This window comes from Molossus molossus, unplaced genomic scaffold (genome assembly GCF_014108415.1).
Source record: "Molossus molossus isolate mMolMol1 unplaced genomic scaffold, mMolMol1.p scaffold_m16_p_13, whole genome shotgun sequence".
Lineage (NCBI taxonomy): Eukaryota > Metazoa > Chordata > Mammalia > Chiroptera > Molossidae > Molossus > Molossus molossus.
Window position 1 is genome coordinate 11,302,651 of NW_023425348.1, and position 279,583 is coordinate 11,582,233.

The window sequence follows — 279,583 nt, forward strand, 5'->3', positions numbered from 1 at the left end:
GAATGTATAACATACATGTGAACAGCTGAGGTCTGCATGATGGCATAGAACTCCACCCTGAATGTATAACATACATGTGAACAGCTGAGGTCTACATGATGGCATAGAACTCCACCCTGAATGTATAACATACATGTGAATAGCTAAGGTCTTCATGATGGCATAGAACTCCACCCTGAATGTATAACATACATGTGAACAGCTGAGGTCTGCATGATGGGATAGAACTCCACCCTGAATGTATAACATACATGTGAACAGCTAAGGTCTGCATGATGGCATAGAACTCCACCCTGAATGTATAACATACATGTGAACAGCTGAGGTCTGCATGATGGGATAGAACTTTACCCTGAATGTATAACATACATGTGAACAGCTGAGGGCTGCATGATGGCATAGAACTCCACCCTGAATGTATAACATACATGTGAACAGCGGAGGTCTGCATGATGGGATAGAACTCCACCCTGAATGTATAACATACATGTGAACAGCTGAGGTTTGCATGATGGCATAGAACTCCACCCTGAATGTATAACATACATGTGAACAGCTGAGGTTTGCATGATGGCATAGAACTCCACCCTGAATGTATAACATACATGTGAACAGCTGAGGTCTCCATGATGGCATAGAACTCCACCCTGAATGCATAACATACATGTGAATAGCTGAGGTTTGCATGATGGCATAGAACTCCACCCTGAATGCATAACATACATGTGAATAGGTGAGGTCTGCATGATGGCATAGAACTCCACCCTGAATGTATAACATACATGTGAACAGCTAAGGTCTGCATGATGGCATAGAACTCCACCCTGAATGTAGAACATACATGTGAACAGCTGAGGTCTGCATGATGGCATAGAACTCCACCCTGAATGTAGAACATACATGTGAACAGCTGAGGTCTGCATGATGGCATAGAACTCCACCCTGAATGTATAACATACATGTGAACAGCTGAGATCTTCATGATGGCATAGAACTCCACCCTGAATGTATAACATACATGTGAACAGCTGAGGTCTGCATGATGGCATAGAACTCCACCCTGAATGTAGAACATACATGTGAACAGCTGAGGTCTGCATGATGGCATAGAACTCCACCCTGAATGTAGAACATACATGTGAACAGCTGAGGTCTGCATGATGGCATAGAACTCCACCCTGAATGCATAACATACATGTGAATAGCTGAGGTCTGCATGATGGCATAGAACTCCACCCTGAATGTATAACATACATGTGAACAGCTGAGGTCTGCATGATGGCATAGAACTCCACCCTGAATGTATAACATACATGTGAACAGCTGAGGTCTGCATGATGGCATAGAACTCCACCCTGAATGTATAACATACATGTGAATAGCTGAGGTCTTCATGATGGCATAGAACTCCACCCTGAATGTATAACATACATGTGAACAGCTGAGGTCTGCATGATGGGATAGAACTCCACCCTGAATGTATAACATACATGTGAACAGCTGAGGTCTGCATGATGGCATAGAACTCCACCCTGAATGTATAACATACATGTAAACAGCTGAGGTCTACATGATGGCATAGAACTCCACCCTGAATGTATAACATACATGTGAATAGCTAAGGTCTTCATGATGGCATAGAACTCCACCCTGAATGTATAACATACATGTGAACAGCTGAGGTCTGCATGATGGGATAGAACTCCACCCTGAATGTATAACATACATGTGAACAGCTAAGGTCTGCATGATGGCATAGAACTCCACCCTGAATGTATAACATACATGTGAACAGCTGAGGTCTGCATGATGGGATAGAACTTTACCCTGAATGTATAACATACATGTGAACAGCTGAGGGCTGCATGATGGCATAGAACTCCACCCTGAATGTATAACATACATGTGAACAGCTGAGGTCTCCATGATGGCATAGAACTCCACCCTGAATGCATAACATACATGTGAATAGCTGAGGTTTGCATGATGGCATAGAACTCCACCCTGAATGCATAACATACATGTGAATAGGTGAGGTCTGCATGATGGCATAGAACTCCACCCTGAATGTATAACATACATGTGAACAGCTAAGGTCTGCATGATGGCATAGAACTCCACCCTGAATGTAGAACATACATGTGAACAACTGAGGTCTGCATGATGGCATAGAACTCCACCCTGAATGTATAACATACATGTGAATAGCTAAGGTCTTCATGATGGCATAGAACTCCACCCTGAATGTATAACATACATGTGAACAGCTGAGATCTTCATGATGGCATAGAACTCCACCCTGAATGTATAACATACATGTGAACAGCTGAGGTCTGCATGATGGCATAGAACTCCACACTGAATGTATAACATACATGTGAACAGCTGAGGTCTGCATGATGGCATAGAACTCCACCCTGAATGTAGAACATACATGTGAACAGCTGAGGTCTGCATGATGGCATAGAACTCCACCCTGAATGTATAACATACATGTGAACAGCTGAGGTCTGCATGATGGCATAGAACTCCACCCTGAATGCATAACATACATGTGAATAGCTGAGGTCTGCATGATGGCATAGAACTCCACCCTGAATGTATAACATACATGTGAACAGCTGAGGTCTGCATGATGGGATAGAACTCCACCCTGAATGTATAACATACATGTGAACAGCTGAGGTTTGCATGATGGCATAGAACTCCACCCTGAATGTAGAACATACATGTGAACAGCTGAGGTTTGCATGATGGCATAGAACTCCACCGTGAATGCATAACATACATGTGAATAGCTGAGGTCTGCATGATAGGATAGAACTCCACCCTGAATGTATAACATACATGTGAACAGCTGAGGTCTGCATGATGGCATAGAACTCCACACTGAATGTAGAACATACATGTGAACAGCTGAGGTCTGCATGATGGGATAGAACTCCACCCTGAATGTATAACATACATGTGAATAGCTGAGGTCTGCATGATGGCATAGAACTTTACCCTGAATGTATAACATACATGTGAACAGCTGAGGTCTGCATGATGGCATAGAACTCCACCCTGAATGTATAACATACATGTGAACAGCTGAGGTCTGCATGATGGGATAGAACTTTACCCTGAATGTATAACATACATGTGAACAGCTGAGGGCTGCATGATGGCATAGAACTCCACCCTGAATGTATAACATACATGTGAACAGCTGAGGTCTGCATGATGGGATAGAACTCCACCCTGAATGTATAACATACATGTGAACAGCTGAGGTCTCCATGATGGCATAGAACTCCACCCTGAATGCATAACATACATGTGAATAGCTGAGGTTTGCATGATGGCATAGAACTCCACCCTGAATGCATAACATACATGTGAATAGGTGAGGTCTGCATGATGGCATAGAACTCCACCCTGAATGTATAACAAACATGTGAACAGCTAAGGTCTGCATGATGGCATAGAACTCCACCCTGAATGTAGAACATACATGTGAACAGCTGAGGTCTGCATGATGGCATAGAACTCCACCCTGAATGTATAACATACATGTGAATAGCTAAGGTCTTCATGATGGCATAGAACTCCACCCTGAATGTATAACATACATGTGAACAGCTGAGATCTTCATGATGGCATAGAACTCCACCCTGAATGTATAACATACATGTGAACAGCTGAGGTCTGCATGATGGGATAGAACTCCACCCTGAATGTATAACATACATGTGAACAGCTGAGGTCTGCATGATGGCATAGAACTCCACCCTGAATGCATAACATACATGTGAACAGCTGAGGTCTGCATGATGGCATAGAACTCCACCCTGAATGTATAACATACATGTGAACAGCTGAGGTCTGCATGATGGCATAGAACTCCACCCTGAATGTATAACATACATGTGAATAGCTAAGGTTTGCATGATGGGCTGCAACACGCCCTGAATGTGTAGGTTGCATGAAAATAGCTAAGGTTTGCATGATGGGCTGGAACCCACCCTGAATGTGTAGGATGCATGAAAATAGCTGAGGTTTGCATGATGCGTTTGAAAAGCCACCCTGAATGCACCAAGGGGCTTAACGCCCAAGCGTGAATGTGTTTGCCATGTGTCTCCACTGAACACAGCGAGAGACGGCTGGAACAGGAAGTACGCTGGGCTTGGCTGTAAGGGCAGCACAGACGTGATCTCAAGGATTTAATTACAACACCTTGTAACCAAGGGAACCACTCTGCAAATAAATCAGGCTGCATCCAGAGATCTGAAGCATTTGCTTCCTTGCCATGCTCCCCATCACCCCAAGCCGCGTCTGCTTGTAGTTCATTGCATTGCGATGACCCCTGGCTGAGAGTCGGCAGCCCCAGAGGCTCCAGAGCTCCAAAGCGTGCAAGGAAGGGTCCCACCATGCCGCCAGGGGCACCCGCATGAGGCACAGCCCAGCACAGCCAGGTCTCTGCTCAGGGGGCCAGAAGGCATGCCAGCCAGGTGCGGTGGAGCACAGGCACCCAACCACCCGCCCCAACTATCAGCTTCTCCAGGCTCCTACAGCTGCTGAGGAGCGAGGGCAAGGAGGCTTTCGTTGTTCTTGTGCATCTCTGCCAGACCTCGGGGTGGTGCGGGAAGAGAGGAGACACGGACGGGCCGGTGGCAGCCGATGGTTCTGAGCCCCCAGGGGTCCTGCCTCACAGCATTCTCTTCACTTGAGCTTCCTCCAGCCACACCTCCTGCTTCCTGGCCACACGCACAGGCTATTCAGGCATGTTGCAGAAAACAGGGTAGACCAGGGCGTCTCTGTGTGGATGGTTCCAAGTTCGGAGAATCTGGATTTTCTGGACCTGGCCTTGAAGCCTCCAGAAACACCTGAGCACCTGGCTTGTTCCCACCTCCCTCCCCTCCTGTCAGCCCAGTCACTGGGCCGTGCACTGACCCGCAGACCAGACCTTGGGAGGAGCCGGCGTCCCCCACGTCCCCCTCCATTCCTGCCCACCTGCTTCCCCTGAGAACTTCTCGGGAAGCTGTGCCCGGGCTCACACCTCTCTACCATTGCTGGTCCTTGCCAGCTTGGGAAGGCAGGAGGGAAGGTTCTTCTCTGCACCTCCGTGGAGGTGTACGAGGGAGCAGAAGCTGGCTTGTCTGCGCCGGAGCCAGCGCCAAGAAAGAATCAGGGGCATCGAAGGGCGTCGCTCACTCCAGCTGGTGGCCCAAGTGGCAGAGGACGTATCCTTCCCAGTTTTGTACAGACTGGTAAGACTGTCACAGCTCTCTGCTGACATCCTGGGACACGGTTGCTCCTCCTTCTCCATGCCTCCCGGCCCCGTGGGAGACCGCGCAGATGGTGGAGGGAGCCACGGAGACAGCCAGGCTGATTCAGCTCCACCCCTGAGGGTTAGCACAGAGTCTAACTCGGGGATGCCCAGCGCTGCCTATTTGATTAAAGCTGCTGGGATTCGGGGCCACCCCTCTCCTCCCTCTGCCCTGGCTGAGGACCCTAAATTAAACACGGGCTTTGGACCCCAGTGGACCTTGCAAGCCAGAGCTGAGTCTCAGAGCCACTGCACAGGTGACAGCCTGGGATCGAGCTTGCGCCCAGAGGTGAGAGCTCCCAGCAGCCCAGGAGGGGCAAAGGTGAGAAGTCTCTGTCACCGCAGTACAGACAGCACAGACGCTGTCGGCTGCACCCGACCTGCGGTGCTCCTGCCACTGAAACGGCTGCAGGGCCCGGCCGGCGTGGCTCAGTGGATGGAGCGCCGACCCAGGGACTGAGAGGTCCCAGTTCGATTCCCGGCCAGGGCACGTGCCCGGGGTACAGGCTCGATTCCTGGTGGGGTGTGCAGGAGGCAGCCGATCGATGTTGCCCTCATCGTCCACGTTTCTCGCTTTCTTCTTTCCTCTCTCTCTGAAAATCCACAAGCTAGTCTTTAAAATGAGAATCATAAACTGTTGTAAATAAAGCCTTGCTATTTTTTTTTTTTTTTATCCTCACCCGAGGACATTTTTGCATTTATCTTGAGATACAGTGAAAGGGAGAGAGGGAGGAAGAGAGAGAGAGAAACATTGATGAGTGGCTGCCACTCACACGACCCCAACCAGGGCTGGGGCCAAACTGCAACCGAGGTACATGCCCTTAGCAGACACCGAACGCGGGACTCGCCAGTCCGCGGGCTGATGCTCTATCCGCTGAGCAAACTGGCCAGGGCTGAAGGCTTGCTGTTTCACAGAACACCAGCGACACTGCGGGACTCCGAACACAGAGGCCAGCCTCGTCACCGCCGTTTCACTCGGAGGGGTGCCCGAGGAGGGCGTGTCAGCACTGAGTGCCGGGCAAGCACAGGCACCAGCGGACGGCGGGAGAGGGCCGGGTGTGAGGTCCCCCCGAGGCTCCTGGCACCCGTATCCCGTGTCTGCAGAGGGACCTGTCTGCCGCCTGCTGGCACGTGGCGAGGGTGGGGCCGAGGTATGAAGGCGACAGGCAGGAGGGAGAACCTCCGCGGCGCGCCCTGCTGAACAGGCACGATGGGCGGATTCGCAGGCGTCCCTCGGGACAGCGGTGGGGCACCGTTTGCAGAGTCACTATGCAAAGTCATCCCCGCCACCTGCCACCCAGAGAGCCCCTGCGCCTCCCTCCCTCCGCAGAGACGGCAGCCTCCTCCGGAGAAGGGGGAGAGAGGCGGGAGAGCAGAGCCTCGCAGCCGTGGAGCCGCCGAGCTGGGCGACCTCAATGGGAGCAGGGGAGGTGGCCAAGATGTCCCACATGGAGGGGACGTCCGGGAGCCACAGGCCCTTCCAAGCCCCTCTTCCCAATTTTGCATTTATAATTCTTGTTCTCAGAAAGCCGTGAGACTTCAGGCTCCACAAAACCTGGGTCCGCCTGGCTCTGCTCAGAAATGAGCTGCCACTTCTACCCGACCCGATAGCCGGCACCCCCACTGCCTCCTCCCACGGGGCCCTCGCCCGGTCATCAAGCGCGGACAAGCCCCAGGCTGGTTGCCCGGCCCCGGGGCTGCATGTCCCCTAACCTGGCAGCCTGCTGCCGCCTGCTCACTGTTCCGAACCCACAGCAAATAGGACCGACGGCAGGGAGCCTTCCCAAGTCCAGGCAGGACCAACCCTTCCTCCCGGGTGCCCCACCACGCAGGACAATGCTCCACGTGGAGACTTCAGTTTTGAGGGTCTGCCTCCCTGTTCAGGCTTGTGCTCCTCCCAGGTTCCACGTGGGCTTATCTGATTTTGCGTCCCCAGAGCCACCAGCTCAAAGCGGGCCCCTCCTGGGGGCTGGGCACACGTTTCTCCAACTAGTGAATCAGTGAATGGCCCTAGTGCTGGGGACAATGACAGAGTGGTTTTGATAGGTCGGAGTTCAGTCCTGGAGACCTGCTGTCACTGCCGTCCCAGGCTGGCCGCCCATCCTGTGCACCACCTCCTGCTCCTCCGGCACAGCCTGAAAACATTCCTGGAGCTCGTGCGCCCCCCTGTGGCTGAAACGGCCACCAGCGCCTTACCCTGAGAGCTGCCCTCCACAGCGCGGTGCTTACAGGGTCTTGTTCACATGGCGCTCAAGTTCTACAGTTTCTGTCATTCCCTGGCCCGGAAGGAGCTATGAGGACTCTTCTCACCCATGATCCCACCGAAGACCCCAACCCGGACCCCGTTCCCCTGACTGTGGTCGCCACATCTGTCTCCGATGCCTCACAGAGGAAGAGAAGGCTCTCCGCTGCCTGTGTTTCTTGTCTGATGTCCCTGCTGTGACATCTAAGGTGGCTTGGCAGGCTCTGAGTGAGTCCCTCAAGTCCTAGGGCCTACAAGACACCTGGGAGTGGTCCATGACCAGGACAGGCTATGGAGAGCCAGGCCCCGGGGGAGTCAGGACAGCGGTCACCCTGCTGCGGTTCCTGAGGAGCCCACCGACCGCTTATTCCAAGGACTGAGTCTCACTGTGTCCCTCACAGAGCCACCACCACCCAAAGCCCTGCCCCTGGCATTGGGGGGAACCAACCATTGCGCTTTGTTTGGCCTGAGCATGTTGTCATCCTACTTCCCTTTTGGGGAAGTGTGCCTTCTGCTGATGCCCCCTGACCCCCTTAAACAAGTCTAGTCATTTTGCTCTTTTCCCTGAAGGAGCTGAGCCAGAAATTCCCCGCTCTATCCAGTTAACTCACAGTCTCCTTTTTACACCATCTTATGTTTGCCTACAAAATACCATGTAATGATCACCTCCTCCAGGAAGTCCTCCTTGATTATTTATTCAAAATTTTTTTTTTTATCCTCACCTGAGGATATTTTTACATTTATCTTCAGACAGAATGGGAGGGAGAGAGAGAGAAAGAAATATGGATGTAAGAGAGACACATCGATTGGTTGCCACCCACATGACCCCAACCGGGGGCCGGGGACAAACCAGAACCGAGGTACGTGCCCTTTGCTGGAATCGAACCCGGGACTCTCTGGTCTGCAGGCCAACACTCTAACCACTGAGCCAGACCAACCAGGGCCATATTCCATTTTTTTTACTTAACCAGCTAGGTATATGAACATGAGAGAGAGCCCCGACATCCAGTGAGGAAGACAGGAGTTGAGATAGTATCTCATGTCTATATAGGGCACTGGGGTTTAGGAGGTGAGCACAGGGACTTGAGAGCGCCGGGCCAGCAGAGAGCCCAGACTGGAGGGTGGTGTCAGGAAGCCTTCCTGGAGGAGGTGGCATTTTCAGAGTGTGAAGGATAGGCAGGCAGCTGCCGAGCAGAAGACGTGGTGAGGGGAGGAGCGCCAGGCTGCAGGAGAGACTGGGCACTGAGCCCTCCTGGTGCTTTGTCAGAGGCTTTGAGTGACAAGTGGCGGCCGAGGGCAGGTCGTGGGGACCGTTCTGTTCTATCAAGTAGAGGCCTGACTATGTCGGCTCCTTCGAAGGGTCGCTCCAGCCCCAGCGTGAGGACGTGCACTGGGCGTGAGGAGCCAGACTGGGGGAGGAGGCCCTTCAGACAGCCGTCCGCGTCTCCCGGAGAGACCGGGAGCCTGGGCGAGGACAGGGACCCCGGGGCGTCGTGAGTATGGTACCGAAGGGGGGCTTCGGTGATTCACTGGGTGCCTCGTGTTAGGAAGCGCGGGGAGGCTGCTGACCCCTAAGCGTCGGGGAGGCTGCAAGGCAGGGGCAGCGCCGCCCATCAGTGAGGACATGGAGCAGGCTGTTTGTTCAGCCCTGTTGGGTTCGAGGTGGCTTGGGACCCTCAGGACGTCCCTGGGCACTGGAGTGGAGGTGCACTGCTGAGGAGAGTTCTCTGGACTAGAAATTTAACTGGGGCAGTAGCAGCGCCCAGGGGATACGCGCAACCTGGGAAGTGGGTGCAAATCCCCAGGGAGAGAGACAGGGGGAGCCCTGGGGAACGCGGACACACTAGGCAGAGGACACAGACGAGGTCCAGCCAGAGAAGGACAACCGTGGTCCGGAAGGTTCCAGGAAGACGGGCCAACTGCCGATCACGGCTCACCACGGCAGGTCGCAAGGTACCGCATCGGGGCCTCAGCAAGGCGGTCCCAGCGATACAGGCCGGGGCCAGAGCACCGTGGGTGGCGGAGGGAAGTCAACGAAGGATGGTGGAGAAAGACCACCCGTTTCCATGAGAAGTGGGGTGATGGCTGACCACGCCCTCCCGGAGCTGAGCCAGGACGGGAAGGAACGCCATCGGGCGGCGCGGCTCCGGCAGGGCGGGGACTCCGGGCCAGGAGTTTGAGAGAAGAAGCTGCTCATAGACGCTCACTTTCTTTCTTTTTCTTTTTTTATCCTCGTGTGAGGACTTTTTTTTTTTTTTTTGCATTTATCTTCAGATAGAGCAGGAGGGAGAGAGAGAGAAAGAAACATCGATGTGAGAGAGACACATTGACTGGTTGCCACCCACACGACCAACCAGGGCCGGGACAAACTGCAACCAAGGTACGTGCCCTTAGCGGGAACCAAACCCGGGTCCCTCTGGTCTGCGGGCCGACGCTCTAACCACTGAGAAAACCCGCCACGGTGACGCTCACTTTCTTAAGGAGAAGGCTAGAGCGGGCTTCGGAAGGATTCAAGGGGATAAAGAACAAATCTCCCATTAAGACGGAGGATATCGGGGAAGGTTTGGGCACAGGGGTGTCTATGGCTGTGGGAGCCAGAACCGAAGGTCTCCCTGTCCCAGGGTCTCCACGTTCTCTCTGCTGTCCAAGGTCAGGCAATGCTGAGCCTGCTGGGGGAGGGACGACACGCTGGGGAATTGTGGGGGAGCTCCGTGGGGAGTCGGAGATGATGCAGTTGCTGTGGCTGCCTCTGTGCTGAGGATGTTCCCCGCACCCCGGGGGCAGGGTGCAGGGACCCCGGGTGCAGGGTGCTGACACCCCAGGTGCAGGGTGCAGGGTGCTGGCAGTGGACGGCAGGCTCGTCCCAGGGTTGAGCGCTGCTGGCCAGGCGTGGCAGAAGGACACAGTTTAGGGTGCTTGGAAGTGAGTGTGTGTGGCAGGCGGTTGCCTTGGGGGCGGGAGGGGCTCACTGCAGTGCCAAGACCGCAGCGGGTTGGATGTGAAGTCCCGGAGTATGGAGGGGGGAGGGCGGGCGAGCTCACTGGAGAAGGGACAACTGGAGACTGAGTCTTTCATGCCGAGAAGACACAGAGCCACAGGAAACCAAGGAGGCGGCTGGAGGGGCCTAAACCAAAGGTCGAGCTGTGGTCAAAGAACTTCGAAGGGAAGGTGCCCGTCTAGTCACCTGGGAGGGTGGCGGGGTCTGCAGAGGAGAGGAGGTCAGGGCCCGGCCTGGAGGGGACAGTGTGCCAGCCAGTGGGGGGGGCTGTGTGCATGGAAACCGTGGTCCGCCGAAGGGGTCAACCCACACACGGTGTCACGCGTGACCCAGGCCCCAAATCACAATCACCCCTTTCCCAGGCACCCCCAGAATGACTGCTCCACAGCGCATTGTTGTGTGAGGAACTAACCATGATCAGCTGAGATGCAAAGAATCTCACAGGAACCTGCCATCTGGCCACAAGGAGGGGTGAAGCGCAGGCGGGGATGAAACTCTGTTGACCGGCTGACCCCACTGGGTGGGAGTCGGGCCTCTCTAATTAGAACAGATCTCGTCGTTGTTTAACAACTATCTCAGGCGCTGGCCCTGGGCCCGGCCCCTGGCCTGGGGGCTCTGCTGGGGGCCAGGGGCACAGTGCCCCAGGCTGAGGGGTTGCACTCCCGGACTGGCTTTGGCGGCTCAGCCCCCCTTGGACACCCCGCAGCCCCCAGTGGGCCACAGCCCGCCTTTCCTGGGTCTGCCCCCCTTCAGTGAAGGCTTCTCTGCTCCACCCCACCTCGGGTTCAGAGAGCACCCACAAAAGCTTGTGGAGAAGGGCCAGAGCTAGACATGAGCCAAGAAGGGGGCGGTGCGGGCGCAGGGGGCAGCCGTGGGCGGTCCGGCAGGCAGCCGTGGCTTGGACACAGGCAAACGATGCACCTCAGGGCGGCTGCCCAGCGGTGGGTGAGAAGCAGGGCCTGAGCGCAGAATCATGGGACAGGGCTTGGAACAGGGACGACGCCAGAACCTCAGAACCCGAGGAAACTCCATGCTGGGTCCTGGGGGGTCTGCCCAAGACTCCGCGCTGAGGACTCGGTGCATCCTGCCTCCAGGCCGGACTGCTATGGAATTTGACCGAGAGCCCAGCTTTGGGGACCTGGGGAAGACGCGGGGTGAAAGTCCTCAGCAGAAGAGGAGGCGGTAGGGTCTGTTCCTAAACAGAGGCTGCGCTCCCCGAGTTTGGCTGGAAGCGGGAGAGAGGTCAAATAGGGCAAACGGGTCACCCCGCAGACCCAGAAGACCCCGCACAGCTGGGGTGAAGCTGGCCCTCCCGGCTCCCACCCTGGGCACCGCGGGCTCTGCACAGCCTCCGGCCCGCAGACCAGGCCCTCCGCGCCCCGGGCCCTGGGCTGGACTCGCAGTGTCCCGAGGGTGCCAGGGCCGTCCGGGAGCCCCCAGCCTGTAGCTGCTGTGACCCGGGAGGGCCCTGGGCCTTCCTCCCATCACCCAGAACCCACGCGAGCAACCGCGGGGACGGCCTGCTGCAGGGACCTCTGCTGCCCTCGACGGACACACAAAAGCAGGCCCTGGAAACGGTGCGGAAGGAGGCAAGCGGGGGCCTTTGGGTGCACTGGGCCCCGAGTCCCTCGGTGTCACCAGCCCTCTGGGCGAGGCCCGCCCTGCATCCCCTGGAAAGCAGGCGGATGCCCAACGCTCCGCCCCATGTGGAACCCTGGTGCGCAGGCCCCTCGGAGCGCCCAGCTCTGGGCACAGCGGGCGGCCTCCACCCCTGCGGACAGACTCCTGGGGAGCACGGTCCCCAAGGCGGCAGAGCCCTGCGAAGGCACAGTGACCACCGCGCCCTCGGTGGGAGGTCAGGCGGAGAGCTGTGGGCTGCGGCCAGCCAAGACCGCGGGCGGAGAAGGCCTGGGCAGCACCCGGTCTCCTGCCCTGGGCTGGGGGCCCGTCGGAGGGGTGGGGGTGCGCGGCCCTGGCCGCAAACCTGCAGACCCGCCCGTGTGGGACCAGGAAGAGAGGCTGCTGGCCCCGCGGGCTGCCTGGGCCCTGAACAACAGCGATTCCCACGCTCAGGGGCTCTCGGACCACGCCCCTCTCCGCCCCTCCCCGGGGCGGGTGCCACCTGGAGTCCCCACCCAGAGCCCAGACAAATTCTCCCTCCCACCCACCCTGGGGAGCAAGGGGGAGCGGGGAAGCCGAGGGCTTCCTCCGGGGGAGCTCCGGCCCCTCTCCACGCTCTGAGCGAGACCCTCCCCCACAGCCCTCCTGCACTGAACCCGGTGCCACCACGGAGCTGGATGTGGACCAAGTGGGATCTGCGGGCGGTGGGAGGCGGGAGTCAGGGCTTTCTGCAGCCGGTGCCCACACGTGGCTTTTCCGCAGGGGCAGTGGGGGGCACAGGGGCGGGCAGCCCTGGGAAGCAGTAGGGCTGAAGCCAGAGGCGGCGGCCTGGCTTCCAGAGGGGCTGTCCTCAGCCTCCGGTGCCTCTTGGTCCCCAGTGGGGAGACAGCAGCTGCCATTCGCTGTCCGGAGTCCTCTGCAGAACTGGCATCTAGAAGGGTCCCTCTGTGTCCCTTCTCTCCCTCTAGCTCCCTGCCAGCTCAGGACCCCGGGAGCACGGCCTCCACCTGGTGTCCAATCTCCCTTCAGGCAGCTCTGAGGACGGACAGGCCCTCCCCGCACCTCCCCCTCCCCCCGACTTCTGGGCAGACACCCGCACTGCCCAGATTTCCCCGACAGACCCCCGAGAGCACAGGGGAGGAAAACACCTCCCGCCCTGAGCCCCATCACAGGGTCCCAGTGGCAGAGGGGCGCCCCAGCAGGCGCCCCAGCACCTGGCTCCAGTCCTGCTTGTCCAGAGACGGGACTCCTTGACCCCATCTCAGGGACAGACTCCTGCCCACGTTTGGCGGGGTGACCGAGAGGCTGTAGAGGGGCCGGGGCTCCGATCATTCTGAGCCTCCCGCTGGCCGCTCCAAGAGGAGGGGCAGAGACCAGAACTGGGCCCTGGGGGCCGGCTGCAAGACGGGCTCTGGGCTGTCCCTCCTTCCAGCAGGGGGGACGACGCCCCGCTCACAGGGCTGGGGTCCACTGGTGCGACACTATTCACCTGGGCACGGAGCCAGCCTGATGCGCGCCCACTCCCTGCGCGGCATTTGGTGCCGCCCTTATGCCAATGGACTGATTTTTTATAGTAAATTATTCCAGGGACCGACCGGTATGGCGAGTCCCCACCGGGTTATCTTCTTCCTGGCACCGCTGTCCCAGGGAAGCTGTCCCAGCGACTCGGGACCCAGTGAGCAGTCAGAGCAAGGACGTGGGAGGGTGTGGGCGTTTCACCTGCACCCCGGGACGGCCCCACACAGCCCAGCCTCCTCCCCACTCCCAGGCGCCGGCTTCCGTCCTGGGGCGCCCCAGGATCTGTGGAACCGGCTCCTCCCCGGGGTCCCCCTTTTGATGACACTTTGCTAGGCCAGAGTCGGTGCCCTGGGCCCTGGGCCTCCAAGAAGGTGTTTCTCTTTCCGTTAGGAGTTGACTTCACAAACCAGCCCTCACGACCCGGGGCTTCCCGCCCGTCGGCCTGCTGTGGGTGTGCGGGTAACCGCCGCACTCGACATGCACGGTGACAGGTGCCCCCACGCACCGCCCGGCGGTCACCACTCAGCTTCCCCTCTGCACCCGAAGGTCCTCGCCACCTCAGTCCCATCACAAAGGCCAGCAGGTCAGGACACGCACCCCGAGCTCCTGCGCGAAGTCAGGCATCCTGTGTTCACAGGGACAGGCCCACAGGTCTCTGAGGGCTGCCCAGCAGAAGCCAAGGTGACAGTGGCCTCTGACCTCTCCCTGAGCCCAGCGGGGTGCTGGGAACGGGCCAGAGTTCAGGGGGAGCCAGGCAAGTGGGTGGGGAAGGGAGATGGAGGCAACGGAGCGGGTCTCCCTCCATCCCTCCCTCCACCTGCCCGGCCCCCTTCCGCTCCGTCTCCTCAGTGACCTCCACCTGCATCCCTGCCCTCCTCCCTCACCTTCTGTCCCTCACACTCCTCCCCCTGTTGCCCCCGGGGCTCACTGTCTATGCACCTTCCTCTGTCTCTCGTCTCCATTTCTGTCTTTATTTCTAAATCAACTTTACTCTCCTGATTACTCAGTCTTTTTGCCTACCTATCCCCCCCTTTCCATTCCAAAGGAAAATACTAACATGGGACGTAAGACAGCCACCAAATGTCCATTGATTTCACACACACCCCACCGCCTACACCAGACCCAGGACCCCGCCAGATGTTCTGGTGGGCGGTTCCGAGGGCCACCCTCAGAGTCAACCCTGAGGAAGCCGCTGACTTTCTCTGTGCCGAGCCCCAGGTGAACTCAGTCAGGGACACCCTTGGGAGCCCAAATAGTTGGGGTATTTGGGGGCCCAGATGTCCCAACTCAGAAATGACCAGATCGGGACAGAATAAAATTCTCCTGTTTCATGACCCCAGTGGTGCCCTCTGAGTGGCCCAAAGCCTGTCCCCGCCTTGGCAGCTGCAGGCCACCCCGATCCGTCCTACCCGCCCGGCCCCTGCCCTGCACATGGCCTAGCCTGGCAAGGACACGCCCAGGCCTTCCCAGGGACGGGCCGGAGGGACCAGGGGTAAGCAGCCTGGTCATATCCAAGCTGGCGCAGAGGAGGAAGAAAGTAAGGGGCCCTGTACATTAGGGGTTCCCCGCAGTGAACTATGGGAAATGGTCTGGGTCCGATCCCTGGAACCTGAGGCCCAGTGGCCTGACTGGAGTCCGGAAGCCTGGACGGAGACACATCACGCCCATTTGACTCGTGCTGCCTCCTTCAGCACCTACTCTCACCATCACGGAGCCCCCTGGGGAAGGGGGAGCAGGTCCCAGAGCTGCCGGAGCCCGGTCCTCCCTGGCTCCTCACTCACCGGCTCGGGTTAGACTCTTCCTTCTCCTCCCGAACCCACCTCTCACTCTGTTGGCACCTTGGTACTGGTCCTGCTCTTTGCCCAGTCATCAGAGAGCTGGGACTCCCCCTGGACTCCCCCTCCTCATTTTCCAAATCTAATGCATCACGGAGACCAATTCACACATGAAAGGTCTTTGTGCTCTGCTGGTGCCCGAGCCTGGGCCCAGGACCTCGTCGCTCTCACTGGGGCTTCTGCAAGGGTCCCCTCTCTTCTCTCTGTCCGTCTCACACTGCCCTGCTGCGGGGGGCGGGGTCTCCCCAAACCAACACAGCAGAAAATAAACACGTCATTCTCCCCAGACAATTTCCATTGCCGGGAGCTGTGATCTCCAAACCTCTTTGATAACAACAGATGTAGCCCCATCTCTAATGCAGGTGCTTTTATTTATGGATAAATGATGGTTACAGGTACAACTATCATCAGCCAGTAGCTGCAGGACAGTAAACCCTCAGAGAAAACGACTGACGTTGGGAGATTCGAATCTACATTTCGAACGACCTTGACAAGTTTGCATTTTTCGGGCCAGCTTCCATCAGTGACGACCGTCCATCGATACGTGAGTCTTTAATTGCTCACTCTTCGTTTAAAAATACACATCCGTAGAAGTTGCAATGTTTTTTTCTGCCTTGCATACTCAGAGGGTTCTGGAACCCACGTTTGGGAACCTCTAGTCCCTACAGGGCCTGCATCCAGGTTCCGCACTTAGTACAGCGTCATCCGTGAGTTCTCATTGCTTTTCTCTCCCAGCCCGAGGCTGGCATCCAGGAGGCGCTCGGCGACTGTGTGTGGGATTAACGGCAGGTTCCCTGAACACACAGCCTCCTGTCTCTGCAGCGATGCCCTTCTCCCCTGTGGGCCCCTGTTGTCCACGTGACTGAGTCCTGCTCGCCGTCACCAGCTCCCCGGCCCCCGGCTCTGCCCTCACCAGTCGGGGGACCTCCGGCTCTGCCCTCACCAGCTCCCCGGCCCCCGGCTCTGCCCTCACCAGCTCCCCGGCCCCCGGCTCTGCCCTCACCGGCTCCCCGGCCCCCGGCTCTGCCCTCACCGGCTCCCCGGCCCCCGGCTCTGCCCTCACCGGCTCCCCGGCCCCCGGCTCTGCCCTCACCGGCTCCCCGGCCCCCGGCTCTGCCCTCACCGGCTCCCCGGCCCCCGGCTCTGCCCTCACCGGCTCCCCGGCCCCCGGCTCTGCCCTCACCGGCTCCCCGGCCCCCGGCTCTGCCCTCACCGGCTCCCCGGCCCCTGGCTCTGCCCTCTTCAGTCGGGGGACCTCCGGCTCTGCCCTCATCAGTCGGGGGACCACCGGCTCTGCCCTCACCAGTCGGGGGACCTCCGGCTCTGCCCTCACCAGTCGGGGGACCTCCGGCTCTGCCCTCACCAGCTCCCCGACCCCCGGCTCTGCCCTCACCAGTCGGGGGACCTCCGGCTCTGCCCTCACCAGTCGGGGGACCTCCGGCTCTGCCCTCACCAGCTCCCCGACCCCCGGCTCTGCCCTCACCAGTCGGGGGACCTCTGGCTCTGCCCTCATCAGTCGGGGGACCTCTGGCTCTGCCCTCACCAGTCGGGGGACCTCTGGCTCTGCCCTCATCAGTCGGGGGACCTCTGGCTCTGCCCTCACCAGTCGGGGGACCTCCAGCTCTGCCCTCATCAGTCAGGGGACCTCTGGCTCTGCCCTCACCAGTCGGGGGGCCTCCGGCTCCCACACGGCACTGCCGGTGATTCACAGGCACGTCCGGGCCAGGTCGCTCCCACCTCGTGAAAGAGCTTCAGAGGCAAGAAAGACGCCTTACTCGCCTGTGGTCCCCAGTGCCCTGCACCCTGGAGGTGCCGATCCATGTCTAGGGGATGAGAGACTCTCACAGCGGGGGGCGGGCTCAAAAGACAGTCTGGCCCAGGGACTATCAAGTTCAAGAACTTCGGTTCTGGGTCAAGGGCAGGGAGCGGATGGGGACCAAGGGACAAATGTCGAGCCGTCCAGGACTGTGGAACCTCAGACAGCCCTGCTCACCGATGGCCTTTCAGGCTGGGTGAAGTCTGTTTGGAGGAAAAGGGGGACCCGGTGAGGGAGTGGGCTACTAGCACGTGGTGGCACTGTGGCCGAGTGGCCTCAAGGAGCCAAGCAGCCCTCCGTGGCCAAATGCACTCAGCCACGCCAGAGGCACCAGCATCATCAATAAATGATGGTCTGTGGGACTTGGCGAGGCCTGGACATGGAATCTAAAAGCATTCCCTCTTCCAACGGTCAACCCAGTGAGCTCATTTGTTAATGGCCCAGCATCAACTCCATCACCCCGTGGAAACCTGAGTCATCCCCCTCCCCCTCCCCCCTCCCCCCCAGGCTTTGGACTCTGCCTCGCAATGTCTCCAACCCAGCAGCCCAGCGCCCTGCGCCAAGCGTGTGCCACGGGCCAGCCTGCCAAGCACAGGCTGTGGGGCATCGGGCCCGTCCCCTCAGCTCCCTCATCTGTAAAACGGAAACGTTAAGACTGGTTTGCAAGCTCACTGGGACAAAACTAGACGTCTTATATAGAGCAGGTAAATGTCACTGTGTGGTGCGTCCTTCCTTCTCGGCATGGTCTTCACCCCTGTGGCTGGGACTTCACCCAGGCCTCGTCCATCTTTCCCTGAACGACCGCAACTGCCTCTCCTGCCCCCGGCCTCCGCCCTCCGCTGCCAGAGTTATCCCTCGGCCGCAGGGGTCATGTTTTCCACCATCTGTCCCTGTGCCCGGTGCGCAGAGGGACAGATCAATGAGACCCCCCTGGGAGCCCAGCGGGGTGGTGCTCAGACTGTTCCACCGGGGCAATGGGTGCATGAGACAGAGCAGCTGATGTTTCGTTGAGTTGCACACTTGAAACCTAGATGGTTTTATGAACCAATGTCATCCCAATAAATGCAATTGAAAAAAGAAATATTGCATGTGCACACACACGCACATGCACACGCGCGCACGCGCACACACACACGACTGTTTCAGCTAGAAAGGCCGCAAGCTGGAAATCCCATGGAACCGTGTTCTTTCCAGTCCACCACCTCATCTCCATCGCCCTCACCTGCCCTCCTCCTGTACCTCCCAGCCCACCGCAGCACAAGCGTCAGTGACAGGAAGTCTCGGAGTAAAGGGGCTGCCTGGGGACGGTGACAAACACGCCCACCTGGCTCAGTGGCTCTGGGGAGGACACAGGCTTTTCTGCGCAGGAAGTGCCGGGGCTCGCTTCTCTCCGGTGTCTCCCCTGCGGGCAGTCTGAGCACGGGGAGACCCTCGGAACCTTCCTCACTCCAGAGCGGAAACCCAGCACCTCTGCCTCCGGGAAGCACGCCCGTGGCCCCTGGCCGGTATCCAGCTTCCGGGCCGGCATTGGTCCCGCCTGCACCTGACGGTCACGGCCAAACTCCAGCGTGACCCTTTGGCCCCAAGCAGAGACCACCAGCCCCGGGCAGATGGACACAGGGACCCTCTCAGGCACCTGCCAGACAAAAGCCTGTTTTTGTTTTTGTTTTTATCCTCACCCGAGGACATTTTTGCGTTTTCCTTCAGATAGAGCAAGAGGGAGAGAGGGAGGAAGGGAGAGAGAGAGAAACATCGATGTGAGAGAGACACATCGACTGGTTGTCACCCGCATGACCCCAACTGGGGCCGGGGACGAACCACAACGAGGCACGTGCCCTGAGCGGGAACCGAACCCAGGACTCTGGTCCACGGGCCGACGCTCTCACCGCTGAGCCAAACTGGCCAGGGCCAAAAGCCTGTTCTTAAGGTGGTCACATCACTTTCTGCCTTCCCTCCCAGACATGGCCGCACCACAGAGCATCCTCTTGGTGTAGCTGAGGTGGTAGAAGTGACACTGGATGAAAGTGTCTAGACAGGGACTAGACAGGCAAATTTGCTGCAATAAACCTATACCAGGTCAAGGATCGAACCCTTGCCTGCCTAGGGCACAGGCGGCCCGGATGTCGCCGCTCTGTGTGCTTAACTGTCAAGGGGAGGGGGGAGGACATGGAAGGTCTAGAGGAGACATGAACACTCTCTCTGTTTCCTGGGGCTGGCAGAGAACCCGGGTGGCTTCAAGAACAGAAATCTGCAGTCACACAGGTCTGATGCCAGACGTCTGCAATCGAGGTGTCGGCAGGGCCCGGCTCCTGAAGGCCCTGGGGCAGGGTTTCCTTTACCCTGCTCGGCTCCTGGCAGACAGGGCCCTGGGCTCATGGCAGCGTCAGTCCCGTCCCTGCCTCCGTCCGCACAGGGTCCCTTCCTCCGCATCTCCACGTCTTCTCTCTGCACCTGTGTCTCTTCTCCCCAGCCATGTTGTATGAAGCGCCCACGGACCCCAGCATGACCGCATCTCAACAAATTACATCCACAAGGACCCTGTTTCCCAACAAGGCCACACGCTGAGGATCCGGGTGGACATGAATTCTTGGGGGACGCGTGCAACCCACTGCGGGTAGCTACGCTCCGGCAGAAGGGTGCTGAGGGAGGGCAGGCTGAGGAGCACGTGAACAGACGCGGGGCTGGTCACCTCCAGGCGGGCATCTTAGTAGCTGTGCCGCCCTGGGCAGGACGCTCAGCTTCTCTGAGCCTCCGTTTTCTGGTCAACTGCACAGCGTGGTTCTGAAGGGCACATGGGGGAAGTGCTGGTACTGTCCAGCTCTGTACAGAGACGCCTGACATGTGTCTTCAGCAATCGGTGCACTTTCCCCCCCGGGAGATGCCGGGTAAGACACTGACACTCCGGCGACCCCGTCTCTGCGAGAATGGCCCTCTGGACCTGCGACTTGGTTCCCTGACGAACTGGGGCTGCCCTGATCTCAGCAGAAAGCATTTGCCAATGAACCTCCGCAGGCAGTCGACACGGGATCACCTCAGGCGCCCAGATTCCCAGATGGCGCCCTAAAGCAGCTGGGCCAGGGGGCGCCGGAGTGTCTTGCTAAGCCCCCGACCAGCTTGCCCTCCCCTCCGGTCAGGCCCCTGCTGAACCTGGACGCTGCCCTCTCCTCCTCAGGGACGTGTTTGCAGTTACATCCTGGAGGGGTGCAGAAGCAGCCACGCACATGACGAACAAAACTCAGGGCAGTTCTGAGCCCCGAGGGGCCGTGGCTGCAGGCTGGTCCGGCCCTCACCAGGGCAGCCGGAGGAAGGACATCAGGAGCTTCTACATTCGCACAAGTCCAGACTGAGAAACCAACAGGCAGTGCTCTGCGCCTGGGCAAAGCCCCCTCCTTCCTCACGACCACATGGGGCGGCCGGTGCAGCCATGTAACCCGCACTAACTGAGGCCCGAAGGTTAGGGCTCTGCCCTCACCCACACAACTGGCAAAAGATGGGGCTGGGACCCGAACTGAGAAAACACCGAGATTTCCAGCCAAGACGACAAAGTAGGTGGATGGTGTGCTCGCCCCCTCCCACGACCACATCAAAAGGACAACTAAGGTGCAGGACAACCATGATGAGAATCACCTGAGGTCTCGCTGAGCAGAAGTCCTACACCTAAGGACACAGCAGAAGCCACGTGGAGACTGGTGGAGGGCAGAGACGCAGACAGGCTGGTCCCACACCCGCGTGTATGGATAATACCCAGGAGGGATATCTCGGCTAGGGAGGTACCTCCTGAGGACAAGAGGGTCCCGGCCCCACCCAGAGCTCCAGTAACTTCCGGCTGTGAACCCAGCAGGGACTGAGGCTGAGTGAGACAGAGGCCGCCGGAGCCTCAGGCAGCTCCTCTTAAAGGGCCCGCGTGATTGCTTGCTCACAGACACTCTCTCTGAGTTCCGGCACTGGGGCCACAATCTGAAAGTGCCAGGGACATCTGGAGAAACAGTGGCTTTCAGGCGATGGCTAGAGGGGCAGCTTCCTCTCGGACAAAGTGTTGGCAGAAGCCAGTGTTCCTTTGCTGAGCCCTCCCCACACCCAGCGGGAATGCACAGGCTGAACACACCAGTGGGAACACACCAGTGGGAACACACCGGCTGGAACGCACCAGCGGGAACACACCGGCTGGAACGCAGCAGCGGGAACACACAGACTGGAACACACCGGCTGGAACGCACAGGCTGGAACGCACCAGTGGGAACACACAGGCTGGAACACACCAGCTGGAATGCACAGGCTGGAACGCACAGGCTGGAACGCACCAGTGGGAACACACCGGCTGGAACACACCAGCTGGAATGCACAGGCTGGAACGCACAGGCTGGAACGCACCAGTGGGAACACACAGGCTGGAACACACCAGTGGGAACACACCGGCTGGAACGCACCGGCGGGAACACACAGGCTGGAACGCACCAGTGGGAACACACAGGCTGGAACGCACCAGTGGGAACACACCGGCTGGAACGCACCGGCTGGAACACACCGGCTGGAACGCACAGGCTGAACACACCAGTGGGAACACACCAGTGGGAACACACCGGCTGGAACACACCGGCTGGAATGCACAGGCTGGAACGCACCAGCGGGAACACACAGGCTGGAACACACAGGCTGGAACCCACCAGTTGGAACACACAGGCTGGAACACACCAGTGGGAACACACCGGCTGGAACGCAACAGCGGGAACGCACCAGCGGGAACGCACAGGCTGGAACGCACCAGTGGGAACGCACAGGCTGGAATGCACCAGTGGGAACACACAGGCTGGAACGCAACAGCGGGAACGCACCAGCGGGAACGCACAGGCTGGAACGCACCAGTGGGAACACACAGGCTGGAACACACCAGTGGGAACGCATCAGTGGGAACGCATCGGCGGGAACACACCGGCTGGAACCCACCAGTTGGAACACACAGGCTGGAACACACCGGCTGGAACGCACCAGTGGGAAACACAGGCTGGAACACACCAGTGGGAACACACTGGCTGGAACGCACCAGTGAGAACACACCGGCTGGAACGCACCAGTGGGAACACACAGGCTGGAACACACCAGTGGGAACACACAGGCTGGAACATACCAGTGGGAACACACCGGCTGGAACGCACCAGTGGGAACACACCGGCTGGAACACACTGGCTGGAATGCATCAGTGGGAACACACAGGCTGGAACACACCAGTGGGAACACACCGGCTGGAACGCACCAGTGGGAACACACCGGCTGGAACACACTGGCTGGAACGCACCAGTGGGAACACACAGGCTGGAACACACCAGTGGGAACACACCAGCTGGAACGCACCAGTGGGAACACACAGGCTGGAACACACCAGTGGGAACACACAGGCTGGAACACACCAGTGGGAACACACAGGCTGGAACGCACCAGCGGGAACACACCGGCTGGAACACACAGGCTGGAACGCATCGGCGGGAACACACCGGCTAGAACACACAGGCTGGAACACACCGGCTGGAACCCACCAGTTGGAACACACAGGCTGGAACGCACCAGTGGGAACACACCGGCTGGAACACACCAGCTGGAACGCACCAGCGGGAACACACCGGCTAGAACACACCGGCTGGAACGCACCAGTGGGAACACACAGGCTGGAACACACCAGTGGGAACACACAGGCTGGAACACACCAGTGGGAACACACAGGCTGGAACGCACCAGCGGGAACACACCAGCTGGAACGCACCAGCGGGAACACACAGGCTGGAACACACAGGCTGGAACACACTGGCTGGAACCCACCAGTTGGAACACACAGGCTGGAACGCACCAGTGGGAACGCACAGGCTGAAACACACAGGCTGGAACACACCAGCTGCAATGCACAGGCTGGAACTCACCATATCTGAGTCTCCATCAACCTGACTAACGCTCACCCCACCCTGATGACTCCCTGAAACCCCACCCTCCCCAACCAACCTGAGTGCCTGGCCCAGACACCTTCCAGCAACTCTTCCACACAGACAGCCTGTCTCGGCTCATGCTGTGAACTTTCCAAAAATCTCTCAAGGTTCAAAAACCCCAAACAGCAGCATCCAAACCCAGTGTGCTCTGTGCCTCCTGCTCAGCGGGCAAAGCCCGGCACTGTTGGCAGCGGCCCCCGTTCACAGCGTAGCCTGTCCCAGGTGCCTCCAAGCCCAACACAAGTGGCAACCATCTTCAGATCACTTTGCAGCTCCTACCAGCTGGCTCTGGGCAGGGCGAGGCAAAGGCTGACCTTGACCTGCACCAGAGCCCCTCCAGAGATGCTGGAACCAACACACCAGTGGCTGGCTTGAGCCCACACCAGAGTACCACCCAATTAGCACCACAAATGACACACCTAAGGGTGGACTCAGGGTGCACCAGAGCCCCGCAAAAGCAAATCCCACTCCGTGGGGTCAGGCCCTGCACGACAGCTTGTCCACTGTAGATGTGGCCAGTCCTCCCAGCCAGTCAGCCTGCGGGTCAATCCCTACCACTGACGTGCCGACAGAATCAAGGCTAAACCACAACAGGAGGGCACACACACCCACACAAAGGACACCCCTGGAGCACCTGGCTCAGGGGAACAGGGGGACTGTGCCACTGGGCCCCACTGGACACATGCTAACATATGGCCTTTCTGCCAAGACTGGGAGTCAAAGCATAGAAACAAACACAGGGAGGCAGTCCAAGTGAAGAGACAAAGAAACATGTTCCAAATGAAAGAACAGAACAAAGCTTCAGAAAAAGAACAAAACAAAATGGAAACAAGCAAGCTACCAGATGCAGAGTTCAAAACACTGGTTATACAGATGCACAAGGAACTTACGGGAAGAATGGATCATCTCAGTGAGAACCTCAGCAAAGAGATAGAACACATAAAGAACAGAAATTAAAAATAAACATAACCAGTCAGAAATGAAGAATACAGTAACTAAAATGAAAAATACATTTGAGGGAATCTAAAGCCAATTAGATGAAGCAGAGGATCAAATCAGAAATTGGGAATACAGGGTTGCAGAAAACACCCAACCAGAACAATAAAAGAAAAAAGAATCCAAGAAAATGGGACCGGTTTAAGGTCACCGGTTTAAGGTCACCAAGCACCACAATATTTGCATCAGGAGAGTGCCAGGAGAAGAGGGAGACCAGGAAATGACTGGAAACTCCCCTAACCTGGTGAAGAAAATAGACATACAAGCCCAGGAGAGTCCCAAACAAGATGAACCCAGAGAGGACCCCACCAAGATACACCGTAATTAAAATTCCAAATGTTAAGAGAGACAAAGAAAAACAAAAGGAATTTTTACTTTTCAAAACTTTTTTTCAATTACATTTTACATTCAATATTATTTTGTATTAGTTTCAAGTGTAGATAATCATATATTTCGCAAAGTGTTTCCCCCCATATTTTTAGTACCCATCTGGCACCATACCTAGTTACGGCAGTATCACTGACTACACTTCTTTTGCTGTACTTTACATCTCCGTGACTATTTTGTAACTACCAATCTCTACTTCTCGATCCGTTCTCCCTTTTTCACACAGTCCCCCCACAGCCCTCCCCTCTGGCACCTTCAGTCTGTTCTCTGTGTCTATGAGTCTATTTCTGTTTTGTTTGTCCATTTATATTGTTCTTTAGATTCCACATATAAGTGAAGTCATATGGTATTTGCCTTTCTCTGAATTATTTTTTTCACTTAGTACAATACCCTGTAGGTCCATGCGTGCTGTTGCAAATGGTAAGATATCATTCTTTCTATGGCTGAGTAATATTCCATTGTATATATGTACTACAGTTTTTTAATCCATTCACCTATTGATGGGCACTTGGGCTGTTTCGATATCTTAGTTATTATAAATAATGCAATGAACCTGGGGGTGGATATATTCTTCTGAATTAGTGTTTTGGGTTTCTTTAGCTATATATCCAGAAGTAGAACCACTGGATCACAAGGCAGTTCCATTTTTAAATTTTTGAGGAACCTCCATACTGTTTCCCATGGTGGCGGCACCAACCTGCGTTTCCATCAACAGTGCACAAGGGTTCCCTTTTCTCCACACCCTCAACAACACTTGTTTGTTGATGTATTGATGATAGTCATTCTGACAGGTCTGAGGTGATAGCTCATTGCAATTTTGATTTCCATTTCTCTGGTGATTAGTGACATTGAGAATGTCTTCATATGTCTTCATATGTCTATTGGCCATCTGTGTGTCTATTCAGGTCCTTGGCCCATTTTTTAAATTGGATTGTTTGGTTATTTTTTGTGTTGAGTTCTATGAGTTCTTTATAAATTTGGATATTAACCCCTTACTAGATATACCATGGGTGAATATTTTCTCCCATTCAGTGGGTTGCTTTTAGTTTTGTTGGTGGTTTTCTTGGCTGTGAAAAACTCTTTAGTTTGATGTAGTCCTATTAGTTTATTTTTTTTCTTTTGTTTCCCTTGCTTGAGGAGACATATTAGATAAAATATTGCTAAGAGAAATATCCAAGATTTTACTGCTTATGTTTTCTTCCAGGAATTTTATGGTTTTGAGTCTTACATTTAAGTCTTTATTTTGAGATTATTCTTATATATAATGTAAAAAGGTGGTCTAGTTTCATATCTATGTATGTATCTGTCCAATTTTCCCAACACAATCTATCTTTACCTCTTTCTATATTCTTGCCTCCTTTATCAAATATTAATTGACTATACAGATATGGGTTGGTTTCTGGGCTCTCTATTCTGTTCCATTGATCTAAGTGTCTGTTTTTATGCCAGTACCATGCTGTTTTGATTACCAAAGCCTTGTAGTATAGTTTGTTATCGGGTAGTGTGATACTCCAACTTTGTTCTTCTTTCTCAAGATTGCTTTGGCTATTTGGGTTCTTTTGTGGTTCCACATAACTTTTTGGATTATTAGGTTTAATTCTGTGAAATATGCCATTGGGCCCTGACTGGTTTGGCTCAGCTGTTGGAGCGTTGGCCTGCAGACCAGAGAGTCCTGGGTTCGGTTCCGCTAAGGGCACATACCAAAAAAAAAAAAAAAAAAAGAAAGAAATATGCCATTGGTGTTTTGATAGGAATTGCATTGAATCTATAGATTTGGGGGGGGTATGGACATTTTAACAATGTTAATTCTTCCTGTTCATGAGCACAGTACATGCTTCCATTTCTTTGGATCTTCTTCAGATCCTTTCTTTGGTGTCATAATTTTCTGAGCACAAGTCTTTTACATCCTCGGTTACATTTATTTTTAGGTGTGTGTTTTGTTTTGTTCTGTTTTTTTAATGCAATTTTAAATGAGACTGTTTTCTTAGTTTCCTTTGGTGATAGTTAATTATTGGTGTATGAAAATGCAATCACTCTGGCCGGTTTGGCTCAGCGGTTAGAGTGTCGGCCTGTGGACCAAAGAGTCTCAGGTATGATTCCAGTCAAGGGCACATACCTCGATTGCAGTTCGTCCCCAGCCCTGGTTGGCATGCTACGGAAGGCAACCAATCAATGTGTCTCTCTCCCATCAATGTTTCTCTCTCTCTCTTCCTCCCTCTACTCCATCTGAAGATAAATAGAAACATGTTCTTGGGTGAGGAACATTAAAAAAAACAATGCAATCTACTCCTGGATATTTATCTTGTATCTTGCAACTTTACTGAATTCATTCTAGAACAGTAATTCTCAAACTTGAAGGTGTATACAAATCACCCTGGGATCTTCTAGAGCAGATTCTGACTCAGGAGGTATGGAGGGAGCAGCTGAGATTCTGCATTTGTAACAAGCTCCCCGGTGATGCCAACGCTGCTGCCATAGACATGCCTTGAGCAGAAAGTGTCCAGAGAGCTGGCTGCCCCCCGCTTTAACCGGGAAGTGCAGTATGTGGCCGACTAGCTCTCCAAGGCAAGAGTTATTCTCTCCAACCACAGTGTCTAACCACAGGGCCTGATAACACCATAGAAAATATTGGTTGGATGGATGATGGATGGGTGGTGGATGGGTGGATGGGTGGGTGTGTGGATGGATGAGGAGGTGGATGGATGGATGGATGTGTGAGTGGATGGATGAATAAATGGATGGATGGGTGGGCAGGTGGATGGAAGAATGGGTGGATGGATGGGTGGGTGGGTGGATGGATGGGTGGATGTGTGGATGGATGGGTGGATGTGTGGATGGATGGGTGGGTGGATGGAGATGGGATGGTTGGATGGTGGATGGGGATGGGTGGTGGTGGTGATGGGTGGATGGATGGTGGGTGGTGTGGATGGATGGGTGGTGGATGGGTGGTGGTGGTGGTGGATGGTGGTGGGTGGTGGATGGTGGTGGGTGTGGGGGATGGATGGGTGGATGGTGGTGGGTGGTGTGGGTGGTGTGGAGGGTGGTGGTGGGTGGATGGGTGGGTGGTGGTGGTGGATGGGGGATGGGGGTGGGTGGGTGGATGGGTGGGTGTGGTGGATGGGTGGATGGATGGGTGGTGGATGGATGGGGGGTGGGTGGGTGGATGGGGGGTGGATGGTGGTGGGGATGGGTGGATGGATGGATGGATGGGGTGGAGGATGGGTGGGGGGATGGGTGGATGGGTGGGTGATGGATGAATGGGTGGTATGATGGGTGGGTGGGTGTGTGGATGGATGGGTGGGTGGGTGGATGGATGGGTGGATGGATGGGTGGGTGGGTGTGTGGATGGATGGGTGGGTGGGTGGATGGATGGGTGTGTGGATGAATGGGTGGGTGGGTGGATGGATGGGTGTGTGGATGGATGGGTGGGTGGGTGGATGGATGGGTGTGTGGATGGATGGGTGGGTGGATGGATGGGTGGGTGGATGGATGTGTGGGTGGGTGTGTGGATGGATGGGTGTGTGGGTGTGTGGATGGGTAGGTGGATGGGTGGATGGATGGGTGGGTGGGTGTGTGGATGGATGGGTGGGTGGGCAGGTGGATGGGTGGGTGGATGGGTGGGTGTGTGGATGGATGGGTGGGCAGGTGGATGGGTGGAGGGGCGGGCACATGTGGATGGCAGGTGGATGGCTGCTGATATTAAGATCAAATGTATACTCAGAAACAACTTGCAATTAATGTACTGCCCTATAAATTATGTATTTCAGTAAAAATGCCATCAGGGGAAATGAAGGAAGGAAGAAAAGAAAGAGAAGAGAGGGTACTGGAAGATGAGAAAGGGTCTCTGAACCCCCAAAGACTTTCTTTTTACCTCTCGTAATTTAGTGGCCGCATGGGTCCCTGCCCACAGACGGGGCGGTGTGGGTGCCAGGCTGTGTCTCCTTCCTAATCCCAGTGCCTGGCACAGAGCCGGCTCTGGCGGGAGCTCCCTAAAGACACATTTGGTGCAATGAATAGGGGTGACAGCTCCATCGGTAGAGGCTTTCAGGCGCCACTCACAGAGATTACTGCACTTAATCCTCATGACAGCCTTGTGAGGCCAGCACGGCTGTGACCCCGTCTTACAAAGAGGACCGCGTGGCTCCGGAGAATTCAATGAGACGCCCACAGTCACAGAAACGGCCGGTCTTGGGGTCAGGACACAAGCCTCAGGTTCTCACAGCCCGTGCTCCTCAACCAGACACATCCGGGGTTCGCGAGGCCTGGAGCTGTACATTTTGAGGGGCCCTTTGGAAAGAGAAAGTATACCCCCAAACTATACTGCAAAAACATATGTGAACATATCACGGGGCCTTCCTGGCGTCGGAGGCCAGTGCAGGAGGGGGCTGGTGGGTTTGTCAGCTGCACGGCCAGACCTCTGATCTGGTCCCCACGCTGGAGCAAGAGGAAGAGGAAGTGGATTGGAGGAAGGGGAAGAGATGAGACAGGCGTGGAAGGGAAGAGCCTCAGGAGAATGAAACCGAAGAGATGGGTGGGGGAGAAGAAGGCTCAGGCAGCGGGTGGCTGAGGCTGCCTCCGGGGGCTCCCCCTGGCCCTCCCCCTGGCCCCGGGAGGAGCAGCCCTCCACCCTCTCCAGCCCTCTACCTACAGACCTCGCACCCCCTCCAGCACCACAGGGCCCTGCCCGCACCCTCCCCAGGCCTCGGGCGCCAGACCCCTGGGAGCTGGGCCGGGGCTGGAGCCGGGAAGGCTGAGTAATCACCCTTCAGCTGGCCGCACCCAGCCTGGTCCTGCCCAGGCAGCACCTCTTTCCTGGTTCATCACCCGAGTGCCAAGCGAATAGATACAACCCTGGGGGGCGCTTGCCTGTCCCCTCAAGTCCCCTGATCTGAGATCACGGGCACTAGACTCTGCCCAAAACGTCCAGTTCCCAAAGCTGCCACCCCGGAGCGGGGAAGGGCCGGGGCCATGTTGGTTCAAGAGCCCCCAGACCCCAGATCGCTGCTGCTGAGACACCAAGGCCACTGTGCACTGAGCAGCTGAGACCTGGCCAGGTCCGTTCACTCTCCGGACAGTGATCCTGCTCAGATGTCACCCGGGTCTTCCACGGACGCCATCTCCCCAGACCACGAGGGGGACTGTCAAGCACTCGGTTATATTCAGCCTCTTCACACGGCTGACAGTTGTCCGAGAACCAGGTGCGGACCTCAGATGGAAACAAAATATCCCTCGTGGGATTGTTGTGACAACTGAGGGATGACACAGAAGCACATTTCAGTGGGAGGGTCAGTAGCAAGTCTACGCTGGGCTGATGGCCGGGAGGGTAGAGCTGGAGATACGGATACTAAGTAACTGTGATCTGGGTACCGGACTCTGCCTTTCCAGAATCTGGCTTCCTCACCCACAAAGGGAACAGAGGAAGTTGCCCAGGCTCCTCCAGCTCCATGCTTCTGGGGCCCCACGGTCTTGCCCCCACAGGCCTTGGGACGCAGCAGGATGCGTATCAGAAGTGACGCTGTGACGAGGGGAGACCTGGTCTGAGCCACGGCACTAGCTGGGATGTTGCAAATGTTCATGAACAGGTGAGGCGAGGGCCGGGCGCTCTCGGGGATGCTGGCCGGTGCGCTACGTAGGAACCTGCGAAGACCGCGTCGCACCTGGGGGCTAGGGTTTCTCATCCTATCGTCCCAGCCCCCAAACTCCTCCAATTTATCACAACCCCAAACAAAGTCACCACACAGGTGAGAACCCACGCAGCCAGGAGACAGCCTTGATCGCCGCTGTCCAACACCTGGCTGGGTAGCAGTCAGTGGGGAAGGCTTTTGCAACACCTAGGTGTGTCCCTGTCCTGAGGCAAAGGGCCCAGGAATGACTCCAGGTGCCGTTCCAGCCCCTGAGATGGTGTCAGGTTACGAGACTCAGAATCATTCCAGTTTGGCAACTTCACCTGTTATCGACCTGCCTCACAGTCCCCAAATCACCAGTCAACAGCGGTGGCGGCCAGCTCATAAGGGGAGAGGATGCTGGACACGAGGGACCAAGGCCCGCTCTCCACTTAGGCCCCTCCAGCCGATGCTGCCTGGGGGTCTCTGGCCCGCTGACCAGCCCGAGCCCCGGCAGGCCCTCCTCCCGATCTGGGTTGCCGACTTCATCTCCTGGCCATAAAGAAGCCAAGATCCTCCAGCCAGCATGGTGAGTGTGGGGGCCCCTGCTCCGAAGACTGGGGGTGGGGGTCTCCCTATAAAAAGCCTGTCAGGCAGCCTAAGAGGCCATTCACTAAGAATTTCGTAACACCCTCCAGGTTAAAAAGTGGTCACACCTGCCTGTCCCAGCTCCCAGCTCCCCTCTCTCCCCCTCCCTCCCGACAGCCCTCGCCAGGACGGAGGAAGCTGAGACAGGCCGCGGCCATGCTCTCTGACTTTCCCTTCCTAAACCCGCCGGCTCTGTTGCCGTGTCTCCTGGTCTGTGGGCTGGAGGCTGGCACATTTCCAGGAGTGAGGGGCTGCTTTGACACCACGGTGGCCTTTGCCACCTCCCTGGAGAAACAGAATCCTTTTCTCCTGAAAGGAGGCAGCGGGGAGCTGCCTGTGAACAGTGCAGGGTGTCCGGAGACCTCTGGTCCCTTTCTGGCCCTGTCCTCTCTCTCCTCCTCTGAACACCTGAGCTGACTCTCTGTGTTGAAGCAAAAAGAATGAACCCCAAAGCTGAGGATGCCAAGGGGAGAGAGGAGAGAGGGTGGGTCTGAGGGGGCCCAGGGAATCTTCCTTCTCCGATCGTTGGCCAAGGTGCAGCAGTTGTCCGACAACCATGGAAATGGGGACCGGAAGGGGTGGGGAAGCATTCTGTCCAGCAGGGAAGAGCTGACTTACTGGGGCCCCTCGAATGACTCCTGGCCCAAGCACATCCCATGGGGCTCCTCTGAAAAGTCTGGGGATGCTCTAATCAGTGTTGGGGTGGCAGAGGCTCAGAAACGGGGGGGGGGGGGCTTTGCCTGCTCCACTCCGCAAGCCAGCCAAGACTGAAGCGCCAGCTGCCCATGTCCCCATCCAAGGATGCTTCCAGAAGCCCAGCCCGTGTGCGGAGAAGCCACTCCCCCTGGGGGTCAGGAGACAGGAAGCAGCACCAGTCGCAGCTGTGAGCTGCCCTGAGGACACCCAGGTGCCTCTTGGGGGAGCAATGCGGGAGGGGTAGTTGTTAGGGCGGATACCAGAGCCCTGGCTACAGAATCCAAGGTCAAGTGCAGGCTCCCTGTAAGCGTGTCAGTCCGGAGACTTCCCGCTCTCTGGACTCACTTTCTCTGGGTGTGAAAGAGGGATCGTGGGCACAGCACCCATGCACGCCGTGTCCGTGGAAAGACCGACTGGGCTCACAGTGTGAGCACATAGCTCTGTGCGCCTCGGAGCGCTGTGCAAACTGAGGACACCTGGCGGAAGAGGGGCGCGCTCCGGATGACTGGCAGGCCAGGGCCGTGGCCACCCCGAGCCTTCGCCGCTCGGGGAGGGAGCTGGGCTTTGCTGTCTGACTGAGGGGGGCCAGGTAGGCGCACTGTGGTAGGGGGTCAGGCCTGGGCCCCCAAGGCAAGGCAGCAACATGGCCCGAATCCAGGAAGCCTCTGGCCCCTGAGTGAGGCATGAAACCACCTGTCATTAATTACCCTGTCATTTTTCTCTAATGAGGCGGGACAGGCATAGCTCCCAGCTGGGAAAAGATGGGACGACTCATGCCCAGGCCCAGCCCTCAGCCCCTCCTTCCCCGCCCTGCCTCCTCCCACACCCACAGGCCCCGCCTCGGACAGTCTGGCCTGGTTGCTGTTTCCTTACAATGGTCCTTCCTGGAGCCCATTCAACTGGGTGTGAAGTGAGAGCGGGAGATGGGGTGCGCCCGGGGCAGAGGTCTGGACACTCTCTGTCCCCAGGGGAATGTGGCCCCTGACACCTGGGCTGCCGCCGAGCCCTGGAGGGAAGGCAGGACCCTGTGACCAGCATCCTGGCCCTGACTCGCGTTGCAGGAGACCCCAGTGCACAAAAGCCACCAGAGTAGAGTGCTAGGTGCCCGAGGTCACTTCCAGCCTCCCCGCCCCCCCTCCCCGCCCTGCCGCTGATGCAGACCTCGGGCAGGGGCCACCTCAGATGGAGGCAGAGCCCAGGAGCCCACTCGGGCCTGCTGTCCTAGGCTCTTAGACAGCAGACCAAGGGCTGGGCGGTGAAAAGACCCAAGAGGGCGAGATAAGCAAGAAAACGGCCCTGCCTGTCCTCCAGGACCCTCACCTCCTGGAGGTCTGGGGGTGGGGGCTTGACGCTATGACCCCAAAGTAAATCCATCCCAGGTGGCTGGAGGGGCGAAGGCTGATGGGCAGGATCCGCCCTGGGGGGTGCTCAGAACTCAGAGGTAGGACACCTCCTCGAGCACAGGATGCTGAGACGGCGACAAGTCTAACACCGTAGGCGACACAAGGTGCCCACGCCGGAAAGGCAGGCATTTCTCCGGGGTGGCTGGCGAGTGTCCCAGGAGAGAAAACGCTTTCTCTGGACCTTGAAAGGTGAGGGCTGTGTCCAGGCCGGAAGGTGGGCAGGTGCTCCAGGCGGAGGGAGCCGCACGTGGGCAGGAAAGTAGGGCGTGGGGAGAGGGGATGCTGAGGCCGGGGCAGCAGGCCCGGAGGGGGCGGGCCACGGCTGAGGTCTGGGCCCGTGGGGTAGTCACGCAGCCCCCACATCGAGCTCCGGTCCAGGGTCTCCACCAGGCCTGGGTCTCAGTGGGGCGGCCCGGGAAAGGCCCCCCAGCCCCCAGCAGGCAGGGCGGCAGGCGCTGGCTCTGCTCACCCACTGCACCCCGTGGGCGGTGCGTCTCTTCGGGCCCTCTAGCCCCCCCTGCTGACGAGGGAAAACAGAAGGGGCCCCGCCCCAGGACCCCTCCGCGTCTAGAGGGGGTGAGAGTGGTCGGAGAGGGAGCTGGTTATCAAACAGGCGCGCAAACTCCTGTTTAACTAACTACGGGCGCAGGGCACTGTGAGGCCTCCACTGGGGGTGGCCCCGCCGAGGGCAGGGGGCTGGGGAGAGGGGCCATTTCGGGTGGAAGCACTCAGCCCCCGGGCCCCCTCTTCCCTCTGTGCCCTGAGAGCCAGCAGCCACCAGCAGCAAGTGTCCTTCACCCCCAGCCCGTGCCATGACCAAGCCGAGGGGATCCGAGGAGATGGGGGAAAAGAGGAAAAGAGACCAAACGCAGGGTTCAGGAACCCGGAACAAACCTTCCAAAGCCCCTGGGCCAACCCAGGACAGCAGGGGACACACAGGCCGCCAGGTTTCCCCGCTGGCCCGCCCCCGCCTTCCTTCCTGCTCCCGGGAAAGCACCCGCCTCTGCTGAGCACCCCACATTCCCAGGCAGTGCTTGTGCCCTGCTGCCGTCTGGTTCCCTGAGAAGGGGGGCCGTGTCTCCCCATCTCAGCCCCAGGCCCAGCACAGGCCTGGCACAGGACAGGCGACTGATAAACGTTTGGGAATGAAGGGCCAGCAGTGACCGAGGCTGAACCCCTGTGACCAGCTGCCTGGTGTATCGGACACTGAAAGGCAGCTGAGCCAAGTGTGATGGGGAAATGCCAGATTCTCCCCAAGGGTCACCTGGGTGTTTTCATCCCAGGCTGGCCTGAGCCCGCCCAGAAACCCCAGAGGGAGGGAGGGGGGCAGGGCCACCGGCGAGGCCCTGGGCCTGCCTCCCTCGCCTCCAGCCTGCCACTCCCTCCGATTGCAGAGAAATTGGTAAACAAGACTCCTCCCCCCCCACCCCAGCAGCTCCGGCTTCCTGGAGTAATCCACCCACAGCTTAGACAGACCTGTCGGGGGTGGGCACCTGTCCAGGGGTGGCAGCAATGTCTCTCATCACGAAATGTCCTGCTGGTAGGTAGGGCTGGGTTCTGCCCGCTGGTGTGGCCGAGCCCTCAAACGCTTCAGGCATTTCCTGCGTCTGTTCCCTCCTTTATAATCCGCGCGCATTCATTCAGCCTGCGTCCCCGGGCATCTACTACCGTTCCTACTGCTCCGTGCTCACGGGACCCTGTGGGAGTCAGGACAGCGACAGAATCCCAGCCCTCCGTTCTGCATAAGCCAGAGATGGAACAGGCGGGCGCCCCCGGGCACAGCGGGCACTTACTCACCCACAGACATCAAGGGGGCAGTGTAGCTGAGGTCACCCCGCCGCACCTTCACCCCATGCCTACCCTGAAACTGGGGGCTTCACAAAGGGTCTCATCTCCCGTTCCTGGACAGGAGGGTCCTGCCAGGTGTCTAGGGGAACGAAGACAGCAGCCCCCACAGTGCCCCTCCCCCGCGGCGCAGCACACACAGCTCTGTGCAGCCTGGGGGCACCGTCGCGGCCAGGGTTGCCCAGGGACTGGCACCAACTCTGAGACATCGTGCCCCTCGCTGTGCAGATGAGGAGACGGAGGCTCAAAGAACGTGCGTGAACTGGAAAGGCTCACCCAGCCAGGAAGAGTCCGGCTGGGTCTCCAAGCTCTGGGATCGCTTGTCCATTAGCCCACGTCTCCTCCAAGATGTATGAGGCCTGAACTTGAAACTAGAACTCGAACTTGAAAAGAACTAGGACTGGCCCTGGCCAGTTTGGCTCAGCGGTTAGAGCATCCGCCTGCGGTCCAGAGAGACCCGGGTTCGGTTCCCGCTAAGGGCACGTACTTCGGTTGCAGTTTGTCCCCGGCCCTGGTTGGTCGTGCGGGTGGCAGCCACTCGATGTGTCCCTTCACGTCGATGTTTCTCTCTCTCTCTCTCCCTTCCTCTCTCTCCCTCCCACTCTGCACAAAAAATGGAAAAAAAAATATCCTCGGGTGAGGAAAAAAAAAAAAAAGAACTAGGACTGAAGAACCAGGGGGCCTCGCTCCCCTCCCCTGGAAGCCGACGGGTCTTGTCATGAAGTGGTCACGGGGTCGAGACTGCCCCTGGAGGAAAGACAAGGTGGCATCTGCAAGGAGAGGGCATCCCCCCCTGCCCTGCAGAAGGTCACTAAGGAAGAGAAAGTCCCGGACGAAGAAAACCAACCGCCATGAACCAAGACTGTCCAGAAGACGAAGTTTCACGGCTGCTTAGGGAAAAAAAAGTCACCATGAGATCGTGAAGGGTAGAAGACTGATTTAAAAAGAGAAGATTGTAGCCCAGCCACTGTGGCTCAGTGGATTGAGTGTTGTCTCATCGACTGAGAGGCCCCAGTTCGATTCCCAGTCAGGGCACGTGCCCAGGTTGCCAGCTCGATCTCCAGTAGGGGGCGTGCAGGAGACAGCCGATTTTCTCTCTTACATTGTTGTGTGTGTGTGTGTGTGTGTGTGTGTGTGTTTTGATATGTGTCCCTAGCAGGAACCGAACCCAGGACTCTCTGGTCCACAGGCCAATGCTCCAACTGCTAAGCCAAACCGGCCAGGGCACTCACATTGATGTTTCTATCTCTCTCTCTCTCCCTAAAAAGAAAAAAAAATCAATTAAAAAGGGAGAAAATTATAAGTAAATCAGGCCTAAAACCAGTCGTATCGTGGGAGGAGACAGCAGGAGTCCCAGGCTAACGGCAAGGCCTTTGAGTCCTTCCAGATAAGTGGCTCCCCCACATTTGTCTCCGCCTTGAGCCCTTTGCCCCACGGGCCTCTAGTGTAGAACCAACATGTGGGAAACAGAAAAAACAGCCTCCCCCCCGCCAAGGAGATATGGGCCCCAGATCCGGCCTGGCCTTTGTCTGAGATCTTCACCACCAGCTTCTACTCACAGGCCTTCGGTTGCTTCTAATAATCCCCCCTATGCCAAGGGGGCAGTCCCTCTCCTGCTCCCCGCGGAGCCCAGCATCACCTTCCCTCTCTCGAGATGGTCTTCTCGCTCTAAAGGAACACATCTGTGCTGCTGGAGGTCTCCGCTGGACCCCACCCTCCACGCCAGGCTTCTCCTGGGCTCCTCCCATCCAAAACGAGTCATTGTTTGCGTAGCTACTATGTCTGAGCATTTGCCAGGTTCTGTGACTGTTATTAATTTTAATAACAATAATAGAGTAGATGCCCCCTGGGCACAAAGACTTGGCCACTTCTGTTCACTGCTATAGATTCAGTCCCCAGAACAGCCTGGTGGAAGGAACCAAGTATTATTACTAGTTTTTAATCCTCACCCGACGATATGTTGTTGTTGTTGTTATTTTTTTTTAAGAGCGAAAGAAGGGAGAGAGAGAAAAAAACATTGATGTGAGAGAGAAACATCAATTGGTTGCCTCCTGCACCTAATGGATTCGAACCCACATCCTAGGCATGTGCCCTGACCGGAAATCAAACCTGAAATATTTCGGTGCATGGATGGCACTCCACCCAACGGAGCCACCCCCAGGGCAAGCATTATTATTTTTATTATTAATTAATTTATTTATTGTTTTCGTGGTACATGCCCCTAGCGGGAACCGAACCTGGGGCTCTCTGGTGTGCAGGCCGACGCTCAACCGCTGAGCCAAACTGGCCAGGGCGCATCATTCCTTTTTAATTTGTAGTATTATTACTAACATGCATGGCGTTTCTACTATGTACCCGGCAGTGTGTTCTACGTTCTTGACAAGCACATGGGTCTCATTAAGAGGAGACGTCTTGAATCTTCCTCCACTTCTCTCTTTTTGGTGGAGGCTCCCAGGGGTTCAGTAAGTGCCTGAGGCCTGTGCTCCGTCCACTGTAGGGCAACCCCTCCCCCAATGCAGCCCCGGGACCTCACAGAGCGCTCAGCGTGGCGCAGGAGGGGTCAAGGCCTCGGGTTACGCACCTGCCACCTAATAGACACGGGGAAGCCACTGAACACCACTGAGGCACCACGTGGAGGGTCAGGGTCCAGTCCACGGGAGAGATCGGGTCACCGCAGACCTTCACCCGCCGGGAAAGGCGGCAGCTGCCAAACCACCGCCAGAGGGACCAGCGCGCATGGAGCCCGGCTGCCCCTGCACAGCCTCGTCCAGCGCCCTGAGGGCCTGCCCCCCCTGCCCCCCGCGCCTCCGGGCCCCTCAGGGCACCGCTTTGCACACGCTGCACCCCTCTGGGTGAGAAGCACGGAGCCCGACGCACTGCGGCATCTCCCAGCGAACCCCCACCCACAACCCTCGGAAGCAGATTGCCGTCCCCCGTTTTACAGATGAGGAGACTGAAACTCGGAAAAGTGGGCAGCTTGCCCCGGAGGCCACGTGGCTTGTCAGCGGCGTGGCTGGACTCAGGTCAGTGCTCCTGACTCCAAGCTTGGGTGCCGCTGACGCCCCTCCGACCGGAGCCCACCCGAGAGGGAGCAGTGAGCATGTCTGTCAGGACACGGGGACCGAACCGGGTCCCTGTGGGCTGGAGGGGGCGCATCTTAGGGAGCAGGCGCAGCACCCGGGGGAGGCCATCCCACTCTGCAGGGTGGCTTGTCGGTTCCTCAGACCCGCTTCCAAAGGCAGAAACGGGGCTCGGGGTGTTCAGGGACTTGCCCAAGGTTGACGCGCAGGTAAATAGCAGTCAGTCCGCATGACACCGAAGTCCCTTTGGCTCCCACACTCCCCTCCTCCGTAAAGTGCAAAAGACCGTTCAGGACACGGGAAGGGAAGTGACTCTTCCTAGGCTGTATAATGTGTGGGACCCCCTCATAAACATCCAGCTGCACGTGGGCGGCGTTCAGGCCCAACGCAATGCTCAGAGAGCCCTCCCGGCTCCAAGACCCATCGCCCCTTCCTAGACGCGAACCCCGAAAAGTGCCTGTCAGTCTCCGTGCCCCGCTCAGCCCCTGCCACGCACTGCCCGCCGCTGTGCCAAGCTGGGCACGGGCCTTCCCATCAGACCCTCCTGGGAAGGGCAGACAGAGCGCTCCACCGCCCTGGGACAGGAATAAAGCTGAGCGAGTAGAGTTGTTGGGACTCACAGGCTGAAGGGAATGGGCTGCCCGCCGGGGCCCTAGGACTGGGCGGGGCTTAGCAGGGTGGTGGCAGCATCACCCCCCACACACACACTGAGCAACTGGGTCTTCCTTCAGTTCCGCTCAACCCAACAGGCACGCAGCTCACTCCTGCCTTTCACGCCGCCCTGAGACGCGACTTGGCGATGGATAGCATGATGGCTCTGTGCCTCAGTTTCTCCACTTGTGAATGGGGGAGTTCCGCCTTCCCCCTCTCTCCTGGCCCTACCTGGAGTTAAGAGCTAGGCTGGCACCAGGCTGATTCTTCAGTGAAGGCAGCAGGCTGGTAGCAGGCTACCTGCCCCCCACCCCCCCCCACCCCCGTCTGCCCCACGCCCTGCCCTGCAGCCATGACGCTCTGGGACCTGGCCAAGGTACTGGCTCAGATTGCTGACAGGTCAGCACCAATGTGGTTAGGACGAGGGAAATGGTTTCTAACGACAGAGGTTAGGGCCGTGTGCTGCTCTAGGGCTCCTGAGCCCAGGCAGAGCCAGTGAGAACGTTCCTGAGGTCCCTCGGTGAGAGCCCAGGTGCCCACCTGTGCACGGCAGAGGCGGGATGGGCATCTGTCTAGACACAGGGCAACAGTTTAGAAGTTCCTAGAAATCTGGGGCGATGGCGCTGTATCACCACCAGGCTCATCTCGGGACACCGATGCCCTCCTCTCGGACTCCTGGTGGCCCCGCCCGCACAGCCCCTGTGCTCACCTTACCTGTCATGGCTGAGGCACCCAAGAGGGATGTCCTTGCTCCGGCCTGGCAAAGACACCAAACCGCTCTCTGCAAGCGGCAGGTGGGGAGGACTTGGCGCCTGCCGTCGGGTTGGGGGTGGGATGCAGGTCCAGGGGTCGGAGAGCAGGGTGAGGTCCCTTCACAGCCCCTGAACACCTGAGCCAGAGGCGGCCAGTGGCCAAGCTCTCTGCAAGCTGACTGTGAGCAGCCTCTGGGTCCCCTGGCTCACCCAAAATGTCCCGGTCCCCTCCCTCCCCTGGCTTCCCCCCTGCTGTGCCGCTGGCCTCAGCAGCCTCCCTGCCACCTGCAGAGCCCCAGAGGACCTGTTAATCCCATCACCTAGCAACCGCAGCATCCCTGGCTCCAGAGTTTCCCTGAGAGGCCATGGGAAGCCAGGGCTTTAGCCCCCTTGGGAGCCTGAATCCACCTCAGACCGCACCAGGGCCAGAGAGCCATTGCTATGCCCCTGCTTTTCTGCTTCCTCCAACACCCCAACATCCCAGCTCTGCCCCGGCCAGCTTCCTTCCAGAACAAGGACATGCAGAGTCAGCGTTCGGGTAGAAAGAGCGAGCTGCGGCCCCGGGGACAGGCGGCTTGTCGGGACAGCAGACCAGGAGCGGCCGGGCTCGCTGTTTCTTTGGCCTCGTGAACTCCTGCCTGTCTCCATCCCGTTTTTAACCCGGTGGGGCACGCCCGTTTTGTTGCCTGGCTTTTAACCCCTTTTCCTGCTTCACCCGCTCGGAAGGAGAGTTCCCAGTTATCCCAAGGGATCCCAAGGTTCAGAGAGGTTGAGGGCCACGCCCAAGGCCACACAGCAAGTCCAGAGACAAAGCAAGATGAAAAGCACACTCCCCAGGCTGGGTCTTTGTGGCTTCTCTGCAGGCACTTGATCCTCACCCCCCCACTTAAATAAGACCGGCTCCCCACCCCCACCCTCATGAGTCCTGGGTTCTGAGCTGAAGCAGGGAGCTGAGCCCAGCCCAACCAGAGCTACTCCGGGGTCTAGAACACCGGAGGCTGAGGGGAACTGGTAGAAAAAGAGGGAGAGCCCTGGCCGGTTTGGCTCAGTGGTTAGAACGTCGGCCTGTGGTCCCGAGAGACCCGGGTTCGGTTCCCGCTAAGGGCGCGTACCTCGGTTGCAGTTTGTCCCCGGCCCTGGTCGGTTGTGCGGGTGGCAGCCACTCGGTGTGTCCCTTTCACGTCGATGTTTCTCTCTCTCTCTGTTCCTCTCTCTCCCCCCCACTCTACCTGAACAAAAAATGGAAAAAATGTCCTCGAGTGAGGATAAAAAACAAACAAACAAACAAAAAAAGAAAAAGAGGGAGAAGCAGGGGAGAAAGGTGCAAACCCAGTGGAGGAGGGAAGAGAAGGGGCTGGTATCGATAAAGCCCGGACTTGGCGCCAAGCGGCGAGGAAACCCCTTCTGGATGCCCTCCGGCAGGGCGGTCTCCTTACACCACACACACACACACACACACACACACACACACACACCCGTCCCGAGTGACTCGGTGGAGCCAGAAACTGGGGAAGCCAGCGTCTTAGCTGCAGGGCCGGTGGTGTGCTCATTAAATGTGAATTAGATGCAGCCAGACTTCATGACAGGGAGGTAAAGATTCAAAGGCCCAGCACCAGCTAGCAACACTGACCCAAGTAGGTCCTGAAACTGGGGAAGTAAAAACAGTACACTGGGTCCAAAAGCCTGGCAGGGAGCTGGACCCAGTACCTCCTGGCTGAGGATGCAGAGTAGCCACTGCGGCCCCCGAGCCCTGCTTTCTCTTCGGTACACTGGGGCTAACTTCTCAGGCTTGCTCTGACAATGAACTGTGAGAGCAATTATGAAGACACCGTAACCGTAGAACAATACAGCAATTAATTGTCCTGCCTCCACAGCTGGGCTCTGGCTTGTCCTTCTGCCAGCAGCAACCAACGGAGACGCAGGGGGAGTGATTCTCTGAGCTACTCAGGCCATCAGCAGGGGTTCCTGGTGTCCCAGCACCTGCCCACCTCCCCGCCCTGCCGCCCTCCTCCTCCAGCCCCGGGCCGCTGGGTCCTGGGGTCTGGGCATCCAAACCCAGGAGCTTCCTTCCCAGAGGAGCCCCAAGTCGAGCACTGGTTGGGCTGGACCCGTGAGTCGGGGCTCTGCGGCAGACTGGTCAGCAGAGCGGACAGGCCTGACCCAGCCGGCAGCCAACACGAAGGAAAAAGCAGCTGGTGCCTTCCCCTGGGCTGGACCGGGACTGGCCAAGGCAGGTGTGGCCCGGGCCGAGTCAAGTTGGGGAAAAGCAGAGACGCCTCCAGCAAAGCAGGAGGGACACAGCTGGTCTCTGGTGGCCCCTCAGCCCCCTTCTCCCCATCAACTCCAAGGCAAGACATTTCCTCTGTCCGGCCTGTTTTCTCCTTGAAAACAGTGGCGTTTCCAGAGACCCCTTTGGCTGTGCGGCCTGGGATCAGGGCAGGGACACACTGCAGGGATGGGGTCTGGCCAGGTCCCTCAGGCGTGCCTGGTGCCCACATCCCTCAGGCCTGTTCTCTCCTCTGCCCCCGCTCAGGCTGATTCAGGGCCGAGAGGACATGCAGGTGCTGTGTCCATCTCTCTCCTGCTCCAGAAACCCGCGGGCACCGCTGCTCCCCAGCAGCACTCAGAGGCCTCAGGGGCACCCCCGTTCTCCTGCCCATCATCCCCAACACCCACGACCTTCAGCAGCTCCTCTTCCCAGAAATTTAGCACCCCATCACCTCTGACCTCCATGTCAGGAGGTTTGCCAGAGAGGTTTCAGGAAAAGGCGAAGGTGGACCACCAAACGGAGGCAGCCAGAGGGGGCAGCGGGAGCCGGAGCGGGACCACCAAACCCCTCGCGCAGTCGGCCAGGTGCTGGCGCGTTTCCGTCGCCCCTGGGGGCTCGGCACGGAACGAGTCATAACCCGTGGTTTCTCTCTGTTGGTTCATGCGGGGCCTCCTGTAACGCACCAGCTAGTTAGATGGATTCACAATGTGATAAGCCTCCATAAACCCACCCCCCAAAACAGAAGCCAGGGCTTAACAACGACCTACACCTGTTCATGAGACCCTTCTCCTGAGGCGGGAGGCAGGCCCCTTGTTGGATCAGGTGGCAGGTCCTGCCGGACCCCTCGGATGGGCCGGGGGCTGTGCCAGAGGCCCTGCCTGGTGGCATTGACTCCTCCGCGGGTCCCTGTGCTCCATGTGATCTCCGGGGCGTCCTTTGTCCTGAGCACTGAGTCCACGCGTTCTCCCTGCAGCTCCTGGTTGGGCCCCGCGGTCGGTGTCTTCGAGGCTGGCCTGGGCCGAGGCCGGAAGGGGCTGTTTCCCCTAATCCCTTCATTCAGCCAAGGCTGGTTCATGCCCACCGTGCGCCAGGCGCGGTGGAGAGCAGGGTGCAATGACCGCCACGGCAGCCGGCCCCCGAGTCCCGCAGCTTTGACTTGGTGATTTCTCTTTCTCTTTCCTTTCGAAGAGGTGTGACGTGTTTCTCATAACCTCTGCGCCGTGGGGAGCAGCCAAAAACATGAGTCAGGAGTGCCAGGGTCCCTTCCGCTCAAGACGAGGAACTCCAGGCCCCAGAAAAGGCAGGGTGGGAGTATGTTTTGTTCCCTCTGCAGCTCAGCTTCTAGCACATTCCAGGTCCATCAAAGGCGTACAGTCAATATTTGTTGAATTAATAATAAATTCAACAAAGGAGACTTGCCCTACCTACTTCAACGAATGCAGTGGAGGTAGACTCAGTGAAAAAGAATGGAGCCCGGCCGGTGTGGCTCAGTGGTTGAACTTTGACCCAGGCACCAAGAGGTCAATAGTTCAATTCCCGGTCAAGACACATGCCCAGGTTGTGGGCCCGGTCCCCAGTGGGAGGCATGCAGGAGGCGGCCAATCCATGTTCCTCTCATCCATGTTTCTCTCTCTCCTTCTTACTTCCTCTCTCTCTAAAATCAATATAAGAAAAAAATTAAAAAAAACAAAACAAAGAATGAATGGACGGAAGGACCCCTGCATGGATGTCCATGGTACCCCTCCAGCCTGCCCCTCCTGTAGCCTCCGAATCTCAGCAAATGCCCCTCTACCTGCTCACTAAAACCCGAGAGCATCCAATCCACCGGCGGGCTACGGTCTCTGTTCACGCGCCGAATCTTCACGCGGCCCCCCTCCTCCTCCCTCCTCTTCTCCTCCCCTCGTCCGGCCGCGTGGCTCCCCAGTCGGCTCCCCCAGCCCCAGGCTTGTAGCTGCTGCCTGCTGCCGCTTCCTGTCGCTCAGGCCTCTGCCCAGAGGCCCCCTCACCACCCGCCCCTCCCAGGCCTCCCACCCTCACTGTCCATCCAGCTTCCGCCTCCCACAACCTGCTTCCCCATCAGCACCGCGCCCACCGCTTCTGATGTCCTGCTCGACCTGCGTGTGGCCTGTCCTCCCCGTGCCCCTCACCCCACCCCCCCTCACCCGCGCTGAGGGACCTCGCCCGTCTTGTTCGGGCACTTTTCCATCTTGCTGCAATCATTTTGCATTTGTCTTTGAACCCGCAACTCCCGGAACGGTGCCCGATACGGTGCGACACACAGAGATGTTTGTTTGGGTTCGTGCCGGTGACTTAGGCCACACGCGCTGGTGTCAGGTGCCTGGTATCGGTCCTAGTGGCCCTCACACTGGACTTAGCTGGAGGCCTGCAGACTGCGAGGAGCCTATTGTGTGTGCGTCCTCACTGGTGCTGTCGTCATCTGACTGTAGCCAGAGGAGGGCGGAGTGGCCCCGTTCCTTCTCACATTTTTTTTTTTTTTTAATTTTGTTATTGATTTTTAGAAAGAGAGGAAGGGAGCCCTGGCCAGTTTGGCTCAGCGGTTAGAGCGTTGGCCTGCGGTCCGGAGAGACCCGGGTTCGGTTCCCGCTAAGGGCACGTACTTCGGTTGCAGTTTGTCCCCGGCCCTGGTTGGTCGTGCGGGTGGCAGCCACTCGATGTGTCCCTTCACGTCGATGTTTCTCTCTCTCTCTCCCTTCCTCTCTCTCCCTCCCACTCTATCTGTACAAAAAATGGAAAAATATCCTCGGGTGAGGATAAAAAAAAAAAAGAAAAGAGAGGAAGGGAGAGGGAGGAACAGAGAAACAAGAAATGTCAATCAGCAGACTCCTGCACGCCCCCTACCTGGGATCAAGCCCACAACCCGGGCCTGTGCCCTGAGCGGGAGTCGAACCAGAGACCTTTCGGTGCACGGTCGATGCCCAACCAGCTGAGCCACACGGGCCAGGGCTCAATCTCGTCTTTATTGTGGAAATCAGCCCCTCAGCCTGGGGGTGGTGGAGGGAAGGGGCTGGAAGAGAAGGGTGGGCACAGAGGGCTGCCCCCTTCACAGCCGTTCGAAGTCCTGCACCAAGTGCCAGCCCGGGGCCCAGCAGGAGAGTGATGGGACCCGGGGTGGGGGGCACAGGACGGGGGCACAGCCAGGGCTCCCGCGCCGAGCCGACACTGTGCACCAGACTCTCAGCTCACCCCCAAAAGGAGCACTCGGAAGCAGGTGGATTTCCCCACCTTACAGGTAACCCTAGAGCCCACGGGGGTTGAGTACCTTCCCCAAAGGCTCACAGTTCACAGGGGCAGAGCCTGTATGAGCCCGGCTCTCTCTGCGGCTACCCGGCTGCCACGGCCTGGTGTCACCAAAGGATAAGCAGCCCGTCCCTCCAGCCGGCTATGGAGACTGGGAGGGAAGAGTCACGCCCAATGACTGTACCTGCACGCTCAGCCATGGGAGCGGGCACCACGCAACACCCCCGTATCTAATGTGGGGCACCCGCCCAGGGCTAGGAGACACACTCTCCCTCCCAAGTGGGGCTGGAGAAAGTTGCAGCCAGAAATATCTAGGGTCCTCCGGTCTCCACCCAGCACTAGAGCGGCCGGAACCTCCACACCACAGCAGGCGGGTCCCTGGGCAGACCTGGGGTCCCCAGCCGGGGGGTTCCAGGTCCTGGGCCAGGCTGGGGAAAGGAAGAACGACAAGGGAGTTTCCGGGAGTCCCCAGTGAGAGGGTTTTCAGAGAGCGTGAATACTGCCAGCGCCCGTCCCCCAGCCCTGGCCTGCAGACAGGGGGTGCGTGTCGTCTGTGCAGGCGGCCCCTCTCTGCGTGCACCCGTGTGGCTGCGTGTACACAGCAGGTGGTGCGTCTGTGGGGCCACCGAGCGCGTTTGTGTGCGTGTGTCCGTGGCGCCCTAAGACCACACTCACAGAAATGCCCGGTGCTCGGGCTCTGTGCTTCCGCTGGTCTGCTTGTTTTATCAGGAGAAACACACACTCGGAAAAGTTTCAAACCCGAAATATACCTCTCAGTGGATTTTACACTCATCCACCCCCATGCAGATAGCACTTCGATCAAGATCTGGAAGTTCTCCAACATTCCAGGAGCCTCCATTAGGCTCCTTCCGGTAACTTGCCCTCCCTCCCCAGTGGTCCCCGCGACTCTGAATCCCATCACGGTACACCACCTTTCCCTTCGAAATTATATCAGCGAAATCCTACAGAGGGCGCTCTTCTGTGTCTGGTCCTTCGTTGTCAGGTCTGCGATCCATCCAGGGGTCGCTGCACCTAGGGTTAGTTTGTTCTTGTTCGTTGCTGAGTTATATTCCATCATACGCGTCTACCGTAGTAACTTATCTACGCCACCGGTGGTTGATGTCTGGGTTTCTCCGGCTCTGAGCTGTCAGGAATGACGCTCCCGCAGGCGTTCATACGCACACTGGGTTCCGACGGGTACGTGCACGTGTTCTCTTGGCTACAACTGCCGGGCCATGGAGCGATAGCCGCCACATGTTCCGCTTTAGTGGGTTCGGCCAAACTCTCTGGCAGAGTCTGTGTAGCCGTGTGCAGTCCCACCAACAATGTGTGGGAGCACCAGGGGCCCCCACCCTCGCCAGCACCTGGTACTGCCAGCCCTTCTGGGGTCTGTGGAAATATTTCACTGTGGTTTGAATTTGCATTGGCCTGGAGTGATGCTACCGAGCACCTGTGGGCACTTGCTGGCCAGGGGTGTACCCCCTGCAGAGTACCGTGCAGGTCTGTGAACATGGACAAAACAGACAGGGGAGCAGAGTCATCGCAAGAAACTCAGCAGCACCCGCAAGGCAGCAGCCAGACGTTTCCACGATGGCTAACTAGTCGCGACGATGGCTAACTAGTCGCTATAATGGCTATTTGCTACTATGGCTAACTATTTGCTACAATAGCTAACTAGTCACTACAATGGCTAACTAGTTGCTGCAATGGCTAACTATTTGCTACAATAGCTAACCAGTCGCCACAATGGCTAACTAGTTGCTGCAATGGCTAACTAGTTGCTACAATAGCTAACCAGTCACTACTATGGCTAACTAGTTGCTGCAATGGCTAACTATTCGCTACTATGGCTAACTAGTCGCTACTATGGCTCACTGGTCGCTCCAGTGAGTCAGCTGGTTGTACCAGGTCATGTCGATGTGTAACTGAGTCTCCGGTTTTGAACCAAGTATTTGGATGTCACAGAGACCCTCCACCTTAGATCAGCAGGGAGAAGGGAGCGTAGACAGGAACCGACAGCCTTCCTGGCCTGTCAGCCCCAACCTCCAGTGTCTCCCTCCACTCACTGAGTGTCCCCTTCCATTCCAGGACCCCGACAGCGACCAGCCCCTGAACAGCCTGGGTAAGCTCAGCTCTGCTTCCTTTGTCTGCCTCAGCCTCCGAGTTTCTTTCCGTCGGCTGCCAGGTAGATGCCAAAACCCACGCGGGGCCCTCACTACCACAGCAAGTGCCACGCTGTGGGACGCACCGTGCACCCCTCGTTCAACAAACTCTGAGAGGCGGGATTCATTCCAGAAGTAGGAGGCATGGTCTCTGGGGGGAAGGACCAACAACCCTGAAACCCAAGAGCAGTGATTCTTCAGTTCATTCCTTCAGTCACTGGTTCTGTCGTTCACCCAGCAACACGGGGGGCTCCCGCCATGCACCAGGCTCTGGCTGACCCGGGGCCGCAGCAGCAGCTGAGACAGCCCAAGTCCCTGTCTTGTGGGTTTACGCTCTGACCCAGCTGCCGGGGAAGGGGCTGGACAGAAGTACTTTCACCAGCAGAACGGAAAATGGCCATGTTTGCCTGACTTAGGAGAAAAATAAGTGAATAGACAAAGTGTTCCCAAATCTAAAGGTTTTTCCCCCCATTGCATTGTCGTAACAACCAGCACCTCCTCCCGAGAGCCTGCTGCACCGAGTGAGCAGAACACACGGGTCCAATCCATTAGGCAAGGGCCAACCTTGCTCTTTGACAGCTACTTCTTTCAAGGTTGTGAGTTAATAAGGACCCAAGTGGTGTCATCTTCGGCAAGTGTCGTACTTTGGAATTCCATAATAAATGACCACGGTGTCTCTAAGCACATCCGCCGCGCAAGGGCGCCCCCTGGCGTGAGTGTTCAGTTTGCCCCAGTGCCCGGGGGCGCCCAGGAGGGAGGGGGACCGGTCAGGGACAGCGTCATGGGTCAGATAGGCTTTGACGAAAGCCCTACAGGAGTCAGCTGTCGGAAATCAGAGGGAAGGGATGAGTGTGTCAGTGGTGGAGGGCAGAGCAGGAGCGAAGGCTCGGCGCTGTACAAGAACCGGGGGTGACCCCGTCCATGTGGGCCCGGGCTTGACGAGGACTTAGCTGGGTGAGGCAGACTCTGGAAGCCTGGGTAGAGGGGGTCCAGGCGTGGAAGGAAGTCCTGGGGAGCCCGGAAGGTTCTGGAGCAAGGGGCTGGGGGCGGAAACCGTGTCTGGCAGCCGTGGGCAGGGCTGGCTGACCAGTGTCAGGCAGGGAGGCTATTCAAACTCGGTGGGTTCGTTAACGTAAACCAGTAGGAGACAATAAACCAAGGAAATGCTCCCCTTCATGAGTGTTCTCCCTGAGAATACCAGAGAGGCAGAGACATCGGGCCCGGGCCACGGAGCCAATCAGGGAGCTCCCCGTCGGCCATTCATCTCAGGAAACAAGCCAGCCCCGTGTCCCCAGAGGCGGGTGCTCGAGAAACACATCGTGCATGAATGCATGAATAAGATGTCCCCACGTCCATGGCCACAGGAAGGAGGACAGTGCTGAACAGACCACTGGGACTGGATAAGCACTATCTGCTCACATCATTGATGACCTTCTTGTCATCAGGTGCCAGGGCCCAAGAACGGCGGGCAATGCCAGTCCGCGTCCTCAGGGCCTGAGCTGTGTGTCTGAGGGTGAAATTCTCCCTTCGGAGGCTACACAACGTTTCCTATGCGTCCCCTAGGAACAGAGTTCGTGGTGCCCACACGGATCGGGCACCGGGCCCTGGGAGGATGCCACTTCTGCTTTGACAGAAAGAGAATCTGACAAAAGGAGCCATCATGATTCAAGACAGAAGAAAGCGAGACCTGTAGAAGGATGAAGGATGCGCTGAAGGGAGCCAGCCAAGAGCAGCGCGTTTCTCCAGCCCACACGTCTGCCGAGCACCGACTGCAGACGCAGGGGGCGCAGGAGTGGACCAAGCCGACAGAAGTCCCTGTCTTTGCGGGGTCTCCATGTGAGGCAAGGCCGGGAGGATCCAGACACAGACTAGATCGAATAGGGAGTACATTAGGGTGATGAGGACTCTGGGGACCATCAGGGAAGGAGGCTGCCTTTTAAACAGGGAGGTGAAGCCCTGGCCGGTTTTCTCAGTGGTTAGAGCGTCGGCCCGCGGACCAGAGAGTCCCAGGTTCGGTTCCCGCTAAGGGCATGTACCTCGGTTGCAGTTTGTCCCCGGCGCTGGTTGGGGTCGTGTGGGTGGCAGCCACTCTATGTGTCTCTCTCACATCGATGTTTCTCTCTCTCTCTTCCTCCCTCTCTCCCTCCCTCCCTCCCTCTCTGTCTGAAGATAAATGCAAAAATGTCCTCAGGTGAGGATAAAAAAATAAATTTAATTAATTAAAAAATAAGTAAATAAATAAGCAGGGAGGTGAAGGAAGGCCTCCCGGAGAAGGTGACATCTGAAGAATGATTCGGAAGGAGTGAGGAGCAGGCCACCTGGAGGGGAGGAGAGCGGACCTATTGCCGTCTAGAGATTCTCATGGTCCTTATAACCCCTGCCTTCATTCTCCCTGAAGAGTCCCCTCCCCAGCCTATCACCTGCAAGATGGGGTCACAGACGAACCTCTGACACTTCCTGAGATAGTAACTGTGTACAGCCTTGCCCGTGCACCACCCGTGCACCACCCGTGCATGGGCCCCTGGATGGCGATGCCAAATGGACAATGTGGTTAATGCTTCCTCTGCCTTAAGCACCAAGCGGCTCCTTCCTGGACTCCTGAGTCCCTGCCTCTTGTTCCAGTTCATCTCCTCACTCCTCAAGGATACATCTGGCTACATGTTATCACGCTCGTGTAAAGGATACATCTGGCTACATGATAACACGCTCGTGTAAAGGATACATCTGGCTACATGTTAACACGCTCGTGTAAAGGATACATCTGGCTACATGTTATCACGCTCGTATAAAGGATACATCTGGCTACATGTTATCACACTCGTGTAAAGGATACATCTGGCTACATGTTAACACACACGTGTATCTCTGAAGCCCAACGCTTCCCATGGCTCCTCACTGCCTTCAGGCTAAAGTCCGGACTCCTAGCATTGTATTCAAGACTCTCCACCAACTGGCTTTACCTGTCCTGCATCCGTAACATCCTTCCCCTACCTGACAGCCCAGGCACAGCAGGAGCTCACGGTCCCCACCCCAGGCCTGTGTCAGCTGGTCCACCCCTGCCTCTCCCACCTCCACCGACAGAGCCCCACGAAGGTGCTTGGACGGTGTCCAGGGCGGTACTGGCAGCTGCATCTCTGTTTGCCCCTCCCCCAGACTGTAATCTCCCAGAAGACAAGGACCATTCCAGAGATGTGCTGTTTGGGGAACTGAGCTGGAGACGTATCCGTTCACAGGGATGGATCAAGCCTCTACGAAGGACACAGTGTGATAGAGGCCCTACCCTCCTCCAGCTTCTAGAGGAATCAGAAGCTAAGTCAGGAAAGGGGATGGACGATAGTGACATGGACGGCCGTGCTGTCCCGGGGCAGAGCAGGCTGGACAGGGTGCAGCGCCCTAAGGTGAGATGGGAAGTGTCCGGTCTGAAGGCTCGCTGAGAGGCCTGTGAACTGGATACGCCTGGGTACATGAAAGGTGGTGGGCGACCTTGGCAGATGAAGCTACGCCTGTTCTGAAGGAGTAACCCCAAGTGCCAACCAAAACTCTCCCAAAGCATTTCTGTGGCTCAGCGCCAAGGGGCAGAGGGCAGGGAGACAGCGGGCCTTGGCGGGGGAGGGCTCCAAGTGCTGACCGCAGGCTCTCCCCCCACTTCACAGATGTCAGCCCCCAGCGCAAACCCCGCACTCCCCTGGAGACCTTCAAAAAAGTGGGGGTCCCCATCATCGCAGCACTGCTCAGCCTGACAACCATTGTCATCATGGCTGTCCTCAGTAAGTGGAAGCCCACCCCACCCCCACCCGCACCCCCACAGTAAGTGAAAGCCCTCCCCCACCCGCACCCCCACAGTAAGTGGAAGCCCTCCCCACCCCACCCCCCACACCCCCACAGTAAGTGGAAAACCTCCCCACCCCCACCCCACCCACACCCCCACAGTAAGTGGAAGCCCTCCCCTCCCCTCCCCCCCCACACACACCCACAGTAAGTGGAAGCCCTCCCCACCCCCACACCACCCACACCCCCACAGTAAGTGGAAGCCCTCCCCACCCCCACCCCACCCACACCCCCACAGTAAGTGGAAGCCCTCCCCACCCACACCCCCACAGTAAGTGGAAGCCCTCCCCTCCCCTCCCCCCACCCACACCCCCACAGTAAGTGGAAGCCCTCCCCACCCACACCCCACAGTAAGTGGAAGCCCTCCCCACCCCCACACCACCCACACCCCCACAGTAAGTGGAAGCCCTCCCCACCCCCACCCCACCCACACCCCCACAGTAAGTGGAAGCCCTCCCCACCCCCACACCACCCACACCCCCACAGTAAGTGGAAGCCCTCCCCACCCACACCCCCACAGTAAGTGGAAGCCCTCCCCTCCCCTCCCCCCACCCACACTCCCACAGTAAGTGGAAGCCCTCCCCACCCACACCCCACAGTAAGTGGAAGCCCTCCCCCACTCCCAACCCCCCCGGCACCCCTACAGTAAGTGGAAGCCCTCCCCCACCCCACCCGCACCCCCACAGTAAGTGGCAGCTCCCACTCCCCCTTCCCCTGCCCTCACCTCAGAGTCACAGGTGTGTTCCTGGGTAATCTCCCTGTCCCCACTCCGCTCTGAAGGGCCCTCCTCGGAGAAAGGGGATGAACTCCGCCCCCTGTCCCAGTTGGCTGGTATACCAGATGGTTTCTTCCACAGTGAGGGCCCAGCTGCACACTCACAACCCTACACAGGCCGTGCGTGTGGCAGGCATGCCCCCTGCCCTGGTCCCACGTCTGCAGGCTGGGGGCTGAGACACCTGAGCAGCCCCGGCTGGAAGAGAAGGAGCATTCTGCTCATGAGGAGGGACAAAGGGAGGGGCCTCGGGCAGGGACCACCAGGCAGACCACCCCGCCCACCCGCAGCTCTGTCTTCATCACGCCAGTGCCTGAGACCCAGTGTGGTCTCGGCAGCCTCTCTACAGAAAAGAGCAAAGTCAGTGAACAGGGATGTCCACAGGCCCCCTGGTCAGCGCCCCAGGCCCCTGGTCAGCGCCCACAGGCCCCCTGGTCAGCGCCCACAGCCCCCTGGTCAGCGCCCACAGCCCCCTGGTCAGCGCCCACAGGCCCCCTAGCCAGCGCCCACAGGCCCCCTGGTCAGCGCCCACAGGCGCCCTGGTCAGCGCCCACAGCCCCCTGGTCAGCGCCCACAGGCCCCCTGGTCAGCGCCCACAGGCGCCCTGGTCAGCGCCCACAGCCCCCTGGTCAGCGCCCACAGGCGCCCTGGTCAGCGCCCACAGGCCGGGATGAAGTCCTCGCCTTCATCTGCCAGGTAGTCATAGCAGGCTGCCGACCACAGCCTCCGCACAGGGAGCAGGCAGGAGGGACCCGGCCGGGAGGCACCTGGGGCGGGCACTGGCACTGCCACCTGCCGCTCTATAACCTGGAGTGAGCTCTCCTCCTCTCTTACCCTCGGTCTTCCCATCTATGAAATGGCCGCCTCCTTCGGGGTCACCAGAGAGCCAACGGGACAGCATGTGCAGTGCCAGGACCTCTCGGCAGCCAGCCGAGCCGGGGTCCCCACCAGTAGTAGCCACCACCCCACTGCGGACACTCAGCTCATCTGGTCGAATCCGCATTCTCCTCTTGAGCACCGAGGCTCCCAAGGAGGCATGGCAGCAGGGACAGCGGAGACAGGCCCCAGGCCCCCCGCTGAGCAGGTCCCTTCCCCCTCTGGCCCCGCGAGCCCTGCGGATGCCCCCGGTCATTCCAGCTTGGTCTCGCCGGTGTTTGGCCAAAGCAGCGGTGGCTTTGCAGACCCGCCACCCTGAGCCTGTGTTCTTCAGACCAAGAGTCAAGTGAGCTTTCTGTCCCCGAGGGGGTGCCTACCACCGTGGAGAGCAGAGACCCACCTTCGCCCGGGGACGCCGGGCAGGCGTAGCGGTCGTTTGGAGTGGGCTCTCCCTGCGTGGCTTCCACGCCTGGGCCCCCCTGGGTGAGGCACCAGAGGAGGTACGAGCTTCCAGCTCGGGTTAGGCTCCCTCGACCTTTTGGTTTCTAGGGTCTCCGCTGGTTAGGGTTAGGGTTAGGGTCTCAACTGTGTCCTGGCTTTGTCCCAGGAGGCCAGAGTGACCCTGCCTTACCCTGGCTCCTGACCATGAACCACACTCTGGAGTCTAAGAAGAATCTGACCTGCTCCTTCTCGCTTGCTTCACTCGGGAGAATCCGAGTTGGCAGCACAGCCCGGGCCCCCGGGGAGGTGGGGAGACCCAGACAGCTCTGAGCGAGACAGACCCTCACTGAAACCCTGCCCCGCGCAGAGGTGGCCTCGGGAACAGACCCCAGCTCCCTAACCTCAGTGTCCTGGTTCCTGTGAGTTAGTGGCCGCCTCCTGAGGTCGTGGCGAGGGTGAGGGGAGGACCACAGGCAGCCCTGGGCCGGGATGAGCGGGGGCAGGCTGGCCGACAGAGGGTCTCTTCTTGCCTGGAGGGTTCAGGAAAGTGTCCCCTGAGGAGTTAGAAGCACAGACTCGTTGCTATCACCCGAGGCAGCAGAGGAGCGACAGAGTTGGGAGGCAGCAGGCGGGGACAACACAGAACATCACCCCGATAAAAACACCTAGTTCTCCGGCTGCACAGCCGCCGGCTCAGCCGAGGCTCTCCGTGCCCCGAGGGGTCGCCTCCCTGCAGATGAGGAAACCGAGCCCCACCCCGCAGCCGCTCGGGCGCCCAGACCCAGACCAGCGTGTCCTCCGCATCAGGGACCTGGGGTAGAGGCCGGGCAGCCGGATCTGAGTTCCCCCCACACGCTCGCTCTCTCTCCTCAGCCGTCCTTAGGCAGGCACAGGTTCTATTAGCCCAGTTTACAGAGAAGGGAACCGAGGCTCAGGACCAAGTGCCCCAGCCAGCAGGGGGCAGCGCTGGGCCCGGGACCAGCACCTGGCTGTGTCCCCAGCCCAGGGCACCTTCGGGAGAACAGCCGTCAGTCCCGGCAGCCTGTGTGTCCTCAGCCCCCTGTCCCCCGCCCTTGCCTTGCAGTCAAGGTGATCCTGGACAAACACTACTTCTTCTGCGAGCAGACCCTCCACGTCATCCCCAGGAGGCAGGTGTGTGACGGCCGGCAGGACTGTGCCTCGGGGGACGATGAGCATCAGTGCGTCAGGAACCTCCCGGATGGGCCCCCCGTGCCCGGTGAGTGCGGGGCTGAGGCCCCGGCGAGAGGGCTCGGCTTCCGCCAGCTGTCCGTCTCGTCCTGCTGTGACCTCCCGACCACAGGGCCGCATCTCGCCCACCAGCCCCGCTACTGCGTGTGTAGCAGGCACTCAGTCAGTATTTGGACCAGAACAGGGAACAGAAAAGTATAACCGAGCCGGCCCCGTGTCTGCTGGGCCTGGCGAAACGGAGGCAGGGGGCTGGGTTCGAGGGCCTTGGGGACTTTCCTCCGTCTGTTACCTCACGAGGACCAGACAAGACTGTGAGGACTCGCGAGCTGTTGGTCCCTCTGGGCATGAGATACGTGTTTATCGTCACGAGCTACGTAACAAGCGTGAGCTGGGCCCATACGGGGACACGAGACGTTTTGAACATAAAAGCCCAAGTTCTTTCCGGACCGGGCTCCGGAGAGAAAAACGGCCCAGGTGACGGAGACGGGAGCCCCTGAGGAGCAGGGCTGAGTGACTTCCTGCGTATTTGTACTTTTTTTTTTTTTTAATCCTCATCCGAGGACATTTTTCCATTTTTTGTACAGACAGAGTGGGAGGGAGAGAGAGGAAGGGAGAGAGGGAAACATCGATGTGAAAGGGACACATCGAGTGGCTGCCACCCGCACGACCGACCAGGGCCGGGGACAAACTGCAACCGAGGTACGTGCCCTTAGCGGGAACCGAACCCGGGTCTCTCTGGACCGCAGGCCGACGCTCTAACCGCTGAGCCAAACCGGCCAGGGTTATTTGTGCTTTTTTAAAATCAGAAGCCAGAAGCCTCCGGGCACCTGCCACTCTGTTGCCAGGGTGCTTCTGGGCCCCCCTCTGAGCCCCCCTCTGAGCTTCCCGGGAGGAGCTGGGTCCCCGCCAGGACGTCCCGCTGGGCGGGCTGTGTGAGCCGCAGGGTGAGGTGATGTCATCAGGACTACCTAGCAGAGCTAGAGGAGCTGCCACTGAGTACTCCAGGGTGAGGACAGAACGGGGATTTGCCCCAGGACATTCGGTCGCCCCAGCTACTGTCAGCATGGGGCTCATTCACGCAGAGCCAAAAGGGGGCGCTGCCCTTGGGGCTGCAGGGTTAGGCTTCTGTGCGGCTCCCATTCGGGGTGGGGGAGTCTGGCTGGTCTCATGACGCCTTCTTAGGGGAATGGGTCAGCCGGGCCCTTGAGCTGACCCGCTTCCTCCCCTCCCAGTGCGTCTGTCCAGGGACAGGTCCACCCTTCAGGTGCTGAACCCGGCCACCAGGACCTGGGCCTCCGTCTGCTTCGACAGCTTCACGGATGCTCTGGCCCAGACAGCCTGCGGGCAGATGGGCTTTGACAGGTACCCAGACCCGAGTTCTGTGACCCCCCCTTCGCTGTGCTCACCCCCCTTTCCCTCTGGTCGGGCCGCGCAGGAGGCAACCGATCGATGTGTCTCTCTCACGTGGATGTTTCCATCTCCGTCTCCCCCTACCCCCACTCTGTCTGAAGGAAAAAGGAAAAATGTCCTCGGGTGAGGATTAAAAAAAAAAATGTGGTTTGAAGAAAGCTGATTTCCTTGTTGTTCCCTCAGCAAGTTCAAAAGCAGTCCCAGACTTTCAGTGGTGAAGAAGTCTAGAACTGTAATAAGGGTGGTTCGAATTATACATTTATATTCAGCTGATCCTGGCCAAAACCCCAAAAGTTGTTCTGATACCTACTTTAGAAGTAGGTTTGGAGAAAGTAAGAACTCCCTTGGGCAGTAGCTGGGAGGGAGAGGGCTGGGGTTTGCGCCCAAGACCCCTAATTCCTGGGCAGAGAGTTCTAGAAGCGTCTGTTTCTAGGCTGGGTCGTTTTCTCTCCCCACGAGGTTTCATCCGCAAAGGGAGGGGGACGTGTTGATCACCAGATTGCCTAGCTGGAGAGGATGGGGTACCCTCTCCCTGGTAGGCCCCGAACCTCACGAGTCTAAGCAACTGCACGCAGTGACTAGGCAGCAATGATGGATGCTGGGCAGACAGCCTCAGTCGCAGAACCCTCTCCCATGCACCCCCGAAGCAGCCTCAAGGTTCTTCAGCAAACGCCCCAAGCAGCCATTACTGATCCATCAGACCTGTGTCCCCTCTCTCTGGTTGTCAGGCTTCTGCTGGTCCCTGCCCTCCGGGGGTACAACCCCCAGCACCCTCTGGAGAGGACCGCCTTTGTTTCCAAGGGCAGCTGGGAAGACTGGCCCAGCCCCTCCTCCAGCCGCCCCTCCTCCCCCTCCAGTCCAGCCAACTGCAGGGTCAGCTGTACCCAGCACCGCAGGCTGCGGCTGGACCTTGGAAATGGGGTCCCCAAGGGCTCTTGAGTTAATAGGCTCCTGGAAGTTTTCCTCCTGGAGCTCCAAGCCACCTGGCTGTTGGGCTCTGCACAGTCCAAGCTGGTCAGACTCACCCACCAGGATGTAATCAGTACAGGGAGGTCAACTTCCCTGGGGCTGTCGTTTTGACCGTTGTGGCTTCTTCCGGGCCTCAGAGATCTCTCCTTTTCTCCTCCCACCTGGGTACGAGGTCCTTCTTGTCCCAGCACCCCCAAACCCTAGATGGTTAGAAGGGAGCGGGACCCCAGGGATCATCTGGTCCACCCGCCATTTTACAGAGGAGGACAGTGAGTCTTTGGGAGACCCGGAGGAGTGTGACCTGCCAAGGTCATACATCGAGCTGGTGTCAGAGCGAGGCCAAGCACCTCGGCCGTCAGGGCTCTTGACCCAGAGCCGAGCTCTGCCAACCCCAGTCCTCCCAGGGGTGGCATCTGCGCCCCCCAAGTCGTGCCCAGTTCCTGGCTGGAAATATGACGCTGAGCCAGGCAGCCAGGGCTTTGGGGGGCTCTGAGCCCCCATCCGGAGACTGGCTGTCTGGATGGGGAGGAGGAGGAGAAGGAAGAGTGAAGAAACTCCGGGAAAGATGGAGGAGGGAAGACAGAAACCCAAACAGGGACTCGCACCCAGACAGAAGGGGAGGGGTGCAAGAGAGAGACGTGTTTGTCTGCACCCCCGTGAAGACGGATCCGTTCCGTCCTGTCTCCAAGGGGACTCAGTGTACCTCCACTACCAGGTGCACCAGATGGCAGAGAGAACCACACGCCCACATCCCAGTTCCCCCGAGAGAGGGGGCAGCCAACCTGGGCTCCTCTGTGAAACACAAGACATTTCTGGGACATTGGCAGTAAGGACAGAGCTGGGACTTGACCGTGCGTCCCTAACATGTCTCCAACACTCTGGGTTCTGGGCTAAGCTTCCCAAGAAGGCAAAGCCTTGGCAGCATCCTGCCAGAGCTGAGCCCTGGGGTGCCAAGGGAGTGCCCCTCATCATCCAGCAAAGCAGGCACCGCCCGCACTGACCGGCGCCCCTCCGTGCCCCTGCCGTGCCCCCGAGCCTTCTCTGCCACCGCTCCTGGGCGTGGACTGTTCCCACCGTCCCGTTCTAAACTCTGCCCTGACTCACACCTCTCTCTCCCTCCGGGCGTGAGCAGCAAACCCACCTTCCGAGCTGTGAAGACAGGTCCAGACCAAGTTCGAGATGTCGTGCAAATCACAGGCGACAGCCAGGAGCTTCAGGTGCAAAATTCAAGCGGGTAAGTGATGGGACACCGTCCGGCCCACGGAGGCTGCCAGCCAGGCTGCGCCAGCGCCCTGGGCAGCAGCAAGGGGGCTGTAAGCCAGACGGCAGGAGGAACCCGCGGCAGGTGCTCAGCGGGAGTGGAGAAGCACATTGCTCAGAGACTCCCTGGGTTGATTCTTCTTTATTTTATTTTATTTTATTTTATTTTATTTTATTTTATTTTATTTTATTTTTTTGTTCAGATAAGAGTGGGAGAGAGGGAGAGAGAGAGAGAGAGAGAAACATCGATGTGAAAGGGACACATCGAGTGGCTGCCACCCGCATGACCAACCAGGGCTGGGGACAAACTGCAACCGAAGTACGTGCCCTTAGCGGGAACCGAACCTGGGTCTCTCCGGACCACAGGCCGACGCTCTAACCGCCGAGCCAAACCGGCCAGGGCTGATTCTTCTTTAATACAACAGACAACTGGACAGAGTGCCGCCCATGCCTCGGGGGCCTGTCCATCAGTCGAACAGTAGAACCGTTCCTCTTCCTACCGCCGATGCCCCCTGCTAAGCCCAACAGGCAATACTCTCAAGGTCACTGCGTCCTTCCCTGCCACTCACCAGACCTGTCCACACTCCCAGCTCTCCAGATGCCCCCCCGCCCCAGATTAGAGCAGGACACCTGACCAAACTGCTGCCCAGCTGGTGTGGCTCTGGACTGAGTGTCCTCCCCTGGACTGAGAGGTCCCGGTTCGATCCCTGGTCAGGGCACATGCCCGGGTTGCAGGTTCCACCCCCAGTAGGGGGCGTGCAGGAGGCACCCCCTCAATGTTTCCCTCTCCCATCGATGTTTCTATCTCTCCCCGCTCCCTCTCTAAAAAAAAAAAAAAACCAATAAAAACGTTTTCAAGAAACAAAAGTCTCCGGCAGCACCGTAGCTTGCGGAGGGCGCATCTCCCTAGCACTCGGGGTGTTGCTGGTTCCTTTATTTGTCAACGAGAATGTTGAAAAGGACAGGGACAGGAGCAGGGACAGGGACAGGTCGATCCTTTGCCTGATTCCACTGTACCTGCTCTCCGGCTGCGGAGCGGCGGGCACAGGTCCCGGCTCTCCCTCTCGGGCTGCCCAGAGCCCGGCTTGGCCCAGCGCACGGGCAGGTGCTTCCCTGAGCCCACGTCCCAGCCACTCCGACCACACGGGCTGCGGGGCCACGCAGCTTCCATACCGCCCACTGGGAGGGGCCTTGGATCAATACTGCCAGAGACCTGAGTCCTGCCTCCCGGCCAAGGGAGAAGCGGAAAACACAGGGCCCCTGTGTCTCCCCTGCAGACCCTGTCCCTCAGGCTCCCTGGTTTCCCTGCACTGTCTGGGTGAGTACGCCCCGTCTCTGAGGGTTCGGGTCCCGGGCCAGCGGCGCGCATGGGGGAAGACCCTCACTCTCATTCCTGAGTTTCTCAGACTCCAAGTTTCACTCTGTTTTCACCCCAACCTTACACCTTCGGGCCTGGGGCTTGTGGGTCACCGCTCCTTCAAGCGATTGGCATTAAGGACTTCCTCCTGCCGCCCACACACAGCCCCACGCCTGAGCAGAGCCCCGGGAGAGGGAGCAGGGCACCTGGAGAGGGCAGCACCTGGGACGGCCTCTACCGTCCCGGTCAGGACCCCCAGAACTGTCTGTCACAGTCAGCTCCGTTTCTCAAGACCGGGTTACCCCTTCGGCGTAGCAGAGGCGTTGGGGTGTGTCTAGCCCTGTCAGGCGCTGGCGGGAGGTAGAAACGTGCGAAAGGAACTGGCCGACGTCCTCAGGAGCTCGCAAGTGAGCAGAGAGCGGGGCAAGGCCCTTCGTGGGAAGCACCAGGCTGAGTAGTAGTCACAGCTGACATGCTGCAGAGAGAGCTGCTGGAGGGTCAGGACACCTGAGCAGCGTCCTGCTGGCCTCCGGGGTGACCTTGCGGAATTCGCCTGGCCCCTCTGAGGTTCATCTTTACAAGAAGCCCTTTAGTGCCACTGCCCAAGAGGATCCCCGAGACGCCCCAGCCCTGACAGGGGGGTCACCCTGCCCACCTCCTGGGAGAAGACCTGAGCAGAGCCCAGAGGGTGGCAGAAGCTGAAGTCCCGAGAGGAAGAAGGTCACTGTCACTGACGTTGACGTTTAGCAGTATATATGCTTTCCTGTTGGCCAGTAAGACTTTTAGTCATTATCAGGTGACCCCCCGCAATACCTAGAGTGTGGGGCTGACACATGGTGACTGGCGCATGAATGAATGAATGAATGAATGGTCACCTCATCTGGTGTGCTGAGCTGATTAGCACTGAAGTCACAAAAGTAATAGTCACAGACAAGTGCCTTGAGGAGCCCCGGGTGTCCCCGAGAAGACGGAAGCACGTCAACAACGAAAGGCTGGCCGACACCCAGGGCGGCGGCAAGGTGGTGCCCAGGCTGAACAATGAAGAATGAACTGTAGGCCCAGGAGGGGAGGGACCACGTCCGTCTGTCTGCCTTGTCCAGCACGCTCTTCTTAGCATCCCTGAGACACGGTGGGCATCCGGACACGCCCGCTGAATGGATCGACGATGTAGATAAACCGAGGGGAGACCCCGTACACGGGCTTCCTGGAACAAAACCAAGTGACTCTCTGGGGACTGACAGATGGATTGGGCTGAATGGACGCTTTTATGCAGGGACAGCAGGAGGCTCTGGGGAGTTTAAACTCCACCCTACACTCAACGAGGGATGTAAGGGGCTTCGAATGAGCGAGTGAGGTGACGTGGAATTCAGTGGTGTTTGAAAAGTCCCCGGCGAGAGAGCCCAGAAGGTTGGAAGCCTTTGCCCTGTAGAGGCCACGAGGCAGGGACGGCCAGGACCAAAGAGGCTGGACGGGGCGGGAGCAGGACCAAAGGTTTTTATGAGTTCAAGAGTCAGACAGCCCTGGCCGGTTGGGCTCAGGGTTGGAGCGTCAGCCTGCGGTCCAGAGAGACCCGGGTTCGATTCCCGCTAAGGGCACGTACCTCGGTTACAGTTTGTCCCCGGCCCTGGTTGGGTGGTGCAGGTGGCGACCAGTCGATGTGTCCCTTTCACGTCGATGTTTCTCTCTCTCTCTCTCTCTCCCTCGCTCTCCCTCCTGCTCTATCTGAACAAAAAATGGAAAACTGTCCTCGGGTGAGGATAAAAAAAATAAGAGTCAGATACAAAAGCCGGGACAGTGGGATGGGAGAGAGAATAGGCTGGGACTTGGGAGACGCGCTCGGCAGAGGGGAAGGGGCTCAGCGAAAGGTGAGTTCAGGAGGGACCGGTTCCCCAAACCTCCTTCCCACTTCCGCTCCCAGGGCTGCCCGTGGGCGCTGCTGACTGTTGCCCGTGGGCGTCTCGGGGCACTGCGCCCGCAGGACTTCCCTAATTCCGCATCACTGCCTAGTTCATGCGCTCAGCACAGCGGACACACCTGTGTTCACAGCGTAACCTCCTAAGCACAGCCCAAGCCGAAAAGAGAGAGGGCGATGGGGGAAGCCTGGGGTCTGGGCCCTGGAGACGGAGCCTGACTCCCGCCTTCTCCCCTTCCTACCGAGCCCAGCCTGTGGGGAGGGCCTGAAGGCCCCCCGGGTGGTGGGCGGGGAGGTGGCCTCCGGGGACTCCTGGCCTTGGCAGGTCAGCATCCAGTACAACGACCAGCACATCTGTGGAGGGAGCATCCTGGACGCCCACTGGGTCCTCACGGCTGCCCACTGCTTCAGGTAAGGCCCCGCTGCGAGGAGGGGCCCGGGTGCCTGGCCCCCCGTCTCCTGGCCGTGTTCGGAAGCCCTCTCTCCCCTTTACCCTGCCCCTGAGGATGATGCCCTAGGGTGTGGCCACCCCGGTGAGATGCTTGTTAAACACTGAGGGTCTGAGCAGAGGCTGGTGGTCACCAAGCCTGACCTCTTGCAGGTTCGAAGCCCCTGTCCTCCATCCACCCCCTCTCACTCACTCCACAAAAGCGCCCCCCATCTGCCTGGCATCTGAGAACTCTCGCCCTCTCTGCCGGTCTTCTAGGAAGTGGTCTGGGGTCTCGTCACTGCCCCTCTCTCCCGGGTTCAGAAACTTAAACCACACCAAGGGTAGGTCTCCTCACAGGCCAGCAGAGAGGCCTGCCCTTCGGGGGACGGACGGCTCCCGGGCCCTCTTTGCTGCCATTCACCCGTCCATCCATCCCGCCTCTGATGAGTCCCCGGGGTACCGAGCCGGACGTCACGTGTCCGTGCGCATTCGGACCCCTTCCTGCCTCGCGGCACCGACAGCCAGGCCGGCGATCCTCAGCCTCTTTAGAGAACCTGACAATGGCCCCTAAGTGGTGTCTGGTGTCAGGAGGAAGGACGGTGATTACGTGACGTGACCGCACACAGGGCGAGTATCCACGAGCAATAACGAAAGTGAAGACCCTCGGAGGAGACGGCGCCAGGGCCCCGAGCTCAGAGAGAAGCCCCCTCCAGCCCTCCAGTTAGACGTCTTCTTGGGCAGGGTTCACTGGGAAAAGGGGTCAAATCCCCCTTTAGAATTTGGCCTGTGAGAGGTGACTTCTCAGACCGCCCCTTGTCCGTCATTACCTCCCAAGGCAGGGATATCCAGCTCCCCAATCCCCAGCGCCCTGGGGACCCAGCCTCCTCACCGTGGCTCAGGCCAGCCCCCCGTCTCTGCCCCCAGGAAGTACCTGCATGTGCCCGGCTGGAAGGTGAGGGTCGGCTCACACAAACTGGGCCACTTCCCGTCCCTGCCTGTGGCCAAAATCTTCGCCGCTGAGCACAACACCTCACACCCCAAAGACAAGGACATCGCCCTGGTGAAGCTGCAGTACCCACTCACGTTCTCAGGTGACAGCCGCACCTGGGAGCAGAGCCCCTTAGGTCGTGTTCCCAGTCAGCCACGGGCCCCTCGAGCTGCCGGCTGACCTCCCCCACCCCCGCCGGAGCGTCCCAGGTCCGCTTCCTCCATGGAGCACCTTCCGTGAGGCTCTTCGCTTCACCCAGCCTTGCGGTTGTGAGATCATCTAGTCCGACCTCCACCCACAGCCACTGCCAAGCGCCTGCACAGTGTCCCTGCCAAGGAGTCATTGTGCCCATTTGCTGTCCACAGGGCAGGCAGCCCACGGAGTCCTGGGCATTTCTATCAGATGGTTCACGCTCATAGAGGGTGGCACCTGATCAGCCCTTCCGGCTGGTGGATCCGCAGGACGCTGGTCCCTGGGGGGGAAAGAATTCTTCTCCAGTTAGTGTGGGGAACACTTTTATACCTCGGCTCTCTTCTTGGAGCCCATAGTACATTCAAGATATGCAAACGATGTCTAATTTTTAAGAGAAGTTGCTTTACTGTGTTTAACGCACATTTGGTAAACGTCACGGACCACAGAACCCCTTTCCTCCCAGTATGTCTGTGAACACCCTGCAGTGTGTCGTGGGAGCTTGGCCGCCTGAGCGCCGGGCCCTCCTCTCTGCTCCGCAGGCACAGTCAGGCCCATCTGCCTGCCCTTCCCTGACGAGGAGCTCCCTCCCGCCACCCCACTCTGGGTCATCGGATGGGGCTTCACCGAGCAGGGCGGAGGTGAGTCCTGGGCTCGGGAGCACCGGGCAGAGGGAGGAGCACCCTTCAGAAAAACCCACCCCGGAGGTCCAAGCACCAGGGTGCCCGGTAACCCAGGGAAGCCTCCTGGGCTGGGGTGCCAGGCAAGGATGAGAGCGTGAGTGTGTTTTCACCCCCAGGGAAGATGTCTGACGTGCTGCTGCAGGGGTCAGTCCAGGTCATCAACAGGACTCGGTGCAACGCAGAGGACGCTTACCAGGGGGAGGTGACCCAGCAGATGCTGTGCGCAGGCGTCCTGGAGGGCGGCGTGGACACCTGCCAGGTGTGGCCTCGGCACCGGGAGGGAATTCACGGGACAGGGGTGTAGGTCTGAGCACCCCACACGAAGCCCGGCAGACGCAGGTACTCAATGTGTGATGGAGAGAAACAGGGAGAGAGGGGTGAGAGTCAGGTAAGATCTAGGGAGGGATGGACAGGTGGATGGAGACAAGCAGAACGATTCGAAAGGTACGTGTGTTTCACTCCGCAAAGACGATGTGCCCTCCCCACCCACCCCTACTTCCCATTGTCTGCAGGAGTATGAGTCCCGTGAGGGCTAGAATTCAGGTCAGTTTTCTCTGTCACTATCCTCAAGCTGCCCAACTACTCTGGAGCAAGCCCACCTCGTGCTGGATGAGTCCTGGTGCCATGTTCTCGCACCTCATGCCCACTGGCCAACCCCTGAATACATTCCCATGTTCTCCACCCCTGAGGATCTTCTGAGACATCCTCCTTAAACCCCTGACCTCGCTCCCACCTCTGTCCTCAGTCATTCGATTCTTTCACTCAAGCCCAGCCGGTGTGGCTCAGCGGTTGAGCGTCGACCCTGCACCAAGAGGTCGCCGGTTCGATTCCCAGTCAGGGCACATGCCCGGGTTGTGGGCCCGATCCCCAGTGTGGGGCGTGCAGGAGGCGGCCAGTCGATGTCTTCTCTCATTGATGTTTCCATCACACACACACACACCCAATTTGATTCTAAGCTTCCCAAAGGCAGGGATCTTTGTCCTTCTCAAGTGTCTAGAACAGGGCCTGCATAGGCCCTCCTGGTGGTTCGATATACTGGGGACATACTGCAGTAAACAAAGGCAACCAGGCTTCCTAGCTGCAGGACCCCTTAGGGCCTTCGATCTGCTCGTGTGCGCTGTGGACATCTGAGAGGGGGCTGCTATGGGCACGCCCACAAGGTGCTTGACCTCCAGCAGAACCCTTTGGCCCCAAACCGAAGGACGCGCTGGGCGGCAGGAAGAGCAGGCAGAGGGGTGGGGCAGAGAGCACCAGGGAGCGCAGGGCAACAGGTGGCCAGCGCAGGCAGGGGGGGAAGGAGAGGCCCACCCCTCCCCCTGCCCTACCCAGCAGCCCCCGCTCTGTCCTCCCAGGGTGACAGCGGCGGGCCCCTAATGTATCACTCTGACCTGTGGCAAGTTGTGGGCATCGTGAGCTGGGGCCACGGCTGTGGGGGCCCGAGTACCCCGGGAGTGTACACCAAAGTCACAGCCTATCTCAACTGGATCTACAGTGTCCGGAAGGTGAGCCCGGGGCCCTCGCTGGAGGCCCTCCCTCCGGTCCTCCACTCTTAGGGTTCTGGCTCATCCTTGGCTTTCTGAGTGGCTCTGAGACCTTTCACGTCCCAAATCATTTTCCCTGCCGGGAAGGACCAGCCTGGGCTCCCATCACTGACAACTGAACTTCCCGAATCAGAGATTCCCATGGAATGTTCATGCCTCAGAGGGTGGGCCTCAGCCGGCTGTACACCTGCCTGTGTCCTGGCCCAGTGGGGCCCGTACTTCCCAGAGAACAGATTCTATGAGAGGGAGGGTGGGAGGCCAGGAGACGCCCCTGCAGGGTGAGAGCAAAGAGCTCAGACCATCACAGCTTCGCCCACTTTGACATCATCTCCTTCCGGTCTCTTCTTCTAGTCTGAGTCATGATGCCGCTGCCCGTCTGCAGTCCTGGGATCTGCTCCCCCCGTCCGGCCCACCTGGGGATCCCCCCGGAGCCAGACACAGAGCAAGGCTGTGGGCACAGGGCACCCCTCTGTGCCCAGAGCCTCAGCATATCTTGGTGCAGCAAAGGGCCTCCATCCCTGTAAGAACCCGTAGCCTACGGGCTCCCGCAGAGAAGGCAACAGCAGCAGCCCTGCCTCCCTGGGGCTCCAGCATCCCAGGGGAGCCACGCAGCCCACTGGATGGCCCCGCCTTGGGCCAAGCCCGGAGGACTCTTTCCAATCTACTCTCCCGTGAGAGCCCAGGTCACCAGGAGCTGGACTGGAGGGAGGAAAGGGTCTGGGCCAGCCCCTGCTCTGCACCCAGCCCCAGGGAACCAGTGTGATATAAAGCATGCGGTCCTGCTGGTGGTGCGGCTACTTCACTTAGTGTTGTTATTCCTCCCTGTCTGGCGGCTTTCGAACAGGTGCGGGAAGCCTTTGCCGTGGTCTGCCTGGCTACTCCCCAAGAACTGAGCCAGGGCTGCTGAGCCACACTCCTGTTCTCTGGGTGCGCACAGGTCTGGGGAGACGATTAGTTCTCAGCGTAGGGGGTTGGGGAAGAGGAGACACGGACCAGAGCTGCTGGGGGAGCAGTAGGGAGCTGCAGACCCGGGACGCCAGGGCCAGGGGGCCTCCTTCCCACTGCTGCCTCCCCGCCCCCCGCCTGTGATGTCAGCTGCGGGCCAGAGGCAGCCTGTGGCTCGGGAGGGAGGTGGCTTCAGCATTCAAGGGTGGCATCCGGTCATGGCTTCCTGAGCAGTTGAAAAGAGACACTGCATCTCTGAGTCCTAACTTCAACCTAGAGCCCTGGTGTGGTTTGCATCCTCCTTCTTCTCTTGTGCTAATGTTATTGATCACCTGCCGAGGGTGAGGTGGTCCCCAAGCGGGGTTCCGGGAAGATTGGCTCCGCACTCAGGCCCCTAAGCGGCAGCGACGTCTCTGGACGCTGTAGGAAGCCTCCGTGTTCGGAGGACCCTCCTGCTGTCGGTGCTCAGATCCCACGTGATGCCTGACGAGGACCCTGTGAGTGCCTTACTAGGTTCTCAGGAAATAATGGAATCCTCAAAGATAAACAATAACTAAGTGATACACCTGCCCAGGAGAACCCCGAGCTGAGACTGAGGTGGGGACCTGGGAGCTGCAGCTAATAATTAAAGTCTTGGCACGAAGACCTGTGTGAAGGCTGGGAAACCATGAACCCAGACCCACTGCAGGGAGGGGAGCTGAACCTGGGACTCCCCCATGAAGCAGAGACACCCGAGGGGGGGCGAATGTGGTCCCAGGTGGCGAATCTAACAGAAGAAAACATCCCCAATTTAGAGCCTTAGGGTTGCCAAAGATCCTCCAAATATGAGTTCACAGTCAGCGATCAGACACATTTTTTTTACTTAATTAATTTAGATTTGTTACAGATGTTTTCTTTCTTCCCCACTGATACCCTCCTCCCCCACCCTCCCCGCCCCGTCCCCAGCTTTGCTGTCCATGTCCACTGTTCATGCACACATGCATATAAGTTCTGTGGTTTATCTCTCCCCCACCACCCCTCCTTCTGGGAATTGTCAGTCTGTACCCCACTTCCACGTCTCTGGGACTACCCCATTCTTCAGACTATTATGTTCATTATATTCCACAAATAAGTGAGATCATGTGATATTTGTCTTTCTCTGCTTGGCTTGTTTCCCTTAGGATAATACTCTCCAGGTCCCTCCATGTCGTCTCAAAGGATAAGAGAACTTTCTTTCTTACAGCTGCATAGTACTCCATTGTGTACATGTACCACAGCTTTTTTATCCATTTGTTTACTGATGGACACTTGGGCTGTTTCCAGATCTTAGTTATTGTAAATAATGCTGCTATGATCATGGGGGTACATATATTCTTTCTGATTGGTGTTTCGGGCTTCTTAGGGTATATTCCTAGAAGTGGCATCACTGGGTCAAATGGAAGTTCAATTTTTAATGTTTTGAGATAACACCATATTGTCTTCCACAGTGGCTGCACCAGTCTGCATTCCCACCAGCAGTGCACTAGAGTCCCCCTTTCTCCACACCCTCGCCAGCACTTGTCTGATGATTTGTTGATGGTGGCCATACTGACAGGTGTGAGGTGATACCTCATTGTTGTTTGAATTTGCATCTCTCTGATGATTAGTGATGTTGAGCATTTCTTTATAAGTCTCTTGGCCATTTGTATGTCCTGTTTGGAGAGGTGTCTCCCATTTTTTAATTGGATTCTTTGTCTTCCTCTTGTTAAGCTGTATGAGCACTCTATATATAATGGAAATTAATCCCTTATCTGATGTATCATTGGCAATGATGCTCTCCCATACAGTGGGTTGCCTTTCCATTTTGGTGGTTGTTTCTTTTGCTGTGCAGAAGCTTTTGAGTTTGATGTAGTCCCATGTGTTCATTTTTTCTTCTGTTTCTGTTGCCTTAGGTGATGTATCACTGAAAATTCTGCTGCGTATGATGTCTGAAATTTTGTTGCCTACAGTTTCTTCTAGGATTTTTATCAATTCATGAGTCACATTTAAGTCTTTTATCCATTTTGAGTTTATTCTTGTGTGGGGTGTAAGTTGATGGTCTAGTTTCATTTTTTTGCGTGTAGCTGTCCAATTTTCCCAACACCATTTATTAAAGAGGCTGTCTTTACTCCACTGTATGCTCTTGCCCTCTTTGTCAAATATTAATTGAGTATATTGTCTTGGGTCCATTTCTGGGTTCTCTATTCTGTTCCATTGATCTACATGCCTGTTCTTGTGCCAGTACCACACTGTTTTGATTACAGTGGCTTTGTAGTTTAACCTGATATCTGGTGCTGTCATCCCTCCTACTTTGTTCTTCTTTTTCAAGATTGCTGTGGCTATTCGAGGTCTTTTTTGGTGCCATATGAACTTTTGAAGTATTTGTTCTAGTTCTGTGAAGTATGTCGTTGGTATTTTGATGGGGATTGCATTGAATCTATAGATTGCTTTGGGTAGTATGGACATTTTAATGATGTTAATTATTCCAATCCATGAACAAGGTATGTGCTTCCACTTTTTATATCTTTCTCTATTTCTTTTTTCAATGACCTGTAGTTTTCGGCGAATAAGTCCTTTATTTCTTTGGTTAAGTTTATTCCTAGGTATCTTAATTTTTTTGCTGCAGTGGTAAATGGGATTCTTTGTTCTGTTTTGTTTCTTTTTCTGTGACTTCATCATTGGTGTATAAGAATGCCATCGATTTCTTTTTTTTTTTTTTTTTTTATAGAGTGGGAGGGAGAGAGAGAGAGAAACATCGACGTGAAGGGACACATCGACTGGCTGCCACCCGCACGACCAACCAGGGCCGGGGACAAACTGCAACCGAGGTACGTGCCCTTAGCGGGAACCGAACCCGGGTCTCTCCGGACCGCAGGTCGACACTCTAACCGCTGAGCCAAACCGGCCAGGGCCCATCGATTTCTTGATGTTAATTTTGTATCCTGCTACTTTGCCAAATTCATTTATTAAGTCTAGTAAATTTTTGATGGAGTCTTTTGGGGTTTTCTACATATAGTATTATGTCATCTGTGAATAATGAAAGTTTTACTTCCTCCTTTCCAATTTGGATCCCTTTTATTTTTTTCTTCCTGTCTGATTGCTGTGGCTCAGACTTCCAGTACTATGTTAAATAAGAGTGTCGAAAGTGGACATCCCTGTCTTGTTCCTCTTCTTAAGGGAAATGATTTTACTTTCTGCCAATTGAGTATGATGTTGGCTGTAGGTCTTTCATATATGGCCTTTTTTTATGTCGAGATGTGATCCCTCTATTCCCAGATTGCTGAGCATTTTTATCAGAAATGGATGCTGGATTTTGTCGAATGCTTTTTCAGTGTCTATTGATATGATCATATAATTTTTATCTTTCAACTTTGTTTATGTGGTATATCACATTTATTGATTTGTAAATATTGTACCAGCCTTGCATCCTTGGGCAGAACCCCACTTGGTCACGGTGAATAATTTTTTTGATGTATTGCTATATGTGATTTGCTAGTATTTTGTTCAGGATTTTGGCATCTGTGTTCATCAGGGATATTGGCCTGTAGTTTTCTTTCTTTGTAGTGTCTTTTTCTGGTTTTGGAATTAGAATTATGCTGGCCTCATAAAACGAGTTTGGAAGTCTTCCTTCTTCTTGAATTTTTTGAAGAGTTTGAGGAGAATGGGTATTAGTTCTTCTTTGAATGTTTGGCAAAATTCCCCTATGAAGCTGTCTGGGCCTGGGCTTTTGTTTGCTGGGAGAGTCTTGATTACATCTTCAATTTCTTCTGTAGTTATTGGTTTGTTCAAGTTTTCTATCTTTTCCTAGTTCAGTTTTGGGAGACTGTGTTTCTAGACATTTGTCCATTTAGCTTAGATTGTCAAATTTGTTGCCGTATAATTGTTCATAATATTTGTTCACGATCCTTTGTATTTCTGTGATGTCAGTTATTATTTCTCCTCTTTCATTCCTGATTTTGTATATTTTGGTTCTCTCTCTTTGAGTCTTCTTGGTGAGTCTAGCTAAGGGTCCATCAATCTTGTTTATCTTTTCAAAGAACCAGCTTTTTGTTTCATTGATCCTTTGACTTGTTTTATTGGTCTCCATGTCATTTATTTCTGCTCTGATCTTTACTATTTCCTTCCTTCTACTTGCTCTGGGGTTTTCTTTTTGTTTGCTTTCTAGTTCTTTAAGTTGTGAGGTTAGATAGTCTACTAGAAATTTTTCTTGTTTCTTGAGGTAGGCCTGTAGTGCTATGAACTTCCCTCTCAGAACTGCTTTTGTTGCATCCCATAAATTTTGTGTTGTTGTGTGTTCATTTTCATTGGTTTCCAGGAAGTTTTTAATTTCTTCCTTGATCTCCATGGTAACCCATTCATTGATCAATAACATGCTATTTAGCCTCCATGTTTTCAAATGTCTCTGCATGTTCTTGTTGCAATTGATTTCTAGTTTCATGCCATTGTGATCTGAGAAGATGCTTGATAGGATTTCAATCTTCTTAAACTTGTAGAGACTTAGTTTGTGCCCAACATGTGGTCTATCTTTGAGAATGTCCCATGTGCACTTGAGAAGAATGTGAATTCTGCAGTTTTGGGGTGTAATTCTCTGTAGATATCTATTAAATCCATTTGAACTAGCGCTTCATTTAGAGTCTGTGTTTCCTTGTTAATTTTCTGTCTGGATGATCTATCCAGTGATGTCAGTGGGGTATTGAAGTCCCCTGCTATGATTGTATTGCTGTTGATTTCTCCTTTGAAGTCCTCCAAAAGATTTTTAATATATGTTGGTGCTCCTATATTGAGTGCATATGTTTACCAAGGTTAGATCTTCCTGTTGGATAGATCCTTTCAATATTATGTAGTGGCCTTCTTTGTCTCTAGTTATGGTCTTCATTTTGAAATCTACTTTATCAGATATGAGTATTGCTACCCCAGCTTTTTTTTCCTTTCCGTTTGCTTGAAAGATTTTTTTTCCATCCCTTCACTTTCAACCTATGTGAGTCTTTTGTTGTGAGGTGGGTTTCTTCTAAACAACATATATGTGAGTCACGCTTTCTTATCCAGTCAGCTACTCTATGTCTTTTTATCGGAGCATTCAAACCATTTACATTTAAGGTGATAATTGATATGTACTTATTTATTGCCATTTTTGTTTGTGCGGTTCTATTTTTCTTCCTATTTCTTCTACTAATTACAGCAGACCTTTTAGCATATCTTGTAGTGGTGGTTTGGTGCTAATGTATTCCCTTAGCCTTTTTTTTTTTTTTTTTTTTTTTGGTCTTTTTTTTGTCTGGGAAGCTCTTTATTTGACCTTCTATTTTGAATGATAGCCTTGCTGTATAGAGTAGTCTTGGATTCAGATTCTTGTTTTTTGTGACCTTGATTACTTCATGCCACTCCCTTCTGGCCTGTAGTGTTTCTGTTGAGAAGTCAGCTGAGAGCCTTATGGGGTTTACTTTGTAGGTAATCTGTAGCTTATCTCTTGCTGCCTTTAGGATTCTCTCTTTGTATTTAATTTTTGGCATTTCAATTACTATATGTCTTGGTGTGGGCCTGTTTGGGTTCTTTTTACTTGGGGCTCTCTGTGCTTCTTGAACTTGAATGCCTTCTTCCTTCACCAAGTTAGGAAAGTTTTCTGTCACTATTTCTTCAAATATATTTTCTAACCCTTGCCCATTTTCTTCCTCTTCGGGGACTCCTATGATGCAAATGTTATTACATTTCCAGTTGTCCCACAATTCTCTTATGCTGTCTTCCTGTTTTTTAACTGTTTTTTCCTTTGGTTTTCTGATTGGTTGATATTTTTCTACCCTGTCTTCTAATTCACTGGTCCGGTCCTCAGCTTCCTCTACTCTGCTGGTTAGTCCTTCCAATGTGTTCTTTATTTCTGCTATGTCATTCTTCATTTCCGCTTGGTTGGTTTTCAATGTTTCTATATCTTTACTCATGGTGCTGATGTCCTTACTCATGCTGTTAAGCTTCCTCAAGATCATGACTCTGAACTCTACCTCTTATAATTTGCTTAGCTGCATTTTATTTATCTCATTTTTGATGGAGTTCTCTTGTTCTTTCATTTGGGATTTGTTTCTTTGTTTCACCATTTTGGCTATCTCAGTGGGTTTAGGAGCCTGCCAAATTTTCCCTGTGGGTGTTGGTGTTCTGCTGTTTGTGGCTCCCTCTACTGTGTTTGGATGAGCCTGGGTGGGCCGACATTAAACATCACTGTCAAGTCTTACTTTCCTGGGTAGATTTGCAAGCCCAGGAAAGGTTAAGTTATCCTCTAGCTTTTTCTTGGTGCTTAATAGTCTCAGTTACTCAGTGCCTTGGAATGTAGCCCTAGTGTTCTGCATAAGAGGATTTCCAGAGGGTGGGATAGATGCTGGTTGTTAATGAACCTCAACTTGCATTCCTTTGCCTCACCTGGGAAAGGCTGAATCTCCAAGGTGGGGAGCTGCTGCTTTTCCCCACAGCTCTGGGAAGGAGCATCCTGGCCACTGTCCTTTGTGGCCGCAACTCAGCAGAAATTCTGAGTGCCCTCCAAATCTCGGGTGTCCCCACAGAGTTCCAGCCCAGTCTGCCCTCCCTCTGCTGTAACCCCCAGGTGAGTGTCGGTGGCTATTTTAGTGCTCTGTCCCTCCTCTCTGTGCTGTGGAGCAGGCTTGGTCTTTATTCCCCAAGGGCACTGCTCACAGCTAAGACTGCTGCTGTCTGTGAGCTCCCAGCCCACCACCCCCTCGTGCCTCCACAGATCCTACCAGTGTCCCTGGTTATATGGTCCTGTCCTGCTGCTTTCTGTTGCTTTTTTCTGAAGATTTGTCTTTATTTTAGTCGTAATTCCTGTTTGGTCCTAGGGGATCGTCTGCGTAGCTTCTATTCACTCTGCCTCCATTTTCACATCCTCTACAACTATCTTGTGTGCAGCTGGATCGCACAGTCCCTGCTGGTCACACAGGCCTCTCTGGTGCCCCCGCACCCTGCGGTTCCCACGGGCGGGCAGCTGGATAGCACCAGTCTCTCTCGGGCTCCGGCTTCCCACTGCTCTTGTGGGCTACTAGACTGCACAGGCCTCTGTGGAGCCCCAGGTCCCGCCGCTGGTGCCTGGGGAGTGCTGCTGCCCCATGGGGTCAACTCCTGCTCAGATTTTGCTGTAGTTTTTGGTGATGGGTCTCAGTTGCTGGTCTGTACTTCTGTTGCCTGGGGATGGATGTCTGCTCCCCAGCCTCTGTTGCTGGGAGTATATCTCAACTCCAATAGGGCTGCTACTATTGGGGATGGTGCTGGGCTCCCGGCTGTCCACGGCTTCCGCCACTGGCACCTTGGCAGCTCCACTACTGTGCACTGGTCTGTGTTGACACAGTGTCCACTGGTCCGATGGTGCCAGGTGCACTGGTGGGCTCAGGTTGCTGGGCCCTGGCCACTCCCACTGCCTCCTCCCAGGGAAGACCTGAGATCTTCCAAAATGTCAGACACATTTTTTAAAAAGGAAAAGAACACCATGACTATGAATCACCGGAAACAGCAAATTCAGAATCTCGAGGACTTCAGATGTTAGAATCGTGAAGTAATTCTCATAATGACTGACGCTATCAGGTGTGTCTCTGTACCGGACACTATTTCAAGTGTTTCATTGTGCACTGCTTAATTTAAGGCCCACACAAACCTACTAGGTAAGTACTGTTCCTATCCCCATTTTATGCATAAGAAAACGAAGACACGGTGAGGTTAAATGCCTTCCTGAAGTTACCTGCTGGTACACCGAACAGGAGCATCTGGACGCCAGGGTTCATGCCATCAACTACCCACTACAGGACCTCAATATAATAACCTGCAAAATCTTTAAATAAATTAAAAATGGACATTTTCCCACATTTCCCATTTATTTTTAATTGGGGTAAAACACACATAACACAAACCATCGTAGCCCTTTGTCAGCGGGGACTTAAAGGCATGAAGCACATTCTCACTGTGGTGCGACAGTCCCAGCCATTGACCTCCCCAACTGTCTCCACCTTGCAGACTGACCATCGCTGTCCAACAGGGCTCCGATGCTCCCTCCCTCCCTCCCTCCACACCGTTTCCCTCTGTCTCCATGAACTCGGCTACCCTAGGCACCTCAGAACCGGAAGTAAACAGAAGTTTCCTCTTTGTTCCTGGCTTGTTTTGCTGAGCATAGTGTCTTCAAGGTTCATTCGTTTTGTAGCATGGGTCAGAACTCTCTTTTCAAGGCTGAATAATATGCCATTATTGATACCACATTCTGTGTATCCATTCCTCCATCGATGGACGCTTGGGTTGCTTCCACCCTTTGGCTATTATACATAATGCTGCTATGAACATGGGCGTGCAGATATCTCTCCAAGACTTACTTTTGATTATATATATCCATAAGTGAAATTGCTGTATCATGTGGTAATTCTATTTTTTTAAATATGCTTTTATTGATGTTTTAGGGAGAAACAAAGGGAGAGAGAGAGAGATAGAAACATCAATATGAGTGAGAAACATCCATCAGCTGCCTCCTGCACACCCTCCGCCCACTGGGGATTGAGCCTGAAACCCGGACACGTGCCATAAGTGGGAATCAAACTGGGACCTCTCAGTCCATGGGCGACACTCAATCCACTGAGCCACACCGGCTGGGCAGGTAATTCTATTTTTTATTTTTTGTTGCTTCCTCCAGTGGTTGCGCCATTTTGCATTGTAAACAACAGCGCCCAAGGGTTCCACTTTCTCCACATCCTCATCAACACGTCATTTCTGTTTTTAAAAAAATGGACATTTTAATAAGCAAAAATGACAGGCAGATTGGAAGACCCAAATAGAGGTCTTAGAAATAAAAACTGTAATTTTTAAAATGAAAAACTGAATGCTTGGGCTAAACAGCATTGAAGGTATGTATTAAGCTAGAAGTAATGAACTGAAGATAGATTGAAGAAGTGACCCCGTTTACGCAGAAAGAGATGAGGAGATGTTTTAAAATGTGAAAACAAGGCTAGGAACAATGGGAGCCAAAGTGATAAGGTCTGTCATACCCAGTTAGAGCCCCAGAGGATGAGAATTGAAAGAATGAGAGACAATATCCAAGGAGATTAACAGCTGAGAATTTCAGCACGAACTAAAGGCAAGAATGTATGGATACCACAATGCCACCCCAGTGTATGCCCATACAAACATTAAAACAAGGTGGAAACATTAAAACAAGTCTTCACCCAGGCACATGATAGTAAAACTTCAAAACACCACAAATGGAAAAAAAAAGAAAAGAAATCTCTTTTAAACAGCTGAAGAGAAACCCAGCTCACCCACAACACCTTAAAGGCACCACCACCAGAGGAGCAAGAAACTTCCCCACAGCAACAAAGGAACCAGAAGACGGTAACATTGTATCAGCCTAGAGATGATAATGTCAATCAGGACTAGTGAGCCCTACAAAACAATCTTTCGAGAATAAAGGCATTTTCAGGAAAGAAAGAACTGAAAGTTTAATATCAACAGATCTTCTCTAAAGGAGCATATAAAATATATACTTTAGCAAAAAGGAAAATTATCCTAAAAGGAAGAACAGGGATGCAAGAAGGAATAGTGAAGCAACTGATAGAAATGCAGGTAAATCTAAACAAGCCTCATCTACATAAAATAATAACAACATCTATTTTGCAGGTTAACTTTTGAAAGTCTAGCTAAAATACAGGGTAACAATAGCATATAAGTCGGGTTGCAGGGAGGGGTAGTCGGAGTTAAAATATTCTAAAGTTCTTAAGTTCCCAGTAAGAAAGTGTAAATATATTGGTTACAGTTACAATATATAAAGAGTATGTATGGTATTCTAAGTAGTCGGAAGAATGGACATCGTGTTCAGCTTCCAAAACAATAAAAACAAGAAATACATTAAGGCCCTGGCCGGTTTTGCTCAGTGGTTAGAGCATCGGCCCACGGACCAGAGAGGCCCGGGTTTGGTTCCCGCTAAGGGCACGTATCTCGGTTGCAGTTTGTCCCCAGCCCCAGTTGGGGTCGTGTGGGTGGTGACCACTCGATGTGTCTCTCTCACATCAATGTTTCTCTCTCTCTCTTCCCCTTCTCTCCTTCCCCCTCTATCTGAAGATAAATGCAAAGATATCCTCAGCTGAGGATAAATAAAGAAAAATGGAAAAAATAAAATGTACTAGGATAGTACATTTTTTAAAAACGAGGATAGTAAAAACAAAAGTATCAATAATCAGCAAATCAGTAATCACAATAAAAGTTAAACTCACTAACTAATATATAGTCAAAGTAGATACACATGTAAAATTCAGTTGCCTGCTGTTTATAAGAGATGTGCCAAAACATTAGGGTACAGAACCATTAAAACTAAAGAGATGGAAAAAGATGTAGAAAACAGCCACCCCACCAAATGTTCGTAACATTTTTTGAAAAGTAGAGCTTTAGGACGGGAAGACATGATCATGAAAATTCAGTTCACCAGGAAGATAGAGTTAAAACTTGGAAACAAAGAAAAGGAACAAAATAAAAAAGTAAAAAGCACACAATTCCTTTGTCACCACTGGAGTTGGCTATCATACCAAGTTCTTACTCAGAAATGGTGTTTTAGGAGGAAAGTCTGCTTTGCCACCGAAATCTAATCCCAGGGGGCGAGAAGGCTCAAGGCAGCGAGGGAGAAAGCTCCTCTTTGCAGAAAAATGTAGCTCATCCACGTGACTATGTGCTAGTTCATAGAGTCCTTCCCAGCCCGTTTCAGCAGAGGATCAACAACCCAGTGTGGTGCCCAATCAATGTCCAGGCAGTGTCACCCGCATCACCACTGTCTCACCCGCATCCCCCTGTCTCACCCGCATCTCCTCTGTCTCACCTGCATCCCCACTGTCCTACCTGCATCCCCACTGCCTCACCTGCATGCCCACTGTCTCACCCGCATCCCCACTGTCCTACCCGCATCCCCACTGTCCTACCCGCATCCCCACTGCCTCACCCGCATCTCCACTGTCTCACCCGCATCCCCACTGCCTCACCCGCATCCCCACTGTCCTACCCGCATCCCCACTGCCTCACCCGCATCCCCAATGTCTCACCCGCATCCCCACTGCCTCACCCGCATCCCCACTGTCTTACCCGCATCCCCACTGTCCTACCCGCATCCCCACTGTCTCACCCGCATCCCCACTGTCCTACCCGCATCCCCACTGTCTCACCCGCATCCCCACTGCCTCACCCGCATCCCCACTGCCTCACCCGCATCCCCACTGTCTCACCCGCATCCCCACTGCCTCACCCGCATCCCCACTGCCTCACCCGCATCCCCACTGTCTCACCCGCATCCCACTGCCTCACCCGCATCCCCACTGCCTCACCCGCATCCCCACTGCCTCACCCGCATCCCCACTGTCTCACCCGCATCCCCACTGCCTCACCCGCATCCCCACTGCCTCACCCGCATCCCCACTGTCTCACCCGCATCCCCACTGTCTCACCCGCATCCCCACTGCCTCACCCGCATCCCCACTGTCTCACCCGCATCCCCACTGCCTCACCCGCATCCCCACTGCCTCACCCGCATCCCCACTGCCTCACCCGCATCCCCACTGCCTCACCCGCATCCCCACTGCCTCACCCGCATCCCCACTGCCTCACCCGCATCCCCACTGCCTCACCCGCATCCCCACTGCCTCACCCGCATCCCCACTGTCTCACCCGCATCCCCACTGTCTCACCCGCATCCCCACTGCCTCACCCGCATCCCCACTGCCTCACCCGCATCCCACTGCCTCACCCGCATCCCCACTGCCTCACCCGCATCCCCACTGCCTCACCCGCATCCCCACTGCCTCACCCGCATCCCCACTGTCTCACCCGCATCCCCACTGTCCTACCCGCATCCCCACTGTCTCACCCGCATCCCCACTGTCCTACCCGCATCTCCACTGTCTCACCCGCATCCCCACTGCCTCACCCGCATCCCCACTGCCTCACCCGCATCCCCACTGTCCTACCCGCATCCCCACTGTCTCACCCGCATCCCCACTGCCTCACCCGCATCCCCACTGCCTCACCCGCATACCCACTGTCTCACCCGCATCCCCACTGCCTCACCCGCATCCCCACTGTCTCACCCGCATCCCCACTGTCCTACCCGCATCCCCACTGCCTCACCCGCATCCCCACTGTCTCACCCGCATCCCCACTGCCTCACCCGCATCCCCACTGTCTCACCCGCATCCCCACTGCCTCACCCGCATCCCACTGCCTCACCCGCATCCCCACTGCCTCACCCGCATCCCCACTGCCTCACCCGCATCCCCACTGTCTCACCCGCATCCCCCACTGCCTCACCCGCATCCCCACTGTCTCACCCGCATCCCCACTGTCTCACCCGCATCCCCACTGCCTCACCCGCATCCCCACTGTCCTACCCGCATCCCCACTGCCTCACCCGCATCCCCATGTCTCACCCGCATCCCCATGTCTCACCCGCATCCCCACTGTCTCACCCGCATCCCCACTGTCTCACCCGCATCCCCATGTCTCACCCGCATCCCCACTGCCTCACCCGCATCCCACTGTCTCACCCGCATCCCCACTGTCTCACCCGCATCCCCACTGTCTCACCCGCATCCCCACTGTCTCACCCGCATCCCCACTGCCTCACCCGCATACCCACTGTCTCACCCGCATCCCCACTGTCTCACCCGCATCCCCACTGCCTCACCCGCATCCCACTGTCTCACCCGCATCCCCACTGTCCTACCCGCATCCCCATGTCTCACCCGCATCCCCACTGTCTCACCCGCATCCCCACTGCCTCACCCGCATCCCCACTGTCTCACCCGCATCCCCACTGTCTCACCCGCATCCCCCTGTCTCACCCGCATCCTCACTGTCTCACCCGCATCCCCACTGCCTCACCCGCATCCCCACTGTCTCACCCGCATCCCCACTGTCTCACCCGCATCCCCACTGTCTCACCCGCATCCCCACTGTCTCACCCGCATCCTCACTGCCTCACCCGCATCCCCACTGTCTCACCCGCATCCCCACTGCCTCACCCGCATCCCAATGCCTCACCCGCATCCCCACTGTCTCACCCGCATCCCCACTGTCTCACCCGCATCCCCACTGCCTCACCCGCATCCCAACTGCCTCACCCGCATCCCACTGCCTCACCCGCATCCCCACTGTCTCACCCGCATCCCCACTGTCCTACCCGCATCCCCACTGTCTCACCCGCATCCCCACTGTCTCACCCGCATCCCCACTGTCCTACCCGCATCCCCACTGCCTCACCCGCTTCCCCACTGCCTCACCCGCATCCCCACTGTCTCACCCGCATCCCCACTGTCCTACCCGCATCCCCACTGTCTCACCCGCATCCCCACTGCCTCACCCGCATCCCCACTGTCTCACCCGCATCCCCACTGCCTCACCCGCATCCCCACTGCCTCACCCGCATCCCCACTGTCTCACCCGCATCCCCACTGTCTCACCCGCATCCCCACTGTCTCACCCGCATCCCCACTGTCTCACCCGCATCCCCACTGTCCTACCCGCATCCCCACTGTCTCACCCGCATCCCCACTGTCCTACCCGCATCCCCACTGTCTCACCCGCATCCCCACTGCCTCACCCGCATCCCCACTGTCTCACCCGCATCCCCCTGTCTCACCCGCATCCCCACTGCCTCACCCGCATCCCCACTGCCTCACCCGCATCCCCACTGCCTCACCCGCATCCCCACTGCCTCACCCGCATCCCCACTGCCTCACCCGCATCCCCACTGCCTCACCCGCATCCCCACTGCCTCACCCGCATCCCCACTGTCTCACCCGCATCCCCACTGTCTCACCCGCATCCCCACTGTCTCACCCGCATCCCCACTGTCTCACCCGCATCCCCACTGTCTCACCCGCATCCCCACTGCCTCACCCGCATCCCCACTGCCTACCCGCATCCCCACTGCCTCACCCCGCATCCCCACTGCCTCACCCGCATCCCCACTGCCTCACCCGCATCCCCACTGCTCACCCGCATCCCCCACTGCCTCACCCGCATCCCCACTGTCTCACCCGCATCCCCACTGTCGGACCCGCATCCCCACTGTCCTCACCCGCATCCCCACTGCCTCACCAGCATCCCCACTGTCTCACCCGCATCCCCACTGCCTCACCCGCATCCCCACTGCCTCACCCGCATCCCACTGTCTCACCCGCATCCCCACTGCCTCACCCGCATCCCCACTGCCTCACCCGCATCCCCACTGCCTCCCCGCATCCCCACTGCCTCACCCGCTCCCACTGTCTCACCCGCATCCCCCTGTCCTACCCGCATCCCCACTGCCTCACCCGCATCCCCACTGCCTCACCCGCATCCCCACTGCCTCACCCGCATCCCCACTGCCTCACCCGCATCCCCCCGGGCTCACCCGCATCCCCACTGCCTCACCCGCATCCCCACTGTCTCACCCGCATCTCCACTGTCTCACCCGCATCTCCACTGTCTCACCCGCATCCCCACTGTCTCACCCGCATCCCCACTGTCTCACCCGCATCCCCACTGTCTCACCCGCATCCCCACTGTCTCACCCGCATCCCCACTGTCTCACCCGCATCCCCACTGTCTCACCCGCATCCCCACTGTCTCACCCGCATCCCCACTGTCTCACCCGCATCCCCACTGTCCTACCCGCATCCCCACTGCCTCACCCGCATCCCCACTGCCTCACCCCCATCCCCACTGCCTCACCCCCATCCCCACTGCCTCACCCGCATCCCCACTGCCTCACCCGAATCCCCACTGCCTCACCCGCATCCCCACTGTCTCACCCGCATCCCCACTGTCTCACCCGCATCCCCACTGTCTCACCCGCATCCCCACTGTCTCACCCGCATCCCCACTGTCTCACCCGCATCCCCACTGTCTCCCCCGCATCCCCACTGTCTCACCCGCATCCCCACTGCCTCACCCGCATCCCCACTGCCTCACCCGCATCCCCACTGTCCTACCCGCATCCCCACTGTCTCACCCGCATCCCCACTGCCTCACCCGCATCCCCACTGTCTCACCCGCATCCCCACTGTCTCACCCGCATCCCCACTGTCCTACCCGCATCCCCACTGTCTCACCCGCATCCTCACTGTCTTACCCGCATCCCCACTGTCTTACCCGCATCCCCACTGTCTCACCCGCATCCCCACTGTCTCACCCGCATCCCCACTGTCTCACCCGCATCCCCACTGTCTCACCCGCATCCCCACTGCCTCACCCGCATCCCCACTGTCTCACCCGCATCCCCACTGTCTCACCCGCATCCCCACTGTCCTACCCGCATCCCCACTGCCTCACCCGCATCCCCACTGTCTCACCCGCATCCCCACTGTCTCACCCGCATCCCCACTGTCCTACCCGCATCCCCACTGCCTCACCCGCATCCCCACTGCCTCACCCGCATCCCACTGTCTCACCCGATCCCCACTGTCTCACCCGCATCCCCCATTGCCTCACCCGCATCCCCACTGCCTCACCCGCATCCCCACTGTCTCACCCGCATCCTCACTGTCTTACCCGCATCCCCACTGTCTCACCCGCATCCTCACTGTCTTACCCGCATCCTCACTGTCCTACCCGCATCCCCACTGCCTCACCCGCATCCCCACTGTCTCACCCGCATCCCCACTGTCTCACCCGCATCCTCACTGTCTTACCCGCATCCCCCATGTCTTAACCGCATTCCCCACTGTCTCACCCCATCCCCACTGTCTCACCCGCATCCCCACTGTCCTACCCGCATCCCCACTGCCTCACCCGCATCCCCACTGTCTCACCCGCATCCCCACTGTCTCACCCGCATCCCCACTGTCCTACCCGCATCCCCACTGCCTCACCCGCATCCCCACTGTCTTACCCGCATCCCCACTGTCTCACCCGCATCCCCACTGTCTCACCCGCATCCCCACTGTCTCACCCGCATCCCCACTGTCCTACCCGCATCCCCACTGCCTCACCCGCATCCCCACTGTCTTACCCGCATCCCCACTGTCTTACCCGCATCCCCACTGCCTCACCCGCATCCCCACTGCCTCACCTGCATCCCCTACTCTCCCAGCTCTGCCCCTTTATTTCCCTGGTTCTCGTGCTCTGCCAGCTGCCGTCCCTTCTCCTAACACCACCCTGGTCTCCGCCTTCCTAAAAACAGGGCTGGGCTCTCGCTTGGGGTCTTCATCGCGCCCGTGGCCAGAGCCCAGCCGGTGCCCAGATCTCGTCTCCCAGTCGCCTGGAAAGACCAAGTAATACGACGTGGACATTCCTGTCCACCGGACAAACTTGAAGAGGAGGCAGGAAGAAGCCAGCAGACGAATGACTCATCCTTCTTCCCCAGGACGAGCTATTCAGAGCAGCTTCGTCCCTGGAGACCGTCCTGGTGACTCAGCGACCAGCGGCTGCGTGCTCAGGCAGGTCCATGACCCCAGGTGCATCCGCCTTCCCGCCCAGCTCTTCCCGCTCCTGCATCTCCTGCTTCGCGGGAAGAGCTTCGTGCTAGTGTGACGGTGCAGATGCATCACCGACGAGGGGGCCGCAGGGCTCCCGGGCCTGCCCTGGGCTTGTGTGGGGCACCGAGGGAGGGCAGTGTCCCCGACTTCTCACTCCCCTTCGCTGAGCCCGCTGCCGAGGAGGGCGACGTCAGCGTGGATCCCCTGCACCTTCGTCCCTTCGTGTGCAGCGTGTCCTCTGTCTCCCTCCTCTCTTGTCAGGTTGGGTGTGTCCTTAATAAACCAGTGTCCAATGGTTGGACCAACCACCCTTAATGAACCTGAATTCTTCTCCAGGCACTGAAATGAAAACAAAACATTCTTTAAAAAATGTAATTTTAGCCCGGCTGGTGTGTCTCAGGGGTTGAGCATAGACCCGTGTACCAGAAGGTCGAAGGTTTGATTCCTGGTCAGGGCACATGCCCAGGTTGGGGGCCCGATCCCCAGAGGGGGGCGTGCAGGAGGCGGCCAGTCAGTGTTCTCTCTCATCGATGTTTCTGTCTCTCTCTCTCCCTCTCCTTCTCTCTCTCTAAAATCAATGATGAAAAAAAGTTTTTTGTTTTTTTTTTTTAATGTAAATTTAACTTAGAATAGTCCAAGTTTTCTAAGAAACCTGGGCTAGGACTCAAACAGATTAAGCTCCTCTATTCTACTATTCCTAAGTTATAAGGCAATCACAAACAATACTTTTAAAAATATAAATACATATGTGTTGCTAAAAACACTTCTGGCCATGGCCAGCGTGGCTCAGTGGGTTGGGCGTCATCCCAGGCACCTAAAGGCTGTGGGTTCAATTCCCGGTCAGGGCACATGCCTGGGTTGCTGGTTCAGTCCCCAGTCGAGGTTCATACGGGAGGCAACCAATCAATGTTTCTCTCCGACATCTATGTCTCTCTCTCTCTCCCTCTCCTTTCTTCTCTCTCTAGAATCAATTTTAAAAACACTTCTAAATAATGTATAGGTCAGAAAAAGAAATTATGAAGAAAAAAGTACTTAGAATTGGATGACAATGAAAAATACATGATGCATATTACATACCTATACAGACAGGCAGTAGCCATATGGAAGATGACAGGTAGGCAGGCAGGTGGGTGGACAGACAGACACCTTGAAACATCCCATGGAATGTTTTGGGGTGACATTCAGCAGCTAAACTCTAGGTGTCTGTGCTCCTTCTGGGTCCGACCTTATGCCAAGACGTGCCTGCCCTTGCTTCCTGCACTCAGGACACCAGGGATTCTGCCAAGGTGGCCAGAGGGACTGAGGAGTGACACTCTGACTGACACGCCTCTCCCAGCAGCCCCCGCCATCCCTGGAAGGGCGGGTGCCGAGAGACGGTTGGTGGGTGACCCCTCCGCTCTCCACAGGGAAGACGGAGCCGAGTCCCGCGAGCTGAGCCTAAAGCCCAGGCTCGGGTCTGGCCCTCGCAGCGCCGCGTCCCGAGCTGTCTCCAGAAGGCCACCACCTAAATGCCAGCCCTCACACCGGTAGAGCTCCGGGGGCCAACCTGGGCCGGGTCCCGGGAGAGGCAGGAGGGACGCGGTGAAGGGGACGCAGCCCAGCCCCTCCGTGTGTTGGGAGAGCGAGGGCAGGACTTCGGTACGAAGTGGGGAGCCCTGTAGCACAGGTGTTCGCAGAGGCCACTGGAAGGGGACACTGGAACCGAGTGAGCATGCCCCTGCGTCAGGGGGCGGTGCAGCCAGAGGGGGTGGCAGTGCCGAGGAGCGGGAGGGAAGAGCCCGTGTTCAGAGAGCAGTGTGAAAGAGGGACAGAGGGGACCCGAAGGAGACACGTGGGATGACACCGTGTGCCTGTGTGTGTTACAAACATGTTACATAGTCACAAAGTTCAAACAATGCTAACCCATCTCCATCCCCCTCCGCAGAGGCCGCCAGTGATCTCAGTGCGATACTGAGTATCTCTCAGACTCCTTTCTACACACCCTGAACGTCTCCCTGCCTCCCTTCCTTCGTCTATAAAATGGGACCCATGGCAATGGTCCTTCCCGCCCCCCCAGGGCTGCTGTGAGGGTTCAGTGCCCGCACAGACACGTGCTCAGAGAAGGGCCGAGGCCTGGAAGCACTCAGCATATATTATTGATTATCATCATTATCACTATTGACAAATAGCCATTAACGATGTCTGCTTGTTTGTTTTACAAACTGCACCGGGTTTAAATCCTCGCTCAGCTACTAATAGGTACACGGCTTTGTTAAGTTCTCTCAGCTTCTCGGTGATGGTTTTATCGCGGGCAAAACTGGCATCGTATTCCTGCGTCCGAGGAGTCATGAGACACAGGAGTGGTGTAGGAGGGTGACCGGCAGCTCTGGGAATTTGGTTGATATTTGCCTTCGTCGTTACCAGACAGAGTTGGGGGTCTCCCCTGCTTCCCCCCAGAGGCTCCACGCTCTGCCGTGGTTCCGTGGCAGCCGGGAGAGGAGACAGCCAGGGAGGGACAAGCCCCTGCTTCTCTAAGCCTCCTGCAGACGGCGCCCAGCAGGGGAGAACCAGGTGCGGGCCAGGAGCCACACCTGCAGTTTTAGCCGAGTAGTTATTGAACTTGCCCAAAATCACCTGGAGATCTTGACACACTGCAAATCCTGATTCAGCCCAGTGGGGTGGAGCCTGAAATTCCGCATCTCTATAAAGCTCCCTGCTGACCACCCTTGAAGAAGCCAGGGCCCGAGATTCATGTCCCTTGCACAGCCCACCGAAAGCCACCTGAAGGTGTTTTCTGCCTTGTAAAGTCAAGGGCCCAGACAACTGACCTCACGGTTCATTCTGGCCCCCAGGGGCCGCCCTCCCTCTAGGAAGGCACATCATCCTTAGGGACCCAGGCCTCAGAGGATCCCACCCCTTCAAGAAAAGAAGGTAGTGTCCCTGTCCCCTTTGTGAACCCTGAGAAAAAATGATACCTACTAAGAAGGGCTCCTGGTGGCTAACTGAGCTCAAATTTTAAAAAACAGAGCCCAGCCCTGACCACTTTGTCTAGCGGTTAGAGCGTCAGCCTGCGGACCAAAGAGTCATGGGTTCGATTCCCGGTCAAGGGCACATACCTTGGTTGAAGGTTCAATCCCCAGCCCGTCAGGGTTGTGAGGGAGGCAACCAACCAATTTGTGTCTCTCACGTCGATGTTTCTCTCTTTCTCTCTCCCTTCCTCCTTCAAAACAAATAAACACACAAAAATAAGAAATACAAACAGAAAACAGCCCAGCAGCCTTTTCTGCACGGGGCCGCTCTCGCAATCGGAAGCTGGCAGGCTGGCACCAAACTGCCTGACTCTGCACTAAATTGCCTGCCTGGCCTGTGTTTCTACCAGCTTTATAAGGGAGTTCCTGGAATCCTATTTCAACCAATAGGATTGAGGCTTCCTCCATCCAATCACTGCTGTGGCCAGTCAGAGCAGTTTATTCTGACCAATCAGGACAGTGCCTTTTGGACCAATCAAACTGTGAGGATTTGGAGTCCTCATTTGCATGAGGATGGACCAATCAAAGACCAGGGGCGGGGACTTCTGTCTATATAAGCCAGCTCCCCTCTGGCTCTCAGAGGAACTCTCGCTTTTCATGGAAGACTTGGGGCTGGGTGTCCTTGGCTGGGCGGAGACACTGAAAATGTCTGGCAGAGCGAAGCAGACCACTGGGGAGCAGGGGAGAGCTGTCCAGCTGGAGAGGGGCGGGGCCCCAGGATTCCTGGCCCCAGAGTTGTCACAGCCGGGCTGGTTTCCCTACTGTATCACCATTGGTGTTGAATTGGGGCCAATACCATCTACCATTGGTTGACACCTTGAAGTTTACCTTCCAGTTAGAGAAAGCTGTACAATAAACAATAAATATACGTCTACTAGAGATAACGAGGAGACAACAAGCAGAATGAGGAGAAAGTGTCTGAGCTTGTGGCAGGTGTTATTATAGACAGGATGGCCGGGAAATCGTCTTTCCAGTCTGAATTCTCTCACTTCCGACCGTGCCCTTGGGCCTCGTCCACGTGGGCACACGGAACGCCGTCACGGAGTCGTATACCTCGGTGCGGGTGTACAGCAGTGCTCACCCCCTCCCCACTGGAGGTGCTTTGGGGCAGTTTCTTGGTTTTGTTGTGATGCAATAAAGCCTCTGAACATCTGCAGGTTTTCACGTGAACATAAGCCTCTGTGAATTATTTCCAACAGGAAATGAATTTACTCCCCCACACGAAACAACTGAAAAGCTGGGGGTGGGGAATATTCTAAATGGTTTCAGACATAGGAGCCCAGGCAGCACAGACAGTGACCTGCGAGTCCAGGCAGGACAGTGACCTGTGAGTCCAGGAAGGACAGTGACCTGCGAATCCAGGCAGGACAGTGACCTGCGAGTCCAGGCAGGACAGTGACCTGCGAGTCCAGGCAGGACAGTGACCTGCGAGTCCAGGAAGGGGGCTCAGGCAGAGCCCGGCGACCTCCCGGAATCAAGGAGGCAGAGGGAGGAAGCCGGGTGGCCGGAGCGGGCAGGGCTCGGAGTCCCGGAGAAGAGAGCTTCACGGAGAGGGCGCTCAGATCTTTGGCTTCTGATCCGCGTCGACATGTGCCCAAACCAGCAGGGCGGAGGAACAGCAACCAGGAAGGATCGGCCAGAACAGTCACAGCTCTCGCGGGGCCAGGAGTGGGAGCGTGGCCACCAGCCAGAATGGAAAATCTCCTCGGGAGCAGGGAGAGGTCGGCCCTGGATGAGAGGCTGCCCTGTGCCAGTCCCGATGTGGTCCCCTAACCCTTCCTGCTGGTTTTCCCTGGCCTCGGGCACTGCCTCACACACCAGCTATCAGCACTGAAGACTCCGAACCCTCTGCAGGTCTCTGCCCCTGAATCTACCTGCCTCAGCCTTTCCAGATTCCCAGCACCTCCCATGGACTCAGAGAGAGCTCCGGGCCCAGCCTGGCTCCTTCCCCGCACTGCAGCCTGGAAATTCTTCCCAGGCCATAGGCTGGGCCACAGCAGGGCTCACCTCCCGGGTTTCTCCCACTCCGGATCACCCTCCTCCACCCCTCTCGTTCTACGTCTGAAAAGTCACCATAGCAGACTTTTCCCCACGGGTTAGTTGTTTGCGGTATGAGAGTCAACAATGCCCACGGGGGACTAGACGAAGCGTGGGCAAGAGGAGGAAGGCCGGTAAAGAAGCCACTGCAGCGACCCAGGGGAAGGCCAGTGAGGGTCCAGGATCCCAGGGATGCTGGTGGGAGAGGTTGTTGACTTCAGGATTTTGAACACACAGCTGACGACATTTGCTGATAAGAAGGACTCGTGTGTGAGAGGAAACAAGGAGTCATGGTAGACTCTACTGTCTTTGGCCTGGACGACTGGGTGGACTGGGAAGACTGGGGAGGAGCAGGTTTGGGTCTGGAACGAGGCGAGATCACGAATCTCCTTGGGATTAGTTGACTTAGCCATGCCTGCAAGGAAGTCATTTCGACACACACACCACTGCCTTCCCAGGCCTACCCAGCTCCTAAGCCCTCCTGAGCAAGAGCAGGTGGGAGTGTGCTCCGTGGAGACCACAGCTGGGCTGGCTGCATCCGCCCCACCCTGGAGATGCCCAGTGGGGCCTTGCCCTGGGCACCGAAACACTCATGGAAGCTGTCACCTGGCTTGGAAGTCACTGACATTTATGGCCAGCACTTTGGAATCTCTGAAGTACTTACTCCTACTGTTCATGTAATCCTCGTGAGAGCACCAGGAGTTGGTGCAACAATCTTCCGCTTAGGGAACTGAGGCCCAGAACGGGGGGTGGCATGCCCAAGGTCATTTCACTGGTAAGTGGTAGAGTGGGAACTTAAACCAGACCCCTGGATTCAAAGTCCAGTGTAGGGTTGGGGGTTTGGTGGATGAATAAAATGTAACCTTGTGACGTGCGTCCTCATGACCTGGCCAGCCTAGGATCAAAGTGTGTGTGGACAGACAGGTTTACCTGGATGGCAGGAAGACCGCCCTGTTTGAAACTGAATGTTTTCTTTGCGTGAAAATAGATAGGGTTAGCATGACAAAGGGTTGGAAGACTACCCCAGAGGATGATGGGTGAGGAAGCCCAGGAATGAATGAGTTTGTTTGTTTGTTTGTTTGTTTATCTCCTTTGATGTTTCTTTGCTGTAAAAAGCGAAAGAGACGGGCCTTGGCTGTATGGTCAGCAGAGGCACCATCTCAAGGAAATAATTACCTAAATCAACATGTAACCTGGGGAACCACTTTGCAAATAAATTGGGCTGCATCCAGAGATCTGGAGCATTTGCTCTCTTGCGATGCTCCCCCTCAAGCCGACCAGTGTGTGCTTGTAGTTCATTGTGTTGCACCGACCCCAGGAAGACCTAGAGAGACGGCGGTCCAGGATGGCTCTTTTCCACACCTACCCTCAGGTGAGGGAAGGGGATCTTACACCTTGGCTGCCAGCACAGGTAGATGGTTTTGTGTGCATGATGAGCTGTGACACACGCCTTCCTCCCGCCGTGTGTGTGTGTTGAAATGACTTCCTTGCAGACATGGTTACGTCAACTGATCAGAACGAGACCCGTGATCTCGCCGTGGGTGCTGCTTCTGTCACAGGGCGTGCGGGCATGGTTAGAACGCCGGAAAGGGAATAGCCATCCACTTGAGCACATGGGGTATTGGGGTCCCCAAATTGGGAGGATCTTGAGCTGTCTCTGGCTTCAGTCTTAAGTCTGCTCTGCAAATAGTCTGATAACAGAATAGGCACCGGACCGTGAGGCAACATCTCTCCGTCTCTTGCCCTGCCCGCCCCACCCCCTACAGACTGACCCACATCCATTTCTCCCGGACCCCTTTTCCCTGTTGTCATGGCAGAGGTGTGACCCCACCTGTCTAGAGCCAGTCAGTCCACCTGGTCTCTGGGTCCCATCCTCTCGGTCCTCCCAAACGGTTCTTTAGTCTGTCTCAGCTACCACAGCCTTTCCCACTCTTTGAACCCTGCTTCGATGTCTTCCACCTGAAGAAGAAACCATCCCCCTCCTTCCCACTTGGGCCATGCCCTCTCTACCTGCACAGCCCCCTTACTTGAACTGGTAACCTCACATGATGATGCCCTCCCCCACGGAATCAAATGTCAGCCCCCCTGCCACCCACCCCATTCCACTGTGCTGAGCCCCCTGAAGTGGCCGGTGACCTGCGTAAGGACTGATCCTTGCCTCAGTGATGGCCATTCTGTTCTTAACACTTCTTGCTCCCTTGACCTCAGAGACGTCACTCTGCCTTTCCCGTGGGCCCTCAGCCTCCTTATGACCTCCCCTCCTCCAACACCCCTGCATGTCAGAATCCAAGGTTCCCCAGGGTCTGAGCAGACCACTGAGGCCTAAGCCCTAAGCTCTTCTTTACAACTGTCTCCTGTTCTGGTGTCCTGCGGGCGCACTCGGCACGCACACGGGCACTGGCCCCTCCCCCAGGCGCACTCGGCACGCACACGGGCACTGGCCCCTTCCCCGGGCGCACTCGGCACGCACACGGGCACTGGCCCCTCCCGCGGGCGCACTCGGCACGCACACGGGCACTGGCCCCTCCCGCGGGCGCACTCGGCACGCACACGGGCACTGGCCCCTCCCGCGGGCGCACTCGGCACGCACACGGGCACCGGCCCCTCCCGCGGGCGCACTCGGCACGCACACGGGCACTAGCCCCTCCTGCAGGGGAACTCGGCACGCACACGGGCACCGGCCCCTCCTGTGGGCGCACTCGGCACGCACACGGGCACTGGCCCCTCCCGCGGGCGCACTCGGCACGCACAGGGCACTGGCCCCTCCCGCGGGCGCACTCGGCACGCACACGGGCACTGGCCCCTCCCGCGGGCGCACTCGGCACGCACACGGGCACTGGCCCCTCCCGCGGGCGCACTCGGCACGCACACGGGCACCGGCCCCTCCCGCGGGCGCACTCGGCACGCACACGGGCACTGGCCCCTCCCGCGGGCGCACTCGGCACGCACAGGGCCCGGGCCCCTCCCGCCGGGCGCCTCGGCACGCACACGGGCACCGGGCCCCTCCGGAGGGGCACTCGGCACGCACACGGGCACCGGCCCCTCCCCGGGCGCACTCGGCACGCACACGGGCACCGGCCCTCCCGCGGGCGCATCTCTCACGCACAGGGCATGGCCCCGCTCCTGCCGGGGAACTCGGCACGCACACGGGCACCGGCCCCCTCCGCGGCGCACTCGGCACGCACAGGGCAAATGGCCCCTCCCCGCCGGGCGCACTCGGCACGCACACCGGGCACTAGCCCTCCTGCAGGGGAACCTCTTGGCACGCAAAAGGGCACTGGCCCCTCCGCGGGGGCGCACTCGGCACGCACAGGGCACTGGCCCTCCCGCGGGGCCGACTCGGCCGCCACGGGCACTAGCCCTCCTGCAGGAGAAACGGACGACACGGGCACTAGCCCCTCCTGCAGGGGAACTCGCACCGCACACGGGAGCACCGGCCCCTCCCGCGGGCGCACTCGGCACGCACAGGGCACCGGCCCCTCCCGCGGGCGCACTCGGCACGCACACGGGCACCGGCCCCTCCTGCGGGCGCACTCGGCACGCACACGGGCACTAGCCCCTCCTGCAGGGGAACTCGGCACGCACACGGGCACCGGCCCCTCCTGCGGGCGCACTCGGCACGCACACGGGCACCGGCCCCTCCCGCGGGCGCACTCGGCACGCACACGGGCACCGGCCCCTCCTGCGGGCGCACTCGGCACGCACACGGGCACTAGCCCCTCCTGCAGGGGAACTCGGCACGCACACGGGCACTGGCCCCTCCTGCGGGCGCACTCGGCACGCACACGGGCACCGGGCCCTCCCGCGGGGGATCTTGGCACGCACACGGGCACTGGCCCCTCCTGCGGGCACGCTGCTCTGTCTCCCTGCAGGGCACACGTGCACCAAGGGCACAGTCCTGCACAGGGGTATCTCAGAAGTCCTCCCCATCCCTTCTCTCGGCCCCCCAAAATTGAGCTCTGGGTATTCTTCTTTCCACAATACCCCAGCTCGGTGCTTCTCTTCTCCCCTTCCTGCCTTGTCTCGGCTGTGCCACCACCGTGGCCCCCAATGCTCCCTGTGGCCTGGCCGCCCTCTCCAGCTTCGTCCTGTCTCTCCCCTGCTGTCTCTCCAATGGCTCCCCGTCGCCTACAGAATAAAACGTGAACCACCTCCAAGCCCCGCGAGACCTGGGTCCCGCCTTCCCTGCCTCCTCGTCTCCGGCCCCCACGTCCGTGCTTCAGCCACAGCTGCCTCCTGTCACCTGTCCCGTCTCTGTGACCCTCCTCAGGCCTGGCCCGTCGCCCTGACAACACCTCGTCTTTCTCCGCTCCTTCCCACCCACCGGCTGCGTCCCTGAAATGCCGTCGAAGGTGAGTCTGCTGAAGAGAGGTTGTGGTACGAAGAGTCGGGGTGTGATCCAGCCCAAGAACATAAGCAGATACACAGACACACACGTGCGACCTGGATTCCTCCTCGGCCTGGCCGACATCCAGCAGCAGGAAACGCCTCTGAACGCGGGGGACGTGGGTCGTCCAGGCTAAAATCATTTAAGATGGACATGAACCGGGAATGGCAGAGTCATTCCGGGGGTATCAGCCCAAGCTTCCTCCCCCACCCCCACATAGCCCGTCCCTGGGACAGCCAGCCAGCCGGGGAGCTGTCTCGCCCCGTCCCTCTCTGAGGGTGCGGTGTTCCCTTGAAGCAGATTTCTCCTGGGGCGGGGACTGAAGGGGACGGGGTGGCATTTAGTGGGGACAGAATTACTACCCAGGTCGTGGGTCCAGGGAGGGCCGTGGCAATGATTTCGGTAAGTAACCACCTTGCCAAGCTCCCCGCAGGATCGGACTAATATGGTTGAGATGCCAGTGAGTAAGGCCTCATCCTCCGGCCCCTGCGTGTGACAGCGCACCTGGGCAGGTAACACGGAGCCCCCGAGACTGAGGTGAGGCTCACGGAAGTAAAAACTCATCCCGCCCGGCCGGTGTGGCTCAGGGGCTGAGCGTCCACCCTGCACCAAGAGGTCGCTGGTTCGACTCCCAGTCAGGGCACATGCCCAGGTTGTGGGCCTGATTCCCGGGGGGGCGTGCAGGAGGCGGCCAATCACTGTTCTCTCTCATTGATGTTTCTCTCTCTCTCCCTCGCCCTTCTTCTCTCTCTAAAAAATTAAATTAAAATTTAAAAAAACAGAACTCATCTCAGGGACAGCTGGCAGACACCACCACTGGAACCCAGTCCCACCCCCGGTGAGCCGAAAGCAAAGGCCACAGACCACGTCTATTCAACACGACGTTTATTCCATCCAAGGCAACGCCAAGGAAAACCCTGAAATGCAGACGGTGCGAAGGTGAGCTGATGCGCCCACCCCCGTCCTGTGCTTGAACCAGCCAGTGCCGAGTGTGCTCAGCCGTGCCCACGACGGGCACGGGGCACGGAGGCTCTGGCCCCACTGTGTCGTTCTGATCTGTGGTTTCTAGGAAACTGACTGCAGGTAGTGTTGTCATCCAAGCCAGGGAATCAACCATGCATACGATAGGCAAAAGCACTACATGTCAGGAGTGGGGTGAGAGTAGGGGCCCCGACCTGGGACAGAGTCAAGTGAAGCAAGCCACCGAACTTTCCGAGAAGCGCCCCCCGCCTCAAGGTGGAGCGTGGAGTCAGGAGCTCGGTCCTGCTCTGCTGCTTCTCTCTCAGACGCCCGGCGCCCCAACAGGTAAGCTGAGGCCCGTGGGGCACCTGGCAGACGTCTCCAGGACTCAGTCACCCGCCAGAGGGCTGCGGGTGGTGCACGCCAGCTCCCTGGCCCCCGGCGTGACCCGGGTGGGGCGCCACAGCAGAGCGGGCTGCTCTGTACGGGCGGAAGGGAGGAGGGTATGAGCGAGGACCGGGAGCTAAGGCACAGTCTAGCCCCACACAGGGTGCAAGCCAGTTCTCGGGAAAGCAAAGGAACCGCGGGCACACTCTCCCGGCTCCTCCCCGACCCGGGCATGGGAGAGGGCGCAGCTGAGCGGGAAGCAGCCAGCCAACACAAGGGCACTGTCATCCGATGCAGAGGATCCCTGAGCTGAAGGCGAGCCCTTGACCCAGGGCTGCTGATCGACAACCTTGGTCAAGGACAAGCTGTGGGGAGGTCACGGGAGGGGCGAGCCCACCGGGCGGGGCGCGGAACACCTGGGCCAGACGATGCCACCTGCTGCTGCAGGGAAAGAGCAGGGCAGAGCCAGGCTCAGGAGTCCCGGGGGTGGCGATGGTCCTGCCATGCCAAGGAGGAGGGGTGGCCAGCACGGCAGGGCTGGGTGGGCATTCCAGTGGCCAAAAGGCCCGGGCCACTGGCTCTCCCACCTCTGCAGCCTGAAATGCTAGGGGAGGGGCAGGCTGGGCCCCCGTGTCTCGGGAAGGCCTGAGGCACCCCCTCCTGAGCCCCTCCGCAGCCTAGAGATGGGAGTAGCAGGCTAGGGGGGCCAGGACCCCCAAAGTCCCAGACAGCAGCCCCAGCTGGGAGGCTTCAGAGTCGGGGCAGCAGGGGTGAGGAGTAGGGTCGCGGGCCCAGGCAGGCGGCCACCCTGGGCTGGGGGGTAAGGAGAAGTACCCGCTAGAGGGACATGGGGTCAGGACCCATCACAGCTGTCACGGTAGTTCCCGCCAGCACCGCCCACCCCAGACCCTGCACAGAGTCCCTTAGGCCATGGCCACCGTCAGAGGGTTGGCTCTCCACACACAGGGCCCAGCCATCACGGCAGCCCCCGCTGACCCCCCAAGTCTCTGCTGAAGAGAGAGGTGGGGGGGAACCAAGGCCCTGCCCGTACAGGGTGGGGAGACCTAAACACCATCTGCCCTGCACCACCTGAGCCCTGCCGTTCTTGCCCGGACCGTCCACCGCCCCCCAGCCAGCCCGGATCAGGGGAGCCCCAGCTGGGGAGGGGTGGGCAGGCCCGGGGCCCCGCTGAGCCAGGAGCAGGTGTCCCGGGCTGGGCGCGGCGGCTCCTCGTCACGGGCGCCCAGCGCTGCGCGGCCACCGCAGGCTCACACCTTGGTGGGCGGCTTCTCTTCTGCCTTGGAGGCCGGCAGGCCGTTCTCCGTGTTGTCGTTCCCCGAGGAGCTCACCAGGCACTCCTTCCTGGGGAGGGCGAGGGACACAGGGACGTCAGGGACCGTCGGGGACCGAGCCGCGGAGAGGGAGCCGCGGCCCGTGCCTGGCCCTCTGCCTGGCCTTCCTCAGAGCTAAGGTGGCCAGTGGCCAAGACACCTCACCGCTGCGCCTGTGTCTCCACCTCACAGACCAGTGACGCCCCCCTGGGCTGCAGGAAGGGCTGGTGAGCCCTCACAGCCTGGCACCCACGGGCCCCGGCAAGGCTGGCAGGAGGCGAGCGTACCGGGCACTGTTCCCAGGTGTCGGTGCTGAGGGGCAGCCACACCACGGTCATTCCCAGGCTGTGTCAACCCCGGGAAAGGGTCCCAGCCGGCGGGCAGTGTGCCAGGGGCAAGAGCTCCTTCCCCAGGGCTCCAGGCCCTTCCTCCCTGAACTGCTGTGACCCTGGGAGGGGGTGGGGGGCAGAACCGAGGTCCTGGCTGGAGGACTCAGGTGTGGGCAGGGGGTGCGTCAGGGCCGGACGCAGCAGGAGAAATGGCTACATGGGCAGACGGCCCCCATTGCCACCTGCTGCCCTGTGCCGAGCAGCTCCAAGTCCAGCGTGTCCCACCTGGGCAGCGCCCAGATCACCCCGCTTTCTGCTCCCGACAGTCTCCAAGGCTGTTCACAGCTGCTGTTGCTAAGCCACATTGTAGCCTGACCCTGGGTCAGCCAGGGGCCTGCAGGAGGGACTGAACACCGTCCTCGTCGATTCGTCCTGCAGCAGCCTGTGAGGAGCCTATTTTGTTTTTTTTAATCCTCACCTGAGGGCATTTTTTGCATTTATCTTCAGATAGAGTGGGAGAGGGAGGAAGAGAGAGAGAAACATCGATGTGCGAGAGACACATCAACTGGCTGCCACCCACACAACACGAACTGGGCCGGGGACAAACTGCAGCCAAGGTGCATGCCCTTAGCAGGCCCAAACCCAGGTCTCTCTAGTCTGTGGGCCGATGCTCTAACCGCTGGGCCAAACGGCCAGGGCACTGAAGAGCCTTCTCGATCCCAATTTTGTTCCCCTTCTCGGTGACTAGGTTCCTGGAAATCTGATAAGTATCTTGTTCCTGGTGTCGTCCAAATCTGAACGTTAACAGCGACAAGCCGAGCCCCGGGGCCTGCCACTGAGGGCCCCTGAGAGGGCCTGCCCGTGTCTCTGTCCATCTCCGAGCCCGAGTAGGGTGGAGTCAGCTGACACCCTTTTGCCATCCAGCTTCCGCGCTGAGAACCCACGGGCCCCTCGCGCCGTCGGGCTACACGACGCCCAGGTCCACTGCCGCCTGGTCTCAGGACACTCTCCGGGGCTGACTCTAAAGCCGCTGGGGTACAGTGTGGGAAACAGTCCTTCTCGGGGTCGGGGAAGGCTCTTTGGGTGTCATGTAAGCGGAGGCCAAGACGGACGAGCAGGGCCGCGGACCTGCCAGGCAGCGGGAACCGCAGGTCCGATGCCAAGAAGCCGTCCAGCCCCTCCCTCTTCTGCGCTGCCGCAGGCTCTCCTGCCTCTCGGGCCTCCTCCGCTGCCCAGGGCCTGGCCCCGCCCCCAGCCTCTGCCTGCACATCCCCTGCCCACTCTGACCTTTCCTCCAAAGACCTCTGGTCGTGCCAGCTCCCCTGAGTCCAGAAGCCAATCTCAGCCTGGACGCCCAGGTCCCCAAGTGCCGCCCCAACCCCATGTGCAGGGTCCTTATCCCCTTCCTCCCTCCCACACCTCCCAACAGACCAAATGCCTTGTTCTCCAGACACATACCCCCTTCCCAGACTTCCCACCTCCTCTCTCTCCGGTTCCCCCATCTAGAGCATCCTTCCCCTCACCCCCAGGGTCGAATTCTATCCATCTTGCAAGGCCGACCACAAACATCCCTTTGGCCAGAAATCCTGAACCCCTGCGGCATTCCATCACCTCTTTGCCACCAGGGATCCCCTCGACCTTGTATCACCCCGATCGGTGCTCCCACCCCGCACTTAAGGGCGGGGTGTCTCCTGAGCATCTGTCCAGCGCTCGGAAACAGCCGCGGGGGGGGGGGAGGATGAACGCATGAGCTCCAGATTCCCCGTGCACCGGCAGGTGTGGTGGCAAGGGTTCACGCTTTGAAGACAGGCAGTCCAGGGTTCGAATCCCAGCTCTATCACTTAGTAGCTGTGTCACCCGTAACCCCTCTGACCTTCACCTTGCTCAACCGTAAAGTAAAAGTTGTGGATAGCATATAAACACGCCTGGAGACCCACCGGAGTCACGTGACGAATGCCAGGACGTGTTTGCATCTGCGGGGGTCTCCTGACCCACCGACCCCGTGAGAAGACGCGTAGCCTGCCTAGCGCCCACGGATCAGTTTCTTCTCTGAGTGCTCTTAAACTGTGTGTTGAATGCTTTGCACCCCAGTTTTGCTCCCCACAGCAATATTGGTTGTTAAGAACAGAATGTGAGCCTGGCCGGTGGGGCTCAGTGGTTGAGCGTCGACCCTGCACCAAGAGGTCGCTGGTTCGACTCCCGGTCAGGGCACATGCCCAGGTTGTGGGCCCGTCCCCAGTGGGGGGCATGCAGGAGGTGCCAAAGGATGTTCTCTCTCATTGATGTTTCTAGCTCTCTCTCCCTCTCCTTTCCACTCTCTATAATATCAATAAAAGAAAAAAATTTTTTTAATAAAATAAAACTATTAAAAAACAAAACAAAACAGAACCTGGTCCTGCTCCACGCTCCGGCCCCTCTGAGTGTCCCCGAACCCTTGGTAGCCGTGCGGTGAGGCAGAGACCACGCGAGAGCGCGCATCCCAGCCAGGGCCTGGCGAGAGGCCAGAGGCTCCGCGCCTCAGCATCCTGAGCACCCTCCTCCCGCCCAGCCCGCCCCTCCCCTCCTCCGGGAATGACCGCAGCAAACAGAGGCCTCCCCCGGTCACCTCTGCTCCCGTCCAGGCTGCCTCCGCTCACGTCCTTGGGAGTCTCTTCCCCGTCAGCTTCTCACCACCCCACCTGCTCTTTGGAGCCTGTCCTGCCAGTTCTGGGCTGGGGGCTTCCACCCTCTGCACCCCCCCTCCTGGAGATGTGGAGGCAGACCTGCCTCCCCCGACTTCTCCCTCTGCCCGATTTCAAGTCTCAGAATTTTGCAATAAAAGACCCCTCTCCCAGAAGGACGTTCCCATTTCAGGGTTTCTGCACATGGAATCTCATGTTCTCTGATTTAAAGAGGGTGAGGGTGGGGGTGTGGTGTGGCCGGTGTGGCTCCGTGGTTGAGTGTGGACCCTGCACCCAGAGGTCACCGGTTTGATTCCCGGTCAGGGCACAGGCCCAGGTTGTGGGCCCGAACCCCAGTGGAGGGCGTGCAGGAGGCGGTTCATCGATGTTCTTGCTCATCAATGTTTCTCTCTCTACCTCTCCCTTCCTCTCTCTCTAAAATCAATAAAGAAAAATATTTTTTTAAATAAATAAAGGGAGAGCTTCCTAAATCCTGTAGTGGGACGTAGGTCAGGGGTGGCACGGTAGGAAGCGGGAGGCTCATGGGATGGGCAGGAAGAGCTAACGGGCTGACTCACGGGGGGGGGGGGGGGCTGAGGCGGGAGAGGGAGGCGGGGGGGAGGGGACGATGGCAGGAGGAAGGCTGGGGCGGATGGCAGGACGAGGACGTGCCGGACTCAGGGGTGGGCCGGCAGGACGAGGGCACTTACTTCTTCTCCTGCGTCTTCTTGAGGATGAAGGTGACGAGCTTCTTGACCAGCAGGATGAGGATGAGGAGCCCCACGACCCCGCCCACGACGGCCAGGATGATGAGCGTCACCGTGTTGTCCACCTCTTCCACTGCGCGCCGGAGGGGGACAAGGGAGCAGGGTCACCGCCGAGCACCACGGCCTGCAGCCCTGCACCTGGGATACGGCCGCCCAGGCGCCTGGCTCCCCCAGGCCTGACGGCTGGCGGCGGAGCTGGACGGTGGCCCACCGGGCCACACAGAGGGACCTCCCCTCGCCCCCCACAGGCACCATGCAGGGTCTAAAACAATTCGGACGCGGGGCCCCCAAAATCCCCACGAGGCCCCCAAAATCCCCTGTGTCTCCTGCCTGTGCAGAAGCCGTGGGGACTCCCTGTGTCCGCAGACGGGGAAGGCTGGAGGCCGTCTGCACGGAGCTGCAGGTCTCAGCCACCACCCACGAGCGGGTGACCTCCAGCAGGTCACCGAGCCCTTCTCACCTCTGTTTTCTCATCTGGAAAGTGGACTCCTGGCCTCCCTATAACCCTGCCCCACCCACAGCCTCTCCCCTCTCCCTTCACAAAACCTCCAGCTTTTTAGTTGCTCTGCCCAAAACCCTTACACTCCAAGGCTTAGAGTCACCCTTGGGTCCTTTTTTCTTTAATTTTCTTTCTTTATTTATTTTAGAGAGAGGAAGGGAGAGAGAGACAGAAACATGGGTGAGCGAGAACATCAATGGGCTGCCTCCTGCACGCCCCACACTGGGGTCGGGCCACAGCCTGGGCGTGTGCCCTGACCAGGAATCGGACCAGCGACCGTGCATGGGTCGATGCTCAACCACTGAGCCACACCAGCAGGGCTGATTCCTCTTTTCCTCAAACCCTGTACCTAGTCCACCTCAGAATCCTGATGGCCCTAACTTCCAAAATCTGACCTCTAACCACCACTCCGGCCGAACACATCCCTTACCTGGACGTCTGCCGTTCCTCCTAACTGGCTTCCTCACTCGGCCACCTGTCCTTGGCACGGCCACCAGACTGGGCCACCGCAGCTGGGGTCCTCTGCTCGGAGCCCTGCGTGGCTCCCCACCCGCAGGCCCCAGCCTGCCCCGACCTGATGCGTCTCTTCCTGCTCGCCCTGGTCGGCACACCGGCCACCTTGCCCGTCAAGCACAGGGCTCTGGGCTTGTGCGTGTGCAGTGCCCTGGGCCTGGGCCGTCTTCCCAACGGCCCCTCTCAGCTTCCTCTCTCGCCGCCTCCAAGGTCCTCACTCTGTCACCTTCCCTGGTGACCCTGCTAGCACCCCACATTTCCCTCCCCGCTTCGTTTTTCTCTAACGCTCAATTACACTGTTTGCTAGACACTCAAATCTCCCTCTTTGCTCTGCTTCCCACACACCTCCCCAGCCAGAAGCAGTCTCCCGAGGGCCGGCGCCCGCCTGGCTTGTGCGCGCTGTACCTCCGCACGCAGAGCAGCGCCTGCCACGTGCGAGGCGCTGTCAGGATGTGCCGGGAAGTGGATGAATGGATTCGCAGAAGCAAAGAGCAGATGAGCTTGAAATATGTGAGGAGCATCTAACTCAGGGCTTCACACGCAGAAGTGCCCACACCTTAGTCCCCGACGCCTCCTCTTCCCTCCCGCCAGGTGAAGCCCAAAGTGGGGGCGCCCAGAGAGGAAGAGGCGACACCCTCCACAGACCCGACTCAGGTGACTGACGCCAGGCTCAGGACAAGCTGCCCGGTGGCCTCTAGCCCTGTCCATGGCACAGCCAGCATCGAACCCAAGTGAAAGAATGCTCCTGTGCGGTCCGCTGTGCCGTGCCCCCGGCACCCTGAGCGGGGTGCCCCGTCCTTCCCCCTCCTCTGCCCTCCTCTCTGCCCCGCTGCCTACGTTTATCGACCACTTGGAGGAAGATGGTGGCGTGGTGCTGGAGGTCCTTCTCCTTGGGATTCTTCACGTGACAGGTGTATTTGCCCGTGTCGTCGAAGTCCACATCCTTCAGCGTGATGGAGACATTGTTCATCTTCTCCTTGGTGGAGCCCACCAGAGTGATGCGGTCGTCATTTTTCACATGCACCCTGGGGTCTGACTTCTCATTCTTCACGGTCCCTCTGATGAGCTGGGAGACAGATGGGGAACAGAGGGTGGACACGAAAGAATCAGCGTCCGCCCTGGCCGGTTTGGCTCAGCGGTTAGAGCGTCGGCCCGCGGACCAGAGAGACCCAGGTTCGGTTCCCGCTAAGGGCACATGCCTCGGTTGCAGTTTGTCCCCGGCCCCCTTGGGTCATGCAGGTGGCGACCAGTCGATGTGTCTCTCTCACATCAATGTTTCTCTCTCTCTCTTCCCCCCTCTATCCCTCCCGCTCTATCTGAAGATAAATGCAAAAATGTCCTTGGGTGAGGATAAACAAAATTTTAAAAAAAGAAGCGGGGTCCTCCAGGGTCACGACATCCCTGCAGCCCACTCCCTGGCCCTGCCCTGTCTTGTGCAGGAGGAGCTGTGGTCGGGGTGCTCCCTCCCTCTTGCTTCCCTTCCCGTATCAGCGGCTCTGCCGGTCTGACCTGAGCTGGGCTTGTCTCAGGCTAAAGCCACGCTCCTTCCCGGAGGTCTCCCTGGGCTGTGCCACACCTACCACGGATCCACGCGACGTCCTGCCAGGCCCCCAGGTCCGCTCGCAGGCACCTGCGCACCCTAACGGGCCGCCCCACGCCCTGGAGCGAGCCCACAGCACTGTCCGCCAGCACCCTGCGGTCAGCACCCCGAGGTCAGCACCCCGCGGTCAGCACCCCGAGGTCAGCACCGAGCTGTGTGGAGCTGGTCGCTGTGGCTTCCCCATGTCCGTGCTCAGTAAACACCTGTCACCTGACCCCTCCCCCGCAGCCCTGGGGGCGCCCCTACAGGTGCCCTCTCCTCGTCCTCTCCCTTCTTTCCAAGCCCGGTCCCCGCCCTTCTGCTTGGCCTCTTCCCACCCCTCTCCCAGCCTTCCCAGGGCCCTGCTCTCTCCTGTTTTATACATTAAATGACTGATTTTACACACGCAACTCGAGCTTCGGGTATTTCCCCAGACTAAGCAGGGCCCTGGCCCAGAACTCTCCCCAACAGACCCAAATCCCGGCCACGCGCTCTGAGCCCCTCCCGCCGGGGTCTTCCCAGGCTGGCTCTGCAGAGCGCGGCGAGAAGGGTGGCAACGCTGAGTCCTGGGGACCGTCGCGGGGGCCGCTCCCCAGGGACCGGGGTCTGGACGGAGGCAGGCGCTAAGCAACGGGGGTCTGCTGTGTCCTGTCCTCCCCTGTCCCCCATGACTCACGATCCTGTATGTGTCACTGCTGTTGTAAGACCACCAGAAGGCCAGGTCGTAGAAGCCGAAGCAGCTGGAGAAAGTGCAGGGCAGCAGGATCTCCGTGCCGTTGACAGCGTAGATGGTGGTGGCCTTCCCCACAGACACCTCCAGCGACAGGGACACGGGGAGCAGGAAGAGACCTGTGTGAGGGGCACCACCTCCCTTAATAAAACCCCTCTGGAACCCCCAGGCTGGAGCCGGGGAAGGGGAGTCTCGGGACGGGCAGGGAGGCTCGGCCAGGCAGAAGGTTCCAGTTACCCTCAGTTCAAGTTCAAGAAGATGGTTCTCTTGGCTTCCATCCACACCACCTGGGCCACCCGCCTTAATTCTCCACTTCTCCCCATGGCCCGGTGAGACTGAATTCTGGGCCACAGAGCAGCCCTTGTGGCATTCTGAGTGACCACTAGGGGTCACCCCAACCCAGGAAAATGAGGTCCTTGCCGGGCTGTGAGCCCTTACCTGTACCTGGAGGAGGGCACAGTCCCCGAAAATGACCTCCCCGCCCCACCCCAGCTGGACGGGCTCCTTTGGTTTGGCCCAGGACTGTCCCCTGGAGCAGCCCTGTAGGGTGGGCAGGAGCGGGTCCCATGGGCGAAGGGAAAACTGCGGCTGAGGTCCCAGGACACAGCTCCATGGAGCCCTGGAGCCCCCCCCCCAGCCCCCAGCAGCCCCGAGAGTCAGGGGGACCCTCCAGTGGACCTTGCTTGGCCCGGGACCCGCGGGCCAGGGCGGGATGTGCGGCGGAGGCGCGGGCATGGGCAGCAGCGGGCAGACTGAGCCTCGGAGAGGGGAGGGCTGGGGACACTGGGCAGGGGGTTCCCGACACCGGGAGGCTTGCGAGCGGGAGGGTGCCAAGGGCACTGCACCCTCTGCCCTCTCCTGATCCAGAGGAGCCCGACCTGCCCCACACCCCCACCTGTCCCCTCGTCCTGGGACAGTCCCCAGAGCTCCCACTCACCAGCGTATCAATACCGTCCGCGTGTGTGAGCAAGTGGAGACCATGAGTTTCCACCCGTGGCCTCTGGGGCCCACCTCGTGAGTCCCTATAAGGGGACCTGGCCCCGCTCCGAGCCTACAAAGTCCTTGAGAAAACCCCACTGTACATCACGGCTGTGGGAGGAGGAATTGGGGGCCACCTCTCCCTGCTCCTCGATAAAATGGTTCTTGGAGTCACCCGCTGAGAACGCAGAGGGGACCCTATTCAGGTTCCCAGGGACCCCCAAGAATACGCCTCTCTCCGGGACCCAGATCCTTGCCCACCGTGAGGTGTGCGTGGCTGGTCACGTGTACCGTGGGAGAAGCCTCACGGCTCCTGGGAGCGGCTGACATCTGAACTGGGGTCTGACTCACGGTCTCGTGGGCAGCTGAGCGCAGACCCTGGCCGTACTGCCTCCTGCCCCCGACCTCCCTGGCACGTCCAGACTGCTGTTTCCCTCAGCTACTCAGACCTCCGGCCTCGCCCTCCCACGACGCCAGGGCCGAAGCACCCAGATCGATCCACGAATCCCGCTGCTGTATTTTAGACACAGAGCGACCAAGACTCGGCTGAGCTGACCGGGTTTAGGGGCCGGGCCGACTGAGACCCTCTGGGCCCAGGTCAGCTCCCGGCCCGGCAGGCACATTGCGGAACCGGTCTTGCTCTCCAGGTGGCCAGTGGCAGCCTGCGTCTTAGAGGTGGCCGACCTGGCTCCCTCCCGGGCCTCTGTCGTCTAACTGCCTCCCATCACTTCGCCTGTGTGCCCACATGGCAGAACGATGCCTGGTGCACCTGCTTCTGAAGTGACAGGGGCGTCGCCCCAAGGACAGCTGGCTCCTGCGGTCAGGGCTCCCCTCCGCTTCTCCATGTCACCCTGGCTTCTGAAGGCAAAGTGGGGTGCTCTGACCTGGAAGCTCACAACCAACCCCTGTGGTCCGGGCCCCCAGTCATGAGCCCTCACTGTTGCTAACACTGAGACGGTAACTCCACTTCCCATCAGCAAGCGGCTCTGTGACTCTAAGTGACATGACGTAGAACAAAACCAATTTACCACAGAGTGACTGATGTAACAGGAGTTAAGTTCCCATGGCATCTTTTTTTTTATCCTCACCCAAGGACATTGTTGCATTCATCTTCTGACAGAGTGGGAGGGAGAGAGAGAGAGGAACATCGACGTGAGAGAGACACATCGAGTGGTCGCCCCCACACGACCCCAACTGGGGCCGGGGACAAACTGCAACCGAGATACGTGCCCTTAGCAGGAACCGAACCCGGGACTCTCTGGTCCCCGGGGCCCATGCTCTCATCGCTGAGCCAAACCGGCCAGGGCTCCTGTCTTTTTAACATTGTCTCAAAACAACGCTGAGTGAAATCCCATCATTCAAGGACAGGCTATATGTACTTCCTGAGCACTTACTATGTGCCAGGCATGGCTAACCCTTACACCCTTATTATGAGGGATGCACTACAACAGCTCCATAGAGAGTTAGGTGACTTGCCTAATGTCAACAAGAAACATTTCTATCACCCCAAAGCAAGAACATCCTTCCTTAGATTTTAAAATAGCAGGGTTTGGCCTCCAGGGTCCCCAGTAGTGCTAAGAGGTTATTTCAATGATGCCTCCCTCTTCGGGTGGCCCCCGCGTGGCGGAATTGTCCCAGGGAGCCTCAGGGTCGCCGGGAGGACAGGGACAGAGCTGGGCCCGGCGCCGGTGGCTCTCGTTCCCGAGCTGTGGGCCAGCTCGGGAAGCGGGTTTCTCAGCCGGTCCCGGGAAAGCAGGGCTCAGCAGGGCACGGAGACCACTGTGCACGAGGGCCCACACTCATCAACCTCGAAGGTGCGGCTAACGGTTCTCAGTTCACAGGGGATGACCTCGAGGCTCAGGGAGGTTAAGTAAGTCGCCTGGGGCAACATAATTACTGGTGAGTCTGAGGGTTTACTATAGAACAGGACAGGCATTTAGATACAATGTCTCATCTAACTCTCAGGGGGAGCCCATGAGGTAGTTACTGTTTTAACCCACAATACCCGAAACTAGGGCAGGCTCCCAGATCCAGTGCGAGGCTGCCCCCCGGCGAGTGGACGAGCCCTGCACAGACACCCCTCGGCTTCTCGACACTGCGTGGGGGCCTGCACACGGCTGTCTTTTAACCTCTGCCCCTACCCCCGCACCCCACGCCCCACACACCCACTGCCCCCCCTCCCCCAAGATCTCAGAGCAGGAGCCAGAAACAACATCCCACCCTCAGCCTAGAAGATGGCCTTCCGGGCGGAGACCCCGCTCTGCCCCACCCCGTGCCCCACACACCAAGGGACAGAGTGCGGAGCGCGAGGGGACACTGTCAGGAGGAGGCAGCGTCCCAACAGCTGCAGGCCTCCCGCGGGGCCCAAGCCCAGGCTCCAAGTGTTCACTGGCAGTCCTGCCTCGGATCTGGGGTCCTGAGGAAAATGGGGGAACTCCCGCCAGGGCCAGCTGCCCTCCCTGTCCCCCCAGTGTTATAGCGAGAGCACATCAGACGTGAAAGTGTCTGAGTGCTGTAAACAGACAGAAGCAGAAACAGGAGTCCAGAGCCCAGGAGAAAACGACTTCCGTGAGGTCTGGCTGAGGACGGTGACTTTCTCCGGACTGCAGTGCACCGCGTGGATGACAACGCCCGGGCTCCCAGAGGGCACACGACCACTCCCGCCGGAACCTGCGGGCACAAGGACAGGCAGGCCTGTCCCATGAAGTCCAGGGCCCGCCCGCGTGAAGGCGCCCAGCCTGTGGGAAGTCCGTCCGGCTACACCCGGCGCTGTGCGCACGGAAGCCCAGAGCCGTGTCCTGTGTCCCCCCGTGGGGCCGTGCTGGGGGGCGGGCATGGCCGGTGTGGGTCCACCCGAGGCCCCAAGCAGTGCTTCAGGGGGATGGCGGAGCCTGGCGAGGGCTGGGAAGGCACAAGGCAGGGCCACTCTGCCCGCTGACCTTGAGGCAGTCAGAGATGCCGCATCTGGTGTGCACCTCTCCAGACCAGCGCGGCTGTCTGTCCTTCCCCTGGCCTTGGGACCAAGCCAACCCGTGAGACTACACAGCACAGGGAGGGCTTCGGTGAGCCCACCGCTCTGACCTCCGCCTGCTGCCGGTGGAAGAGGAGCCACGGAGGAGGGAGGGGACCGGGCAGGCCTCCGCCCAGGTCTGGTGCCACCAGGGCACCCCTGGCAGAGTGACCAGTGTGAGCCTAGATGTCTGGTGCACACGTGGTTTTCCGCCCTGACCGCTCCTGGTGGGAATTATTCCCACGTGGCCGGCTGTTTCCCTCAGTAAAGGACTTTCTTTGCTCGTCCAAAACCTGACTCTAGAATTTCAAGGAGTGGGTGTGTGTGCCCCTTGAACTGGGGGCCCGTTTCTGGCCCCAGGGGACCGGTGGACACGTTCTCCTCTCGGCCTGTGGGGCGATCCTGAGCCCCACAGCTCTGCGTGCTCACGCAAAGGCCCTCTCCACACCGCCGCTGGCCAAGCAGCCGCCCGCGGCCCAGACCAGCCTTGGCGGGTGCTGCGGTCTGAGTAAGGATGGACTCGGGGCTCCCGCGTTTTCGTCAAGAAAAGCATCTTCAGCGCACGCAAATGCTCGTGTCAGATATTCATGCCAGGGGGAACCTAACGGCCACCGCCAGATACCCGGGCAAATGCCACAGCCAGCGTGTGGGCAGAGGAAAGGGGTGGGTGATGCCCACTCCGCTCAGCTCCAAGGGCTCGCCTGGCATGGCGGCAGATGACTGGCGGGAACGGGGAAGCTGAGACGCTGGCCCGGGGGCCAACAGGCTGGAAGTTAGAGCTGGGAGGCAGGAGGGACTGAGGCAGCAGGGCAAGACCCCTCCTGAGGCACAGGCCCCGGGGTCTGTGGGAGGCAGGGCTGGGCCAGGCAAGGCCCCTGGGCCCACAGCAAGGAAAGAGTTCAGCTCCCTCCCTCCAGGCAACCTGCGTGCTTCCTGCCCAGTCCCAAGAGCTTCGCCGAGACAGAAGCAAACCCCTGAGACATCCCCGCTGCTCCACGAAGCCGGCTTTGCAAACAAGTCCCAGCAGGTGCCTCCCCTTGCAGGCCACAGAACAGGTGTGTCGGCAGGGCCAGCTCAAGGCTTACAGAGATCCCCAGACCTCAGCCAAGGCCAAAGGGGAGGATGGTGCCCAGGCTGTGCCTGGCATTCCGAGCCCACCAGGAGGTGGCCAGTCACAAGGGTCGGGGATGCCCCACGGGCCTGCATCTCCAGAAGAAGAACCAGCCTGGTTCCAGACTCAAACCTGGGGTCTCCCTCCACGTCTCCCCCTTCCTCTCCTGACTTGAACCCCTTACCCTTTCTGTTTCCTTGCTCCGAGTGGCACTGGGCACCTCCCTCTCGTTGCTCGCTCTCTCGTTGAACAAGCCCTGATAGCACATCGCAAGGGAAGGGGCTGTGCAGTGCAGCACCTCACGAGCGATCATGAAACACAGGTCACAGCAGCTGAGCCCATCAGGAAGCAAGGAGGGGTGTGCAGGGCAGACACGTTCCCGGTCACCCGCATACACCTCCCCGGCAACACGACAGCCTTGGAGACCACTTCTCAGTCCAGGAAAGGGTGTCCTGCCAGGTTGTCATGATCGCTTGAGCCTGCGTGTGAGACTGAGCTGGGTGTGGGGGAGGAGCTGGGGGGAGAAGCTCCTCGGAGCTGCCTGCTCGGTTCTAGTCCCCACAGTGAGAACAGCTCTGCACCCCCACTCCCCTCTGTGCCCCCACACCCAGGCCCCAGAGCTTCTCACACTGTTCAGCCATCAGCACAACCCTGCTGACCTGCCCGCACCCGGAGGCCCGGGTCCTGGCCCTCTGGACCATCTCCTGGCCATGCTCGGGAGGTCACATTCCCTCCCCGGAGCCTGGCTCCCTCCTGGGGGCACTGAGCTATGGTTTCCAGGCTCCTGCCGGCTCCGGTGCTGCGGGGGAGCATCTCCAGCTGACTGTCCAGTTGTCCCCACATCTCCCCACTGGACTGAGAGCAAGGATGGCATCTGTGTCCCAAGCTCAGGGCACTGTCGCTGCGAGGGCTCAGCACGGCTGCCTGGCGAGGTCCAAGGACGGACCAGCGGGCAGGGGCAGAGCAGGCGGAGCCAGTCCTGGAGCCCGGTGGTCACCCACCTGCAGACCACTCTGCTTTCTCCTGGACTCCCAGAGGTAGCTCAGGTCTTCACCCCAGCCTGTGCCGGGGGCCTCCCAACCTGATCTACCCGCGGCACAGTCCTTGGAGGAGCTGGGGCTTCACCTGGAGCAAGTACCGGGCTCTCGCCCTACACACACCTGGTGCACACGCGGGTTCCCCCCGAAGGCTGGTCCTGGAATATTCCACGAGTCCGGGCACTGGCATCGACCACTGACCAAGCAGCAGGACATGCTGACAGGGGCTGGTTTAATGACCGTGGCTTTGAGTTCCCCGGTAACCCCTGACCCCCCCAGAGTCGCAGCGGGAACCTGACCCATCAGAGATGAGGTGAGGGGAGCTAGTGAGGTGGCTCTGCCCAGCCCGCGAGGGGCCTCAGGCCTCACAGAGGTCCCTTTCTCTGGGGTCACTGGGAAACCAGCACACAGCTGTGCGGGGTGAACCTAGCTAGCGTGAGGGGTGCAGCTAAATCAGTGGCTCCCCAGTAAAGAAACACTGGACCCCCTCCACTACCAGGAGCCGACGGGCCGGCTCGGCACACGGGCTCGGCACACGGGCTCGGCACACGGGCTCGGCACGCTTCCCGTCTGCAGAAACAGCGCGGCTGCCCTTACAGGTTTGTCTCCTGCCTTCGGCACCACTGCCTCCATCACTGCCTAACCCAGGGGGGCAGCTGCTACAAGCCAAAGCTGAGCAGTATAAACAGGAAGCGGTGCAGGTGCCAGGGACGGAGTCGGCTTACACTGAAATCCACCTAGGACTTACGAAATTATCTTCTGGCCTCATGAGCCCCATTCCCTAATCCCTCCTTGTTTGACACTCCAAACTCATGTGCACTCTGCTCCTGGGACCTCTGCATGTCTCCTCAATCTTCATATTCACCCCAGAAATGAAGAGCCAGCCCTGGCCGGCAGTTAGAGCGTCGGCCTGCAGACTGAAGGGTCTCGGGTTCAATTACAGTCAAGGGCACGCACCTGGGTTGCTGGTTCAATCTTCACCCTAGTCAGAGGTCCTGTGGGAGGCAACCAATTGATGTCTCTCTCTCTCTCTCTCTCTCTCTCTCCCTCCTCTCCCCTGCCCTCCCTCCCTCCCTCCCTCCCTCCCTTCCACTCTATCTAAAAAAATAAACAATGGAAAAATATCCTCGGGTGAGAACGAACAAAACCGACAAAAGAGCCAGGAGCAAGTAGACAAGCCCTCCCTAGGACTCTGTATAAGAGGAGAGACACCACCCTTCCTAAAAGGGGGCTTGGTCCATCTTCCAAGTCCCTCCAACCCCCTGCAGGTCTTAGTGTGGAGCTAAGTGCAGAAGGATGGGCATTGAAGGGGGTGGAGGGCAGAGGAGCCAAATAGGAAAAGGGTCAGGAGGAGGGGGAGCCCCCCTTGTATGTCCGATGCCTGGGTCCCGAGTATCCAAGCGGCACGCAGCTCCCGGCAGGGGTACGAACCACCACCCCACGTGCAAAGCGCCCGCGTTCCCTACGCCCGAGGTACAGGCACCCTCCCCAGCACACCCCAACCTCTGAACTTGGGAGACCGCACTGCAGCCCCGAGATCCGGCTCCAGACGTCCGCAGCCGAAGGCGCCAAAGAGCCAAGAACTCCTCGCGAGGGGGCAGCGGTGGGGCGGGGGACGCGCAGGTCCCCGGGGCACCGCCGAGCCAGCCGGGCTCGGGCAGGAAGCCAGCGCAGCGGCGCCCGCTCCGCGCCGCACTCCAAAGCCCACCCCCTTCCAGGCACCGCTTTTCCAAGTGTCCCTTCCTCCCGGGGGGGGGGGGGGCGCCGGGGCTGCCTTACCCCAAATCCCAGTGCCCAGCCATCTCGCCCAGGCTGCGCCTCGGCCCCCAGCCCCGGGCATCGTTCTGTTCTCTGCGGAGCGCGCCAGGGGGGCGGGGATGGCACACGGGGCACGGCCGAGCGGGCAGCCCGCGGTCCGCAGTGGGCCCCACGCTGCCGGGAGCTCCGTGCCGCCCGCAGGGGCTCGGGAAAGTTCGCGGGGCGAGCGCGGGGCGGGGGCGGGGGAGGAGCCGGGGAGGAGCAGGGCCGGAGCGCGAGGCCGGCGTCGCTGCGCGGAGCCTGGAGGCGCTCCAGCCGCAGGAGGGGAGGCGGCCGCCGCGGAGCCCGGCCCCGCCCGCTGCGAACTTGCCCGCGCGCCCGCTGGCGCTCCGGGAGCTGGGAGCCGCCGCTCCGCTCCGGCCCGGGCTGGGCACTGCGGCGGGCACTGCGGGGTCGCCGGCCGCCGGTCAGGAGGCTAGTTTGGGGGGCGGAGAGATGGAGCTTCCGCGGTGTGGACGGCTGCGTGGTGGTACTTTGGGGAACACGGGTGGGATAGCGGCTCCCCCCTCGGGGCGCCGAAGGGACCGCTCGGGTGTCCGCGGCTGGCACTGCCGCAGCCGGGGGGCGTGTGCGCTCTTGCCCTGTGCGCCCGGGAGGAACCACGCGTGCCCGCTCCAGGAGCCCAGCTTCTGCTTGCACACTGCGTGGCCCACCGCCTAACCGCTCCCGTTTCTTCCTACAGCCCGCAGAAATCGGGGTGCTCCTGGTTAGGGATCCGGGCCAGACGGGGACCCGAGCCCTGCCCCACCTTCCCAGCGCCCCACGTCTGGTTCTCCCACCTGGGAGGCCCCCCTCAGGCTGTGCCCTCCTTCAGAACCCGGGATTCTCCCTCGGCCCCTCTTTTGGGCGCCGGGTCTGGGGGTCGGCCGGGTCCCGGGGCTGCCAGCCTTTTCCCCACACTGTCTCGAGTTAAGAGGGAGGAGCGCTCCGGGTCGTCTGGTCACTACCGTCTGATCTCCATCTAACTTCCTCCCTCCACAGCAAATCCGTCTGCTTTCCCGACGCCCCTTCTTTTCAGGTCCGAGAACTGGTTCAAACTTGGAAACCTGTTCCCTCCTCATGGCCTGACCCCTGCTACAGCCCCCCACCCCCAATGGCTCCCCACCACCTACCTACCTTCTTAACCTGGGGTCCCTGCAGGGCTTCCGAGGGACCCCTCGAGGCTGTGGGAAATGCGGACTGTGTGTTTGTCGGGGAGACTCTGCCTTTCCTGGTGGCTTGACAGTACGGGGCTCACGGGGGTGGGGGTCAGAGCCCAGCTCCACACTTAGTGTGTTATGACCTTGAGCAACTTTGGCACAAGTCTCGTGTGCACATGGGAAAAGAATATTTACCTTCTGGCACTGACAAGAGCAATGGCACCTTAGATCTGGGCAGCAGAGGCCTCCACCCAGGTCTCCTGAGTTTAGAGGGCCCCATTCTGGCCCTCCTCTGGCCAGACTCCTCCCCACTGGAAAAAGGGGTTCAGGAAACACGAGGAAGGTGGCCTATGCACCTCCTTTCTACACTGCGCTCCAGGGTCCTCTCAGGAGCTGACCGTGCAGATGTGCACCCATAAGCAGAGGCAGCTGTTGACAGGGCGTGGGGGGAGGTGCAGATGTGCACCCATAGGCAGAGGCAGCTGTTGGCAGGGCGTGGGGGGAGGTGCAGATGTGCACCCATAGGCAGAGGCAGCTGTTGGCAGGGCGTGGGGGGAGGTGCAGATGTGCACCCATAGGCAGAGGCAGCTGTTGGCAGGGAGTGGGGGGAGGTGCAGATGTGCACCCATAGGCAGAGGCAGCTGTTGGCAGGGCGTGGGGGCAGGTGCAGATGTGCACCCATAGGCAGAGGCAGCTGTTGGCAGGGCGTGGAGGAAGGTGCAGATGTGCACCCATAGGCAGAGGCAGCTGTTGGCAGGGCGTGGGGGACAGGTGCAGATGTGCACCCTAGGCAGAGGCAGTGTTGGCAGGGCGTGGGGGGCAGGTGCAGATGTGCACCCATAGGCAGAGGCAGCTGTTGGCAGGGTGTGGGGGAAGGTGCAGATGTGGACCCATAGGCAGAGGCAGCTGTTGGCAGGGCGTGGGGAAGGTGCAGATGTGCACCCATACGCAGAGGCAGCTGTTGGCAGGGCGTGGGGGCAGGTGCAGATGTGCACCCATAGGCAGAGGCAGCTGTTGGCAGGGCGGGGGGGAAGGTGCAGATGTGCACCATACGCAGAGGCAGCTGTTGCAGGGGTGGGGGAAGGTGCAGATGTGCACCCATAGGCGAGATGGCAGAGCTGTTGGCAGGGCGTGGGGAAGGTGCAGATGTGCACCCGATTTTACGCAGAGGCAGCTGTTGGCAGGGCCGGTGGAGGAAGGTGCCAGATTTTCCCCATAGGCAGAGGCAGCTGTTGGCGGGCGTGGGGGAAGGTGCAGATGTGCACCCATAGGCAGAGGCAGCTGTTGGCAGGGCGTGGGGGCAGGTGCAGATGTGCACCCATAGGCAGAGGCAGCTGTTGGCAGGGCGTGGGGGCAGGTGCAGATGTGCACCCATAGGCAGAGGCAGCTGTTGGCAGGGCGTGGGGGAAGGTGCAGATGTGCACCCATAGGCAGAGGCAGCTGTTGGCAGGGCGTGGGGGAAGGTGCAGATGTGCACCCATACGCAGAGGCAGCTGTTGGCAGGGCGTGGAGGCAGGTGCAGATGTGCACCATAGGCAGGAGCAGAGCTGTTGCAGGCGTGGGGCAGGTGCAGATGTGCACCCATAGGCAGAGGCAGCTGTTGGCAGGCGTGGGGGCAGGTGCAGATGTGCACCCATAGGCAGAGGCAGCTGTTGGCAGGGCGTGGAGGCAGGTGCAGATGTGCGCCCATAGGCAGAGGCGGCTGTTGGCAGGGCGTGGAGGCAGGTGCAGATGTGCACCCATAGGCAGAGGCGGCTGTTGGCAGGGCGTGGAGGCAGGTGCAGATGTGCGCCCATAGGCAGAGGCGGCTGTTGGCGGGCGTGGGGAAGTGAGATGTGCACCCTAGGCAGAGGCAGCTGTTGGCAGGCGTGGAGGCAGGTGCAGATGTGGACCCATAGGCAGAGGCAGCTGTTGGCAGGGCGTGGAGGCAGGTGCAGATGTGCACCCATGGGCAGAGGCAGCTGTTGGCAGGGCGTGGAGGCAGGTGCAGATGTGCACCCATGGGCAGAGGCAGCTGTTGGCAGGGCGTGGAGGCAGGTGCAGATGTGCACCCATGGGCAGAGGCAGCTGTTGGCAGGGCGTGGAGGCAGGTGCAGATGTGCACCCATAGGCAGAGGCAGCTGTTCATAGGGCGTGGAGGCAGGTGCAGATGTGCACCCATGGGCAGAGGCAGCTGTTGGCAGGGCGTGGAGGCAGGTGCAGATGTGCACCCATAGGCAGAGGCAGCTGTTCATAGGGCGTGGGGGAGGTGCAGATGTGCACCCATAGGCAGAGGCGGCTGTTGGCAGGGCGTGGAGGCAGGTGCAGATGTGCACCCATGGGCAGAGGCAGCTGTTCATAGGGCGTGGGGGCAGGTGCAGATGTGCACCCATAGGCAGAGGCAGCTGTTGGCAGGGCGTGGAGGCAGGTGCAGATGTGCACCCATAGGCAGAGGCAGCTGTTGGCAGGGCGTGGGGGCAGGTGCAGATGTGCGCCCATGGGCAGAGGCAGCTGTTGGCAGGGCGTGGAGGCAGGTGCAGATGTGCACCCATGGGCAGAGGCAGCTGTTGGCAGGGCGTGGAGGCAGGTGCAGATGTGCACCCATAGGCAGAGGCAGCTGTTGGCAGGGCGTGGAGGCAGGTGCAGATGTGCACCCATAGGCAGAGGCAGCTGTTGGCAGGGCGTGGGGGCAGGTGCAGATGTGCGCCCATGGGCAGAGGCAGCTGTTCATAGGGCGTGGGGGCAGGTGCAGATGTGCACCCATAGGCAGAGGCAGCTGTTGGCAGGGCGTGGGGGCAGGTGCAGATGTGCACCCATAGGCAGAGGCAGCTGTTGGCAGGGCGTGGAGGCAGGTGCAGATGTGCACCCATAGGCAGAGGCAGCTGTTGGCAGGGCGTGGGGGCAGGTGCAGATGTGCACCCATAGGCAGAGGCAGCTGTTGGCAGGGCGTGGAGGCAGGTGCAGATGTGCACCCATAGGCAGAGGCAGCTGTTGGCAGGGCGTGGGGGCAGGTGCAGATGTGCACCCATAGGCAGAGGCAGCTGTTGGCAGGGCGTGGAGGCAGGTGCAGATGGCCCATAGGCAGAGGCAGCTGTTGGCAGGGGCGTGGGGGCAGGTGCAGATGTGCACCCATAGGCAGAGGCAGCTGTTGGCAGGGCGTGGGGGCAGGTGCGATGTGCGCCCATAGGTAGAGGCAGCTGTTGGCAGGGCGGGGAGGCAGGTGCAGATGTGCACCCATAGGCAGAGGCAGCTGTTGGCAGGGCGTGGGGGCAGGTGCAGATGTGCACCCATAGGCAGAGGCAGCTGTTCATAGGGCGTGGGGGCAGGTGCAGATGTGCGCCCATAGGTAGAGGCAGCTGTTGGCAGGGCGTGGAGGCAGGTGCAGATGTGCACCCATAGGCAGAGGCAGCTGTTGGCACGGCGTGGGGGCAGGTGCAGATGTGCGCCCATAGGTAGAGGCAGCTGTTGGCAGGGCGTGGGGGCAGGTGCAGATGTGCACCCATAGGCAGAGGCAGCTGTTGGCAGGGCGTGGGGGGAGGTGCAGATGTGCACCCATAGGCAGAGGCAGCTGTTGGCAGGGCGTGGAGGCAGGTGCAGATGTGCGCCCATAGGTAGAGGCAGCTGTTGGCAGGGCGTGGAGGCAGGTGCAGATGTGCGCCCATAGGCAGAGGCAGCTGTTAGCAGGGCGTGGGGGCAGGTGCAGATGTGCACCCATAGGCAGAGGCAGCTGTTGGCAGGGTTGGGGAGCGGATGGAACCTGACATGTGGGTGCAGCTTTCCCAGGCATGTATAAGAGTCCCTGTCCCTCAAGACCAGAGAAGAGTGGACCAAGTCATGGTTTTTGGACCAGGTCTTAAAATTCATTAAGGGGGTGGGGGGCGATAATAGGTCAACTTAAACACTTCGATCCCTTCATTTATAAGGTATCTTCAGGCATGTATGACATTTCCACTGGCTCAGGTCATGCAAACATCAGAAATGGACCCGGCTGTGAAGAATGACTGAGACATTATTACATTAAACGTGCCTAGCAGACAGCGGGGCCTAGGGTGCGTCCGCAGTACATTTCGCTCTTGTTCCGAAAGAGGTCTGTGTCCGAAAAAGGCGAAGCCTCTATCTGGTCTGCACACTCACCCTTGGCTTCCCTGGGCGTCCGGGACACTGGATCCATCCACGTTGCCACTTTATTTTTACAGCAGGGGTCATATTTCTCCGAGCAGGAGGCTGAGGTGAGACAGGAGAGCCCGAAGGGAGGGAAGTGGCCCCTGCCTGAGGGGAGGAGGGGAGGAGGCAGCGCCTGTATCCTGAGACCCTGGGGGCCGGGACGGTGCCAGTCTCCTCCGTGCCCCCCACCTTCTCTGCTGCCTCACTGTTCACCGATTCTTAGAGCCAGAAGGACCCTTGGGGACCACACCCACAGATGAAGAAACAGGCCCGGTTGCACGTGTGGCTCAGGGACAAAGCTGGGTTACCGAACCCGCTCTCCTCTAAGAACATCAGGGGGCACCGTGGGGGGCGCTGGAGGAAAGCAATAGCAGCCAGGGGGCTTTACAGGTGTAGCGCTCTGTCCACAAGACTCTCAGATCACCAGTCCATGGATCGAGCTGGGAGGACCCTCCCGAGGGTGCCAGGGGAGAGGGCGCCACAGGAGAGGGCAACCAAAGGTCAGAGTTCCTTCGCCGCCACCTTGCAAACTGTCTCTTTGAGGAGCCCCCCCCCATTGACCCTCCTCAAGCGCCCCCCGTCTCGGTGCGATGAGAAGGCTTGGGCACCATGACCCCTTTCCCTCCCACTGGAGGTCCCTTGTGGTTGGGGACAGTGACTTGGACACAGCCCCCAGCCCACCCCGACAAGCTTGATCCTCGGTGAGAGGATCATGTGCCCAGGTCCTAGGGCAACCGGCTCAGAAACAGCCTGAAAAGCGTGTTTTCAAGAACGCAGGGAGGATCCATCCCTGCCAGGGAGCTGTCAGGGAGCCAGGCTGGAGGAGACAGGTCCCGGATTTAAGGGGAAGGAAGTTGTTTTCTTGAGAGAAGAGGGTCATGTAGGTTCTGTGCTCCAGCTCCTCCGGGCCTCTGGGAGATGCTTAACCGGGAAGGCACTCACCCATGGGGACAGCCCCCCTTCTGCCTCGGTGGGGATGGAAGCTGGCAGTTCCCAGAAGGCCAGCCAAGCCCCCAGCCGGGAGGAAGGGAAAGGGTGAGTCTGACGAGGTTTCCGGAGCTATTTTGAGAGGCGTTCCTCCTAAGTAACGAGAACCTGGCAAGGAGCCTCCTCCCTCCGGCTGCCCGATTGCCCTTGCCCGCTGCCCGCCTCTTCCCCATAAGCCCTCCCCACCGGCTCCGCGGGGCACTGCAGGTAACCGTGCTGACTCGGCCCTTCAGGCAGAGAACACAGGCTCTGCAGAGTCCCCTGCGCCCACGCAGCCAGCCTCAGGTGAACACCTGGCTGCGTGCCCTCTGCACCCTGTGCTGCCCTCCGGTTATAAGCAGGGCCCCAAGCTCAGCAGGGCGGGACTGCAGGAACTGAGCTCCTCTGCACGCATCCACTTCGGTGTCTCCAATCTTTCTGCTGTTCCGGTTGGGGCTGGTGCGTGCTACCCGGACTAACTTTTGGGAGCCTCCTCCTCATGCTCCTGGGTCTAGTCCCTGCCCGCCCTACTCACCCCAGCTACTCACCCCATTCCCCTTCAGCTCAGAGTGCCTGCCCACCCCCCACTGCGTCTCTGCATCTCCTGAGGTCTGGCAGGTGCTGAGGGAGTTAACAGGACAGCCTGCCCGAAACCAGCCAGCAGGCACGGCTTAGCAGTCCAGCAAGGGGCTGCCACCTGCCCACCGCTCCCAGCCCACCTCAAATCAGCAAGTTAAGGGTCCAGACAAGCTCTTTCCCTGAACCTCCTCGCGCATGTCCACCTCCTAGGGGCTCTGGGCACAAGCAGGTAGGCAGTTGCCTCCTCCACCATCTCTTCCTCTTTTTCTGTCCAAATACCCTTTCAGGCGAGGGAGGCGGGGGTGGAGAGCCCCGGACAGATGAGCTCATGGGAGGAGGAGGACAGAGGGAGGAAGGAGCGGAAACGGCCTGAGCAGGGAGATGCTCACTGGACGGTCCCGAGTGGAGAGGGGCGTGTGCCAGGGCCAGGAGCCGGCGCCTGCTCCCCTCACCGCAGAGATGGGTGAGTCAGGCATCTCCTTGTTCTGAAGTCCCCGGGCGGGGTCTTAGGCATCCTACCGGCACCCCAGAGCTGTGTTCACCTCTGCTTCAGACATCACCATGCCCGTCCTGCCCTCCCTCGAGAGCGGAGCGGGCTCAGCAGGGCTGAGGGCCGAGGTGTTGGGAAGATCTGTCGTCAGCCTGGCTGGCCAGGGCACTGCCCTTTAGCCGAATCGCCAGGTGTCCTCCTGCAGCCCAGACCTAGTCCTGCCCGGGCACCGAGACGGTGTCCACACCAGAAGTTTAAGATAGCTCACGGTGCCAGGCAGACTCCTCGGGGACCCTGGCCCCATCCCCCGCGAGCATGTTAGTGAAGGAGCCGGGGTCACAAAGTGCGGGGCGAGGGAGGCCGTGGAGGGGAGGGGTGGTCAGCAGAGGTCGGAGCTGTTTGCGCAGGCTGCTGGGGTCAAGCGCCAGGTGGCCGACGAGGGGCCCGCTGAGGCGGCCGTGCCTCTGCTTCCAACACGGTCACCTTCCCATGCTGCCCACGGTCACTTGAGGTTGGCGCTGAGTCACCCTCCCCCACCCACCTGAGTGTGAGTTCTCCGTGGTTTTCTGGCCATGTTCCATCATACCCATACTCAGTGTAGCCGAGCCTGGTGTCCTCATCTGTGTGTGAGAAAAGAATGCAAAAGACACCCGGCCGGTGTGGCTCAGTGGTGGAGCGTCGACCCTGCACCAAGAGGTCGCCGGTTCAATTCCCGGTCAGGGCACATGCCCAGGCTGTGGGCCCGATCCCCAGTGGGGGGCGTGCAGGAGGCGGCCAAAGTTCTCTCTCATCGAGGTTTCTCTCTCTTCCTCTCCCTTTTTCTCTCTCTAAAAATCAATTTTAAAACACTTTTTTAAAAAGAATGCAAAAGACAAGAAGTTGTCCTGAGCACTGTCAGCTCATAGACACGGAACACTTGGCTCAGTGCCGGGCACTGGTGATAGCTGACCCCCTGTCCCCCCACGGCCTCCACCCCCCACCCCTGCAGGCCCACGCAAACCCCTGCCCAAGGCCCTCCGGCAGCATCAGCCCACGGGGCTGGGTCGCGAGCTCAGGCGGGGGGGGGGGGCACTCCCTGGAAAGCTGGGAAGGCCAAGGAGGAGAAGGCGGCGCCTGTCACCCTCCCTGAGTCTTGACGGGAAGTCAGGAAGCTTTGCCGGGGCCGAAGTTCCACTGGCTCATCTTCAGAAAGAAATTCCTGAGGGACTGGCCCCCGTGCCCGCCCTCTCCCGGCCTGATTCTCACTGCGAAGGGCTCGCCCACCTTCGGTAAGTTGGGGACAGGGCCCGGCGAAAGGGCAGGAGAGCTCGGCCCTGGGGAAGAGCCTGAAAGGGACAGGAGCGGCCGTCCCGGGGAATTTATCTTTAGACAAGAGTTGACCCCACGTCTACCGCATGAATCCCAAGAGGAGAGCTGCGGAGGCCCGCGGTCCTGCGCTGAGAAGGCACCTGACAGTGAGCCCTGACATAGGGCTCTTCTCGTCAACACCCCAGCGATGCTTGGCAGCCTTCCGGAACGGGGATCTCATTACTGCTGCTTTACATCCGATCAATATGTCTCTGCCTGCTGCCCGTGTTCCGCCTCGGGGCGGAAAGGGGCAAGTTTCACCCCACCCCCTTGGGCTACGGCCCCAGCCCGGGCCAGCAGCTACGGTGCCTGTGCCCCTCCTGGCCGAACGCACCTCCTGGTTTGCCCGCTCACCCCCAGGAGCGACTCGCGGTCCAATGAGGGGCCTGGTCCCTGGGCCACCTGCTCATTGGGAATGTGTCGCAGTGGAGAAGCAGAAGCAGCTGTGGTTGGGTTCAAGGTGACTTTGCCATTGTTACCGGGGAAGTCCTGCCCCATGGAATCCCAAGCGGCCAAGCGGAGCGGCCAGTGTCCACGCGCCCCTCGCCCAGCACCTCCCGGAATGGTGTCCTTAGGGCCACAGAGAAGGGAAAGCGGCCTCTCCCAGTGACCCACTCCCCAAACTACCCCCCACACCCTCCCACCCACGCAGCCTCACTCTCTGGCCAGCCACGCCCTCCACAGCTCTGCAGGGGAGCAGGGCCAGGCTAGGCCAGGCGGGTCTATTTAAGGACCAAATCCACACGCCCTGTCAAGATGCCAGGAGGCAGTTCTCAGATGGGCGTCCTTCCCAAGGGCCCCTGCAGCGTTCATCCACTGGGGAGCCGAGCCTGTCCCAAAAGGTGGTCAGTGCCCTGTCACCAGCCTGGTAGCAGGCGACCGGGCCTGACCAGAACCCGGTGGGCTTCAGGGTGAGAGGTCTGTGGGGCGGTGCCAGAGGACCCTCTGAGAAGATTCCTGCAGAGTCCTGCCAGCATGGACCCTCTGTGTCCCCGAAATGCCAACAGAGCGCAGGAGACCTAGGGGGACTCCTGCTTCTGCACCTGCCCGGCTCACATCCCACCAGGCCCTGCCCCAGCCTCCTGTCCCCTGGAGCTTTTCAGACACAACCCCACTCCCACAAGTGGGAGAAAAATGCCCGAAGAGGGGCCCAGGACAAAGCAGTCCCCCTGTTGGGGGCGGGAATGGGACTCTGGGAACCGGAGCTGGCAGGTGGGTCTTCTTGCTGTGGGCATCGGGTCAGGCCAGGGACGGCCTGACTTGGGTGCCAACCCAGGCTCTGTCAGTAGCCAACTGTGTGGCTTTGGGAAAATCACTGTCTCTCTCTGAAGCTCAGCTTTAGAAACGGAGCCCTTGCGAAGGTGGAGGCCCGACTGGTGCGCTGAGGCCCCGCTGGGGAGGGGCAGGCAGGCGGCTGGCGGGCGGTGCTGAGCTCTGTGCTGGCCCAGGCGGTGGGCGCCGGGAGGATCGGCTGATCTGGAACCTGGTGGAAGATCGTCCTTGACTTATCATGTGGCCTTAAGAGGTCACTTCCCATTCTAGTCCTCAGTTTCCCCTGCAGGGAAATCAGGAGGCTGGGCCAGGTGGTTCCTGGGACTCCCCTTAGCTCTGACGTTACAAAGCTCTACATGCCCTCCCCCGCCCCGCGTGTGGGCCTCAGGACCTGTGTGGGGGGCGCGGAGGGCAGACTCCTGTCCCGGGGCAGCAGGCAGTGAGCGGTGGATGGGAAGTGGGCTCCGGTGGGAAGCGGGAGGCGCTTGTATGGATCCCCACCTCAGCTGGGGGACACAGAACGCCGGTGACCAACGCCGAGCCCCAGCGTGGGAGCCAGCCCTTCCCCCACAAGGCGGCTCATTGTGCAGCCAGAACTGCCCCTCCAGGCCCCAAGCGGCCTGGACCGAAGAACATTCATTTAGGGGAGACGCCTGAGCCAAACGCAAGCCTCCCAGAAGCCAGGCTCAGCTCCAAAGTGTCCCCCCAAGTGTTCTGGGGGGAAAGCCTAGAATGAAAAAGATGTTGTCTTCACCCACAAGGACCCAACAAGAATCGCCGGTGCCTCCCGCTGCCCAGTCCGCGTCCCCTGCCTCAGTTTCCTTATCTGTTCGTCCGAAAAGCACCCTCTCTGACATCCTGTTTGGGGCAGGCTCCGGAGGGCAGACAGGACCGGCCGCCACTGTCCAGTGCTGCCTCGTCCTCTCTGGCGTCTCTCCTGGGAGCAGCAGCGTCCTGCAGGGACCAGGACTGCCTGCGTCGGGGCGTCCTGGGACACCCTGAAATGCTTCTGGGCACTAACCACTGGCCAAGGTCTCGAGGTCAGCAGCGAGCCGATAGAAACCGTAGCTGAACCAGGAGACAGGCAGTAACTGCCGCATTTCCTGGCCGTTCGGAAAGTTGAGACTTTTCTTACTTGGCAAGAGTGTGTGTGCGAGTGAGCGTGTGTGAGCGTCTGTGAAAGAGAGAACACGCGAAGACATATAAGAACAGGGATCCCGAGACAAAGAGACCAGGTGTCTGTGATGGTGGGGCCCCTAGGCCGGGGCTGCCTCCACCCTGAACTTGGGGCTGATTTGGTAAAAACTACACGGGATACAGCCATATGCAGATGAGATGTGACAACCCGACACCCCCCCCCCCTCCGGCCACCCTTGTTGGTGAATTTGCACAAGGGCAGACTGGCCAGCTGTCGGCCACTTTTCCCAAGTCCAGAGCAGGCAAGAGAGAGTCTGCCTAGTAGACACAGCTTAGGAAGGGGAGGCAGGACAGCCCATGTGTTCGCAGACAGAACAGACATCAGTGCAACAGTTAGCCTTGGGGGGCTAAAAGGTTGTCGTCACCCCAGAAATAGAGCCCCCCAAGAAGTGGCTTTTCAGCCACCCTGTCCCCAGCGTGCTCTGGGTCGCCTAGGGTTCCGGGAAGGCAAAGGAATAGACAGGGCATCTGTCAACAAGAGTGGACTGGAACCTCACCTGTGGTGGCGTTCAGACAATATCAATGATGTTACCAGGAAAGGGTCCCGGTCGGGATGCTGGCAAAGCCTCAACTTACCCCCTCTGCACTCCTGAAAAAAGCCACACTCCAGGGAAGTTCAGGGAAGACAATCTGTTTATTACAGCAATAGATCCAATCGAGAGACAAGCTGCAGAAACTCCGTCCGCTCCGAAAGGGGGGCGCAGCACGCCCTCGGGCCGCAGGGGACCCCGGAGCCTCTCCCACCACCTCGCCAACCACCATGCAGCAGTAAGGCCTTGAGCACACAGGCAGTAGGCTGCTCCCCTCCCAGTGCCCAAAGCACTAAGAACATTCCCGAAGGCGACTCTCACGCATCAACTCAAAACACAGAAACGACCGTCTCCCTCCCCGGTGTGTCTGTGGGGGCGGATGCGGTGAGATGTTTTACGTTTGTGTATATAATATCTCGATACCTACATAGACTGTGCACAAAGGCACCGGCAAGCTTCAGCGAAGGAAGACATCAGCAAGAGGCACAGCAGGAGACGCAGGCTGTCTGTCCTTCAGACAGGAGCAGGAAGGAGAATTTCTCGGCATGACCCGTTGCGGCTGCGCCGGGCCACTCCTCGGGCCTGGGGCTCTGCTCCGGACCTGGCCAGTATTTTCAGTGGTCCAACTGCTTAACCTGGCCTTGCACATACTCCCCAGCCCCTCCTCCCCACGGAGGCTCCGGGGAGCAGTCTGGATCCAATCACCTCTTCCGTTTTATTAATTGGGAATAAATGTGATCAGTCCGCACCTAAGGAACCAGTGTCTCCAAAGCCAGTTCCGAGGTACCTCAAGGCATTTCAGTCCTGAATGATTGTGCTTTGCTCCTATACGCTAAATTCCATGGGTTGGCCAGCCCGTCTCTCTGTACGACGGCCCTTCATGAGACAAGAGAGGCGGAGAGGGGGTTTGGAGAGAGCAGGGGAGGGAGGGCGGTTGAGAGTCAGCAGCCTGAACCCCCAGAGCACAGTGACGGGACATGCAGCCAGGGCGGGGCTTGAACCCACGGAGCAGAGAAAGAAACAGCTTGCTGGTCTGAACTGGAAAGCGAGGCCGAGAGCTGGCGGCTGTGGGAACGTCTAGGCTTTCCCGCCTCTGTTCGCGGGAGCCCTGCTCTGCTCCCCACCTCACGGCCCTGGGGGGCAGCTCTGCGGCTTCCAGAGGCGATTCTAGGGGCCCGAGAAAAACCTGCCCTGGATGGTGGGCGCCCGGGGCAGAGGAGGGCCCCGCCGTCCCCACCTGCTCAGGCCCGAGGCCCCGCTGGGTCGGGCAGAGGAAGGAAGGAAGCCAGAATTCTTGGGCTACTTTATGGAGAGTTTGGATTTCTTAGAATCAAGGGAATCTTATAAATAACCCTCCTAATGTTACGAGTCCTGGAAAAACAAAGGTGCCCGGCATCAGCACAGACCCTCACTCACCCCGGGAGAGGAGGGCATTTGAACGGCTGCCAACCAGTGACACCTGCAAACTGCCCACGTGTGGCAGAACCTTCCCTGGTTCCGGCGGGTCTGAGGGACCCACCACCCCCTCTCTCCTCTCGGCTGCCTGGCGTGGGAGACGGGCAATGTCCCTGGGCATTCTGTTCCCACGCACCCCAGGGGTCACCAGCCAGCAGGCCTCCCTGGCAGCCCCACCCCGTCCATGGATGCTGAGCCTCCCCGTTGGCAGTGTGTTGATTGGCAGTTGGGTACTGCGCAGAAGAGCTGCGACTTCCGGGCGGGCGGACCCACCCATCCAGGAGGTCTCTGGCTGGTCGCCCACCCCCTGTGCTGATCGCTCACCCTCTGCCCTTCTTTCCCTCCTTCCTCCCTCCCAGGCTGACTCTGGAAACTTCCTGCTGCCGTAACTCTGGCCCTGCAGCAGGGCTGCGCAGGTGGGATTAGACCCACCCAGGGGAAGGGGTCTGGCCCCACCGTGCGGAGCTGCCAGCTCCTGACCGTGGTTTGCGTGTCCCCAGCGCCCAGCACAGGGCCTGGCCCATAGCAGATGCTCGAGAAATGGATGTTTCGTTGAAGTGAAGTAAATGGAGCCCCGTATGCTACGGCTCACTCCCCAAACTGACCGTCTAAAGGGCAGAGGCAGAGAGTGGCCCCTGAGACGGTCCCTGTCCTGTGCCCACCCCCTGCCCCGGACACATCCCTGCCCTGAGCTCCTGGAAACCAGGAGGAGGCTCGGACCCCTGGGCAGGGCGTGGGCACTACCCGCAGCTCTGTCCTCATCATGGCTGACCCTGCCCCTGTCGCCACCCCCGGAGGGGAGCAGGGCTGGGCCAGGGCCGTGCCCTCCACGCCCCTCCCGCCTGCCAGTCCAGGGCTGGAGGGGAAGGTGACCGACCCTCGTTTCTGTCGGCTCCCACCTCAGTCCCCATCTGTCGTGCGAGTGGCTTGGCTAGTGGGTCGCTGAGGGTCTGCCAGGTGGCGTTCTCCGTGTCAGCAGTTTCTCTCGCGATCCCCTCCGCAGGGGCTCGGGGGTAGCGTGGTTCTAAAGTGACGGCCGCCGTCCCTCTCCCTGGCACGCCCTGCCCTGTGCTGGGGGCAGCTGGTCCGGAACCAGCCCCTGCTGCTGGCACCCCTGTGTGTCCTGCCTGCGGGGCCCGGGCCTCGGGGAGGCCTCTGCACAGCCCGTGCGTGGAGCCGGCCCCTCCGTGGCCGAAGCGTGGCTCCGAGGGTGGGCAGCTGCGGTGGAAATGGCCCCGGCCTGGAACTCAGAGCCCTTCGGTCTGTCGCCACACACCCCAGGGGTCCCCAGCCAGCAGGCCTCCCCGTCCATGAGGAGCCGGCGGAAGCTGGGCCCCCATTTGCCTCTAGTCTCGCTTTCCTTCAGTGCCCAGAGAGGCAGGGTCCCTAACATGCCCCCAGGTAAAGGAGCCCACAGCACCCCAGCCCGCCTGGGCTGCCCCGGGCTGGGGGGCGGGGGTGCCCCAGCCCAGGCCGCACTGGGCAGCACAGGAAGGCCCCACCCACAGGTGCTCTCTGAAGCCGCCACCACTGAGTCCAGGCACCCCCAGGCTGGACAGCTGAGCCCCTACCCCTGCCCCTCTCCCCGGGACCCTCGCAGCCTCCTGCCTCGCAGGGACTGGCAGCTGGAACCTACTTCTCCTCCCCCGGGGCCCACATCCCGTACGCGTGGCGGTTTCTCAAATGGAACAGGTGGGTTCCTCTCGGTGCGGTGTGGGGATGCAAGGTGAGGGGTTCAGGAGGCGCCAGGCTGGCCCTGGGACCCTGGTTTGGGAGAAGCACACCAAGAGAGGGCAGGCAGGGCACACTGTACAAGGCAGAGACGGGAAGGACGGACGCGAGGGAGGGGCCGCCGGCTGCAGCTACTTGGCGCCCTCGTCCACGTTGCCCTCACCATCGGTCTTGCCCTCCTCCTCCGTCTTCAGGTCGTCCGTGCTCAGTTTCTGCTCCTTCTTCCTCCTCACGCACTTCACGATCACCAGCACCAAGATGACCACGGCCAGAAAGCCCCCCACGGAGGCGCCGACGATCACTGCCACCGTGGAGTCCCGCTCGGGGGGCTCTGGGGAGAAAGCAGAACCGCCGGCCGCTGAGCAGCAGGTGGGAAGGGGGCCGCCCACTGTCCCTGCTCCCACGGTGTGTGTGGGTGGGGGGCTAGCTTTACCTTCCTCCAAGCCAGAAACCAGCCCAGGCCATTTACTTCTGAGTCCTGCACCCCCAAATCCCAGAGCCCCTCCAAGCCCCGGGCAGGGGCAGCGTCCTGCAGTTTTAGGAGCACGGACTTTGAGACCAAACGGACCGAACCCGGTCCCCGATGGTATCGTTTATTCGCCCCGTGAGCTGAGCTGCTCCCCTCTCCCAGCCTGGTGCCCCCAGAGGGTTTCACGAGGACGAAGCGAGAGACGGTAGTGGGGCTGGGGCCCGGGCAGAGACAGTGCCCATAAATGACCGCTGCTAGAGCTTCTTCAGGTCAGGGTCATGACTGGCACCTTAAGGACTGGGGGGAGACTCGGGGTGCCTGCACCCTGCTGGGCCGTGGTGGAGAGGGCTGGCCGGGAAGAGTGGGTCCCGCGTCCGCGCGGCCCTCACCTTCCATGAGGACCCTCAGGTGGATTGTGCCGTGGCCGCGGTGGCGGTCGGGGGGGTTGGTGACGTAGCAGTTGTAGTAGCCCTGGTCCTCGGGCTCCACGTTTCTCAGCGTCACGGACACGTCGTATTTGCTGGGGTTCCCCGAGAACTCCACGCGGTCTCCGAACCGCTCCAGCTTCAGGTTGATGATCTTCATGCGGAACTGGAGGAACTGGGGTGGGGCAAGGTGGGGCTGGGTGAGCTGAGTGAGTGGGAGGCCCCTCCTCCCACCCTCCTTTTACCTCCAATTCCTGCCCCCTCCCCAGGGCCACCCAGACACACAGCACACCCCGCCCATGACCTCCGCAGTGGGCAGCCCGCCGGTGCAGAGCAAGGGGTCCTGGCCCCAGGGGTCGGGGGGCAGGTGCAGGAACTCGGGCCGGTGCTAAGGGTCCTGGCCGGGGGTGGGGGGGCAGGTGGCCGGTGCTAAGGGTCCTGGCCCGGGGGTGGGGGGCAGGTGGCCGGTGCTAAGGGTGCCTGGCCCGGGGGGGGGGGGGCAGGTGGCCGGTGCTAAGGGTCCTGGCCCGGGGGTGGGGGGGCAGGTGGCCGGTGCTAAGGGTCCTGGCCCGGGGGTGGGGGGGCAGGTGGCCGGTGCTAAGGGTCCTGGCCCGGGGTGGGGGGGGCAGGTGGCCGGTGCTAAGGGTCCTGGCCGGGGGGGGGGGCAGGTGGCGGGAACGCAGGCCGGTGCTGAGGGTCCTGGCCCGGGGTGGGGGGGCAGGTGGCGGGAACGCAGGCCGGTGCTAAGGGTCCTGGCCCGGGGAGGGGGGGCAGGTGGCCGGTGCTAAGGGTCCTGGCCCGGGGTGGGGGGGCAGGTGGCGGAACGCAGGCCGGTGCTGAGGGTCCTGGCCCGGGGTGGGGGGGCAGGTGGCCGGTGCTAAGGGTCCTGGCCCGGGGGTGGGGGGGCAGGTGGCCGGTGCTAAGGGTCCTGGCCCGGGGGTGGGGGGGCAGGTGGCCGATGCTAAGGGTCCTGGCCCGGGGTGGGGGGGCAGGTGGCCGATGCTAAGGGTCCTGGCCCGGGGTGGGGGGGCAGGTGGCGGGAACGCAGGCCGGTGCTGAGGGTCCTGGCCGGGGTGGGGGGGCAGGTGGCGGGAACGCAGGCCGGTGCTGAGGGTCCTGGCCCGGGGAGGGGGGCAGGTGGCCGGTGCTGAGGGTCCTGGCCCGGGCCCGCCCCAGGCTCACCATCTCCTCAGAGCAGTTGCTGCACCCCTGGTAGGTCCAGTTCAGCGAGAACTGCTTGTGGTTCACGGTGTAGCAGGAGTTGAAGGTGCAGGGCAGGCGGGCGTCCGAGCCGTTGAGCACGTGGAGGATGGTGGGCACTGTGACCTCCATGCCCCGCCCTGATGGCACTGCCGACAGAGCCACAAGGGGGTGAGCCTCCGGCTGGCGGGGCCGGTGGGGGGGGCACCAGCCTGCTGTGTCTGCTGCGAAGCGGACCGGCTATGGCAGAGGAAGTCCCTCGTGGCTGAAACTAGTCAGGGGTGTGGTGGGGTAGGCAAGCCCATAAGGGGTAACTGCTGTGGTCCTGGGGGTGAAATGGGGGCAGAACAAGGCTGGGGTAGAGAGAGACCAAATCATCTGTCAAGCCAGGGACAGACAGATGGCCCCAAGCCTTTTCCGGGACCTGGTAGGGCAGCCCGTCCCCAATCTGTCCTGCCCCAATCTGCCTGCTAGCTGAAGACCTTGGAGAAAATGCCACTGTGCTGGCCTCAGTTTCCCCGTCTCCTCCACGACGTCCGGCCACGTCCGCTGAGCCCAAGCCCTCCAGCTGAGGCTCAGTGTCCCTGATGGGCCGGCAGCACCGACAACAGACGGAGCTCAGAAGGCCTCACACGGGGCACCCCAGCTCCCTGCTCAGCCCCCGTCTCTGGCAGGAAAGAGGGCAAACCAGCCGTGGGAGGGAGGGGTGCCCAGGAGAGGAGACACGGTTCCCAGGGACCAGCTGACGAGTGTGCAGGACAAGGGCCCTCCGCAGACAGGCCTGGACACACCGCGGCAAAGCAGCGATCCTGCAGCATCTGTGGGGGGCACCAGGCTCGGTCCGGGGGACCTGGGTATGGCGCAGACATTCCTAGCAGGGCAGAGCCCGTCCACGCGCTTCCAGCTCAGGCTGCAGTGCCCCCCGTGGGACACAAAGCGGGGCACCCATGAAGGGGGCACCTGCTCTCAGGTCATGCAATTCCTCCTTACCGTGTGCCCCCCGGGGCACCTCGCTTGCCTCACCCTGCTCCTGGCCTTCGTTCTAAGATTCGCTGCCAATAGCATCCAAACCTCATCCCCAAAGATGGATTTATTTATCGAGGACAAACTGTAATGTTCAGCGTCAATCATTCATCTGCCCGTTTACCAAATGAGTCCGGGCCCCGGGTGACGGTTGTGGACAAGACAGGCGGGTCGCGCGTGTGGAGCCAGTGTTCTGGGGAGGGGACAGGCACCAAGGAGGAAAGGGGATAATACCGTGACATTAGGAGTGAGACAGGGCAAGGGTCATAAGGACTAAAGCAAGGTAGGGGGTGTTGTGGGTTTTTTTAATTCTTATTTATTTGGGTTTTTTTTTATCCTCACTCGAGGACATTTTTGCATTTATCTTCAGATAGAGCGGGAGGGAGAGAGAGAGAGAGAAACATTGATGTGAGAGAGACACATCAACTGGCTGCCACCCACACGACCCAACCAGGGCTGGGGACAAACTGCAACCGAGGTACGTGCCCTTAGCAGGAACCGAACCCGGGTCTCTCTGGTCCGCAGGCCGACGCTCTCACCGCTGAGCCAAACAGGCCAGGGCTCCTTTGAAATCTTGAGGAATCAAGTTCCAGGGCTGCTGAGTGTCAGGAGAAAAGTCCCAGTGGCTGAAATGACCTGCGTGTGTCCGAGGCACAAGGAGCCACGTGATCAAGGGGGCACATGGTGAGACCTGAGGTCCGAGTCTGGCAGGGACCGAGGCACAGGGCCTGTGGGCCAGAACATGGACTGAGGAGCCGAGTTCTTGGGATGAGGCTGGGTGCCCTGGGGACGGGAGCAGGAGCCGCTTGGAGGCTGTCCAGGCAAAGCTGCGCTGTCTCTGCAGGGCTGGCTCAGACCTGGAGATCTGACTCGGTGTGGGTTCATTCCCAGCTCCGCCTCCAATCAGGGGTGCGACCGTGGGCAAGGCCCTTCACCCCCTTGCCTCGCTCCCCCTCCGAAGGACGAAGGACGCAGCTGGAGGCGCCCACCTCCGAGTTGTTAGATCATCAAACAAGAGGCAGTACGTGGGCGCCGTGCAGTCTGCCTAGCAGCCCCGGTGAGCTCTCGCCCTGAATTCTCCACCAGCCTGCTCTCGGAGACGGAGGGGCTCGGGGACAGTCCCTGGCAGGGGCACCCCTGAATTCTCCACCAGCCTGTTCTCGGAGACGGAGGGGCTCGGGGACAGTCCCTGGCAGGGGCACCCCTGAATTCTCCACCAGCCTGCTCTCGGAGACGGAGGGGCTCGGGGACAGTCCCTGGCAGGGGCACCCCTGAATTCTCCACCAGCCTGCTCTCGGAGATGGAGGGGCTCGGGGACAGTCCCTGGCAGGGGCACCCCTGAATTCTCCACCAGCCTGCTCTCGGAGACGGAGGGGCTCAGGGACAGTCTCTGGCAGGGGCACCCCTGAATTCTCCACCAGCCTGCTCTCGGAGACGGAGGGGCTCGGGGACAGTCCCTGGCAGGGGCGCCTGACCCCTGCAGGACGCATCTCCACTGTTCTGCCCCGCACAGCTGCAGGCCCCACCCCAGAGGGAGCCGCACTGCAGCCTGGACGGCGGACGCCAGGCCCTTCTCAGCTCAGCCCTTAGGACGAGCGGCGGTGGGCAGGGCTGAGGGATGGGGATGCTCTGCACTGGCCCTGGCGGTCATGAGGAAGCCCCGGGGGCGGGATGGGCCTGCTGGAGGGACGGGCATGCAGGCCCACCCGCGGGCCACGGCTTCCCGGGGCGCCCTGAACTGCTCCTTAGGAGACTATGACCGGGGACGCCCCAGCGCCCCTCTGCTCTGTCATGGCCGCTGTGAAGCAGCCAGCACAGCTCAGGCAGGGAGAGGGGTGTGGGAAATGCCACCCCCGCCCACGGAGGCGGAGGCTGCGGAGAAGGAGCCTGGCAGGGCCTCGTCCTGAGCTCACCCCGCACCCCCCAACGCCCCGCTTCTCCAGCACCAGCACGTCCCTCGAGAGGAGCCTCCGGGCGACACCAGGGGGCAGGTGCTGTACACCTGGCTGACCCACCCCTGCCTCTGTCCCGCCGCAGCCCACGACATCCGTCCAGGTAGAACCCCACCAGCAGCACCCTTCATGCCGAGAAGCCAGGACCTTGCGGTGGAGGAGGGCAGAGCCCCGGGAGCCAGGCGCCCCTTGTGGCTGCCAGGAGGGGCTCGGACAGACCCGTGCCAGGCGGGTCCCTGCCCTCATCCCCACTGCAGGGCCCCGCAGGAAGCACTGGGCAGATCATGCCCCCTGCTGGTCAGAGAGGTCAACCGCCGAGTCCCAGCGGCCGCACCAAGGAATGGGGACTCACCAAACCCAAAGAAGCCAGAGGGACCCTCAGGATTGGGGGTCTAGCCCCATTGTCTCACGGGGGGCGGGGGGTGAGGCCTTGAGAGAGATGGCAGAGGATGGGCGAGCTGGGACCAGAACCGTGGTTCCTGACCCTCGTCCAGGGCCCGTGAGTCCCCTCGTCAGGCTCAGGGCCTTCCACCAACCCAGACCCTCGTGAAAAACATGGAAACCATCTGGCAAGGTCGGAGCAAAGTCCTGGTCTCTTGACGAACAAACTCTGCTGCCTCGGGGAAGCACAGAGGCCACAGCCGGGGCGCAGCTGGTGCTGCAGTAAGGACAGTGACAGTAACAGCAGAGGTGGCTGTGCTGCAGGCCGCGTGAGCCCTCTGGGGGTTCACCTGTCAGTACTCACAGCACCCCCACCGTCCAGATGAGGACATTCAGCAGTTAAATGACTAGCCCAAGTTAGTGAGTGGTAAAGTTAGATCTGAGCCCACACTGCCAGGCTCCAGACAGAGGGTTGAGGGGTGGAGGCTGGTGGGGGTGTGATTGGTTTTCAAGGTATCCCGGGGACTGAACCTCCTTCTGTCTACACAGCATGTCCGGCCCCCATCTCGGGCAGGCTTGCCAGAGGGGAAGGACTCTACTTAAAGGGACCTCCATACAAGGGGAGCCCACAGTCTTCCTGGTTGTCTGTTTGGGACCAGGTCTCCCCATTTCCAGCTCACAGGAAGGAAATGATGGTCAACAGCTTCTGATCTTAGTTCCAAAACAGGACCAGTGCCAGGCCCCCCGCCTTCTGCAAGGTGCATCTGGCCCTCAGCCCCACGTCATCCTCTGTTCTCTCCGGCCCCCCGCAGGGATCACGGACATGCTCATCTCCTGCCCAACACCATCTCCCGCAGAGACGAGGGGTTACTTCTCTTCACCCTCTTTCCAGCCCCGCAGCAAAGGATGAAGTAGGTTTGTTTTCTTCTTGGTTAAAAAAGAGAGAGTCTGAGCAGAGAAACTGTCTCCTCAGCTTGGGGACCACCGCCTCCCGGGCAGGCCCAGGCTCCTGTCTGCCTGACCAGGCGGCCCTGCCCCCCAGGCTGTCCCTCCCGGCTCAGTCCACCCTGCAGCCAAGGGAGCAATTCACCGGGACCTCCACCGGCGCCCTTGCGATCTGTCCTGCCAGCCTCCAGCCCCCCGGGCCTCCTCCACTCAGGGACCCCGAGTTCTGACTCTCCCTGAAAACACCACTTTTCACCCCTCCTTCCACATCTTCACACTCGTTTTCGCTTCAGGTGGGGGAGCAGCTTCACCTTCTGCACCCGAGTCCTCCCACTCAGGCTGCGGATGCTGATAGGATGTCACCGGGGAGACAGCCTGGCAGCGAGCTGCCCGCGCCCTCCCCGGCCCATCATCCCGCTGCCCCCGCGCGCCCGGGAGTCAGAGGGCGTCACGGCCGACGCCGGGGCTCTCGGGCCCTGATCTGATCGTAGGCACCTCGGTTTCCTAACCTGTGAAATGGGGACAATAATCGGACCTCCGCTCTCCGCTGCTGTGAGGGTTAAATGACTCACTAGTGTGTGAAGCTCACAGCAGTGCCTGGCACGGTCGGTCCGCAAAACATTGTCCTCACCATTGTTACGGCTCTGTCACAGCATTGCAGTGCTGGGTGGCCAGTATCTGTCTACGTGCCCGAGTCCCTCCAGGGGCCTTCCTCATGCCCTCCCTGGGCCCGGAACAGCAGTAGGGACACAGTGGGCCCTCAGTAGAAGTCTGCAGAAGGAGGAGGCATGGTCCCCCACCCACCAAGTCTGGGTCCCTGCCCACAGCAGACATGGCCAGCGGGGTTGGGTGAGGACCGGACTCCACCTCTAGGCCTCACTAACATACGCAGACTTGGGTGACCCGGCCGGTGACCGCAGAGCCGACGGTCCGGGAAAACCCCAGGGAAGCCCCACCATGTGGATTGTTCGAGATAAAAACTGGTCTCATGGGCTCTCACGGTGCCTGCCGCTGGCCCGGCTTGTCCCCTTGGCCAGCTCTGCCGTCACACTCACAAACCCCGTCCCTGGCAGTGTCCTCCCAGCATGTGTGTCTCTCCAACCTGACGCTGCTACTGCAACCCCGATGCTCGGGGGCCGCCCTCAGCCGCAGCTTTGGAGCGCCGGGGGGCCTCGCCACAGCGCCCACCCAGTGCCTCCCTTTATCATCCTCCCACCCAGGTTCGGGGGCTCTGGCTCCTCCAATCACCATGTCACAGCCAGAGCCCTAACCTCTTCACCCCAGAGCCCATCTTCCCCTAAGCCACACCCTCATCCTGGTCCCTGAGCCCCCTTCCTCTCTTCACTTAGACGAGGCTCCCGAGGCTGCCCCATCCCAGGAAGCTCCCCTGACTCCATCCTCAGGCCCTGACACCCAGCTCTGCCAGCCACTGAGATTCTTGGATCCGTCGACACAGCAGTGGCGTTTCTGGAACACTGGGGGCGGTAACGTTCCGCAGTTAAGAACGGGCTGAAGTCAGACAGGCGTGTTCCTATCTCAGCTCACCTTCAAGGCGTCATGTGACCTTACTGGGCAAGTTCCTCCACTTCCCTGTACTTGTTCCTCGCTTGTGACATGAGCATAACCACGGTATCTACCTCGCATGATTACTGACTATAATAACAGTCCCTACGTCATGTGATCAACCCTGAGGACAAACCAAGGCGCACGGCGCCTGGGCACACGAAATGCTTTCAGAAAGCTCACCTAGGACTGGGCACCTGGTTGATCGCCATGCAGACTCACAGAACACCCAGCAGGAGGCTCTCTCCAGGTGACCCACGGGAGAGCTGGAGCTCAGAGGGTCGAGTAACTGGCCTATGGGTCTGAAGTGAATGACAAAGGTCTGGCCTTAAACCCGGACCGGAGTCCAAGGTTCACGCTCTTTGTCTGACCCACACATTCCTGCTGTGTTGTGTGTCCAGTAAGTCAGCCAAGCCGATAGGTTCTATCAGGCCGGCTTCCGGGGGCTCAGCGCTGCCTCCGTGGAGGGCTGCTCCCCAACAGCCCAGCACAGCACACTCGAGAGAGACCCCGGGACAGGGACTGTTCCTCCTGACAGTCCTTGGACTGGCCCACCAGCCTTCAACGCATTTAGGAGCAAGCATGAAGCTACCTACAAAGCCATCTTGCCAATAGCTCTCGCCCACCCACGCCCCAGAAAGTCCATGAATGGCCAGATGCGGAATGAACACGGGATCACGGGGCAGGGCGGTATGAGGCTGGGCTGGGCAGTTCTGGGACTGGCCCCCGGGCTGCTTCCTTTTCATCGTCTCCTGAGGCCCTCAGCTGCCTCCTCCGCTCTGTCCGGCCGTGTTCGGCCCCGTGCCCGCCGCCGCAGGTCTGGCAGTCGGAACAGCCGGCTCAAGCCAGATTCCCGCCCACTCCCAGCGCCTGTCAAAATCAGTGTCCGGGCTTCCAGCAGCCAGACCCAGATTCAACTCTCTGCCCACAACTGCCCTGCACAGCCTCTCCTAATACCCTCCGTCCACCACATTCCAGGGGCCGCGGTTCACAGAAGCCCCTGACGGGGGCCCTCAGTCTCAGGACCCCCACTGCAGCCGCTTTAGAAATAATCCACGGAGACACTCTGCACACGGACCCCCACACACACACAGGTCCACCATCCCGGCAAAATCACGACTCCTCATCCTCAGCAACACTCAGCATTTCTGTGACCCAGGCTCGCCCAGTCCCCAGCAATCTCTCCTGGTCCCCGCACCTCCCTTCCCAAGGACACCGGGGAGAAGCAGCATCTTCCTCCCTGCCCCGGCCCCCCTCCAGCTGTGGCCGCACCTCTGGACCCCGGAAGCATGCAGATGGGCATCTAACTTACCCAAAGAGAAAAAGAGACTGAGCCCCGTGAGGCCGAAGGCAGGGCGAGGGAGCCAGGCATCTCTGTGCATTTTCAGAGACTGATGTCAGTCGGGAGGTGGGACAGGGTGGTTTGAGGGCCACGGGGGAGGGCTTGTCAGGTGCTAAGAAAAATGCACAAGTGTACTTCAAAGACACAGACAACATGAAGGAAGCTTTATTTCCATCTCTCTAATATGGCCGGCCTGTAGGTTGCTGCTGAAAAGAAAGGGGGAGTGGGAAAGGGAGAGAGAGAAAAGGGGGATGGAGTCAATTTTGTGGTTGTTGGATTTCGAGAAGCAGGTGGGAGGGCATAAAATCTCTTCCTGGAAGGGAGAGGCGCTTGGAGGCGCACCCTCTAAAGCCAGGCCTGAGCACTCGGACGCGCTGGCTTTGAGCGCTGCGAGGCATCCTCTCATCCCAAGGCAGCTGAAGGGACTCCTTCGGCCGGTTAAAAACACCCCAAAAAGGAGATGCTTGTTTTTCTTCGTTACTGGGAAATTTGAGCTCAGGGAAGTGGTCAGGAGACTTTCAGGAAGTAAGGACTTCCTCGTTTTTCTAGCGTGTCCACTGAGAAGAGACTGTGTCAAAGCAAACACCCGAGATCGTACCATCGAATCGAATGCGCATCAAATCAACAGCAACGCGGACCAAAAAGGGGCCACGTGCTCACCTGACCAGCTCAGGCCAGGCCTCTGTGGCAGCCTCGCAAACTCAGAGGCCTAAGGACCACACGGGACGGTCTGAACTTAAAACTTTCCAACCAAACGCAGCTTATGGCTGGTAGTCCTGTCCTGGGCTGGACTCTCCCCTGACCAGCGTCAATCTTTTGGCTGTCGAGAGTATTACTGATGTCCGCATTTCCTACCCCTGCCCCTCAGCCAGCTCCGGCCCCACCCTCGCCTCCCCTGCACTGAGTCCATGGCTTGTGCACATGTCATGTAAGTTCTTTGGTTTATCTCTTCCCGCCCTCCCACCCCCTCTCCCTCTGAGGTTCGTCCGTCTGTTCCAAGCTTCCCTGTCCCTGGACCTATTTGTTCATCAGTTTTTGTTTTTTTTTTCATTATGAGTAAGATTGAGTGATATTTGTCCTTCTCTGAGTGGCTCATTTTGCTTAGCATAATACTGTCCAGGTCCATCCATGTTGTTGCAAAGGATAAGAGATCCTTCCCTTTTTGCTTTTTTACAGCTGCATAGTATTCCATTGTGTACATGTACCACAGCTTTTTATCCACTCGTCTTCTGATGGGCACTTGGGCTGTTTTCAGATCTTAGTTATTGTAAATAGTGCTGCTACGAACATAGGAGTACAGATATTCTTTCTGATTGGTGTTGAAACCGGACAACAAACGAGTCTGGGCTGCCTGTCACCCAGCTAAACAGAGACGAGTTTGAATCGTAGATGAGCATTTACTCCAATATTGCCGGCAGTAGGGAGAGCAGCCAGGTCATCCTGCAAAAACCTGCTCTCCCCTCCCTCGATAGCCGATAGCCGGTAGCTTATATCCGGTATTACGTGGGGGAGTAGGCAAAGGGAATACCGATGGGCAACATGGCCACAGATCACAGGCGTGGGGAGGTCATGGGAGCTGGGGATGTGGACTGTCTCCAGTGCCCCTATGTCAAGGTTGTTAGCCTGCCCATGACAGGGGTGGGGAGTGGGGGAGGCAGCTCCCAGCCAGGTCGAATGGGCTTTCTTTGATCAGCACAACGCAATCATGATTAACAGAGTAAGGATGTCCAACTTCTCCTACAACTATGGCTGGCACCCACTATGATTGTTCTCTATTATTCGGTTATTCTCTCTCCCCTCTCAGTGTTTCAGGACGCTTCGGATATATTCCCAGAAGTGGGATCACTGGGTCAGATGCCAGTTCAATATTTAATTTTTTAAGGAAACACCATATTTTTCCATAGTGGCTGCACCCGTCTGCCTTCCCACCAGCAGTGTGCTAGAGTCCCCTGTTCTCCACACCCTCGCCAACACTTGTTGTTTGATGATTTGTTGATGGCGGCCATTCTGACAGGGGTGAGGAGACACCTCAATGTGATTTTAATTTGTATCTCTCTGATGATGAGTGACACTGAGCATGTTTTCATGTCTGTTGGCCATCTGTATGTCCTCTTTGGAGAAGTGTCTATTCAGGTCTTTTGCCCATTTTTTAATTGCATTGTTTGTCTTCCTTTTGAGTTGTATGAGTTCTTTATGTATTTTGGAAATCAACCCCTTTTCATTTTGAGGATGGTTTCTTTCGCGGTGCAGAAACTCTTCAGTTTGATGTAGTCTCATTTGTTTATATTTTCCTTTGTTTCTCTTGCCCTAGGAAACGTATCGGTGAACATTTTTAAGAAGACAGAGGAAAGGGATAGTGAGCCCAGGAAGGTGGCAGTGTTTGGAATGGAAAAGGCAAAGACAGGATCCCCCCTCAAACCCTCCACCGCACAACCTCCCAAAAAGAAAGCAACTCTGCACACGCCTGGATTTCAGTCAAGTGAGACCAGTGTTAGACCCTAACCTACAGAACTGTAGGGTTAAAAACAGTACAACTCTCCAACGGCTTCCATTCGCAAAAAGGAAAAGTCGATCTTTTCCTTGACTGGGCCTGTCTATTGTCTTTTGCACCTTTGGGATGTCCGGGTCACTTCCCTTTTTCCAGACCCCCGAGGGCAAGGCCGATGCCCCAGGGCAGAGCCCACACCCCTCACTCTGATTTTTACTGAGTTCATTGTTGACTGTTAGCTGTCCTGTACCCACCGGTGTAGAAGAGGCATGTGTGTCTATCATTTCACTTTTCATCCAATCCCAGAGGTTCCCCAAAATGTGCTTTCTCCCCCCTCCCCAATCCATCACCGACGGACTTCATGAAGTCACGTATAAAATAAGGAGCAGCACTGCCCTTCTCTGGAGCGTTGTCTCAGTCCATTGAGATTTTGCTTCCTGGAAAAATTCTTCACGGGTTTGACTATTTCTTACATTGACAGTAAAAGGACATTTTTGAGACAGTAGGAAAAAAATAAATATGAAATGGGCCTGAGGTTGTATTCCTGAAAGTTTCTTCATTTTGCTGGGTGTGATAGAACTACTGTGGTGTGTCCTTTAAAACCTTGACCTGTTCCACACACCAGAGGTTTACAGGTAAATGACGACTGGGATTTGTTTTACAGCGTTGGGGGGGGGGGGCTGGTGTTGATGGTTGAAGCTGGGGATGCGCCCGCCCGCTCTCTGGACACCTTGCCCAGGGCGTCCGGAGGAGACTGGGGCAGACAGGCAAGGGCTCTGCCTGCAACACAGAGCAGGTGCCAAGGTGACACGGTAACGGAAATGGGAGCCCGACGGCTCGGAGCAGACGAGCTGCATGGGGCACCCCCCCACCACGAACAGACGGATGGACAGAGGAGCTGCATGGGGCACCCCCCCACGAACGGACGGATGGACTTGGAGGGGGGGGAAGCAGACATCACGCCGAGTACTGAGGTCTCCCGAGGCTTTGGAACCCTCCAGGGCTGGGAGGGGAGCAGGGGCCCGCCAGCTCCGGGCAGTTGCTGTGGGCAGAGTGAGCGAGGAAACCGCGGTGGTTCTCCTCCCCACCAGAGGCGGTGCCGTGCTGGACTTTGCAGACTCTCCCCAAAGTCCCTCTGTCGTGTGCTGGAGCCCGCTGTGGCCGGCTGACCCCCGCCCGTGCATGAACGTGGAAATCGGGGAAGGAGAAAGGGGGCAGCCAGGGAGAGTGTGCTCTGTGGCCGGCCAGGCGCTCGGCCCCTCCAGACCCTCCTGGCAGGCTCAGCAGCCAACCAGGCTGCCGCAGGCACCCGGCCAGACGTTTGGTTGCCGTAGCCGGCCTCCTCCTTTTTCCAACTGCAGCCGGGGTGCCTGCAGGCCCAGGAGAGCGGCTCACCCAGCTCACTCCGTCTCCAGCTGGGTCCAGAAGCTTCCATCTGGGAACATCGCGATAAGGAGCGGATCCAACCCTGGTGGATGTGGCTCAGTGGGCTGGGCGTCTTCCGTGTCGCACCCGGAGGTCACCCGGAGGTCACCCTTCACTCCCGCCAGGGCACCTGCCTGGGCTGTGGGCTCCATCCCCAGAAGGGAGCGTGCAGGAGGCTCCACCAATGTTTCTCTCTCTCCCTCTTCCTTCCTCTCTAAATAACAATAAAAACATATTTAAAAAAAAAAAAACTTAATAAAAAGTAATGGGTCCAGAAGTCCCTCTGCTTCTGTTCAGTGTTGGCGAAGACAACAGAAGGGTCAGAGGTGCCTGATCAGGGGTGGGGTGCCCTCCAGTGTGCCCCCCACGGCTCCCTTGGGTCTGCGGATGCCCATCTGACCCAGCAGAGCGGCTAAAGCCAGGGAAGCAGAACTCAGAGCTCTTTCGCAGACTGGACACCACTATCGAAGACAGGCTATGGGGGGAGCGAGGCCCTGTTTTCGGCATTTCTACCCAGTACCATTCATTCTTGCAGCTGTTACTGTAACACCCAGTTTCCCGCCTGCTGGGAGCAGCAGATTACAGACAGTCCAAAGGAAGGCTGTTGCCTGGTCCTTGGACTTGCCTCCTGAGGCCGCGGGGACCCCCTGGGTGCACTTGCCTCAGAGCCTCCTTCAGGAAGTGTGCCCCCCAGACCAGCCCCCCAGACCAGCCCCACCAGCATCATGAACGCTCCCCGGAAACACGGGCACAGGCCCTGCCTCAGACCCAGAAATCAGAACCTTCGTTTTCTCCGAGGTCTCCAGGTGGTTCTTGAGCCCAATCAAGTGTTGCCTTTAACTGATAGAAAGGGTTTGCCTCCCATGAGCAAGGGGCCAGGTTCGGGGGGTGGAGGACAGGGACCAGGAAGCAGGAGCAAGGTTGGGACACCTGCTCAGGAGACAGCAGGCAGGGCCGGTTCAGCCTCCTCTTCTGTGCCCTGTGCCCGGCTCACGCTGCGGTCTCTCCTGCCCACATGGCTTCACCTCGGGTGTCTGCCTTTGCAGCTCCCCCTTTCAGGAACCCCCTTCCTCTCTGGCCTGCTCAGCAAGCTCCTAGTCTTTCTTCAAAAATCTGCTACAAAGTCCCCAACTTCTTGTCTTCTGCCCCCTCTTCTCTCTGCTCCTGGGACACTGGGCACCTTCACTCATGTATTTGTGTATCAATCCCCCCTTCAACAGACTCAAAGATCTAGTTAATGCCCCACGTGTGCCAGACACCGAGCTGGAAACTGCAGACCCAGAAGTGACACGGCCACCCTTCGAGCTCACCGGCTAGACGGGAGACAAAGGTACCACCCTCAGGGCAGCGTGAGGAGCAGCCCAGGCGGGATCAAAGGTGCCCGGGGCAGGGCTCGGTCTCCACGTGGACAGGAGTCCAGGGCACTGACAGTTCGCAGTCCCACCTCCCCAACCAGACTAGCTCTAAGGGCAGGGATGTGTCTTATTCTTTGGAGTTTATGCTGGGCCTCTCCTGGTGCCTGAGCAGACGAGCATCAATGAATGTCTGTTTTACATGCAGAGAAAGGACCTCCATCAGCCGACCTTACGCAGCCTGACACGGCGGTGGAACTGGGCCTGGACCCCAGGTCCAGCCGAAGCCTATGCCCCCGGCCCACTCCGTCCCTCGGGACCCTGTCCACAGTGGGTTGCCCCACATGGGGACAGAGGCTGCACAGCCCACGGAAAAGACAGAAAGCAGGATGGGGAAGAGTTTAGGAGCTCGGAGAGACTGAAGCCCCGCACCCATCACAGTAACGAGAGGACATCGGAGAGGAGACGCTAAGGGTAGAAGCTTCTGGAAGCGGAGGCGGGGCTCGAGCAGCTGCCTGCAGGAATATTGATCCGGGCAAGGACAAGGGAAGTCCAGACGGGACGCGGAGAGCAAGGCCCAGGGGCAGGGAAGACAACGGTGTATCCGAAGATTCCTGTCATGAGAAAAGCGGACAGCGTGGCTGGGTGGACAAAGCGACACTGTCCTCAGGAGGCCACGGCACCCCCCTCCCCCCGTGGGATCCAGGCCGGTGCTTCGGAAGTTCCTGGACCAGCACATCGTGACCGTCCCCGCCGCAGAGGTCTTTGCTTTCTGGGAAAACTGCGAGTTCCCTTGTTGTTTAACGGAGAAGAGATGTTTTGAGCTGGGTTTTACAGAAGTGGTCGCGGGTGGCCGGATCTCCCTTGTGAAAGACCAGACCGCACTGGCAAACCAACGGCCAGGTCAGCAGTCCCGGGAAACTGGTGTCTCCTTGGAGGACAAGGGCTCCCTGCCAAGCACGCGCACGCATGCACATGCACACATGCACGCACACATGCACGCACGTGCGCACACACACATGTACACATGCACACATGCACGCACGCACGTGCACACACGCAGTGTTGTTGTTTGCAAGGCTAATGTAGACATGTAAGCGCACTGACCAGGCAGGAGTGGGGTGGCAACAAGGAACGAAAGGCTGTCACGCGGGCGGAGGGCTCAGCCTTTGAAGAGGACACATCTTCTGCAGGTCCCTAGTGGCCGCCCAACTGGTTTCAGTCCCAGCAGCCAAACTCTGCTGCTGCGACAGCCGCCAGGTGTGGGCGCCCCTGGTGTCCCAGGCACTTAACACACGTTGAGCGCGCGAGTTAGCGGGCTTGGGCTGGCGTCAGCCATGTCAGGTGTTGAAGCGCAGGGTGCTACAGGGTTATTGTGTCTGTGACCCTCCCCTGAGGGCCGGAGTCCGAAAAGCAGAATATAGGAGTTCTGTATTCTCCCAGTCGCTAGGGAAGGGATGTCTGCTGGTTCACATGGGTGCAGCTCAGAACCTGACACTCCTTCTGGTCCTTCTAAAAGCGCTCCTTACACTGATTCACCTTTTAGGCTTCGGGGCAACCAAAAGACCACGTTTTAGGAAAAATAGTCACTGGTATAAAAAAAAATCCAACTAGAACATGTGTTTCAAAAGATGATTGCTATATAGTATACTACACCCCAAAAAATTACTAAAATATACAATATGTATAAGATACATGTAGCAGATATATACAACATTTCATTTAAATTCATTATGTATAAATAGTCTACTGAAGTTTATTTACATTGTTTCACTTTCATTCGTGCAATTACGGAAAAATAGCTGGTGACATGAGATCATTTCTGTGTAAGATTGCTGGTCAACAATGGTTAAATTACAGCAAACTCGTGTGCAAACCACTTGTGAAGGGGTCCCCTGCAAGGTCTTAGCTTGCTCCCCCTCCAGCGGTCACCCGCTCAGACTGTCATCCCTCAGAGTGATGCAAAGCCCCTCCCTGAGCTCAGCTTCCTAATGCTCTTTGGATGGAGAGAGGCACTTGGTATTTGGGTTCAAAGGCTTCCTGCACAAATAAAAAAGTTAAAGAGCCCTGGGTTTGGCTCAGCGGTTAGAGCGTCGGCCTGCGGTCCAGAGAGACCCAGGTTCAGTTCCTGCTAAGGGCACATACCTCGGTTGCAGTTTGTCCCCAGCCCTGGTTGGTCGTACAGGTAGCAGCCACTTGATGTGTCCCTTTCAAGTCGAGGTTTCTCTCTCTTCCTCTCTCTCCCTCCCACTCTATCTGAACAAAAAATGTCCTCGGGTGAGGATAAAAAAAAAAGTTAATGAGAGATGGGGACTGAGTCACCAGAAGAAATATCCAACTAGGGGACAACACCCTGGAAGGGGACGAAAGGCTTGGACCAGGCACTAGCCCCTAAATGACCTCATTTAGTCCTCCCCCAAATTCCTAGGAGTCTCCCATTCCCTATGTAGGGGAAACAGCCTCAAAGAACTGAAGTTCTTTGCAACGTTGAAGACAGCACAGCAGGATCTGAACCGGGCCTATCTGACGGTGACCCTCCTCCCTGCCCCATAGGCGTCCCTGTCCCTGAATGCAGCACTGACCCGGAGGAGAAGGGCAGGAGAGAGTACGCAGGTCTTTCCATGGCCCCCTGCAGGGCTGTTTTGGCTTTAGGCAAAATTAGTATTTAGGAGGCTCCACCCTCTACCTTGACTCTGTCCTGCTACACGAGGGGGAGGTTTGAGGGGAGGTGGGATTGGGGCAGAGAGGTGGGCTTCCTCTCCCTCCTCCTCAGTTACAATGGCTGAACCCAGAATGGAAGCCAACCTTTGAATGAATCAAATTCCAATTTGGGCACGTCCAACCCTGGAGGGGTGTGCCCACACTTCTGTGATCTGAACGCCCTCGGCACAACACATGTGAAACCTCATCCACCCGATGCAGACGATATTTGAGGAAGTGGAAACTGGCCACTTCGCCCAGGATAGCACGTTACTAAACAGCCCAGAAATAAAAGCTCCCTCGCATGTCATCGCGTGCCCCCTCTCGGCGCGTCTCAGGACACTGCCTTCAGTACGCACACTGAAAATGATGGACATCGCCCTGGCCAGTGTGGCTCAGCGGTTAGAGCGTCGGCCTGCGGTCCAGAGACACCCGGGTTCAGTTCCCACTAAGGGCACGTATACCTCGGTTGCAGTTTGTCCCCAGCCCTGGTTGGGTCGTGCAGGTGGCGACCACTCGATGTGTCCCTTTCACGTCGATGTTTCTCTCTCTCTCTTCCTCTCTCTCCCTCCCACTGTATCTGAACCAAAAATGGAAAAATGTCCTCGGGTGAGGATAAAAAAAAAGAAAATGATGGACATCGTCCTTATTGAGAGCTCAAAGGTAAGAAGAAAATATTTAATGACCCTGAGCCACAGCTGGACAAATAAAAGAGGCTACAGGCCTCCAAGCGGAGACCCCAGAATAGCCGGTAAAGAGTTAATAATGGCCTCAAAGGGAAGGGGGGGGAGATAAACCAAAGAAAGTCTCTGCACATCTGCACAACCAATGGACACAGACAATAGTGTGGGGAAGGCAGGAGGGGGTGGGGCTGGGGAAGAGGGGTTCAATAGGGAGAAAAGGGGGGGACATCTGTAATGCACTCAACAATAAAGATACGTTTTAAAAAGACTTAATAATGGCTGTGTTATGAGAGGGTCCTGATGTTTCGAGTTAGAGGAATTTTAAAAAACGTGACTCCACTTGAAATTGTAGCAGCAGCCCGAGAACCGGAACCTCTTTATCATGCCCTGAAGAGCTCAGTGGGAAGGGGACAGTAATCGAGGGGAGACGTGAGCTGAGCCCAGGCTAGAAACAGGAGCTGAGAACCAAAGGATTTAATAAACTAACCCTATTGTCCGGCCGGTGTGGCTCAGCGGCTGAGCGTCGACCCTGCACCAAGCGGTCACCAGTTCAATTCCAGGTCAGGGCACATGCCCAGGTTGTGGGCCCGATTCCCAGTGGGGGGCGTGCAGGAGGCGGCCCATCCATGTTCTCTCTCATCGATGTGTCTGTCTTTCTCTCTCTCCCTTCTTCTCTCTCTAAATTCAATAAGGAAAAAACATTAAAAAAATAAAACTAACTCTATTGAATCTTATCGTGGTGACCAGACTGTGCAGGAGCTTGGCACTCCAGGCCGAGAGGTCAGTGGACGGCCATGCACTTTGGCCATCCGTGGGCATCACTTCCGAAACAGGGGAGCGTGCCAGTCCTGCTGGGAACTTCAGGACACCTCTGGAGGCTCAGCGAAGAGCCCCCCGCCACGCTGACCCCAGCCCCCCACCACCCGCCACGCGCCACGCTGACCCCAGCCCCCCGCCACGCTGACCCCAGCCGCCAGCCACTCTGACCCCCAGCCCCCCGCCACGCTGACCCTAGCCCCCCGCCACGCTGACCCCAGCCACCGGCCACTCTGACCCCCAGCCCCCCGCCACGCTGACCCCAGCCCCCCGCCACGCTGACCCCAGCCCCCCGCCACGCTGACCCCAGCCGCCGGCCACTCTGACCCCCAGCCCCCCGCCACGCTGACCCTAGCCCCCCGCCACGCTGACCCCAGCCACCGGCCACTCTGACCCCCAGCCCCCCGCCACGCTGACCCCAGCCCCCCGCCACGCTGACCCCAGCCCCCCGCCACGCTGACCCCAGCCAGAATTCAGCAGCAGCGGGCTGGATCCTAGAGGGTATTCATACCCCACCTCCAACCCCTAAAACTCCCCAGGATGAAACCAGCCCCATGTGCTCCGTCCCAGGTGGCCTCCCGCGTCCACCGGGAGTTTGGGCGCCTGCCCGTGTCCTCAGCAGCACCCCACTGCCCCTCGGCCAGAGGACAGAAGCAGGATGATCTCCATAGACCACATTTATTTCGGGGTAATGTGCCAGATGAACCCCCGGGTTGGTTTTCGTCTCGATTCTTCCTAGTGACTCGTCCACACCGAATGCCATCCAGGCTGAGGGTCTGACCGGAGGGGGTGCTCAAGGCCAGTGTCCTCTCCAGAGGGGCCACGCCCATGCCCCTTGGGGCCTTTCCTCCAGAGCCGCCCCACATTTCTGCAGGGTCCGAACCCTTCATTCGGCTCAGTCCTTTCGCCAACCACGAGGAGGCAGGAGGGTGGGGGGGGGGCGGTGCGGGGGGAGGGGGGCGGCAGCGCGGTAAGGCCGGGGGGAGCTGGAGGGCGCCGCCTCCTCTAGATGAAGGGGGTCCCCTTCCTTCTCAAAAGGCGGGCTGTGTTCCGGGCAGTCCCCCAGCGGGCTTTTTTTCAGGCGGGTTACTGGGTGCAGGTCTCAGAGAAGGCCACACGGGCTGCTGCGGGGGAGGGGAAGGAACACAGAGCAGGCGTAAGAAAAGCACTTAGATCCTCACGGTTACCAGTTACCGCGCATCGAGCTTCCTGTCTGGCCCAGTTCCGGGAGCTGATCCTCACCCCCTGGGGGTAGGTGTGATCATTCCCGTTTTAAGGGTCAGAAAAGTGAGGCTCAGAGACCCTCAGCTGCCTGCCCCGGATCACCGAGCTTCTAAGTCCGAGTCAGGATCCGGACCGGGTTCTGCCCAAGCCCAAAGAGTGTGATCTGAGCCACTGTGCTCAGAAGGGGCCACAGCACGGCCCCTCATCTAAGAACATGTAGCCAATCCCACAACAACAAATCGGAGGTTCTGTCCCCCTGTGTCCCCTGCGAGTGGCCCGCTTAACTGGTGCTCAGTGATTCCAGCCACGTGACCAGCCCTGAGGCCTCTCGTCACACTGGCTAAATTCACTGCATCCGGTTCAGAGGACAGAGGCGCTGTTTTCTGCCGCTGAAATCCCCAGCACCTACAGCAACATGGGGGAGCTCTGAGGACAGCTCACACCTGCATCGGGTTGCCTCACCGACTCGAACCCAGGTGGGCGCCCACTCAGCAGGCCTCCCAGCGGCGGGGTGCGGCGGGAAGTCGGGGACACATCACATGGCAAGAATGGGAGATGGGTGGGAGGGTGACTACATTCAATACAACCTCAGAGCGAGCTCCTGTTTCCCTGGCTGGAACCAGGCCAGCTCTGACCTCACTTCCCTGGCAGAACCCTCCTGGGGGCACTCCGCAGGGAGTCATGGGTCCCCAGGGCTGGTCCGCAGGAACGAGGGGAGCCGTCACCACCCCGCAGACAGGCCAGCCTGCCGGAGCCAACAAAACTGCGCCCTTCCTGGCCCGGTGCCTACGGTGAGTCTGCACACAGCGCCCTGTCCCTTGCCAGTCCTCCTGCCGCCCTGCCCCCCCGCACTGTGGGTGCCTTTCTGGGTGCTGCCCTCCCCGGGGGACTGAGCAGAGAGGGACTCGGACCCATGTTATCATAGGCCGGCATGCAGCCTTCCCGGCATCTGATTAAGTCAAAGCAAGGAAGTCACAGAATAAAAACAATCTGTGAGCCCTGGCCCATTTGGCTCAGTGGTTGGAGCATCGGCCCACGGACCAGAGAGGCCCAGGTTCGGTTCCTGCCAAGGGCACGTGCCTCGGTTGCAGTTCGTCCCTGGCCCCGGTTGGGGTCATGTGGGTGGCAGCCAGTCAATGGGTCTCTCTCACATCAATGTTTCTCCCTCTCTCTTCCCCCTCTCTCCTTCCTGCTCTATCTGAGGATAAATGCAAAAATGTCCTCAGGTGAGGATTTAAAAAAAAAAATCTATGAGTTGGGAGGGGCCTTTTGATAGAAAGGAGAGGATCTTTTTCTTCTCATCACCATGTACCCCCTCGATGCCCTCTCCCACGCCCCCACTCCTGCAATCAACACCCCGATTTCCATGCCCACGAGTTCTCGTTTCCTTCTTGCTCGATCCCCCCACTCCCCCAGCACCCACCCGGGGCTGCCTGCCAGCTGAGTGTCCTCCTTATTCTGATGACGCAGAGGCACCACCCACCCCCCAGGGGAGGTCCCCTCGCCAGGAAAACCGACCACCTGTGGCCTTCACGCCCCCAGCACCTGAGATGTGTGAAGACAGACGAGTTTGCTGTCCTTCTTCCATCCAGCAGTTTCCGCCTCTGACTTTCCTACGACTCAGACAAACCTCTGCCTCCAGCAGTTACCCCCCAGGTGACCTGCCACATCCACTCCCGAACTTGCCGACCCCCCAGCCCCGCCCCCGACACCTGGCTCCGCTGGGCCTGGACCCGAGCTCACCATGGTCATGTAGGTGGCCTCTGATCTGTCACTGGGATCTTCTTCCTCGGTCACATCCCGGGTAATCAGCGAGGAATAGACATGCTTCTAGGAGGGAAGACGGTGTGAGGACCCTCAAGCCAGCAGCTCTTAGATGGCAGAGAGAAGGCGCCAGGTACTCTGCACACGGCGCCCGCTGCTCTGCACACGGCGCCCGCTGCTCTGCACACGGCACCTGCTACTCTGCACCCACTACTCTGCACACGGCGCCCGCTGCTCTGCACGCGGCACCCGCTGCTCTGCACGCGGCACCCGCTGCTCTGCACGCGGCACCCGCTGCTCTGCACGCGGCACCCGCTGCTCTGCACGCGGCACCCGCTGCTCTGCACGTGGCACCCGCTGCTCTGCACGTGGCACCCGCTGCTCTGCACGTGGCACCCGCTACTCTGCACGTGGCGCCCGCTGCTCTGCACACGGCGCCCGCTGCTCTGCACACGGCGCCCGCTACTCTGCACGTGGCACCCGCTACTCTGCACGCGGCACCTGCTGCTCTGCACGCGGCACCTGCTGCTCTGCACATGGCACCTGCTGCTCTGCACATGGCACCTGCTACTCTGCACACGAAGCCCGCTGCTCTGCCCGCGGCATCGGCCACCAAACCTGGCAGGTCCAGAGGGTCACTGAGCGCTAGAGAACGGTCACTGACAATGGTAATTCTGTCCTCAGTGCTCCCGAAAATTAACTCGTCAGCAAAGAGCACCATCTTAACCAACTTCTTTGCGTCACAAGCCAACTAGTCTCTGTTCGGGTAGCAGCAAGTCTAGCTACCCCGTGGGTACTTCCTCCCCGTGGAGCCAGGATGGTGACCTCAGCCGGCAGCTAACGTGTCAGCTCTTTCGAGGGTTCGGGGTGGGGACAGCCCTCTCTGATCCTCAACCTGTGAGGCACAGGGTGAGTCCCACTTCTGTCCCTGTTTGGGGAAACCGTGTCACCCGTGGGGACTTCCAGGGCTCCGGAAGCCCCCGCACCACGAGAAAACCCGACTCCTGGGGCGGCACAGACAGACAGACAGACAGAAGATGGAAAGGAGCACATTCCAAGGGGGGGGTTTAAAGTTAGAAGAAGAAGGGGGTCAAGGAAATGGATCCATTTCGTACTCCCGATCGGCAATGATTTGCTGTTACAAACCAGCACGGGAGGAAAGCACTTTGCAATGTTTCCAAAGGCCCCGAGGGCTTCATCTGAACCCTCGGCTCCCACAGGGGCCCTAGCGCTCCCTCGTGCACACGGGCCTCGCCAGTGCTGGAGCGCGTGCGCCGTCACGATATCTGAACAGACAGCAGGGCGAACAGGCTGCCCTCATCCAGGTTTTACTGAGGGGAAAACCGAGGCTCGGGGAGGGAGCAGAGCTGACTCCCCGGGACTTTCGGGCTCTCAGTCCAGTGTTCCTTCCAGGCCCCACCAGTTCGTCCTGACCACGCTGGGCCGGCCCAGCCGCCTCACCACGCTCCCCCCCTGCATGTTCCTTCCGGGCGATGAACTCCCGGGCCCCTGCTCCGTGCCAGCCTCGGGCCCACGTGCTGAGCCGTAACGACGGAAGACACGGGCGCAGAGGACTGGGAAGGACGCCCAGTGCCGGAGCGGGTCCCCGCGCCCTCCTGGGCACCGCGGCGGGACGGCAGGGTCCTCTTACCTCCTCCGGAGCCTTCTGTATGTTCTCCAGGCCTTTCACCAGGGCCGTGGGAGACACGGACCTGCAAGGCACAGAACGCAGCAGGTTAGCCGCCAGCACTGTGTACGCACGGGCCCCGACAGCATCGCCCCTGGACTCCTGCCCAGCCCGGAGGTGTGGCTGGGCAGGCAGGAGAAGCAGAAGCTTCTCCGTCTCACTCAGTTGAGACAACAGGTCAAAGGGCCAAGCTGAATGGTCCCCACAAACACCCCAGCCAGAGAGCACCGGCCCTTCCTGGTCCTTGGCCTCTGATATCTTGACCACTGTATTTGCCTTCCGCATTTACAACCGAATATACTTCCTTTTTTTTCTATTTTGGCCTAAGGTAGGACTTAAAAAACAATTCGACCCAGCCGGAGTGGCTCAGTGGTTGAGTGTTGACCCATGTACCAAGAGGTCACTAGTTCAATTCCTGGTCAGGACACATGGCCAGGTTGTGGGCCAAATCCCCAGTGGGCAGCATGCAGGAGGCGGCTAATCGATGTTTCTCTCTCTCTTTCCCTCTCTCCTCTCTCTCTGAAATCAATAAAGAAAAAAATATATTAAAAAAAAAAAAATTCGAGGTCAAGCTAAAAGTGAAACCATATATATATTTTTTGTCTCAAGTAGAAATATATACATATATTTTTTTTTCCTCATCCGAGGGCATGTTTATTGATTTTTAGAGAGAGAGAGAACATGTCCATGGGAGAAGCATCCATCAGCTGCCTCGTTTACACTCCCTGACCGGGATCGAACCTGCAACCCAGGTGCGTGCCCTTGACCGGGAATCAAACCCGTGTTCCTGTGGTCCGCAGGCCGATGCTCTAACTGCTGAACCCGACTGGCCAGGGCAGATAAGGTCCTTTCTCATACACACGAGGTCACCCTGTGCGTCCTGTAACGCAGAACTGGACACCCTCCCTGCCCCCGCGGTCGGGCCGCGTGGCACCAGCCGGCAGCAATGCTAGTGCTCCGAGCAGCCGCCTTCCTCACGGACCCTGGGCGCGACGTCCACCTTCGCTTGGAGCGAGGCTACCCCGCCGCATGGGCGCGCAGCCATTGAGCCACACCGGGTGGGCTCCTTACTCCGTCTTAATGAGAGCCTTTCCCATCGACACTGTTGCAGCAAGAGAGTGAACTTGCCCCAGCAACGCACTGCATCAACAGCTGGGTAAACAGGGGTGTCCCTGCCGACAACCCTTGGACCACGAGTGCCCATGTCAGAGCATCTGGGCATGTTTGAAGGACTTGGAGAGCTACTGACGAAATTCAAGCCTTAAAAAATAAATTTCCACAATAAACAATTTAGGCCTCGAGGGCATCCATTGAAAAATAGCCTGTCGTGATTAGAAATGTGGTCCTTGAAATAGAGCCTCTGCTGCCCTCGAGATCTGAGCTTCTGCAGGGAGCACGGACTGTGGATCATCTAAAGATCGGTCCTCGCCCTGGCCAGTTTGGCTCAGCAGTTAGAGCGTCGGCCTGAGGTCCGGAGAGACCAGGGTTCGGTTCCCGCTAAGGGCACGTACTTCGGTTGCAGTTTGTCCCCGGCCCTGGTTGGTCGTGCGGGTGGCAGCCACTCGATGTGTCCCTTTCACATCAATGTTTCTCTCTCTCTCCCTTCCTCTCTCTCCCTCCCACTCTATCTGTACAAAAAATGGAAAAATATCCTCGGGTGAGGATAAAAAATAAAAATAAAAAAATAAAGATCGGTCCTCGGCGCTGGCTGGTGTGACCCAGAGGTGCCGGTTTGATTCCTTGTCAGGACAGGCGCCCTGGCTGCGGCCGATCCCCGGTGGGGGTGGGAGCTGGCCGATCGATGCTATGCTTCCATATCAGTGTTTCTCGGTCTCTCCCTCTCTTTCCAAAAATCAGTAAAAATAGGCATGTTTTTATACTTCTCCCAGGCGCTGAATGGCACCACTACAGGTCATACTTAAGATGCAGAGTCTCCACTGCGCTCTGTATGCCTTTTGTGAAGGCGTTGGGAGCTCCGTGAGACACCAGCGCGAGGAGGGCGGTGTGGGAGGTGCGAGGCTTCCCAGGAGCCAAAGGGCGGCTCACTAGACACATGACCTCGAATGTAACATCCCCCACGGGACGGCCTCTGCTTGAAACAGCCCTTCTGCGAACAGGGCAGCGAGGGCCCTGTCACGCGCCCAGCCCAGGCTGGAGGCAGTCCTGACCCTGCAGCCCCCTCCCCGGGGGTGAGGGCAGCCCTGTACCTCTTATTCCTGTGGGTCCTCATCACCAGCAGGATCAGGACCGGAAGCATCAGGACAGTGGCACACACAATTCCCACAATGATCACCAGCTGATTACCACCCAGAGGCTCAGCTCTGTGGGCCACCGAGGTCACCGACGCTGAGAGAGACAGAAGCCACGAGAGGGCCTCAGTATTCCATGCGAGGGCTGGGAACGCCCAGTCATCCACGAAGCAGCAACGGCCAGGTCAGGAAGCGCAGAGGCCGGGCTCACTGCACATAGAAACACGAGGACTCTGCCACCCTGTTAGACTGAGGACCAGTCTTTCTCCTCAGACATGGAGGAAGCGGGGTGGAGAGGGGACAGCACCTCCCTACAGCAGTTCCTTCTGCACTGACATCGCTGTCTTGAAATGTGGTTCATCGAACGACACGGAGACAACAGGCGTCTTGGAGGCCACTGGGCTCCCTAGGATCTAGACGACAGACTCAGGCCGCCGTCAGGGGCCGAGCAAGGCCTTCGAAGCTCTCCCGGCCGTACTGTGTCCCCCCACCTCCTCAGTTCACACCGAAGACATCCCAGACCTCCAGGGGACTGCTGCACCACACACGGAAGACACCAACATGGATCAAGTCTGTCTCTGCCCCTAAGGAGAGGGACAACCCTGCAAACAGAGACCCACAGGCCGCGAGGTGCAGACGTCTGCACGGGGTGCAGAGCGGCACAGAGAAAAGGGAACCCAGCCCGGCCAGTGTGGCTCAGTGGCTGAGCATCGACCCTGCACCAAGAGGTCACCGGTTTGATTCGCGGTCAGGGCACAGGCCCAGGGTGTGGGCCCGATCCCCAGTGGGGGGCGTGCAGGAGGCGGCCAGTCGCTGTTCTCTCTCATCCATGTTTCTCTCTCTAACATCAATAAAGGAAAAGAAAAGAAAACTGGCCCAAGTCGTGAAGGACCGTGATGAGCTTAACCAGGAATTTGGCTTTTTTTCCCCTGTAGGCACCGGAGGAGCTGAAAGATTCTACGCCGTGCAGCTCAACGCTCAGACCTGCGGTTCCGAAAGCGGGGGCGGATCATGCGTGGACATGAGCTGAGAATGAAGGCAGAGCCCAGTGAGAGGCGTCAGACCCGAGGTGGAGCTGACGGCCCGGAGAGAAGGAGCAGTCTGGCCGGAGCGGCAGCGGCAGGGCTGTGCGCCGTCAGACTGGGGTCCCGGGAAAGGGGAACCCCGTGCAACTCCCCGCGCCCAGGCAGGTAAGTGCAGACAGCGGCGGCAGCGGGGGGCCGGGAGGAGGGTGCGGGGAGGTTTGGACACCTCGGACCCAAAGTCCTCGCGGGCTTAGGTGGGGCTCACACAGATGTGCAGGTAGATGAGCCGAGCCCAGCACAGAACGTACTGAATGCCCGTAGGGTGCAGTGTCCGAGTCTACTGAGGCACAGAAGCCGAGGACGTGCGGTCAGCGTGCCGACGCGCCCGACGCCCGAGCAGGGGCAGCAGCAGGAGCCCGACGGCGGTGCCCTGAGGGGTGGATGGGACAGGAGACAGGACACAAGACAGCCCATACGCCAGCCATCTGGCCGAGCCAAGAAAGAAATCTGTAACCGGGTGTGGCGAAGGCAGCACAACTCTGAATGCTCCAGGCAGCACTGGGTGCACACTGAGAGGGGGGCGTACGGTACGTGACTGCACCTCACTGAGGCTGTTTTGAGAAAAAGAAAGACAGAGCCGACAAGGACACAAGGGGAGGAGCTGAGCAGGTTTCCGCACTGCCGGTAGCAGCCGGTCACTGGAGGGGACCGAGAAGCAGAGAGGGACCTGAGCGCAGGTTTTCGGATGAGCCGGGGGAAGGAAGGGCCGGACTCAAGGCGGAGACCCGGGCCGGGCAGATACAGTCCTCTCTGCGGGTGGCGGGGGCTGGGAAGGGGGATGAACGCCCACGAAGGGCCTGTATTTCGTCTACGAAGTGAACGTAAGCTTCCGGAGGGTGAAGAAATCTGTCCGCCCTGCTTCCCTGTCCGGCTGGGACCCTTTGCTATGGACAAGCAGGCGCCTGCACACTTCAGTGTCTGGCCAGAGGCATGGAGGTGAGTTCCGTCCTCCCCACCCACCCCCACCCGCCCCGACAACCACAGCCGAGCGAGGCCCCGAGGCCCTCGTGAAAGACGGCCACATCCTGGCTGCTCACGGGGCTATGGTTTACCTTCCACCCTCACCTAGCAACTTCCACCAGTCAACACAGCGGTCTCCTCTGCACGCTGGCCTCAGCGCAGCGTTTCCCCGAACACACAGCCTCCGAGCAGAAAGCCCCCCGTTTTCCGCGCTGGCCCCTTCCTGTGTTCTTGGCCCTGCGCCTCTCGCCAGCTCCGGATCCCGTCACCCTGCGCCGCAGGGCACCCGGCCGCCTTCTTGAAGCTGAGCGAAGGTGACTCTGAACTTCAACTCCAACTAGTCCCCGAGTCCCTGGGTAGACGGCACTGGCCACCAGCGAGGTCTGGCAGGGGCTGGTGTCCACTGACCCTCAGCGCCTTTGTCACTGACCTGCCAGCAAGGCCAGACTAGGGTGAGGCAACCGAGGTGCCTCAGGGCCGGGCAGGCAGTCTGCACCTCCGAGTGACGCCGCCCCCTATTCTGCTCCCCAGCAGCCTCTGGGCCTCACCCCGTCCTGGCCAACCTACCAGTGACGAGGTCCCCCTTCCCTCCCCAGCCCCCCGTGACGTACTTCGGGGCTCTTTCTGAACCACGTGCAGCACGACGGTCTTCTGGACTGTCAGGTTCCCCAGGTGGACACTGCAGCTGTAGCTCCCTCCATCCGACTCCTGCGCCCCCTGGAGCGTGATGGAGCCGTCGTTGCGGGCGGGGTCCCCCACCAGGGTCACGCGGTTCTGGAAGCGGCCCCAGGTCGGGGAGCACCCCTTGGGTGCCCCGAGTTGGGGGTGACAGGACAGCAGCAGCTCCTCCTAGAGGGAAAGGCAGAGTCTGAGACTGTGGGGAGACCGGCTGCGTGGGCCGCGGGAGGCACCGGACAACCCGGGTGTGAGCGCGCCGTGTGCGGCTGTGGGGGCCACCAGGCCACGGCACAACTGCCCCACCGGAGAGCGGCCTGAGCAAGTGGGCATGAGGGCCTCTCACTCCTCACCCGTCCCGGAAAAGACGGGGAAGCCCACTCTCCTCGGCGACAGCCCAGCTAGCTTTCCTGCAGCCGTGGCCGTGTGGCCGAGCTCCCGCTTCCCCAGGCCTGTCTTGTGGGTCCGCCCGTTTAGTGAGCGGCGGCTCCTTCTTCCAGAGGCTCGGGCTAAATGCCCTGGGGTCGCCCTTCCTTCCTCTCTCTCTGGAACTCGCATCTAAAGACCCTCAGCAAAGCCGATCCTCGGCCCTCAAACTGTCTCAGTCTAGCGCTCCTCACCTCCTCCATGGTGGCCGCCGGGTCCGAGCGCCATCTGCCCCCTGGATCCTGCAAGGAGCCTCCCTACGTCTCTCCTACTTCCCCCCAAGTCAGCCTGGAGATGAGTCCTTAGAAGTTAAACCAGCTGCTCCTCTGCTCGGGCCTCGCTCGCACCTCCCTTTCTCCTAAAATACAGGCCCTTTTCCTGTCTGGTTGCATCTACTTGCTCTTCTCTCACCTATTTCGGTCAGTTCCCTCCAGGCACACTGGCCTCCTTGCTGCTCTGAGTACTGGCCTCAGGGCCTTAGCATTTGCTCCTCTTTATACCTGAACACGCTTCTCCCAGACCTGGTTCATTCTCTCACTCCCTCCAGGCCTCTGCTCAAATGCCAGCTTCTCGGGGAGCCTCCCTGACCCCCTCCATGAACCAGCAACGAGACTCTGCTTCCGTGGTCTCCGGGGCCCTTACTGCTCCCTGACGGGTCCTGTGTCTCTCTCTTCCTTACTTCCCGAGTGTCTCCCCCACCCCGCCGGAGAGCCCCCATCAGGGCTTTCACTGCGGGGCAGATGCTTCAGGAACACGTGTTAGACGAGTAAGGGTTGGGGTTTTCAATCAGGGTGTGCAAACGTTCCTGTTTTCTAGAGCGTGTAGGAACAGGAATGGGGATGGGTATTCGGACACAAAGGTGAACGAAAAGACCCAGTGATCCAAACTCACAGCTCAGAGTGTCCATTCGCACCCCGTTTTCCGTTGTGACGCACCTGGTGTGGGACACGGACACGCTCGACAGGCTCCCAGAGGGGAACCCGAGGCCACACAAAACCCCCGAAACCCACCACGAGCCACCCTTTCTGACCCAGTCCGGCAGCGTGCCCGGATCCAGTGAATTTAAGTGACTTTTGTATAGGGATGACCAGGAGTAGGTCTTAACTTCTAAAAGCTAAAACTTCTATAAATGTTCCACCTTAACTGTGTGATAGTATGTCGTTTGGAATACCCCCAACGGCAGAGTCTGACCCAGAAGCACATGGCCCTAGCGGACACCCCTGGTCTAGTGAACAAACTGCTGTTGGCTGCTTCAGAGTTCTCGGGGAGCCCCCTCACCCTGGCCCCCCGGATCCACAAAGACAGAGGACGTCCCCTCCGTCCCATAAGTGGGACAAGGGAGCACAGAAGAAAACCCAAAGATAACCTAAATAAGAACAAAGATGTCATTGTTCGTATGTCCCGGCCAGGCCTCAGAAATCATCCCCCTCGCTCTCCCATGTTCCCTGCGGAGAGAAGGGAGGGAACTAAAACGCGGGGTCTACGTCCTGTGCAAATGCCTCTCATGGACTAGCTCGTGTGTGCGTCTCCACTACCTTAAAGGTGACGCGTTTTCTTCTCCTCCTCCATTATCTCCGTCCTGTTCGTTAGTTATTTTCCCCACCAGAAGGCTGAAGCGGCCCAGCACATGGCCCCGATGCCTAGATTCTCCCGTCCTGACACCATGAGCCAGGGGCTCCGACCGCACGGTGACGGTCCCTCAGGGTTACCTGTGTGTGCTTCTCCGATGAGAACACCCAGTGGACCTTGGTCATGAGCCTCCCTTCTGTGCTCTGGAGAACACACCCCATCCGAGCTGCATCGCCCACACGGACCACGAGCTCTGGGGATAAAAGACACATCAGGTCAAACCCCAGATTTAATCTGTAGAAGCCAAAGAACTTCTGGAAGAGATCAAGTTTAGCCAAAGACCCTCAACAGTACAATCAACATTACCAGCAAACACTAAACACATTCTCTCCACCGGTGACCCCAGTGACCCCGTTTGGTCAAAATATCCAGAAGCCTCTCACTCAGACCACACGATGCTCCCTGGGTAAGAGAATCCCTCCAGCCATCCACACACATCGAGTGCAAGGGGCCTGTGGTCTTCACACCACAATAAGCACTTTCCGGTCTTCTTCAATTCCGTTCTCCCTCCCTGTGGCAGAATTGTCCCCGTGAGCGCTGATTCCACTTCAAGTTTACACTAAAGAAAGTAGGGAAACTCCTGAGGCCTGTCACTTTCTGTCCACGTCCTGAGCTACCACATCGGCCTCACCTACACAGGAAGCGGGAAGTTATATAACTCTTCTTTTCCTATACATGCGTATGACCACTGGACCTCCTAGCTGGAAAACTGAGTCGAGGGTGATTTCCCTCAACTTCTTCCGTTCTTTTTACAAGTTGTCTGGGACTTGTGCAGGGCAGTTCTGGCTACAGACAGGTCACAGGACTCCTTGCTAATTAAGCCAAGACAACAGACCATTCTCTTCTGAACACTGTTTCTCTTTCGATGCCTGTCCCCACTCCCCGACGTGACCCCCTTCCCCTGCTTCTGGCTCTCCAAGTCCTGGGCTCCCCAGCTGCTCACTTTAGAAGCAGCTGCCCCATCATCTGTCCACTACGTAGGCCATTTCAAGAGGTCCTTGAAAAAGAGAACAAGTAGAAAGACGTTTCTGATTTTCTCAGTGATGTTCCACACCGATCAGCCACAAGGGCATTTAGGGGACACAAGCCCAGGTCTTCACGGGACCGAGTTCCTTCCAAGAGCATTAAGCGAAGTTCATGAAGGAACAAACACAGTGCGTAAGCCGACCTCTCCACCCAAACCGTTTCCCTGGGAGAACGTCAACTTCCCGCCCAGCAGGAAAGATGCCTAATGGGAGGAAAGCAAAAGAAAATACTTTGAACTCGAAGCCCTGTAGAGGGAATTATTTTGAAAGTAATAAAAATTCAGTCCAAAGAATACCAGTAGAGAAGGGAACTAACCCCCTCTAATTCCAGTAACACATTAAAAACTAAACTCTCTTTTTTTTTAAAAAGCTATGCTTCTATTGATTTTTTAGATAGAGAGGAAGGGAGAGAGCGATGCAAACATCGTGAGAGAGAAACATCGACTGGCTGCGTCCTGCACGCCCCCTGCCGGGGACCAAGCCTGCAATCCGGGCATGTGCCCTGACCGGGAGCAGATCGGGACCTCTCAGTCCTCGGGACAATGCTCAAGCCACTGAGCCACACCAGCTGGACTTAAACTCTGTTTTGTAAGTGTGATAATAATAACTAAAGCTCTGCATTCTTTCAATGTACCAGGCAAGTGCTGGACACCCTGGACGTCGTGTATCAGCTGGTCATTAGAGTATTTGGAGATACTCACCAGTACCCTCCCATTTTACAGAGGACGAAAGAGACCAAAGGGCATGGCCAGTACAACACTGGGCAGCGCCCGACCAGCCCAGTGGAAACAAGGCTCAGCGTTCTCACTAACCACACCCCCACCCCCAGGAGGGGAGGACGGCCGAGTCCAGAGCAAAAGCACAGGAAGTTAGTATTAATTTTATTTGTAAGAATGTTGCCTACAGTATTTCAATAAGAACTATGAAAAAAAAATTAAAGGAACAGAATCAGAGAAATTATAAGCTGAAGGGTAAACTTGGGGGAGAAAATTCTAGGTCACTGCACAGAGTTTTCTTATGGGGGGGGACAACCCCTACCAAGCAAGATGAACCGCTGGGTACTGGCCATCAGCGCATCGGTAGGAGCTGGATCGCTTCCCACTCGGGCTAGAGGGGAAAGTATACACAAGTTGCCCAGCTGAGCCCTGGAGAGATGTCTAACCAGCCCTAAAACTGTCCTGGCCTGTTCCCACAGATTTAACTCATGAAATCAGCTCCTTTCAGTTCGCTTTCTGGGTTTCTTTTAAGCAGGAAAAGGACAAGCGTTGGGCACAGCATGAGAAGACAAAGCAGAGAGACGGAGCCCAAAGGCAGCCCTAAAGCCGATGGCGGCTGATTCACCCCCCTGCCTAGTGGAAAGGGGATCAAAAGAAAAACGACAGCTGGAAAAAAGTTAAGAAAGTAAGCAGACAGGCCAGAATTACCTTCTACAACCCCATTTATTAGAAGTCAAATTCAAGTGAGGGACCCTGATTCAGGAATTCCATTCATCCGAGCCACATTTATTGGTCATTTCCTCTGCTAGGCACGGTGCCCAGGGCTAGTCAGGGGACCAAGATCAGACCCAGGCGAACGGGCAACACACAACGGAACAGGTGTGATGAGGGTCACCAAAGAGAGGACAGGGTGCTCCACAGGGGCTCATTAGGAGTGGACCGAAAGTAGCCGGAGGAAGGGAGGGTCCGGGTTCCAGTTCCCTAATTAGGCTGTAAGCGTCCCTGAGGCCACAGACCACGCCTTCTGTTTCCCACTTTCAAAGAGGGTGTTGAATTCTGTGGTTTTCAAACTTTCTTTAAAGCAGCGGAATTCTTCCTTCAAACACAATCTTGCCTGGCAGCCCGGAAATAAGTCAGGAAAAAGATAAGGCCGGTGACGCAGTGGCGGGGAAGCCCGAGGCCCTCCCTGACGAGGTCCTCCCCTCCCTGTCCTCCCCCTCGGGCAGCCTACCCGGTTCCTTGCACCTGGAACATTCAACAGAGCAGTTTTGTTGTTGTTGTTGTTTTAATTTTTTTTTTCTTTATTGATTTTAGAGAGAGGAAGGGAGAGGGTGAGAGAGAAGCATCAATGAGAGGGAACGTCGATGGGCCGCCTCCTGCACGCCCCCCACTGGGGATGAGCCCACAACCTGGGCATGTGCCTTGACCAGGAATTGAGCTGGCGACCTCTTGGTGCAGAGTCGACGCTCAACCACAGAGCCACACCGACCAAACTCAACAGAGTGGTTTTTAAACCACCAATCTCCAGACATCACTCCCTCTATTTACAAGTGGGAAAATGAGAACCACAGAAGTTGGAGGTCGGCTCAGGTCTTTTCTGTCCCCCAGAGCACTGAGGTAGGTGCCTACAGGAATGGGTGTGGCATCCCTGTGGACAACTGATGGGAAGGATCGTACAGTCTAAAACACATGGCCTTGCCCTGGCCAGTTTGGCTCAGTGGTTAGAGCGTCGGCCTGCGGTCCGGTGAGACCCGGGTTCGGTTCCCGCTAAGGGCACGTACCTCGGTTGCAGTTTGTCCCCGGCCCTGGTTGGTCATGCGGGTGGCAGCCACTCGATGTGTCCCTTTCACATCGATGTTTCTCTCTCTCTCTCCCTTCCTCTCTCTCCCCCCACACTATCTGTACAAAAAATGGAAAAATATCCTCGGGTGAGGATAAAAAAAATAAATAAAAAATAAAAAAATAAAACACATGGCCTTTGTTGTCCTTGGTGACAAGGCTCCAGGACTGGATATACCATGTAACAAATACGGGTCCTTAAGCAGTCACTTGACCTCCCTAAGCCTCCGTAGCTTCATCTGTAAAATGAAAAGAACAGAACTTCCTCCCCATTTTTTCTCATTTTCGCCCGAGGATATTTTTCCATTGATTTGCAGAGAGACATCCATATGAGAGAGACACATCAACGGGTTGTCTCCCACACGATCCCAACCAGGGCCCTGGATCGAACTGCAACCGAGGTACCTGCCCTTGACCGGAATCGAACCCGCATCTCTTTGGACGCTGTAAGCGCCGAGACAAACCAGCCGGGGCTCTTCGCAGCATTTTCCAGAGCGTGACCTACGTTTAAAGTCAGGATAAAGCCATGGCTGTCAGCCTCTGATTTGGAGAGCGGGTGACCGCGCGCGCGCACAGGTGGTGAGCGCCAGCCCAAAGGGGGTTCGCTCGCAGAATCCCCCCTCCCTGCACATCCGCCCCTCCCTTCCCCTCCCCTAGGCAAGCCGTCCTGTACCTTTGGGCTCCTCTGGCAGAACCTGCAGCACCACCGTTTTTTTGAACACCTGACTCTCCATTTCAAGGCGGATCTCGCAGGTGTAGGTTCCCTGGTCGTCCTCTTGCACGTTTTGGAGCAGGAGAGAACCGTCACTGCGCGAGAGGTCCCCCGCCAGGCGCACGCGGCTCTGGAAGCGCCCCACGGGCACGCTGAGGTTGGCGTAGTAGTACAGCACGTACTCCTGCAGGCACACGACAGGGGTCGGTCAGCGCACCAGGCCCGAGTCTGGACGCAGGAGCCCCTGCCCCGTGCGGGCGGCACAGCCACCTCGATCCGGTCTGAAAGCACCTACTGCCCGGGAAGGACAACGGACCAGGCAGCAGTGTCGCTCACACAAGGTCTGTGGCTCCCTGATCCGGACCGGGGAGATGGGTCCCCGTGTCCAGGTGTCCAACAGCGCACGGAGAAAGCGACGCCTGCTCTGAAGATCACTCTGGGGGCGCCCACCCAGCTTGTGAAACCGCCCGCCCTCTTCCCCGTCGCCTTCCACGGCCCCAGCACTGGATGGCATTCGGGGGCAGGACGCAGCCCACGCTGGGAGGCTCACACGCATGGAGGCATGGGGGGGGCATCAACAGGAGGGGTGCAGGTGGGAGGAGGCGCCCTGGGGAGTCCTTATCTCTCCCTCCACCACGGAAATATCCCTCTTATAATAGACACAGTAATAAAAATCTGAGCGTGGCATTCCAGGAAAAACATGTTCTGGCTGCAAAAATGCTTCGTTTGCAAACCTGGGGAGCTTGTCGTTAACAACATACTGCTCGGGACGTGTCTCACGAGGGACCCTGCCGTCTAAGTACCCCGGCTCCTGATGTGACGCGCTCCCAGAGCCCCCTGGCCCAGCTGGGCCGCCCCCACGGCAGGCAGGGAGCAGGGGGGAGCCTCCAGCTCAGCGGGGCCGCTGAGCACAGCTCCAGCGGGGAGCCCTTCTCAGCTCGGGCCAGACCCCTGCCGCCCGCTCTCCTCTCACTCCCCGCACCTGCGCTGCCCTGCAAGGGGCAGGCGCCGAGCAGAGAACCGGAAAGAATGTATGTGCGTGTCTCCCGTGAGCTTCTAGACCTGGGAAGTTAAGCATTACCATTCTTTTTTTAAAACATGGTTTTATTGATTTTTTTTTAGGGAGAGATAGAAACAGCGGTGCGAGAGAGAAGCATCCATCGGCCGCCTCCCGCACGCCGCCTACTGGGGATGGAGCCCACAACCTGGGCATGTGCCCTGACCGGAACCGAGCCAGGACCTCGTCCACACGGGACGACGCTCAGTCCACCGAGCCACACCGGCCGGACAAGCATCGCCGTGATCACAACGACCTTCCCCTTCACAGACCTCCGAGAGGCAGAAGCTCAGCCAGGATGAGTTCCTTGCCCAGCCGAGTCCACGGCCAGGAGTCCAGGCTGAGAAGAGCTCGGACGAGCTCAGAGCCAAGCTGCGGTCACCCTCACGGCGTGGCACCCGGAGACCTGGTTTCCCTCGCCCCACGGTGCTAACACATCAGCCAGGGGCTGCGGCGACACTGAGCTTTGCTCCTTCCTTACCTCACTCTGCCCCCCTGCGGAGAATATCCAGTCGACCTTGGCCACAGGCTTCTCTCCTATGCCCTGGAAAACACACCCCAGCAAGGCTGGGTCCCCCGCGTGGACGGTTAGCTCCAGGCAGGAAACCATCCAGCTGTCCAGGTCCAAGAAAGACCCTGCAGAAGCAAAAGGCGAGAGGAGGCATCATTTAGAAAAACACCCTTAACCACAAGAGTCAGTATCAATCACCAAGTAGCATACACCTGCCGTCCCCAGAAAACCCAACGTGGACAGTTACTCAAAGGCCCCTCACTCAACCCAGAAGGGTCTTCCTGAATGTAAGAAAAATATCCTCCAGGTACCCACATGGCTCAAGGCAGGGGGTCTGCGATCTTCTCCCACCCAGCCCTCCCCCTCTCCCCGAATTCCTCCGCCACCCTCCTCTCTAAGAGCCGCCCTGAAGCCCTCGTTCCAGGCCCTGTCTCTAAACGCCCGCCCGCGGACAGGAACGAGGGGTCCCTTCTCAGCGTACCACCAGCTAGCTCCCTGTCTGAAAACAATTCACGGGTACTTGTGCTCCCTTCCTCTTTTCTGTCTTTCGTTCCTTCACAAAAGCTCATCTCTGCATCTGCTGGCGGGTTCTGGCCGCGGTGCAGGCCTTGAAACTGGACCAGCCCGGAGCACAGCTGCCCCCACGTCCTGGGTCTGCCTCTCCCCACACCCTCCAGCTGTGCCAGCAGCCTGGCTCTTCAGCCCGCAGGTGGGCACACGCGGTGCCGCTCCGTGCTCTGCACCCGCCCAAGTAATTTCCCTTCTCACTGAACGAGAAAACCGCTGCATGGACATTTCTGTTTTCAGAAAATATGCTCGGTTTTCACAAGAAAGAGACAGCCACGTCGAGAAAGACACATTTGGAAACCAGCGGCTGCCAGGTGGGAAGGGGTTGGGGACTGGGTGGAAAGGGGAAAGGACTCGGAAGTAGATGGGCAGTGGCAGGACAGTCCCGGGATGTCAAGTCCAGCGCGGGGAATTCCGTCCATCCTATCGGAATGACCCTGTCTGGTGCCAGGTGGGTGCTGCAAATATTGGGGGGAGCACTTTCTAGAATATCTGATGGTCTAACCACTGTGCTTTAAACTGTGATGGAGAAATAGAATTTAAATGTAAAAGAGGAAGAAACGTGCAGATACTGGCCATTTCTATGAAAGAGGAACCCCGCAGGCACACATGGGAAAGCGAACCAAACGCCCCCTCTCCGCCCCGCCGCCCTGAGAGCAGAGGCCCAGCACCCTGGCCAGCAGCGAGGACCGGCAGGACGCACGAGGACGGCAGGACGCACGAGGACCGGGCAGGACGCACGAGGATGGCAGGACGCACGAGGACCGGGTAGGACGCACGAGGACCGGGCAGGACGCACGAGGACCGGCCGGACGCACGAGGACCGGCCAGGACGCACGAGGACCGGCAGGGCGCACGAGGGCGGGCAGGACGCACGAGGACCGGGCAGGACACCCCGGCTCTGGACCCGCCACAGGGAACTGCTTTGAAAGAAATCAAAATGAGCTGCAGGAACAGCCTGGAATGCTAACGTGGGAAGAACTGAGCTCGGGTGCGGTGGGGAAGGTGTCAGGAGCAAACGGGATGGCACAGATGCACGCCAGGTGGAGAATCAGGCAGAGGTGGTCGGACGGCAAGGGCAGCCCCCAAGGCGAGGAGAAGCCGGGCCCTAAAGGGACCTTCTGGGGTCATGCTGAGGGAAAGGAGACTTTCTGAAGGAGGAGCCCGCTCCTCAGCAGGCAGCAGCCCGATGCCGAGCCCCCCACAGGCTGGACCGTCACCTCTGTGGCCCACTGCACAGGCCTCTGGGAGATGGCTGAGGGACCCTGAAATCTAAGAGCCCACGAGAGGAGTTCCCTAATATACGCCATTTCTGTGTGGGTGGGTGGGTGTGAATGGGGGGATGTGTAGGGGTGCGGAGGGGTATATGTGTGGGTGTGGGGGTGCGAGGGGGTGTGGGTCTATGTGCGGGTGTGTGGGGGTGGGTGGGAGTGGGTATGCATGTGGGTGGATGTGGGTGTGTGTGTAGAGTGGGTGTGTATAGGGTGGGTGTGTAGAATGGGGGTATAGGGTGGCTGTGTGTAGGGTATGTGTGTGCATGTGGGTGTGTAGGGTGTGTGTGTGCATGTGTGTGTGTGTAAAGTGGGTGTGTGCATGTGTGTGTAGGGTGGCTGTGTGTAGGGTATGTGTGTGCATGTGTGTGTAGGGTGAGTGTGTAGGGTGTGTGTGCATGTGAGTGTGTGTAGGGTGAGTGTGTAGGGTGTGTGTGTGCATGTGAGTGTGTGTAGGGTGAGTGTGTAGGGTGTGTGTATAGGGTGAGTGTGTAGGGTGGGTGTGTGCATGTGTGTAGGGTATGTGTAGGGTTGCTGTATGTGTAGGGTATGTGTGTGCATGTGAATGTGTGTAGGGTGTGTGTGTGCATGTGAGTGTGTGTAGGGTGTGTGTGTAGGGTGTGTGTGTAGGGTGTGTGTGCATGTGAGTGTGTGTAGGGTGAGTGTAGGGTGTATGTGTATAGGGTGAGTGTGTAGGGTGGGTGTGTGCATGTGAGTGTGTGTAGGGTGAGTGTGTAGGGTGTGTGCATGTGAGTGTGTAGGGTGTGTGTAAGGTGGCTGTGTGTGTAGGGTATGTGTGTGCATGTGAATGTGTGTAGGGTGTGTAGGGTGTGTGTGCATGTGAGTGTGTGTAGTGTGAGTGTGTAGGGTGGGTGTGTGCATGTGTGCGTAGGGTGTGTATGTAGAGTGGGTGTGTGCATGTGTGTGTAGGGTGTGTGTAGGGTATGTGTGTGCATGTGAGTGTATGTAGGGTGGGTGTGTGCATGTGAGTGTGTGTAGGGTGGGTGTGTAGGGTAGGTGTGTGTAGGGTGTGTGTGTAGGGTGGGTGTGTGCATGTGAGTGTGTGTAGGGTGTGTGTGTTCATGTGAGTGGGTGTGTAGGATGTGTGTGCATGTGTGTAGGGTGGGTGTGTAAGGTGGGTGTGCGCATGTGTGTGTAGGGTGTGTGTAGGGTGGCTGTGTGTAGGGTATGTGTGTACATGTGAGTGTGTAGAGTGTGTGTATAGGGTGAGTGTGTAGGGTGGGTGTGTGCATGTGAGTGTGTGTGTAGGGTGGGTGTGTGCATGTGAGTGTGTGTGTAGGGTGGGTGTCTGCATGTGAGTGTGTGTAGTGTGGGTGTTTAGGGTGTGTGTGTGCATGTGAATGTGTGTAGGGTGTGTGTGTGCATGTGAGTGTGTGTAGGGTGGATGTTTAAGGTGTGTGTGTGCATGTGAGTGTGTGTAGGGTGTGTGTGCATGTGGGGGTGTGTGTGTGTAGAGTGGGTGTGTATAGGGTGGGTGTGTAGAATGGGGGTATAGGGTGGCTGTGTGTAGGGTATGTGTGTGCATGTGTGTAGGGTGGGTGTTTGCATGTGAGTGTGTAGGGTGTGTGTGCATGTGTGTGTGTGTAAAGTGGGTGTGTGCATGTGTGTGTAGGGTGGCTGTGTGTAGGGTATGTGTGTGCATGTGAGTGTGTAGGGTGTGTAGGGTGTGTGTGTGCATGTGAGTGTGTGTAGGGTGTGTGTGTGCATGTGAGTGTGTAGGGTGAGTGTGTAGGGTGTGTGTGCGCATGTGAGTGTGTGTAGGGTGGATGTTTAAGGTGTGTGTGTGCATGTGAATGTGTGTAGGGTGGGTGTGTGCATGTAAGTGTGTGTAGGTGGGTGTGTAGGGTCTGTGTGTGCACAGGTGCACGTGCTCTATGTTGCCTGGAACTAGAGCAAAGGCTGTTCTTGTGCACTTCGCTGAGTCAGGGTTAGGTCACCACCCACAGTTACAGGAGCAGAGAGGACAACACAAGGCTCTGAGCGCAAAGCACCTGATTCCTTGGTTCTCCCCACACAGGTGTACCCGCGGGATAATGAGAAAGGCCAGGGCAGCCCGGCCGGTGTGGCTCAGTGGCTGAGCGTCAACCCTGCACCAAGAGGTCGCTGGTTCGATTCCGGTCAGGGCACATGCCCAGGTTGTGAGCCCGATCCCCAGTGGGGGGCGTGCAGGAGGCGGCCAGTCCATGTTCTCTCTCATCGATGTTTCTCTCATTCTCCCTCTCCCTTCCTCTCTCTCTCTAATCAGAAAAGCCAGGGTGGGACCGATGCAAAGGTGACAGTGAAGCGGCAACGGCCAGCAAGCAGCAGCCCTGGACACGCGGGCTCCCGGAGAACAGACCAGCCCGGCGAGGAGGCCGCCGGCACAGGCTTGCGGGACGAAAGCAGAGCTTAAGGGGAAGCTGCAGTCACGCTACCAGGGAAGGCGGGGAGCATCTGGGGAGCAGGAACCCCCGAGTGGGGAAGAGCTCAGTGCCTCAGAGGGACCGCGAGGCCGGCCCGGCCAAGGCGTCAGAACAGTGACAGGGATTCGGGGACTTTCTTTGCTCATTTCATTTCCCGATCTGACACTAGCAGTGAATTTGAAGATGACAATCTGAGGTGCAGGGACGAGAGGGCGGTCTCCTCCGCATCACAGAGGGGGTTCCGGGAGCACCCAGGACGGACCCGAAGGCATCCTGTTGCTCCAGAAACAGAGGAAGAGACCCGTCAAAACAGAGCCTTGTCCAGCAGCTGTCTCCACAGGCCTGTGACATTCCAGGCTGGCGTTTCCACACCCAGCAAACCAAGGGGAAATGAAAGTAACCAACACTGGCTTTTGAAAACACACGCGGCTTATGGGAAATCACATCCCGCCGCTCCCCACTGCCACGTGGTCCCTTGGCTTCTACTCACCCAGGAGCACCGGCATCAGAATGAGTTTCAGGGGGCGAAACATGCTGCTCTCGATGTGCAACCTTAGGATAAGGGGAAAAAATCAGAAAGAGTTTCAAGAGAAGTTTTTTAACTTAACAAACCAGCAGTGAGGCCCCCTGTGGGCCAACCTGAGGCCCTGGGCCGCAGCACCAGTTGGCGTGCGCGGGAGAGCGAGGAAGAAACAACGAACGAATGAGGACTAAAACAGCAGACGCTGGTGACAGTGATGCTGAGAGTCACTTGGGGCTGCTTGAGGTTAGCCGTAAGGAGACATTCCGTGAAAGTTGGTCTTCAAGAGACGAGGGGGGATAAAAGCAAGTAACTTCAGAATACCCTTGAGAAGACAGCCCTAGACATTCTACAGCCTGAGAGTTTCCCGGGAACAAATGATTCTAGGATACTCAACCTAAAATTAAAACGACCCTTTATAAACATACAAAGAATATTCAGGACATGTGGGAAAGGAGAAATACAAATTAGGGGAAATATCTGAGCTCAGTTAAAGCATTCGCCACATGAAGCTTTTTTATTTTCTTTAAACTTTTTTAGGCAGGGCAGCAGGCGTGGAATAAGAATTGGGCAGCCCTGGCCCACGCTCAGTTGGTCGGGGCGTCGTCCGGAGACCGAAAGGTCATGGGTTGGATTCCGGGTCAGGGCACGGATCCAGGTTACAGGTTCGATCTCCACTTGGGGCGCTGGCGGAAGGCAACCGGGTGATGTTTCTCTCTCACATCGCTGTTCCCTCTCTCTCTCCTTTCCTTTCTCTCTAAAATCAATAAACATATAAAAAGAAAAAGAGAAAAAGACTTGGCCAGAGTGTTTAAATGTCTACATGATCTCTGTGGTATGAATTTCACTGCCTTCACCAGCCCCTGGGAGAGGAACTCACAGTGCCCCAGAACATTCTCAACAAAACAGAAGGGCCAACTGCCCAGAGTTACCATCCAAACACCTGGCATTCCTACCTGCTCCCGCGGCCGATCTCAGCCGTGGTCCCTGCACCCAAACTTCCCGTCGCTGGAAGAACCTGAGAACCTGCCAGGGCAAAGGTCTTTCCTTGCATTAACATCACAGTCCTCACCCACCCAGCACTTATGGTGGCCATTTTAACTTATAAAAAATTGTTTCCTAAAAGCTTCCGTACCTGTATTCTAATCAGCAAAATCCTTCCTCCGAAAAAGCAGGGTCAAAGAGTTCAAGAAGGTCCTACCTCGGTCCCCACTATGCGGAAAAGCCAGCTGACCTTGCTGAACCTCAGTCTCTCACCTACAACATGGGGATAATGACGCAAGGATCGACTATGGTCATGCAGATAATAGTGCTCTGAAAACTACGAAGCCTTACCACATACAATCCTGTTTTTTTATCACCTAAAAGTCTGACAGGAAATAAGAGTTTGTAGCTTTCAGGGGCGAGTCGGGGGTTCAGAGCACCTACCTTTCTAAGAATGACAAATAATTCATCAGAGTGAACTGGAAACTTTTAAGTTTCCATTCTTGAATCCCGTCACAACAATGTAGATAGTTACTACACTGACTCAGATATACCAAAAGTAACTAAGTTTCCAGGAAGGTAAGTGTATCTAATGAAAGCACAGAGCTCTCTCAAGACAGCCACAGCCAGCCCAGGCGGTGCGGCTCAGTGGCTGAGCATCGATCCCTGCACCAACAGGTCGCTGGTTTGATTCCCGGTCAGGACACACGCCCAGGTTGTGGGCCGGACCCCCAGTGCGGGGCATGCAGGAGGCGGCAAGTCAATGTTCTCTCTCATCAATGTTTCTCTCTCCCTCTCCCTCCCCCTCTCTCTAAAAATAAAGGAGGGGGGAAAAAACACAGCCCTGTTCCTGCTCCATGACACTGCCTCACCCCACACATACATGGGTGAACATGATAAGGTCCCATTATAGCATGTCATACCTTTAGTACCCCCTCCCTGGGACCTCTAGGATCCCTGCCGAGTTCTGGATGAACCCCTCTCCAGGGAGTGGTTCCGCTCCTTCCTCACGGAGAACACCTGCTTTACACGTCTAACACCAAACCACCTCGAGTTTACAACCTCGAGGTCAGAACCATACGGGCCTTACTTATGAGTGTCCCGAGCTGGAGGCCGCAGTACCAGGAAGTGCCGGGCACATACTGGGCCAGTGCAGAGAGCTGCCAGTATGCCCATCGAATCGAAATTGACTCGGTACCCTGCACTGCACCATCTTCTGAGTGGGAACCAGCAACCCCCAGAGACCCTGAATCTCCTCACCACACTCAGGTCACTCAGAGCCACACCCACACCAAACAAGCTCTAAGGAATGGGAAAACAAGATGATGAATTTAAAAAATACCCATTTTTAGTTCTAAGTACTCAAATGCACCGGTGTAAATCAACGGAGAACCGTGTGAATCAACAGAGAAGCAATGACGTAACAAAAACAAAAAAAAAGAACTGAATTTTTTAAACATCCTCTGCCCAAGTCAATTTCCATTAATTCGTTCCCTGATCTTTGGAAAATCACTCCGTCTACCCAGGTCCCCTCCTGAACGCCGAGGGACCGGACCTCTTACAGCACCGCACTGGAGATCAGTGGTTGACATGCAGTGAACCAGTGAGGGGTACACACCAGGCATGTAATTCTCACAACAACCCCAGGAGGTTTTACAGACGAGGAAGCTAAGGCACAGACAGTGACAGCCCAATGACATATTCCAATGACAGCCAGGATTCAAACCTCTCAGCTCCCGGTCCCTCCAGGCCTCTGAAAGTAGCCAATGCTTCAGGGCAAAGCTTCTCTGTTTTTTGTCAAAACAAGAGTATCTGTTTCCCCTGAGTAAATGCTGTCCCCTCCCGCTTCCCCTAGTTAACTCAGTCAGATCTCAAGTTAAATGTCATTCCTTCCTGAACCACCCTTCCTAGGTCAGATGCCTAGGCACACGTTTTTATTTTATTTTCTTTTTATTTATTTATTTATTTATTTATTTATTTATTTATTTTGCAGGAGGGAGAGAGGGAGGAAGAGAGAGAAAAACATGGATGTGAGAGAGACACATTGACTGGTTGCCACCCGCACAACCCCAATTGGGGCCTGGGACAAACTGCAACCAAGTACGTGCCCTTAGCGGGAACCGAACCCGGGTCTCTCTGGTCCGTGGGCCGACGCTCTAACCACTGAGCCAAACTGGCCAGGGCCCTAGGCACATATTTTAATAGTACTACTGGTCATTCCATTGGGGCATCTGTCACAATTTCTAATTATCTATTCTTGGTGTGCTTATTTGATTCAAGTCTTGCTCTCTACCCTCACCCCTCCACGACTATAAGCTCCATGAGGCCAGGGGTTGTGCCACACGGAGAAGGCCCAGGGCGGAGCCCAGAGACCGCACGTCCAACAGCACATTTCACGGTCCTAGGTAGTTAGCAGTACCAGGGGAGCCAAGTCTCGGGGCGCCCAGAGATCCGCCTCTGCCTGCAGCCTCCAGCTACACTCCTAGCAGGGCTGAGCCCCACAGGGTGCAGCTCAGGGCATGGAGCGCAGTCCCACAGACCGAGAGGTCCCGGTTCGATTCCGGGCAGGGCACACGCCCAGGTTGCAGACTCGATCCCCAGTAGGGGGTGTGCGGGAGGCGGCCGATTCATGTATCTCTCTAATTGATATTTCTATCGCTCTCTCTCTTAAAAAATCAATGAAAACATATTTTAAAAAACAACGAAGTGGGGCTATTGCTCCCCGGCCATGCTGCAGAAGCAGCGGGCTCGGCCTGAGAAGACGCTTCTGCGCGTGGGGCGAAGACTCATTCCGCCCGGGGTCCCGGCAGCCGACCCTTCAGCCTCTCCCAGGCCACCACCCTGACTACCCTCCTGCAGCCTGGTCTGCTCTGCCCTCCCTCCAGCGGAGCCCAGGGCAAGAATCAAACGTGTGCTGGCCCTTTCGGAGGTGCCTGCGCCCCTCCCTGGCCACGGAAACCCCACCGCTCTCCACGGCTGGGTGCTAGGGGGGCACCTTTCCCGGTGCTCCAGGCCAGGAGCCCGCTTGGGGTTTAGGAGGCACCCCTGCAGTTGAGCTACCCCTCCGGCACGTCCCAGCCACCACGGGCCGCAGCCCACTCGCGCTCCACACTGCCCCCCCATCTCAGTGTGGCCTCTTCTGTAACCCTTGGTCACAAGGTCCCTCCGGCCAGTCTTCAGCTGCTTCCTCAGGACCACGGTTCTGTGACGTGGCTGTGACCCAGTTCGGTCTGCAAGGAGCGTGGCTTCCCTCACTGCCTACCCATCTCAATGTGGCCTCTTCTGTAACCCTTGGTCACGAGGTCCCTCCGGCCAGTCTTCAGCTGCTTCCTCGGGACCACGGTTCTGTGACGTGGCTGTGACCCAGTTCGGTCTGCAAGGAGCGTGGCTTCCCTCACCTGCCATCACCTTAGTCTGCCTCGGGGTTCTGAATATACGTGTGTGTGCAAATTCTGAATGATATATTTGAACAATCGAACTCTGAACTTTATATATAATACAGCTGACCCTTAATGTGCAGGTTAAGGGCGGTGACCCTCACACAGTAAAAAATCCAAGTCTAACTTCTGACTCCCCCAAAACCACTCATAGCCTGCTGCTGACCAACCCTCCCCTATAGCATAAACAGTCTATCAACACACAGTTTGCATGTTATCTGTATTATATACCGTGTTCTTACAATACAGTAAGGAAAAGAAAAATTTGCTACTAAAAATCGTAAGGAAAACACATTTACCGCTCTATACATATTTATTGAAAAAGTCTGCCTAGCCCTGGCCGGTTTGGCTCAGCGGTTAGAGCGTTGGCCTGCGGTCCGGAGAGACCCGGGTTTGGTTCCCGCTAAGGGCATGTACCTCGGTTGCAGTTTGTCCCCGGCCCTGGTTGGTCGTGCGGGTGGCAGCCACTCGGTGTGTCTCTTTCACATCGATGTTTCTCTCTCCCTCTCTATCTGTGCAAAAAAAAAAAAAAGTCTGCCTATAAGTGTACCCACACAGTCCAAACCCATGCCGTTCAAGGGTTAACTGTATTTCTATACATTAGGCCCTCAAAAAACCTCACTTTTTTAAACATCATTCCATGACAATGTTGATTTAAAAAGAGTGATTCCCAGCCAGTGTCTGTGTGAAGGTTACACGTTCTCCCCAGGTCTGGGGATCTTCTCCAGGGACCTCGGCTCCTCCCACATCCCAGAGGTGTGTGTGTTAGGTCCACGGGCACGACTCAGTGGCCCCAGGCTGGGTGGCTGGGTGGGTGTAGTGGACAGTCCCTGACGGGCCGGCTCCCTGTCCAGGGTGAGTTCCTTCCTTGCCCCGTGAGCTGCAGAGCTGGGCTGCAGCCGCCTGTGCCCCTGAACTAGAAAAAGTGGGCTGGAAAATAATTACCTTACTCATTTTTCTTAATCTCTCCTAAAGGTATGTACAGCTCACTTTTATTTCAATGTTTATCATTAGACACGTTTGGGTCTTGCTTTAGCAGTTTGGTGATGCTTCTGTGAGTAGAAATGCTGTAAAAAGTTAACTCTTGCCTGTATCGGTCTATGGGAAAATCAGTTTCTGTACATGTCTTTTCCTTTAAAGTCTGTTTCCCAGGACTTACTGATGACATTAAGGACATATGGTTTATAAAATAAATCTGTCTTTAAAAATTCACCAAAGCTTCCAGATGCACCTGAATAACAGACTCCATTTGAATTCTCAACTACTAACCTGCTTCCTTCTCCGGACCCTAGTTTGTCTCCTCAACAGATATTCTTTTTTTTTTTTTTTTTGGTACGTGCCCCTAGCGGGAACCGAACCCAGGACTCTCTGGTCTGCAGGCCAACGCTCCAACCACTGAGCCAAACCGGCCAGGGCTCAGCAGATGTTCTTGAGAGAATCCTACATAGTCAGTCACCTCCTGTCTTGGCTAAACACTCTGAGCTCACGGCCCAGGAAATAGCTTCTGTCACTCCTGGGGAGTCGTACCCTCAGCACCCACTTCCCTGTTACTAACCGTGCAGGGGATGAGCATCCTTGACACAGTCACGACGGAAACAAATCTTCGGAGAAGTCACAGCAACGAGGCTACCGCGCAGGGCGCGCAGAGGACCCTCACGCGCTGCAGCGTCACCGGCGAGCGGAGCGGTGCGGTCCCGAGGCGCCTGACCTCGGAGGACAGCCAGCCACGCAGCGAGCACAGCTGCACCCCTGCCCTTCCTCACAGCCTGAGGGGTCCGTGCCCTCATTCGCACAGGGCTGTGCACCTTGGTCTCCGATGTGCTCGAGTACGCGAGTCCACATGACAGTTCTGGGCACACACCTCTCACAAGATCCCACGCGTGTCCTGCCGGGACGATGTCACGCAGACCACAGGCTGCGGGTCCGTAACAGCCAGGCCACGTCCGCCCACCCCCCACGCAGGGCAGCAGGGCAGCTCCTGGGCAAGCACAGTGGGGAAACTGAGAGAGCCCGTTAATCAAGGCCAAACGTGCAGCCAGCTAGTGACTCGCAGCCTCGACCTTCCGTAACCAAGGAGCTTGAAAGCCAATGGTTTCTGCCTCTCCTCCCTCGCTGGAGAATCAGACAGGCAGGTAACGAGGACCCGTTAGTGCCCTGTGCGCCAGCCAGACCCAAGGGCCGCCGAGGTCAGGGGCACGAATAACAGCAGCAGCGAGAGCCAGACAGACCCGAGGTAAAACTGACCAGAGAAACCGCCAGCTCCCCTCTACCCTCACTTTGATGGATCCACATATCCACGGGCACACCTGGAAAACTAACGGATATTCTGTAAGACCCCTCCCTGAGAGCTCCCCCTGAATTCCTGCTCCCAAAAGATAAGAACCCTCAAAACAAGACCCCACGCGGACTCTCTGGAGCGCACCCAAGCCTCTCCTCCATCATGCATTAACTTTCTCCCAAGCGTGAAGGGTCCCCACAGACTTGTGACAGCTCACCCCGATTGTGTCTCCAGGCCCCTTCCCTCTGACTCCCAGGAGCAGGCAGCAGCCCCTCTGGCCCCTTCTGTCCTGTGATGTTTCTCAAGAGCCAAAGCGGAGCCCCACCCGGACTCCCCTGTTGCTTCTTCTACCCTGAGCCCTTCCTGTTTCCCTGCCCCAGCTTAACAGACTTTCTCTCACAATCACCTGGTCTCACTGGGGAATCTTTCCTGCATGAAGTGAAGCACCCACACACTGCAGGCTGGCCTCAGGCAGACCCGAACCCACACACTGCAGGCTGGCCTCAGGCAGACCGGAACCCACACACTGCAGGCTGGCCTCAGGCATACCTGTTCCAGGCCGGTCCCTTTTCTGCCTCAGGGGCCAGCCGTGGAGGTTTCAACGCGATGGCAACCATGGGACTGTGAGGCCCCGTCACAGAACTCAAGCTCTGGGAGCAGAAGGGACCCTGGCCGTCATGAACCCTGCTCACCTTCTGCCCAAGTTACCTAAGCTACAGCAGTCCCTCCGGGACCAGGGCTGCACAGGGCGTGACAAGCAAGGGCTGTAGCCTCGCTCTCTTCAGAGGTTCGAGTCCCTGGCTTCTCAAGGTTAAGAATTAGTCTGTCTGGTATTGAGAGAGAAGCAGTGAAGGCACAGTCTTGCCCTGAGTCCAGAGACAACCTGTCACAGCTCTAGTTTGTGGTTTCCAGCATCAAGCTGAACGTGAAGGTTGATCACCATCACTGACTTGTATCAAGAGCAAACCTTACTCCTCTGTTCTCGGGGGTCCGAGGGTCGGCTGCTCTGCACTGCCGAGGGACCCAGCACCCACCCAGCAGGCTGCCCTCCGAGAGTCCTCGCGCGGAGCTCGAGTTCTGAGACCCGGGCCTCCCGTCCCGAGGGCTGCCCTTGAACTGACACCTTGACCACCGGTCTTCTGAACCGAGGAGCCGTATCACCGCTTAGGAAACCCAAATCGGCTGCTTACCCAAGACGAGGGGCAGCCGAGGTGAGGGGCGCCCAGGAGAACGAGGACTGAGCTCTCCACCGCCGTGGTTCTCGAGTCTGAGTGTCGCCAGCCCAGGTCAGGCTCAGAGCAAACCCCACGCGTGAGTTTGAGGCGGTGACACAGGCACCTACAGGAACCTCTCAAGGCAGGTCCTCACGTCAGTGTCTGAGTTGTCTGACCCAGCACCCGGTTTCCATCAATACTTTCAGGTAATAACAGGTAATACATTCAACTTACCGAGGAGTCGCTCCCACTCCGGACCTCTGCAGAGCCCCCTCCTGGCCAGGTCACCAGCTCGTCGGCAGTGGGGTCTTGAATGGCATCAGGCAGACATCTGCTGAGAAAGAAGCCAGCCCGGTGCACACAACACAACGGTTCAAGATGAATGCAGAACACCGGGCGTGTGCTTCAATGCAGCCACCTCTGGTTTCCCTCTGCACACAGAGGTGCAGCAGGGCGGGTAATCCCCATCCCTGCTGTCTCAGCTGAGCCTGCCCAGTCCCGCCACTCACCCCCTCGGCCGGCTTCCTCTGCCGGCGGCTGCACTTCCCCAAACGCTGGCCTTGCCCTGCCCCGGGAAGCCCTGCGGGCTTGGACACTCGACCCGAGCTCAAGGCTGCTTCATTTCCAGGTGTCTCTGCTTTTAAGTCACCACCTCGAACTAAGCGTTCTCAGGGTACACCCCTCCGCCTTGGCCTACACGTGGGCACGCTTGTTCTGTGCAGTTCGTCCTGTCTCATTTCAAAGCTGTCGAGTGCCGGCTCTTCTCAAGGACTCTGCTCCATGACTCTTGGGAAGTGGTGGGCTGGTGAGCCCGCCCTGGAACCAGAGGCCCCCGTGGCCTTCTGCGAGCTACCAACAGAACAAGGAGGATCTGGAAAATTCCTGAACATTGGGCAACCGGCTCTTGCCAAGGGAGCCGATCCAGCACGCCACGGAATGGATGCAGGTCCTGCCGGGATGCAGCCCAGAGACGCAGGGCTGCTCGGTGCTGAAAACCACAAACGGCCCCTTTCACATGACAGCTCCCACCTCGGATGTGATACACACCAGAAAGCGCACGAGTTTATTGACTGTGATGTGGCAAAGAGAGCAAGTGTTACAATGTCGGTGCATATGGCCCAAGAAAAACGGAAAACACGGTGAAATACAGCAACTAACCGTCCAAGGGCACAGCACGGGGGCCCGGGGGCGGGGCTGCCTCTCCTGGCACGAAGTTCTGAGTTCTGCAATCACAGGGCAGCCTTGGCAACCCTGGGTCCCGTCCCCCCCCCTCCGAGCCGTGCAGCCGGAGCACCCCACTGCAGGATGTGGCCTCCAGCTGTGAGGGCAGGCCGGTGCGCTCCCCCGGAGCCTGGGCGCCTAGTGGGAGCTGCGGAACCACCAGCAAGGCGAGGGTAACGCATGGGAAACGGGGCATGTTGTGAGCTCACATCTGGTAACAGAATTAAGAGCTTGATGCCCAAAACGCAGGGAGTAAGGGACCACCAGTGAGACTGCGGCAGCTGAAGGAAAATGCTGCAAGGCTTTTAACCCTTCGAAGCCTTCAGAATTAACTCCCGTTGCCAGACAAGGCTGGTCTCTACACAGTGTGATAAAAACGCGTGGAGCATCAAAAAGAAAAAAGATGCCCGCCAGTGTGGCTCAGTGGTTGAGCATCCATCTAGGCACCAAGAGGCCACTGGTTCGATTCCTGGTCAGAGCACGTGCCCAGGTTGTGGGCCAAGTCCCCAGTGGGGGCGTGCAGGAGGCGGCCAGTCCATGTTCTCTCTCATCGGTGTCTCTCTCTCTCTCTCCCTTCCTCTCTCTCTAAAATCAATAAAGAAAAAAAGATAAAGACTAGCACCTGGAACATATTAAAACAGTGGGTTAACATACTTTATCCTCCTTCCATCCTCAAGGAAAGCAGGTGCCCGAGCACGGCTCCGTGCTGCTCTGAAGCAGCAGCGCTGTAACCCAGACCTCGAAACCCGGATGGAGGAGGAAACTGATCACAGCCTTGACTGGGGGAGGGACTGAATTACCAACTCACTCTCTTCCCGTGAAGGGCCCCATTGTCCGTTCATTTGTGAAGGGAGGGACTGGCGCAAATCCCGAGCAAGGCTACAAAGTAACACGACTTCAGAGGGTTCGCATAGCTCCGGGCACCCAAAGACAAACACATCACCCGGGCCGAATCCCCACAACATGCCTGGAAGGAAGTAACGTGCAAACCTAGCTAGAACATGTTCCTCATTGAAAGGGATGTGGCTTTGACCGGGTTCTTGTAACATCGTCTCTTTATCGGGCTGCCTCACGGTCGCTCTCTATCTTCAAATCTCCTTGCGCCCAAATGGTGTCTCCTTATCGCCCAGGCTGTTTTCCTCTCGCTGCTGAGGTCCCAGGCTGGTGCAGCAGGTTGGCCCCAAACAACCACAGACTCGACAGGTAGCCCAAGACTGTGAGGTTTTTAACCACTGGAAATTTATCTGCCAATCCTGCCTTGCCACGTCTGCTTCCTTTCGTGACCAGGGGGAAATCATAAAGTCTATTAACTAACCAGACTCTAATCTGTGGACTAGGTTAACAAATGAGGGCAGGGCAAATCGATGAGACAGAGCTAACCACCCACACTGTTAAACACAGATCGTGGAAAAACATTTGTAAGTGGTTTTTAATAACATACGTGGTGTAGAATGCTGCACCATGGAGACCTCCCGAGCCACCTGCGGAGAAGCACGGAGGGGCTGGCCTGCGGAAACAGCAGGGACGGGAGGAGGGATCAGTGTGTGTGTCCTGGCTGAGAAGCGAGCTGTCGCCCCTGCCACAGCGCACAGTCTTAGTGGCTTGTGGAAATCCCAGGAGGTTTCATAGGAAAATAGAGGAGTTGATACAAGGTTTCGAGAGATCAGAAGCATAGGTTAAGCACAGTCTCACTTTCTTCTCTCAAATATTATGTAACAACAGTTTGTAAAGACCTCGGTTCACTCATATTTGGTGCAGTTTAGAACTCGAGTGCCCTGCAGAACAACGCAGGTGAAAAGAACCGTCCACTGTAAATAGCTGGTAGAACTATTCTAGACAGTTCCATACACCTGTTGAAGACTTTTTCCTGCCTCTGACCTTGAAAGTCAAGAAGGGAAGCAGCTGTAAGAAAGTAAAATGGTGCCCTGGCCGGTTTGGCTCAGCAGTCGGCCCGCGGACCGCAGAGACCCGGGTTCGGTTCCCGCTCAGGGCACGGACCTCGGTTGCAGTTCGTCCCCGGCCCCAGTTGGGGTCGTGTGGGTGGCAGCCACTCGATGTGTCTCTCTCACATCGATGTTTCTCGCTCTCTCTCTCTCTCCTCCCTCTCTCCCTCCCGCTCTATCTGACGATAAGTGCAAAAATGCCCCCGGGTGAGGCGGAAAAGGGAAGTACAAGGCGCGCTGCACCTGGCAGGACAAAAGAGCAGCCCCTGGGTCTCCCCAGGCCTTCGCTTCACTGGAGACGCCGGCGCCCTGAAGGCCCGGGCAGGGCAGACGCCTGCCCCAGCGTGAGGGAGATTCGTGCCGCACAGTCCGCGGCACCCACACTGTACAAGCCGAGCGTGAGCTCGCAGCTGCGCATGTTCACAGAGCAGAACACAGAATACCTGCCCCCCAACCATTCCGTCTGCTAGTACCTCAGGAAGCTACAAGCTTCGTTTCATTAAAAATACAGTATCTTGGCGTCAGAAGTTTGGCCAGTGTCTAGGATTCTCCCTCAAGTAATTGGAAGAAAACATGTAATACATTCAAGATCAAAGGTGAAATAAAGAGTATCTTTCTACCCAGGAAAAGAATTGCTTCATTCAGTAGAGATAAGGTATAAAAAGGGGTAGTCGCGAGTCTCTTCTGAAAGTTCCCGCGGTGTATAAATACGAAGGGAACGTTTCGTCAATAAATAAGCGCTCCCCAAGGGGTCCCGAGGGCCGGGCGCCCTCCCTGCCGTCCGGCGGGCTCCGCGCCCCAGGCCTTCCTGCCGGCAGATGGCGGCGCTTCTGCTCCGGCGACTCCTCAGGACACGACCCTCCATCAGTACGCCTCGTCGTAGTCTGAGTCCTAGGGAGGAAAGGACACAGCTGTGTGTGCATGTGGACTATGACGACACCCAGAATTTGGCTGAAGGCCGCGCGTGAGGGTCCCCCGTGGAAGCCGGTTTGGGCCACATCAGCAGCGAGGCGGCCCAGGCTCACACCTGAGTTCCCACGAGCAGCCCCGGGCCTCGACAGCTCTGGAGTCCATCGGGCGAATCTCTACTTTGAAACCCAACGCGCTCCCTTTCCCTTGGCGGATACTTTCTGAATCCTCAACACAGTGAACAGGTGCCCGTGTGCTACCGGGACCGTAGCCTGGAGTTAGGCTCGGAGTCGGCTGCCTCTGGGTTTTAATCCCGTACAGGCTTGAGGAAAATGATTTAACCCCTAAGCCTCAGTTTCCGCATCTGTGAAATGGGGATGATAAAACACTGACCCCGCAGAGACCAGCTCTGAGAACTGAATGAGACAGCGTATGCAAACCCGAGGCTGTGCCTGGCTCTGTGTAAGTGCCCATACTCGAACTCACCCTGTCGCTTCAAACCTCGAGCGGCCGCTGACCACACCCCTCTTGCCCATGCCTTCTGTTCTCCTACACGACTTTTCACACCTTTCCCTCCTCCTCACGTCCCCAGAATCTCCTCCTCACTTCATCCTCAGCTGATGAGCCTGCTTGCTCCTGTCACGGGAACATACGCAGGCCGCACGGAACCTCCACAGCCTCCCATCACCATGGTTACCCGCCCACCTGCCAGGTCTGGCCCCACCTACTCGGCCTCCCCTCTTCTTAGGATGCACTCGCCCCGCCCTTGTCTAAGGACAGCATCTTCCCTGTGCTGACCCGGGAGCCACCCCGGCAACCCTCGCCTCTCTTCCTGCAGTGTCTGGTCTGCCTTCTCTGCTGGCTCACCATTTACAAATGGGCCATAAGTTTTCCCATCTCAAAAAGAAAAGCACCTCCTAACACACATCTCCTCTCCCTACGGCCCTGTTTCAATGCACCCCTCCACAGAAACGCTCCCTGAAAGAGGTGTTCACACCCAGTATCACCAGGAAACGTGTCCGTCTTCTTTCCCCACCTTACCCTGGTCCGGCTTCCAGCCACTGCTCCACTGAAGGGGCTGCTGCCAAAGTCACCGATAGCTCCGCAGTACCAGGTCCCCGAAACGCAGCGCTCACTCTGCCTGGCCTGCCTCAGCAGCCATCGGCACCACCGTTCCGTTTTCCCTTCTTGGCCCCCAGGATGCCAACTCCTGGTCTGCCTCCTGCCTCCCCGGACAGGCCTTCCTGCCTCCTTTGCTAATCCCGCCTCATCTCCCGGTCTATCAGCCTTGGAGAACTCCAGGGCTCAGTCCTTGGGCCTCCTCTCTCTATGCTCAGCTCCCTGGTGGAAACAGCTCTACCTAATGATTCCTAGACTTACATCGCCAGTCTAGACCTTCTGAACTCCACACCTATGAAGCCAATGCCTGCTCCACACCTCCACCTGGATGTTTAACAAGTATTTCAAACTTAATACATCCAAGCTCTGCCTGGCTGGTCTGGCTCCGTGGTTGAGCATTGACCCTGCACCAAGAGGTCACCAGTTCGATTGCCGGTCAGGGCACATGCCCAGGTTGTGGGCCCGATCCCCACAATCAATGTTCTCTCTCATCGATGTTTCTCTCTCTCTCTCTCCCTCTCCCTTCTTCTCCCTCTAAAATCAATGAAGAAAAAAAAATTTTAAATATATATCCAAAGTCTGCTCCTGAAAGGCCTCCTAAACCTGTTGCACCCACAGACTTGCACATATTAGAGAAAAGCAACTCTATTCTACTAGTTGCTCCAGCCCAGAACCTCGGAACAACCCGTGACGCCCCTCACTCCTGCTCCTGCACATGCAGCCCCGGAGCAGCTCCTGCTGGCCCGCCCCCAAAGTGCGGCCCATGCGCCCCCTCCCCCGGCGCCTGCCAGACCGGCAGCCGCTCCTGCACCTGCCTCGCTGCTCACGTCTCCCGACTGGGCTCTCCGACCCTCACGGTCCCGTAACACATTCTCAACGCAGAAACCGGAACGACCCTTTTAAAACGTACATCAGGTCACCCAGGCCGGTCTGGCTCAGGGTTAGAGCGTCAGCCCACAGACCAGAGTCGCGGGTTCGATTCCAGTCAAGGGCATGCAACTCGGTTGCAGTTCAGTCCCCGGCCCTGGTCGGGGTCACGCGGGAGGCAACCTATCGATGTGTCTCTCTCACATCGATGTTTCACTCTCTCCCTCCCGCTCTATCTGAAGATAAATGAAAACATATCCTTGGGTGAGGATTAAAGAAAAACAAACACATACACTCGTTCATAGTTCTCTTGTCAGAAACCACCAGTGGATTCTGCTGCATCGAAATGAAGGTCCAGGTCACCACAATCACTACAACACTACGACAGGACACATGTCTCTGAGGAAGTACAGGGGTGGGCAGAGTTTATTCTTGTATTATTATTGTTGTTGTTTTGTATTCTTTTTTTTTTTCTTTTTTTTAATCCTCACCCGAGGATATTTTTCCATTTTTTGTTCAGGTAGAGTGGGAGGGAGAGAGAGAAAGGGAGAGAGAGAGAGAAACATCGACGTGAAGGGACACATTGAGTGGCTGCCACCCGCACGACCAACCAGGGCCGGGGACAAACTGCAACCGAAGTACGTGCTCTTAGCGGGAACCGAACCCGGGTCTCTCTGGACCGCAGGCCGACGCTCTAACCGCTGAGCCAAACCGGCCAGGGCTTGTTTTGTATTCTTACTCATGACTTATGTTAGGTATTGAGGGGCAGTCATTTAAACACAACCAACAAAAGGGGTGCTGACACCTACGCTGCCCCCCCTGGACTGCTCTTCCCGGGCCTCTCCATTCCCCCCACACTGCCCCACGCGGCCAAGGACACGCCACGCCGGCCCGTCCAGAGCCTGCGCGCCCTTCGCTGGCCGGCACTGCTGCTCCACTCAGCCAGCAGGCTCTGTACTTCTCGGGGTGTCTGCCCAACACCATTCCAACAGGGTATCCCCGACATCTCCTTACTGTCTCATCTCCCTTGCCTACTTCACGTTTCTCTACAGCACTAAGAACCGTGTGATATGCTACACATTTCACCTATTTTTACATCTTAGTTATTTTTTGGACCCAAATCAAGAGTAGGTGACATTTCGGTGGGGTCTTGGAGGTGGGTTTTCCGGGCGTGCAGAGAACGTAGGTTCTGCGGTCCAGATGTCAGGCAGGGAAACACGGCATCGCCTCCTCCCACAACCACATCAAAACTACAACTAAACTACACAACCCTCACTCAGAGCCGCCGACACCCGGCTGAGCAGAAGTCCTACAGCTAAGAATCTACAGAAGCAGCCACATCGAGACGGGCTGGTCCCACACCCACATGTGGCAGATAAAAACTGGGAGGGACATCTCAGCTGCTGAGGTCCCCCCTGAAGAGCAGGAAGTCCCAGCCCCACACCCCAGCTGGGTTCCAATACTGGGAAGAGACGTTCCCACAACTTCTGGCTGTAAAACCAGCAGGGACTGTGGCTGAGTGAGACCAAGGGCAGCTGGAGCCCCAGGCTGCTCCTCTTAAAGGGCCCACGCACGGACTCACAGACTCGCTCCCTCTGAGCCCCAGCATGGGGACAGCAGCTCGAAAGGCACCAGGGACCTGCGGGGAGGAGCTGAATTGTCCGGCGTCGGGGTGAGAGCTGGAGGGGCAGCTTCCCCCACAGGGACAGCAGGCAGAGGCCATCGTTCCTGTTCTGAGCCCGGACCCACAGAGCTGGCAGCGGGCACCATGTCTGAGTCTCCATCAACCTGGCTCTTCATCTGCCCCGCCCTGAGGCCCACCCAAGCCTTTTCCATACTAACAGCCTGTCTTGGCTCAAGCTTCAGACGTGCCTAAAATTTCTCAAACAAGCAGCAGCTGACCTCAGCGAGCCCCACACCTCTCGCTAAGTGGCCCCAGGCCCGGCGCTAGCAGCAGCCAGCCTTGGTTCACAGCTTGGCCTTGCTTGGGCACCGCCAAGCCCAGCACAAGGAGCAACCACCTGCAGATCCCTTTATAGCTCCCAAATGGACCTGGGCAGACAACAGGTGGCAGCTGACCTTGCCTGCACCTTCTGGGAGGCTCCAGAGCCAGTGTACCAGGTGGACAGCCTCTGACCAAGTTGAAGCACCACCCAACCACCTCCACAAAAGACACCGCTCAAGGGGCAGACTCAGCAGGCACCAGAGCCCCACTGAAGTGAGTCCCGCTCCAGGGGGGCCCCCCGCACAGCTGACCCTCCTAGTGGTGGCAGCCAACTGACCTGGCAGTAGATCTCTCCCGCCCACATGAGTGTGCCCACAGCAATCAAGGCTCAACTACAGCAGGAGGGACAGTCGCATCTACACAGCCCACAAAGGTGGGGCACACCTGGAGAACCCAGCTCAGAGACTGTGTCACTAGAACCTACAGGACACCTGCTACATTAGGCCACTCTCCCAAGCCTAGGAGACATAGCAGTTCTTCCTAATACATAGGAACAAACACAGAGAGGCAGCCAAAATGAGGAGACAAAGAGACATGTCCCAAATGAAAGAACAGAACAAAACTCAGAAAACAAACTAAACAAAAGAGAGACAAGCAATCTACTGGATGCAGAGTTCAAAACAATGGTTATAAGGATGCTCAGTGAACTCTGGGAAGAGCAGACGAACTTAGCGAGAACTTCAACAAAGAGACAGGGAACAGAAACGAACCAGTCAGAAATGAAGAGTACATTACAGGGAATCAACAGTGTAGTGGACAAAGCAGAGGATTAAACCAGAGGTCTGGAAGATAAGGGGGCAGAAAACACCCAATCAGAATGGCAAAAAGAAAAAAGAATCCAAAAAGAGAATAGGACAGTATAAGGAGCCTCTGGGACAACTTCAAGCGCACCAACATTCACATCATGGGGGCGCTGGAAGAAGAGAGCAAGAAATTGAAAACCTATTTGGAAAAAAAAATGACAGAAAACTTTCCTAACCTGGTGAAGGAAACAGACATACAAGTCCAGGAAATGCAGAGAGTCCCAAATAAGAAGAACCCAAAGAGGCCCACACCAAGATACATCATAAATAAAATGCCAAAAGTTAAAGACAAAGAGAAAATCTTAGAAGCAGCAAGAAAAAAGCAGTTAGTTACCTACAAGGGAGCTCCCATAAGATTGTCAGCTGATTTCTCAACAGAAACTTTGCAGCCAGAAGGGAGTGGCGAGAAATACTCAATGTGATGAAAAGCAAGGACCTACAATCAGGATTACCATACCCAGCAAAACTATCAGTTAGAACTGAAGGACAGATAAAGAGCTTCCCACACAAGAGAAAGCTAACAGAGTTCACCACCACCAAACCAGAATGACATGAAATGTTAAGGGGTCTTCTTTAAGAAAGAGTGGGGGGAAAAAAAAAGATAAAAAATATGGATAAAATTGCAATGAATACATTATCTATCAATAACCGACTTTAAAAAACACAGCAAACAAACAAGCAGAACAGAAACAGACAAAAATACAGAGGACGTTTTGACAGTTGCCAGATGGGAGGGCGTTTGGGGACGGGTGAGAAAGGCGAAGGGACTAAGAAGTACAAATTGATTGTTAGAGAGCAGTCCTGAGGATGTAAAGCACAGCGTAAGTGATACCAATAATGTCCTAGTAACTATTTCCTAAGTACCCAGAACGTATCTGGCGTATGTCAGATCCTCCGTGAATAACTGTTGCATGAATTAACATCTGAAATGTAGGTAATAATATTATACATGTTAACTTATTTTGTGTTATCAAAATATCCTACCCCCGAAGGGCTGGTATTAGACCCTCTCCACTGGCTCTACCAGCCTTCCCCTCACCGCACCTACTATACCACGTCCATGCGAGAAAGAAGAGACACTGCAGGAAGCAGGCTGTGTCGTCCGGCTCAGTGCTCAGCTTGCACAGAGAGGGCTCAGCTCTAGCCCTGAAATGGCAGGTATGCTTCCTACTAGGTCATAAGCTGCTTCTGACCTGTTTCCAAACAGACCGTATCAGAATCGTCATTCCCCCAGCGTCCTGGGACGGCCACAGAAGCCTCCCAGTCCCCGCGGGTGCTCAAGGGGAGGGGCGGCCTGCTGAAATTTAAATAAAAATTCAGGACTTCCAACCTGAGTATTTCTTATGGACAGATCCATCAGGTCAACCAAAGGCTACACCACTCTACTATCCTGGGGGGAGAAACAAAACGGAGCCTCATCCACTGTGCGGATGGAGACCACTCAGCAATCAGACTGTCGACGTCACCCTGAAGGCCCACGGTCACTGTGAAGCCCCAGAGCCCCCTGGGGAGGGACTCCAACCACATCCACGTAGCACTCAGTGTCCTCGGAAAGGAAAGAGGCGACTCTGGATGGACAGCTGGGGGACTAGAAAGGAGCTGACCGCCGGCAGTCACGTCTGTGCGCTTCCCCACCACCGTCTTCCTTTCGGAGAACGATTCTCTTGTTGAAATCAGAAATTTCTTGGGCCAAAAATACATCCATAGGGTTCGGAGGAGGTCAGGTGCTGCTTGTTCAGTATCTCAAGCCCAGAAAGATGAGCTGATTCTCGAAGGAAATGACACTGAACTTGTATCAAATGCAGCTGCTCTGATTCAGCCAGCCACGGCCGTTAGGAACAAGGGTATCAGAAAAAATGTGGACGGTATCTACGTTTCTGAAAAGGGAACAGTTCAGCAGGCTGACGAATAAGATCTAAGTTGTCCAACTATAGAAACAGCACATGCCAGACGGATCCTCCCTTATCTGCAATATTCTAAAAATGCACTGAAGGCCATGGATTGAAGAAGAAAACACTGAGGGTCGCAGAAAAGTTCAGCTCCGGGCCCGGATCCCGCCCGTCGCAGCCCCCCAGTGTGGCCTCGGGCAGAGGACGCTCCTCTTTCAGCGTGTTGTCAGCCAGCAGGACCGTGCTGCACAGTCCCCTGCCCTAACCTAAAGACACCACGCTGTGCCCATGAGACAGAGACCAAAAATAACAATGGGGGGCTGACACCAAAAAGACCTGGGTCGATGCCATGCTTTGGACCTACTGGCCTCACCCTGCTCCCTCTGAGGGCAAAGGGCCCCCCCCCCCCCCCCGCAGTCAGCAAGGACGGGAACCGTGAGCAGGGGACAGAGGAGACGTCGTGAGCTTACCACGCACTCGGCGCAACGGACACACAGCCTCGCCATGCAGTCGGCCCCCTCCTCTTGGTCAGTGCTATAAAGAAGGACAAAGCACACTGAGACCTCACCCGCGCAATACAGCAGAGCAGTTAAAACACCACCAGCGCAATACAGCAGAGCAGTTAAAACACAGGCACTGAGGTCAGACAGGTGTGGCGCTGAATTCCAGTTCTGCCACATATCAGCGGGGTGACGAGGCGAATTACTTAAGCTCCAGGAGCCTGTGTCCTCGTTTATAAAGTGCAGATATTACTCGCTCTGCTTAAAGGACAGGGTTGGGAGTGAATAAAAAAGAGACACGTGTAAAACACACCCCACACTGCCTGGTACATAGTAAGTGCTCAGTAAACAGGAGCTAGAAATGTCCTGAGCACCAGGCAAGTCCGAGGCGCTGGGCTGGGCTGGGACAGCATAGACAGAGCACAGTCCCTTGAAGAGGTCACCGCCTCATGGGGTGAAAGACCTGCCGACACTTCGCAAGTGTGTTGAAACACAACGTGACACATGTTTCAGGGCAATTCAGGTCAAACTGCTGTGGCAGTGAAGAGGGGGAGGGACCAGTTCTCCCTGCAGAACTCAGGAAAACTTAAGAGAAGGAGACCTTTCCGCTGGGTCTTGGGGCACCGGAAGAGAATTCCAGGGGAAACAGGGCGAGGAGGGGCCCGGTGGGAGGGCAGGTGGGCGCGGCCTGCGTGAGCCAGGCATGCTGAGTGGAGGGGAAGCTCGGTGCAGCTGGGACCAAGCGGGAACAGTGGGAAACCATGGACCTGGAGTTCCTGCTAATCCTGTTCGGAACCAAAGAGTCGTACAATCTGGTTTCCAAAGCAGGACACCAGAACCACACTGTCCACTCCTCCACCTTCCTCCAAACTGCAGGCTCGCTTTCAGCCCGTCCAGTGCTGCTCAGCAGAACCTCGCTGGTCAGGAGGTTTCACCAGCAGGACAGAACGCGGCCCAGCAGCGAGAAAGGCGCGGGGGCCGGGCCTGGTGCCCGCTACAGAGCAGGGTCTGAGGAGGGAACGGCTCCCTGCCAGGCTGCAGCTGCACGTACTCATCCGACACCTCGATGGACGACTTCTTATAGCCGGACTTGCTCCTCTTCTTCAGCCCCGCGGACTTCCTGCCCATGCGCACCAGCAGCAGGACGGCCACCACGGCCGAGGGGATGAAGACGAGAATGGAAAGAAGGGCCACAGAGGACAGCATGGTGCCAAAGCCTAGAGGAGAAGAGAAGTTAGAGAGAGGACATGCAGGGAAGTCTCCTCCGAACGAGACAGGTTTGACTTCTGCATTTCTTCATTACAAAAGGAACAAATTCGATGTAAAAAGTGCACATACAAAAAGAATAAAAATTGACCCATAACCCTACTACCTAGGATTAACACATTACTATCTACTCATTCGGTATTCTTGCTGAGCATATGTGAATACAGGTCTGCATGCAGGGAGGACCGTGTCTACTTTTAAAAGGATAAATCATAGCCCTGGCCGGTTTGGCTCAGCGGTTAGAGCGTTAGCCTGCGGTCCGGAGAGACCCAGGTTCGGTTCCCGCTAAGGGCACGTACTTCGGTTGCAGTTTGTCCCCGGCCCTGGTCGGTCGTGCGGGTGGCAGCCACTCGATGTGTCCCTTCACATCGATGTTTCTCTCTCTCTCTTCCTCTCTCTCCCTCCCACTCTATCTGTACAAAAAATGGAAAAATATCCTCGGGTGAGGATAAAAAAATAAATAAAATAAAATAAAAGGATAAATCATAGTTTACATACTATTCCTAACCTCCTATTTTCCCTACTATATGGTAAGTACTTTCTATGTCATTGAAAGTTCCTTCCAGCTGTGACCTTTTTCATGGCTGCATAGTACTCCATCGTGTTGAGTAGTTTAATGGATCAGTCCTCTAATGGGGGCATCCAAGTCACTTCCAGTTCTCTGGATTTATGAATTATATTATGATGATCATCCTTGTACATAAAGTTTCATGTTTAGCTCTATTTCTTCAAGATAGTTTTAAAATGGGATTCTACATTAAGGGGTGTATACTTTTAAGGCATCTGGATCATACTACCAACTGTCATCCAGAAAAACGTATCAGGTTCTACTCCCACCACCAGTATGAATGTGCTCATGTCTTTGAAACTTATGGGTTATTGTTTTAAACATATATCTGTGTACGTATAATGCAGTCTGTGTCCCTAAGTCTTTGGTTCAAATCCAGCCGAGGACTAGAACGCCCACTCTAGTCACCAGGGAACAATGCAGATGAACAGGTTAGTCCTCAGCCTACTCCTTCTGTTGCCCTGAAGGAAACGGCTGGTCTTTGCAACGTGGAAGATGTGCCGCCTCCGCCACTGGGGTCGGAGGGACCCTCTCAAGATACCGGCAAGGGCGCCGTCTCGTAACCGAGGGCGTGAACATATTAGGGAAGCCAGGATGGCTTCTACTTCACCGAGACAACGACCCTCCCTTTATTCAAGGACTTGTCACACGCTGTCCACAAGAGCTCTGGTCACCTGAAATCTCATTAAAAGAGGAAATTGGAGAGACTATGACAGTACTTGAAGGAAGACTTTAGTTTCAAGGTAAAGAGTTAACAATGCATCCCACTGGACAGCTCAGGACGGCAGAGTGCCCTGGAGACCAGCTGGCTCACGAAGCCGGTAGCTCCGCTCACAGCCGGCCCCTCCAGAAGCCCTCCCCAGCAGGGCAAGGGGGTGGCAGCGGGCGGCTCACCCCGCTCTGTGACTGTCAGCTCGGTCATGGGGATGTTGTGGTGCACGTCCGGGGGGTTCTTCACGGCGCAGCTGAACGTCCCGTTGTCCCTCAGGGTGGGGTTGCTTATGCTGATGGACGCGTCCCCTTTGTACACGTCCCCGACCCAGGAAACCCGGTCCCGGAACGTGCCCGCGGTGCTTGGGTACTGGAAGGACTGGTAGTGAAAAATCTGAGGAAGCAACACACGGGAAAGTTAACTTGGACGATGTAACAGCAGGTCTGAAACAGAACACAGACGTGTAACGGGTTTCTCGGCTGAGCACGCCATCCTTTGGGTTAGAAGACAGGTTAGGAAACATCAGGAAAGGGCCTGATGGAAGAATAATGGTACCCTAACTCTGGGACCCCCTCTAAATCCTCCCTCAAGCCCCAAAGCAGCAGTTCTCCGCCGAGGGCACCTTTGCCCTCCAGGGCACGTCTGGCATATCTGGAGATCTTTGGCTGTCACGGCGGGGGGGGGGGGGGGGGGGGGGGCTAGTGGCATCTGGGGGGAGAGGCCAGGGATATTACTAGAAACCCGACAAACTAGGACATCCCACAACCAAAAAGCATCCAACTCCAAATGTCAACAGTGCCAAAGCCGAGAACCCCACTCCAGAGCAGCACCTAACATCCACCCAGTACTGTACGGTGTGCTAACAACTGCGCACGCACTCATTTGAGCCTCACAACACCTGTAGATGGGCAAGTATAATCCTTCCAGATGTACAGGAACGGAAACAAGACCAACAACAAAAAAACTAAGTGAGTTATTCAAAGGCACATGGCTAGTGAGAGGGAAAGGGAAGATTTTTATATATTCTCAAAATCACCAGGAGGGTATAATATAATCAAGCCTCTCTCAAGTTATCTCTCTTGGCAATGAACAAAAATCCCAAGTCAGCCCTGGCCGTTTTGCTCTGGGGTTAGAGCGTCGGTCTGCAGTCTAGAGACCTGGGTTCGGTTCCCACTAAGGGCACGTACCTCAGTTGCAGTTTGTCCCCGGCCCTGGTTGGTTGTGCGGGTGGCAGCCACTCGATGTGTCCCTTTCACGTCGATGTTTCTCTCTCTCTCTTCCTCTCTCTCCCTCCCACTCTATCTGAACAAAAAATGGAAAAATGTCCTCGGGTGAGGAAAACAAAAGTCCCAAGTCAAACGCACGACCGGCACTCAGAGAACGCGTACTGATGACCGAAGCTGCTCCAGACGGCGACCGGGCCCTCCGTCGCCAGGAGCACCGAAGTGTCCCCGCTGGTAGGCCCAGCAGGCAGAGCCCGATCGCTCTCCTCCACGAGGCAAGGCTTCCTCCTTCTTTGTGTACCTGGTACCTCCCTACTCAAGAGAACCGCCCAGAGTAAAGGGCGACCTTCCGAAGAAGATGCTGGATCCCTACGGGTTCGTTTGTTCACTCATTCACTCAGCAAACACGCCCCGCACACCTACCGCGTGCTGGGCACTGTGCTGGGCCAGAGGGGACAGCGGAGCCACACAGCACAGACCCTGCGCTCACGGACCGGACAGCGGGCGGGAACTACAGATGTCGATAATAACGATGTGTGTCGTGTGTTCCACAGAGGGAGGCAAGGATGATCGGCGTCAGCAGAAAGGGTGTGGAATCCCTCACTGACGAAACTAGGTCAGCTGGGTCCCCTCCACGCACCTAACCTCTAGTCCAAGTGAAGTCAGTGAGACTCAGACCCTGCTAACTGATTGGTCTGCCAGAACCCTGGCTGACTGCATAACGGCAACAGCATTCTATGTGCCTTTATTTCTCTAATTTTTACAAAATCCTCCCCCGAGGATATTCTTCCATTTCTCTTCCGATTGAATGGGAGGGAGGGAGAGAGAGAAACATCGAGGTGAGAGGGACCCATCAACTGGTTGCCTCCTGCACAACCCAACCAGGGCTGGGGACTGAACTGCAGCCGAGGTACGTGCCCTTGGCCGGAACAGAACTCGTGACTCTTTGGTCCGTGGGCTGATGCTCTAACCACTGAGCGAGACTGGCCAGGGCAGACTATGAGACTTGAAAGGCCCACTGATCCCAAGCTAGGTGACTGCCTCGCAGCCCAGCCTCACGGAGAAAGCACCAGCTTACTGTCTGCATCCAAGGTTTCTGACCTGAGAAATTCCCCATGGCTGCCTCCGACCTACTTTTGGCCAAGGAGGCAGAGTTAAATAAGGCCAGTCATAGTTTCCAACCCTAGTTTCCAACCAGTGAACTATTTTAAGTCTAAAGAAAAAGAGAACCATGAATACAGCCTAGCATCCTTCCCTACAGCCCCCTACCCAGCCCCACGCCACACGGCATTCAATCATGGCTCCCAAGACAGAACTCAAAGCTGTACACTAAAATCCAGCCAAACGTTTTCCCAATGAAGGGAAGAGGAGAAACAAATGAAAGATACTTTCAAAATACACCCTTATATTCAGCTATGACATTCACACTTTTTTTTTCTTTATTGATTTTTATAGGGAGAGGGAGAGAGAGAGAGAAGCATCGATGAGAGAGAACATCGATGGTCCGCCTCCTGCATGCCCCGCACTGGGGATCAGGCCCACAACCTGAGCCTGGGCCCTGACCAGGAATCGAACCGGCAACCTCTTGGTGCCTGGGTCGCGCTCAACCACTGAGCAACGTTCACGTTCTTGACAGCATCTCTCCTGAGCCAAGGACACCCCTACCCAGCCTCAAGGGAAAGGGTTCCTACAGCACTGCCGTCTTCAGTCAGACAGCCACCATGGGATCTGAACCATAAGTGTGTTTTATATGTGTGGCCAAAGCATACTGTCTCCAACACTGCAAGGCCATCTGTCGCCAACACAAGGGGCCCCCACTTCCTGCAAAGGGAACTAGAAATCAGTGCAGACGTTTACACAAGGGGAGGTGCCAAGGTAAATCCAGGGTGCAGAGGGAGAAGCAGGCACACCCACCGCGACGCCTTCGCACGACAGGAAGCGAGCAGCTCCGAGGCAAAGGCTGTCTACGCCTAGGACCTACGAGCTCTGCCGTCCAGCGGTCCTGGGGCGCCACTGCCTCGCACACGGACCTGGAAGTGAAGCTACAAAGCCACGCAAAGAGAAACAGCAAAGGGGAAACAGAAGTAAACCCATTTCCTCTCGATTACTGACCCCGTTTGTCCTCTAGCCTACTTGCAAAACTCTTACAGAGAAGAGTGATGGCCTTGCGTGGCCAAGTGGACATCAGGTGGGGAGACACTCATCTTCCGTTCTGAGATGAGAGTGCTGGGCTGGGACTAGAAGGGCCCCGGGGCTGGCTTTCTGTGCACACACTTACGGACTCTGTGCGGCTGCTGCTGGGGGGTCGGTACGTCCAGTCTATGGTGAGCTTGTCGGTGACAGACGAAGTGGACTTGAAAGTGCATTTCAGCTTGACCTTCTCTCCGACGTAACCCCGGACATGGGCGTCCGCTTTAATCTCCAAGGAAAGGACGATGTGAACACCTGATCATGACAAGCCGGGACATTCGAAACATTTTCATCTGGGCGGAATACATGGACGACTGAACAAAGTAAAGATGCTGTTCATCATTTTGAGGGCTCTCCTCAAAACCACAGCTCTGTCTTCTCACGCAAGCCCAAGAGAGACAAGGAGTGCTGTCTGCACTACTCCAGGACAGTGTTCCTGTCGTTTTACCATATTACACCACAGGAAGAATGCTTGGGTAGACATTAAAAAGCTGGGTGCACCAGCATTTTTCCGAATACAGACTTGTGGTTATATTAGGCACAAACAGCCCTGGCCGGTTTGGCTCAGTGGTTGGAGCATTCGCCTGCGGACCAGAGTCTGGGGTTCAGTTCCCGCTAGGGGCACGTACCAAAAAAAAAGTAGGTACAAACAAGTGGGTCAGCCCACAGCGGGCTGAAAGACAATACCTCCCACGCCGCACACTCCGCTCGAGAGCGCGCTCTCTCCAGGAACACGTCAGCGGCTGCGGTCTAGGGGACTTACCATGCAGCACGGGCTACCACTGCCTCGACCACCAGCAAAAGGAGAAAAGAAAACAAGAACAGGACTTTTTTTTTTTTTCCAAAGAATTTTATGAAACGGGCCTAAGGTTCTACTTGGTTTTGTTTTGCTTCGTTTTCTCCCTCTTGAAGCTGGTCAGTGAATCACATATGCACTCAGAGGACATCAGGGGAGGGAGCAGAGCAACTCACGCAGCCTAAATGTCAGGATCAGGTGCTGCCACAGCCGGGGGCTCCGCGGTTAGAGGGCCGGCCCAAGGACCCACGGGGCTCACGTCTGATTCCCAGTGAAGGGCACGTACCTGGGTTGCAGGTTCGATTTCCGGCCCTGATCAGGGTTGTGCAGGAGGCAACCAATCAATGTGTCTCCCTCACACCGATGTTTCTCTCTCTCCCTCCCTATCCCTTCCTCCCAACCTCCCTGCCACTCTCTCTAAAAAAAAACAATGGAAAAATATCCTAGGGTGAGGATCAACAACAACAACAAGAAAAATAAGGTATCATTTCTAAATTCTCTCACTCTTTCCAACAGCAGCTCATAATAGCCAACGTCGATGTTCCATTACCCTCAGGAGCCGACACATCTTCTGACCACCCCCTCTCAGGGAGCTGTTCCCCCAGACACTGAGCACCGCTCCCCGGACAGCGAGCACCGCTCCCCCGGACAGCGAGCACCGCTCCCCCGGACAGAGAGCACCGCTCCCCCGGACAGCGAGCACCGCTCCCCCGGACAGAGAGCACCGCTCCCCCGGACAGAGAGCACCGCTCCCCCGGACAGCGAGCACCGCTCCCCCGGACAGAGAGCACCGCTCCCCCGGACAGCGAGCACCGCTCCCCCGGACAGAGAGCACCGCTCCCCCGGACAGCGAGCACCGTTCCCCCGACAGAGAGCACCGCTCCCCCGGACAGCGAGCACCGCTCCCCCGGACAGAGAGCACCGCTCCCCCGGACAGCGAGCACCGCTCCCCCGCACAGAGAGCACCGCTCCCCCGGACAGCGAGCACCGTTCCCCCGGACAGAGAGCACCGCTCCCCCGCACAGAGAGCACCGTTCCCCCGGACAGCGAGCACCGCTCCCCCGGACAGCGAGCACCGCTCCCCCGGACAGCGAGCACCGCTCCCCCGGACAGAGAGCACCGCTCCCCCGGACAGCGAGCACCGCTCCCCCGGACAGCGAGCACCGCTCCCCCGGACAGCGAGCACCGCTCCCCGGACAGCGAGCACCGCTCCCCCGGACAGCGAGCACCGCTCCCCCGGACAGCGAGCACCGCTCCCCCGGACAGCGAGCACCGCTCCCCCGGACAGCGAGCACCGTTCCCCCGCACAGTGAGCACCGGCACATCGCTGCCCTGACTCCTCCACCGCAGCGCAGCCCGGACGCAGCAGCCCCAGCTGCCCCCAACCGGCGGACCCTCCAGCAGAGGGGTGCGCGCCCCGAGTGTCACTGGCAGCCCCCCCGTCTTCACAGCCACCTCACTGCTTCCATCTCTCTCAGGGCGCTCCTGTGAGGACGAGGGGTCATGACCCACACGACACTGAGCACCTGCCGCATGCGGGCTAGGTGGCTTCACCATCGCCACCTCATCCCACCCTCCACCCAGTCTTTCCAATCCCTCACGGGTCATCCACCACACCGCCTTCCCTTCTGCTGCTCTAGGCCATCTTCTCCCTCCTCTCAGGTCACCTGGTCCATCCCTTCTGCTGCTCTAGGCCATCTTCTCCCTCCTCTCAGGTCACCTGGTCCTTCCCTTCTGCTGCTCTGGGCCATCTTCTCCCTCCTCTCAGGTCACCTGGTCCATCCCTTCTGCTGCTCTGGGCCATCTTCTGTCCATCTCAGGTCACCTGGTCCATCCCTTCTGCTGCTCTGGGCCATCTTCTCGCTCCTCTCAGGTCACCTGGTCCATCCCTTCTGCTGCTCTGACCCATCTTCTCCCTCCTCTCAGATCACCTGGTCCATGCCTTCTGCTGCTCTGGGCCATCTTCTCCCTCCTCTCAGATCACCTGGTCCACCCCTTCTGCTGCTCTGGGCCATCTTCTCCCTCCTCTCAGATCACCTGGTCCATCCCTTCTGCTGCTCTGACCCATCTTCTCCCTCCTCTCAGATCACCTGGTCCATCCCTTCTGCTGCTCTGGGCCATCTTCTCGCTCCTCTCAGGTCACCTGGTCCATCCCTTCTGCTGCTCTGACCCATCTTCTCCCTCCTCTCAGATCACCTGGTCCATCTCTTCTGCTGCTCTGGGCCATCTTCTCCCTCCTCCCAGATCACCTGGTCCGTCCCTTCTGCTGCTCTGACCCATCTTCTTGCTCCTCTCAGATCACCTGGTCCATCCCTTCTGCTGCTCTGACCCATCTTCTCCCTCCTCTCAGATCACCTGGTCCATCCCTTCTGCTGCTCTGGGCCATCTTCTCGCTCCTCTCAGGTCACCTGGTCCATCCCTTCTGCTGCTCTGGGCCATCTTCTCGCTCCTCCCAGATCACCTGGTCCGTCCCTTCTGCTGCTCTGGGCCATCTTCTTGCTCCTCTCAGATCATCTGGTCCATCCCTTCTGCTGCTCTGGGCCATCTTCTCGCTCCTCCCAGATCACCTGGTCCATCCCTTCTGCTGCTCTGGGCCATCTTCTTGCTCCTCTCAGATCACCTGGTCCATCCCTTCTGCTGCTCTGGGCCATCTTCTTGCTCCTCTCAGATCACCTGGTCCACCCCTTCTGCTGCTCTAGGCCATCTTCTCCCTCCTCTCAGATCACCTGGTCCATCCCTTCTGCTGCTCTGGGCCATCTTCTCGCTCCTCCCAGATCACCTGGTCCGTCCCTTCTGCTGCTCTGGGCCATCTTCTTGCTCCTCTCAGATCATCTGGTCCATCCCTTCTGCTGCTCTGGGCCATCTTCTCGCTCCTCCCAGATCACCTGGTCCATCCCTTCTGCTGCTCTGGGCCATCTTCTTGCTCCTCTCAGATCACCTGGTCCATCCCTTCTGCTGCTCTGGGCCATCTTCTTGCTCCTCTCAGATCACCTGGTCCATCCCTTCTGCTGCTCTGGGCCATCTTCTTGCTCCTCTCAGATCATCTGGTCCATCCCTTCTGCTGCTCTGGGCCATCTTCTCGCTCCTCCCAGATCACCTGGTCCATCCCTTCTGCTGCTCTGGGCCATCTTCTTGCTCCTCTCAGATCACCTGGTCCATCCCTTCTGCTGCTCTGGGCCATCTTCTTGCTCCTCTCAGATCATCTGGTCCATCCCTTCTGCTGCTCTGGGCCATCTTCTCGCTCCTCTCAGATCACCTGGTCCATCCCTTCTGCTGCTCTGGGCCATCTTCTTGCTCCTCTCAGATCACCTGGTCCACCCCTTCTGCTGCTCTGAGCCATCTTCTTGCTCCTCTCAGATCATCTGGTCCATCCCTTCTGCTGCTCTGGGCCATCTTCTTGCTCCTCTCAGATCACCTGGTCCATCCCTTCTGCTGCTCTGGGCCATCTTCTTGCTCCTCTCAGATCACCTGGTCCATCCCTTCTGCTGCTCTGGGCCATCTTCTTGCTCCTCTCAGATCACCTGGTCCATCCCTTCTGCTGCTCTGGGCCATCTTCTCGCTCCTCTCAGATCACCTGGTCCATCCCTTCTGCTGCTCTGACCATCTTCTCGCTCCTCTCAGGTCACCTGGTCCATCCCTTCTGCTGCTCTGACCCATCTTCTCCCTCCTCTCAGATCACCTGGTCCACCCCTTCTGCTGCTCTAGGCCATCTTCTCCCTCCTCTCAGATCACCTGGTCCATCCCTTCTGCTGCTCTGGGCCATCTTCTTGCTCCTCTCAGATCATCTGGTCCATCCCTTCTGCTGCTCTGGGCCATCTTCTTGCTCCTCTCAGGTCACCTGGTCCATCCCTTCTGCTGCTCTGGGCCATCTTCTTGCTCCTCTCAGATCATCTGGTCCATCCCTTCTGCTGCTCTGGGCCATCTTCTTGCTCCTCTCAGGTCACCTGGTCCATCCCTTCTGCTGCTCTGAGCCATCTTCTCGCTCCTCTCAGATCACCTGGTCCATCCCTTCTGCTGCTCTGGGCCATCTTCTTGCGCCTCTCTGGAGAATCTAGTCCATTCACATTCCTCTCAAAGGAGGAGACCAAGACTGAGCTCACAGCTCTAGGAATCTGACCCACCCCAAAGATGACACTCCTTCTGTTTCATCCACAGCATCTTCTCTGACTCTTCCAGGCTGTCTGGTCCGCCTCATGTGCCTTAGCCATGCTGTTCCGCCTGGAAAGGCCACACCCTCCGTCCCCACTCTCACCTGAGCCCTCACTCCTGAACCTCACTCGTCACTCGAGCTGCCGTTCTAAAACATGGTCGGTGTAAGTGAACACATGACCCACTCTCCCCACACCCCATGTTCCTTCATTCTAAAACAAAAATATAGTGGCGAGAGTTAAAGCATAGATTTAGAATTAGACAGACCTGGACTTCGATATTTAGCCCAGGTACTTTCTAGCTATCAGCCCTTAATAACTGTTACCTCCTCTGTTCAACCTTCAACCTCTCTACCTGGCAAATGGGAATAAAAAGGAGACCTACTTCACTGGATCGCTGTGGGCGCCTCATGAGATCAACGAAGGTAACCACAAAGTGCTTAGCATAGCGCCTGAAATACAAACTCTCGATAAATGTCAGTTATCATCATCAAAATAAACGCCACAGATACTGAAAACCCTTCACTAATCCTCTATGGGGCTAGAGAGTAAAGTCCAAATAGTGAGCATCTGGCCCGAACTTTTGCTTCTCCACCCACCTCCGGCTCCCTGCCCCTTCACCCACCTACCCCTCCCCGCCCCTTCACCCACCTACCCCTCCCCGCCCCTTCACCCACCTACCCCTCCCTGCCCCTTCACCCACCTAACCCTCCCTGCCCCTTCACCCACCTACCCCTCCCTGCCCCTTCACCCAGCCCGAACGTCCCGCCACGTGCTGAACTGACAGTGTCCTTCCCACTTCTGTGCCCTCCTGTGACCGTGTCTGTCTGGGAGGCTCTTCCCATCCCTACCAACCTTGTCCGGGTGGCTTCCCCACCACAGCCCCCAGTTCACATCCCTCCAAAACCCAGTGCCAATACCAGCCCCCATGTGACGCCTCCCCAATGCCCTGATGCAGCTCACTGTTCTTTCTTCGACGTTCTCATTATATCTAGTACATAATGCTACTCGAGTACATATACCACTGATTACACTCCGTTTCAAAACCGCTTTCCCCTGGGGAGCAGGCAGAGAGACTGGAAGACAGAGGGGACAGGTCACCGGGAATTCTAATACAGGAATCAAGTGTGCTCAGCAGTCACCCGCTCTCTTCCCACCCCTGTTTTACAGCATTCTCAACATCCTGAGGCCCCTGCACTCCCGGGTGACCACTCCTAGACTGTGGCTGCTACACCCTAAAGTAGGATATCACACAGCTGCACAGTTACCACGAAATCCATGAATCCACCCGGCTGAGCCCGTAATGAAGAGGGGTGGCCCTCTGGTCGGCCTCGGTCAGCTCCTCTGACTGCTCCAACTCTGCCAGTCTCTTTCACCCTCCGTGTACCTACAAATCCCTCATTCTCAGAAGAGAATGTCTCCTCTTACCTCTTCAAGAAGCGTAAGGCCACACAAAGCTCCTGCATCGGCGCTGGTCCTCACTCCCGTCTCAAAGGGGGTGGTGACCCTCTCCCTGCGCCAGGTCGGCCCCTGCTCATGCCTGCATCGGCCCTGCAAGCCCCGCTCTGCAGGAAGCCCTCCTTGTCTCCCACCTCTCCCTTTCACGAGAGGCCCTCTACTCTCAGCCTCTACACACAGAGGTCTTTTTCATAATAAAAACAAGCGAACCGCCCTGGCCGGTTTGGCTCAGCGGTTAGAGCATCGGCCTGTGGTCCAGAGAGACCCGGGTTCGGTTCCCGCTGAGGGCATGTACCTCGGTTGCAGTTTGTCCCTGGCCCTGGTTGGTCGTGCGGGTGGCAGCCACTCGATGTGTCCCTTCACGTCGATGTTTCTCTCTCTCTCTCTCCCTTCCTCTCTCTCCCTCCCACTCTATCTGTACAAAAAATGGAAAAATATCCTCGGGTGAGGATAAAAAAAAAAACACAAGCGAACCAATACATCCCAACACACAAAACAATAACAGCATTCCCTTAACCCTGCAATACTATGCGTTGTCAAGGACTGCTCTCTCTTTCCTTGCGAAGCCAAGTCGACCCCTGAGCCCTCTATGTCCTCCCATCCCCCTCCCTTCCGGACCCTACAGCACAAGCTGGACTCCACAGACGCTTCTGGCAAAGGGTGTTGTGTCTTAAAACTACCGAACACAAGGAGTGAAAAGCCGCAGCAGGCCCTTTTCTCCCGACTCTCCTGGCTCTCTCCACAGCAGTGACGACCTGGCCTGCTCTGTCCCAAGGCTGCCACGGCAGAGCCTCTCCTTCATCCCTGCATTCGGGCTGCTAACATACGGGTGCCGAGCCTGTGTTCTGTGCTGCCCTCTTGGCATGGAATGAACTGTGAGCAACATAAATACATGCCACTGTGGACCTTAAAGTAGCGGAGTCTGATGCATTAACCGAATCATAAAGACAGAGCCTGGTAAGTCCTGTGAAGGACCGACAAGAAAGGCCGTGAAAACTGCACCTGCTGCGGCGGAGGAGCGGGGAGTGCTGCCTCGAGCATCCCTGAAGCTCCTTTGGGGTGAGTTCCGCAGGGTGATGACGTGAGGAGAGGGAGGGGACTCCAGGCAGGAGACACGGCCAGGTCCTGGGCCAAGGAGCATAGTCAGTCAGGGAACAGGAATGGCTGCAGCACAAAGAGCACGAGAGAGAGAGAGAGAGCGGGCTAGGGTGATGGAGACAGAGAGGCAGAGATAGAAATGAGATGTGGCTAGGAGGTTAGCAGGAACCAGATCATGTAGGACTTTAGAAATTTGGGTGCTTATTAATCCTGGGAAGCCATGGAACATACTTACATGTGGGACTGCGTGACAAGAGACAGGACAAAGTTTGCATTTTCAAAAGATTACTCTAGGGAAGACAGTTAGACGGAGTAAATGTAAGATTACTCAGGAGGCCTCCACCACGCTCAGGTGGGAAATAAGGGAAGCGTGAACGACGCTGGTGGCAGTGGACATGGAGAGAACTGGAAAGATAACACTTACGAGGCAAAATCAGCAAGAACTGGTGACAGAGCAGGTGTGCAATGCTAGAGAGAGGGGTCGAGGACAACGCCCGGGTTACCGACTTAGTGTTACTGATCACGGACACGCACAGGGAAGACTCGGACAGCACCAGCTTGGAAGGAAAGAACGAGAGTTTTATTTAGGATAAGTTTAAGGTGCCTTTGAGACGCACAAGGGATGGTGCCAAGGGGATAGTTAGTTTAGGGCAGAGTCAGCAAACTGCGGCTCATAGGCCAAGTCTAGCCCACAACGTCTACAAAAAGTGTTACTGGAACACAGACGCGCTGACTCATTGCCGTATTGTCTGGGGATGCTTGTGTGCTACTCCAGAGAGCTGAGTCGCTGCAAGAGACCACAAAGCCTAAAATATTTACTCTCAGGCTCTTTGCAAAAGTTTGCCAACCTTGGTTTAGAGCAAAGATAATGGATAGTTACAAATCAGAATCTCATTAGTCTCCCTCCAATCTTAACTCTCCAGACTGGTTGTTACACACACACACACCCCCACACACACACAAATTCCACATCTCTGACAGTTTTTATCAAATCTCTTTCTAAAGGAGATGCTACCCATCCCTTAAACACTGGGGTGCCTTGGAGGTCCACCCTGAGCACACGGTCCTTCATTTAACACATTCTCGTTGGACGATCCTATCCACTTTTAGATTTAACAACTGCCAATGGGCTGATGATGCCCGGTCGACACTGCGAGCCATGACTTGCCTCTGAATGCCCAAGTATTACTGGATATACCCTTGAAGGGCAGCACCACAGGATCTCAAGTGGAATGCGGGGAACTTGGTGTGTTACTGGCTCTGTCCATTCCCCTCATCTCCTGTGCTAACAAGACACAGGTTTCCTGGGGATGCGCACCCTTTCCAGTGTAGTCCAAGAGCCTGGGGAACCGCCTCTGTCCGGCGGGGCCCACGCAGGACGCAGAAGGCACAGTCAGCTGAGATTCTGAAAGAGTATGGGCCACTTTTCACAGGGACTTTTCTCGGGGTCGAGGAAGCCAACGAAGGCACAAGGCCTTTGCCACCCCAAGCCTACAAAAGCAAAGGGAGAAAATGGTGTCACCAGAGTCTGGTAAGAGATGGAGCTATGGCCACCGGACAGTCACTGAGGGACACGGAGACCATGGCACTAAGACAAGGAGGGAGCAGGGGAGAAACACCCCGATGTCTTTCACCTCTTGCCCTCGCATTTCCTGCCAGTGCCTCCGACTGACCAAACCTAACGGACAAGGGCCTGGTGATAGAGTCCAAGGGCCGGCTTTGCAGGGAGCAGACAGGAACAGAGAAGGGAAGGGGATGGGTCTGGGGAGGGAACAAACTAGAGGTGGGGAGGGACCGGATGGGACCACACCACTCATCACACCCAGGGACGTGCTGGCAGACAGCTAAGTGCAAGAATCGAAGGCAAAGTCTCCAAAGGCTGAGTGAGGAAGAGCTGTGCAGAATGGGCTCTTGAGGGCCAACCCGAGCCGCCTCCTGCACACCATCCTCCCGACCAGAGACGTGTTTAAAGGTCACCGTATCTGCTTTCAGCTAAGCCAATCAAAGTAAGTTCCAGAAAATCTGCTTGGAGGGTTAGTGAATGCCTCCATGTCTTGTCATGTTCCTCTGTATGTCTGGAAGTTTCCTCAGTTCCTATCTCTAAGTAACTTTCATTCTTTTAAGATTTGATTTTGCTCGGGCCAGGTAGCTCAGTTGGTTAGAGCGTGGTCCTGATGTGCCAGGATTGTGGGTTCAATCCCCAGTCAGGGCACATACAAGAAGCAACCAATGAGTTCATAAATAAGTGGAACAGCAAATCGATGTTTCCCTCTCTCTCTGTCAAAAAAAAATTTTTTTTTAAATACATGTAATTTTTTAAAATTGATTTGAGAGAGAGAGAAACATCCATGATGAGAAAAACACGGATTGGCTGCCTCCCGCATGCCTCTTACTAAAGATGGAGCCCTGCCCTGAAACAGAACTGGCGACCTCCATGGGACAGCTGAGCCACACTGACCAGGCCAGATTTCTTTTTTTTTTTTCATCCTCAATCGGGGACATTTTTCCTTTTGTTGTTGTTGTTGTTGTTGTTGTTCAGATAGAGTGGGAGGGAGAGAGGAAGAGAGAAAAAGAGAGAAACATCAACGTGAAAGAGACACATCGAGTGGCTGCCGCCCGCACAACCCAACCAGGGCCGGGGACAAACTGCAACCGAGGTACGTGCCCTTAGCGGGAACCGAACCCAGGTCTCTCGGGACCACAGGCCAACGCTCTAACTGCTGAGCCAAACCGCCCAGGGCCAGATTTAATTTTGATGACACCTCCAGAAAGTCTTCCTTGTATCCTCGTGATAGATTAAGGGCACCTCTTCTGTATATTTCTCTTAGTACCAAATTCTCAAATCTGTTGTCTCGTCTTTCAAAGTAGACCCTGAGCTCATCAAAACAGAACCCAGCACATTGTGCGTGCTCAGTAATATTTATTCAAATGAACCAAACCGACACAGTTCCCTTTTATAAAACATAAATGATTACAAAACAAACATAAAAATTACATATTCTGAGCAAACTTGGTTACGCAACTATAGTAAGTACACCATCAATAGAGCTACCTACCTACCTATCAAGATCTTCCTTGTTGATGTGTTTGAACTCCATGTTCATGAACATGATTTGCCATAAAATTATCAGTACGTAAAGTCACTGAAATCTAAACACTAGTTTGGGTCATAACTGTATAGTTACAGACAAGTAAGATCCATGAATGAACGGACTCGTCTACATTACTATCTATACATCAGGGTACTGGTTCTCCTTTGGGGTGAAGAGGTCGGGACTGGGAGCACAGGGAAAGTTTCTGGAGTAATGTTCTATACCCTAGTTCTGACGGTTACCGAGGTGTGTTCAGTTCCTGGTAATTCCCTGAGCTATACGTATAGCCTTATGAATATGTGCACATTTCTCTATATGTATTATACTAAAATTGAAAGTTTTAAAATCAATGGATATAAAATAATTTGTCTCCTTCACTCAAAAATTTAGAAAAAAATATTAATCCATGTTACAGTCATTCAGAAATTTCTATCCTAGGCCTAATGTGCTTATGAATAATTATCTTTTCACCTGAGTAAAATAATCAGTCTTGCCACCCTGCTGGTGTGGCTCAATGGTGGAGTGCCCACCCATGCACCAAGAGGTCGCTGGTTCACTCCTGGTCAGGGTACATGCCCAGGTTGTGGGACAAATCCCCAGTGGGGGACATGCAGGAGGCTGCCAACCGATGTTCTCTCTCACTGATGTTTCTATCTCTCTCTCCCTCTCTCTCTAAAAATCAATAAAGAAAAAAAAAATTCTTTTAATTAGTCATGCCAAGTAAAACCAGCTAATATAGAAATACTCATGATGATTAACAAAATTTTTAGCCCTAGCCAGGTAGCTCAGTTGGTTAGAGCATTATCCCGATACACCAAAGTTGCAGGTTTGATCCCTGGTCAGGGAACATACAAAAATCAACCAATAAATGCATAAATCAATGTTTCTCTCTCTCTCACACCCTTCCTCTCTTTCTAAAATCAACAAATTGTTTTAAAATGTTTAATTTTTAATCTGGGAGGAAAATCACATTTAAACATAACTAATTTTAGACATGGAAGAATTTTGTTTTAATTACAAAACCCTCAATTTTGTACACCCAGTTTCCAAAATATAAATCTGTCAGCCTTTGATTCATAAAAGTGCCCACTTAAATGAAAAAGAGGAAAGTGTAAGAACCTTGGGAGCCTAATCTGCTGTTTCTAGTACTTAAACTGACGTAGCAGGACGTTTAGAACTTAGGGAGAATTCAAACAAGCTAATAATTTAATGGGTCCTATCGGTGAAGAGTCAAGACAAATAAACACTGGTATGAAACAAAGGTACTGCCTAACAGATTTAAAAGATTTTTTAAAAAGGAGGCTGAACCTTGAAAACATGCTAATTGAAAGAAGCTATCATATCCACAAAACGAAACCCACATATTTTAAGACTTCATTTATATGAAGTGTCCAAGAATAGGCAAATCCATAGCAATAGAAAGTAGACTGGTATATGCCAGCAGCTAGGGGAAGAGAGGAATGGGGGGTAACTGTTAATGGGTATAGAGCTCCTCTTTGGGGTGATGAAAATGATCCCAAATCGATTGTGGTAATGATTGCATAACTCTGTTAGTATACTAAAACCACCAAATTGTACACTTTTCTAGAATAATTTTTTCTTTATTGATCTTAAATGAAGAGGGAGATAGAAACATGGATTGGCCACCTCCTGCATGCCCCCCCACAAGAGATCGGACCCACAACCTGGGCATGTGCCCTGACCGAGACTCGAACCAGCGACCTCTTAGTTTATGGGTCCACACCTAATCATTGAGCCACACCAGCCAGGCCAAACTGTACACTTTAAATGAATAAATTGTATGACATGTGAATTACATCTCAAAAATATTTATTTTTTTTAAAAGGCAAAAGACAAATCAGTTCAACAGGTACACAGACCATAAAGTCAGCCCTCCGCCTTCGAATGGTTTGGTCTGCACACGAGATGCGGCAGGCCCTCGAGTGTAAGAAACCACCCGCATTTCCACATTTTGTTCCCAGGGGGACACTATCTGAACCTGGCTGCGGAGTCGGGGTGGTGGGCTGGGATCACCTGGAGTGACCGGTCAACCTAAGTCTTCTGTTGCAAAGTAAGTAGCTGAAGGACTGGACATGGTCATGGCCCAGGCAGCCGGGAGGGGCAGGGATTACGCTGGCAGCAGGGATTACTCATCCAACAAATCCAAGCGTCTCCACCTCCGCTGCTGAGGTTTAGGCCGCCCCCCTCTTTCTGTTGGAAACCCCACTCCCCAGGGGGAGCTGACGGTGGTCACAGTGCTAACCCCGCTCTCGTGTGGCTTCCCGGGAACACACACCTGCGGAGCTGGACAAGGCAACCATCACTGCCCCTAAGACCAGGTCCGGGGGCTGGACCCACACTTCGGTCTGGAGACTGCAGGGCAGCAGGGCCGGAGCCCCGGTCCCGGCGTGAACACTGCGCCGCCCGCATCAGGCCCTCACACGAGCGCGCCCCCGGGTCCCCCACCCCGTGTCCCCCACCCACAGGCTCCCAACGCTCGGCCGCTGCTTTTTCTCAACAAAAGCGCGTGTCTGTCGTCAACGCCAATCACAGCGCGTCTCTCCCGCAGCGACAAACGTACCCTCTCGGGCTCTGGCGATCGCCCACCAACAATGAAACCAGGTCCCCGCCTCCGCCGGAGCGCACCTCCCCCCCCCCCCCCCCCGTGGCCGCGGCCCTGGACGGCCCGGGACAGCCCGCGGGGTGACGAGCAGGGGGCGCACGGGCCCCCGGTGGCCACGGCCAGGGACAGCCCGCGGGGTGGCGAGCAGGGGCGCACGGCCCCCCGGTGGCCGCGGCCCTGGACGGCCCGGGACAGCCCGCGGGGTGACGAGCAGGGGCGCACGGCCCCCCGGTGGCCGCGGCCCTGGACGGCCCGGGACAGCCCGCGGGGTGACGAGCAGGGGCGCACGGCCCCCCGGTGGCCGCGGCCTTGGACGGCCCGGGACAGCCCGCGGGGTGACGAGCAGGGGCGCACGGCCCCCCGGTGGCCACGGCCCGGACAGCCCGCGGGGTGGCGAGCAGGGGCGCACGGACCCCGGTGGCCACGGCCCGGGACGGCCCGGACAGCCCGCGGGGTGGCGAGCAGGGGCGCACGGACCCCGGTGGCCGCGGCCCGGGACAACCCGGGGGGTGGCGAGCAGGGGGCGCACGGACCCCGGTGGCCACGGCCCGGGACAACCCGGGGGGTGGCGAGCAGGGGGCGCACGGACCCCGGTGGCCGCGGCCCTGGACGGCCCGGGACAGCCCGCCGAGCCCGCGCGGTGGCGAAGGGCGGACGCGCACGCGCACCCGCGCTCCCCTCCCTCCCTCCTTCCCGCCGGCCCCGAAGCGCGGGGCTTTCCCGAGACCCCCGGAACCGGAACCACGACGCGGCCCACCGGCCGGAAGTGGGGCCGAGCCCGCGCGCTCACCCTGGACGAGCAGGACGCCCAGCAGTGGAAGCCGAGCGCCGCCGCCGCCGCCGCGCGCCGCTCCGCCCGGCCGCATCCCGGCCCGCAGGTGTCTGCACCTGTGCGCGGCCCCGGGCGCGGCGCGGCGACGCCGGAAGTGGCGCAACGCGGGAGCGGCGGGAGCGGCGGAAGCGCGGCCCGGGGGTCGCCATGGGAACGCGTCTCTCCCAGAAGCGCACCTGGGCTGCCCGGCCCGCGCGTCTGCCCCGGAGCAGGTGTCCGCCCCTCGGCTTGGAAGTGAGCTGGGCTGCGGCCTCCGGGACCTTGACCGTCTCGTTTTCGGGAACCCTGCTGCCCAAATAGCCCTGCCGCCTCTGGCTCTTCCCAAGGCTCGTTTGCTCCCTGCAGATTTGTCCATTTGAATTTCCCCCGGAATAGTTCCCATCCATGTAGAGCTCAGAGGCCCCTGGGCGATCATACAGGGTCAATCCGTGGATAAATACATGTGGGTCGTGCTTCGTGGTGAATGTGTGCCTCGTGCCCTTTGTCCCGGGGGCACCCCAGAATTGGGGGTTCATTCCATTGCTGTTGACAGCGGCGATGATGACATCGTCCCAGCGTGTCCTACGGGTCCAAGGGGGTGGCTCTCTTGTGTACCCCTTTCTTGGGAAAGCGAGAAGGTAATGTTTTCACAGTGCGTGAAATTAAACGAGCAGATGGTGTCCTGTTCTTCTCTGAAAAGGAAGTGGCGGGGTACCCTGCCCGCGTCCCTGGTAAACCTGGAATCAGAATAGTTCAAAAAGCAAGAGGGAAACAGCGCTGTTTCAGCTTCTGGGACAGTTCAGCAACTACGTTTTCCGCTCTCGTTTCTTTACTAGACTTGAGAGCTGGTCGTTTTCACCGTGAAGGTAACACACGAGCACTGAATGGAATGATACTGTTCCCTTGAAAGAATCCCCAAACGAGGTAGTTGTGCTGGATTCTGAATTACCCAGAGCAATGGGAAAAGGCTGTGAAACGCCATAGACGTTTATTTATCCAGTAGAAATGAATTCTCTGCCCATTGTTAACTTCCAGGCTGCCGGTAAGAACAATTTTCAGTGAAGATAAAATACATACTCGTCTGTTTTCTCTTCCCTGCTCTTTAACCTTTAGATTTGTATATAAAGCAAATCACATCACCGATACATCTTTATTGCTAAAGTTTATTTACATAAATGTTTAAGGCACAATAAAATTATAAATTACAGTACAGAAGTTCTGTTTAGGAAGACACTGAACAACAGGGCCATATTACCCCTCGGGTATTTAGTCAGGACACCACTACAGGTTTTTCTGGAAAGACATTTCATAAGTTTTTAACTCCTTTTTCGTTACACTTGTGGAACATCATCCAAGCCATCTGTGTGAAGAGACATCCAGTTGTTATACGTTAAAAGGGTGAATTATGGAGACAAATAGAAAATATGAATTAAAAGTAATAGACTTTACATCTGATTTTTAGTTTCAAAACTGGGTATTGAAACTTTACTTTTTTAGACAGTGTCATAGGTAAAATGAGAGGTATGGAATGTATTTAAGAATCAAGGTTTGTGTGTAAATTATACCAATTTTTTAAAAACTATTGTAAAAAAAATATCAAAGTTCAACATCTTTAAATATAGGTAACCTATTTGAAAATTTCAGTTTGTTAAAAGAAATAACATCTTTAGACCAATCAGTGAAAACCGAAAATAACATGTTGTAAAGATTTGGGGGAGGCCTAAACTTTTAGATGTTTTCTGTCTTTTGAAAAAAATGCTGTTATAGCTTAAGTCTGGAAAGAAATCAGGAAACTAGCCACTTTTTAAAAAGCTTTCTTCTTTTCAATAAAGTCGGTTTCATTTTGTTAGTTTTGGTGTTTCTTTGCCCCATACCAAATTCTCCCCCAAAACAAGAGCATTTTTAAAAAAGAAAGAAAACCAATTAAATAATCCCTCCCACTTCTCACAGCTTCATACAACACTGTACAAAGTTACCACCATTTAGGGTTGATTTTTTTTCACCAGTCCTAAATTTTTACAGTCATAAAATACTGTTTCAGAATTCTTCTAACTGCTGATTATTCCAGTCTACAAATGAATGAGCATAGACTTTGCTGTGTTGTTACAATAATTGAAATGGGGGCGGGGGGCCCCGTAAGCTTAGCGGTCATTCACTGCTCATAAAAGGCCTGCACTGTTGACTTTTCACAATACAGGAAAAAGGTGACAAGCAGTTTATTCTTAGGGTGGCATGTGTCAATCTATTACCATTAAGGTAAACTTCTCTTAGTTACTCTGTGATTTTAGACTGCTCTATGGTAAACCTTAGAGCGACTGACCAAAAAAAAACAAAAAACTATCATCTTCGATACTGAAAGACATATAATAAAATATGTCCCAGATTTAAGGAGAGCCATGAAAATCAGACTGCTCTTTAACAGTTTCAATACAGGGTTTTCCGTTCATCAAAAACAGGTGGGAGAATTAGCTCACCTTTTCACATGTTAACTTTAGTAGCAAGAGTACTGCTCTCAAGAAACTAATATGTTCAAGGAGATGTCATGAAAGACATGTTGGCTTTTATTCCATTTGCTGCCAATAATGTGTGTACAAATCATAATTCACAAAGGAGTATTTGAGGGCAGAACGTTGCTTCATAGTATACAAAAGCGAATATGAGATTGCTTGCACTCTAACATTAAGCAGATCCTCGCCAGGGGCTGTGGGAGGGAGGCTGCCAGTCTCTCAGGGCGCTACGCTGGCCCCCGGAGAACGTTGCTCGTCTAGGTGGTTATGTAGCGCAGAGCTGGTTGGAAGACAGGTCACAGCCGAAAAGAGCCAAAGAAATGCTTCCGTTAACTCCAACTTATCCTAGGGTTCTTGTTCTTAGAACTCTCCCGCTTCCTGAAATACAAAAGTTTAAATGGATAACGCGCTTGGGAAGTGTGCGATAGGCGTCCCTGGCCTTAGGGATTACAGTAGACCCTTGGTTTGCGGCCCTCTATCGAACACGAAATTTCTGGCCCTTCTGCCATACGTGAAAATTAACACCCTGTACATTTTATTTTTTATTATTATTTTTTTTTATCCTCACCCAAGGACATTTTTCCATTTTTTGTTCAGATAGAGTGAGAGGGAGAGAGAGACAGAGACAGAGAGAGAAACATCGACGTGAAAGGAACACATCGAGTGGCTGCCACCCGCATGACCAACCAGCGTCGGGGACAAACTGCAACCGAGGTACATGCCCTTAGCGGGAACCGAACCCGAGTCACTCTGGACCGCAGGCCGACGCTCTAACCGCTGAGCCAAACCGGCCAGGGCCACCCTGTACATTTTAAAATGTGTTTAACTGAGATTGGCTTATGATGAAATTAACAGGTTATTTTTTTTGTTTGTTGCTATTAATGTACTGTTATTTTTAACAAATTTAGCCAATAGGCCATATGTTAGAAAAGACACTGTAGTAGTTTCACCAACATAAATAAATATACAGCCCTGGCCAGTGTTGCCAAGTGGTTAGAGTGTCAGCCTGTACACCAAATGGTCACAGGTTCGATTTCTGGTCAAGGGCAGGTACCTGGGTTGCAGGTTCATCCTCAGCCTGGCCCGGTGCATGCAGGAAGCAACCAATCAATGTGTCTCTGGTCACATCAGTGTTTCTCTCTCTCTCTGTCCCCTCCTCCCTCCCTTCTACTCTTCCTAAAAATTGGGAAAAAATATCCTCAGGTGAGAATTGATGGTAAATAAATATTAAGTATCTACAGCTGTAGTCTATACATTTGAATCCAAGAGTCACTGCTCGTAAACAGTGTTCGAGGAATGATTAGCACGCGATCACACTGCCTGGCGAGATGTAATTGGTTCTGTGTGACTTTCTGCAGCGGTGTTAACGTGTGCTGGCCCATGTTCCCACGCCCGCTAAGCCACGCCCCAGCCGCGTGCACCTGTTTGCTTATGGCGATGGGTGAGTGCATTTACTAGACCTATTCAGTGTAAATTCTTTTCCTTTATTGAGTTTGGAGAGAGAAGAAGTGAGAAGGAGCGAGAGACAGAAACATCGATGAGAGAGAACATCGACTGGCCGCCTCCTGCATGCCCCCTACAGGGGATTAGGCCCACAACCTGGGCATGTGCCCCGACCAAGAATCGAACCGGCAACCTTTTGGTACAGGGGTCGACGCTCAACCACTGAGCCACACCAGCCAGACAGTATAAATTTAAAATTACAGTAATACATATAGAACATTTTTCTGTGAAATTAAATTTTTCATACATACGTAATTTTAATCACACAAACATGTCTACATAAGTAAAAACGGGTAAACTAACTAATTTGCCAATTTTTTAACATATGCATTCGGAAAACCTACTTTATTATATAATGGACTTTCGGCTTTAACAGATACCCCTTTGCCCGAATTTGTCTGTTCCATCGAGGTTTCCTGTACATACATATTGTTTAGATCTGTTCTCCGTTATGAATGGAAATACTCTTAAATGTATTTATTCTCCCCCTATCTTAAGTTTTAAAAGAGTTTCCTGATCCGTATTCTCAGAGTCAGTGTCTTTAACTCATAGCCTCTGCCTCCTGTGAACACGTGGATGGTCCATGGCTCGCTCACACGGACATTTCTTCCCTTTCTCCGCCTTCCTTGTATTTTAAGCAAAATCAAACATACAGAAAGGACTTCACCCATCACCTCATTTTAAAGCATTCTGCCTTCTTTTTTTTTTTTTTTTTTTTTTTGGCTGACAAATTACTGACATTTTATTCCTAAATACTCCAATATGCATTTTAAAAATAGGAACATCTTCCTATATAACCACAATACAGTGATACCTCGGTTCTCGAACGCCTCGGATTTCGACCAAATCGGTATTCGACCAGGAGATTAGAGAAACTTTTGTCTCGGAATCCGAACAAATATTTGGAACTCGAACTTCCGAGATGAGCCGAGTTGAGCCGAATGGCGTTCATTCGGCCCAGCGCGCCTTGCTCGCGTCATCAGTGTGAGTGCAGAGAGAGAGTCACGCTTTGTGGAGAGAGTCACGCTTTACACTGAATTTAACCCTTAGACATACTGTACACTTTTATTTCTTGTTGAGACTTATGTTTTTCTACATATTATATACAAATTAGGCCAGTAAATAGGCATTTTCTGGGGCTTGGAACGAATTAATCCAGTTTCCATTATTTCCTATTGGGTTTCATTGCTTCGGTTCTCGAACAATTTGGTTCTCGACCGTCCTCCTGGAACGAATTATGTTCGAGAACCGAGGTATCACTGTACCTTTATTATACCCAATAAAAATAAATAATAATTTCCTAATAGTATTCATGTTTAAACTTTTCATATCCAAGACTTTCCCAATCCCCGCCCCCCCCAAATCTTTTTACAACTAGTTAGTTCAAACTAGTATCCGTCCAGTCAAGGATCACACATTGCACTCAATTGTGTGAGTTCATTGAATTTCTGTGAATGGAAAGGAGCCCCCCCCCCCCATCTTTTTTTCCATGACCTACATGTTGGAGAATCCACTAGATTTCAAAAAGAAATAGCCCTTTGTAAAATCTCTCTGCTACCAAATTTATCTCTCTGGGTTTACAATAGAATCGTTTCTCTCCATAGTCTATTTCATAAACCCTTAAGGTCTTTCACTGGAGTTTTAGGCTATAAGAATGTGACTCTGCAAATAATAATAGTGGACCTAGTTCAGAGAATAGAAGAAATTCTGAGCCTGGTAAACCTGAAAACTGGAAAAACGAAATCGTACGCTACTAAAATTAATGCATGGTCTCAACAACTAAATGAGAAGAATCGAAACTCATTTTATTTTGTTCTTTATTGACTTTAGAGAGAGAGGGAGAGATAGAAACATCGGTGAGAGAGAACATCAACTGGCCGCCTCCTGCATGCCTCCCACTGGGGATCGGGCCCACAACCTGGGCGTGTGTCCTAACCAGGAATCGAACCAGCGACCTCTTGGTGCATGGGTCAACACTCAACCACTGAGCCACACCGGCCAGGCTGAAATTCATTTTAAATAGTTCAGTAGTTCTGTCAAAATGTCAGGCATATCTGTTGTCACTCTCTTAATGCCATAATTGATTTATAATAAAACAAAACAAGCAGATATTAATTCTTTTTTTTTTTTTTTAATATTTAGTAGGCCCTGGTCAGGTAGCTCAGTTGGTTAGAGCATCATCCCGATACGCCAAGGCTCCATCCCTGGTCAGAACACATACGAGAATCAACCAATGGCCCTGGCCGGTTTGGCTCAGCAGTTAGAGCGTCAGCCCGCGGACCAGAGAAACCCACGTTCGGGTCCCACTAAGGGCATGTACCACGGTTGCAGTTTATCCCCGGCCCATGTGGGTGACAACCAGTTGATGTGTCTCTCTCACATTGATGTTTCTCTCTTTCTCTTCCTCCCTCTCTCCCTCCCGCTCTATCTGAAGATAAATGCAAAAATGTCTTTGGGTGAGAATTAAAGAAAAAAACAAAAATGAATCAACCAATGAATGCATAAATAAGTGGAACAACAAATTGATGTCTCTCTCTCTCTCTCCCCCCCTCCCTAAAATCAATCAATAAATAATACATTATTTGCATGTCGAAACTTAATTTCTTATTCTAGGTGAAATATATAGCTGCAAAGCCTCAAACAACCCTAGGATTCTCTCAGCTTTAACGGTCTAGCTGCCGAGTACTTTGCGCATTTCGCACGCAAGGGGGAAGCCATCCGTAACATGAACAGACCCAGCTCCTCCCCTAGCACAGAGGAAACACCGATCCATCATGCAGTCTGAGAGACCCGCGTGAGAGAGGAGCCAGACAGGCAAGCGAAGGCAAAACAGTAACCCAATTGTGAACCTCACCATCTAAGAATGTTAGTCTGTGTCTTCTAAATAAACAGCAACCTTTTTTTCTTGGTTGAGTTTTTCTTCTTCATTTCTGTAACAAAGAAGCGGAAATCAATGTCAAGGGCGCAAGACCAGAAGCGAGGAAGCAAACCTTACACAGCGTCAGGCGAGATGTTCTTTCCCACGTGTCAGGAAGAGTCACACGCTCCTGGCGACAGATCCCAGCGCACAGGGCCACATGTCACTGGTGCCATCTAACTCCTAACACGCATGTCTCCCCATGACCCTGGGTGTCTGAACCCAGACACTTGGCAGAATATTTTCAGAAGGAGACAGTATAATTTGGGAACTCCGGGGAGTTAAAGCAGACGCCTTAGTTTACCATCAGTATCTTACCTCTAATTCTACTTATTCACAAAAGAAAAGTTTTGAGGGGAGGGCGGTTAGGGGACTCTGAGAAGAGGTGAAGGGATTAAGTTCAAATTGGTAGTTCCAAAGTAATCGAGGGGGTGGGAAGTAAACCACTGAGAATAGGTAAATAATATTGTGATAACTATGTACGGTGCCAGGTGGGTCCTGCAGATATCGAGGGGAACATTGTGCAAAGTAAATGATTGTCTAATCAATATGTTGCATACCTGAAACCAATACAAAATAATATTGAAAGTAAATTGTAATTGAAAAATAAATTTAAAAACGACAGAAAAAACTTTTGTGTTGACCTAGAAGTCATCTTTATTGATTATATTCTATTTGTTTTAAATATGTTTTTTTTAGCTCTGGCCAGTTTGGCTCAGGGGTTAGAGTGTCAGACTACCAACCAAAGAGTCACAAGTTTGATTCCGGTCAAGGGCACGTACCGCGGTTGGGGTTTGGTCGGAGGCCCTGGTTGGGGTTGTGCAGGAGGCAACTAGTTGATGTGTCTCACACTGATGTGTGTCTCTCTCTCTCTCTCTCTCTCTCTCTCTCTCTCTCCCTCTCTCTTCCTCCCTCCCTCCCTCCCACTCTGTCTGAAGATAAATGGAAAAATATCCTTGGGTGAGGATTAAAAATAATAATAATTTGCTTTTAAAATTTATTTTTGAGAGAGAGAGAGAAACATCAATCCATACACCCCCCCACTGGGGATCAAGTCTGCAACCTGGGCACATGCCCCAACCGGGAATCAAACCCGGACATCTCAGTCCATGGGACAATGCTCAATCCACTGAGCCACACTGGCTAGGCGACAACCCAATTTTTAAATAGGTGAAACATTTGAATAGATATATCTCCAAAAAGATATGCAAATGGCCAATAAACACATGGAAAGATGCTCCACATCATTGTTCATTAGGAAAATACAAATCAAAACTTCAGTGAGCCCTGGCCAGGTAGCTCAGTTGGTTAAAGTGTCTTCCCGACACCCCAAGGTTACAGGTTCCATCCCCAGTCAGGGCACATACAAGGAGCAACCAATGAGTTCATAAATAAGTGGAAAAACAAGTTGATCTCTCCCTCTCTATCTCTCTCTCCTTTCCTCTCTCTCTTTCTCAAATCAATAAATAAAAATTTTAAATTACACCTCAGTGAGTGAGAAGTCACTTCATATCCACTATGGCTATAATCAAAAGGACAGACAGTAATAAGTGTTGTCAGTGATGTGGACAAATTGGAACCCTCATACATTGCTGATGGGGATGGGACATGGTGCAGCTGTTTTGGAAAACAGTCTGGCAATATCTGAAAAAGGTAAACACGGGTTTACCATGTTTCAGCAATTTCACTCCTAGGAGAATTGAAAACATGTCTACACACACAAAAAAAACTTAAGTATTCATAACAGCATTAGTCATCATGGCCAAAAAGTGGGGAAAACCTAAATGTCCATCAGTTAAATAGATAAACAACAGTGCAGTGGAATATTATGCAGCCGTAAAAAAGGAATGAATTACTACTACAGGCTATAACATGAATGAACTTTGAAAACATTATACTAAGTCAGAGAAGCCAGACAAAAAGGCCACATATTGTGTGATTCTATTTATACAGACTGCCCAGAACAGTTCATATATGAGACAGAAAGCAGATTAGTAGTTGTCAGGGGTAGGGGGGAGGGGAAAATAGGGAGTTTCTTTTGGGGGTGATGAATATATTTTGTAATTAGTGGTGATTGTGAAATATTAAAAGGGCAAATTTTATAGTATGTAAATTTTATCTCACTAAAATAATATTTATTGAGCACCTTATCAGCATGGCTGACTTTCCTAGGTACTGATTCATAGTATCCTCGCTGACTGCCCAGTGGTTCTTAGAAACGCATGCTTTACATTAAAAGTAAGGAGTAGTCCCACCCAGCCAGTGTGGCTCCGTGGATTGACCATTGTCCCACGGACTGACAGGTCCTAGGTCTATTCCCGGTCAGGGCACATGCCTGGGTTGCAGGCTTGATCCCCAGTAGGGGCGTTCAGGAGGCAGCCAGTTGATGTTTCTCCCTCACATCAATGTTTCTCTCTCTCTCTCCTTTCCTCTCTCTCTCTAAAAAAAATCAACAAAAAACATATTTAAAAAGCCCTGGCCGGTTTTGCTCAGTAGTTAGAGCATTGCTCAGTGGTTAGAGCATTGGCTTGCTGTCCAGAGAGACCCAGGTTCGATTCCCGCTAAGGGCACATACCTCGGTTGCAGTTTGTCCCCTCCCCTGGTTGGGGTCATGTGGGTGGCAACCAGTTGATGTGTCTCTCTCACATCAATGTTTCTCTCTCTCTCTTCCTCCCTCTCTCCCTTCCGGTTTATCTGAAGATACATGCAAAAATGTCCCTGGTTTAGGATTAAAAAAAAAAAAAAAAAGTTAGGAGTATTCTAAAAAGGCTTTATATAACAGACTTCAATTTTTTATATAATATTCTGTTAGTTTCAGGTGTACACCACAGTGATTAGACATTATATAACACACTGAGTGATCATCCAATAAACCTCATCCCGACCTGACGTAACAGATTTTAATACTATCAACTCCTCCGTAATAAAGGAAACGTAGAATGAAATCTGTAAAATTAAGAATCCTTTTGTCAAGTTACCAAGTCACAGCCTGATCTGTTCATACGGTGAATCTGAATGCTCTTCGGTAAGATGTACTCAGAGGGAAGAATACTGTCCGGCAGTTACCTAGCCTCACTGTAAAGTACCAGTGTCCCCACAGAAGAGCATTAGGAGAGTGCCCGGAACCGCCCCGCCTTACGATTGGATCTCCACCACTTTGTGAGCCCTTTCAGCCCATCGCCTCTTCCGGAGATGCTGGAAGAGGACCACCACAATGACCACTATGACCATCAGCGCACAGGCCGAGCCAATGATCAGAGCCAGGAAGTAGATCTCAGAGAAGCGCACTGTAAGGAGAAAAAAAGGTCAGGTTAGGATTCCATAAAGGAGGGGGGTTCTGATGAAGTCTAGACATACGCTAGGGATATACTTTCTCCTACCATGTCACCTTGTAAACTCCAGGAGCAGTAGGGAAGCCCTCCAGACTGCGTCCTAGGAGTAGCAGCAACAGCACTTTGGATCACAAGTGCTCAGGCCCCACCCAGACCTGCTGAATTACAGGTGGGGCCCGGCGATGTGTTTTAACAGGTCCTCTGGGTGGGTCTGACGCAATCTGAAATTGTGAGAGCCACGGGCCGGTTGAGTCAGTTTACTGACGACCTAATCACATCCCGGGCCCAGACTCGTTTCCCTCTGTCATTCAGTCAGTCATTTATTCAAATGCAAGAAGGGCCTACCAGGGGGCGGGCACTTCCGGGAACCCATGCCCACTGGGAAGACACACGAGTACATCAGTAAGCACAGGTATGCGTCCTTCACAATAGGGACACCTTCTTAGAAATGCACCGTTAGGCAAATTTGCCATTGTGCAAACATCACAGAGTGCACTTACACAAGCCTGGATCGTCGCGCCTACTGTATACCCGAGCTGAATGGTCTAGCCTACTGCTTCAGTACGACTGAATCCTGTAGGCAGTTGTAACACAGTGGCAAGTATTTGCGTGTCTAAACATATCTAAACATAGAAAAGGTACAATAAAAATATGATACAAGCCCGGCCGGTGTGGCTCAGTGGTTGAGGGTCAACCCCCTGCACCAAGAGGTCGCCAGTTCGATTCCTGGTCAAAGCACATGCCCAGGTTGTGGGCCTGATCCCCGGGGTGGAGGGGTTGCAGGAGGTGGCCAATTAATGTTCTCTCTTATCAATGTTTCTCTCTCTCTCTTCCTCTCCCTTCCTCTCTCTCCAAAATCAATAAAGAAAAAATAATTTTTTTAATGGCGTAAAAGGTGAGCAATGCCACACCTGGACGGGCGCTTACCCGGATGGAGCCCCCAGCGCGGGGAGCCGCTCTGGTGAGTCAGTGAATGAGCGGTGAGTGGAGGCCCCAGGCCCCGAGCACGGCCGGACTGGGTGGACACTGCACACAGGCGACACTCAGTGTATCTTTAATCTTTTTCTGCAGTCATACGTTAACCTGAGCTCGCTCTAACTTTTCTACTTTATACACTAAAACGTGTTAACTTTCAACTTGTTTAATAACACTTAGCTTAAAACAACAACACACTGCGCAGCTGTACAAAAATATTTTCTTTATATCCTTCTTCTATCAGGCTTTTACTATTTTGATTTATTTTTCATTTTTTATTTTCCTACTATTTAAACATTTTTGTTAACAACTGAGACACACACATTAGCCTAGGCCCTCACAGGGTCAGAATCATCAATGTCACCGTCTCCCACCTCCACCCCTGTCCCACGGACGGTCTTCGGGCAATAACCCCGTGGAGGCTGCTCCTATGACAACCCCTCGGCAGCACCTCCTGGAGGACCCCCTGAGGCTCTTCCTGCGCAGGGGCCACTCTCCAGACGCACGTCCATGCGGTTTGCTGGGTGGGTGGGTGGGTTCATTTTTTCTCATCCAGATTTGCTTGTAACCATGAACAGTCCTCTCTGTTAATGAAAGCCTTTCCGTGTTGGGTCCATGTTTTCCAATTTTGTTTTCAAAGAACAGTTTACTGATTTTTAGAGACGGGGAAGGGGGAGAATTATCCCCCCTGTATGCCCTGCACCAGGGCCAGGATCGAGCCTGAACCTGGGCACCTGCCCTGACCGGGAATCACACCAGCAACCCTTTGATGCTCAGAACGATGCCCAAGCAACTGAGCCACACCAGCAGGGCCACGTTTTTCTTTTCTTTTTTATTATCGTCGTTGTTTTTCTGCTTCTTCTTTTAAAAAATTATTATGAATTTATTCTTGTTACAGATGTTCCCCCCCACAGATACTCTCCTCCCTATCCCCCCCCACCCCCCGCCAAGCATTGTTGTCTATGCCCATTGGTTAAGCATACATGCATGTAAGTTCTTTGGTTTATCTCATCCCCCCAACTCCGCCCCTCTCCTCTGAGGTTTGTCAGTCTGAACCATACTCCTTTCTATGTCTCTGGGTTTGTTTTGTTCATCAGCTTGTTTTGTTTGTTATATTCCACAAATAAGCGAGATCATGTGGTATTTGTCTTTCTCTGCTTGGCTTATTTCACTTAGCACAATACTCTCCAGGTCCCTCCATGTCGTCTCAAAGGATAAGAGATCTTTCTTTCTTACAGCTGCGTAGTACTCCATTGTGTAGATGTGCCACAGCTTTTTTATCCATTTGTCTACTGATGGACACTTGGGCTGTTTCCACATCTTAGCTATTGTAAACAGTGCTGCTATGAACACAGGGGGGAATATATTCAGGGGGGCATATATTCTTTCTCATTGGTGTTTCAGGCTTCTTAGGATATATTCCTAGAAGTGGGATCACTGGGTCAAATGGCAGTTCCATTTTTAATTTTTTGAGAAAACACCACTTTTTTTTTTTTTTTTATCCTCACCCGAGGACATTTTTCCATTTTTTGTTCAGGTAGAGTGGGAGGGAGCGAGAGGAAGAGAGAGAGAGAGAAACATCGACATGAGAGGGACACATCAAGTGGCTGCCACCCGCACGACCCAACCAGGGCCGGGAACAAACTGCAACCGAGGTACGTGTCCTTAGCAGGAACTGAACCCAGGTCTCTCTGGAACACAGGCCAACGCTGCAACCACTGAGCCAAACCGGCCAGGGCGGAAACACCACTTTTTAAGGAGCTTATTGAGGTCTGCAAAAGCTTCTGCTAAACCTTCACTGTGAATTCCCGGGAGGGTTCTTGTTCTCATCCTGTGGTTGCCAGGCGTTGCTGTCCAGGCCCAATAACCCTCAGTCCGGTCCTCAGCGGCCACGCCCAGGAGCTCCGCAGGGCGCCCCCCACCGTGAGCGCCGCCCGCCCGCTGGAACGCACCCTGCAGCCTCCGTGCCACGGGTGATGCTGGCTGCGTCCTCACCGGGTGCCAGGACTTTTCAGCCCCGGTGTAACTTTACAAGTCCGCCACTGCACAGGTGGTCCCTCGCTGACCAAACGCCAGGATGTGGCAGGGCCGTGTAGTCTAGTGGGTAAAGGATGCACAAAGGAACCCGGAGGGCAAGGGTCCCCAAACCAGGCTGGGGTCTGTGAAGCCTGGGCCTCCTGTCTTTTAGCTTGATTTCTGATGTAAACCCTCAGAACCAGAGAAGACGTGAGAAATGTCCAGCTCAGGGGTTCCCAGCCAGGAGTCCACAAAGGAGCGAGAGGAGCCCTCAGCCCACGAAATCCACGTCTGTGTGTGCGCGCGTCGATTGGCTGCGGGAAGCAGGGCGTGGCTTTCCTCAGATCGCAAAGAGCAGCCACCCCGGTGTGTCTTGAGAACATGCGTCTTGTCTAATCTGTTCATTTTGCAGGTGAAGAAGCTGGGGTCCAAAGATAGGATATTCCTCCCTCAGCACTCGGACGACTGCACCAAGGTCACACAGCTCTCCTGACAGGGCCTTGAAGGACGGTACCAGGAACGGATGGAAGAGATCACACCACTTTACGGGCGATAATACTGCGTGTGGACTGAGGGCATACGCCAGAGAAAGCTAGGTTAAGATACCTGCTCCACCCTTTACTCGCTGCGTGATTTGGGGTAACTGACTTCTTTGAGCATCGGTTCTCTCCGTGTATAAAACAGAGATAACAAGATCCATTTCTTGAGTTCTTATAAACAAATTATTCATTTAAATTGTCCCATGCTGTGCCGCCCCCTATTATAGACTCCCTACGTGGTCACTGTGACAACTTGCCGTACAATTCCGAGCTTGGGGAATTCTTACTCTGACGATCTCATTGTATCCTCGCCCTAATCCTTGCTAGGTTATTGGCAGTCTGCCCGAGGGGTGGGGGTGGGGGGTGTATTCACAGCTGGTAAACGGCAGCATTTACGGACCCAAACGTACAGCTCGGAAGCGCCGTGGCTTTTGCTCTGTGTCACCTGGCAGCTCTGCAGGCTGTCCCCTCACAGAAGACGGTTATTCCTCTGGAGCCCAGGGTGCTCCACGCATCGGCTACATGGCTCTGGGCAAGCGACGTGACCCCTGTGAGCCTCAGTTTCCTCGTCAGTAAAACGGGAGGGGGGCTGACGGCGCGATACACGGGTGCGGTCTGCAAAGGGTGCATAAGGTAGGCAAAGCCCCTTGCACAACTCAACCAACAGAACCACCGTGAGTGGCACCTGCCCGTGCGTGGTTTTAGGAGCAAGGGAGACAGGAATGTCCAGCCTTCAGGTCGCTGACAGAGCAGGGGCTCAGTGAAGTCTTGGAAGGACGGGACTGAGTGAGCAGACCTCTGCCCTCCTGTCAGGGACTCGGTCCCTCTCCCTCTCACAACCTCAGTGCCCTTTTCGGAACAGAGTCCCCGGGCGCCTTGGCTTCTTTCTCTTTCTTTCCAAGGCCAAGCAGAGCCTCGCCCTTCACCCCGGAGCCTTCCCTCTCCCTCCGCAGTCTCCAGATGTGAGGGGCGAGCCCTCTCTGCGCTCGGCGGCACCAGGGACTGCCCGGCCCTCCTCCACGGCGGTCTGGCCTCCCGAACCTCCCGGAACCTACCGGTCTGCACCACGCTGAGCCGGATCTCGCCGATCAGCCCGTCCACGTCAGGCGGGTTCTTCACCTGGCAGGTGTACGTGCCATTGTCGTCGAACTGCAGCTTCCAGAGGATGATGGAGGCGTCGTACCGCTCCGGGTTCCCGTCCCAGACCACCCGGTCCTTGAACCGTCCAGTCAAGGGTTTGAAAGGGTCCATGTGGTAGTAGAACACCTGGAAAGGAGAAACGGTGTCCGGCGCCTGGGCACGGAGGCCGAGAGGGTGGCCGCAGAGGCAGACACCGGCGCGCCCAGCCCCGTCCGCAGCTCTCCTGCGGGAGCCCCCCGCCCTCCCTCGGCCGCCTCTCTGTGCTGTCCGCTGCTGTCCCAGGAACTGCCTCCCAGCTTGACCCTGTGCCCGCTGCTAAAAAAAAAATTTAAAAAAAACAACAACACAGGAAGGGCAAAGAGAAACAGACTGGCTTCTTTTCCCAACCAAGGATCCCCTAGAAAAGGACAATAATCTACTTACAAACTGCTCAGACCCCCCATCTTGGGGACGGAAATTCCAGGTCACGGTCAGAGCATCACCCACAGGGGCGAAGCTGGAAAAAGTGCATTTTAAGCGAACGTCTGTCCCGTTCACGGCCTCCAGCACGCGGGAGGTGTAGATTTCCACAGCTGCTGCGGGCCAGAGAGCTGCGGAAAGGAGCGGAGGAAGGGGGAGAGTGAGGGTCCGAGCAGGGCGCACTGCAGGACCGAAAAGACCCAGCTCCCAAACCTGCTCCCCCAGATCCGCATCCGCCTACCCATCCGCACCCTTGCGCCTCCCAGTCTATGGAACAATGGAAAACAGCCCACGGGGAGCCTTGTTACCGCTTTCACTTTCCCCGCAGCGGATACCCTAGCCTCACGGTACCCACTTCAAAACCGTGTAAGAGCCCGGCCGGTGCGGCTCAGTGTTTGAGCATCGGCCCTGCACCAAGAGGTCGCAGGTTCGATTCCCGGTCAGGGCACATGCCCAGGTTGTGGGCCCGATCCCAGTGGGGGGCGTGCAGGAGGCGGCCAGTCGAAGTTCTCTCTCATGGATGTTTCTATCTCTCTCTGCCTCTCCCTTCCTCTCTAACATCAATAAAGGAGAAAAGATATTTTTTTTAACTGTTACAAGAAACTATGAACATGGGCAAATAAGAATGAAAACAGAAACAAAAGCAGCTAAACGAAGGAGAACACGAATGAGAAGTGTTCCAGTTAAGCATTCTGTGTTGTGTGTATAATGGTCCTTCAGCAGGTGCGTTTTCCTGAATGGTCCTCCTTGGGTGGTTTTGCACTGTTCTTGGTCTTCCGCAGAAAGTAAATTCATCAACACGACAATGTTTGTTTGCCTGCGCCCCTGCAGCTCACCCCACGTGGCATATTTTTTTTTTTTTTTTTACCATATTCACGATGAGAACGGCCGCGTTGGGGCAGTGCCTAAGCCAGTGGGTGGCTGTCCGGAACAGCTTGGCTTTCCCAGCGCGGGAGGGTCGGGACCGGAGCACACACAGAGCTGGACCCACGCGAGAACCGGGCAGCAAGCCCCGCCTGCAGAGGCACAGCGGCAGTGGCCAGAGAAAGGGGACCGTAACCTGAGATCTGAAAGCCCTCTCTGTGCCGGAGAAACTGGCGGCCGAAACACAACCAAACCTGTCTGACCAAAAGCAGTTCCTCCAAAATGACCCGCCGGCTTTGGTTTCAGTCAAGTCAAAGCTAACGCGGACCGCCGCCTGGCCGAGCTCAGAGAAGGAATTCTTGCTGCCTCCTGGGGGGGGGAGGGGGGAGCCCAGGGAAGCCCACCGGCGCTTACCTGTGAGCTGTACCCCGAGGATGAGCAGCACCGCACGCGGAAGGCTCTTGCCATACATGAGGGAGACCCAGCCCTGCCCCAGAGACCAGACCGGGCAGACGGAGACCTCCAGCACCCTGCCAGGCCACTGCCGGGGCTCAGCACCTGCGTGTTCCCAGAGAGGAGGCAGTCCCTCACCTGTGGGCGGCTAGCGCCTGTGCCTGTGACTCATCCCTGCTCGGCGGTGCACACCGCGGAATAAAGGTGGGGCCTCTGCTCCCAACGCCCTCCTTCCCTCCTTCCCTCCTTCCCTTCCTCCCTCCCTCCCGCCCTCTGCACTGTGAGCATGCCCGCACAAAGTCCCAAACTCCACAGCCCTCCCTCAGCTTTGCAGTTCATCTGGCTCTGACCTCTGGCTGGCCTCAGTGCCCGTCTGAACCGTCCCAGGCTGCTCTGGGGTTGGCCCCTGCACACGCTTTTTGAAAACAGGCTCTAGGCTTGTCCGCGAAGGTTGAAACTGACTTGCCGTGATTCAACTTCCCCAGCACCTCCCCGGGCTGCGGGAGCTTTCAGGTAGATTCCCACGCCCGAATTCCTCAGAACTCCTCGGCACCCCTGCGGACCAACCGTCCGACAGTCTGCACCCTCAGTTTCAGCCACATATTACCACGAGGGTTTCTGAACCCTTCCCAGCCTGTAGCTTTCCCTGAGACCCACCTACAATAAGCTGAGGAACACAGGTCTTACTGTTTAAGGACCTCCAACTCGGAATGATTTAAGGGAAAACGGGATGTCACCCGGCTCATTCGCCCTAACACCTCGATACACTCTGCTTTCCTGCTTGGACTGTCCTCTCCACCATGCCCCAGGCAGCTGCTCTCCCGTGTACCAGCCAGGACTCCAAGAACAGAGGAAGTGTTTTGCCAAAGGATGCACAGCCCATAGGTAGCAAATCTGGAACTGTTCTGTCTCTTAAACGCAGTGCTTTTTCCATTAATTTTTGTTGTTGTTGTTGTTGTTGTTAGAGAGAGTGGAAGGAGGAGGGGGAGAAAGAGAGAGAGAGGCATATCGATGTGAAAGAGACACATTGATTAGTTGCCTCCCGCACAACCCTGACCAGGGCTGGAAATCAAACCTGCAACCCAGGTATGTGCCCTTGGCTGGGATTCAAATCTGTGACCCTTTGGTTCGAGGGCGGACACTCTAACTGCTGAGCCAAACCGGTCAGGGCTGTAGTGTTCTTTTTACCAAAAAAAAAAAAAAATAGAACAAAACAAAAAAGCTCATGTGAACCATCAATGCCGAGGACTCTCAAGGAAAAGGTTTCCTGAGTCGTAACTGTCCTGCGCCTCCAAGTTCTCCAGCCATGTTTAGGCGGCAGTGTGCCTGAGAAGTCCAGGGCGGAGGCATTTTGAAGAGAAAAGCTGCCTCCCTCTTCAGAAGGGCTGTGGGCAAATGGTTAATGCAGGCCCCGGAGTCAGGAGCAAGGGGGATAAAGGTTACACCTGCAGTCAAGTCCTGGGCTTGCCCAGGAGCCTAACCCTGAGCAGAAACGAACTGCCCTTTATCCCCATCCACAATCTAGAAGTTCTTTAGTGATTCCTAAAATTCTGCAAGTGAAATCCTGAAACAGAGAGCTTGCCAGGAGAGGGAGGAAGAGGCAGCCTGACCGGAAAAACTCAAACATCGGGAAGAAAAGAGAAAATCTTCCGAGATAGGAAGATAACAGAAGTGAAGACAAAGACGAGCAAAAGAAATCACAGTGGGAGAAAGAGAGCACGGTCACGGGGGGGGGGGGGGGTAAAGTAGAACAAAAATCGGTTGTCAGGACGAAGCCAGGGCTGCCCCGGACGAAGGCTCCGCAGTGTCCCGGCGCGAAGGTATGTTGCGTGTGTTTCCGAAAACAGTGCCTGGCTCCTTTGGCGGCTTCAGGTCTGAGATCAGCCTAAAAGTGGAATGCGTGGGGAACGTTTAAAATAGCGACTGGATATAGGTCTGAAAAGTTCAGTTCCGGGAGCCTGGAAGGAAGGAGCTAAGGAAACGTGATCCTCTTGTTGGCTTCCAAGGCTGGGGACACACAGCTCTGAAGGAGAGGGGCAGAGCCTGCTTGGAAGTCCGCCGCACAGAGCGGTGTGCTGCCAGGTCGAGTTACCAAGAGGCTCAGAGATCCAGGCAAAGCAGCGGGGGAGGGCCCAGGGCAAGCAGGGCTGAACACTGCCCGTTGTCAGGAGCAGAAGGCTCTCCCCAGGTAGCCAGCCGCCGGTCCAGCCCTGCTGGGAGGTTCAGCAGCTGCCCTGGCCCAAGCTTCAGAGAGTTCGAGCTCCTGGCTTTGTGCCCAGCAACGCCCAATTCCTTCCAGTTAGCCAGAGTGGCCTTAGTCACCGGTTTCCCTCCCTGGGTGGGGAGGGAGGGGGCCAAGGGCTGGACTGAGTAGAGACAACGCTCCGTGAAAAGGACGCTTTCTCCTAAGAGTCCCCAGGATGCCAGTCAGCCAGACTGCGGTCGAAGCTGGAGGCACAGAGAGGTTCTCCCTACCGGAGGCCGCTGCTGTGCGGGGGGCCCCGGTGAAGCCACCAGCACCATGTCTGACCACGAGGCAAAACCTTCAACGGAGGGCTTGGGTGGGGAAGAAGGAAGGAGAATACATTAAACTCAGAGTCACTGGACAGGAGAGCAGTGAGTTCACTTCAAAGTGAACAGGACAACACGTCTTCGGAATCTCAAAGAACCATAGTGTCCAAGACAGGGAGTTCCAGTGACTTCGCTCCTATTTCTCTTTGGAGGTCAGAGAGTTGCTGATAACCACACTCCAAAAGAACTGGGATGCCTGGCTGGTGTGGCTCAGTGGTTAGTGTCGACCTGTGCTCCCTGAGGTCGCTGGTTCGATTCCTGGTCAGGGCACATGCCCAGGTTGTGGGCCTGATCCCCAGTGGGGAGCACGCAGGAGGCGGCCCATCGATGTTCTCTCTCATCGATGTTTCTCTCTCTCTCTCCCTCTCCCTTCCTCTCTGTCTAAAATCAATAAAGAAAACAAATTTTTTTTAAAAAAAGAACTGGGAATGGAGGAAGAGGTGACTGAAATTTACCTGGAACAAACAGGGGGTCATTCAACAGTTTTAATATTCTTTTTATTTTATTTTGTTTTCCCGCAAGCGTTTTTTTTTATTTTTAAAAATAGTTCTTTTGTAACGTGGTGTTCAAAAGGGACGTGAAAACTGGCAACCCCCCACCCGCCTCATCTCTTTAAAAAATCTGGTCTTTTGAATTTTAGTGCCCGTCATTCACATTGTGTGTTTTCGTTGTGCGGATTTTTGGTGATAAACCTCAGGCCCTCGTATCGCCCTCTCCTTTTGCAACGTTACACGTGTGCCCAGGGAGGCCCCCATGTCCAGGACTGTGTGTTTTCAGGCTGGTGATAAATAAGGTCGGCCAATGGACGCATTCATCATGACTTCTCATTGGCCCTGAAGTTTCACCGTGCGGTTGCTGCAGTCCAAAGAGTCGCAGGTTCGATTCCAGTCAAGGGCACATACCTTGGCTGCGGTTCAGTCCCCGGCCCTGGTCGGGGTCGTGCAGGAGGCAGCCAATCGATCGATGCGTTTCTCCTGCATCGATGTCTCTCTCTTTCTGCCCCTCACACTACAGCTTAAGACGAATGGAAAAATATCCTTGGGTGAGGATTTTTTAAAAATAAAATAAATTTTTTAGACTCTTGTCAGAAGATCCCAGAAAAGTTGTAATTTTCCTTGACGGTTAGTAGTTATTCGTGCAGGAGTGACTACAATGGGACACTGCTCTTCTTAATTTTATTTGTTCTGTTTGGTCTGGGAGGTTCTGAACGGACATTGTCTGTACCAGCTTCATCAAAACAAACAACATGTCTGTAAAAATCGTAAAAGAACAAAACTGGAGGCATCTCTGTGAGGCCTAAGTTATAGTTAGTTAGTGTCTAGGTACATGGCCGAAAAAGAGGAGGAATTCTAGAGACTAACAGGAAAAAAAGTTTCTAAAGTTTTCTAGGGAAAAGTCCTGATTGTCACTGACTTCCGGTCAAGATGGCAGGGTAGGTAACCGGGGTATCACCTGCTCCCACAACCACATCACAGTGACGACTGAGCTACAGAACAGCCGTCCCCCAGAACCGCCTGACATCGAGCTGGATGGAGTCCTACGACCAGGGAATTAAAGAAGAGCCACGTGGAGACTGGCTCCGGCTTGGGGGAGGCTGGTTGAAAGGCGCCAGAGACACACGGGGAAGAACTGAGTCGTTTGCCATCGGGGCGAGAGCTGGAGAGGCAGCTTCCTCCTGGACAGACGGGCTGTCAGAGGCCTTTGTTCCTTTGGTGAGCCCTTCCCCCACAGGGCAGCCAGCCCGGTTCCATATCTGGGCCTCCAGCAACCTGGCTCACACTGGTAGCCCCGCCCTGGTGATTCCCTGAAGCCCCGCCCCACCCAACTTTCGGGCTCACCCAAGCTGTTTCCATGGCTTTACCATAGGATTGGCCTGTCTTGGGTCCTGCTTCATATTTTTCTAAATTCTCTCAAACAAGCAGCATCTGGCCTCAGCGAGCCCCATACCTCTCGCTAAGTGGCCCCGGGTCGGGCACTAGGAGCAGCCAGCCTTGGTTCACAGCTTGGCTTTACCTGGGCACCTCCAAGCCCAGCACAAGAAGCAGCCATCTGCAGATCACTTTGTAGCTCATACCTGGTGGTCCCAGATAGAACATAGTCACAGGCTGACCTTGTCCCAGAGCCAGAACACCCAGTGGACAGCTTCAGACCACATCAAAACACCACCACCCAACCACCTCCACAAGTGACACACTCAAGGAGTGGACTCAGTGGGTCCCAGAGCCCTGCTGCAGTAAGTCTTGCTCTGTGTGGTGGGCACGATCAGTCCTTGCAGCTGATCAGCCTGAGTAAATCTCTCCTATTAATGTGCCGACAGCAATTAAGACTCAATTACAATAGAAGGGTATACAGTCCACATGAGGGATACACCTCAAGTGCTCAGTTGGGGTGATCAGGGAGGCTGTGCCACTGGATTCTACAGGACACCTACTACACAAGCCTAGGAGACATAGCAACTCTACTTAATACATAGAAACAAACACAGGGAGGCAGCCAAAATGAGGAGACAAAGAAACATGTCCCAAATGAAAGAACAGAACAAAACTCCAGGAAAAGAACTAAATGAAATGGAGTTAAACAATCTAAAAGATGCAGAGTTCAAAATACTGGTTATAAGGATGTTCAAGGAACTTAGTGAGGACCTCAAGAACATAAAAAAGGATCAGTCAGAAATGAAGGAGGCACTAACTGAAATAAAGAATAATTTACAGAGAATCAATAGTAGAGCAGGTGAAGCCAAGAAGCAAACCATCAATTTGGAATATAAGGAAGTAAAAAACACCCAGTCAGAGCAACAAAAAGAAAAAAGAATTTTAAAAAACTGAGGATAGTTTAAGGAGCCTCTGGGACAACTTTAAGCATACCAACATTCACATCATGGGGGTGCCAGAAGGAGAAGAGAGAAAGCAAGAAATTGAAAACCTATTTTAAAAAATAATGACAGAAAACTTCTCTAACTGGGTGAAGGAAGCAGACATACAAGTCCAGGAAGCACAGAGAGTCCCAAACAAGATGAATCCAAAGAGGCCCACACTAAGACACACCATAATTAAAATGCCAAAGGTAACAGACAAAGAGAGAATCTTAAAAGCAGCAAGAGAAAAGGACTTAGTTCCCTTCGAGTGAGCTCCCATAAGACTGTCAGCTGATTTCTCACAAGAAACTTTCCAGGCCATAAGTGAGAGGCAAGAATTTACAGTGATGAAAAGCAAGGACCTACAACCAAGACTACTCTATCCTGCAAAACTATCATTTAGAATCAATGGGCATGTAAAGAGTTTCCCAGACAAGAAAAAGCTAAAGTTCATCACCACCAAACCAGTATTATATGAAATGTTGAAAGGTCTTCTTGAAGAAGAAGATAAAAAATATGAACAATAAAATGGCAATAAATGCCCTGGCCGGTTTGGCTCATCAGTTAGAGCATCAGCCCGCAGACCAGAAAGTCCGGGTTCGGTTCCCGCTAAGGGTACGTACCTTGGTTGCAGTTTGTCCCCAGCCCTGGTTGGGTCGTGTGGGTGGCAACCAGTCGATGTGTCTCTCTCACACTGATGTTTCTCTCTCTCCTCCTCCTTCTCTGCCTCCCACTCTATCTGAAGATATATGCAAAAATGGCCTCGGGTGAGGATTAAAAAAAAATGGCAATAAATACATATCTATCGACAATTGAATCTACAAACAAAATGAACAAGCAGAACAGAAACATTCTCATAGATACAGAGAACTTTTTGTTGGTTACCAGATGGAGAGTTGGGGAGGGTGGACAAAAAAGGTGAAGGGATTAAGAAGTACAGATTGGTTGTTAGACTGAAGAACCTCAGAGAGAAGGTTGAGGGGCAGGAAGAGATAAACCAAAGAACTTCGATGCATAAATGCATAACCAATGGACACAGACAGTAGTGTGGGGAAGGCAGGACGGGGGCGGGAGCAGCAAGGAGGGGGTAGGAGGGGGAAGGAGGGGGATGAGAGGGGGGGAAAAAGGGGGAACATCTGTAATGCTCTCAACTATAAAGACAAGTTTTGTTAAAAAGGAATTGTGGCATACCAATAGTTGTGAAAGCACCCGATCTGTCCCGACACCCTACACGTATCCCAAACATATTTCTAATGGCTACCTCAGCCTTGGCCAATAGGAAGTTCATGGCAGGGCTCAGAAGGCATAAAGCACAAGGGGTCGAGATCAATATTTGTGAAAATTGTTGTCTTAACATCTAGGCAAGAATGATTTTCTCACCACAAGACGAAATTAGCCTTCTGTGAAGCAAGGTAAAATTTTAGCTCTTTAGGTGGTTCCCATAAAGTACGTGTTCACTTAAAGGCTTCTGACGGTGTCTTTCTTACTGGTAAATATGTTTTTACATTTTTGTTATATGCTGGGCTAGATATATAAAGTAGAATGAGACATTTCTGCGTGGGGCGGGCTGTCAGAATCTAAGGAAGAGGTGAAGTGTATACGTAAATAAAGAATGAGCGTATTTCTGACTTGCCCTGAACCCTGGAAGGAGGAACAGGAATTCTGGAAAGAGGGGAGAAACAAAGGCATTCCCTTTGGGACTAACGGTGAGAACGTGTGTGCATGGTGAGCTCTGCGCAGCCCCTCAACACCGGAGGAGGGCCCGGAGGCTGCAGGGGGTCGGGGCTCGGATGTTGAGGGTCCTCATTACCCATGATGGAGGTAATGCGGGAATACAGGGAGAGAAAGCCTTGAGCCCCCAACCACCACACCCTGGAGCAGCTTTCTCGTAAAGCCCCTGGCCGAGGAGCCAGAACGAAGGTAGAAACTTAACACGAGTTTTCAGAAGACTGGGAGGCTCCCAGTCTTCCCTTACCAACAATTGCTATTTATACCTCCCTTTAAAAGAAAAACCTCCTTTGGCTGAGAGGGTTTTTTAAAGATGAGAGAGGGAGGTGAGGCTGTAAGAGCCCTAGATGAGAGGTGGCTGTTGGCCCCAAAGAGGGGTGTGTTCCCTTTGGCCCTCCGCCCTGCCTCAGGTTTCCTCGGGTGCTCCAAAGTGGGTCTGGGTCTGAGACTGAGCCCCAAGGGCTTAGCATAACCGCGGGCAGGCCTGCCTCCATCTCCGGCTCGCGCAGCGCGTCCGCCTGTCCAGTAAAGCCTCGGGCTCCCGTCTTAACTGTAGAGGAGGGGCGCTCCTGTTGACCAGCTCCTCTTAGTGACCAGGGACGCTAGCTGGGTTCGCGCGGGGCTGGCTGGTGGAGCGCCCTTGAAGACACCTTGAAAGTCCCAGGAGAACACGGGGCCCTGATGGAGGCATCTGCCCACCTTTCTGTTACACTTTCCGTAACTAAATGATGGGCACGAGTTTGCATTTAGATTGCTTTTATTGTTACCACGGCCGCCTTTCACTCTTAGGAAAGCCACTCACTTCCTGAGAAAAGAAGGAGCCAGGGTGTTGGCCGTGGCTCTCCAAGGCCTGCTCTGCCTCCAGCTCCGAGCTCCAGCCAGGAGGAGGAGGCTAAGTGCAGGGGTCTCCATACCAGGGCTCCTGCAAAGCAGGCTGCCCGCAAGTCCCGCAAACCCACCGGTGGCAGAGCCCGAGGAAACCACTGGCTACCAAAGCGGTGCGGAGCGCGCCCTCTACTGGACGGGTGAAGATCCCGCATGGTTACAGGCCTGTGCCACCGCCCTGGGTGCGAGGAGCCGGTGCAGAAGCCTAGGGAACTTCGGTTGGCGACCTTCCCTTCCAGCGTCTGGTGCGAGAAGTCGCTCGGGGCTTCCACACAGGCCTGCCTTCCAGGGTGCGGGTCCTGGTGTTTGCAGGAGGCCCTGAGGCCCACCCGGCTGGCTTTCGGAAGACGCCAACCTGCGTGCTGTCCGTGCCCAACGTGACGGTCATGCCAAAAGCCAGCCAGCCAGCTCCTAAGAATCCACTAGGATGAGAAACATTTCCTTCTTTAGAAATGAAGTTCTCGTCTTCCTGTTACTGGTTGTTCTGAACGTTAGGTGGCTTTTTTCCCACGGGGCCCAAAGGTACCTAAGCGTATGCTTGCGGGTGGGAAACGGGGCAGAAGTCAGGCGTTGGCAGTTTTTCCACTTTCATTTGTGTGTGGATTTTTAAAATAAAAGTGCGGGGACAGAAGGCATTCATGCCAGTCAAAATGGTCCAGGGAACACGTTTCAGCAGTTCAACTTTATCACAATATAATCACCCCTGTCAAACTAAAAAAAAAAAATTTTTTTTGAGGAGGGGGGAAAACTGTAAATACACACACACACACACACACACACACCGACAACAACTCCATGGATTTTTGGTCCCTTTTACCTTCGGAGATGGCCATATCTGTACCTGTCCTGGGGTAACCCAAAGCAGAAGTAAATGAAATAAATAGTAGACGTCTTCTTTTCAGCATCTCTCCTGAAATCAAAGATTTGATGAGAAATATCCAGCCCTGGCTGGTTTGCTCAGCGGTTAGAGCGTTGGCCTGGGGACCAGAGAGTCCCGGGTTCCTTCCCGCTAAGGGCACGTACCTCAGTTGCAGTTTGTCCCCCGGCCCAAGTTGGAGTCGTGTGGGTGGCAACCAGTCCGTGTGTCTTTGTCACATCGATGTTTCTCTCTCTCTCTTCCTCCCTCTCTCCTTGCTGCTCTATCTGAAGATAAATGCAGAAGTGTCCTTGGGTGAGGATAAAAAAAAAGAAAGAAAAGAAATATCCAGGCCCTGGCTGGTGTTTCTCAGTGGTTAGAGCATCACCCTGTGCCCCCAAGGATCTCGGGTTCAATGCCCAGTCAAAGACACCTACCTGGTTTTCGGGTTCAATCCCTGGCCCCGGTAGGGTGGCCAATCAATGTGTCTCTCATCAGTGTTTCTCTCTGTGTGCATGTATCTCTCTCTCCCGCCTCCTCCCTCCCTTCCACTGTCTCTAAAAATCAATGGAAAAAATGTTCTCATGTAAGGATTAACAAAAAATAAATAAAAATATAAAAGAAATAACCACTTCTTTTTTTTTTGCTACTATGTACTAAGAGGCATGAGGCACAGAAGCTGGAGTCTGACCTGGTTGGATCCAAATTCAAGCTTGGCCACTTACTAGTTGTGTGACTGTGGGTAGTTATTTAATTCTCTGTACCTTAATTATCTCATACGTAAAATGAGAATAATAATATCTGCCTCATAGGTGCCATTTAAGAATCAGGTGAAATACTGTATTTAAATAAAGCTCTATGCTCAGTGCTCATAGGAACTGCTCAGTAACTCTAGCTGTGCGTAGCTATACTTAAGAAATGAGCCGGCAGCCCTGGCCAGTTTGGCTCAGCGGTTGGTCGTCGGCCTGCGGACCAGAGAGTCCCGGGTTTGGTTCCTGCTGGGGGCACTACCAAAAAGAAAGAAAGAAACAAGCCAGTAAACAGGAGGAATATACCTCTTTCTCTGTTGACAAGAGGTTAAGAATGTTCTGGTTACTCACAACAGTACTTGTTTATACCTGTGGTCCTGCAATAATGATTAATAGTACCCATTTCATACTCTGGGTTAGCCCAGGACAGGTACAGCTATGGCCATCTCTGAAGGTAAAAGGGACCAAAAATCCATGGAGTTGTTATCACTGTGTGTGTGTGTGTGTGTGTGTGTGTGTGTTTACAGTGAGTTCTCATACAATGGTTACTACTGTAATTTTACAGTAGGGAAGAAAGGTCACTGTCCTACAGTGAGGAAAGGGGATGAAGGAGCAGAAGTCCGAAAAAAAGAGGAGGTAATAGGAATGAGAAAGACCATTAGCCAGTCTGAGACTCGGAGATCCAGCAGCATGCCAAGGTTACCTGCCTCCTGACCTGGTCAGAATTCAAAACCAGGCCAGCCTACCCCCAGGTTAACTTCAGCAACAGTCTTCCTTCCTCATGAGAATGTTATCGGACATGTCTGTAGTCAACCCTCAACTATACTTTTGACCAGTAGTACCTTCTGTCTCTCCTGACCAGTACCACCTCCACAGTCTAGAAGATCTTAAAAGCAGAAGTAAATGAAATAAATATTAGACGTCTTCTTTTCAGCATCTCTCCTGAAATCAAAGATTTGATGAGAAAATACTTGGAGACTTTGTCTAAAGTAAGGTTTGGATTGTGCCAAAATCTCATCATCGTGTTCCTTCTGTGTCTTATTACACAGTGGTTTTTGTTTTGTTTTGTTTGTTTTTTTCTTCATTGATATTACAGAGAGAGAGGAAGGGAGAGGCATGCCTCCCAATGGGGATTTGGCCCACAACCTGGGCATGTGCCCTGACCAGGAATCAAACCGGCGACCTCTTGGTGTATGAGTCATGCTCAACCAGTGAGCCGCACCAACCAGGCTACACATTTGGTTTGGTTTGGTTTTGTTTTTGTTTTTGTTTTTGTGTACGTGCCCTTAGCCGCCAGGGCCTAGTGGGAACTGAACCTGGGACTCTCTGGTCCGCAGGCTAACGCTCCAACCGCTGAGCCAAACCAGCCAGGGCTATACATTTGTTTTTCAAAAAACAGTTTTGAGCAACTACCAAGTGTCAGGCACTGTCCTCAGAAATTCAAGGGTTAAAAAGAGACACTATCTTAGCCCTTATGGAAGGATCAGGCTGGAAAAGCCAGTCGCCCAGTCCCGGTGGACACGCTGAAGCACCTGCTGGGTGCAGGGGGCAGCGAAGGACTGACGAGCCCGCCCGGGAGCACGAGGGAGGGCTTCTCTGCAAAGGCTGCACGTACGTGGCTCCTGAACCGTGGAAACCAGTGGGCAGAAGAGCAGGGCACGACGGGCCACGGCCTGGAGTCACGGGTGAAGCACACGGTCCGAGAAGGAACTCCGGGTCGGCTGCTAGAAACTGGTAAGAGGAATAACTACCATTTAATATCCTACCTTTAATATCTTTCCTCTCACAACCACCTTCCAAAGTACGTTATTGATACTCCCGTTTTACAGATGAGGAAAACGAGGCTGGGAGATTGATAAGTTGCCTGAGGTCGCGTGGCTAGGACATGGCAGAGCCGGGCTTTAATTCTCACACCTGGGGCCTCCCTCCAGGAAGCCAGCGCGGCCGTAAGGGGCAGGACGGCAGGAACGGGGCCGCCAGGGGGGTCTCTTGCGCCTGCATTGCATGGCAAGGGTTTCGGCGACACTGCAGTACCAGAAGGGAAGTGTTGTGACACACAGTACTGGACATTTTCAATGAGAGGAGAAGAGAGAGGCAGCGAGCACTGGCCAGCGATGCTGAGGAGGCTCGCGTGCTTCGGAGAGCAGGAGGCGTCGCTGAGGAGTTTGAGACACTGAGGGGCTGAGACACTGAAGTGGCTGCACTCGCTGAATCACAGCAGCAAGAGGGATGGACGAGAGCCTGTTGGGATGGACGAGATGGACTCTCAACTCGACGGGGGTCAAGAAGCTGGCGTGGGTTAAAGCGGTACTCGCCTCCTCCCACAACCAGCCGGTGTGGCTCAGTGGACGGAGCGCCGTCCCGTGGACTGAGAGGTCCTGGTTCGACTCCCAGTCAGGGCACAGGCCCAGGTTGCAGGCTGGATCCCCAGTAGGGGGCGTGCAGGAGGCGGCCGATCCATGTTCTCTCTCATTGATGTTTCTGTCTCTCTCCCTTCCTCTCTCTATAAAAAATAATATATAAAGAATTACAGCTGCCCTGGCCAGTTTGGCTCAGCGGTTGGAGCGTCGGCCTGCGGTCCTGAGAGACCCAGGTTCAATTCCCGCTAAGGGCGCGTACCTTGGTTGCAGTTTGTCCCCGGCCCTGGTCGGTTGTGCAGGTGGCAGCCACTCGATGTGTCCCTTCACATCGATGTTTCTCTCTCTCTGTTCCTCTCTCTCCCTCCCACTCTACCTGAACAAAAAAATGGAAAAAAAAAAAAAAAAAAGAATTACAGCTAAACTACGTAACAACCATCATTCAGAACTGCCTGACATCTGGCTGAATGGAAGCCCCACAACTGGGGAATTAAAGCAGCAGCCACATCGGAATTAAAGGGCAGGGGGTGGAGACGAGGAACAGGCTGGCCCCACACCCACGTCGGGAAGGGTATCTTGGGATACCCAGGGATCCCAGCCCTACACCAGACCCTTCAGCCCCCGTCCCAGTGCAGGGAAGAGAAGTCCCCGTATCTGGGGCTGTGGTGAGTGACCCAAGGCTGCTGGAGTCCCAGGCAGCTCCTCTTAAAGGGTCCGCGCACACGGACTTGCTTGGACTCGCTCCCTCTGAGCCCCAGCACTGGGCAGCAGCTTGAAAGGAGCCAGGACACACGGGGAGGAACTAACTTCTCTGCCATCAGGGCCAGGGCTGGGGGTGGGGTGGAGATTTCTCCCAGAAAATCGTGCTGGCAAAGGCCACTGTTCCTTTGCTGAGCCCTCCCCCCACAGAGCCCACAGGCAGGCACCCTGTCTGAGTCTCTGTCAACCCTGCTCACACTCTTTGCCCCGCCCTGGTGATGCCCCGAGGCCCCGCCCCACCCAACTCGCAGGCTCATCCAAGCTGCTTCCAGTGAATTCCAATTGAATGGCCTGTCTTGGCTCAAGCTTCAAACTTTCCTAAAATCTCTCAAACAAGCAGCAGCTGGCCTCAATGTGCCCCATACTTCTCACTAATGGGCCCAAGGCCCTGCACTAACAGCTGCCCACCTTGGTTCACAGCTGGGCCCCTCCTGGGCACCTCCAAGCCCAGCATGAGTAGCAGCATCTGCAGATCACTCTGTAGCTCGTGCCAGGTGGCCCTGGGCAGGGCACAGGCAGTGGCTGACTTTGCACCTCCCAGGAGGCACCAGACCCAGTGCACCCAGTGGTCAGCCTGAGACCACACTGGATGACAACCCTACCACCTCCACTAGTGACACACTCAAGGGGCGGACTCAGTGAGCACCAAAGCCCCACAGAAGCAAGTCCTGCTCCACAGGGTCTGCTCCTACACAGCAGCCCTTTGGCTGTAGTCAGAGCTGGTCCTCACAGCCTATTGGCCTGGAGGTCAGTCCCTCCCAGTGATGCCAATCAAGGCTCAACTACAGGACAGTGCACACAGCCCACCCAGGGGTGCACCTGGAGGGCCCAGCTCAGGGGACTGTGGAGGCTGAGCCACTGGGCCCTACAGGAAACCTACTGCACAGGCCACTCTACCAAGTCCGGGAGACACAGCAGCTCTACCTAGTACATAGACACAAACACAGGGAAGCAGGCAAAATGCGGACACAAAGAAACATATCGCACATGAAATAACAGGAGAAATCTCCAGAAGAGAACTAAGTGAAATGGGAGCAAGAAAACTATCAGACACAGAGTTCAAAACAATGGTTATAGAGATGCGCAAGGAACTCAGAGAGAACTTCAAGGACCTTAGTGAGAACATCAACAACATAAAAAAAGGACCAGTCAGCCCTGGCTGGTTTGGCTCGGTGGTTGGAGCAATGGCCCATGGACCAAAGAGTCACAGGTTCAATTCCAGTCAAGGGCACGTACCTCGGTTGTGGTTCAGTCCCTAGCCCTGCTTGGGGTCGTGCAGGAGGCAACCAATTGATGTGTCTCTCTCACAATGATGTCTCTCTCTCTCTCCCCTTCCCACTCTGAAAATAAATGAAAAAATATCCTCAGATGAGGATTTAAAAAAAAAGGACCAGTCAGAAATAAAGGATAGACTAACTGAAATGAAGAACAATTCACAGAGAATCGACAATAGAGTAGAAGACACCAAGAACTAAATCAAAGATTTAGAATATGAGGAAACACATAACACCCAATCAGAACAGCAAAAAGAAAAAATAATCCAAAATATGAAGATGGGTAAAGAGACTCTGGGACAACTTCAAGTGTACCAACATTTGCATCATGGGGGTGCCAGAAGAGAGAGAGCAAGAAATTGAAAATCTATTTGAAAACATAATGACAGGAAACTTTCCTAACTTGGTGAAGGAAACAAACATACAAGCCCAGGAAGCACACAGAGTTCCAAACAAGATGAATCCAAAAAGATCCACACTAAGACTCATCATAATTAAAATGCCAAAGGTTAAAGACAAAGAGATAATCTTAAAAGCAGCAAGAGAAAAGCAGTTAGGACCTGGCCGGTTTGGCTCAGCGGTTAGAGCGTCGGCCTGCGGTCCCGAGAGACCCGGGTTCGGTTCCCGCTAAGGGCATGTACTTCGGTTGCAGTTTGTCCCCGGCCCTGGTTGGTCGTGCGGGTGGCAGCCACTCGATGTGTCCCTTTCACGTCGATGTTTCTCTCTCTCTCTCTTCCTCTCTCTCCCTCCCTCTCTATCTGAACAAAAAATGTCCTTGGGTGAGGATAAAAATAAATAAATAAATAAATAAATAAAAAGATTAAAGAAAAGCAGTTAGTTACCTACAAGAGAGCTCCCATAAGACTGTCAGCTGATTTCTCAAAAGAAAGTTTTCAGGCCAAAGGGATTGGCAAGAAATATTTAAAGTGATGAAAAGCAAGGACCTACAACCAAGATTACTCTACCCAGCAGAGCTGTCATTTAGCATCAAAGGACAGATAAAGAGTTTCCCAGACAAGAAAAAGCTAAAGGGGCTCATCACCACCAAACCAGTATTACATAAAATGTTAAAGAGTCCTCCTGAAGAAGAAGAAGAAGAAGAAGAAGAAGAAGAAGAAGAAGAAGAAGAAATATGAACAATAAAATGGCAGCAAATACATATCTATCAATAATTGAATCTAAAAATTAAAATAAGCAAGCAGAAGAGAAACAGACATAGATACAGAGAACAGTTTGATGGTAGCCAGGCGGGAGGGGGGGGGATGGGTGAAAAGCTGAAGGGATTTGAAGTACAATTTAGTAGTTAACGTGTAATCATGGGGATGTAAAGTACAGCAGAGGGAATATAGTCAATCATATTCTAAAAACTATGTGTGGTGTCAGATGGGTATGAGGTTTTTCGGGATGATCCGTTCATAAGTTTTATAATGTCTAATCACTGGGATGTACACCTAAAACTAATAGAATGTTGGATGTTAACTGTAATTAAAAAATAAAAAATGAGCCCTGGCCAGTTTGGCTCAGCGGTTAGAGCGTCAGCCTGTGGTCCAGAGAGACCCGGGTTCGGTTCCCGCTAAGGGCACGTACCTCGGTTGCAGTTTGTCCCCGGCCCTGGTTGGGTTGTGCGGGTGGCAACCACTCGATGTGTCCCTTTCACGGCGATGTTTCTCTCTCTCTCTCTCTCTCTCTCTCTCTCTCTCTCTCTCTTCCTCTCCCTCCCTCCCACTCTATCTGAACAAAAAAATGGAAAAATGTCCTCGGGTGAGGATAAAAAAATTATTTTTTTTAAAAAAAGTAAAAGAAAGCCCAGCTGGTGCAGCTCAGTGGATTGAGCGTCGTCCCGTGTGCTGAGAGGTCCCAGTTTGACTCCTGGTCAGGGCACATGCCCGGGTTGCAGGCTCCATCCCCAGCAGGAGGCGTGCAGGAGGCAGCTGATTGATGGTTCTCTCTCACATCGATGTTTCTCTCTCTCTCTAAAAAATCAATAAAATACAAAAATATTTTTTAAAAAAGGATGGAGTCTCCACAAGAGCTAGCGTGCTAGGTAGGTGGGAAAAAGCTTCACTTTTTTCAACACCTTCATATATCTTGCTCCATAAACCTCCCTGAGACAGTGCACTTATGTTTGAAAATAGACCTGAGCTTCTTGGGGGAAACTAGACTAGCGATTAGCCTGCGTGCAGAGCGACCGCAGGAGGAGCTAACTGGAGCAGCTTGCAACAAGACCCGACTCGAAATCCGAGTCAGCAATTCTGTTCTTCCCGGGCCTCAGCCTCAGCAACTTTCTGTCCGAGGTCCGTGATACATTGTAACTCCACCTGTTATTCTTTGCTTGTTTTGCAACAATTGTCTCAGGGAGAGAAGGGGGTTGCAGACGCATCAGGTTTGAGGTGATATCACACGTGGAAGAAACATGGAATCTGCAACCCACTAAGGAGGAGTCTGTTCCACAGGACAAAGGGAGACAGGAGGAGAACATAGGGTCGGGGTCAAACTCTCAGAACTGCAAGAAATCTTGAAGACCCGTTACCCTAACAAGCTCTAAAGGGCACTCAGACAAACACTACTCCTCAAGGTATGAGTAGGTGTTGAATGAAAAGAAGAGTCTATATTCAAGGGGAAATGCTAGGTTAAATAAAATTAAACAGATCTTTTTGTTTTGTTTTGTTTTTAGCTACAGTATGTTAACATGGAACCCGTTTGGGGTTGTTGTTGTTTACATATCACCTATTAATCTTTCTAGACCTTTCTGTTCACTAAAAAAATTGGGGACAGTGCTTCTCAAAATGTGGACTGCAAATTACCTGGACACTGTCACTGGCCCTCTAGGAGATAAATACAAAACCTAAGACCACTTAAAGCTATTATAAGTAATTAGAGCCCTGCCCATGTGGTTCAGTGGTTGAGCGTTGACCCTGCACCAAGAGGTCACTAGTTTGATTCCCGGTCAGGGCACATGCCCAGGTTGTGGGCCCGATCCCCAGTGAGGGGCATGCAGGAGGCGGTCAGTCGATGTTCTCTCTCATCAATGTCTCTCTCTCTCTCCCTCTCCCTTCCTCTCTCTGTAAAATCAATAAAGGAAAAAAAACTTTTTTAAGTAGTTTGACATTGCCACAGTATCCAAGGCCATGATCACCTGACTCATTGTCCAGGGTAGGGAACGCTATGGTGTTGCGAGTTGCATGGCCGGAAGCATGTGGTGTGAGCCTGTGCTAGTCACAGGCTCTGTGAAGCACTTACTGTCCATACACGACACTTCGCCGAGACCTGGTGCAGAAAACGCTGGCGGGCCCCATCTGTGCTGTACGCGGGCACGCTGAATCCGAGAGAGACAGAGCAACTTGCTCAAGGGCATGAAGGTCAGTAGCAAAGGGCTCACCCCCAGGGTTGCCCGTTGAGGGGGTGGGGGCAGATGGAGGAAGAGCCGGTTAAAAAACTAGGAACATAGGAGAAGAGTGTTACTGAAAATAATTACATAATGGTAATTCTGATTTTATTTATTTTCTTTATTGATTTTTAGAGAAATCAATAGGGGGCGAGAGAGAAACATTAACTGGCCACCTCCTGCACGCCCCCCACTGGGGATCGGGCCCACTACCTGGGCTTGTGCCCTGACCGGGAATCGAACCGGAGACCTCGTGGTGCGGGGTCGATGCTCAACTGCTGAGCCACACCGGCCGGGCAGTAGTTCTGATTGTATTTTTGTTTGTTTGTTTGTTTAATCCTCACCCGAGGATATTTTTCCATTTTTTGTACAGATAGAGTGGGAGGGAGAGAGAGGACGAGACAGAGAGAGAAACATCGACGTGAAGGGACACATCGAGTGGCTGCCACCCGCACGACCAACCAGGGCCGGGGACAAACTGCAACCGAAGTACGTGCCCTTAGCGGGAACCGAACCCGGGTCTCTCCGGACCGCAGGCCGACGCTCTAACCGCTGAGCCACACCGGCCGGGCAGTAGTTCCGATTGTAAACAGCTTCCAGCTAGCAGAGCTCCCTGCAGCTCCTCCCAGGATCACCACAAAGATGCGAAAGGAAAACTGAGTCCGATAGAACACAGCCAGCGCAGACTATGGGAAGAAGCTCCATCAACGAGACTGAGGAAACAGTCTTGAAACAGTACATGCCTGAACGATGTGGGAGAAGAGTTTGCAGCTCTACCCTCCGTCTTCATGGACCCAGACTCGGAAGTAGACAGGTAACAGATTGTAAAGCTGGTCAACTGTGAAGCAGTAAGAAGTGACTGGGGACCAGGGCAAAAAAGACAGAACAGGTGCATCTGCTCCCCAGCTCCAGCCAGCTGTTGACACACGAAAGGCAGGTCTAGCCCTGGGCAGTGTGGCTCAGTGGGTTGCACCTCATGCCGTGCACTGAAAGGTTGTTGGTTTGATTCCTGGTCAGGGCACATGCAGGCTGGTCCCCGGCAGGGGGAGTGGAGGAAGCAGCTGATCAATGTTTCTTTCCCTCTCACGTCAATGTTTCTCTCTGTCTCTCTGCCTTCCTCTCTCCCTAAAACTCAATTTTTTTTTTTTTTTTTGGTCCTCACCCAAGGACATTTTTTGACATTTTGTTCAGATGGAGTGGGAGGGAGAGAGAGGAACAGAGAGAGAGAGAGAAACATCGATGTGAAAGGGACACATCGAGTGGCTGCCACCCACACGACCCAACCAGGGCCAGGGACAAACTGCAACCGAGGTACGTGCCCTTAGCGGGAACCGAACCCGGGTCTCTCCAGACCGCAGGCCAACGCTCTAACCGCTAAGCCAAACTGGCCAGGGCCTAAAACTCAATTTTTAAAAATCTTTTTAAAATGTGAAAGACAAGCCTAGTATTGTCACCTCTTTTTTAAAAAATCTTTATATCTTTTACCTTTAATTAAATATTTTATTTTGAAATGCTTGTTGATTTACATGTAGCTAAAGAAATAATACAGAGAGATCCCTTGTAGTATTCAGTCAGCTTCTCCCAATGGTAACATCTTGCAAAACGTGAATGTAGCGTCACAACCAGGATGTTGTCATTGACTCAGTCAAAATACAGAACACTTTCATTACCACAAGGAAGCCTGTCATGCTTTTTTAAGAGAAAGAGACATTGATTAGTTGTTCCACTTATTTATACATTCATTTGTTGATTTTTTTTTATTATATAAATATACCATACTTTATTCATCAACTCCACTGTTGATGGAACATGGATTAGCTCTTGCTTAGAACTATTACAAAAATGTTTTTATGATTAACTGTGTTGTAATATAGTCATATTTTTTAGCCTAAAATACATCTTAATAAATTGACTTGGAGTAATCTACCTAGCATTGTGGAAGATTGTTTTTATTTCTTTATACTTTATTTATTTTTTATTTTATTTTTTTTAATTTATGTTGAAGGTATTACAGATGACCCTCCTTTTTTTCCCCATTGACCCCTCCTCCCCTCCCCCACCCACCTTGCCTTCCCCACACTGTTGTCTGTGTCCACTGGTTGTGCATATATGCACATAAGTTCTTTGGTTTAATCTTCCACCCCCCATCCCCTTTTCCTCAGAGGTTTGTCAGTCTGTTCCCTACTTCCAGGCCTCTGGATCTATTTTGTTCATCAGCTTATTTTGTTCATTATAGTCCATAAATAAGTGAGATCATGTGATATTTGTCTTTCTCTGACTGGCTTATTCCCCTAAGCATAAGACTCTCCAGGTTCCTCCACGTCATCTCAAGAGGTAAGACATCTTCTTTCTCTCTTACAGCTGCATAGTATTTCATTGTGTACATGTACCACAGCTTTTTTATCCACTCATCTATTGACAGACACTTGGGCTGTTTCTAGATCTTACCAATTGTAAATAGTGCTGCTATGAACATGGGGGTACATGTATTCTCTCTGATTGGTGTTTCAGGCTTCTTAGGATATATTCCTAGAAATAGGATCACTGGGTCAAATGGCAGTTCCATCTTTAATTTTTTGAGGAAACTCCATATTGTTTTCCATAGTGGCTGCACCAGTCTGCATTCCCACCAGCAGTGTACCAGAGTCCCCTTTTCTCCACACTCTCACCAGCACTTGTTTGATGATTTGTTGACGGTAGCCATTCTGGCAGGTGTGAGGTGATACCTCATACTTGCTGTAATTTGCATCTCTCTGATAGTTAGAGACATTGAGCATTTTTTGGTATGTCTTTTGGTCATTTCTATGTCCTCTTTGGAGAAGTGTCTATTCAGGTTCTTTTCCCATTTTCTTTTTTAATTTTTTTTTTCTTTATTGATTTTAGAGAAGGGAAGGGAGGAGAAGAGAGGTAGAAACATCGATAAGAGAGAACATTGATTGGCCACCTCCTGCATGCCCCCCACTGGGGATTGGGCCCACAACCCGGGCATGTGTCCTGGCCGGGAATCGAACCGGTGACCTCTTAGTGCATGGGTCAATGCTGCCCATTTTTTAATTGGATAGTTTGTCTTCCATGTGTTGACTTGTGTGAGTACTTTATGTATTTTGGATATTAACCCCTTATCCTTTGTATCATTGGCAAATATGTTCTCCCAAAAAGTGGGTTCTCCATTCATTTTGATGCTGTGTTTTTGTTTTTGTTTTGCTGGGCAGAAGCTTTTTACTTTGATGTAGTCCCATTCATTAATTATTTCCTTTGTTTCTCTTGCCCTAGGCAATGTATTGGTGAAAATTCTGTTACTTGTGATGTCTGAGATTTTGCCACTTACATTTTCTTCTGGGATTTTTATGGTTTCATGACTTACATTTAATTCTTTTAACCATTTTGAGTTTATTTTTGTGTATGGTGGAAGTTGGTGGTCTAGTATAATTTTTCACATGAACCTGTCCAATTTTCCCAATACCATTTATTGAAGAGACTATCTTTACTTCATTGTATGATTTTACCTCCATTGTCAGATATTAATTAAGCATAATGTTTTGGGTCAATTTCTGTGTTCTCTGCTCTGTTCCATTTATCTATATGCTTGTTCTTGTGCCAGTACTGGGCTGTTTTGATTATAGTGGCTTTGTAGTATAACTTGATATATGGTTTTGTGATCCCTCCAACTTTTTTCTTCTTTTTCAAGATTGCTGTAGCTATTCAAGGTCTTTTTTGGTTCCATATAAACTGTTGGAGTATTTGTTCTAGATCGGTGAAATATGTCATAGGTATTTTAATAGGGATTACATTGAATCTGTAGATTGCTTTGGGTAGTATGGACATTTTAATGATGTTGAGTCTTCCAATCCATGAACATGGTATATGCTCTCACTTCTTTATATCTCCCTCTATTTCTTTTATCAATGTCTTGTAGTTTTCCAAGAACAGGTCTTTTACCTCCTTGATTAAGCTTATTCCTAGGTATGTTAATTTTGTTGTTGCAATGGTTAAAAGGGTTGTAATTTTGTTTCATTTTCTGAGCGTTGATTATTGGTGTATAAAAATGCCACTGATTTCTGGATGTTAATTTTGTATCCTGATACATTGCTGAATTCATTTATTAAATCTAGTAGTTTTCTGGTGGAGTCTTTAGGGTTCTCTATGTGTAATACCATGTCATCTGCAAATAATGACAATTTCACTTCCTCCTTTCTAATTTGGATGCCTTTTATTGTTTCTTTTTGTCTGATCACTGTGGCAAAGACTTCTAGTACCACATTGAATAAGAGTGATGAAAGTGGACATCCCTGTCTTGTTCTAAAAGAAAATGCTTTCAGTTGTTGCCCATTGAGTATGATGCTGGCTATAGGTTTGTCATATATGGTCTTTATTATGTTGAGGTATGATCCCTCTATTCCCATTTTGCTGACCATTTTTATCATAAATGGGTACTGGATTTTGTCAAATGTTTTCTCAGCATATATTGAAATGATCATATGATTTTTATCTTTCATTTTGTGTGTGTGGTGTATCAATAAACTCCCAGCAAACAAAAGCCGTTGTCCAGACAGCTTCACAGGCTGGTGCAAATATTGTACCAGCCTTCCATCCCTGGGATAAGTCCAACTTGGTCATGATGAATAATTGTTTTGATATATTGCTGGATCCTCTTTGTTAATATTTTGTTGAGGATTCTGGCATCTATATTCATCAGGGATATTGGCCTGTAATTTTCTTTCTTTATTTGGTTTTGGAATTATGATTATGCTGGCCTCATAAAAAGAGCTTGGAAGATTTCCTTCATCTTGAATTTTTAGGAATAGTTTGAGGAGAATAAGTGGTAATTCTTCTTTGAATGTTTGGTAACACTCCCCTGTGAAGCTGTCTGGACAAGGGCTTTTGTTTGCTGGGAGTTTATTGATTACTGCTTCAATTTCCTTAGTTGTTATTGGTGTTCAGGTTTTCTGACTCTTCCTGGTTGTGATTTGAAAGATAGTATGATTCTAGGAATTTGTTCATTTCACCTATGTTGTCCAGTTTGTTGGCATATAATTTTTCATAGTATTCTCTTACAATCCTTTGTATTTCTGCTTGTCAGCTGTTACCTCACCTCTCTCATTTCTGATTTTATTTATGTGGGTCTTCTCTCTATGTTTCTTGGTGAGTCTGGCTAAAGTCTCATCAATCTTGTTTATCTTTTCAAAGAACCAGCTCTTGGTTTCATCGATCTCTTGTATTGTGTTTTTTGGTCTCTATGTCATTTATTTCCACTCTGATCTTCATTATTTCTTTCACTGGGTTTCTCATTCTCTCTCTCTCTCTCTCTCTCTCTCTCTCTCTCTCTCTTTCTCTCTCTCTCTCTCTCTCTCTCCAGTTCTTTAAGTTGTAGAGTTAGATTGTTTATTAGAGTTAGATTGTTTGTTAGATTGCTAGAGTTTTCTTGTTTCTTGAGGTAGGCTTGTAAGGCTATCACCTTCCCTCTCAGGACTGCTTTCACTGTTTCCCATAGATTTTGTATTGTTCTATGTTCATTTTCACTAGTTTCCAAGAAGTTTTTTTTTTTAATTTCTTCCTTGATCACCTTGGTAACTCATTCATTGTTTAATAACACGCTATTTAGTCGCCATGTGTTTGAATATTTTTGCGTCTTTATTGTCATTAATTTCTAGTTTCATGCCATTGTGATCTGAGAAGGTGCTTAATATGATTTCAATCTTCTTGAACTTGTAGAGACTTAGTTTGTGTCCTAACATGTGGTCTATCATTAAGAATGTCCCATGTGCACTTGAGAGACTGTATATTCTGCAATTATGGGTTGAAATTCTCTGTAAATATCAATTAAATCCATTGGATCTAGTGTGTTCTTTAGGGTCTCTGTTTCCTCATTAATTTTTGTCCAGAAGAGCTATCTAGTGATGTCAGTGGGGTATTAAGGTCTCCTACTATGATTGCATTGCTGTCAATCTCTCCCTTAAAGTCCTCCAGAAGTTCTTAAATATATTTTGGTGCTCATATATTGGGTACATGCAGGTTTACTAGGGTTATATCCTCTTGTTGGATCAATACCTTTAATATTATTTAGTGGCTTTCTTTGTCTCTTGTTATTGCTGCTGGATAGAGTAGTCTTGGTTTCAGATCCTTGCTTTTTATTACCTTGAATACTTCATGTCATTCCCTTCCAGCCTGTAGCATTTCTGTTAAGAAATCAGTTGACAACCTTAGGGGAGCACCTGTGTAGGTAACCTGTTGCTTTTCTCTTGCTGCCTTTAAGATTCCCTTTTCTTTAATTTTTGCCATTTTAATTATGATGTGTCTTGGCATGGGCCTCTTTGGGTTCTTCTTGCTTGGGAGTCTGTGCTTCCTGAATTTGTATGGCTTTTTTTCTTTCACCAAGTTAGGGAAGTTTTCTGCATTATTTCTTCAAACAGATCCTCTAACCCTTGCTCGCTTTTTCTTCTTCTGCTACTTCTATGATGCAGATGGTGTTACATGTCATGTTGCTCCATGGCTCTCTTAAACTGCCCTCTTCTGTTTTAATTGTTTTATCTTTTTTGGTTATCTGATTGAGTAGTTTTTTTTCCTAACCTGTCTTCTAATTCACTGATCTGATCCTCTAATCTGCTGGTGGTGTTTTTGTTTTTTTTCTGTTTGTTTTCTTTCCAATGTGTTCTTTATTTCTGCTACATCATTCTTGATCTCTGATTTGTTGTTTTTCATTGTTTCTATATCTTTCCTTATGCTTTTGAGCATCCTTATAATCATTACACTGAACTCTATATCTGATAGCTTGTTTATCTCCATTTCATTTAGCCCTTCTTCTGGAGAATTCTCTTTTTCTTTCATTTAGGGCTTGTTTCTTTGTTTCACCATTTTGGCTGCCTATTTGGTTTGTTTCTATATTTTAGGTAGATTGGCTATGACTCTCAGTCTGGGTAAGGTAATCCTATGCTGTAGGTGACTTGTAGGACCTAGTGGTGCAGTCTCCCTGATCACCAGACCTAGATGCTCTAATAATGTCCCTTGTGTGCTTTGTGTGGGCCCTCCTGTTGTGATGGAGTCTTGATTGCAATTGGCCCATTCGCACATGGGCTCAACCATCTGGCTGGCTGACAGTGATGCTCAACCTCCAACACTGTGAGCAGGCTGCTGTACAGTTGCTTATCATGTGAAGTACAATTCACCTCATCAGGGTTTGAAGCATGCTAAAACTCTCCATGAATATCAATGTTCTGCACTTTGTGGCTTCCTCTGCTGAGGCTGAATGTGTATGGACTGGACCAAGCTGAACACCAAGGTCTGGTTTTACTCTCCTGGGACAGAGTCGCCAGTCAGGCAACGATTCAAAGCACCCAGAGATCCATCTCTGCCGGCAGTCTGTCTGTTAATCTCAATCACTTAATCTGGAAGATTGTTTTACCTGGATGTGCCTCATCCAATTACTCTGTACTCTTCTAGTCTCTTGAGCTCATTCTAATCAGACTTTCACAACCCCTTTCCACTGAAACTTCTTGACAAGGTTACAGCTGACCTTCACATTTCCCAATGGAAAGGTCCAACCTCACTCTGCATATTACTTATCTCTCATCAGCATGTGACCCAGTGGTCCTTCTTTCTTTGGTCATACTTTCCGGCCACTTTCTTCACTTAACTCCTGTTTTCATTCATTGATTCTTGTATGTGCCCTGACTAGGGATCAAACCCGCAACCTTGGCATATTGAGGCAATGCTCCAACCACCTGAGCTACCTGATCAGGGCACATGTGTTTTAAAAGAAACAGAAAGTCTGGACTTTTGGTGAAATAACCCATTCTGTTAATGTTGTCAATGAATTACGTGCTTTTAAAACCCTATGAATATTCATGATATGATTTCATTTGTATGGAAGTCAACAAATGGCAAAACTAATCTATAGTGGTAGAAGGTTGGATAGTTGTTATCTTTGGGGTGAGGACAGTGACAGAAGGTGGCATGAGGTTGATTTCTGGAGTTCTTGAACTGCTGTTTCTCGATCTGGGTACTTGTTACATGGGCATGTTCATTTCATGAAAATTCACCAAGCAGCACACTTCTGATTTGTACATGTTTCTGTAGGTATGTAAATAAAGACTTGAGTTTAATAAAAGGGTGGCATCTCTGTACCAATAGCCTTACTTTTTTTTTTAATCTTCACCTGAGAATATTTTTCCATTCATCTTCAGATAGAGCGGGAGGGAGAGAGGGAGGAAGAGAGAGAGAGAATCATCAATGTGAGAGAGACTCATCAACTGGTTGCCTCCTGCATGACCCTGACCAGGACCAGGGTCAGACTGCAACCTAGGTATGTTCTCTTGACTGGAATCAAACCATGACTCTTTGGTCTGTGGACTGATGCTCTAACCACTTAGCAACCAGCCAAGGCTGACCTTACATTTTAACAAAGGTACACTAGAACAAAAAATTCCAAACCGCAAGGCAGATGCGACATTCTTATGAAATATTTGTAAAAGTTGATTGATGGAGATATGGTCGTTACATGTTTATCAGCTTCTTGAAAAGAATGTCCTGTCTCATTGATCAAACATCCGACTTAAAACAGTAGGTGTTCAGGAAACATTGGTGAGTAAGTAAACTGGAGTTGGCAGAAATGAGTATGTTTAGGATAATGGTGGAAGCCACATTTTGACTAAACATTCTTTCTTCTTAACAAAACCAAAATCAGGTTGTTGGTTTTCACTAGAAAAACCACGACCATTTTGAGTGTTTCCCTTGATCTAGTTTGTTTCTTTCGTATGTTTACACGAATGGTTTGCAGTCATTTGTTTGTCATAGCCAAACAGAATTTCACCATAGCACTCGTAATAAGAAACTCCAAATTAACTAAGATTTTAAAATTTAGTTCGATTGTTCTCTCTGTATCTTGAGATGCAAAAACTCATGAAAGAAAATATAGTTTAGCCCTGGCCGGTTTGGCTCAGAGTTTAAAGCGTCGGCCTGCGGTCCAGAGAGACCCAGGTTCGGTTCCCGCTAAGGGCATGTACCTCGGTTGCAGTTTGTCCCCGGCCCTGGTTGGTTGTGCGGGTCGCAGCCACTCGATGTGTCCCTTTCATGTCGATGTTTCTCTCTCTCTCTCTCTCTCTGTTCCTCTCTCTCCCTCCCACTCTACCTGAACAAAAAATGGAAAAATGTCCTCGAGTGAGGATTAAAAAAAGAAAAAGAAAATATAGTTTAGCAGAGTCACTGACAGAGAGATCTGACCGGCTAAATGCATTGTTATTCTTCTTTTTTTTTTCTTTCTCTTTTTCTTTTTTTTAATCCTCACCCAGGACATTTTTTCATTTTTTGTTCAGATAAAGTGGGAGGGGGAGAGAGAGAGAGAAACATCGACGTGAAAGGGACACATTGAGTGGCTGCCACCCGCACGACCGACCAGGGCTGGGGACAAACCGCAACCGAGGTACGTGCCCTTAGCGGGAACCGAACCCGGGTCTCTCTGGACCACAGACTGACGCTGTAACCGCTGAGCCAAACCGGCCAGGGCTCCATTGTTATTCTTATCTCTGGAACTTTTCTGTACTGTTTTCCCTCTAACATTTCTACTCACCGTTCCCACCTCATCACAGCCTCTCTTCCCGCTTACGGTGAGGTATGGGTGAGCGTACCACTGATTGTCCAAACGGGACCCTTCTGAGCGTGGCGTTATTGATATTTACACTGGAGAAACAGGCAGAGACCAGGACTGCGCCAGGGACACCAGGGGCAGGCTCACCAGTTCAGTTGTTGTTGTTGTTGTTGTTTTGACATTCTTACTGCTCCCTCGTTTAAACTCTCTGGTCCTCGGTCTCCACGTTTATGAAGCGAGGGGATTGGACCAGGTGACTCCCAAGGACACTTCTAGCCCTTTGCATTCCAAGGGCCTGCTGTTCTGAGCTTCCTTCTTAAAACTCAGTCTTCCTCCGAGACAACACCAAAGGCGGCTTGTTCTTCCACCAAGGAGCCCGCGCAGGGCTCGGGACCGCTCCTCTCCTGGTCGGTCTGTCGAACAGTGACGAGAAGCAACGGTGCGGAGCGAGCGAGGCATTGCGGCCTCTGCCCCTCCTCCAGGCCCCACGGAGGCCCGCGCCTCCAAGGGACGAGCAGGTTGAACCTGTAGGCTCAGCAGCCTGTCTGTGGGGAAAGGACAGCCAGCGCCCGTCGGGGCAAACAGGACGAGTCTTCCAGCTGCGAAGGGGAGACAGGGCCGTGTCCCAGGCACGGTTCCCGCCTGGTCGGTTCCAGGGCTACACGGCCTGACCATGGCGCCCGCTGAGCCCCTCCGGCAGGAACAGGGGACTTGTCTTCTTTAAAGACAGAGCAGAAGTCATCATTTAAAGCTGTGACCAGAGCGCAAGCTTTTCTGCTGATAAGCTGACAATTTCCCGAGCATTGCTGGAACGATTCTTCTGAAATTGCCTTCGAAGCTTGAACCACAATTTTTCTTGAGATTCTTGTGGGGGTGTGTGTGGGGGTGTGTGGTTTGTTTGTTTGTTTGTTTGTTTGCTTTGTTAATCCTCAACCCAGGATATTTTTCCATTAATTCTTAGACAGAGTAGAAGGGAAGGGGGGGAGAGAGAGAGACATCCGTGTGAGAGACACACATTGACTGGTTGTCTCCCGCACAACTCAGGGTCAAGGATCAAACCCGCAACCCAGGTGCCTGCCCTTGACCGGGGATCAACCCTGAGACCTTTCAGTCCGTGGGCCAACTCTCTAACCATTGAACCAAACCAGCCGAGGCTTCCTTGAGATTCTTGGTGACAAATCTCCATGCTTTTGAGAATGAGTTTGATTTTTTGACACGTAGTTAAAAGTCATGTAGCTCAAATCGCAAGAAAGCGAGAAAGTTAAGTGGCCAAACTGGGGACTGATTATAAACCCGAGAGAATGAAGATCCTGTGAGTATGTAAATGGTCCCTGAGGATCCTTTAAAAGATTTTAAAAAACTAAAAAACTGTTCTGTGCCCTGGCCGGTTAGGCTCAGCGGTTAGAGCATCAGCCCATGGACCAATGAGTCTCAGGTTCAATTCCCGGCTGCGATTGGTCCCCAGCCCTTGTTCGGGTCGTGTGGGTGGCAACCACTCAATGTGTCCCTTTCACGTGGATGTTTCTCGCTCTCTCTCTCCCTCCCACTCTATCTGAATAACAATGGGAAAATGTCCTCAGGTGAGGATAAAAAATAATAATAATTTTTTTAAATGAAAAACTGTTGCGTAATTTTGATCAGGGTATAGTTCCTTACAGAATTAACTTTAAGAACGCTCATGCCGTTATTGAGCTGGATATGCATGTTAAACAGCTCTTCTACTCATGGCTAAGGCCTTTCGTGATCTGGCCCGTGCCAACCATCCAGCCCTCTCCCCCATTTCCCAGGCTCCTCGAACCGTATTCTTAGCCGTGCAAAACTAATTACAAGTCTGCTCTCACCTCCAGGTACGTACCTGTGCACGCTCTCCTGTTGGCTTTGTCCGCCTGACGCATTCGTATTTGCCATCACGAGTAAACTCGTGCCCTGTGAAGGCCCCCGACCCTGGAGCAAGAGTTCATGGTTCCCTCACAGCTGTGACACCTTTGCTCCGGTCCTTCCTGCGCTCTGCCACCATTATGTCTCTACATGTCTCTCCACGCCGGACTGGGGCCCTGGAAGGCAGGCCCACTCCTCACTCATCTCTGAATGCCCAGCACCGACCCTGCACGGCACATCGCGGTGGCTCAGTACACACTGGCCTCATGAACGCACACTGACCGAAGAGCCTCCGGTGAGGCTGCGCAGTAGGGGCCGCCCTCTTCAGGACCCCAAACGAGCGCCAGGGGTAAAGACTTCAACCTGAGTCCCAGCTTTCACTTTGCTTTGCTTGTGCATGTAAATAAAGATCATCTCCATGACTGAAACATCTACACTGGCCCGGCCGGTGTGGCTCAGTGGCTGAGCGTCGACCCTGCACCCAGAGGTCACCGGTTCGATTCCCGGTCAGGGCACAGGCCCAGGTTGTGGGCCCGATCACCAGTGGGGGGCCTGCAGGAGGCAGCCAGTCCATGTTCCCTCTCATGGATGTTTCCATCTCTCTCTCCCTCTCCCTTCCGCTCTCTAAAAAAAATCAATAAAGAAAAAAAAAATTAAAAACTGAGCAGGAGCTTCCCACTTCCTCTGTGTTCAGCCTGGGAGCCACTGTGAAAGGAGCAAAGCAAAGAGAGTCCACTGTGTGTGAAAGATTCTCCTTGAATGTGTCTCGTGTAACACATCGGAGAGTAATTGTCAGAGTGTATCTCCTGCTTCATTCATTATGTCTGTTTCAAGTTTTTAAGATTGATTTCGGAGAAAGAGGGAGAGAGAGAGAGACATCGACTTGTTGTTCCACTTATTTTTCATCCTTTGGTTGATTCTTATATGTGCCCTGACCTGGGATTGAACGCACAACCTTGGCATAGTGGGATGATGCTCTAACCAGTTGAGCTGCCCAGCCAGGGCTATGACTCTTAATTATTGCATGAATGATCAAAACCCCTGAAGCCTAGAATTTAAGCACAAGCTTATATTGATTGATTTGAGAGTTACTGTTCCACTCATTTATGCATTCATTGGCTCATTCCTGGATGTGCCCTGACGGAGAGCTAACCACAACCTTGTTGTATCAGGACAAGACTCTAGCCAACTGAGCTACCTGGCTAGGGCTGCAACCTAGAATTTTATTTATTTATTTTTGGTACGTGCCTCTAGTGGGAACCAAACCCAGGACTCTCTGGTTCCCAGGCCGATGCTCCAACCACTGAGCCAAACCAGCCAGGGCTAGAATTTTGAATGTACTCATTCATTCATTTAATAAATAATGATTTACTTGAATTAAAAAAAAAAAAAAAAAAAACAGAGGCTAAACACGAATAGAGCACCAGTTATAGGCCCAACACTGTGCTGAAAAATTAAATGTTCAGACTGGAGGAGCACACAGTGGATACTAGAAACTTCCACCTGCCAGGCTCTTTGCAACGCATTTGAATACATTGTAGCATCTGACTCTCATCACTCCGTTTACAGATGAAGAAAACGAGAGTGACAGATACGACGCCCTTTACCCAGCTTCGCAGCTCACTCCCACTGCAAAGTGAATGGAGCATACGGCTCATTCTGGGGTTTCTGTATCTAACCTAAAGCTCTTCTCGTGGGTTCCCCGAAAGCCCAGCCCGGCCGGTGTGGCTCAGTGCTTGAGCATTGACCCTGCACCAAGAGGTCACCAGTTCGATTCCCGGTCAGGACACATGCCCAGGTTATGGGCCGATCCCCAGTGGGGGCATGTCCATCAATGTTCTCTCTCATCAATGTTTCTCTCTCTCTCTCCTTCCCCCTTTCTCTCTCTCTCTCTAAAATCAATAAAGAATAAAATATTTAAAACAAACAAACAAACAAAAGCCCCACTAGTCAAAGGTATTTTTTAAAGCTTTTTATTATGGAAAATTTCAAACATATACAAAAGGAGACAAAATAGTATAATGAACCCTAAGTACTTGCCACCCAGCACAGTTATCATCCCCCACGGTCAAGATTTTTCCGTTTTTACCTTCGGCTACCCATCCAATATCATTTTGAACAACTTAAAGACACCATATCCTTTCACCCATAGCTATAACTTCAGTGCCATCATCACACCTAATAAGAATTAACATTTCCTAAATGTCAAATATCAAGTGTTAAACTGTTCAGTGACTTCATAAATATTATTAAATGCTTTCACAGTTTATTTTTTATTGATTGATTGCTTTTTAGAGAGGAAGGGAGAGAAACTCAGATTTGTTATTCTATTTGTTTATGCATTCATAGGTTGATTCTTTTTTTTTTTTTTTTTTAATCCTCATCCGAGGACATTTTTCCATTTTTTGTACAGACAGAGTGGGAGGGAGAGAGAGGAAGAGAGAGAGAGGGAAACATCAATATGAAAGGGACACATCGAGTGGCTGCCACCCGCACGACCAACTAGGGCCGGGGACAAACTGCAACCGAGGTACATGCCCTTAGCGGGAACCGAACCCGGGCCTCTCTGGACCGCAGGCCGATGCTCTAACCGCTGAGCCAAACCGGCCAGGGCTTGATTCTTTTTTTACATATGTTTTTTTCATTGATTTTCGAGAGAGAGAAACATCGATGTGAGAGAAACATCCAGTGGCTGCTTCCTGCACACCCCCTGCTGGAAATAGAGCCCACAACCCAGGCATGTGCCCTGACCAGGAATTGAACTGGGACCTCTCAGTCCATGAGACGATACTCAATCCACTGGGCCACACTGGCCAAGACACTGGTTGATTCTTGTATGTGCCTTGACCAGGGATCAAACCCACAACCTTGGCACATTGGGACAACTCTCCAACCAGCTGAGCTACCTGGCCAGGGCTATAGTTTATTTATTTGAATTAGGGTCCAAATAAGGTCCAAAATTTGCAATTGGTATATAAGTTTCCTAATTATTTTTTAATTTGTAGGTTCCCTTTTATCTTTTTTACTTCCCTGCAATTTACATTTTAAAAACTGGGTCATTTGTCTGAGCGAGTTTTCCACAGTCTGGATTTTCTACCTACATCACATGATGTTGTGGAGTATGTTCCTCTTATAAATTGGTATTGGATTTAGGGCAGTGGTGTCCAGCCTTCAGTCAGCATCAGCATCCTCTGAATGGCTTCTTAAGACAGATGGCGGGGCCCACCCTTCAGAATTTCTGATTCTGGTCTGACGTGAGTTCTGAAAATTTGAATTTCTCCCAAGTGGTCAGGTGATGCTGAGAACACAAAGCCATCACCAGGGTAGTCTAGACTGAGGCTCCATCAGATTCAGAGCTGAATTTTTGTAAGCAAGACTGCCTGCTGGGGGCGTTGTGTTCTTCTTGCAGGAGGTGCCTCGCGTGTGGCTCTATGTGTGTGTGTGTGTGTGTGTGTGTGTGTGTGTGTGTGTGTGTGTGATGTCAGCCGTCTCTGATGCCCAGTGCCTGGCCTTTCGCTCATTAGGTGGTGCAAAATGGTGATGTTCTAATTCTGTCATGCCTGTGTTTCAAAAGAAAAGAAAGCACAGACCAGAATGGAGTCACTTTTGCAAAGCACCTCACCAACTCAAAACTTAATAACAAATCGAATCGCAGTGTTAGCCTCTCTCAGAGGTCGAATTTCAAACCAATCCTTCTGAAATGTCCCAATCAACATTAGTGAGGTAATCTGCCCCCATAAGACCCCGCCTTCCCCTTAGGGGGTCTTATTATTGTTTGTCTGAAATAATCCACTTTTAACTTCTTAGTCCCGCCCTTCTGCCTATAAGAACATTCCATTCTGAGTGTCCTGCCGGTTGCTAGATGAGATGCTGCCCAATTCATGAATTGCTTAATAAAGCCAATTCGATCTTGGATTTACTTGGTTGACTTTTGTTCTTTCACACCTGATTCATTTACTAGCTAGATTGACTATTTCTAGGAAGAGGAACACCTTCATCTACCAAATGGTTACCCACTGGAATCGCTGATGTAGGGAAGATCAGTTTTCAGCACAATGAGTTGTTTCACTGGCGTTGTCCAGTGGTTACCAACTAGGAATATTTTGGTTTGTGTTTGTAGTTCATTATAAAGCCGTGGCATTAAATATATTTGATACATTTCAAACATTACACCGTCTTTGGCCAGTGGGAACCTCCTTAGACTGGCTCCTGAATCCTTGTAAGGTGTGTTTGCTGATGTGTTTCAGAGTATTCAGCCCAGCCCTGGCCGTTTGGCTCAGGGTCAGTTTCACTGAAGGGGGCGTACCTTGGTTGTGGTTTGATCCCCAGCCCTGGTCGGGATTCTGCAGGAGGCAGACAATCAATGTGTCTCTCTCGCATAGATGTTTCTCTCCCTGTCTCTCCCTTCCTCCCTCCCCCTCTATCTGAAAATCAATGGAAAAACTATCCTCGGGTAAGGATTAAAAAAAAGAAGAATATTCAGTCCTGGCCAGGTAGCTCAGTTGGTCAGAGTGTTGTCCTGATACTCCAAGGTTGTATCTGGTCCGGGCACATAAAAGAATCAACCAATAAATGCATAAATAAGTGGAACAACAAATCTCTCTCAAATCAATAAATTTTTAAAAATTAAAAATATAAATAAAATGAGAAAACATTACATCACAGGATTCACATTAAGTAGGTCTTCCAGCAGGTTGCACCCTATCCTAACAGGTGACCCTCTCCGTCTCTTTTCCATTGCCCCCCACTACATGTTTTCAGTTGATTGAATGGAAACCAAATGTTACAATGATCTTAATTTCGTCTGTGAGCCATTCTGTTCTGTGATGTCTGGGATTTCTTGTTACATAGTATATTAGGAAGTTATCATAGCACCAAGGTAATTTCTCACTTGACACTTCTTTTTCTTAATTAATTGATTGATTTTTTATTGCACATGTCCCTCCTTTTTCTCCCATTGACACCCTCCCCCGACTCCAATCCCCCAACCCCACGTCCCACCTTCACCACACTGTTGTCTGCATACATTGGTCATGCATATACCCTTTGAGACAACATGGAGGGACCTGGAGAGTATTATGCTGAGGGGAATAAGCCAATCAGAGAAAGACAAGTATCACACGTGACAGTCTTTTTGACATATACAAGATGCTCCAGGCTTATCTTGTACACTTCTTGTTCTAGAACTGAGATCATCCACAATTCTTCACAGATCCCTGATTACTTTTAGCGGGAAATAGTGCTATATTTCAGGCTATAACCTGAGCATTGGGAGTGCTCACTGATACTGAGTATTACTGGGTTGGTACATTATTTTTTTAATTATGTACTGTTTTGTTATGTAGCCTTCTTAGTTCTTCTCTTAAAACAAATAATTTAAACAGAGAACACAGAAACTGACCCAAAACATTATGCTCAATTAATATTTGACAAAAGTGGCAAGAACATACAATGGAGTAAAGACAGCCTCTTTAATAAATGGTGTTGGGAAAATTGGACAACTAAATTTAAAAAATGAAACTAGACCATCAACTTACACCATATACAAGAAGAAACTCAAAATGAATAAAAGACTTAAATGTGACTCATGAATCCATAAAAATCCTAGAAGAAAATGTAGGCAACAAAATTTCAGACATCATGCGCAGCAGAATTTTCACTGATACATCACCTAAGGCAACAGAAACAAAAGAAAAAATGAACACATGGGACTACATCAAACCAAAAAGCTTCTGCACAGCAAAAGAAACAACCATCAAAATGGAAAGGGAACCCATTGTATGGGAGAACATCATTGCCAATGATACATCAAATAAGGGGTTAATTTCCAATACATATAGAGTGTTCATATAACTCAACAAAAGGAAGAAAAGAACCCAATTAAAAATTGGGCAGAGGAGCTAAATAGACACCTCTACAATAGGACATACAAATGGTCAAGAGACATATGAAGATATGCTCAACATCACTAATCATCAGAGAGATGCAAATTAAAACAATGAGGTATCACCTCACACCTGTCAGGATGGCCACCATCAACAAATCATCAAACAACAAGTGTTGGCGAGGGTGTGGAGGAAAGGGGACTCTAGTACACTGCTGGTGGGAATGCAGACTGGTGCAGCCACTATGGAAAACAGTATGGTGTTACCTCAAAAAGTTAAAAAATTAAACTGCCATTTGACCCAGTGATCGCACTTCTAGGGATATACCCTCAGAAGCCTGAAACACCCATCAGAAAGAATATATGCACTCCCATGTTCATAGCAGCACTTTTTACAATCACTAAGATCTGGAGACAGCCCAAGTGTCCATCAATAGATGAGTGGATAAAAAAGCTGTGGTACATATACACAATGGAGTACTATGCAGCTGTAAGAAAGAAAGATCTCTTATCTTTTGAGACAACATGGAGGGACCTCGAGAGTATTATGCTAAGCGAAATAAGCCAGTCAGAGAAAGACAAATACCACATGATCGCACTTATTTGTGAAATATAATGAACAAGGTAGGCTGATGAATGAAATAGACCCAGAGACTTATAGAGAAGTATGGTTCAGACTGACAAACCTCAAAGTAGGAGGGTAGGGGGGATGGATGAGATGAACCAAAGAACTTATATGTATGTATGCATAACCAATGGACATAGACAACAATGGTGGGGGGATGGGGGGCAGGATGGGGAGGAGGGGGTTGGGGGGGGAGAAACATCTGTAAAAAAATAAATTAATAGTCCTGGCCGGTTTGGCTCAGCGGTTGGAGCGTCCGCCTGCGGTCTGGAGAGACCCGGGTTCGGTTCCCGCTAAGGGCATGTACCTCGGTTGCGGTTTGTCCCCGGCCCTGGTTGGTCGTGCGGGTGGCAGCCACTCGATGTGTCCCTTTCACGTCGATGTTTCCCTCTCTCTCTCTTCCTCTCTCTCCCTCCCACTCTATCTGTACAAAAAATGGAAAAATGTCCTGGGGTGAGGATAAAAAAATTAATTAATTAATTAATTAATTAATTAATAAAAACTGGAGAAAAATAAAACAAATAATTTGAGGTTAAATATTCAGGCTCAGACATGAATCTACTCTTTATACAGTCCACTCTCCAGTAGTCAATAAATAAATGCATAAGCAGAAAGGGAAATAGAGATACCAGATTCGGGGTTAAACATAGGAAACTGAACATATATACATATTTGTCTCCTTTATCTATTGAAACCCTATGAAAATGGTATATACCTATAAAAGAGAAGGAAAATAGAAAGATAACAGCAGAAAAAATTAGGAAAAAAGTTTAGATGCTGCAAAACAAATGAGTAGGTAGTAAATTAATTAACATGCCAGAAAAAGCTAAATTCTTCCAGAATATTAAAGAAATAAAATACTATTCAATTCATTCATTGGGACAGCATAATAACCAGGATACAAAAATTGGGTAAAGACACTGTAACAAGCTTGGCCAGTGTGGCTCAGTGGATGGAGCATCCTCCCGTGGACTGAGAGGTCCCGTTCGGTTCCTGGTCAGGGCACAGGCCCAGGTTGCCGGCTGGATCTTTAGTAGGGGGCGTGCAGGAGGCCGCCGATCAATGTTTCTCTCTCACATCAATGTTTCTATCTCCCTCTCCCTTTCTCTCTAAAAAAAAAAATCAATAAAGAAAACATTTAAAAATTTTTAAAAGGCACTAAAATAAGGAAAGTTTAAGCCTATTTCACTAATAAAAATAGAGGCAAAAATCCTAAACAAAATATTAGCAAACTGAATCCAAACAGACAAAGAAAGAAAGAATCACCACTACGAAACAGGATTTATCCAATTATACAAAAGTTGTCTAATATCAGAAAAATCTACAAATGCAATCCACTTCAGAAAACAGATAAAGGGAAAAACCATGCCTATCCTAATAGTGGCAGAAAAGCGTTGACTAAAAAGCCCATGCCTGTTCAGGAGAAGAACTCTTCGTAAATTGGAATGAGAGGGAATTTCTTAGCCTGATGAAGAGTGACTATTAAAATCCTACAGCACATATTATCCTAAATGGGAAAATAGCAGATTCATTCTCAAACTAGGAACTGAAAATGCCCAGTGTTCTCACTTCTGTTAAGAACAGTGCTGCGCCCTGGCCGGTTTGGCTCAGCGGTTAGAGCATCGGCCTGCGGTCCAGAGAGACCCGGGGTTTGGTTCCGGTTAAGGGCATGTACCTCGGTTGCAGTTTGTCCCCGGCCCTGGTTGGTCATGCAGGTGGCAGCCACTCTATATGTCCCTTTCACGTCAATGTTTCTCTCTCTCTCTCTCTCTCTCCCCCCCCCCCCTCATTCTCCCTCCCGCTCTATCTGAACAAAAAATGGAAAAATGTCCTCTGGTGAGGATAATAAAAAGACCAGTGCTGCATCAGAGTGCCTGTCTAGCGCAGCACATGAAGAAGAAAAAATTAAAGGCGTAGAGAACAAAAAAGGAAATAACTCTGTGATTCTTTGCAGACGACATGATTTTTCATATTACCAAAACAGAAGAATATAAACAAATGATTAGAAATAATAGGACAATTGAGTAATGAAGATATCATATTAATATACATATTGATAAATCTTCCTATACCCCAACAACAATCAACTAAAAACATAGTTAAACAGAGAGTCCCAAGCAAGATTGACCCAAAAAGACCCACAGCTAGACACATCACAATTAAAATGGCAAACATTAATAACAAAGAAATAATCTTAAAGGAAGCAAGAGAGAGACAGAAAGTTACCTACAAGGGAGTTCCCATTAGACTGTCAGCTGATTTCTCAATAGGAACTCTGCAGACCAGAAGGGAGTGGCAGGAAATGTACAAAGTAATAAAAGACAATGGTATGAATCCAACACTACTCTATCCAGAAAGGCTGTCATTCAAAATTGAAGAGGAAATAAACAGGTTCACAGATAAGAAAGAAAAAAAAAAAAAAAAAGCTAAATGAATTTACCACCACCAAACCAGCACTGCAAGAAATGCTAAAGAGCCTGGCCGTTTGGCTCAGCGGTTAGAGCGTCAGCCTGCATTCCAGAGAGACCCAGGTTCAGTTTCCACTAAGGGCATGTACCTTGGTTGCAGTTTGTCTCCAGCCCTGGTTGCATTGTGCAGGTGGCAGCCACTTGATGTGTCCCTTTCACATCAACGTTTCTCTCTGTCTCTCTCTCTCTCTCTCTCTCTCTCCCTCCCTCCCTCCCTCCCACTCTATCTGAACAAAAAATGGAAAAATGTCCTCGGGTGAAGATAAAATAGAAAAAGAAAAAACAAGAAATGCTAAAGGGACTGTTTTAAGAAGGAGAAGAAACAGAGAGAGAAAGAGGAACACAGGCATAAAATAAAAATGGCAACTAATAAGTATCTATCAATAATAACCTTAAATGTAAATGGCTTAAATGCTCTAATCAAAAGAAACAGGGTAGCTGATTGGATAAGATAACACAACCCAGATATATGCTGTCTACAAGAGAACCACCTCACAACAAAAGATCACAAAGAATGAAAGTGAAGGGATGGAAAAAAATTTCCAAGCAAATGGAAATAAAAAAAGAAGCTGGTGTAGCAATACTCATATCTGATAAGATGGACTTCAAAATGAGGGCCATAATAAGAGACAAAGAAGCTTACTACATAATATTAAGGGGATTGATCCAACAAGAGAATATAACCCTATAAACCTGCATGTACCCAATATTAGAGCACCAAAATATATTTTAAAACTTCTGGAGAACTTCAAGGGAGAGATCAATAGCAATACAATCATAGTGGGTGACTTTAACACCCCACTGACACCACTGGATAGATCTTCTAAACAAAAAATTAAAAAGGACACAGAGTCCTTAAATGACAAACTAGATCAGTTGGGACTTAATTGATATTTACAGAACATTTTACCCCAAAGCTGCAGAATATACATTCTTCTCAAGTGCACACAGGACATTCTCAAAGATAGACCACATGTTAGGACACAAACTAAGTCTCTACAAATTCAAGAATATTGAAATTATATCAAGCATATTCTCAGATCCCAATGGCATAAAACTAGAAATCAATTACAAGAAAAACACACAAAATCATTCAAACACATGAAGGCTAAATAGCATGTTATTAAACAATGAATGGAATTACCAAGGAGATTAAGGAAGAAATTAAAAACTTCCTGGAAACTAATGAAAACAACACACAACAACACAAAATCTATGGGACGCAGCAAAAGCAGGTCTGAAAGGGAAGTTCGTAGCACTACAGGCCTACCTCAAGAAACAAGAAAAAATCCTAATTGATTTTCTAACCCTACAACTTAAAGAACTAGAAAGTAAACAAAAAGAAAAACCCAGAGCTAGTAGGAGGAAGGAAATAGTAAAGGTCAGAGCAGAAATAAATGACATAGAGACCAAAAAAACAATTCAAAGGATGAATGAAACAAAGAAATGGTTCTTTGAAAAGATAAACAAGATTGATGGACCCTTAGCTACACTCACCAAAAGAAAAAGAGAAAGGACCCAAATAAACAAAATCAGAAACTAAAGAGAAGAAGTTATAACTGACATCACAGAAATACAGAGGATCATTAAACCATACTATGAGCAATTATACACCAAAAAATTGGACAATCTAGGTGAAATGGACAAATTTCTAGAAAAACATAGTCTCCCAAAACTGAACTGGGAAGAGACAGGAAACTTGAACAGACCAATAACAACTAAGGAAATTGAAGATATAATCAAGAATCTCACTGCAAACAAAAGCCCAGGCCCGGACGGCTTCACGGGGGAGTTTTACTGAGCATTCAGAGAAGATCTAACACCCATTCTCTTCAAACTATTCAAAAAAATCCAAGAAGATGGAAGACTTCCGAACTCATTTTACGAGGCCAGCATAATCCTAATTCCAAAACCAGATAAAGATACTACAAAGAAAGAAAATTACAGGCCAATATCACTGCTACTTTGCCAAATTGATTTATTAAATCTAGGAGATTTTTTATGGAGTCTTTAGAGTTTTCTATTTACAATATCATATGATCTGCAAATAATGACAGTTGTACCTCCTCCTTTCCATAGATGAATACAGATGCCAAAATTCTTAACAAAATATTAGCGAATCGGATCCAGCAATACATCAAAAAATTATTCATCATGACCAAGTGGGATTCATCCCAAGGATGCAAAGATGGTACAATATTCACAAATCAATAAATCTAATACACCACATTAAGAAAATGAAAGATAAAAACCATATGATCTTGCCCTGGCCAGTTTTCTCAGTGGTTAGAGCAACGACCTGCAGTACAGAGAGACCTGGGTTCGGTTCCCACTAAGGGCACGTACCTCAGTCGCAGTTTGTCCCCGGCCCTGGTTGGGGTCATGTGGGTGGCAACCCGTCAATATGTCCCTTTCACATTGATGTTTCTCTCTCTCTCTCTCTCTCTCTCTCTCTCTTTTCCTCTCTCTCCCTCCCACTCTATCTGAATAAAAAATGGAAAAATGTCCTCAGTTGAGGATTAAAAAAACAAAAACAAACACATATAATCTTATCAGTAAATGCTGAAAAAGCATTTGACAAAATCCAGCACCCATTTCTTATAAAAATGCTCAGCAATGTGGGAATAGAGGGATCATATCTAGACATAATAAAGGCCATATATGAAAGACCTACAGCCAACATCATACTCAATGGGCAAAAACTACAAACATTTCCCTTAAGAACAGGGGTAAGACAGGGATGCCCACTTTCACCACTCTTATTTAACAGAGTACTGGAAGTCCACAGCAGTCAGACAGGAAGAAAGACTAAAAGAGATCCAAACTGGAAAGGAGGAGGTAAAACTGTCATTATTTGCAGATACGATATTGTCCATAGAAAACCCTAAAGACTCCATCAAAAATCTACTAGATTTGCCCTGGCCAGTTTGGCTCAGCGGTTAGAGCGTCGGCCTGCGGTCTGGAGAGACCCGGGTTCGGTTCCCGCTAAGGGCGCGTACCTTGGTTGCAGTTTGTCCCCGGCCCTGGTTGGTCGTGCGGGTGGCAGCCACTCGATGTGTCCCTTTCACATCGATGTTTCCCTCTCTCTCTCTTCCTCTCTCTCCCTCCCACTCTGTCTGTACAAAAAATGGAAAAATGTCCTCGGGTGAGGATAAAAAAAAAAAAATTAAAAAAAAAAATAAAAAAATCTACTAGATTTAATAAATGAATTTGGCAAAGCAGCAGGATACAAAATTAATGTCAAGAAATTGACAACATTCTTATACACCGACTATGAACTCACAGAAAGAGAAACTAAAACCACAATCTCATTTACCATTGCAGGGAAAAAAAAAAAAGAGATACCTAGGAATAAGCTTTATCAAAAAAGTCAAGGACCTCTTCACAGAAAACTACAGGTCATTGAAAAAAGAAATAGAGGAAGATAAAAAAAAGTGGGAGCATATACCTTGTTCATGGATTTGAAGAATTAACATCATTAAATTTTCCATACTACCCAAAGCAATCTATAGATTCAATACAATCCCCATCAAAATACCAATGGCATAGTGCACAGAACTAGAACAAATAATCCAAAAGTTTATATGGAACCAAAAAAGACCCCAAATAGCCACAACAATCTTGAAAAAGAAGAACAAAGTTGGAGGGATCACAATACTGGATATCATATTATACTAAAAGGCTACTGTAACCTAAACAGCCTGATACTGGCATAAGAACAGGCATATAGAGAAATGGAACAGAGCAGAGAACCCTGAAATCACCCAAAACATTATGCTCAATTAATATTTGACAAAGGTGGCAAGAGCATACAGTGGAGTCAAGAGAGTCTCTTCAATAAATGGTGCTGGGAAAATTGGACAGCTACATGCAAATCAATGAAGTTAGACCACCAACTTATACCATACACCAGAATAAACTCAAAATGGATAAAAGACTTAAATGTGACTCGTGAATCCATAAAAATCCTAGAAGAAAATGTATGCAACAAAATTTCAGATAATCACACGTGGCAGAATTTTCTTTGATACAACGCCTATCAACGCAAGAGAAACAAAGAAAAAATGAACTCATGGGACTACATCAAACTAAAAAGCTTCTGCACAGCAAAAGAAACAACCATCAAAATGGAAAGGGAACCCACAATATGGGAGAGCATAATTGCCAATAATGCATCAGATAAGGGGTTAATTTCCAAAATACATAGAGTACTCATACAACTCAACAAAAGGAAAACAAAGAACCCAATTTAAAAATGGGCAGAGGACCTAAGGAGACACCTCTCCAAACAGGACATACAAATGGCCAGGAGACATATGAAAAAATGCTCAGTGTCACTAATCATCAGAGAGATGCAAATTAAAACGACTATGAGGTATCACCTCACACCTGTCAGAATGGCCGCCCTCAACAAATCATCAAATAACAAATGCTGACGAGAGTGTGGAGAAAAGGGGACTCTAGTACACTGCTGGTGGGAATGCAGGCTGGTGCAGTATGGAGAAACATGTATGCAGTACTGGAAAACAGTATGGAGTTTCCTCAAAAAGTTAAAAATTGAACTGCCATTTGACCCAGTGATCCTACTTCTAGGAATATATCCTAAGAAGCCTGAAACACCAATCAGAAAGAATATACGCACCCCCATGTTCATAGCAGCACTATTTACAATAGCTAAGATCTGGAAACAGCCCAAGTGTCCATCAGTAGACAAATGGATAAAAAAGCAGTGGTACATATACACAGTGGAATACTATGCAGCTATAAGAAAGAAAGATCTCTTATCTTTTGAGATGACATGGAGGGACCTGGAGAGTATTATCCTAAGCACAACAAGCCAATCAGAGAAAGACAAATATCAATGATCTCAATTATTTGTGGAATATAATGAACAAAACAAACTGATGAAGAAAATAAACCCGGAGACATAGAAGTAGGGTGCAGACTGACAAACCTCAGAAGAGAGGGTCCAGGGGGGAGAGATAAACCACAGAACTTACATGCATGTATGCGTTGCCATGGACATAGACAATAATGCTGGGGACAGGGTTGGGGGGAGAGAGGAGGGTGCTGCGGGGAGGAGAAATATCTGTAACAAAAATAAATTAATAAAAAAATTAAAAATAAAAACTTTTTAAAAACATAGTTTAAAAAAGAAAGATACCACCTACTATAGTACCAGAGTATATCCAACAAAAATCTAACAAAAAATATATATGACCTATGTAAAGAAAATTATAAACCATTTTTAAGAGATATTTTAAAATACTTTAAAAAATGGAAAACTATACCATGTTTACATATTCAAAGACTTAACATCATAAACATATTAATTCTACCCAAATTGATCTAAACATTCATTCCACTTTTCTCTTAAAATCACAGCAGGGTTTTTTATGAAACTATAAAAATGATTTTGAGCCCTGGCCAGTTTGGCTCAGCGGTTAGAGCGTCGGCCTGCGGTCCGGAGAGACCCGGGTTCGGTTTCCGCTAAGGGCATGTACTTCGGTTGCAGTTTGTCCCCGGCCCTGGTTGATCGTGCGGGTGGCAGCCACTCGATGTGTCCCTTTCACGTCGATGTTTCTCTCTCTCTCTCCCTTCCTCTCTCTCCCTCCCACTCTATCTGTACAAAAAATGGAAAAATATCCTCGAGTGAGGATAAAAAAAAAAAATGATTTTGAAATGTATATGGGGAAGTAAAAAGCCAAGAATAGCAAGGACGCCTCGGGAAAGAAAGAGCAGAGAACTTGTTCTATGAGCCGGCATATTTGTTATAAAGCTTCAATAATTAAGATGCAGTGGTATTGATGTGGGGATGAAAAAATTAACTGATGAGACAATGCATAGCCCATTAGCAAGACCTTTAATACATAAAACTTTGGTGTACAAGACAGATGTCATGTCAGATCAGTGGGGAAAGAAAAGACCTTAAAATTATGGTGCTTAGAAAAACGTTGTATGGGGAAAAAAAGTAATTTACATCAGACACAGAAATTAACTACAGATGAATGGCCTTAAGGAATGGAGGAACAGCCCTGGCTGGTTTGGCTCAGCAGTTGGAGCATCGGCCTGCGGTCCAGAGAGACCCGGGGTCGGTTCCTGCTAAGGGCATGTACCTCGGTTGCAGTTTGTCCCCGGCCCTGGTTGGGTCATGCGGGTGGCAGCCACTCGATGTGTCCCCTTCACATCGATGTTTCTCTCTCTCTCTCTCGCTCTCTCTCTCTTCCTCGCTCTCCCTCCTACTCTATCTGAACAAAAAATGGAAAAATATCCTCAGCGGAGAATAAAAAAAAAAATTTTTTTTTTAAAAGAGGAATGGAGGATCGGGAAGAGGTTATTGGTTTTACTATAAGCCTGCAGTACTATTTGATTGTTGTGTTCTTTTGATACATTAATTCTAAACATACAAATAAACGTTTTTATTGATTTTGAGAGAGAGAGAAACAGTGATTTGTTGTCCCACCTTGCATACATTCATTGGTTGATTCCTGTATGTCCCTGACTGGAGATCAAACCCACAACCTTGGACTATTGAGATGACAATCTAACCAACTGAGCTACCTGGCCAGGGCTTAAATAAACGTTTCAAGGGAGAAAAATTCCCATTGTTAACAAAGTTATGATGAAACAATAACATTCATATGCTAATTGAGTATTGGTACCCTGTTTTGGGAACACGGTTTGAAAATCTCTGTCAAAGTGTAAGCGCACATATGCACTGGTCCAGCCCTGTCTTGCTGGAGTCCATCTTGCAGACATACTGGTTGAAAGAGGTCGGTCCATGTGGCAGCACTGTTTAAAGTAACAACTACACACAGCGGAAATGACCACCTGTAGAGGACCGGTCAGGTAAATGATGGTACCTCTCTTCTTTGCACACAAAGGAAAACATAAGAGGCTAGAAAGTGTGACCTTTCGGGTGTAGAGAAATCAATCCCAGGTGATGACAAAGTGAAAATGTGGCTCGGGACGTCTGGGAGTGGACCGGACGCCAAGGCCACTGGGGTTGCGGAGGTGAGAACTTAGAAGCCAGGGAGTGGGGAGCACTGCCATCCGGAATTACTCAGGGGTGAGGGCAGAGAGAAAAAGTACCAACCAGGTGCCCACGTCACTAGCCAATGTGGGGGGATGCTGCAGAGGGGGTGGCAAAGCCTCAAGGGGGGGATGGCCAGAGGCAAGGACTGTGAGCTGGCAGTTTATTGGGGAGTGGGTGCTGTCGAGGGAAAACGAGGGAACTGGAGGACAGAGGGCAAGGAGCCCCCTGAGAGGCAGCGTGAAGCTGGTGGTTGCTCCGGGCACCTGGGGCTTCTCTCTGGCGATCCTCCGAGGACCACGTGAACGGATTTCAGAAACGAATGTTCCTTCCATGGAAGGAAGGCAGGGCTGGGTTCACTAGTCCGCTCCGGCTCGCTGAGGGCTGCCTCTGAGGGCGCTCATTGCCCCCCTCCGCTCCACCCGCCCAGACGGGCTGCCTGGGCCTCCGCAGCCTCCCTGCGGGACGTCAGTGTGGGTCCGGGCAGCTGCCGTCCTGGGCAGGCGGACCGGCCCTGGCTCAGCTCCACCGGGTTCCGTGCAGGACCTGGACAGGCGGACGGGCCCTGGCAGGACCTGGGCAGGAGGACGAGCCCGGCACAGCTCCGCCGGGTTCGTGCAGGACCTGGGCAGGCAGATGGGCCCTGGCTCAGCTCCACCGGGTTCCGTGCAGGACCTGGACAGGTGGACGGGCCCTGGCAGGACCTGGGCAGGAGGACGAGCCCGGCACAGCTCCGCTGGGTTCGTGCAGGACCTGGGCAGGCAGACGGGCCCTGGCTCAGCTCCGCCAGGTTCGTGCAGGACCTGCGCAGGCGGACGGGCCCGGCTCAGCTCTGCCGGGTTCGTGCAGGACCTGGGCAGGCGGACGGGCCCGGCTCAGCTCCGCGGGGTTTGTGCAGGACCTGGGCAGGCGGACAGGACTTGGGCAGGCGGACGGGCCCGGCTCAGCTCTGCCGGGTTCGTGCTGGAGGGGGCTCGCGGGCTGGAAGAGACGGTGAGGAGCCAGACACCATGCAGACCTCTCCCTGGAGTCTTGCCCTGTGGGGTGGGTGCATCTGGGGAACAGCAAGGAAAGCAGCGATTTGAGGAGACAGGGAGGAAAGGAGCCGAGTCGCTGGCAAGGCAGGAGCTGCGGGGAACAGCACGTGCGAGATGCTGAGGGTTTGAGCCGCCTGCCCGCTGTGGATTCCAGCTGGCCCAGGGCGAGAGCAGCAGTGGGGGCGGGGCACAGTGGACAGCAGTGACGGGGGAGGGGCAGGAGGCCGGCCGTGTGGCCACAGGAAGACCACAGAGCTGAGCGTCTCAGACAGCGTGGCAGGGCCCAAGGTTACCAGCTCAGACACAAACGTACTCTGGTGCCAGAACCAGATGACAAGCCCGGTCGCCCACAAGTGTTACTTTGTCATGAGCAGAATAAAATCTCCACCAGCCCTGGCCAGTTTGGCTCAGCCTTTAGAGCATCAGCCCGCTGACGGGAGAGACCTGGGTTCGGTTCCCGCTAAGGGCACGGAACTCGGCTGCAGTTTGTCCCCGGCCCCCGTTGGTGTTGTGTGGGTGGCAACCAGTCGATGTGTCTCTCTCTTCCTCCCTCTCCCTCCAGCTCTATCTGAAGATAAATGCAAAAATGTCCTCGGGTGAGGATATAAAATAAAATAAAATCTCTGCCTCGGGGTGTGTGGAGTTCGGAGAAGAAAGCAGCCTTGGCCTCCAGCTAGACCGAGATCTTGGTCCCACACAGCCGCCGACCTACCCCTTCGGCAAAGGGCTGGATTGGGGAACAGTATTCGGCGGGACCCATGGTCTAGAAGGGGGAAGACACAGTGAGTGACGATTATAATAAGTCATTTTTATAATTGTTCCTGGAAGAGGACCTGTCTAAGCGGAAACTGAAGCAGGGTTGTGAGCTGCCCAAGATGAGGGTGAATTTTCTAGGCAGAAAAACCAAGTGTATCCTGAGGCTTGAAAATTTTTTAAAAAGAAAAAGCACGGAGTGATTAGGCATCTACTAATAATTCCGTATAACTGAAGCACAGAGAGGCGGAGGGAGAAACGGAAGGCGACATAACGTCCATCGGGGACAGGGTTCCACGCCCCCCTTCACCACCAACCCCGGCTTTGTCATTACCTGAGAACGATGGGGGAGTGTTTGGAGCATCAAGCGGCAGTGTGACAAAATCAGTTTTTGGGCCCTGGCCGGTGTGGCTCAGCGGTGAGAGCGTCGGCCTGCGGTCCCGAGAGACCGGGGTTCAGTTCCCTCTAAGGGCACATACCTCAGTTGCAGTTTGTCCCCGGCCCTGGTTGGGTCGTACGGGTGGCAGCCACTCGATGGGTCCCTTTCACATCGATGTTTCTCTCTCTCTCTCCCCCTCCCACTCTATCTGAACAAAATATCAAAAAATGTCCTCGGGTGAGGATAAAAAAATAATAATTGAAAAAAAAATCAGTTTTTGGTGTATTTTCAGTTCACACTTACTGTCTTACGGAGAATAGATTGCTGGGGCCCAGCCTGGAGCCACAGGGAGACCACTAAACACCCACGTCAGACTCAGGGGCTCTCTACGCTGGAAACAGAGTGGGGTCACTTCATAACACCAAAAGCATGGGCACCAGAAGTAAAAAAATAAACTGATAAACTGGACTACATCGATTTAAATGTAAAACTGTACATCAAAGGACACAATCAACAGAGTGAAAAGACAACCTACAGTGGGAGAAAAGCCCTGGCCGGTTTGGCTCAGCGGTTAGAGCGTCGGCCTGTGGTCCAGAGAGACCCGGGTTCAGTTCCCGCTAAGGGCATGTACCTCAGTTGTAGTTTGTCCCCGGCCCTGGTTGGGTCATACGGGTGGCAGCCACTCGATGTGTCCCTTTCATGATGACATTTCTCTCTCTCTCTCTTTCTCCCTCCCACTCTATCTGAAAAAAAAAAATGGAAAAATGTCCTCGGGTGAGGATAAAAAAACAAACAGAGTGGAAGAAAATATTTGGAAATCATGTATCTGATAAGGGCCTATAACTAGACTACATAAAGAACTCCTACAATTTGCCCTGGCTGATTTGGCTCAGCAGTTAGAGCATCAGCCCATAGACCAAAAAGTCGCGGGTTCAATTCCGGTCAAGGGCACGTACCTCTGTTACAGTTTGGTCCCTGGCTCTGGCTCGGGGTCCTGTGGGAGGCAACCAATCTATGTGTCTCACTCACATTGATATCCACACACACACACACACACACACACACACACACACACTATCTGAAGATAAATGGAAAATATCCTCAGGCGAGGATTAAAAAAAAAAAAGAACTCCTACAATTCAACAACAAAAAAAAAAAAAAAAAGAAAAAGAAACCCAATTTAAAAATGAACAAAAGACTGAAATAGATGTTTCTCCCAAGAAGATATAAAATGACCAACAAGCACAGCAAAGAATGCTCAACATCACTAATCATCGTGGAAATTCAAATCAAAACCACAATGAAATGCCACCACACATCCGCTGGGACAGCTACTATTAAAAATTAAAACTAAAAGACAGCCCTAGTTGGGTGGCTCATTTGGCTGCAACATCATCCCATACACCAAAAGTTTCTATCCCCAGTCAGGGCGCCTGCAAAAGAAAACCAATCAGTGTTTCTCTCTCTCTCTCTCTCTCTCTCTCTCTCTCTCCTTCTCTCTCTTCCTCGTTCTCCAAAGAGTCCATAAACATATCCTCGAGTGAGGATTTTTTTTTTTAAAAGACAGAAAATAACAAGTGTTAGCAAGGATGCGGAGAATTCGGAACCCTTATGCCCTGTTGGTGGGAATGTAAAATGTTGAAAAACAAGATGGCAGTTCCTCGAAACTTAAACATAGAATTCACGTGGTCCGGGAATCCCACTTCTGGGTATTCACCCAAAAGAACGGGCCGCAGGGACTTGAAGAGGTACTCACTCATCCGTGTTCATAGCCCCAAAGCAGGAGCAACCCGGCCGTCTATCGACAGATGGAGAGGTAACAACACAGGGTTCACCTACAGTAAACTCTCATTCGGCCTCATCCTGAACACATCATACTCAGTGAGATAAGCCAGTTACCAAAAGACAAATACTGTATTACTCCATTTATATGAGGTCCCTTGAACAGTCAGATTCAGACAGACAAAGTAGCGTGGCAGTTGCCGGGGCTGGGAGGAGGGGAGAATGGACGCTGGTGTTGAAGGCGGGGAGTCCTAGTTTCCCAGGAGGAGAAGAGTTCTGAAACCGGCTGCACAGAAATAAGAATGTACTCAGCACTACTGAAGTGCACACTTCAAAATGGTTAAGGGAGTACGTTTCATGTTATGTGTATTTTACCAAAATTTAAAAATAATAACAATCCTAAAAAAAAAAAAAAAAAAAAAAAAGAGCCATTGCTCAGGGGCTGCAAGTCTGCTAGAAGCTTAGAGCAGCTGAGACCCATCTGGAAATCTGAGCGGAGACCCCAATAGATGGGGTGTTTCCGAGTGGAGACCCCAGTAGATGGGGTGTTCCCGAGTGGAGACCCCAGTAGATGGGGTGTTCCCGGACTGGTACAGATCGAAAGCAAAGTCCAGAGGCGTGCTCATGTCCCAGCAGAACTTTTATGCCCATAATGCTGATTTCTTAGTCAACTGCTGCCTCCTTCTGTTCATTTTAGGAAGAAAGTCGAGATTAGGTTCTCTGAGCCCCGGATGGAGGAAAGCTCTAGAATAATGGTTCTCCCCTGAGATGGCACTGTTCCCTCGAGGGTGTGTTAGGAATGTGTGGGTCACTTGTGCGGGATGCTAGAAGCACACAGTCAACCAAACACCGGCATCGTGCAATGCACCGGACAGGTCAACAAAACAAAATATTGTCCTACACCTCACATGACTTTCAAATGGCCCGAGGGACCTTCATGGACATAGCAATTGGCAGAACCCTCACCTTCACCTCTTTTTTTTATCCTCACCCAAGGACATTTTTATTTATTTATTTATTTTGCATTTATCTTCAGATAGAGCAGGAGGGAGAGAGGAAGAGAGAGAGAGAGAAACATCGAGACACATTGAGTGGCTGCCACCCGCACAACCCCAATCGGGGCCGGGGACAAACTGCTACCAAGGTACGTGCCCTTAGCAGGAACCGAACCCGGGACTCTCTGGTCCGCGGGCCGACACTCTAACCGCTGAGCCAAAACAACCAGGGCAGTTTCTTGACCTGTTAGTAAGAGCTGTTGTCTAGCGAAAGCCAGTGGAAGTCTCTGCAACTTTCTATGACTCCCAGCTAAGAATGTAAATAAAAAACAATAGTGCATCCTACAGGGGATGGCAGAGAATTGTGTCACTTTGAAAGGTTTAAAGGAGGCAAGCATGGTAGTCCTAACATATCGCCATTTAATTCACTAATTTAACCTTTGCAAAAAAAGGAAGAATATTGTGCGTGAGTGGATTACTGCAAGCGTAACCAAGTAGCCCGCAGTGGCTAAGCGAAATGTAGTATTTTTCCTAAAGCATCCACACGCACGCAACTCTACACGTCTTGATCTTGTCTGGGATATGTCCTCTCTCTGTAATAACACAGTCTGAAGGGCCCTGAATGCCCTGGCCGTTCTCCAGAACATTACACTGTTTCCCCGTATCAGCAACATCGTGTGAATCAAATCAAATAAGCCAGAAATGGTGAGTACTTGGAGACCTTGGGGAGTGGGCGAGAAACGCTGTGAAGACTCAGGGGCCTGCCACATGAGTGACCTCTTCAGGAGTCCAGGGTCACAGACCAGCCAGGCTCTCTCTTCCGAAGTAGAGGACGTGTTCCCGGACCTTGCCCTGCCCCCACCGTTAAGAAAGAAACAAAATACCTCCTATGCCTCCTATGTTTTGAAGAAGCATAGTGCACACTTGGTCCGTTTCCCGTGTGACACGGGACGCCTCTAGCTCTGAGTGAGCCCCGAGCAGCTCCGCAGAAAGTTGGGGTTGCCCTGCACGGAGCTCTCCACTCGGGTCATGTGTTGGCACACCTGAGGGTAACAGGAAGTGTCTGTGGTGGGAAAAGATGTCTTTTGCCGTTTATGGCAAGTTCTGGTAGAGGAATCATGACGTGACACCCAGGGCTCGTACGCTCCGTCCGCAGCAGAGAACTACGTACCATTTGGGAAGCAGCTCCTGCGTGTTACTATGGTAGATATTCTGACAGAGCTGAGCTGGCTACGAAGCCTCCATTGACCGTTGAGCCAGAGCTGCCTGCTGTGAGGGAGGCGCTGTCAGATCCGAGTCAGAGAGTTGGAGGGTGCAGCAGTGACCCGCCCCAAGAGGGAATGAGCAGTACCCAAGGGAACAAGCTGCAGGAATACCTGGCCACCTTCCTCGGTCATCCACCACAGCTGTACCACCGTCCACCCTCAGCTCAACCTGCAGCGGCAGGTGGGCCATCCCCGGGGCCGTCCCCAGGACCAGCTCCCAGCAGGGAATAAAGCCTGAGTTTGGTTGACAGATGTCAGCTCAGTGTGTGGATGCTGGCCAAACTGGGTTCCTGCGGCCCTACAGGCTCATGCAGAAGTGGCCTTAAAAGACAGTAGCGAGGGGGAATTCTTCCGAGGGGCTGAGCTTATGGCATTGTACCTGGTAGCCCACTTCATGTGGAAAGAGGTGTGTGGAGAGATTCATGGGCAGTGGTGAGTGGTTGAATTTACTGGTCAGGGGCCTAGAATGAGTGAGCTTAGAAGGTTGGGGGCAAGGAAATATGGAGAAGAGACATGTGTATGGATCTGTGGGCGTCATTAAAAAAGTGTGAAGATCTTTGTGTCACATGTTAACACCCACCGGAGAACACCCATCATGAAAGAGGCACTACCACACCAAGTAGAAGAAAATGGCTTGGCCCACGAATGTCAATTAGCCTCTGTCCTCAGTCAACCCAATACAAGGACAGTGGGTTATGAATGCAGTAGCTATGGTGACGTTAGCAGGTTCAATAGTATGGGCTCCCACTCATCAAGGCTGGCCTAGCTACTGCTGCTGCCAAAACAGTCCGTTGCTAAGCATCGATTTGGGACCATCCCTGGAGGACACCAACTAGTCACTTCTTACCCAACTTGATTAAATTGGACCCCTTCCAAAAAAGGCTCCATTCATTTGCTAGAAATTGGTACGTATTGTGGGTATGGGTTTGATTTCCTTGCCTGCAATGCTTCAGCTAGCCCTACTATACAAGAGTTCACATATTGTCTGATCCAACAGCATTGGTTCTTGAATAGCATCACAACAGACCATGGGGCCCACTTTATAACAAAAATATATAGACGTATAACCATGGGATCTACTGGTCCTGTCATACACTACGCCATCCTGCAGCTGCCCACTGATCAAGCAATGAAAGGGCCAGCCTTTTGAAGAAGCACTAAGGTATCAACTTAGAGATGATACCTTACTGGCATCTTAAATCAATGACTATCATATGACACTGTGTCCCCAAGAGGCAGAATACATGCATCCAGGAACGAAGGGTTGGAAATAAAAGAATCCATGCTTACCATTATTCCCAGGGAAACATTTAGGAAATTTGTATTTCCTGTCCCATTAACTCTAGACTCTTGAGTTTCTAGAGGCCATGGTTTCCAGAGATAGAATGCTTCCACCATGGTACACAGCGAGAGTACTATTTTTTGTAAGTTTTTTTTTATTATTGATTTTAAACAGAGAGGAAGGGAGAGGGAGAGAGAAAGATGCAAACCTCAATGAGAGAGAGCATGGATTGACTGCCTCCTACTGGGGATTTGGCCCACAACCTGGGCATGTGCCCTGACCGGGAATTGAACTAGCAACCTCTTGGTGCATGGGTTGACACTCAACTGCTCAGCCACACCGGCTGGGCAAGAGTCCTATATTTTGAAAAAGTGAGGGAGGGAGGGAGAGAGAGAGAGAGAGAGAGAGAGAGAGAGAGAGAGAGAGAGAGAATGGTGGCAGAGTGAATGGAAGCTACACTGACCATCTCCCAGGACCAAAGTGGAATTACAACTAAAATAAAGAAAAGTCATCTGGAATAACCAACTGAAGACCAGCTGGAGAGAACCCTTATCATCAGGGACTGAAGAGGAGCCCAAATAGAGTTCAGTAGGAGATGTGGTTCCCATGGGAAGCAGCTGAGGGTCTATCTTAGCTCTGCGAAGTTCTGCCTGAGAAGTCTGAGGTTTAAACCCCAAGCTGGCTCCCTAGCACAGTGGGGCAGAACAGGGAAAGGCACCCACATAACACCTGGCTGTGAAAAGCACCAGAGCAGAGGTCCTGTCCGGCAGGGAGAGGCGCTGGGAACACAGGCACCTGCCTGAAGGGCCAGTACACTAAATTTCAGCTACAACCACTCACCTTGGAGAGGGAGGGATGAGTGGATGGGAGCTGCATGAGGACAGTCGGGGCTTCATGGCACTAGGGAGAGAGCTGAAAAAGAGGCCATCAGGTTGTTCCCCCACACCAGAGAACCCATTTTTCTTGGACAGATTTTTCCCATCAAAACAGCTTTAGCCTGGGCTGGGAAGCAACTGCCCCACCTGTTGGAATTTTGCCCCACCCACCGGAAGGAGTTAGTGCCTAGCACAGAACTGCAACCTGAGGCTCATTAACTCTCAGAGACTAACAACCAGCCTGCAAGCAGAGATGAGTCTCTGGGTGCTTTGAGCTTTGGGCCTGGTTCACAGTCATTGGGCTTCATGGCTCTGGGGACCAAGCTGTGAAGGCTGTGGCCTGGGTCCCTGTGCTGAGCCATTAACCTATGATGCAGAAAACATTTTCTTCAGGCAGAGTTTTCCTCTCAAAGCAGTGTAACCCCAGAGGAGGTGGGGGGAGCAATTTCCTCACCTGCTGGAAATCCTCTTATCCTGCCCACTGGGGGGAGCTTATGTCCCACTGAAGACTACAATTTGAGGCTCATTAAGTGACTGAAACTAACAGCCTGCTGGCAGAGACGAATCTCCGGGATATTTGAATCTTTCCCTAGTCTGTGACTCCACCCAAGAAAGTAAGACCAGACATTGGTGTTCAGCTTGGTCCCTTCCATACACATCTAAATACAGCAGAGGGAGCCACAACCTGTGGAATATTGATATCCACAGGAAGATTTTGGCAGGCTCTAAAACCTGCTGAGACAGTCAAAATGGTGGGAAAAAAGAAACAAACCCCAAATGAAAGAACAAGAGAATTCTCCAGAAGAAGAGCTAAATGAAATGGAGATAAGCAAGCTATCAGATACAGAGTTCAGAGTGATGATTATAGACATGCTCAATAGCATAAGGAAAGATATAAAAACAATGAAAAACAACCGATCAGAAATCAAGAATGAAATAGCAGAAATAAAGAACACATTGGAAGGAATAACCAGCAGGTTAGAGGAAGCTGTGGATCAGATCAGCAAATGAGAAGACAGAGTAGAAAAAAATCACTCAGAGAACCAAAAATATAAAACAATTAAAACCAAGAGGGCAAGTTTAAGAGAGCTGTGGGACATATGAAATGTAACAACACCCATATCATAGGAGTACTAGGAGTACCAAAGAAGAAAGTGAGCAAGGGTTAGAGAACCTGTTTGAAGAAATAGTGGCAGAAAACTTCCCTAACCTGGTGAAGAAACAAAGGCATTAAAGTTCAGGTAGTATGGAAAGTCTCAAGCAACAAGAACCCAAAGAGGCCCACACCAAGACATGTCATAATTAAAATGTCAAAAATTAAAGACAAAGAGAGAATCTTAAAAGCAGAAGAGAAAAGCAACAAGTTACCTACAAAGAAGCTCCTATAAGGCTGTCAGCTGATTTCTCAACAGAAACACTATGGGCCAGAAGGGAATGGCACCAAGTGCTCAAGGTAATGAAAAACAAGGATCTGAAACCACAACTACTCTATTGAGCAAAGCTATCATTCAAAATAGAAAGTGAAATAGCTTTCCAGATCCCCCCCTCAAAAAAAAAAAAAAAAAAGTTAAAGGAATATATCACTACCAAACCAGCATTGCAAGAAATGTTAAAGGGACTGCTGTAAAAAGCAGAAGAAAGAGAGAGAAAAAAATATATAGGCATAATAAATAAAATGGCAATAAATAAGTACATATCAATAATAACCTTAAACATAAATGAATTAAACACCCCAATCAAAAGACACAGAGTAGCTGAATGGATAAGAAAGTATGACCCATATATACGCTGTCTACAAGAGACCCACCTCAGACCAAAAGACTCACACAGGATAAAAGTGAAGGGATGGGGAAAATATTTCCAGGCAAATGGAAATGAAAAAAGCTGGGGTAGCAATACTACAACACTCATATCTGATAAAATAGACTTCAAAATGCAGGCCATAACAAGAGACAAAAAAGGCCACTACATAATATTAAAGGGATTGATCCAATAAGAAGATATAACCTCGGTAAACATATATGCACCCAATATAGGAGCACCAAAATATATTTAAAAACTTCTGGAGGACTTCAAGGAAGAGATCAACAGCAATACAATCATAGTAGGGGACTTCATCACCCACTAACAGAACTGTATACATTCTCTAGACAAAAAATTAACAAGGAAACAGAGACCTTAAATGACACACTACATTAGGTGGATTTAATCGATATTTACAAAGAATTATACCCAAAACTTCAGAATATACATTCTTCTCAAGTGTACATGGGACATTCTCAAAGACAGACCACATGTTAGGACACAAATTAAGTCTCTACAAGTTCAAGAAGATTGAAATCATATCAAGCATCTTCTCAGGTCACAATGGCATGAAACTAGAAATTAATTATAATAAAAACACTCATAAACATTCAAACACATGGAAGACAAATAATATGTTGTTAAACAATAAATGGATTACCAAGATGATCAAGGAAAAAATAGAAACTTCCTGGAAATCAATGAAAATGAACACACAACAACACAAAATCTATGGGACGCAGCAAAAGCAGTCCTGAGAAGGAAGTTCATAGCATTGCAGGCCTACCTCAAGAAACAAGAACAATTTCTAATAGACTATCTAACCTTACAACTTAAAGAATTGGAAAAGGAACAAAATAAAAACCCAGAGTAAGTAGAAGGAAAGAAATAATAAAGGTCAGAGTGGAAAAATATGACCTTGTGACTGAAAAAACAACAACACAAAAGATCAATGAAACTAAGAGCTGGTTCTTTGAAAAGGTTAACAAGACTGATTAACCTCTAGCCAGACTCACCAAGAAACAAAGAGAGAGGACCTAAATAAATAAAATCAGAAATGAAAGAGGTGAAGTAACAACTGATGTGAACAAGTATATGCCTACAAATTCGACAACTGAGGCAAAATTTCTAGAATCATTTGGTCTTCCAAAACTCAACTGGAAAGAGTCCAAAAACCTGAACAGACCAATAACAACCAAGGAAATTGAAGCCGTAATCAATAAAATCCCACCAAACAAAAGCCCTTGTCTGAACAGCTTCACAGGGGAGTTTTACTGAACACTCAGAGAAGAACTAACACCTATTCTCCTCAAACTATTCCAAAAAATTCAAGAGGAAGGAAGTCTTTCAAGCTTTTTATATGAGGCCAGAATAATCTTAATTCCAAGACCAGATAAAAACACTACAAAGAAAGAAAATTACAGGCCATATCCCTGATGAACATAGATGCCAAGATCCTCAACAAAAGTTGAATGCTGAAAAAACATTTGACAAAATTCAGCACACATTTCTGATTAAAAAAAAAAAAAAAGGTCAGCAAAGTGGGAATAGAGGGATAATATCTCAACATAATAAAGGTCATATATGAAAAACCTATAGCCAGCATGATACTCAATTGAAAGCATTTCCTTTCAGAGCAAGAACAAGAGAGAGATGTCCACTTTCAACATAGTACTGGAAGTCTTAGCCACAATGATCAGACAAGAAGGAACAATAAAAGACATCCAAATTGGAAAGGAGGAAGTGAAACTGTCATTATTCACAGATGACATGATATTGTACATAGAAAACCCTGAAGACTCCACCAGAAAGCTCCTAGATTTAATGAACAGATTCAGCAGAGTAATAGGATACAAAATAACATCCAGAAATCAATGCCACTCTTATAAACCAATAAGAACACTCAGAAAGAGAAACTAAAAACAAAACAAAACAAAACCAAAAAACTCCCATTTACCATTGCAGCAAAAAAATTAAGCTATCTTGGAATAAACTTAACCAAGAAGGTCAAAGACCTGTTCTCAGAAAATTAAAGAACATTGAAAAAATAAATAGAGGAAGATATAAAGAAATGGAAGCATATACTACATTCATGGATTGGAAGAATCAACACCGTTAAAATGTCCAAACTACCCAAAACAATCTGTAGATTCAATGCAATCCCTAGTAAAATACCAATGATAGCCCTGGCTGATTTGGCTTAGCAGTTAGAGCGTCAGCTGGCAGACCAATGAGTCTAGGGTTTGATTCTGGTCAAGGGCAAATACTTCAATTGTGGTTAGTCCCTGGCCTTGGTTGGGGTCGTGCGGGAGGCAACCAGTCGATGTGGCTCTATCACATCAGTGTTTCTCTGTCTCTCTCTCCCCCTCACTCCCACTCTATCTGATAATAAGTAGAAAAATGTCCTTGGGTAAGGAATAAAAGAAAAAAAATACCAATGACATCTTTCACACATCTAGAACAAATACTCCAAAAGTGTATATGGAACCAAGAGACCCTGAATAGTCACAGTAATCTTGAAAAAGAAGAACAAAGTTGGAGAGATCACAAAACCATATATCAGGTTATACTACAAAACCACTGTAATCAAAACTGGCACAACAACAAGCATATAGATCAATGGAACAGAGCAGAGAACCCAGAAATCAACCCAAGGCAATATGCTCAATTAATATTTGACAAAGGAAGCAAGAGCATACAGTGGGTTAATTTCCAAAATATGTAGAGTACTCATACAGCTCAACAAAAGGAAGACAAAGAACCCAATTTAAAAATGGGCAGAAAAACTAAATAGACACCTCTCCAAACAGGACATACAAATGGCCAAGAGACATATGAAGAAATGCTCAACATCACTAATCATCAGAGAAAGGCAAATTAGAACAACAATGAGGTATCACCTCACACCTGTCAGAATGGCCACCATCAACAAATCATCACACAACAAGTGCTGGTGAGGGTGTGGAGAAAGGGGGACTCTAGTACACTGCTGGTGGGAATGCAGACTGGTGCAGCCACCGTGGAAAACACTATGGTGTTACCTCAAAAAATTAAAAACTGAACTGCCATTTGACCCAGTGATCCTACTTCTAGGAATATACCTAAGAAGCCTGAGACACCAATCAGAAAGAATATATGTACCCCCATATTCATAGCAGCACTATTTGCAATAGCTAAGATCTGGAAATAGCCCAAGGGTCCATCAGTAGATAAATGGATAAAAAAGCAGTGGTACATTTACACA

At 54.3% G+C, this 279,583-nt stretch overlaps 6 protein-coding genes and 1 pseudogene across 12 annotated transcripts; 2 read left to right on the plus strand and 5 right to left on the minus strand.

Annotated features, from left to right (window-relative positions):
• The first annotated feature begins 30,671 nt into the window (after positions 1-30,671).
• TMPRSS4 (transmembrane serine protease 4) lies at positions 30,672-65,538 on the plus strand. Its single transcript, XM_036258801.1, has 13 exons — positions 30,672-30,887; positions 46,989-47,022; positions 50,716-50,829; positions 54,064-54,216; positions 55,421-55,550; positions 57,700-57,801; positions 59,105-59,145; positions 61,348-61,507; positions 62,451-62,617; positions 63,246-63,344; positions 63,503-63,645; positions 64,739-64,888; positions 65,279-65,538. Exons 1-13 carry the CDS (start codon positions 30,885-30,887, stop codon positions 65,288-65,290), a joined length of 1,308 nt encoding a protein of 435 aa, XP_036114694.1. The 5' UTR covers positions 30,672-30,884; the 3' UTR covers positions 65,291-65,538.
• A 28,357-nt stretch (positions 65,539-93,895) lies between these two features.
• Positions 93,896-109,593, minus strand: SCN4B (sodium voltage-gated channel beta subunit 4). 2 transcript variants are annotated; one of them, XM_036258859.1, is made up of 5 exons: positions 109,432-109,593; positions 101,463-101,635; positions 100,045-100,273; positions 98,139-98,268; positions 93,896-94,470 (listed from the first exon to the last, which is right to left on the minus strand). In XM_036258859.1, the coding sequence occupies exons 1-5, from the start codon at positions 109,490-109,492 to the stop codon at positions 94,377-94,379; spliced, it is 687 nt and encodes a 228-aa protein (XP_036114752.1). In that variant the 5' UTR covers positions 109,493-109,593; the 3' UTR covers positions 93,896-94,376. The 2 variants fall into 2 exon arrangements, with proteins under 2 accessions (XP_036114752.1, XP_036114753.1); XM_036258860.1 differs by lacking the exon at positions 109,432-109,593 and adding an exon at positions 109,156-109,207.
• Positions 109,594-124,219: 14,626 nt separating this feature from the next.
• SCN2B (sodium voltage-gated channel beta subunit 2) lies at positions 124,220-133,821 on the minus strand. The gene is made up of 4 exons (XM_036259167.1): positions 133,590-133,821; positions 126,396-126,562; positions 125,178-125,388; positions 124,220-124,650 (listed from the first exon to the last, which is right to left on the minus strand). The coding sequence occupies exons 1-4, from the start codon at positions 133,657-133,659 to the stop codon at positions 124,451-124,453; spliced, it is 648 nt and encodes a 215-aa protein (XP_036115060.1). The 5' UTR covers positions 133,660-133,821; the 3' UTR covers positions 124,220-124,450.
• Positions 133,822-144,078: 10,257 nt separating this feature from the next.
• Positions 144,079-174,531, minus strand: JAML (junction adhesion molecule like). Of its 6 annotated transcripts, none has more exons than XM_036259265.1 (10): positions 173,571-174,531; positions 165,394-165,455; positions 160,613-160,767; positions 159,036-159,258; positions 154,863-154,975; positions 152,664-152,901; positions 149,966-150,104; positions 147,723-147,783; positions 146,051-146,134; positions 144,079-144,207 (listed from the first exon to the last, which is right to left on the minus strand). In XM_036259265.1, the coding sequence occupies exons 2-10, from the start codon at positions 165,434-165,436 to the stop codon at positions 144,115-144,117; spliced, it is 1,149 nt and encodes a 382-aa protein (XP_036115158.1). In that variant the 5' UTR covers positions 165,437-165,455; positions 173,571-174,531; the 3' UTR covers positions 144,079-144,114. The 6 variants fall into 6 exon arrangements, with proteins under 6 accessions (XP_036115158.1, XP_036115152.1, XP_036115153.1 ...); XM_036259259.1 differs by having other exon boundaries at positions 146,051-146,137; positions 173,571-174,530; XM_036259260.1 differs by lacking the exon at positions 173,571-174,531 and adding an exon at positions 173,313-173,560 and having other exon boundaries at positions 146,051-146,137.
• A 2,138-nt stretch (positions 174,532-176,669) lies between these two features.
• MPZL3 (myelin protein zero like 3) lies at positions 176,670-204,632 on the minus strand. The gene is made up of 6 exons (XM_036258250.1): positions 204,557-204,632; positions 190,640-190,806; positions 187,321-187,531; positions 185,644-185,809; positions 184,563-184,626; positions 176,670-177,391 (listed from the first exon to the last, which is right to left on the minus strand). The coding sequence occupies exons 1-6, from the start codon at positions 204,630-204,632 to the stop codon at positions 177,365-177,367; spliced, it is 711 nt and encodes a 236-aa protein (XP_036114143.1). The 3' UTR covers positions 176,670-177,364.
• Positions 204,633-206,901: 2,269 nt separating this feature from the next.
• Positions 206,902-221,427, minus strand: MPZL2 (myelin protein zero like 2). Its single transcript, XM_036258803.1, has 6 exons — positions 221,244-221,427; positions 219,930-220,096; positions 219,422-219,632; positions 214,644-214,791; positions 211,442-211,517; positions 206,902-207,462 (listed from the first exon to the last, which is right to left on the minus strand). The coding sequence occupies exons 1-5, from the start codon at positions 221,299-221,301 to the stop codon at positions 211,454-211,456; spliced, it is 648 nt and encodes a 215-aa protein (XP_036114696.1). The 5' UTR covers positions 221,302-221,427; the 3' UTR covers positions 206,902-207,462; positions 211,442-211,453.
• A 2,376-nt stretch (positions 221,428-223,803) lies between these two features.
• LOC118627792 lies at positions 223,804-229,751 on the plus strand (annotated as a pseudogene).
• Positions 229,752-279,583: the final 49,832 nt, after the last annotated feature.

What these genes read in the sequence shown, in the direction of transcription:
- TMPRSS4 (XM_036258801.1), top strand. An exon ending in GGGCAGATGGGCTTTGACAG is followed by an intron (nt 55,551 to 57,699) that starts GTACCCAGACCC and finishes GGGCGTGAGCAG; the next exon opens with CAAACCCACCTTCCGAGCTG. An exon ending in GTACCCACTCACGTTCTCAG is followed by an intron (nt 62,618 to 63,245) that starts GTGACAGCCGCA and finishes TCTGCTCCGCAG; the next exon opens with GCACAGTCAGGCCCATCTGC.
- SCN4B (XM_036258859.1), bottom strand. Translation starts at nt 109,492, where the DNA reads ATGCCCGGGGCTGGGGGCCGAGGCGCAGCCTGGGCGAGATGGCTGGGC. An exon ending in GCTGGGCACTGGGATTTGGG is followed by an intron (nt 101,636 to 109,431) that starts GTAAGGCAGCCC and finishes CCCCTCACACAG; the next exon opens with GTCTCTTCCTGCTCCCCGTG. An exon ending in CCTCCAAGTGGTCGATAAAC is followed by an intron (nt 98,269 to 100,044) that starts GTAGGCAGCGGG and finishes TCCGGCGCGCAG; the next exon opens with TGGAAGAGGTGGACAACACG.
- SCN2B (XM_036259167.1), bottom strand. Translation starts at nt 133,659, where the DNA reads ATGCACAGAGATGCCTGGCTCCCTCGCCCTGCCTTCGGCCTCACGGGG. An exon ending in CAGTCTCTTTTTCTCTTTGG is followed by an intron (nt 126,563 to 133,589) that starts GTAAGTTAGATG and finishes CTCTGTCGGCAG; the next exon opens with TGCCATCAGGGCGGGGCATG. An exon ending in GCAACTGCTCTGAGGAGATG is followed by an intron (nt 125,389 to 126,395) that starts GTGAGCCTGGGG and finishes GCCCCACCCCAG; the next exon opens with TTCCTCCAGTTCCGCATGAA.
- JAML (XM_036259259.1), bottom strand. Translation starts at nt 165,436, where the DNA reads ATGTTTCGCCCCCTGAAACTCATTCTGATGCCGGTGCTCCTGG. An exon ending in CCGCAGGGGGGCAGAGTGAG is followed by an intron (nt 159,259 to 160,612) that starts GTAAGGAAGGAG and finishes GTGTGCCTGCAG; the next exon opens with GAGTACGTGCTGTACTACTA. An exon ending in TCTGCCAGAGGAGCCCAAAG is followed by an intron (nt 154,976 to 159,035) that starts GTACAGGACGGC and finishes TTTTATCCCCAG; the next exon opens with AGCTCGTGGTCCGTGTGGGC.
- MPZL3 (XM_036258250.1), bottom strand. Translation starts at nt 204,632, where the DNA reads ATGCGGCCGGGCGGAGCGGCGCGCGGCGGCGGCGGCGGCGCTCGGCTT. An exon ending in GCTGACAGTCACAGAGCGGG is followed by an intron (nt 185,810 to 187,320) that starts GTGAGCCGCCCG and finishes CTTCTCCTCTAG; the next exon opens with GCTTTGGCACCATGCTGTCC. An exon ending in TCCATCGAGGTGTCGGATGA is followed by an intron (nt 184,627 to 185,643) that starts GTACGTGCAGCT and finishes CCTTCTTTATAG; the next exon opens with CACTGACCAAGAGGAGGGGG.
- MPZL2 (XM_036258803.1), bottom strand. Translation starts at nt 221,301, where the DNA reads ATGTATGGCAAGAGCCTTCCGCGTGCGGTGCTGCTCATCCTCGGGGTA. An exon ending in CCTCGGGGTACAGCTCACAG is followed by an intron (nt 220,097 to 221,243) that starts GTAAGCGCCGGT and finishes TCCTTTCCGCAG; the next exon opens with CTCTCTGGCCCGCAGCAGCT. An exon ending in ATGGGGGGTCTGAGCAGTTT is followed by an intron (nt 219,633 to 219,929) that starts GTAAGTAGATTA and finishes TCTCCTTTCCAG; the next exon opens with GTGTTCTACTACCACATGGA.